Here is a 237774-nt window from a genome sequence, read left to right on the forward strand (position 1 = left end):
AATATCATATGAATAGGCACGTAAAACGTTTGGGTTTCAGTGTCCCGTTGATTTGACAGCGGTAGTTAAACAAAGATTAACTATAGAGAACTTGCATACTTATCAATATTACAATTTATACGATTTATTTATTTATAATTGACTTTATTCTAAAAAGTACGATAATTTCGAACCAAAAACGCCTAATGTACGATAATTTTACGCCCCTGGTACGATAATCAGCTCACTTCAGGTTGCTAACACTGAGTAGCGATCGCCTCTCTAGTACGTAGTACATTCTATCTCTATGTACGCAATACGCATCATGTAATTCATCAAACACTCAAGAATGATATACAAACCTCATTCTATCAATTGATATTATGACAAATAAACTTCTCTGAATCATTCGCAGCTTGATTTCAATACTATAAAAGTAATATGTGGTACAAAGTTTTATCGTGTCTCAATATCGTGTTTAACTGATAAAGTAAACTTGATGCATTTTTAACGAGCACCTTTAATATAATTTACTGATCAAGGGCAATTCAATCTTAAGTATTGTGTGACCGTTTGTTTTACGATCCTAAATATCCTTGAGATATTGTTACTTTGATTAACTCTGTTCCAGGATGTTATTTTTTAGTGCCCCTACTGCATCTGCTATTTTAATCTTCAATGAAATAGGTTTATTTATAGTAAACCATTATTTCTGTGTTATATGCGAGGACAAACTTTTCTCGACTTTTCTTAATGAATCGTGGTTAATAAATAAATTAAAACGTATAAATTCAGTACCTCTAGAAATCCTTCAATCAACTTATTAACATTGCTTGTGTAAAGAAATAATTTTATACATGTAATGTGTTATTACTTTATTTTGTTTTAATTCTTTTTAATGTATGGCAATTCCTTGAATGTGTTCAATACATAATATCAATAGACATCCATTCTACATTGATGCGTATAATCTAAGGCAAAAGGATTGCAAAATTGCTAATTACATTTTAATGTACACTTGATTAACAGAATATTATGTAGTTTATGTAGATAATTTTCGCTGTTAACATAGTAATATTAATTGTAAAGGATTATTCTAGAATTTTCCAGTTCTTCAGAATGCTGCATCTATTAAAATCAGTCGCGCTACATGTGCTGGTCAATTAAACTTGCCGCTGAAACTTTGACACTGAATGTTGAGGATAGTTTATTGGCATATAAAATTGAAGTCAGGTGATTTTTCCTCAGTACAGAGTACTATAGCAAATTTTTGATTATTTGATATAAATACAGATTAATGTGTTTTCGAATTTTATATAATAAAAATACTGTAATAAAAAGTTGAATTCCATAAAGTACAGTGAGCCTATTGCCAAGGCATCCGTGGATAGATGAAAACAATCTCGTTTAATTATAGTGTGTTACTTTAATGAGTTAATCTGTAGCAACACGTGTTAATTGGCATTAGCCGGCAGGCGGCACGTGTGCGCGCGGGTGCGAGGAGCAGGCGCGCGCGCACACCTTCCGACAAGCCGCGTGTCTCGCGTTATCAAATACCTGCTGATTTTATTAGTCATCGAGAGAAAGGATCACGCTGAGTCAACCATGGATATGTAAAAATTTGAAAAGTATCTATTAGGATTGGTGTAAACAATCAGCTGGGTCAAGTGTAAGTCAAACTGGTTATGAACATGGATAATGAAATCGGGAGTGATTTGTGATTTGTACGAGAATTGAGTATGCTGTTTAACCATAAAATTTTAATACCTGACTCTAAAAATCTTTTACGAATATCGCTAAATTAATGACTTTATTGAATTGGTATTAAAGGATGACCTAAAGTTTAAATTGTAATACTATTTATTTGATGCAATTCTGACTCAAACTCAAGCCTGTTGAAACAATTGACGTTAGATTTTTGTGTTTCAAAGTTCAAAGAACTGTACTGTACCGGTCAACGTCGGTCATGGGGTACGAGCATGGGTACGCCCGCGCTGTACGAGTTAGAAGTGAGGAAAATTTGCCGCTTCCCATGCGTGCGCACTGCGAAAGCTTCTATTGTTCTTTTGCTATGTACACAAACAATATTAAGTTTAAATTTCTAAACATGCTCTGGATATTGTTTAAGTAAGTTTAGAATAATTTTGCAACTTCTCTCATAGCTCAATTTTTATAATGCCTTCAGAAGTTTAAGAGCTTTTGCGTAGCAAAGCAAACGTACAATTACTTCATTCTGTGTATTACTTTACAGTTTACACACATTTTCATCTCAAGCCATTGTATTAGTTACACTATAATACGTACTTGCTACGTTATTACAACAATAGTAGTATATCGATGAATGAGAAGTCTAAAATAAAGGTTCAACGAGTCACGTGACACCGTGTTTACAAACTCGAAGTAACGTGCGTCAGTGCCCACGTGTGCAACTTTTACAATCATGTTATCTGCCTTAAAACTACCGCGATTCTTTTTATTACTTCTAGTTTTGTGCGCGATTACATACGATTTTTATTTGACTTGCTTTCAATGGCCAATAGAGTATTCTGATTCGAACAGTTTAATCATTTCTGATTTAAACATTATAGATATTTGCCACAGTATTACAATATATTTGCCATATTCTTCAAATATAAGTTGTTAAACTTATTTCAAATATTATAATTAGCAATTTACAGAAAATTGGATTGTAATTAGAAGCTGTCGGTTCGTTAATTATAGATTCACATAAAACCAATCCGTTAAGTTTACACCGTTTTAACGATTCTAAACTAACTAAGCTATGAACTACTCTGTTAGTCTAAAAAGCAAAAATTAACAGAAACTATACGCACTGTTAATTTTGAGGTTTTTTATGAAAATTGTTTACTGGCACAGTTTCACTTTCTTGATTTTATGTCAGTTAATGATTTACAGCTTGCACATAGGTCACCGCGGAAGAAAGTAAACATTGTTTAATGAATGAATAATTAAAGTTTATTTTGAAGAAAAACATTAGTTCGAATATGGAATCAATATTTTAAATTATATAGTGTTATGTAAGTCAGTTTTAGAAAAATTTGAAGGCAGCAAATTCCTTTAGCAAAATAAACTCATAATACAAACATCACCTTCTTACGATATAGTTCAGAAATAATCCAATTGGAATCTAACGTGGTTATTCAATAAACATAATTATGTAATATTTTATGATTATTTAATTTCAGCGAAATTACACCTTCTGAATATTTGAGAAATTAGTATTTATCGCCAGCTTAAGCGTAATTTGAATGTCCTGTAATGAATCCTAATCGTTTAAATTTCGGAGCAAAGGGATTACCTGTCGTTAAACAAATAAAGAGGGCAATAAATCCTACGCCAGAATCGGGTCATGGTCGACGGGATGTAAACTGTGTTACCTGTTGATACACGCCGCATTCGACCCATTTTCGGGTCAGTTCAGGCACAGTTCAGGTGACGGTCTAAATTTTCCTTTTTTTCCATTTGCGTAATTGAGACTTACTGACCCAGCTTCGGTGTACGAGAGCGAAATGTAGAGATGCATTTTGTAAATCGTTAATCACTCCGGGCTTGGAATTACAAAATACTTGAGATAAATGTAGATTTATATTGTGTTAAGGTTTTTGGGTATCAAAACTCTGTTTAAACTTTAAATCAAATTAACTGTAATACACATTGAGTGGTTCTGACAGTATGCGCTTAGAAAATCATATTGCTTTTGTAATCTTGATTATTTATAAATATTCTTTTTATTAGTCACATCGTTGGCTAGTAACAATGTTTGCATTAGAAGACAATCCGTCAGAGTAAGTTTCCTACGACATGGTGCCGTCGTTAACTTATCGTCCCACAGGTTAACAGGTAATGTGTTTTAAATGATACACGGAGCTAGTTGAGTCACCACAGTCACCTACCAGAACATTTTTTAGCATAATCAGGAAAGTGGCCTCTCTTTCTTGCACGAACGTTTGTTAAGGAAAGGCAGCGTTTCTTTCAACTACTTGAGTGACTCACGACCGTGGAACTAACCGCAAATTGTAAGAACTTGTTTTAATCCAGAGATATTTATTGAGATACTATTATGAAGCCTTGACTCATGATCTTAGGCCGTGATTATTGGAAATCGCGTTAAATATGCGTTAAACATTCTTTGTCTCTTGTTACAATGCAGTAGAAAGCAGACTTTAGAAGATTATTATATAACTGGATTGAAATTGATATTATTGTTGTTAAGCATTTATAGCTGTGAAAGATTTCATTTTAGTATCTGTTTACAATGTAAACTAAACGCTCTTTATCTCATTTTAGTTATTATACAATGAATTGCTTTTTAATTCTTGGTAAAACCTGTCAATTATGTAATGCAAATATCTGTAAATTTTTAATTATAAGTCTTGTCTAGGATTGGAACCGAAAACATAGATTTTCGATGAATCAAGCTAGAAAGAAGGCTGATAACTTTACCGATGTAAACTCTACATTCCAGTTTGCTTCCCTGGAAAATAAGTCTCTTTCAATCAATCCTCTTCTAGTTACCACATGTTTTCCTTGTTCCTTATTTAGATATGGATAGAATATAAAAAGGTGGTATACGTTGACACACATTTCCAGAATTTCTAATGTTAAAATGTAATAAAAGTGTCAATTATTATCATGTTCCCTAAAATATTTTTTCCCTAACTAAACCTTTATTTAACTCACGAATTAAAATGAGATGATAATGAGAAATAAATGTCTATCAGATTTAAATAAATATATTTAAAATGTATATAACCCAAATATCTTTATATCTTGATTATAAGAAAACAGACACAGCAGCATAGCATAGACATAATAATTAAGCAATAGTACATAGTACTTCTCTAATTATCAAATGTTGACTATCATTACAATAATAGTAGCTATTTCTAACAATAAATGGCGCCTAAACAACTCCAATTACACAGGAAGTCAATAACCTGAAAATGGGAGCTAGAACGCTTTGTCCATTGTGATTATAAATAAGAATTGAAGAATTTATGGAATTAACGCCTATGGATAAGTATATATCGAATATATTTTGGTACTATGTATTTCTACGAAAAAAAAAATAGTACATTTTCAAGTGTAAATACGTATATATAGTATGAGTACGTTTTCAACTTTTCAAGTGTAAATAGAAGTATTTTTTAAAATGAATCGCCAAATATGTTGCTGAACGTATCTAACCCTCGAGTGCGATACGTACGGAAGGTATATTATGTAGAGAAAAACGTAAAAAAGACACTCTTCCCTCTCTCTTTTACTCTTTTCAAGAAAATACTACCATGGGCTAGGCCGGGGCAGACCGCTAGTTAATAGTAACAGTGAGTGATTGAGTGATATCCAAAATTACGATTAAACTGAATTTTTTAAATCATGGGATTGCAGCTTCCGATTGCGTGTCCGTATTAAGTAACTAAACGGTTTTTTTTCATAATATTTGAATATTAAATGTGTTTATTCCGTTCCAATAAGAAGATAGCAGGAAGCTACCTAATTATAATAAAGAACAATATCGTTTTTGAAATATGCAAAAGAGAGTCGAAAGTGATAGGTGCAAGTCGTATCCGCTCATTATGTTGTGTTATGGAAGTCCCTCAGCTACCGGCGTTGCATAATTTGTTGCGAATTATTATGCTTTAAATTATGATAATATTGAATAATAGTATCGCACAACACACGAAGGAAAACGAGGAGCTGGTAACGTGATGATATTCGACGCAACTTTAGATTGATGGTGATTGATCGAAATTGCTCGTAAATAAATTAAAATTTATAAATAGTGATTGGGAACTCGTGTATCCAAATGTTTTTAAAAAAATGATTGATGCGTAATACTTTCCATAAACATATTTTCAATAATTTTATATAAAAAAAGATAATGATCCCACAAATCTAGTAAACATACAACAAAGCATGCATAATCAAGGTAGGAAGGAGCCACAAGTAATTGGGTTGAGATGTTCAGTAATTTAGTTGAGCGAGAACTCGATGGAAGGTGAAATCTTAAGACGCCTTCCTGGTTGTTTTATGAAATCCGACATTATGTAGGACAGGATCATACATCCATAAGTGTATAATCTAGAAACAGTATTTGGAACATGAATATAATCTGGTATCCGCAAAGGTTTATTTGTTTTTTGTACCTACGTAATAACAACAAACACTGTTATATTGTAACAAATGACTTAAAGTTCGTCTACAATGCAAAGACGTTAATTGATTAATTTGTTTATCTTGTAGGTATTTATTATTTAATTTTAAATTCATTGCGTAATTATAATTAATATGAAACTCTCTGAAGGTTTTATCTATTCTGTTTATTTAACATAGAAACATTGAAAGTCTAATAAAATATTACTTATTACTCTATATTTAATGCATTTTTTTATTGAATAGCCACTAGAAGGTATATTTCCTCTAATCGTAATCAATTATTGTTCATTCCTTACAAGATAAAAATCGACATAAAAATTTTAAGTGATATCTGGGACATAGATTCATATGTCTTTAAAACATCTTGTGATCTATTCAAATATAACAATACAAATTTTAAATAATGGCTGTGACTTTGCATTTATTTCTAAAGCCTGATAAACGGGCTCAGTGTGACTGATTATGAATAATTGGGAAATTTAAGGTCATTATATTATGAGTTAAAGAGGTAACGGTTACGGCATGCGATCCCGTAACTCAAATCAATTTATGAATACAGCCTTAATTTGCATAAATGTATCATCTATAACTTGGTTGCAGCATGTTTCTGAAATAAGATGCAATGTCAACTGTTCTGGGAAAAATACGTAATTGTTATGTAATGCTTTTGTAAGTCTCGGTCATTTCATCATAACATTTGGTTTATTAATTCTTTTGTTTGTGGAATTAATTTTAAAAGTGAAATATTGTTAGGTGTAACAACTCTTTGTGAGATGTAGAGTGAAGTATCAATAATAGATGGCAATACTACCGTGGCAGTACGGAGATAAAGATCCTTGTGTCAGTAGAGTACCATGGAGATCACACTTTGATCTCACAGAAGAACCGGCGGTCCAGGCTTAGTTCTAATAGGAGTATATTTTATGATAAAGCCAGCCAAGTATTTAATCATTAATGCAACGGATGAGATGAAAAATACCTTTTCTTCTATTCAGACATTGAAAATGTTCTTAGAAGTCCGCTGATTTAACAACTTCTGTTATATTGAAATGATGACGTACACGTGACGTCAGCTTTCAGGGATATCCTTTAAGAATATTTAATTAAAAAAACGTTTTTTTTTCAAGAATACTTCCTTAAGATTACGTAATGCAGCTGTCATGCTACTTTTTGTTAAACATGACTGAAGCGCAGGTCCTAAAAGCGATGCACCCTTCTGTCTGTGTAAAAAATATTTCGCTTACGTAAAGGCTGTGGTAAAGGTTAATAAATTTAAAATACAAGAATTTTTGTCGGGCTTTCAGTAAAATTTATAGAAATAGGATTATTTTGTGGTTTATAAGATTCCTCTGTTCTGTTTGATATTGCTATGCATGATAGGCAAGCTAGGAAAAAGAAATGTAAACAATTTGGTCGTAATTATCAAAAGATTTTATTGCTTCCTCGGACTGATATGGCATTCCAGTTGACAGCTCTACATTATGGCGCATGGTTGCTCAAAAATGTGCGGTGGATGAAGCAATAGCGATGCGCGTCGAATCGACGGCATTCCGGATTGTGCGGACCGTTACGGCACCCGGACGCTCTTGCCGCTTGCGCAACTGAACGTCTGAACGCATTCGCCTACTTATGTAACTTTAACACTGATGCATTGTCGGCTTACACGTGGTAATTCGGTTTTGGGGATAAATCAATAATTCGGAGCATCGTCAAAAAGTTGGGACTCATTTAGTCCAAAAAGTTAGTAGTTTTTATGTGATGTTGATGGGCCAAAGTTGTTTGAATTTGATAAATGTTCATTTCTATGACATTTCGAAGCTTGGAATCGAATTAATCTCGCTTAGGCATTTAATTTGTTAAATTACTTACTAAGTTTAAAATAAATTAATGGACCGTAGATTGGGAATACAATTATTCCGAATGGGTTTGTTTCAGTAATAATTGATGAATTATCATTTATTAAGAGCCTTTAAAATTCTTGAATGAATTGATAATACAGTTGCTTTAACCATTATAGTTGTGACATAATATTCTTGAGTAATATAAGGACTTAGTTTTGTTTGTATATTTAAATATTATCTACTTACAATGGAAGGGTCAAAAATCATTAAAATTCGTTATGCTGTAAAAACTGACGGAAGGAAAAAAAATTGGTTGTATAATATTTTCCATACAAAATACTAAACACAAATTTACCTAGTGTGGTCCAGTGTACTCGTAGTACGTTGCAGTGTAGAAGGAACGTAGGCGCCGGCTTCGCGGCCTTGACAATGTCGCGGACGCTTTCCACTCATGTGCACATAAAAAGCTATTTCATAAGATAGGTAAAGTAAGGAATTCTCATACAAATATACGAGCAATGTATGGATTGATTTGTTGTTGGAAAGTATGTAGACTTTGACTATCAACTTCTCACTCGAATGACTCTACATTGCATTGCAATTCGCGATTAAATATATATTCCGCAAAACTTCATTGTAATATTATGACAAACGCATCATGCAAGCATTTTATCGCTTTTTTAATATACACATTTAATATGCAACTTTTTAATATATTATCCGAGATAATATCGCGGATAATATTATCTGTGGTCATACAAACATATTTTAGGAAATTAAACTTATTTTAATTCTGTTGCTTGCAATATAACGAATCTTGCAATAATGGAATTCTCAACATATAACAATAAGGCATTTTAACCTTACTTAATTATATATGTAATGTATGTGCTTTTTAATCAAATTTATTGACCAATTTATACTTTGCTTATTGCCTTTCATCAAATAATATATTAATGTTTGCTCTCTTTTAAGATTTGTTTTTTTGTCAACAAAGCATCGTTAGTGGAATCTTAAATAACTAAACAACAAGAGAGTTACACAATAATCTTATCTGTCTTAAAATTATTGTCGTAGTGGATTACGTAAAATTGTACAACTCTATACCTCAAATTAAAATCAGGAAAAGATAAGAGACTCACGTTTACGTAAACCAATTCCTCATTGTAATAAGTAACCTAATCTTTTAAATCAATTTCACAAAGCTAATTAAATTTTATTCTTCAAATAATTTACCAAAAATAATATACAACAGCGTTTTCCGTGGACAAAAAAGAAAATCGCACTAAATAAATCAAGCAATTTAGGTTGTCAAATATTTGAATTTAACTATGGTGTGTAAAAAAAGGGTTCTATCAGGAATCTGGGTCAACCTATTCTTATTGTTGTTCTTGTTTGTTTCAATTTCCTCCTGTCATGTTTGCTTGCTGAGAAAAAGTTTTTGATGCTATATCTATAGTAGAGAAAATATCACCATTTTTAACTTTACTGTTGCGTTCATTGTCACCATAACATTGTATGTAGGTATATTTTGTATGCTAAGATAAATCGCACAACTTTTTAAATATCTATAATTAAATAGAGCGCATTTATTTTGTAAATTTCAAAAGAGAAATAATTTTAGTTTCTATTTTTAATAATTGCTGCTTATTGCTTAGGAGCGTCACCACTTAAACAAAGTTTTCAAAAACATTGCTGATCAACAGCTTACAGCAACTCCTCAACATTTAGATACAACATGCTCTAAGCAAATGTGTTCATCATGAATGCGTGGAGTCATACTACGGTTATATTCAAAGACAGAGTGTCTAAGAACGTTCTCGAAATACGGCGGGAACATAGACGCAAACATGGTTTAAATCTATTCACATAAAATATAATAGGAGGCAAGTATTAAAAAGCCGGTCTGCGGTTCCCAGGAGTTCCATAAATTCAGTTAGTGTTTGTTAGCATAAAACGGTAACGCCTGACGCCGTTTTGTTGGAGCCGAGCCAAAAAGCTTGTCGATTTGTAGTACATTGATATTGATACGTACGGAAGCATCATGTTTTAGGCCGTTTCCAGTCTTGATTACTTTAATATTTTTATGTTTATTTTATTATAGTGGCTCTCAATATTAAAATTGCTTTTTCATTTAAAACTTTCTATAAAAAATTTGGCTATTTGAAAAATGCAACACTAAATAATACCTATATGAGCAATGAAAGGATGTTATAACATATGAAAATAAAAATAAATAACGATTAAGAAAACAAATTTAGAATTATTAATCGTTTTTAATGAATATTTAAAAATTTATTGCATTTAAGCGATATGTTGTTAATGTTTACAAAGGCAAAGAAATCGTAGAGTCTTATACAATGTAATAAAGTCGACCAAATACATTTTTCCACTTCCTTTTATCCATAACATATCATGCATTAAATTAAGACATTCGAAAGTAATTTATAGCTTTGGCCGCATGAGGATATGGGTTGACATGGGATATAGAGACCTTCATATTTCAAACGTCAAAACGACTGGATGATTTTAATAGCATCCTCACAATTTCTTTACAGTTATCTTTGACGAATGTGTTATTGATTTGTTAGAAATTATTCCATAAAAACAAATGTCCAATGTAGAGGCATAGGTCCTAATACATTTTGACATCATATCAACAATTATAATTTATCGTTTTACTTAGTTGTTAGAAATGGTATCTATTTCTTACGTGCGAATTGTTATGGCACTTAATGTTCGTAAAATGTTCTTAAATGTGTTTTATCTTTCTAGAATTTTAAAAGAAAAGTTTACGTACTTCACAAACATATTTCCATAAAATGTAATTTAGGAATAAATCAACCTTTATATTGTTTCTAACTACGACTAAAGACAATTTCAAAAGATTTCGGTAAATTAAACTTTAAAATGGCTCTCTCGTGAATACCTCACCTTAGAAATAACGTTGCTGGTATCAAAATGTATAAAAAGAAATTGCTTCTAATTCTAGGTATATTTTCGTTTTATTATAAGGTAAATAAAAGATCTTAAATAGTTGTTATTAACATTTAACAAAATATAAATAGTTATACACAAGAGTAAAACAATACAGTGCAGACGTTCTTTGGACAGTTTATCAAACTTTTGACTTTAAATGTCTTTCCATGTTAATTAAATAAATGACAATTTTCCAAGTTATATGGATATTTCTTGTAAAATAACGGTGGATATAACGGACGGTAGGCAGAAGTTAGAATAAACAGAAGTATCCCTTTGTTTTTGCGAATATTTGCCATTTAATAATAACGAAGATTTTACAATATATTTAAATCAACCAATTGTATTCTGAATTTGTTGCGTATAAATATGAGGATTTTATTTCAGACATTTCTGTATACAAACATAATACGTATATGTGAAAATCCATAATCATCTTTTTTTCATGCGTGGATAGGTATGTGTTGTATTAAGTATTCACAGATTACTTTTGTAATACAACTCGACGTGGATCTGTTTTTGATATTTAAATTATATCAGAAAAGAGTTTGAAAGCTTTTTGATTTTTCTGCAATAATAGCCATTTCCGATCCTTTCATCGCTTTTCGAGTCGTCCAACTCAAAGTTGCCTTATTTATATTTAAATATACAATTCCATATCTTTTATAGTGGCTATTTCTATGTCAACCCGACTATTTATATGTAAACGCTTTAAAGCGCAAATCTTTCTGAAGGCAAGCTTTACATGACTCATCCTTTCGTTTATTTATTACTGTATCCACACATGCGCAGTATCAATGTGTTCAAACATTTAGATAACGTATCGGAAAAACCGCTCAGGCTCATTATTATTTATGATTTGTTTTTAATAAGAGGCAGGAGTAATGGATGTTTTAACATTTAGCTTCACTATGTAGTTATAGTATATCGCCTTATATATATTTGTATTGGAAAGCATTTTGCAGATTTACGTCTGGACTGCGTGTCGGCAAAATGTTTATCAGTTAAATAACACCTATCAAAACATTTATTCTATCTTACTACAAAAATCTTAGCGCTGTTTATTGCTCTTTTATCGATTGAAACATGTGAAACATTTACAATAGAAACATGTTAGAAAGTTTTTATATGTTCCTAAAAGGTCATAGGAACAGGAAAGTTGAATTTTTGGAAAGAAAATTATAATTTCATAAATTCGACTTGAAATCTTGCGATGTGTAGTTACTAACAACGGTCTTATGTTTGTAAATGTAGGTACATTGTACAGCTGTTAAAGCGATCTGTTAAATAGTGACTATGTGCTATAAATTCTTCATCTGCCAAAGGTTAACCGCTTCGGTACATCACTAGCATTTTGTTTTATGGTAATACTTTGGCAGCTTGCCGGACGTTACTGAACTCTGAGGTACATCAAAGAGGATGTGTGCGAAAGATTTGAGGTATGAAACGATATGTTAAGGTGATTTAGTTCGTGAGATTTATGGTAAGTTTTAGTCGACTGCTACGACTGCGAACGCTTTTGAGGAGGTGCTGCCGTTAAGACATTGGAGTTATGGTGACAGTTCCTCCGTGTTTCGAAACATGTTCGAAACAGTAATAATCACTAATATGATATAGTTCCTCAGCATGACCCGCCTGTTTATGGTAGTCCAGTTATTTATGTTGTGAACCATTCTGAAATACATACGAAAATAATGTGTCAATAATTTCATGCAGAGTTTTCTTTGCAATTATTCGAGTACTTTCTTTTCGTTTGATTCATATTATTTGCCATGTGCCTGGAGAGTTCATAATCATCGCATCACATATATAACAAACTTTCGCACTTCATATTTTATTTATAAACAAATAAGAGTAATGTACCAATTTGCACAACATTTATGAAATATATCTGTATAAAGATATAAATACATATTACTGGCTATAAAATTTTATAAAGTGCGTTTTATTTATCCTCAGGACTGAGGACACAAACTAACTTAATAATGTAAACATCTAATACCATAAAAGTGTCTGTGCAGATAATCCTATAGTATGTACCTCGTTAATATGAACGACATTTTCGTGTCATATCGGCATCGTATCGGAAACGTGGCATATTCTTAATCTTATAATGCACAGTATTCTTAAGATGTCGTGGCAATGTCGGATTACTTATAGCCGAAGTCACATATATACTACAAAAGGTTATTATTATAAAAAAGGTTAAAATTAACTAATTTTCAAAATACTATAAAGTATAAATGATAGTTTTAAGTTTTATCTTTTTACACATATTTTATCGCATGTACGTTTATTGTGCGAGAATTAACATTGGATCAAATGTTGAAAAGATATTGATTGAATCCAAGTGATGAATTCCAGGGAGGCAGTTGAACCAGCTAAGAATAACTAAGACTATAAAACGACACAAAAATGAAAAATCGATTGTATTTTAAGGTAAATTTAACTTAGTTTAAATGAAGATACAATGTAATCTCGGTAATAATGATTGCTTATACGTCACAAGACATTTGTTACACGATCACGAACTTGTCAAAATGTTTCCCACTTCGGTAGCGACGGGCTCCGTAACGTTAAGCGTTCTTGACATCCTAATGAAACATTTAAGTACAAAACATGTGAATAATTTAAACAATAAAATTTTGACATGTATATTCCAGTAAGCAAATGCTTCGTTTTTTTATATTTTTAAATAGCTCTATGGGACTAAAATAATTCAATTTTAAACTCATAGAAAGAACTGAAAGTATTGCATATAATGATAAGAGATCCAGATGCCGGTGTGCAAGCAAAGTTGCAAAAATAACTCTTAGAAATATTACTGATAGGTACTCTATTCTCTGAGAAAATGTTTTTTTTTTCAGCGCTGGTAAGCAGGACTTTACGATCCGCAGTCGAGTATTCTAACCATTAGACCAAGAAAACAGTTTTGAATTACTAATATTGTAATACCTCAAATTTTGTTATAAAATACAAAAAGTTTCTAATATTTTACAAAGCGATTAAACTTCTGGTATGCTAAGATTATTTTGTAAATTATTTTCTTTTTTCAGTACGAAGTTCATAAAAAGTTGAATACTTTGAAAACATCTCAGATAAAACTTATTTAATTACGGAATCCTCTTTCGTACAACATTCTTTTCATTGACGGTGAATACGTACAATCTAATTTTTCTGAATGAAACCTAGAATATTTTTACATAATTTCATTATCAGATTGTGATATACATATATATATATATAACTAGCGCATAGGTTCTTTAGAATTAGAATTATTTATATATTTAAATAAATAGATAAATTACTAAAACTATGTACCCTAAGAAATTTCTCTAAATTAAGATATTTTTAACAAAATTAAATTTTAAGGTAAGAAAGCTGTAGAGCGACAGCGTGAGCGAGAGTTTAATAAAATACCCGGTACAAAGGTACCGGGTATTAGTATTGAGCACAAAACCGCTATAACTATTAAAAACTAAGATGGACATGTACGTAGTAGCGTGGCACTGTAACTGTGACTTTAAAATTTAAATTACTATACACAGCAACTAGATACTGTAAAATTATCTTTGGACGAAAGGAGAAAAAAAGAATTAACGTTATTAAATACTCAAAATGCAAATTTTCTAAGAAAATGCATGGTATTTTCAAAATAGTTACCCGTGCAATTTGTTTACCTCCAGGACCTGCGAATACTTGCTACGCCGAGAGTTGAATTCCTAATTCAATATGTGTTATCCGTGCCAACGATGATATTTTAGAGAATCCAAGGAATTTATGTGGCTGTATTATATCTCCGCATTGTTTACATTTGACTGTTGCATGCTGTCGCATACCATTGCCGAATACATTATATTAATGTCTGGTATGTTTCATGGATGTTATTTAATGTATTCCTCTATCACTTATATCATGCCATAAATAAAATTAGTGCTGGTTTTAACAGTACTTTTTAATGTTTTCTTACCGAGGTGGGAAGAACTTTGTTTAAGACCTATTTATACTTGAGTCAGTATTTAAGAGCTGGAAAAAATAAAAAATAACAAAAACTATCAATAAACAGGCTTCCTACGAAATAGGCTGAGGATGTCCCATAGGGCCATATCCTACATTAATATAGTAAAACAGAGACCTAACTGTCCTATTCCTTTTTCTCTCCTTTCATAATATTATAACTCAATTAATTATCAATTATGTTAAGTTATCAGAATCAAGATACATTATTTTTTTGTACATGCATGCATGGGTTGAGGTGTCAGAATTAGATGATTTGGGATATAAACCAGTATATTATGTCAGTTCAACGCTATTCGAGCGAGATGTTTAAGTAAATAATAATCATAAAAAACATGAACACTCTACCAGTATATCAGCATTCGTTTAAGTAATAAGAAATATTTCCTTAATATTTTATTGCTGATAACTCGTACTTACATAATTCGAAACCCCCAATTAGCATAATGTTCAATGAATTGTACATCCGCGTCGTGTGCATAATGCTCGCATATAAATCTCGTTCGATAGCTGGTGGTCCGTTATTACTCGTAACAATCCCTTCTGTTATTTACTCAAATGTCAGTTACGTCTGCTACAGAGAACTGTCTCTCTCTGTGGTTAATATATGGACGTCTTTGATCATAACTTTGCTGATATTTGCTTTTAATAAAGATCAATAAATGTAGAGTCTATATTGGACACACCATATTTTTATAAAACATTTTATCGTTAGAATATGGTTTTAGAATCCATTAGATAAAATTGATGGTTCTGTAATTTAGAACTTTGGTCATAAAGTTTCAACACAATTGGTCTTCCAATAAGGTTATTGCCTAAAGGTTTTATATCATTGTTTTGTGAGGATTGTAGCATAGCACTAAGCTCAGTGGGCGGGCATAACCTTATCTTAAACAGAATTCTGTTCTGACCTTTCTATTCAGGCTTATTAAATGGAACAATAATGCACTAAATTATTAAATAAACATAACCATTAAACTACGTAAAACATATTTCATAATTAGAATTGGTGCTAATATTGCCCATTAATAAATAATGCGTGGTATACCGTATAGCAGTTAAACAGAATTTAATTTATCGCAAAGTATAGCCTCCAGGTATTTGGCCTGTAATGAGTTTCAACATAAATGTAACGCAAAATCAAAACCTAGAGCTTTTATCTAAGCTAGAGCTTCAAACCGGACCTAGGTCGTTAAAAATGTAGGAATCATTCCAGATTTGAACGTCACCTTGTACCGCTACAGACGTGCCCTGGGCGGAGTTCATACTATCGCATGAATCCCGTGAGAAAAATACGCCTAAGTCATAAGCTTTATATCTTTAATTTTTTCTTCCAAAATGCGTGCGATAATTTTATTTGATCATTATTGTTCTTGCTTCTGATTATCTGTGTGTGTTGATTCGGTTTTGATGGATTCATCTTCCTGCAGATTTAAAGGAATGGAAGGAACTTAATGCATAAAAATAAGCATAATGCACATATATATAACGCAATATATGTCGTAGAGTCGTTTATTTAAAAAATGCTCTATTTTATACAAACACATAAAAAGATTGTTAAAAAAAAATACATATTTCTTTTCGTACTACGTATTAGTACTCAGCTTCTTCTTCCTTTTAACGAGCATAATGACAGAGAAGAAATAGAACAGGTAATGTTACATCCTATCATAGAAAATCGCCTTAATTTTTTGACTTGGGTCAAAGATTCCTAAGCAGATCAACAATGCACGCAAGGTGAGGCAACGCGCGGAAAGGGCAAATTCGACAGATATAAGACGTGAACATCCCCATTGTCAGTATTCTAAGCCGCAACTTACAAGCTAATCGACACTATCTAAACGATAAACACTAACATGACGAAACTGGTAAGACGATAATTAAATTATTTAACTTGTGTCGTAGATTTAGTTGGCGGATAACGTAAAGAGGTCTAAACATTAGAGCAAGGGAGGACAATAGAAAAACTTGAAGTTTAGTAACAGGGAAAAAAAGGCCTGATTATTTTTATCCCAATACTTTTTTTAGTTGGTATATTCTTAAAAAACTTTTAAACTTTTCTTTTAATATCGACAACTTTACAAACAATATAATCTTTTCATTTAATGGGTGATTACTGATTATGTTTTTTTTTCAGAACATTTTAGTATCATACCAATATTTTCAAAAATATTAATATTGTTCAATATTGTTTTGTTTCATAGCTTTAGGCTTATGGTCAATTTGAATTAGTTAATTATTATTATTGCTATCTCGCCGTTTAGCGTGGCTTGCTTCATATTTTGATTTGAGGGCTGGTTGTCCTGAAACCAGGTTTTATATTCTGCATAAATGATTCGTGCAAGTATTACTTGGTGTAGCCTAGTATAGTATATTATTATCTGTGCTTTGTACCGCTGATATTCAAAACAATACTATGAACTTGTGACCTCCATAACAATATCCGTTTATCTGCCAAGAAATAATTTGATGCCTACTCACCGTAAAGCTTGAACAATTGTATAATTATACTCTATATGAGCTTTGTTCTTTACAACAATTATAAAACTGTGTAAAAGGTGGATGAATAAAAAAAATATCGTTTTCAAAACATGGATGAAGATTTTGACGCGAACGAGCGGAAAGTAAAACTACATAAGTTTTTTGATAGCGTAACTTTTATCGACTGTCTGAAGTTATGAATACAATTCAAAATAATTTAAGGTCAAATGTACTACGTGTACGCTAATAAATATGAAAATTTTATCAAAATAATATACCCAAGTTTCAATGAGAATGACGAAGAAAAGCTCTTTTTTATTATAGTTTGGTGAAAATGAGAAAGGGAAACTCTATTTTTTAGTTGATGCTAAGTTCAAAGCTCTTTTTTATATAGATGAATCTTACGTTATTTTTTACAGGTGTGTTTAATCATGGTGGTAGCTACCACGTCAGCTGCTCGGCTGGACCACCTTCTCCCAGGATACAGCTACAACAGTGGGAGTGGTGGAAACAATGCAGTTCCCTTCCGTTTTGAAAACGTTAATAATGGAGATGGGAGCTATCGGTTCAGGTATAAGCTAATACTAATTGATATCATAGACCACTGTATTTCATTTGCATATTATGGCTACTAATGAATCATATCGGAGTGCTTTGTACAAAGTTTTCTTTGTTTGTTTTTGTTTTTGTTATTGCAATTGGTTATATACTTTGATTAAATTAGATATTTACGATCCTTGAGACTTCCTAACAGAATTTATTTTAATTAAATAAACTTAAGGATAAAATAAATTGCTGTAATATATTCACAAAGTATTAAGAGTTATCAAGCTTAAAAAATAATCCAGTCCGGTTCTAATGTTTACTTAATTAATTGGCATGCATTAATTGCAATACCCGATATCGGTAATATGACTCTTACAATAAATATTCGCTGAATTTATTTATGAATATTAATACTCTTCCAAAAAAAATAAACTTGTAAAAATATTCATACATTTTTGACGGATGTAGGTAAATATCGAAAGAGTCAAAGCATTTAACCTTATTGAGCGGCGTCAAACAACGAATTGCATTCCGTTCTGGGCTAATAGCAGTCACGATTTCAGTTATGATACACCAACGGGTATATCTGCGCACGAGAGCGGGGCCCCGCGCGCCCCGGGCCCTGAGGGCCCCGCTGTAACTGCTGAGGGCGGCTTCTCCTACACGGCCCCAGATGGCCAACAGATCTCACTGCAGTACACCGCTGATGAAAATGGTTTCCATCCCGTGGGATCCCACCTCCCTACTCCCCCACCGATACCTGCAGCCATTCAGCGCTCTCTGGAATTCAATAGGCAAAATCCATCGTAAGTGTTTTTTTAATTTATAAATGAACTATCGTGTTAGTTATGCCGTTAAGTCAAGAATGACGGAGAGGATATGAATGATTTTTGTTTATTGGATTTGTGTCCGCTTGGAAAACTGAAAAAAAAACAACGCCTGGTTTTCTCACTCTCTAGTTTTAAATGAAGAGTATCGCTACCTATTACATTTTTACATTTACATTTTTTTCAGATTATAAACGCCTGATGCATAAAAATATCAAATATCCACTAGCAATATTTTGCATGAAACATTATGTAAAAAATAATCCTAATTTAAACCTTAACTTTTATGAATATAATATTCTGACGACTATAATTAAGATAAGGGTGGTGTTAAAATAAGTGTATAATAACTGAAATTAAAAATAATTTTCTTGTCACATCAATGAAAAGCTAATTTTACAAATATAAAACGTATTTTACAGAATTGATTGGCATAGTATAAACACAGACAATATAATACTATAGAATATTTCTTTAAATATTGACCCAATTAAGAAAACATTTGCGTCTAATCCATTTAATTGAGGATGTTCTACGTTAACATGTTGATAATTCAAAATTTATGATATTTGCGTCACTGTTAAATCCTCTAGTAAATGAGAGCGCTTCAACTATTAATTTCTGATCATTCACCAATATAAATAAGGATTACGAAATGCTACAAACGAATGCGGCTACGATTAATTCATACCGTTCTCAAGTCTCAACTAAATGTGACAGATGAACTTTGCTTGAGTTATTTTATAGGAGCATCTCAGTCGTGTCGCTGTAATAAAATTAAACGTTTAAATCCTCGTGAATATTTTCCCTATCCGTTTCTTTAGCAATGTATTGATATCGCTTATTGTATAAAAGTATCTATTGATTGTGAAGATTATGTCAAGGGTTGAAATTAATATATCTGGTAAGCAAAGTTTATTACCTAACATTAGAATTTTTGTCAAATTTGTACCTATGTTTTCGGATAAATTTAACAAATAAAGAATATATATTTAATCGAAATTTATATGACAGAAAATATGACAGTTATTTTCGTATATATTTTCCAGCAAAAACAAATATACAATTTCGAATGTCTTTATTTAGAACATCTCTACGCACAATTTCTTAAACCTTCTAACTAAACAATTTAATTAACATCTTTGTGTTTGTTTACTCGGCAATGATAATTAAGCTCGTAATTGGGATAGCGAATAAACAGGTATTTCTATAGATAAATATATACGGTATTCGAGGTATTCTAAATATCTCAGTTATTGTAAACGTGTTCGTGTGTCCGAGCGGAACGTCAGAAAGTGATTCATATAGGATTAGCTCGTGACCTTTGCAAATGCCAGCCCTTTCTATATTCAAAGCATTGTGTGAAACACTCGGATTGCATCTTTACATAGTGCAATAATTTTAAATTTAAAACTCTTATGTTTCAGACACGGTGGCGGCAATTACTACTGAATTTCGCTTGTAAGTGCAACGTACCTCATAAAGCTGGGTCTGTGATATCGAGAAAATGACATAATTTAAAATGATTATTTATGCAAGCTATTAATAAAGTCATTCAACTAACTCTTTTGTTTTATTTTACTTAATACCCCGTTCTGCTATAAAACCCCCGACAGAACTAGGGTTAACTTGAATCCTATTTATGAATTCAGTTCATAATTATACATTGGCAAAAATTTTATATTTTCCAAAATCCATAGATGATTCAGAAACATCCAGGCTTATTGACTGAGTAACAAACATAAAAAATGCAAATTTTACATATATAATACCTATATATTATTTGTAATATGTTATTCGTTCAACATTGCATTACGAACGATTTATTTCGGAATTTAGAGTACGAATAAGTCATGGCCGAGAACTATTGAACTGATGTTCATTACTCGACTAACAATTTGTCCATTCCAAATACATTGTAATCAATGTGACTTATGTATACCGTACAACTGTAGAACATGCTAGGTCTAAATACACTTCACTCCCTTTGTTTTGGCTCAAGTGAGCATGACCTAGATAAAATCGTAAATCCGTGTTACAGTGTGAAGTATTGATTTATCTATCCATACTATCATAATATAGCAACATAGCAACACTCAACAGGTTAAATTATTTGCGTAGTAGTATTAAAAAAAAAATGTGTGCGTGTACTAGAGTACACACGTAAGAAGTGAAACTTCTTTATGTCCTTATTTTTCAAAAAATAATTTACTATATACAATATTAAAGAAATACGTTAGTCACACGCTCGTCGCTACCTACTTAAATATTTACACCGGCCGCTGCTGCAACTCGCTCGCTTCGCTCGCTCGGCTCGTGCGGTAGTTCAAAAGTTAACCTAAGATGCTCGTCGCTTCGCTCCTCGCTACCTATTTACATATTTACACCGGCTGCTGCTGCAACTCGCTCGCTTCGCTTGCTCGGCTCGTGCGGTAGTTCAAAAGTTAACCTAAGATGCTCGTCGCTTCGCTCCTCGCTACCTATTTGAATATTTACGCCGGCCACTGCCGCGACTCGCTCGCTTCGCTCGCTTGGCTCGTGCGGTAGTTCAAAAGTTAACCTAAGATGCTCGTCGCTTCGCTCCTCGCTACCTATTTAAATATTTACACCGGCCGCTGCTGCAACTCGCTCGCTTCGCTCGCTCGGCTCGTGCGGTAGTTCAAAAGTTAACCTAAGATGCTCGTCGCTTCGCTCCTCGCTACCTATTTAAATATTTACACCGGCCGCTGCTGCAACTCGCTCGCTTCGCTCGCTCGGCTCGTGCGGTAGTTCAAAAGTTAACCTAAGATGCTCGTCGCTTCGCTCCTCGCTACCTATTTGAATATTTACGCCGGCCACTGCCGTTTTCAGCAAGGATTTCGAATTAGGCAGATTTTGATTGGACAGAGAGTTTGAGGTTTATTCTTATAAATTTTGAATTCATAAAATTATAATTGGACACCTGACACCAATCAAGCAAACACGTGTTTACGTGAGTCATAGATTTATTATCGTATACTCCTAAAATGTTTTCTAAGAAACAATAGTGTACTTACATTGTCGGCACGTTCTTAGTCGGTAACTTATTTTTGTTCGAACAATAGAGGTAATAAATTCCTAATGATCAAGTTGTAAAGGTTGTAAAATAAAAAATATTCTATATTAAAACGTATATATTATAATATGTGCGTCATTAATTTCTGACTGTTTCGAAATTTGGTGCAAAATAAAATAGTGTGTAAATAAAAATTGTAAAAAATCAATAAAATAAAACAATTGAGTAAAGATCTATAGGCATATTATATATGTATTTATACAGGGAACTTCTCAACGTGTTATCTATGAAATTATACTTTTACTCAATTGTTTAATTTTATTTACACACTGTTTTATTTTGCACCAAATCTCGAAACAGTCAGAAATTAATGACGCACATAGTACATAATATATACATATTAAGACAGAGGTTAAGCTTAAATAACTTGAAAAATAAATAACATGATCACGCCCACGTGTTGGTGTTTTAAAAAATTCAATCAAAAACTGAGGTTAACTTTAAATACAATTTTAGAAAAATAAATACCACAATCAACATTCAAGTATTAGAAAAAAATTGATACCATAATTCCACCCACGTGTTAGTGTATTGAAAAATACAATCAAAAAGTGAGGTTAATCATAAATAACTTAGAAAAATAAATACCATTATTACACCTAAGTATTAGAAAAATAGATATAATTACTTATTTACTTTTTTTAGAAATTCACTGGAAAACAAACCCTTTGATTTTGCTGATCACTTTAATATAACATGTATATGTATAGTCACGAGTACGGCGTAACGCAAAAATGTCACGCGCGCGGCGTAACGCAAAAAATGTAACGCGCGCGGCGTAACGCAAAAAATGTCTCACAAAATTTTTGTCCACCCCCGATAAAGAAGTTTCACTTCAATAAAATAGTGTGTAAATAAAAATTGTAAAAAATCAATAAAATAAAACAATTGAGTAAAGATCTATAGGCATATTATATATATGTATTTATACAGGGAACTTCTCAACGTGTTATCTATGAAATTATACTTTTACTCAATTGTTTAATTTTATTTACACACTGTTTTATTTTGCACCAAATCTCGAAACAGTCAGAAATTAATGACGCACATAGTACATAATATATACATATTAAGACAGAGGTTAAGCTTAAATAACTTGAAAAATAAATAACATGATCACGCCCACGTGTTGGTGTTTTAAAAAATTCAATCAAAAACTGAGGTTAACTTTAAATACAATTTTAGAAAAATAAATACCACAATCAACATTCAAGTATTAGAAAAAAATTGATACCATAATTCCACCCACGTGTTAGTGTATTGAAAAATACAATCAAAAAGTGAGGTTAATCATAAATAACTTAGAAAAATAAATACCATTATTACACCTAAGTATTAGAAAAATAGATATAATTACTTATTTACTTTTTTTAGAAATTCACTGGAATTAGAATTAAAACAAACCCTTTGATTTTGCTGATCACTTTAATATAACATGTATATGTATAGTCACGAGTACGGCGTAACGCAAAAATGTCACGCGCGCGGCGTAACGCAAAAAATGTAACGCGCGCGGCGTAACGCAAAAAATGTCTCACAAAATTTTTGTCCACCCCCGATAAAGAAGTTTCACTTCAAAAAAATGCGTTGGGTGTAAGTTGACACTGAACCAAAAATTGTATTTAAAAACTGAGTGTCTATCCGACTGTCATAAATGAAAATTGACGGTCAGACAGAAGAAAATGGGGAATAATAATAGTTTAAAAAAACTAAAAAACACGCTTTTAGTTCGGTTTTCTATAAAACGCGTGTTTTTTATTCTTTTTTAACTATTATTTATTTTATCAAATTAGTGTATTGTCATCGGTCCTAAATAAATCAACAAAGTTTGAACGAAATCTGGCCGTTTAAAGTGGGTCAAAATCGCGCCCAAAGAAGTCGGTTACAAACTTACAAACATACAGGTGAAGCTAATATAAAGCGTGTAAAAAGGGAGAGATGAAAAATGTATTGTAAATGAAGCGTAGTCCGATTTCGTTATTTTTTTGTAAGAAAATACTTTATACATTGTAGCTACCTTTCTAGATCATCAGGTTGAAGTCTCGTTATTGTGGTAAACATTATGTAGAGCAACAGCTGATCCTATGTTGCGGGAAACTTCGTGTGATTGTTGTTGCTCGTCAGGCGAGAGCTTTTACAGCATGTGGGCATACGTAAATTTCAACAGCATGATAGGTATCTGAAACATGCATTTCTACAGGCATTGTACTGAGGTAAAGTTTCTAATTTTGTATGTATGAAGGAGGTAATCCTCGAAAGCATTGAAAATGAGCATATGAAAATTATATAAAATTAATAATAAATAGTTACCTATAAAATTTTGTGTCGTTCAACAAAAAATCAATCAAATCAAAGCTATGGAATATACTGAATGCATTTATATTTGGATCATAGGAAATATTTACTTGAAAAATGAAAATCAAAGCATGAAAAAAAAATATCAGACCTACTTATAAAAAAAATATACCTAGCATCATATTATTAGATAGATAGATGATGCTTTATAGTGTTAGAATAATTTATAAAGCATCAATAATCGCAATAAATAAAAGCGTTCATTTAAAAAAGTTTTGAGTTGTTGTGATTAAACATTCCTTTGATCGATAACGAAGAAAATTAACTAAGAACTATAATACCAATTTGTACTATCTTAAACATTAACTTTATTCATCTAGTCCTTACAAACAATTACAATGATTAAATTATTTGCTACCAAATACAAATCGAAGTGAGCTTTGCAAACAAAAAACAACAATTTACATTAATAATTGAATCGGAGCTCGACGCGCTTGTAAAGTAAGAATACTGTAATAGAGTTATAGAAAAGTTTCTAATTGCTTGCTTCTTTCTCATTAAACGACAATTCGTACGTTTTTGATTTATCTAAAAATGTGTAGTAATATTTAAATAAATCCGTGGTACGATATGATGAAAACAAAAACATTTACTAATAACATTATCCCAATGTTTTGGTGAATGTATTCAAATTTCCAATTATGCTTGTTAAAGTGATATGCGTCTGTTACAATATTAAAAAGAAATTGTAATAAATTTTAAAAGAGCAGCAAGGCAGGTTGTTTAAATATTTTTTAAGAAAAACTGTAATTATAAAGTAATGTTTAATTTTCGTTTTAAAAATTACACAAAGAGTCAAAAAGTGTTTGAAGATGGTTTGAAGTGCTTAGAGTAATCTGTAGAATTTAATTTGGAAAATTTTTTTGTGCTTAAAATGGTAGAGAAGAGCATATATTTCAAATATTTTTTATCGTTATACCATAATATACGTTATATACCAGCACATACTTCCAGAACTAATAATCATAATAATAAAAACATAAGTGAGGTTACGAAATTATTTTTGTTTGTAATATTGTCCTTTCATTGACATCATAAGTAAAAAAAATGAAGAAAACGAAACAGCGAAACGACATAACAAGAACAGCAATAATAATAAAGGGTTTAGAAAATAAACAACGAAATCACAATCATTCATTTATTACACATGCTTAGGTATTTACATAGTACCTATGATACATTATATATTTAAATAACTTAGGATTCGGGGAGTTGTGGTATCACAGTCCTAGATGCAAGGTAATTTAAAAGCCATTCAAGAATTATCTATTCATTTTTAAACGCGAAGATAAGTATTTACGAGTAACTTAAATAAGCATAAAATATAGCTAAATATTTATAATGAGGCCGTAAGAACGGTTGGTCCGTAGCTTTATTCTACTAAGAAAATTTTACTGAATCGAAATTGCACGCAAGGGTCGCTCATTAAAACCTAACAACTCAGTGAATTTTCTTAAAAATTAGTATAAGTATAAATTTACTAGCCATTTCAGGTTCGGCACAACTTGCAGAACACACTTATATTTTAAACGAATAACACAAAACAAACACAAACAATGAACACAACAAAAATAATAATTTGGCATAGACTCTACTAAAAAAAAATACGTTTCTGTGACCATAAAACTTGAAGTAAGAAGAGTAGGATTAGGTAGATAGGATGATTACGATAAGATACCGCAAATCTAAAGCTCATTTCAATTTCCAAAACAACAATAACATTAAAAAGCTACAACACAAATGCCCGAAACACTTGACATTACGATTCAGTGGTCTTTCTTAGTGGAACGCGGGTCCGTGCGAGATCAATAGTGATAACCGCCACCGGCACCGCCCGCACCGGATCCAGAACCAAAACCGCCGGCACCGCCACTACCACCGGCACCAAAACCACCGGAACCGCCACCACCGCCGGCGCCAAAACCGCCGCCGCCGGATCCGAAACCGCCGCCATTGCCCTTGAAACCTCCGCTCCCGCTGCCGGACCCGGAGCCACCATATGCGCCGCTACCGGATCCGCTGCCTGACCCGCCGAAACCGCCGGAACCTCCGTTGCCACCGCCGTTGTATGATCCTTCACTGTAATTTTAATGTTACGTTACTTAACCTTTTCATCGAGGAGAATCGTTGCATTGAATTATCTCTTAATATGATCTTGTTCAATTTAATAGGTGTCGAGCAATGTTTGCCACGAATAAAGTCACGCTCGCGCCAGGAAGGTTACTAAATACTCAATAGAATATTAACTTTTAATTGATAAAGCTCTCTTTACTTTACTCTATGTATAATGTTTATTGTTTACATTGAATTTAAGAATAAAACCTTGGTTATAAGTATTAAAAATAAATGGTATCGTAACGTATTAAAGTTATTTGATATTTGCATAATAGTTGTTTATTGTTCAGTAATTGAGACTAATAATAAAATGCCCATGAATAAGTTACTATGTTAATAAATAAATGTATGGAAACTTCGTCACCAAGAAACTCAGGGATCTTCAAAGTTCTATATAAGGTAGGTAATACATGTACCTGTTACATAAGATATCAATCACATGTTACTTACGAGGATGGATTGCGTCTGTTGAACTCGATGGATTGGAGAATAGCTTCAGGGATGGGGGGAGGAGTGGGGAGGTGGTCACCTACAGGATGGAAGCCGGTTTCATCAGCAGTGTACGTGAGGGAGATCTGTTGGCCCTCCGGCGTGCGGTAGGAGAAGGCACCCTCTGCAGTGACAGCAGGACCTTCTGGTCCTTGAGCTCGAGGAGCGCCGCTTTCCTGCGCTTGGATACCATTGCCAGTTTCGTAGCTGAAATCATGTGTTAGAGTTATCAATTTATCACTAGATAAATTGATTTGTATGATATAGTTGCGAAGATTTTTTGTAACAAAACTCCTTTCTTTTAGGTGTGTTCTGTACGTACCTACACGTAGTTTCACAAAGTAATACAGAATTTAAGCATAGCTTATTTCATTGAATATCATATCCAATATCCAAATGAGGTATTATTTCACACACTTTAAAAACCTTCTCTAATCAAAGCAAGACAACATAAATATATTTTAAATTATTAATGCGCTGTAAACATAACCAAACCAGTATAGAAACAATATCACCAGACATGATGCATTTCGAACGCATTCAATCGTGAGGCAGCAGTCTATTGAAGTGTCGAAGCACATCTTATTAAATAATTGCAAATATATTCCATTGAAAAGTTACATTTGGGGTTGCATTTTTTAGAGGACGCAATTTTATTTTTTTGATGTGTAGGGGGGTTCAGTGTGAAGCTATCACCAAGTTTGTGGGGTCGCCACCCTTGTCCCACGGCCGCCATCTTGAAAATTGCGGTTGATACTTGATATGGTTTTTACGATATATCTCTTTAACTATTTATTTGATAAAAAAAATTGTTAACATTGTTTGTTGCAAATTAAATTTTCTACAACTTTGGTCCAGTAACTTTTTGTCGTAGAACTATAAATAAAAAAGTTATAAGCGAAAATGTTCAGAAATTAGAGATATTTATATTTTTCAATAAAACTTTTTTTTATCATTTTACGAAGAAATGATATCAGACCATTATTGTAGATTGTTTTTTGAGGAACAACTTTTATATACAACATTTTTTCATTAAGTAAATAGCTAAGATTTTACAGCGCTCCGAAGTGAGTACTATTTTTCAGTACTCTTAACTATACAGTATACATATATTATGTGTGTACTAATAATAATTTGTCATCAGTAATTGTTTTTAATATTTTTAATAATTAATAATTAATTTTGCAATATTATTAATAATTAATTATTGACTGAACTGACTTGAAGTCTGGAAGCGCGTTTTTTTTACGTCGAAAAGCAGGGCTGAAATGTTCTTACCCGCGGCCCCATCATTAAAGCGGCTCGACGGAACACAGTGGGGTTTTAGTCGGTAAGAATCCGACATAACCCAAGGCTCCTTCCCCGGGGGCCGTGGGTATCTTTGGAAGATTTCCCCACTATAAAAAAAAAAAAAAAAAAAAGGGCTGAAATGTTCTGCAGTGTGCTTCCATTGTTCTGGAGTCTGGGAAAAGAGCCAATAGCCATTATATGTATAGTTAGGAGTACTGAAAATAGTACTCACTTCAGAGCGCTGTAAAACCTTAGCTATTGACGTAATGAAAAAATGTTGTATATAAAAGTTGTTCCTCGAAAAACAATCTACAAAAATGGTCTGATATCATTTCTTCGTAAATTGATAAAAAAAGTTTTATTGAAAGATATAAAAAGCTCTAATTTCTGAACGTTTTCGCTTATAACTTTTTTATTTATAATTCTACGACAAAAAGTTACTGGACAAAAGTTGTAGAAAATTTAATTTGCAACAAATAATGCTAACAATTTTTTTATCAGATAAATAGTTTAAGAGATATATCGTAAAAACCATTTCAACCGCTATTTTCAAGATGGCGGCCGTGGGACAAGGGTGGCAACCCCACAAACTTGGTTTTAGCTACTCACTGACCCCCCCTACACATCAAAAACATAAAATTGCGTCCTCTAAAAACTGCAAGGTTAGGCCTAAAAAATGTAACATTTCAATGGAGTAATAAGCCTTGTCATTAGACCTGCAATTGACATTTATGTCACCGGCACTCACATGGCTTGACCAATTTTATGATGAAGCACTAGCTTTTCTATGCTCTAAATAAAGCATTGATCAATTTAGATTATGACTGATATTATGCAATATAAACATGAAACATAGACTGATTTGAGTTTAGAAAATGTAGCGTTATTTATAGAAATTGGTATTGGTTATTTTATTTTATCAGTAGTGTGAGACATGCTTTTGAGTTGTAGAAATAAGAAAATGCCAAGAAAGTAACTCGACATTATCGTAATATTTTACGATTTGCACGGGTAGCTACGTTTCCAGAATTATTTAATCTTTGTGTTCATAATATATCGTAACAATACCTGTAGGTAAGCCATAGTAATTTAACTTAGTATAAGTTTATACATATACAAGTGGTTTTCAACAAGAACGTGTCGCGTAATGGAACAACATTCAATATTTCTTGAAAATGGCTTTATCGAGTGCATAATTATGTGCGAATAAAGTTTAATAGTTTGTGCTAGTTTGGTTTACCTGAACCGGTAAGTGCCGTCTCCATTGTTTTCGTTTTCGAACTTCAGTATGGGAATGTTTGCGCCGGAGCCGCTTCCGCTGCCGCCTCCGCCGAAGCCGCTGCCTCCTCCGAAGCCGCTGCCGCTACCGCCCCCGAAGCCGCCGCTGCCGCCCAGACCGCCGAGGCCAGCGTTTCCTCCACCAGAGCCTCCGCCGAAGGGCCCGCCACCGCTACCAGACCCCGGTCCGCCCGACCCGCCGGCGCCGCCAGCTCCACCGCCTCCGAAGCCCGGCCGCGGTGGTAGATATTGAGGTTCAAGCCGACCACATGATGCTAATCCTATTATTAATGACAGGAGCAATGCCTGAAACAAATGATTTTGTACATATTTTACTACAATGGACCAATGGACTGCTTGCAATATATCACTACATAGAATAAAACAAAGTCGCTTTCTCTGTCCCTATGTTCCTATGTATGCTTAAATCTTTCAAACTACGCAACGGATTTTGATGCGGTTTTTTTTAATAGATAGAGTGATTCAAGAGGAAGGTTTTAGTATATAATTTATTGTGTTTTAGACAAAGCGGGCGAAGTCGCGGGCGGAAATCTAGTTTTATAATAAACTTCTGCTTTATTTCTATAATTTTATTTCAAAATCTATTATATCTATTCTATTATATTAATCTATTATATCTATTTTGACGGTTAATTTTCAAAACAAAACAAAACGTTCCACGAATAAGATAAATGGAAAACAATAATCGCAGCAGAGTCTATAAATACTGGAAAATTGTGTCCATTTATTATATTTCCAATCGAGCACAACACATTGTGTATTACTGAAAAACTAACGAGGATGTTTCATTAATTTTCCAAGTATTTATAAAGATCAAAGGTTAAAGTGAAAGAGGAAATAGTTCAAGAATCTAGACGTTTCTAAGCTAGAGCAACAGCCAACAGTAAATAATAATTAATAAGTTCAGTGTACGTGATCTTTATGATGACACCGCTTTAATATCGTGAGAAGCTATATTCTATGCAAGTAATAAAGTCACATCTATTCATGGATCACATAAACCAAGTTTTGCATTCTTTGAGTCGTGATATGCCATAATTAAGTTTTATTTAGATTAGACTCTCTAATTCGATAAACGTATCGTTTTTTTCTGAAATAAATTAACTAAAAGTTATTGTAATGTGATGCCATGTAGATTATGATGGATTTTTTCGAAGATCTTTTTTCTGAATAAAACATTGAAAACTATGCATAATTTGAAAATAATACAAAATTTATTTCAATGAAGATGTCTACCATACAAAATTTATTTTTAAACGAATAAAAAATATTTAAAAATCTTATTAAGAAATGTAGAGCATTTTTAGCCTTACCGTATTTGATTGAAGTTTCGAAAGCACAAGCAGACTAATTAAAAGTTTAATGAGAAACCCTCGTTTGTTTATTTAGGTGAAAACATGCAAGTTTTCTCGAATAAAAGCTTTTAAAAAGTTGAAAATTCATTAGAAATAAGAAAGCATGTCTATTTGTTTATGAAGCGCATACGTACCGTTAAAGTATACATATTATCCTATGATATTGTACAAAGCAGGCGCTCTTCGTTCAGCCGTTTGCAGAATACACTAAGGTAGGATGTGTCCCGTTTTATATGGCTCGGTTTTGCCCTTTCGCGGTTGCCTCACCTTGTGCGTGCAGCTATCGTGGTGAATCCGTGCTTTGGACTCCGCCTTAGGACTATCTAGACGTGGATTCCGTTTAGGGCTCGTGGAACATCCGTCCGTCTTTAAATCAAAGCTTTTATCGGCATTATATAATTGCGTTTAAATAATTTATGGGGAATATGGATCTGGTTTACGGATTAATATCAGGAAACTTTGAATGTTTTAACTATATTTTAAACAAAATATTGGCGATAGGAATAAATTATAATTGAGCATTATATCAATAATGCTCAATTATAAAACTTTTTATTAGTTATCCTATTTTAGTGGAATTAATGCAGGCGGAGTCACATTTTAATATTGTTATAGATAGAAATTATGATGCCGATGGGAAAAAGCTCTCAAGCAATTACGTTGTGTTTATACTGCTGAATACCGATGAGATCGTCTAAAATCTAAATAAACTGATTAATATAGGCAAAATAATGAATACTGCTAATGCATAAATAAGCATTTGGCATTTCATATTTTCATGAAATTGTGTTGCTATGATCGCTTTAAGATTTCTGTTAATTAATTTGTGTAAAATTGATTCAATGAAGAATAAAATTACACAAATAGGTATACTATTTTTTCTGTATTTTTTAAAGGACATCAAAATCATCTTACATTTTATTCAGTAGATATCTAACATCAAATATGCAAGTTTGACTTGGTTTATGTAATTCAGAATCATCCTAACTTTCGCTATGTGCTCATCTGCCCAACTAAGGTAGCATCGAAAGTAATCTACTTATTCGTATTTTAACTATCATTGACTTAACTATCATTCCTATGATAACATTTTGTTATATCCTGAAAAGTTCTCAAGATTAATTTTTAATTGTTGTTTGGTTAAATAAAACCTGAAATTTATTTTCTCCTCGATGGTTTCTCGCCTCATTCTTTATATGTAGCAATCTGTGGAACAAACAAAAGTTATTATAACTATAATTGTTATTTGTAAGAACCTTCATAATACACATTTCAGAGTTTCTTAGTTGAAACTTTACTGCCGTTTAAGAATGCGTGCGAAATAACATACAAGCACTTTGGTATAATCTGTGACGAGGTGCAGGGGGTAATGTATGTAATTATGTAATAGTAGTAATAATAAACTTGAACTGTATACACTATGGTGTGCATGTCAAAGTGTGTGAAATGGGTACCAACATATAATTGGTGTTGTGAACTCTTGAAATTCTATTGAAAATTTTTCGATTTTATGAAGCTTGAATTAAATTAATATAATTTTTTCTATGCATATCATGTAAGTTGTAACGATGACATGGAAATTAACACATATCTTCTGCTCCTTTACGGTATAATTGGGTTTAGAATTTTAAGGATAAGTATAAAAGTTATAAACAATAATGCTTTAATTTTGGTGCGGTAAAAAACATTTTATGTACTGATCGACTATTGAATTAAAGATGTCTTGTTTTGGAAATAATGTAAACTTAGACCTTTTATCATGTTTTGTATGATGATAAGAAATTTACATATTTTATTCATAACAGTAAACAAACAATCTAAGCAAACGGAACTTCACTACATAGTATAAAACAAAGTCGCTTTCCCTGTCCCTATGTCCCTATGTCCCTATGTCCCTATGTCCCTTTGTACGCTTAAATCTTTGAAACTACGCAACGGATTTTGATGCGTTTTTTTTTAATAGATAGAGTGATTCAAGAGGAAGGTTTATATGTATAATAACATCCATTAAATAGTGGAGAAGTACTGTTATTTTTGAGGTTTCTAATGTGATGTCGTAAATAATTACATTTTTTTCCGCTTACATTGCAAACGCAGGCTGAACCCTACGAGTTTTATCAAAATAATGTACTAAGACACATTGAAAAGGTCTACAGAAAAGTCCGCGATGGTATATGTCTATCTCTTATGGATAACCCACAATAACTTTTTTTTGTCATTTACTTTTTACGACAAAGAATGGCTAATTTTCGAAGCGATTTTAACCAATACAGCATTAATCCTTAACCAATTAAATACCTTAAATACATTGTTCATTTAATATAGATCTATATGGCCCTTTACACCATATGATTCAATTGAATATTTTCGAAGATATTACAGATTTAAAAATTGCGGGACGTAGCGTTGGCGGCGATATTCCGCGAAGCTGGAGCGGGCCGCTACGTTTTTATATACAACGTTCACAGTTTTTCTGTAACTGTGTATTTAGTATCAGCATTGCACCCGTGCGAAGCCGGGGCGGGTCGCTAGTTAACAATAAAGTCGACACAGGTACAACAAAAGTTTACACCTCCTTTGAACTTTACGTGAAATGCTAATAAAGACCACCTTCTTCCAACTCTCTTAATGGCCCTGTTGTGTATTTCATAAACTCATTATAAAAGTGATCTTAATTTAAGTGCGGAGTGACATTATGGGTTATTTAAGCGCTATACAGGATCCAACGCGGCTATGTATGAGTTATTATAGTAAATTAAGTTTCGAATTGACCCTATTTTGTCTAGAGCTGATGTAAACTAAAACAAGACTCAGCTGTCTATTTAATAACTATTATGTAACATTGTGATTAAATATGAAAATTGACATTAAATAGGATGTTTTAAAAAAATAAAACGTATTTCAGTATTGTATGTATTATAAACTCAACAGTTGCAGTAAATTACAATGCAAGAGGTATGAAGACATTCAAATCTATTATGTGCAATCATTCAACCGTTTAGCTCCTGCAAGGTATTCATTTCCATCTCACCTTTCATGAACGTTGTTAAAGGTGTCTTACAGATCATTCATCAATCAAATTGAGCCTTTTCTTAAGGATAATCTTGTTTGATCGTAATTGTATGTAAACGGTGTCGGGTATTCATTAATCACTTTCAATTACAATAACATAATAGAATAACTGGATGTTTTATGTTGAAGCCAATAGATGTTATCCTCTGTTAATTGTTATCACATTTACTTTTATAAGAATTTTGAACTAAATTGTTGTATTCGCATAGAAACTGGGTTTTTGTATGAAGTCATCATAATATTATCTGCTTAATTATAGACACTAATGTATTAGACGTGTTCGTGAGATTGTATTAAAGACTTAATTGATAAGTAATTATATGTAATACCGAAGGAATCATTTAAAATTTAAATGCTGTGGTCATAAATATGCTTATAATTTAAGTTAAAATTCGTGTAAATTATTTATCCAACTCAATAATAAATGTCTATTTGATCACTATTTATAATTAATCATTACTGAGCTTTTTTATATCTGTCTATCTATTGAGATATTAATCTTTGTTTCCACTGTTTATGCATAAATGTGTCTCCATACATTATCGTAATCTGTCGTAGGTATTACAGTGCGAATTACATTTTATTAATGCTTGTATGTAACTTGTTGACAGAGCTTTACATAGTGAATGATTAACTGTTAACAGTATTCTCCGCAAGAACATCAATTGAAACCACGCGTGTGTTTCAGCGCCGTATTACACGTAAAGGCAAAGCATTATTGGATTACTGCTCGGGGCCTAGCGTGTATTAAATGTTGTTTTAGGAGAACAAATAAAATAAATAAGTTATAATTTAATACGGATATAAATATTCTGAAAAAAATAGTGGTATTTTAATATGGTAAATTGATATAAGTTTGAAGTTTTTCCTTGCAGCTTGCTAGTAATTATTGAATCTAAGCTTTTGTGGAAGCCGCCTAGAGAAGGAAAAAACTAGCCTCTTAATCACCGAGTAACCACCTAAATCTTTCGACATTAGACAGAGATCTTAGACTCAAATAGAGCAACGAGTCTCAATGAGGCATCTCAATCTTTCGTTATTAGACCAACGCAACGTCCAAGACTCAAACAGAGGGTGTAAGGCATTGCTTCAGCTGTGTGAATCTGGACCTGTTTCCTCAGAAGCTATCTGATGCGACCAAATGTCACATAGTTGGATCGCGTCCGTGAACGCGAACGACCTCTTCATTATTATTGAAACGGTCTCATTCTCGTATCACCATTCACTGAACAACCAAATTTGCGAAGGATAATTATTATCACCTTATTATCTTTTACTGCTTACGAACAAATAAAAGCGGCTCTTTATTAAATGTTTGTTTATTTTTTCATTTATCCCAATGTCAAACGAATTAATTTTATTGGAGGAAGTACCTACATAGATATAATTATTAATTCAAAATATTTGTTATAATATTAAATTAAGCACATGCTTATTTAAATATTTCTCTTTCAAAAATATAATCGTATACCTTATATGTTTTATTTGAACGATAAATATTTTGTTCTATCGGTTATCTCCTTGTTAACTCTATTGTAGGTATAATATTCGCTTTTAATTTCTTAAATGGCATTCAAGCAACAAATTGGCTTTGGTGTTGATATAAATAGTTAGGTTAGTTAAGTTTAATTGATTAGTATCAATATATAACAAATTTTCTCTTAATTGGACAGATCATTTACAATACCGGGATTCAAATTCCATTTCACCATCACTGAGAGTAGACACGCCCTCTTACAAATATAAATATCGGCCTCGAACCCGTCGGTATTCCGTCATGATCCTAATATTTCACGAATAACACGATCACGAGTAATGCTATCACAATAGAGCTCTGAAAACACTCGGAGCTCGAACATCAACTTACAATCCGTTTAGAAATCCTGCGGAGAAAATGTATCTATCAATATTATTTTTATACCAGTGTCTGTTTTATGCAAATTGCAATCACAGCCAAGCAATAAACCAATTAGTTTCAATAATACGGTTGTTGGCTTATTATTTTGCAGTAATTTACACGTCAAAATGTAATTTTTTGTGTAGTTGTTACATTTTTTCTGCTTTCTATTGTATCAGATATTAGTTCTTTATTTTTTTAAAGTTATTATTGTCATTTTACTCATTAGATAAAGGGCTTTCGATATCAGTATAAAATTTTTTGATATCTGCAATAGTTACGAAATAATCGCCTGTGCACACTTAACGATTACACCCTGTATTTGCACATTCGTGATCATACTGAATGTTATTCTCTTGTATGTAAAATATTATGTCTTATTATTTCCTAATAAGATTATTTATAAGCAAAAATGCCAAAAATATCCTAGCATATTCTTGTCGCGATTGGTATTGTATTTAAAATTCGACGTTAGCAGACATAGTAAATTGGTTTGTATTTGGAAAACGAATCAATCATTGTTATGTAAAAGGTTCAGCGATATTTTATTCGTTCTCTGCCCTTTGGCCTTAACTAAGTTTTGTTTCTGGAAAATTTTCTATTCTTCACGTTCCGATTTGCATGACGTCCCGAGAGAACCTCCTCGATCTGATTGAACCGTTCAAAATACTAGATATTTTGTTGTAAAGATGAATAAAACGGAGTACGAAAAAGGAAATATTGAATTAGGGTGAAATGCGATATTTTAGTAAGACTTCGATTACGAAAAATGATTCGTTACCCTTTTTGCATGTAGTTAAATAAATTATTTTTTGATGATACGTGGTTAAGATGTTAATTTTTAAATTAGTCGTTGGAATTCAAACAGAAAACATAAGGACACATCACACATAGATCTATAATTTATATCTTATATGATAATGGATGGAATCTTGATGGAATGATTAAATACAAATATTGCAATATCCGTTAAAGTTAAAGAAAAGGAGATTGCATTAAAAATCAGAACCTTTAATAACGGCGATTCAAAGATGAGCACATAGGCAGTTATTATTTGTGTCAAAGTAAAGTTTTGCAACCTAAACCATCTGGGTTAGGTTTTTTGCTGTATTGCTATGGAAAGCACAAAGCTATTACAACTTAAGTAATGTTATACATGCTATTAATGAAATCGTGAGAATAAGTGTCATTACTGTCAGAGTTTAGATAGTATGTACTTTTAAATGATAAATTATATTTAAGTATAAAGCAGGATAAATAACGCTAGACTATTATTTACCCCGGATGTGTGGCACTAAGATGATTACTATTAAGTATAACAGTTAATACTGTGCTGTTATGGTCAGATTCAAGATACCTATCTTTTTATTTTGTTTTCATGTTCTTAAATATAGGTAAAGGTAGATATTATCTATCAATGTTAATTGTTATGATCTGTTCCAAACTGTAATTATAAATGATGAAAGAAATAACTTGTTGTATTTCGCAGACCATATTTCCCTGTAGACGCGAAAAATATTTTTTTCAAGTCAAATTTCATTATGTTTAGTGGTCGTCTATCTAGGCACGTAAATTACAGTCGCCGGGAAAATGAGAAATTAAAAATGTAATATCTGTACAAGTGTTTTTGTCGCGAGTCGTGGCGTTATAAGGGACTGTGCTGTAGATTTTATTTTAAATTGAAACATATCTTCCCTCTTTTGGCTCAATTACACGTTTATTACATCATTACATGTGGTATTTAAAAGTAAAAATTAAACTATGTTTTTTGTTAAACTAACCACAATAATTATAATATTTATCGGTTATTGCGCTCTTGTTTAAATTAATGTAGAGACAGAGTGGCAGGCAACTTAAATCAATTAAAATTTGAATCTTGGGCTCACTTTACTGAAAACAACATAAGAAAATTGGAATCTTCCATTCGAATTATCCAAAGAATAATTACTTGATATAAAGTGATTTAAAGTTTCAAATAAAATTGAAGATAGGTACATTAAATAAACAATACAACAACAATGTCTTTTAAATCCCTTAATATCTATGGACTATGGTATAGAATATAGATCATGTACCATAACATATAGGGAAAAAAGAAATCTGGTATGTGGATGCACTATACTGAAGATCTTCTGTGTAGGTATATCCTGTGGACAAAATTTAACTCATTATTACTCCACAAGCATCACTGACGTTATATTGCACGCCTCATAAGCGAAGCGTTGAGGTGGGTACTACAGACTACTGTCACTTCGCGCAAAACATCTGATTTTTCAAACTTAAAATGTCTTTATGTATCACACATTGCACTTGTAAGATAATACATACACACACATATTAAGAAAAAACACTATTTTTAACGTTCATGATATTTTTGATGTCATTTTTGTTATTTAAACTAGTTAAAAAACAGTTTAAAAAAGTTCTGTCTTGGACGTCCGTGTGTCTGTATGTGCGGATCCTTTTTCTTGTTAACACGATAGCGACCGAAATACTTTACTAATCGAGTCTTTTTTTTTCTCTTACGCTTGAGTATGCTCAGGAATAGAACCCTTTCATTTTTCAGGGTCTGATTCGATGTGGTTTAATTGTTATTAAATAAACAAAAATAATAATTAATAAATATTTATTAAAAAAAATTATGAGGCGTGCACTTTTGGATTTTCCAAATTATTTTTTTCTTACGCTTGAGTATGCTCAGGAATAGAACCCTTTCATTTTTCAGGGTCTGATTCGATGTGGTTTAATTGTTATTAAATAAACAAAAATAATAATTAATAAATATTTATTAAAAAAAAATTATGAGGCGTGCACTTTTGGATTTTCCAAATTATTTTATATTATTTCATATTACCATGAAGGTTCGGTAGCTTTGTTTCCAGAGATCCTTGATGAAATACTTTGCCATCTAACGCCTACGTCAGATGTTACAATTCTTCAAGTATTTACTTATTTCTGTGTATAATAGTATAAGGCAAACAAGTGCTTTCTATGTTATATTTATATGCTGAATATTTTATAAAGAAACGTATAAAATGAACAAACCGCAGATACGCCTTGAACTTTAAATAGTCACGGAGCGATGTGCACTTCGACGAGCAGCCAATTACAATTCCTTTAATCCTTCGATTTACTTTTAAACAGCTTCAAATTTGCTTTTACGTGTGCGTATTTGTGTTTTCAATAGTCGTAGAATAAATAAATATTTATTTACAGTTTACACTATCATATATGACTCTATCTTTTATAGGTACCTACTTACTTCTTAGTTCTTACATACGCATACTTATTAATCGATCCAATTTAAGACTACCTTTATTATAATAATATGAATTATATTATATAAAATATTGGTAGAGTTTTTAACAATCGGTGAAGAACTTTGAAGAAGGTGTTTTGCTTAGCTTGGAGAGTAAAGCTTTTGGGTATTGTGTATTGTGTTCGACTTTTATCCGCCGGTAAACTTTATATGAACTTTGAAAATGAAAACAGATTTTTTTATATAGGCACAGTAATATCTATGCAGTTCCTATGCCTCCTTAGGAAATAGGACTTCGTGTCTTTTTATTTCGTAAAGTTTGAGCTTATAAATGTGACCGCTCAATTAACCAAGAAATGAGGTCAATATAGCTTGAGCTATAAATATATAAACATAACATAAACACTCGATAATCTATTGAATGTCAAGTAAGACACTTTTTGTCAATGAAGAAATTTGTTATTTAAATTACCTCGTAATTTGCTAAACCTAATTGAAAAGTACAAAATGTTAATACCAACATGTCTTATAAAATTATTGGAATTAGTAAGTATAGATAGCGTATATTATAAACATGAGGTTGATTTAAACTGTTTGGTGGATACTATAGTGATCAGCCTTCAGATCAGATTTATGTAAATAGTAAATCTAATACATATTATAAAGGCGAAAGTTTGTAAGGATGTATGGATGTATGGATGTATGGATGTTTGTTACTCTTTCACGTAAAAATTACTGAACCGATTACAATGAAATTTAGCACACATATACAGGGTAACTTGGATTAACACATAGGATAGTTTTTATCCCGGAAATCCCACGGGAACGGGAACTATGCGGGTTTTCCTTTGCAAACGCGGGCGAAGCCGCGGGCGGAAATCTAGTACTAACTAAAACTACAAAAGTATTCAATTTCAGATACTCACAATAGCCTGTTTAACATTACATCACTACAGTTACGATTTAACAGACATTCCGACGTTAATGCTATGTTCTGGAACGTATGTGGGCTACATTGTGGTGCTCTCTGGAGAAATTGTTGGTACGTACAAATATCCACGTGCCGGCTGTAACGATAGAGTAATCAGTAGGGTATAGAATATATTTTATGTTATCTGGTGTACCTATTACGTATTTAGTGCTAAAACAAAGTCGCATTTATACAAAGACTGTTACCAAAAGACACATAAAGGAAAGGGTGAAATCATTTTAGGTGTTTAAAATCTTGCTCTATTAGATAATTGACATCTTAACATTTTTCCAGGGGAAATGCTATTCGCGCCCCTGGACTTAGTACAAGATATGTACTTTGGTATTGTCGGCGTGGGCTTGTTCGCGATCAGCGGGGGCTTCGTGCTGTCAGCCAGGACGAAAAGCACACCATATTCGAGGACTGGGGACCATAATGCGGCTCTATTGGCTGGCTCTCTGGCAATACTCAATGCTTTTATATTGCTCTTCGATTTAAGTCTGGCTTACTTGGATTCGGAGCAGTATGACGATGAGGCGAGCGTGTAGCGTGATTTGGTAGGTTGAATTACTGAATTAATTTTGTATAAATGCGACTTAGGTTAATTAAATCAGTTATAATGGATGCATTCAATTTATATGTATATCCAACTTCCATAAAAGACCAGTCGTTAAGCATAAATTTAAAAATTTATGAAGTGAATTGAAAAGTGAAAATCCTTATGGGTACATTTACATTTATTTTTCTTTTCATTGTTCCATACTTTGAAAGTTTGAACTTTGAAGTAAATAAAGCTCTGCTGCATGCAACAAGATCAACAGATTAATGATATTACGTTTTTTTTCTCTTCCACAAGGTGAAGCAGTATCAGCAGCGGCGGATGCCTACATAGACGCTTGGTGGTCAGCTATCGGGGGTGTTTTATACGGCGCGTGTGGTGCTCTCACATTACATGGGTGGCGTGAAGTTCCAGGGTGTACTCGCAAGAATCACGCTCAAGCATCCGCTGTATGTGCATTGGCCACCGCTGCACTTTTAACAGTAGATGCCCTCCTTGCACTCTGCTCAGCGCATAAAGATGACGCCAGTACGCGCTCTAAATATACGAAACGTGGGAGCCCGTAAATTGTTTTAAGTGAATGTTATAAATTATATTGTTGGTCATTTATTTTGTTTAATTTTAACACTATTAATAAAATATAAAACATAATATTGCTCACAATTTATATAAGTTAGTGGGAGTCGAGTCATCCAGCATCCTCACGAATTGGGTCAGGCTCGTATCAAAGAGATTCCCACGCAATCACAAAAGAGCGGCTTTCGCTGGTAGAATATTCAAGTATTTCAATAGTTTACCTTTACCATATTGCTATCTTGATTCTTGACGTAGTCCATAAAATACCAATTACCAAGCACGAAGAAATTTATTGGCAATACAACCGTTAGTATTTGGATTCTCTTCTTTAATTGATTCAAATTCGAATTCCCACTGAGGAATTGGGAAAGATTTAGAATATTTACCCTATGTTTTTACCATCGTTTTGCTGACTGCTTGTATTACATGCGTTCTCTGTGCTGAGGAAATTCAATTTCAAAATCATCAATCTAGGAAAAATAGCTTATTTATTATATTTTTGTTATACTACTGACACCTACCAAAAACTTATGAAACTAAAATTAGTCGAGGAATTTGAATAATTGTAAACCACACAGTGAAGGTGCTTACGAGCTATTTTTATAGATGGCGCTGAAATAAATTTTTAACTTTGCTAAGAAATCGGCGATAAAATCTTTATATAGATTGATTGAAACTTGAGTCATACACTATTTTGAGGTAAAAGTAAAAAAAATAAAAAATTTGGAAAATCCAAAAGTGCACGCCTCATAATTTTTTTTTAATAATTATTTATTAATTATTATTTTTGTTTATTTAATAACAATTAAACCACATCGAATCAGACCCTGAAAAATGAAAGGGTTCTATTCCTGAGCATACTCAAGCGTAAGAGAAAAAAAAAGACTCGATTAGTAAAGTATTTCGGTCGCTATCGTGTTAACAAGAAAAAGGATCCGCACATACAGACACACGGACGTCCAAGACAGAACTTTTTTAAACTGTTTTTTAACTAGTTTAAATAACAAAAATGACATCAAAAATATCATGAATGTTAAAAATAGTGTTTTTTCTTAACACGTTCGCTGCGAAACAGGGCTTGAAACACCCTGTCCGTGTCTCGTCGTTATAGCGGTAGGAAAAAACTTAAACTTCTCTGTCGTGCGGGAGGCATAACTGCCATCTGGTTCAGTGTAGGAAAGTGATATCTATATATCTGAGATGTGCTATTGATTCCTAGTTCAATGGTATACCGACCTTAATACCGGGTTTCTTAGACCTCGTGCCGCACTGAACAAATAAAAATTCTAACACAGTGCGGAACGAGGTTGCGAACACCTCGTACCATCGCGCACCTCGTACCGCACCTTAAGCTAGCTTCACGCGGTTAGTGTTGTGCAACGCATTCGAGACTATTTGTGGAACAACTTATTGAAGCTTTTACAAAGAAGGACCTGAATGTGGATACAGGTAATTTTCAAACATCCTAACTACTCGTTATAATAAATATCGTTAATAAAAAGGTGAATGTGACATGTTGAGTAACTTTCTTCAAATAGGTTAATAATCATGATTACTATTAGTGTGTTTGTTCATTGAATCAACTAGCGGCAAATCCAAAACACCCGGCAATTGGTTTATGGCTCATCAAAATTTAACTCTTGCCTAAGTCAACAAGCCAACAAACAAGGCACATCATCTCTCATCTCTTAAAGGGATCAAAGAAGAGGAGATGTGTAGGATGTTACGAAAAACTCCGCACCTTCTTAACAAGTCGTGAGGCCGACAAAAAAGTAAAGGAAATTCTCACAGAATGCACTGGTTGCAAACAATATTCTGGTTTGGCCTGTTTTAATAAAAAACATCCATAAGTTTGATAAATAAATACAATTAAATAAAATCGATATTTCTTTTCCCATCACTAAATTATATGAAAAACTGCTATTGTTCAGTGCGGTATGGGGTACATCAGACCCCACATTTTATTTTACCCATAGAATCTAAAGTAACTAATCTAATCACGGGCGACGGTAGATTTAGGTTAATGAACTCATTGTTAATAATAATCACGACAAAAGCCGCACACTTTGTCTTATTTGGCGCCAAAAAAAGGATTTTGGTCTCCTACGGGCGGTGGGGTTTAATATGCCTCGTGCCGCCACAATGTCTGGTATATAGGACAAGGTTTAAAACGACCCGTAACGCAGTAATGGAAAGTACAGATATATCTGTGCCGCAGCGAACGTGTTAATATGTGTGTGTATGTATTATCTTACAAGTGCAATGTATGATACATAAAGACATTTTAAGTTTGAAAAATCAGATGTTTTGCGCGAAGTGACAGTAGTACCCACCTCAACGCTTCGCTTATGAGGCGTGCAAAAAACACAATGGTTTTCTCATGTTCAACATTTTTCTATGATAAGTATTGTATTATGAGAAAGCTTTTCATTTTTTAAACTTTCAAATCTTTTAAATTATTGATACAAAAACCTGTTTGTATATTATATTATACGAGTCGTAATGCAAAGAGCCGATATATTATAAACCTACATGTGTGATAATTTATTGAACCATATTTTAATTATTCCTAGAAAATATGGCAAATACTACCACAACATCAGGAAAAATAATAACAGAATATTTCCTGATATAGGGTGGCTTCTTTTGTGCATTAGGTAATTATAACTACCTAGGTAGGAAATATGGGTAATTTCATCTTACTTATATACATATACCTATGTAGAATTTACCAAAACATTTTTTGAAATAATAAGAAGAATGGCGATCATAATATATAAATTTAGGTACCTGTACACACTATACATATTTCTACGAGAGTACACACTCAAATCTGAATAAACTGTAGGAAAATTGGATAGTCTTTTTCAACCACATACAGATATCATGCAACGCTGGTCTTAATTATAGCGCCTACAAGAATGCTAAGTGGTGTTAATTAGTAGACAGTAGACACATCTTATTTACCAGCTATTGTTCAAGTATATTTGATACGACCGCGAAGGACAAACTAGTTAGCGTTACAATGTAACCTCTTTAGATTTATTTAATTTTAAAAATATACCACGATAAGGGGAACTGATAACAATGCTAAATAAACAATACTTTTATAATTTATTTTATGAAAGTTAAAAATTAAAAATTACTTTGTTAATTTATTATTTTTTATATACCTACTAGATGTCATGTTTGCAAAATGTTTTCTTTTGATAACCTTTAAAATCACTACATAGTATAAAACAAAGTCGCTTTCCCTGTCCCTATGTCCCTATGTCCCTTTGTACGCTTAAATCTTTGAAACTACGCAATGGATTTTGATGCAGTTTTTTTTTAATAGATAGAGTGATTCAAGAGGAAGGTATGTATAATAAGATCCATTAAGTAGTGGAGAAGTACTGTTATTTTTGAGGTTTCTAATGTGATGTCGTAAAAAATTACATTTATTCCGCTTACATTGCAAACGCAGGCTGAACCCTACGAGTTTTATCAAAATAATGTACTAAGTATTATACACATTGAAAAGGTCTACAGAAAAGTCCGCGATGGTATATGTCTATCTCTTATGGATAACCCACAATAACTTTTTTTTGTCATTTACTTTTTACGACAAATAATGGCTAATTTTCGAAGCGATTTTAACCAATACAGCATTAATCCTTAACCAATTAAATACCATGGATACATTGTTCATTTAATATAGATCTATATGGCCCTTTACACCGTATGATTTAAGTGAATATTTTCGAAGATATTACAGATTTAAAAATTGCGGGACGTAGCGTTTGCGGCCGCCCGGCTATGTAGGTATTTTATACCCGTGCGATGCCGGAGCGGGCCGCTATATTTTTATACCTATACAACGTTCACAATTTTTCTGTAGTGTATTTAGTATCAGCATTGCACCCGTGCGAAGCCGGGGCGGGTCGCTAGTGTTGTTATAATTTAAACATAAATTTTCGACTCGTGTACCAAAGTACCTAAGTAAGTTAAACACTGATTTTCTATTATAATATTATGAATCCAAACAGATCGTATAAAAATACGAGAGCTGCTACCTGCGTTCGATATATATTTAGTTTTATATTGTGTTTCTGGTGATGTCATAGCCGAAGATAGGGGTGCCTGCATAAGAACTCCATACGCTTAGTACATTTTGAGATAAAATGAATGTTACTCACATCCGTCATGATTAATGTTTGTTATTTATCATTCATTATTAGTAATGTAATTAAATAGAATTTAAATAACAAAAAGTGTTTTATAATCTGAAACATCTACGAAAAAGTAACACAGATCGTACAAGGAAAACGGAAGTCCGAAAATATACTATAAAATAAATATTGCAGCTGGGTTTCAATTAATGTGTGTAACATAATATTATGTATAATTTTACGACTGTTTGGCCGTGGTTTGGCCGAGTGATTTCGAAATAGTAGGAAAATGAGTTCGCACTCATATTTGTTAATTTGTATGTTTAAGACTAGAAAAATAATGTCTGATGAACAGAATTTAACTTATGTTTCAGAGCAAGCTTAAAAGCTTTTCTATCTAAATCACTAGATTTAGAAAGTGATACTAATATAATTATTTTTATTAATATTTTACTTTTGCACAAATAATTAAACAGTATTTAAAATGTTTGTTTGATATTTATTTCAATCGTAACAATTCAAATAAGTTGTGAATCACCGTCCTTGTACAATGACATTAAAACCTATAATATTTTTTATCTCTCATTATTCGAACTCTTGGTCACCGCGCTATGATCTCATACCGGTTTTCGTCATTCAGCCACCAGTGGCGTCGCGGACTCCTCGTAAATCCGAAAGTGAAACAGTTGTATTTTTACTCGCGCGTAGTATAAACAAAGTTCTGTTTCTCCTGTGAAAATGGCCATTAGCAGATTATCAATTATCAAATTCTTGGAGTTGGTACGTAAATATTGTATTTTTATACACTCTCTAGTCCTGGTATTTATGCTAATGCGTGCAGATACGCTATGGGCGGCCCTGTTGGGCTGTTGCAATATAAAACCTCAACTGCGTAGGTATGTTTGCAATCGTAAATTGGTTTTGCGCATCAATGTAAACATCAACGATTGATTTTCTTGTAGTATTCAGTTTTTATTGCACTGAAACACTTGCTTTGATAATGTGGATTTGTTTTGGCTTAGTTCAATTTCATTATCATGTAAGGTTAAGTGATTCTCATTGTATTAAGGGGTCGGTGTACTTTCATGTTAATAAGTATCTTATCTCTATTTAAAAAGCAAGATTTAATAATCGAAATTTTTACATATTATTTCTGTATTATGTTTTTTCTACATAGGTAGGTACCTACCTATTTATTTAGAATATAAGATTCACAGAGTACTTTTTATATAGGTATGATTAAATTTATTATATTGTTACCTACTTACACAATGTCTGTATGTTTGTAATCGTGATAACAATCTACAGAATAAAAAGTCCTTGACTTTCACTCAATTAAAAAAATAACGAAGTAAAATTAGTTTTTAGTTTTAGGTAGGTAGGTACAAGGTAATAAGTATTTTTTGAAATAAATAAATCTTTTCTTGGAAATTATAACCCTAGCCCGGGAAAATCAAATAAACGTACATAAATGAATGAAATGACGTCATGAATCGGCGTAAACAATATGGCGTCGATTCACTTCGGGACACATTTTTGTTTATAGTGGATATCAAATAGGTACCTAGGTCCTTTGTAAAACCTATAATATTTTTTATCTCTCATTATTCGAACTCTTGGTCACCGTGCTATGATCTCCGGTTTTCGAATTTCGTCATTCAGCCACCAGTGGCGTCGCGGACTCTTCGACCCTCGTCAAGCCGAAAGTGAAACAGTTGTATTTTTACTCGCGCGTAGTATAAACAAAGTTGTGTTTCTCCTGTGAAAATGGCCATTAGCAAATTATCAATTATCAAATTCTTGGAGTTGGTACGTAAATATTGTATTTTTATACACTATCTAGTCCTGATATTTATGCTAATGCGTGCAAATACGCTATGGGCGGCCCTGTTGCAATATAAAACCTCAACTGCGTAGGTATGTGTGCAATAATTGTAAATTGGTTTTGCGCATCAATGTAAACTTCAACGATTGATTTTCTTGTAGGTAGTTTTCAGTTTTTATTGCACTGAAACACTTGCTTTGATAATGTGGATTTGTTTTGGCTTAGTTCAATTTCATTATCATGTAAGCAGTAAGGTTAAGTGTATCTCATTGTATTAAGGGGTCGGTGTACTTTCATGTTAATAAGTATCTTATCTCTATTTAAAAAGCAAGATTTAATAATCGAAATTTTTACATATTAGTTCTATATGTTTTTTCTACATAGGTAGGTACCTACCTATTTATTTAGAATATAAGATTCACAGAGTACTTTTTTATATAGGTATTATGATTAAATTTATTATATTGTTACCTTACACAATGTTTGCATGTTTGTAATCGTGATAACAATCTACAGAATAAAAGGTCCTTGACTTTCACTCATTAAAAAAATAACTAAGTAAAATAAGGTTTTAGTTTTAGGTAGGTAGGTGCAAGGTAATAAGTATTTTTTGAAATAAATAAAACTTCTCTTGGAAATTATAACCCTAGCCCGGGAAAATCAAATAAACGTACATAAATGAATGAAATGACGTCATGAATCGGCGTAAACAATATGGCGTCGATTCACTTCGGGAGTCGGGACACATTTTTGTTTATAGTGGATAATGGATATCAAATAGGTACCTAGGACCTAGGTCCTTTTCTATTTAAATTTAAAATAAGTTCTTGCCCCGGCTCCGCCCGGGTTACTTTGTATCCTACTATAAGTAAAATTTACTTATGTACCTACCTAGATACCTATATGTACTAATGTCATTGTTTTTTTTTGTATACCTACCTTATGTTTTCTAAGAAGTTATCCCGTAGTGTGAGATAACGTAGGCACCTACCTATCACATTCGCATTTCTTTGAATTAGGTAGTTCGAGTTAATTAGTTAAAGAAATGTAACTTCTTCACTACATACCTACCTAGTATAAAACAAAGTCGCTTTCTCTGTCCCTATTTCCCTATGTCCCTTTGTATGCTTAAATCTTTGAAACTACGCAACGGATTTTAATGCGGTTTTTTTAATAGATAGAGTGATTCAAGAGGAAGGTTTATATGTATAATAACATCCATTAAATAGTGGAGAAGTACTGTCATGACATGTGATGTCGTAAATAATTACATTTTTTCCGCTTACATTGCAAACGCAGGCTGAACCCTACGAGTTTTATCAAAATAATGTACCTACTAAGTATTGTACACATTGAAAAGGTCTACAGAAAAGTCCGTGATGGTGATGGTATATGTCTATCTTTTATGGATAACCCACAATAACTTTTTTTTTATTTACTTTTTACGACTAATAATGGTTAATTTTCAAAGCGATTTTAACCAATACAGCATTAATTCTTAACCAAATAAATACCTTGAATACATTGTTCATTTAATATAGATCTATATGGCCCTTTACACCGTATGATTTTCGAAGATATTACAGATTTAAAAATTGCGGGACCCGTGCGAAGCCGGGGCGGGTCGCTAGTAGGTATTCTTTATAGAAAAAAATTGAGTAGGTACCTACATACCTAGTAGTTAGTACGTATGTACATAAACAAATTGTACATAAAACACATTGCTGGCACAAAAATTTCCATTTAATATATAATTTCATGTCATTCAATAATAATGCTGTAGCTAATAGATATATATCTAATATAATATAAATTTGATTTGTCAATGCAATGGATATCGTGCTTAGGGTTCGGCGTCGATAACGCTATCATTTGCAGGTGACGTCAGTTGCGCCTAGAGTCACTAGACAACGCCCTACAGTCTACTGTCGCTGTACTTGTTTATTTATTACAGTAAATAAATAAACAAATACGGTAAATGTATAAACTCTTGGTACCCGCATAAGAGCCCATTGCCGAATTCAGGCATATGTCTGTTGCAAATTAAATCACTATCCGGTCAGCCCTGTTTATGTGAAAGTAACGAACACCCATCCAGTCTCACAAACTTTCGTTTTAAGTACTTAGAAAGAACACGTTTCTAGTGTTATTAGTATGAATTTAGAGGCAATTAATCTTACTAAATTACCTTCCTACTCAGTTGTAGTTGTAGTATTCGTACGTGCTAAGTCTATTTCTCTACATTTAATGCCAAATTTTGTATACAGAGGTTCTTACGCATAATATATTTTATTGTTAACAATACACTGTTTGAGGTCAACCTTGAGTTTACATTAGCATTTGATGATTGCAAATTGTAATCATGATCTTAAAATACAGCATGATCACAATGCTTTATTGACTCTTCCGTGCATTCACACGAATGAATTCTTCGCTAATATTGACTATTCTTTATATGTAGTGAGCTGTGAGATGTACCTGCTTGTACTCTTAGTAGTTTTACATTAGATTTAGAACTATTTCATTTTTTTTTTCATGGATGTTTTTCAGCCCTGTCCCAATCATATCTCATTTGTCATTTCTTCGCAGGAAAAAAGTTGACATAATTATAAAGTTGGTTCAATAGCCAAACTCTCTTGCAAACTAACGGTTTCCAGACGAACAATAAATGGTCCTTGTTGGATCCCAATTCCCAGGTAGAAATAAAATAAGTTATGGGTCTCATCAATCTTGACAATCAAACTTGAGATGATAAATGCTTTTATTATTAAATATTGTTATTTCGGAAGAAACCCTCTTTATAATCTTTTCCCTCTTTATATCTGTAATGAAGAATTAATTGATCTCATAAAACATTTAAATAAATCTAGAAAGTACGAACTACGACGCTACTGTATATCATCCTGTTAAATAATGTCCGGTCGGTCGTAGGTTGAGAGCAAACTCGTATAAATAGCTGATGATGTTTGTTTTGTAGGGAAAAAAAACAGAAATAGGTAACATAAATTAAGAATTAAATTAGATTATTTTTATTACAAACTGTTCTTATTTTTTTAGTAATTTACCTAATATTGAGTTTAATTAGTTTGATTTAGATTTAAGATAACATGTTGGAATTTTTACTTGATTTGATTTTATCACAATTTACGAATTATATGAAAGGTAGGTATATCTATTAGTTATCTGAAATAGTTTATGATATCGCGTGATCTTCTTGATTAATGTTACTAATAGTACGTAGTATATTATTATTAGTCTGTGCTAATAGCTAGTTTCTTAAATCTCATAATTATTTTATTTGAAGTCGCAAATAAAGTCACTGAAAAACTTAGAAACAAGTAAATGAACAAGAATGCTATAAACTGCGTCAAGATCTAAGTAAGTGTATATTTTTTTCCAGTGTTGCATGTAGGTACATACACTGATCATTAAAGCGGGTGATCCATTGGCGAGCCGACGAGCCGACGGTTTAGATCGTTGACTCGTTGGCTCGTCGACTCGCGTTGGTGATCCATTAGCGTACCAAACAGTTTACTCTCATCGTTGGCGAAGTCATGGCGTGTTACTTGGGGGTACTTTTAAATCAGGAGAAAGAACAAAAAAAGAAGAAAAGACGCAGATATTGAATGGTGTTTTTAATATCAGATATTGTACCGTTGGGATCATTTTTTTGGTAGATTTCTAAAAGTTTATTGTACGCGGAAGTTTTTAGCAATTTATTTTTATAGTCTCTGCTGATGTACTTCCATGGACAATCATGTTCCTAAAAACATTTTATAAATTCCGACACAAACTCGCGACGAAACGAGCGTAAATCCATTTTTGTAGCTAGACGCAGCGCGTGCGGTCTACACGAAAGTCGCAAAAAGACTGTAGGCTCGCCGGCTCGCCTGATCCACTGGCGGTTTTCTGGACCGCGGACTTAGAATTTCAAGCATGCACAACGAGCCAGCGAGCAAATTCGCCGTTCTTTAAGTCCGCAGACTTTTAAGTGCTCCATTGGCGGTTTAGACCTTTGGCTCGCGAGTTCGTTAGCGAACCAGCGGTTTTGCTCGCCAATGGATCACCCGCTTTAGGTACATTTGCTATACCTATAGATGAATACTCCAGTTTACCTAGCATGTTATACACGTAAACAGTAAACACGAGGTCTTTCGCGATAACCTCGTAATGCGACCTGCATTCAGATTAATGTTATAAATATGACATCACCATTCCTTACATGTCGGACCTTCAAGCCAGTTTGTACGCACAGATCATATCTTTTAAATTACATCATTCATTGAGGTTATGAGTAATATTTTACAACAAATATTAGCGAGTCTCAGTCACAGTCTCAGTGATGTAAGAGACCATTTAACAATACAAACAGGAAATGTGGGAAATAAAATGAAATAGCATAAAAAATATTCCAATAATTAATAGCTTGTTTATCATCGTATTTTACCGGTTTGCGGGCAAAATAACACAGATATGAGATAACAACTAACAAGCATACACATTGCCAACATACAATAGCAAATAATTATTTAAGATATTTTATCATTCTGTATAGACTACCTACTTGAAACGATTGCCACAAATCAGTCATGTAGAGACTGAAAAATTTAGTATGTATTGCCTATTTTGGTATACTAAAGTTACAGACTTCCGGCTGATTTTAAATTTAAATATACATCGTATATCAAACCTATAGCTATAGGTGTAAACTATATCGAATAAACGGATATAGGGTGATTAGCATACTTATTACATAACGTTACAGTCCATGATAAATGCGAATTAATATCTGCGTTCTACACTCAGAGCAGTTGGTTTAATGCTCTAAGGTTCTACATGTGTAATTATGTTGGTATTTATTTTTTCTTATGATATTTTATAATACATACAGTGTTATTCTTTTAACATAAGTATTTTAAATTCATATATTATGTGAAAAAAATGTTTGTAACTAGGTACTATATACTTATCAAAAATGAATGTGGACCCACAGATTACGAAATAGTCACTACTTTCATGGAATCCACAGTCTTTGGTGTAATGTATTATGTATGGTATAACCATTAACCGTATAAGCAATAAGCATGTACATATAAGTATCCACGACAATAAACACTATTGTAAATGCACCGTACAATTACCTACACTACTACCATAAAAGTCTTTGCATGCAGTGGTATCGTGAGGCCAAATTAAATACATACCTATCTAATATATTCTAATATATCTAATATTATATTATAAAGGCGAAAGTTTGTAAGGATGTATGGATGTATGGATGTATGGATGTTTGTTACTCTTTCACGTAAAAACTACTGAACCGATTACAATGAAATTAAGCACACATATAGAGGGTAACTTGGATTAACACATAGGATAGTTTTTATCCCGGAAATCCCACGGGAACGGGAACTATGCGGGTTTTCCTTTGCAAACGCGGGCGAAGCCGCGGGCGGAAATCTAGTATATTATACATTAACTTTATAGAGTCATTTATATGCCATTTATACGTAAAACCAAAATAATTTAAATCTGAAAGCTTTAGAGTAAGGTAGGTAGGTTAAGGTTTAGGACCTATATCAAGTTTGAATGGTTTGAAAATTTTCACATAAATTCAGAAAGCATTTTTAATATACTTTAATTTTTTCATTAATTTCAGGCGTTGACGTGCGCTTGCGTCGCGCTTCACTACCACAGCTACAATGCCGACGCAGACATCGGCATGCTCGTGACTGGAACCTTCATTGGATACCTCATTATCTTCGCTGGAGCTGCAGCAGGTAAATATAACATATTATGAAATAAGTAGCTGTAATTAAACTTTTATTTCTATAGCTCATGTGATGATCTGGTACATACGCTTAATAATCCCGCTAACCATAATCAATATCCGTTCAGTGGTATACCGGTGAAAGAACAAACTTTCTCGTTTTGATTTATTATAGGTAAGCAAAGATAATATATAATATATAACCTACTACTATTTATTGTAATTTTCAATTGTGGTGTTGTTCAGTTTACCAATTAGTCTTTATGTAATATGAAAACAGGACAAGTGGTAAACTTTCCAAACCAATATTGTATGCTTCGAATAATAATGGATCTATTTATATTCGGAGATTGTATGAACTGTATAAGTTCCGTAAGTAACTGTATATTTAGTGTAACGTGTGGTGTTACATTAAGAAACCTAAGACTTGTTTTTGCTTCTTCCTAGTACCCATGGTATTTTATCAGTAAATGATATCCTTACTAGACAATGCAATAAGAGCATCACGTATTTGATACGACTTAAAATATGTTATTATATATTTCAGGGTATATAATGCAGACTCCATCACACAAGCGTATTGATATCTTCTACTCTCTGGTCGGTGTTGCCTTGTTCGTCGCCAGTGGAGCTGTAATTATTGACAGGTATGTAAAATACAAGTTTTACTGAAAATAAATAAAAATAAAATAATGTTTATTCGCTAAAAGCATGGTGCAAAGAGATGTAATATTTCGCTTAGTATAAAGCATGCAAATATCATCTGTTTGTTAATTGTTTATATTACAAACATGCCAGTCAGCCTATTTAAACTATTCTGCAAGACCTTGCATTACTACGAGTTGGTACATCATCGTACACGTATTGAATGTGTAATGATAATGCTACAAAAGAAAAATAAAATCGCACAACGTGTACAATGTACATACATATATAAATAATAAGTATGTTCAATGTATTGTGTACAATTAGTGGGCGACCTTATTCACATTTAATCCATGCACAGTTTCAAACTTCAAGGAGGAATAAATAGGATACACGTTAAGATACCTAAATTTAGACTCGCATATTTTGAAGCACTTAGGCACTATATTATTTCTGCTGCTAAAACTTCCCTTTTCATCTAAAATTGTTTCTCTAAACAGATACCAGCATTATGGAAGAAGTGAAATCAAGGACAAGAATCTCGCCAAAGCTTCTCTAGCTATCATCAACGGTGCGCTGTTGTTGGTAGACGCCGTGTTGACTCAACGCGGTGGCTAGATGGCGCTTTTATAAATTGTTCAACATGGCTGAATGATTTGTAATTTTTTTATTATATTTTTCACAAACGTTATAGCTTAGGTCGGATCAACGTAAAATATTTAAAGGCTATGATGTCAGTAAATTTGAAAAATTCCGTCTTTGTTGATATTGTTACTGCCCGATATTTTAAGATATTATTGTTTATTTTTGTCCTATTTATATGCTCGAATTTTTATTGTTATGGACCTGACCTGTGCGCTTTTACCACTCCACATTAATAAAAACGCATGTTAATAAAACACAGATCAAGAGCGTCCACAATGTTTAGGTATACGTCTAGGTCATTTAAGAGCTGTTTAATTTATTGTGAATGTATAAGTTAACAAGTTTCCCGCAGAAATATTTTTCAAGTTCTTTATTTCCTGTTGTTTATGATTCTTTTAAGATTTCACAGTTGATGTAATTCTGTAATTTTTATAATAATCTATTTTTGAAGTTTATTTTAGATGCATTTATATACGTTTTTAATGATGTTCGGGTTAATGGACCTCTTTTATCTCTTTTCTACCTCGAAATATTTAATTTTTATGACTAAAATCGTTAACCTACAAAATTATTATCGTTAACATAATAAAGTAGGTATAAAACATTAAGAAACAAAAATATTTAATCTATAATGCGACTGCAGTGACAACAGGTGTTGTTAAATATTTGTTATTAATTAATTATAATATTAAATATATCTCTTACTATTTAGAAGTTATTAATTTTATTACACTGTTGTTATGTAACTAGATTAACACCATAATACCCTAGGGCCTAGCTTGTTCGTCATTGCACTATATTTGATATTCTGTACTTCTGTATAAATAAAAATATTAATAATAACAACTTGTTTTTATTTTTCCATCAATATCGCATAATTTTCTGTGTTCAAAAAAGAGCAAATGCAGATACATTTGAAACATAATTCTAGGTATGTTTATCTAACTTGATAACCTTTAGATTTTTTTTATCTAGCTGACGACGACTGCATTTATTCATCCATAATATCTATGAAGCTACAAACAAAAAAAAGGCGTACTCTGAAAAAAAAATCTTATTATATTACTTACATGAATTTAAGTTATAATTTGCTTGAACCCAAAAAATGTCGTACCTATTACGTAGCTTTAATAGTGTTCTGGTAAATGATTGTTCAAAAGTCGTGTATGAGTTAATAACTTCAAAATATCGTAATATATAATATCTTATTTATCTATACTAATATTAAAGCTAAGTTTGTTTGTCTGTTTGTTTGTTTGAACGCGCTAATCTCAGAAATTGGTCCGATTTGAAAAATTCTTTCTTTGTTAGATAGCCCATTTATCGAGAAAGGCTATAGGCTATATATCATTATGCTAAGGCCAACAGGAGCGGAGCCAAGCGGGTGAAACCGCGAAGCGCAGCTAGTCTTTAATAATAGTTGTACCCATTTTACGCTTTACAAACATTTCTTTAAGATAAGATCAAGTTTTTTTTTCGATATCCTTTATTTCACAACATTGTTGTTATATCTAATGTTCTGTACTAGTTCGGGTTCTGTAGTGAAATTTTATTTCAAGACGAAATGCTGAAAACAAAAAACGTATCTAAAATAAAAATAAAATATTTTCTGAATATTTTAAGTTGTCCAGTTATGGTGAAAATGGTGAAAATAATATAATACCTAGATATTATATGCATAATGTCATCTTTTTTGAAGCACAATTCATGATAATTACATTTTTAGAAATCCGATTTTTATTTCTTAGTTTGTCTTAACAATAAAATAATAAATATTGTTAAGTTTCCACATTTCAGTATGTTTTTTTAATTTGTGAAATTAAACATGAATTAATTTACGGAACCCAATGTATGCGCATAGACCACTTTTATTATATTTTAACAGTTCTGTTTAATGTCCACAATTATTACATTCGAGTAAACAAACATCGAATATCCAAATGTTGGTAGCAGGAAGCGGCACTTTATAAATAAACTCAGGATCGGGAAGTATATGTAGGTACTTTGTCCATAATTATTATAAAAATCGATAGTGTAAAAAATAATTATCTGTATAATTGTTTGTGCAGATCGCTGTAATAAATAATATTCATTATGGTTCTTTATGCAATATTAATGGTTATGTTAAATAATGCTATAATAATAGAAACTAAAACTATCAACGATGTTGCTGCAGAAATTGCAACTAAAGAATTCGCTAATAAATCTACAAGCGTTATTTGGTGGAAAACTGATTCACAAAATATTGATACATTCAATAAGCTCTACGATGGTCTTGTAGTTACAACTTATCTAAAACATATTAATATCGCATACAATGATACACTGCTTAGTGATGCTACTTTGAACGATCAAGTTGTTATATACGTAACAAACGAAAATGAATTCAGTGTAATCTTAACGGTTATAAATAAAATACGCGTAAAAACCATTCGTGTCATATTAGTTATTCTGGAAACAATTGAAGATAATATCAAAATGACAGAGTATACAAGAACTGCGTGGGACAATGATGTTGCAGATATCATAATTATCAGTGTAAATTTGAAAAATGAAATAGTTTTGAACACTTTCATACCTTATTCTGATGGACGTTGTGGAGACTATACACCCGTAGCATTAAATGCAAACAAACCTAAGTTATTTAGCAATAAATTTCATAATTTTCATAAATGCCCTATAAGAATGAGAGCATTCGTTTTGCCGCCCTACGTAATGTACGAAAACCGAAGTGACCCAAATACTGTGAGAGGGTTTGACACTGATGTTATGAAGTTTATATTAGAAAAACTGAATGCAACTATTGTAGTTGTATCTGATGAGAACGTTAACAATACAATTTTTAATTTCGCAAATTTATCACTATCAGAAAATTTAGGAGACTTGACAAATAACCTTGCTGATGTTGCAGTACCGCCTTTCATCATTACTAATAAAAGGTACGCAGTTGCTCAGGCGTTTTATGCATGCTACAATATACCAGTTATTTGGTGTGCACCAAGACAACGAGAAATTTATGCTTGGGCTAAAGTAATTTTACCGTTTTTATCTCGTATATCACCTCTTATAGTCCTATCATTTGTGGCGTTTTTGTCCAGTGTGAAATTAATACAAAGATTTGGAAGATTTAGAAAAGAAACAAAGGGCTTGCTATTGGCCAGCTTTGCGTTATACATGGGTCAGGGAGTAATATTTGAGACACAATACTGGCTGAATAATGTAGTATTTATGATGTGGATATGGTATTGCACTATTATGCGTATTGTATATCAAGGAGATTTGATTGATGGTTTGCATAATGTTATTTTAGAACCACCCTTAAAGACTCTTAATGACGCCCTACAAGCACTTGATGAAGTCGTGGGCCTACTACCTGTCGTAGATTTATACAGGAACACGTCCATCGTCGAACGGTTTAAGCCAGTGCTGAATAAAGAAATACCTCTTTATGTTAAAAAGATTGCAAATGGAGAAAGAATTCTGCTAGCAGTAAATAAGATTTTAGTATCATACACTAAATATAAAGTACAAATATTAGAAGAAAATGTTAGCAGTTTTAAGGTTTACTTCTTTGTAAGACCACGATGGGGAGCTCTTGAAGAATTACATCATACCATGATTTGGATAACCGAAGTAGGTTTTCAATGGCAAATTTACCAAGTATATATAAACGAATGGTTGAGGGGCGGGGGTCGTGAATATTATACTGTAGAAAAAAGTACTGCATTGAATATGGCCATATTAATTTCTTGTTTCTATGGGTTGATAGCTTTATATGTGGTTTGTATCCTCATATTTTGTTTAGAAATTTTATGGTTTAAGATATCAAAGAAACCGTAACCATAGAGTTTTTATCCACTTACGTTTAAATTGAGAGTATGGAAATGAAAAATAAATATATAATAATAAATAGGTGGCATTTTGGAGGATAACAAATACGATTTGATATAAACTTAGATAAGTTTAGACATATTATAATGCTAATTGCTAATGTTAGTATAGGTATAGGTCTATCACGTTTTTAGTAATAAAAATCATAATATTTGTGGTGAGTGCGTAATGCTATTTGTCTACGTGATTTTATTTGTTTAATATGTACTATAATCACCCTAAATTATACGGTTTCCGTACCCTGAAAGCATGAAATTAATGATTTTTGTAGTAACTTTATGGAATATTGAATTAAAATACTGATGTGTTAGGTTTGAAAGCCTGAAAGTAATGATAATGATTTGACATATTTTTGTAGTAATATTATTAAATATGTTTTGGTCCGGGAGCCAGCAGCAGATTTTATGACCAAGTTCCTCTCAAGCGGTAATTAGTAAAATGCATCAAAGTATAGTATTATGAAGCCTCGTGAACGTCAGCTGGAGCTCGGTTGGGGGGAAGAGCGGTTGTAGCCTCCCGTATCAGCTGACGGTTTTTCCACCAAGATACAGCCAGCTGACATATATATTTATCCACAGTTACATATAAGCTATCATCAGGTAAATTTTTGTTTGAGAGGAAATAACGGAAAATAAATTTTTCTTTAAATTTAACTTTCATGTTCGAGACACCAGCTGACGTATAATACACCATGTTGTAACCAGCTGACTATTTTTTTTCGTTGAGATATTGGGTTAGCTACAATTTGACAAATTTTTAGCTGAGAGGAAATGAATGAATGAATGTATTTTTTTCCTATGTGCGTGGGAGGCTACAACCGCTCACCCCCCCAACCGAGCGCCAGCTGACGTTCACGAGGCTTTATAATACTATACTCTCATGCGTCTGACGAATTATCTCTTGTGAGGAAATAGTTAACCAAATTTGCACCTGGCTCCCTAACCATTTTGAATAACGATTTTTTTGTACTAATGTGGTGGTTTGATCTAGTCTTCTTCGCACAGACAGGTGAAAGTGGTACACATATGTTAACTGTTTCATATTCCTTCTATAGTTACACTGGTCTCGATCATGTTGTTACAAATTCTAATACCAATTCTTGCAACCAATGTATTGTTATGCATGGCAGCCGAGCCTTTGAATGCCATGGCCGCAGCTGTTGCCAATAAAGAATTTTCTAATACTACTCCTACATCTGTAATTTGGTATAAAGCTGATTCAAGGAATATTAATGAATTCACCAGTTTATACAACGGTCCAGTTATCACTGTTTTTATAAATAATCTCACAGATCTTGGCGAACAAATTAAATCGGCTTTAATTTATGACCAAACTGTTTTATACGTAGAAAATATAGTGGAATTTGATATATTTTTAAAAATATTAAAAAAATTGACGATAAAACCGATTCGCATGATATTAATAATTATATCAGAGACAAACGAAAATATTGTACTAACAGAATTTACTAAAAGTGCTTGGCAGAATGATGTAGCAAATATTATAATTATAAATAAAAATGAGAAAAACGAAACTAATCTCAATACTTTTATACCATACTCCGATAATAAATGTGGAGACTACACTCCTGTTCCAATAAATTTCAAACAATCTATGTTATTTCCAAGAAAATTTCGTAATTTTTTCAAATGTCCAATTAGAGTTGAAGCATACGCTCTACCTCCTTTTTCAATTATCGAAAAGGAAAATAATACAATAAAGTCATTCAAAGGAATAGATGCTGACTTTATTAATATTATACTTAATCAGATGAATGCAACAATGATATTAACATCTCATGAAGTGAATGAATTTAATCACACTTTAATCCGTAGCACGGCAAATCATACGTTAACACAAACTTTATACGTATTAATTTATAACTTAGCTGATATAGTTGTGCCGGCTGTAATCATCAACCAAGAAAAATATTTATCAGCTCAATTGTCATATTCATATGGTTTTACAAACATTGTTTGGTGCGTTCCTCAACGACAAGAAATATTGATATGGGCAAAGATAATATTGCCCTTTCTATCTTGGTTATCTGGTTTTATTGCCTTTTCTTTTTTACTTTTCATAATTATCATCAAAGTGAGTTTTCGTTTTCACAAAGTAACTAAAATATCGAACGATACTATTATTAAAAGTATCGCATTATTCTTAGGGCAAGAGGTGAAGTTTGAATCAGAATTTCGTTTTAATAACCTCGTACATATCACCTGGATATGGTATTGTTTTATTGTACGAAATGTATATCAGGGTATTCTTATCAATAGCTTACACGAAACAATATTGGAACCCCCTATGAGAACTGTAGATGAAGCTCTTCAACGCCTCGATGAAGTCGTTGGTGTTACAGCAGTGATGCATTTATACAAAAATACGTCAATTGCAAAACGTTACAAGCCATTAATGAATGTAAACGATATACCGGTCTACCTCCAGCGAATTGCTAACGGTGAAAGAATTCTTGAAGCTGTTACTAAAGAGCTCATATTATTTAAAGGATATAAAGTGCAAATATTGGAAGAAAGTGTGAGCCATTTTCCAGTTTGTCTTTTCATGAAACCAAGGTGGTCAGGGGCCAAGGAACTGAATCGCATCATAATTAGAACTATTGAATTTGGACTCAGACAACGAATTACCGAATTGCACTCAGAAAGATGGTTACGAAGAGCTAGGCTAGAAAAGAACGCTACTATAGATTCCTTAAACATGCTAACATTAATTTCATGTTTCTTTGGATTAATTGGTATGTATGTAGCAAGCTTTGCTATATTTTGTATGGAAGTTTTATGGTATAAATTGACTAGAAAATAAAATATTATAAAATATACGAAATTGTTGCAATAAGTATAAAAATGTATGCACAAAAATCCTCCGTGCATAGAATAGACTAAAAATTGGAACTTAGCTGTACTTATTCAGAATTTTATTAATATAAATTTAATAAACTATTTACTATCTCGTTTAGTTCAATTCGAATTGATAAATTGATAAGATTCTGAAAATATTGATTTTGTGCAATAATATTTTTGTATGTCTACGATATTCATAAAAATATTGAACTTAGTACCTGGAAATATCACTATAGTAATTTTAAGATTGTGACTTGTGTTTTTTGAATAGGTACCTATATTAAATAAATTATGGAAAAGTGCTGGCCTATTTCATTGAGTACTTTATGTTATCCAAAACAGTAATATAAATAAAAAAATATGTACTTATGATTTTTTTCAATGCCTACCTAAAACCTTACAATAAAAAAAGAAAAATAATTGAATTATTACATTATGCTGCCGATCTAAGTATCTAATATTAGTAGGTATTGTTATCATTAACTACTTAGAAGTTAGAAGTCACGTAATTTTTACATTTTCTATGAGCTCAAAGTAGAATGAAAGGTACTGATTTGATTGATCATCAGTAGGTAATCAATCAAAAATAATTGTAAGACAGCTTTATTTATCCAAAGGGTTGAATGGAACAAATTCTGCATAATAAATATGAATAATTTGTAAACTAAGTCGTAAACATCATAACGATTGTGGAACAATAATTACTAATTAATTAATATTTCCATTAATTCATTGATTTTTACGTTTTTATATAATAAATTATTATTGACTAGCGGTCCGCCCCGGCTTCGCCCGTGGTACATATTTCGCAATAAAAGGTAGCCTATGTTCTTTCTCAGGGTCTAAAGATTGTCTGTGCCAAATTTCATCAAAATCAGTCCAGTAGTTTATGCTTGAAAACCATACATACATACATACATACAAACCTTTCCTCTTTATAATATTAGTATAGATAGTATAGATAACCGTTAATGCATTATGCATAGAGTTCAGAAGGTAGAACAGTTATTTATAGGAATAGCTTTATTGTAAGAATTTGGAATTTGTAAAATTTATCTATCATCACTACATAGTATAAAACAAAGTCGCTTTCCCTGTCCCTATGTCCCTATGTCCATATGTCCCTTTGTACGCTTAAATCTTTAAAACTCCGCAACGGATTTTGATGCGGTTTTTTTTAATAGATAGAGTGATTCAAGAGGAAGGTTTATATGTATAATAACATCCATTAAATAGTGGAGAAGTACTGTTATTTTCGAGATTTCTAATGTGATGTAGTAAAAAAATTACATTTTTTCCCCTTACATTGCAAACGTTGGCTGAACCCTACGAGTTTTATCAAAATAATGTACTAAGTATTATACACATTGAAAAGGTCTACAGAAAAGTCCGCGATGGTATATGTCTATCTCTTATGGATAACCCACAATAACTTTTTTTTGTTATTTACTTTTTACGACAAATAATGGCTAATTTTCGAAGCGATTTTAACCAATACGGCATTAATCCTTAACCAATTAAATACCTTGAATACATTGTTCATTTAATATAGATCTATATATGGCCCTTTACACCGTATGATTTAAGTGAATATTTTCGAAGATATTACAGATTTAAAAATTGCGGGACGTCGCGATTGCGGCGGTACCGGCCGGCCGCCCGGCTATATAGGTATTTTATACCCGTGCGAAGCCGGAGCGGGCCGCTATGATTTTAATTTTTATATATACAACGTTCACAGTTTTTCTGTAGTGTACATATTTAGTATCAGCGTTGCACCCGTGCGAAGCCGGGGCGGGTCGCTAGTATATGTATATAAAACTCAAAGGTGACTGATATAGTGATCTATCAACGCACAGCCCAAACCACTGGACGTATCGGGCTGAAATTTGGCATGCAGGTAGATGTTAGGACGTAGACATCCGCTAAGAAAGGATTTCCCGAAATTCTTTCGGGAACGGGGAAAAACGGGGATGCACGTACAAAGTCGTGGGCGGAAGCTAGTTCATTATAAAAACCAATTTTATAAGTTACATCTTAAATGGTTAGGATTTTAGTGTTATCTAAATCTAAAATAGCTTCGGTTGGTGCGCCTGACTGACAGACATGTGCAATTAGCCTGATGTGCTCTCAACATAGGTATCGCCACTACCAATCTGATTCAACTTAATTAATTATTCCATTATACATAAAATATATGGGTGCATTGAGGCGAACTGAATATCTAAACGGAACGAATGAGCCTTTGTATGTTTTAATGTAATTAAATAAATAAATCATTTATTGACACTATTATTTGTTATAAACATTTAATGACCCAGGCTCTTAATATAGTTATAAACTGTAATAAAAATAATTAATTACTGTGGTATTCAAGAGTCAAGACTGTCTACCGGGAAGGTATAAAGTTAAATCTGTTTGGTTTTAAAAGACAAATATGTTATTTATTAAAATATTATTTGCACAAATGTTACGCTACTGCGGTCTGCGACGCTGACAGAGAGTAGGTATGGTTAGGCCTTAAATACCTAAACGATTTAAAATTGATTAAAATGATTATTTTCAATATATGTATTTTTATTCCTTTATATTTATTGTAGGCGTATTATCTATACAGGGTGTCCCACTATTGGTATACTAAGCGCGAAGGAACTTGTAGTTTTGCATACACTGATCACGTAAAAAATACTTAAAAAAAAATTACGTCCAAAATTTTTTGCTAAATTTTTCCTGAAAATCCATGTTTTCTTCTCTAGCTTCGCGCAGCCGGCATATACCGCTTCTCTAATATGAGCATTTTATCTATGAAAACATAATCTTAAACGATAGCTCACGTGCTGGTGGCAAAGTTGGGTGGCTCGCTTGTTATGGGTGTACACATAGAGTTTTAAGAATTCATTTATTTGAAAAAAAAATGCGTCTGGATTTTTTAAATTATTTTTTACGTACTAAGCGTATGCAAAACTATAACCTCCTTTGAGCTTAGTATACCAACAGTGGGACACCCTGTATATATAAAAGAAAGTCGTGTTAGTTACTCCACTTATAACTCAAGAACGGCTGAACTGATTTAGCTGAAAATTGGCAGGGAGGTAGTTTAGAGTCAGGAGAAGGACATAGGATACTAAATATGTACCACGGGCGAAGCCGGGGCGGACCACTAGTTTTTTTATAAAAAAAGGTCGAGCCATACCGACTTCACTCTGTTTTGCACTATCACTCACTTGTGCAGCATAATATCCAAATAAAAATAGTTTTCTTGTCATAGGCTAAGGTGGAAATCTTCCAATCGTAAAACAAATTTACCAATGTACGAGTCATTTTTTTATTATTTCTTATAACATTAACCAGCTAACGTAATTGTACTTTCAGTGAGTTCCGGTTTAAACCATATGTTAAAATCGCATAATTCAATCAGATCACATTTCCATGTAAATGAATTTTGTTGCGGTGCCTACTATCTCAGCGACGTATCTTTAATAACCATAAATCTCTAAATCGATTCGTAGCAATTATTTATGGGATAGAAAAACCCACGAATTTAATTTTCCCCTTCAAAAAATTGCCTTTAGCATATTTAGAGATCGAGTTAGATTGTAGAATTGTTTTCTATTTTATCCTTTAAAATGTTCAAATTAGATATTGATTTATTGTGGATCTGATGAAACTCTACATTAGCCTTAGTTTTTCAGAAAAACAACATACGTAGGTACCTACTTAGCTGAATGTAGTAGGCAATAAACATTATTTACTCTCAAACCAAAATCAGGGTCATTGATGCATATTACATTAAACCTATTGACACCAACAGATATTTCTGTCTAATCTCTGGTTAGTAATTTAATTAGTCTTTGCAAATACACAATTAGTACAATCCCTAGTTGCTTTACCGACCTATCGAACAATGCGTTGCATGTACCTAAATGTATCGATAAATACAATCTTAAAGTCTAGCCTATTTATGTAAATGTCTGAATTTATCCAGTGTCAGGCCGGTGGATCGCCAATTAAAACGCTCCGAGAGTCTCACGGGGACGGGACGGAGCCGATCCAGTTATCGGCTTACATTTATCTTCGCTAATTGTGATTGTAAATTGTAATACGTGCAGAACTGCTTAAGCATGCACATTGCAATTTGAACTAGGCATGTTTGTTAGCCAATTTTCGCAAAAAAGGTTCTCTAGTTATAGTGTAGGTATTAGTGGCTCAAGTTCATGAAAATTACTAACTAGGTTCTTAAGCAAAATACAAAATTTTCTTAATAAAAATAGTACAGATTCATGCAGTAAAAGTATTTTGTTGTGGATGTGGAGTCGATCAATAAATAAAAACCTTATGTTGAAGTTCTGTAAATAATAGGTAATTAATTATTATTTTTTAATTTGCATGTCAATTAAAATCATCATCATTAAAAACGTAGGTAAATAGTAAATACCACAGAATAATAATAATATACTTAATACGTATGTAATAAGTACATAAAATTTACATATCAAAAACCGTTTATGAATGTTCTTAATTTTAATTGCTGGACATTATCGCATAACACAACAAAAACATCTGAAGCGTTCAGCCTATTGACCAACCGATTCAATACATGATAGAGGAGGCAAGCCTTCCTCAATGCATACCTCATTTGTAATATCGGGATTCGTAGCGGGCAAACAATGGCGCGCATGCTGCCATCAAAAGCGTGTCCAAGTGAATTGTGCCAGACCTCTGCTATGGTGATAAATTGTCCAGAAACAATAGAGCAGTAGCACCGCCTAGCAGTTTGACGCACATAAATCAGCTGCTGCAAGCCCGTGTGTGGGCTACGCACTAAGCGGGGTTCGGCATTTAGGACGTCTAATTGTTTGGCAGCTGAACAAATACGGTAGGTATGGAACCATTATCGGTCGTTGCTGATTTCGCGGCGCCAATATTATTGGCGCTGTTTACATTCATGTGTGTAATACGTGTTGCTTTTGATTGGGGAATTTTAACCTTTTTTACAGATTGGTAATTGTTATTTAAAAATTAAAACATGATAATCGCTGATCAGTTTTACTTAAACCGTGTTAACCATGGCTAGCTTATATAGTAAAAAGCTCACATATTTCACAGAACAAATTTATTTCTTTGAAAACTATATTTTTTATTCTATACTCTACAAATTCTACATGTACATAATTTAAAGCTAAGCAGAGTTTTATAAATCGTAGAACATTATTGTGCGATGTTACTCTTTCCGCTATCGGCAGTTGTACAGTTTGACAGTTGGCGCAACTAAACTATGGGCATTGGGCGTGCAGCAGAGAGCTGCCGTAAACTGTGTAGTCAATTACTTCCTTAGATTATTGGATGAATTTGTATCTATACTACAACCTTACACAACCTATCTAGGTACCTACAAATGAAATTCAGGAGTCTTCAGTGATTACTTATTATTTAAGTATCAAGGTAAATAATTAATGAATAATAGATAATTAGACAATTATTAGAAATATTTGTGACTTCTTTATGGAACGGAGTTTGTACTTAAAACAACTTGTGTAATATAAATTCTAAGGATTTCATAAATTACTCAAAACAAATGTCGGATTTAATAATTCCACAATACCCTTAACCAGTTCGTACCCTTCAATTATGAAAATATTAATTTTAATATAGCTCTTTCATTGCGAGAATTTCATGGAATGGTTATGTTTGTTCTTAATAAGAAAATCAGATTTATGAAGTGAAGAAAGGGTTTATTAAAACACTCCAACAGCAAAACAACAATTGTTAATAAGTTGTTCAAATAAACAGCGTTATAAAAGCGCACCATACAACCACTGGAAGTGCCTTAGTTAATTAATTTTATAATATAATGTTAAGTGGCCAAATCTAAATTGTTTTCGAACAATAGCGAATATTTATAATTTTAAAGCTAGTTTGTTTAGATTCTCTGTTTTTAGAGTTTTAACATTTTAATATTATGTAATTTGATTCCCACTTTATAAATTTTCTTGATCCACATCAATTTCTATACAATTGATGTTATGATAATATTTTTACCAGGAAAATATTGTTGCCTTTTCCAAGATAACGTAAGTCAATTTGTATGGAGTTTGAGTTGTTATTCAGTCGGTAGTTTGTTCTCGTTCGTGTGAAATTGAGATGATCCTTAGAATCTACAATATTCTAGATTGCACGCACGTGTTACATTATAATATTTTGTAAGGCAAATTGAAATCTTGCTGCTTGCTTGTTTCACTGTAAATTTATTTTATATTACTGCATATGAATATGATAAAATTATTATTTTACATTTTCTATTTATATATTTTACGCTACTGATATTTATTTTTATTTAAAAATGATTGTAATGGAAACGATGAGTTAAATCTAAATAAAGGAGAGCACTTACGTGTATCATACCTAATATGTTTATACAAAAGTTTTACTTATACTATAAATTGATAGTTCGTTAGTTGTTAGTGGATCATTAATTCAATTATTATCTCACATGATTTTGTTTTTTTATCCGAACGGGATAAGTTGAAATGATACTGAATAATAATGGCTATTTGAATTGAATGGTTTCCGTAGAATTCAATCCATTATTATTCGTAGAACAGTTTTTATTATTAATTATAACACTTTATACGAAAATAGCACAAGTTTATACTAATAAACAAGATAACTACCGTAAAACTATAAAATGTTACGACATATTTCCGTATTTATATTTGATTTTACGGCGGGCAGACATTCCCGGCTTTATGTGACCTTTATGTTAGAACAGTGACCCACAATCCTTTTGTAATATTTGATTTGACTATAATATTATTGTAGCTATCTGATTTTCGCCTTTCGGACTTTTATTTTACGCATGTCTGGAATTTTAGTTGTGTGAATACTCGAGAATGTGTGACAAGCTTTTCGCTTCGTATTGTTAAAGTTTAAGCTATTTTTATTGATTTAAAACTAATTTGGAATATCTCAATTCTAAAATGTTAAAAATGGCTTTAAATAAAATTTAGAGGCATTTTTTATTGAATAAGACAATAAAAAATTTACACTTTCGTTGTTATAATTTTGTTTATTTTAAATTATTAAGTGTTGAAATAATACAAAAGATTATTGTTTTTAAAATTTATTAACAACCAACGGAAACAGCCAATCTAGCCGCGTCACATTATGCAATACAACATTTTATAACTAAACACAATCAAATCATCCATAGGTACATCTTTGGCAAGTCAAATTTAATATTAAAAAGCCTCGAATTATTTATAATACAATTTAGACAATACAATGGGTTACATATTCGTGATTATAGGTGTATGAATTTTGATTAAGTAGGAATCTAGTTTTATTTAAATCTAGTATAAATAATTATACAGATAAAATAGACAACACAATTCATCTTACGATTACGGGAAATCATTCGTTAACTTACTGAAGATCTTACCAACGTAATGAACTGAATTTTATCATGAGATCAAATCGCGAGACAATTGCCAGAATCTTAAAAGTAATAAAAATCTGAAAAACATCGAACAACGAAAAATATAATTCAAATATATAATTAAAAAATTGCATTGAATACATCTCGAAGGACAATCAAAAACAATAACACAAATAGATGCTATAAAATTTCTTATAAATAGATATAAAATATATCACATACAGACCTGTATAATAATGATATGTGTCTTCTTGAGCTTTCAGCTATGGTAACAGAATTCACAACGAAAATAAAAGCGAATGATCCTTTAAAATGTAAACTTACGTCTAATTGCATTTACTAATATTATGTACAATTTGCACTTACAGTAGGTACGAGGAGGGCGTATTACCCGTGGTCCATCCGCTATGACCCACTGGTGGGTCTACGGGTAATATTTTTTCCCCGTGGACCCACTGTCATGTCATACTATAGCAGTGGGTCCACAAGAACAACCAACAGATTGTTCGAAATGATTACGCAAGACATACACCGGGAAGTGCACATAATAAAATAATCCTGTCTCTATAACGGTCAAAGCATGGCAGCGGGGGACCACGGGTAAAAAGTACTTTTAATTCAAGTGCCCGTAGACCCACTGTCATACCATTCTATAGCAGTGGGTTCACGGGGAAAAAATACCCGTAGACCCACAGTGGGTCATAGCGGGACCACGGGTAATACGCCGGTACGAGCCGTACGAGTCGTCAGACTTTTCACAATATACATACAACATTAAAACAATACGAATCGATTCTCACAAATCGCTAATAAAATAGTGTTTATGAAGTTCATTTGGCATTTCCATGGCTCATGTTCCCACTTCAGTGGAATGGAGTCGAATCGCTGAATATCGTCTGAAAACATTTGGACAATCTTTGGCACCAACATCTTTAGTTTATCCAACCAAAGACTTGCAAAACCTTAAAAATACGTTCGCTAAATCACGAATACAGTGGACTAGCGCAATACGACATATAACCTGTGTCAATAATGAATGGAAACAAATTGATGAGCATTTCGGATTCTATTGTTTACTGAGCCAGGTTATATCCTCCACCACTATATTATAGTCAATGTGGATAATTGTGAACAGAAGTGATTGCAAAGAACAAGAATATTTTTCTATAATTAGTCAGATGAATTTCCAAACATTTGAAAAACCGGAATCTATAAAAAGAAATATTATTTACAGTTGTAAAAGCAGAGTTATTTAGAATAGGTATGTAGTGTAAGTAGAGTTGTTTCCGATCTTTCTGTTCACAATTACCCACATTGACCCTAATTTATGGGCATATTATAAAAATTATTTTAACAGGAACTTCCAGTATCTTTAAACATATCAGACCGTCAGCTTCGTAATTATTTGTATTCGTAGATAAAACATATCTAACGTTAGGAAGCTTCTAGAGGTGCCAATAATGCCGTTCAGCAACAGTCTTCGGTTGTTTAAGCAGTCTCAATCTTATAATATACAATACGATTACAAATTAGCAGTTCGTCTGAAATATGTAAAACAGCTACAAATGCACTTAGTTCCCCAATAGTCACTTCACTATCACTTAATCACATGCCTATATATACTTATATAGGTCATACAAAATCGTTGATTTCATTATTGAGTGGGTTTTCAGCTTTTTCGATGCATTTTCTGATAGCATCAAGTATGGTGACGACTCTTCTATCTAACGCAACAAGATGCGGTTCCCACAGTATGGGAGCCACGGGATCGGCCTTCATGGAGTCCCGGAGTACTGTGGATAGAGGTACTCCGTTGTGGAATCTGGAAAAGATTATATTTTATTAATGTGTTTTAATTAATGTTTGTTAATTAATGTTCAGTAGGTATCACGAAAATTTTTGTAACGTTGATTTTGTTTTAAGTGACTGATTACTATTATTAAAAGCACAGATAATTTTATAATAGTTAAAAGGATTCTTTCAGCCAATAAGTAAAAATATTATTAATTATCCCTTGTAGACTATTACAGCGTAAAATCATCGACTTTCTATATAATTGATAAGTAGGTAAGTTTCTACAGTTTCTAAATTTAGCTTCAGTCAAATTCAGCTACAAATTTTTCTATATGAAAAATCTGTTGCTGAAAACAACAAAGAGTTTTATTAAGTGTTTTAACTTCATAATTTAAATCATACATTACTCCAATAACTTACTTCAAAAGCACAGCAAGCGTTGTATGTCTGACAAGGCAGCACTGCAGCAGCGGCGCCAGTATGCTGAGCTCGTCGTGGAACGCTTTGCCGAACGCGCGCCCCTGGTCCAGGTGCAGCGTGAACGACTCGTTGCCGAACATTCTGCAACAATTTGTATGTTTAGCAGGGTGATAATTTGTTCTGGAACATTCTACAACAAACAGTTTTATACATATGTTATAGCCAAACTCCGAAGCTCGGGCACTCTTAGATTGGACTATGACTGGTCTGGCATTATGACTTTGGCAAAGCCCAAATAAATGCAATATTTCGTCAGTCGTTGTCTAGTTGATTAAATTGAATGATTCTAGTGTTTAATGTAACTTTTATGAATATTTCCCTTTTTATTTTTAAAAAATTATTGTAGTCATTTTACTCATTAGAAGGGCTTTCGATATCAGTATAAAGTTTTATGATATCTGCAATAGTTACAGAATAATCGCCTGTGAATACTTAACGATTACACCCTGTATGTATGTGTAATTATCCAAAATTCGATGAGAGGTAAAGCGAATAGAGAAATATTTAGATTATTCATCTGCTGCTCTTTTAGCACAGAAGAATAATCTTAAAAATCGAAAAGTTCGTTTTTGAAATCTGATTTCTGTTTAAACAAATATGAAGTAAACAATCATAATACTAACTTGAAAGTTTCGTAGTGATGCCTGTCCATGTTGCCAGAGAGAAAATCAAAAATAGACATATCCATGATATCCAACATCCTTCTTCCAGAATCGTATGGGGGAGTATTACGCACCTGCAAATAATAAATATTTAATTTATTTAAACTGAAGTTTTTGATATACCTATGTATTATGATTCGTTTTATGTACATCATTATAGAGAAAGTGATCAAATACCTAGTTAAGTATATTTTTTTCTTTTTGCAAAATTGTATCAACTTTAGATAATTCCCGGAAAAAATAACATAAACTATTTAAAAATCATTTCTACTTTTAGAACTAAACTTCCAAAAGTTTTTCTCTAGAAAATAACTCTACAAGATCCAGTCTTAGCAGATGAAGAAAACAAAATAAAACAATTTTAAAAGCATATTGAAAATAAACTTTAACATCACAAATAATGTCACAATAAATAACCTTTTCGCAGTAATCAGACTGCACTTCCCACGTGGCTTTCCGCCGCTTGTGGTACGACCGTCTCCACGGGTGCCGCCATACCTGGAAACAACAATGTTTTATTATTTTATAAGATTTTAAGTTGCACTTGAATAATATTTTATGGAGTTATAATGATAATATTTATTCATAGCAATATAAAAAATATGACAAAAAGTCTAATGTCGGAATTAGACTAGTCACTAGACGAAAGACTGATTAGGAAAATTAAGGTACATTTTTTCGTTATTATTTATTTGTTTTAAATTTTAATCAGTCAGAAATTAAATTACAGACTCATAGGTAAATTATATTATTTAAATATTAATCAACCACTAAATATTTAGCTAATGTGTAAATATGCAAGTTAATTTCCTGTTAAATATAGAAATAAACAAACAATTACAAGGATAATTAAGTTTATTTTAATACGTCCTTCAATATATGTAATTGAAAACATATTTATAAAATACAAGTTCATAATTTGAGATTTGAATCAATGTTTCTCATATTCGCAGACAATTTTTTTATTGCACTGATTATTTTTCAATTGAATAATAGTTGATATGAGAAGAGAGATGAAGAAAAATCCTATAAAAAAACTACTTCTAATGTTGGTCAGTAAAAATATCATTAGAAAAAGCTCACAATCACGCATTTTACTTTTCAACTGAAATAAAACTAAAATGCAAGCAACAAATACACCCAACATATTTCCCGTTTATTGCCATTCTTATTCCCATCAATGTCAATTAACCAACTTACCGTTCGTTTAGCCAAATCCGATGACGGTAAAAACGCGGCAAAACTTCCCTCCAACATATCTGGGTTGCCACACACAGCATGCCCAGTATCACAATAGTACGAACATCTGCCGTGAAAACAGAAGTTGTTCGCTGGCGACACGAAGAACGTCTTCAGTATGTCCCCCTCGATGACGTCATAGATCTCGGTGGTCATGTTCACCGTGCGCCCCACTACCGGCATGGCTCTACGGAATCCTAATACCCTGGTACATGGAAATAATTCGTATATTAACTAATAATTGTGGAGTAGTATTTTAACTAATAATTAAGTAATAAATATAGTTTAAATTTTAAACAGAGATGTAACGGAGCTTCGATTCCGGTTCCGTTAAGTCGGAACTTCCGATTATTATTACACTTTCGGTTCCGACTTCGGTTCCGATACTTTTGTATCGGATGTTAATCGTAGGTCGAACGAAACAAAGCGGGCGGCGCGCGACGGCCTGTGCCGAACAGGTTCATACATGTCGCGCGGGGAATCCCCCGACCCCCACTACGTGCACTCTATCATCAATTATTTTTTCACTTGTTAGTTGTTACAAAGCATCAAAGCTTTTGTTCATAAAGTACAATACATTACTTTTGGAGTCCATTTTGATTTAATTTGCTTTAGCTATTGTTCATTTATTGTAATGTCACCAAATGTAACACGCTACTTTGGGTTTTAATTTTAATTTAACTTTAAATTCATTAATTTTATCTTTTGTTCATTTGGAATTATGCCAATTTTTTTCACAGTTGTTTTTTATTTCATAATAAAAAATAAAAATGAAAAGAATTGACTATAAATCATGTTTTATTTGTCTTTAAACAAACTGACCCTGCCTCCGATTTCGATTCCGATTTCGATTCCGATTCCGATAAACCAAATTTGAAAACTCCGATTCCGATTTCGGTTCCGATAAAACTACCTCCGTTACATCCCTGATTTTAAATATTAAAACACACACTTTAATAAGATTTATCAAACTCGACAAATTATTGTTGTATTGTCACCGATCCTTGATAAGTGTAAAAAGAATTACATAAATCTCTCCGTGTAGAGTAGTCAAAATTGAGATTTTGAGTCGGTTATAATAATATACCAATTACTAACGGACAAAAATATAGGTAGGTGAAGCTAATGTAAGCAGAAAATATACAATCATTGAGTACATATTTGTATAGCACAAACGCATTTGTTCCGTGTTTCTAAGGTACAATTTTTTTATTTATTATTGTTTAAATGGTTCGTTTCTTTCAAGCATGCGAAATAAAAACGAATCAAAAGCCCTCTGTTGGAGACTTTATTAGTTAACATACCAACAAGGTATTTTTATTATCCTTTGTACGACCCTTCAAATATTCCGAAACAAAAGTTCATTCACGTCCTAGTAATAGCAAATACAAAAAATGCACCATTCAAGGATTCCTAGTTATTTTTAATTTGAGTGTGCCATTCAGATACGCAATAATTGTTTGTTATGTCGAAACAAACATGAATAATTAAAGGGTTTCAAATGGAATCGTTAGTCAACTAAAACAATACTGATTTGTATTTTTTTAAGCCAAAAACCAAACACGAATAAATAATTCATATAACGAAAGTACCTATGTATAAATAATTTAAATAATTACGACTACAAAATTATGAAAAGTATTTTTAGGATATTATGAATATATGTATATACCTAATAAGATTTTCACAGACAAATCTATCGCGATATTTGGAACGTATGTATGACGCTAAATTAACCAATTTTTTATCTACATTATAAACGAAATGTCTATTTGCTTCTTAAACATTTTAATTAGCTCCTAGATTGTTTTTATGACGCATAATAAGCAGAAATAAAATAATAAAAAAGACTCCGTGGATTTTTACAACGAGTAACGTTATATTTTGATAAAAAAAGCTTTTTTAAATTACTGTGTCAATAGAAATTTTCCGCGAATTTGAACAGCTGGTATTAAATAGTTATGTTGAGCCAAATTATAACGATTATTTTGTGTACTAGCTGATTAATAAATAACATGTTAATGTTAAACCTCAAATTGATCAATTCAGCTTTTTATTATTTTAAAACAAACAATAAGCCACTGTAAGGCGTCTTCAACAAATAAAGTCGGATTAAAGACAAACAAAAACTTTAATCCTTTAGGAAACCTTCACGAAAATTACATACCGCTAAATTTTATTTAAACAAGTGCTAATTTTACAATGTAAAAGGAAAATAATTTTTAACAATGTAAAACTAAAGGAATAAAAAACATACCTGTCTAAATGGAATGCAGCAATTTCAGCGTTGTGTCGCTCATAATCAGAAAAGTAGAAGTGGTTGGGCAATGTTTGTACGTCTCTTGCGAATCTGTAATAAATAAAAAAATGTTATTACACACAATAAAATAAAAACCAAGTAAACATTTAAGAAATTTATCTTTGCAAAGTGCAAAACAACTGAATTGAAAAGTATCCATTGTTCATTAGGTCATATCATTAAAAAAAAACATAATAATTATGTACACTATAATTTATTTTCACACCCGATAGAATTAAGTAGTCGGCGTTAAACCCAAAGCGGGTTTAACGCTTATGTACAGTTCGTAAAAATAAAACTGTTGCATTCATGAATATGATTCGTTTAACCTTTCCATTAATGTTTAATACTGCCTCTTTGTGAAATGATAACCAATACCATTGTAAGGTTTAAGGAGCTGTTCTCAGGTTATCGTATATACTATAATATATTTGATACATGATATTATCCTCAGACCCTACTACAATATACATAAATGGCGAAAACTAAACCTTGTTATACCGCATGTACCTATTGCAATGTCTTTGTATAATATACCTATTATTATATAACAAGCTTTCTGGCCGCTGCACTGCTTAGCCCGCTTTGTCTGAATCCTGATAATTATATACTAAAACCTTCCTCTTGAATCACTCTATAAAAAAACCGCATGAAAATCCGTTGCGTAGTTTTATAGATTGAACTATACATAGGGACATAGAGACAGAGAAAGCGCCTTTTTAGACTATAAGTATTGATATAGCGTTGATATTTTTAAATAAACTTAAAAGTTCAAAAACTTGTGAAAGTCCAAGTAGGGAATCATATTAAGTTCTCCGCGTCGAAGTACTTTTGATGAAAGATAGAACACGATCTATATCTAAGTACTGAGATACAATCGATGTATTATCTAATAAACGTGCTTAACAAGTGAGCTTTAGGGTTTAATGAACTTGGGTTCAAGAACTTTTAAAAAACAATGCATATAAAATGATAAGTAGTAATATTACTAAGGGCTATTTTAGACGCTTAGAGATTGCTTGAAAAAAGTGCATTACCTACATTTGAAAATGATTTGTTACATTTCATTCAAAATTTCATCCAATTCGGTGTTGTTGTTTTAGACAATACCCATGAAAGCGTAACAGACAGACTGACCTTTGCATTTGATTATTGATATATGTATTTGTTTATATTCTATTTTTCAACCTTCAACTTTGGATTTGTATTTATCACCTTAATCTATAATTGATTACCGTATTATGTATTTAAATTTGTTTTAAATATTTATGTCCTGTTTTATTCAAATACCTAGTAGTCTATCAAATAGCTAAAAATCCCCATCCATCGATAGCACACACATGAACTTAACCTTTAAACTAAGGCACATTTGTTCAACATTATCGGATACATCCGATAAGAACGATAAACCAATCGGCCGTACAAGAAAGGGTTCCTATCGACTGTCCCGAAATTTATCGTCCCCGTGCGAATATCGTCGGACACCGGCCCACTTGATATGTCGACGGGATAAGCCCACGAGAACATTATTTTTGATATAAATCACTAACTCGTTTGCACCCTAACGACCTGCGTATCGCATATATTTGATCTTCGGTTAAAATCTTCTCGATTTTACAGCCCATACATTATGGAATTTTAATTCAATTGACTGTATTGTACAATACGCGCAAATTGAATTAAACATTTGTATTTGAAGGTATAAGGGAGACAGATTAAAAATAAAATGCTGAAGTTATTAAGCCTTGAAATATTTGAAAAATTAACAATTTTTCATGTATTTTCTATCAGCACAAAGTATTAAAGTCCATCATAGGTTTTAAATATCGCTAATACTACACTTTGTTTTGTTTAGAAAACAAATACATTCCACGGTATCGAAATACGATATTCTCTACATTTGGGAATGGTGTTATATTGTTATCGAATAAAATTTGTATTTTTTATTCTGATATCTTTTTTGTCTGTCATATTTCATTAATCTACATTTTGTTTCAAAAAGACGTTGAATTATTGCACGCCTCATAAGCGAAGCGTTGAGGTGGGTACTACTGTCACTTCGCGCAAAACGTCTGATTTTTCAAACTTAAAATGTCTTTATGTATCATACATTGCACTTGTAAGATAATACATACACACACATATTAAGAAAAAACACTATTTTTAACGTTCATGATATTTTTGATGTCATTTTTGTTATTTAAACTAGTTAAAAAACAGTTTAAAAAAGTTCTGTCTTGGACGTCCGTGTGTCTGTATGTGCGGATCCTTTTTAGGGTTCCGTAGCCAAAATGGCAAAAACGGAACCCTTATAGTTTCGTCATGTCCGTCTGTCCGTCTGTCCGTCTGTCCGTCTGTCACAGCCGATTTACTCGGAAACTATAAGTACTACAGTGATGAAATTTGATGGGAATATGTGTTGTATGAACCGCTACAAAAATATGACACTAAATAGTAAAAAAAAGAATTGGGGGTGGGGCCCCCCATACATGTAACTGAGGGATGAAATTTTTTTTTTCGATGTACATACCCGTGTGGGGTATCAATGGAAAGGTCTTTTAAAATGATATAAAGTTTTCTAAAAAACATTTTTCTTAAAGTGAACGGTTTTTGAGATATCAGCTCTCAAAGTCGTAAAAAGTATGTCCCCCCCCCTCTATTTTTATAACTACGGGGTATAAAATTCTAAAAAAAATAGAGGTGATGCATGCTAATTAACTCTTTCAACGATTTTTGGTTTGATCAAAGTATCTCTTATAGTTTTTGAGATAGGTTGATTTAACTGTAATTTATTATATTTGCTGCTACGGAACCCTTTGTGCGCGAGCCCGACTCGCACTTGGCCGGTTTTATTCTTGTTAACACGATAGCGACCGAAATACTTTACTAATCGAGTCTTTTTTTTTCTCTTACGCTTGAGTATGCTCAGGAATAGAACCCTATCATTTTTCAGGGTCTGATTCGATGTGGTTTAATTGTTATTAAATAAACAAAAATAATAATTAATAAATATTTATTAAAAAAAAATTATGAGGCGTGCACTTTTGGATTTTCCAAATTATTTTTATAACTTTGCTGAAGATACTTTACATTTAATCCCATATTGTTTCGTTGTTTCAGAATTTTTCAATGTCTTTAGTATTTACTGTTCAGATGTAATTTAGATTCGATTCTAGACTGATGTCTACATTGTATTTGCTCAGTTTTTTTAAGCTTTCCGATGAAATCTCAGTTTAAAAGTTCTCTTTATATATGCCTCTTAAAAATATGATCTAATGTAGCTAACACGTAGCATTGAACAGTGAACCTCCATCTCCCCATTTGAAAATATAACGTAGTGTTATGTTATTGATATATTGAAAACTATTGTTGAGCACATTAAATACTTAAACTAACGGAATGCAGAAATAATTGTGTTACTTATTCTCCACACAATAGGGTACCCTCGCCTTACACGGTAACAATGGCACAAAAGGAACTTGGGAAAAACTCGCATTTACTTCAATAACACTTGTAGTTGGGAAGAAAGGCGAGCCTCTAAGCCGATCATGCGAGAACATTCCCGAACTTTAGTGAATGGAACCAACGCAGCACTCCACGTGACAACTTTCCGCTAGTCCTTTCCGAACACTCGCTAACACTCTGAACTAACACTTATGCATAGAAAAACGTCCGCGACCGAAGAAGTTTCAAGTCCTGTTTATTGGTTTCATCATTTGTTGGTGCCAGTTTACTCTTATACCAAACAACAAAAAACTGTTTTATAAATATAGAGCTATGATATACTTCCGAAGCTTATAATTTAATACTATAACAAACTTACCTCATTGGCTTGAATAAAGCTTGTACGCCGTTAGGGTAGTCCATTATGAGCTTCAATTGAGTTCCTCCCTCTTTTTGCTCTGTAAAAAAAATAACATTATATTAACCATAGCCTCATAACCTCGAGAGCACTGATATTTACAATTAGGCTAAGCTTGAAAGTTGTCTAATGAAATTCGACCTAGCAATTGAATAAATTAAACAACAATTAGAACGCAGCTAAAAATAAAGGGTAGTGTACATGATAAGTCGGTTCAACAATGAAATCCATTTAAGTGATTTAAATATTTAAGTCCAATTGGAAGTAAAAGGGCGAGATTGTTGTGCCACTATTGTCCGTCCGACCGCTAACCCCAACTGATTGCGGGACCGTCTTCATTTAATATACATAACCTGCCTTAAGCTTTGTAAACGCAGGTGGACCAAGGCTGAACGGGGAATCATTTCAATAATGTATTTATACGCATAGATTAAAATACTCTAATCCGAAATACTCAATAATGTATATAGGACGCATTGTTTTCGGCCTGGCGTCTACAGCCTATAATATGCTATGTAAAGGTTTAAACTAAATGAATCAACTCTTGATATGAGCTTTCTTCTGTCCTGTTAATTATTAGTAATCAATAATTTCAAATATTGAACTTTTGTAGGAAATATATAAACTCTACAATTTAATCTCCACATCTGCCTAACATCATAAAATGTCAAAAAATACAGAAAACTAGCACTCGCCGTATCCCCGACCACTGGACTCGGGAAAACTGCAAAATTATTCGATGTGAAAATCATCTCTCCTTTATAATATGGATTAGAACGGGTAATGACAAGATTTTACTTATTTCATAAATTATACAACTTAATGATTAAGTATGTATAATGGTAAAGTAAGTCAAAATAATTACAAATTTAGAATAGATCGGAACGTACATAAAACAGTAACAGTTTTTATGATATGACATGGAAGTAGGTGCACTTTGTATCGATTTTAATAATAGTGGCATTCTTTTATTATTAGCTTTTATGCTTTTTAAAAGGTCAAAGTCAAATCCATTTTTTTATAATTCATAGAAACCTTATTTACTCGAACCAACAATCTCGGAGTAATAAAATAACATTTTATCGGATTTTAATGTAGATTTCATAGTTTAATAAGTAGCGTACAATTACTTATTATAAGGTAGGTATAGTTATGTTTCATAATCATTGTATTATATTTAGTTCCGCAGGCACTTAGATATTTGTCACGTAAGTTTTATAATACTGTGGGGAGTTCAACGTTATATGGTCGGAAATTGAAGCAAAGCGAGAGCTAAGAATAAATATATTTTTCTTTACTAGCCAAAATATCTAATGAATAAATCAACTTCGATATCATTAGCATAATATTTATTAATATCGCACAGGTATTTGCATGTCGAAATCCAGTCCGATACAAGGTAGGCGATATTTAGAATTCTGTCTCAAGAAAGTGTTTTATGATACAATTTGAATTAATTGTAATATTATAAACAACTTGTTTCTGCTACGGTGGTGTAGTTTTGCAATTTTGTATTAAGTATTTAGGACCGAGAGTTATACACCTATATAAGTTAAAAATTATCATTATATTAGAAGACCTACATATATTAATACAGCTTTGTTTTCTATCTGCATTTCGTTAATATAAAAAAGAGAAGTTTGTTGTTCGCTGAATGATTTATTGACAAATGTCAATGCGCAGTAAACATAAAAAGCAGTGTTTACAAGCGACCGATCAAGTTTTAAGAACGTATTTAATAAAATATTCCGTTCATATATTTTTCCCAAAATCGAATGCTATCAAGAATTTAGCTTTTATTGATGTGTTTTTTTCCTTGTCCAAATACCTAGAAAACTTTATAAAGCACGCATACGCACAGTGGCATCAATCAATTCACGTTATCTCTTGACAACCGCTTATTTTGTTATTAATACCTATTCACTTATGACATTGTTGATATAATTTTTGATCTGTTAAATATGTTGTGTGCCTTTAAAAATATACTACATATTTAAAAAAAAAAACAAATGGATGAAATTTTTATGAGCGCGTTAGACTGCCTACTTAGGTAGATGGAAAATGTCCAGGCGAGGGAATCATCGGAAGTAATAATAAAAAATAAGTTAATACAAACCAGCATGTAAAATTGGTGAAGTTGCCATATCCTTGAGAACCTCCTCCACTAAAGGCTCGCCCTCTTCATACAGCTCGTGTTGCGCTATTTTCAGTTGAAACTTTTCCAAGTTTGATGCGTTCACGCTGCAGAAAAAAACCAGGAATAAATTATTTTATAAGCATTTCCCTTTAGTTAAGAGATAAATTTATTATTTATATAACGTTATTATAGGTTTAAGCATGTACAAGTCTCTATATCACCATCTGTGACACATGTTTAGAATACGACGTGGAATGATGTTTTATTTCTACTTAGAATATAACCACATCATCTCAAACTACGAAGCTTTATTAGAAAACTCGCTATTTATGATCGACTATAAAACTTCGTCTATAACTTTTTAAAAGTACCCGATCGTAAAGAACACAAAGAGAGAGGGAAATCAAATAGCATTCGAACTTGATTCGAACACTAATACTACGTGTTCTCTCCGTTGAAATTCTGCGCCCTGTAAATACAGTTTGAAATTGTTATCACACATTCTTAACCTGATCGTTAATGTCGAGATTTACATGGAAGATTTTCCGGCGTGTTGGTTTTGGCTGCGTGGAACACATAAGTGGACGTGATTCGCCTGCTAGACATGGCCCACACTCCAGGCGACGTCGCGCGGGACAGTATGGAATACTAAGGAGCCTACCGTCCTACGTGTACCGCTCTCAATTTGTGGCATGCTCCGATAACCTGCATTTAGAAATCAAGCCGACACCTGCTATAAAATTTATTGACTCTCTTTTTGGTGCGAATTGTATTCAAATCTAATGGGAATTCAGCACTGGCACCGTTTTGCAGGACATTTACAATTCTGCATATAGCCACAATATAGCTGATGAATAGTGCATAGCTTTCTACTACTTAACTCTTGTAGCATAATACTGTTATATTATTATATCAATTGTTATTATTACAACGAATATGCAGTAGCAAGATAAATTACTTATCGGTCAAGTCTATCGAGGACTTGCGTTGAGAATGATATGATTATAGGTTACGATGTAGGTATCTTTCGATACCCTGATATAAACAATATTTATTCGATAGATAAATCTATAATGTAAAATATTTTATTCGTATTCGATACTACACAAATAATCTCAACTGTACAAATTTGCGGCCTTGTCGCATTATCGCATGTGTACAGCATCATGAAAACAAATAAATTCACGCAAAATCTTCTTTGCATTAAACAAAATATCTTTGAAAATAAGCCCATCTCATTTCACATTCTTACGACTCATCATTTGCGGTAATGTATCGCAAAGAATAATTCCCAAATTATAGCAACCCTTTACAAACGATACGTATAATGAGTTGCGCCATCATATCTAGAGAGGCGTTTGAGGAAGCCTCCTGCATTCATTCCATTTAGTTTTATTGTCGAAGACCCCGCGCCTATCTCGGCAGGGCACCGTAACAGGATTTTTAAATAAGATTCCTCGCAAAGCTTGTGAAATTTGCTTTACAAGATAAAAAAAAGGTCGCCTTTCTGTTACATATAGAATGATCCCATCGTATAAGTATGATATTATGATCCGTTTTTATAGTACTATCAAAAAGGAATCCGTCCAAAATGTATAAGTGTAAAGATGGAAGAATAAAGGAGCATGTTATGTTAAAGTTTTTCATTTCTTGTAGCGTTCCTGCGAGATTTGGTCTGCCTATATTTACTTAAGTGAAATTACGTCAACGTGTGGCGGCCAACCTGTTTGGTTTTAATGCATAGTTCAGCACTTGCCGGGTTATTCGTAGAGGATAAAAGAGCCCTGCCAGCTTTCGGGATGAACATTACTAGCTAATGTTTATGTGGATAAATGCTGAAAATTACAAGTGCATTATGTTATCACTGATTTCCTATTAGTGATCATATTTCTTAAATTATTTAAATTGTATTGCGATGTTCAATAATTGCTAACGAGTTTTGACTAATTTTAAAAAGTTAAATTTATAATTGACAGAATCACGTAATATTTGCAGAATATTAATTTTTTCCAAGTTTAATTGCAGTTATAACGAAGTCGCTAACAATTTAATTCGGCAACTCGACGAGTGCTACATAAATCGTACTTGTGGATGTCAGCTGTCGGCAACTTCGAAAATTTTCCTTGTAATGTCCTTTTCCCGTCGTTTTTCGCGAAGCAATTTTAATTAATATTTCTTAACGGTCTTTAAGCGCCAGCGCAAAAGACATAGTTTATAATAATAACGCATTTGTAACGCAATATACTTATTTTGAGTCGCAGTTAATAGCATCTTGCTCTTTTAAAGATTATGAAAGTTAGTTATGAGTATTTTGGGAATACCATCTTCAAGTCCATTTAATAAGAGAGTAATAAAGATAACTTATTTGCATATTATTATTCAGCGACAGTCAATCTTTTCAAGGTTTGTAATTATAATATTTTCTGTGTATTTGTATATTATGTGTCATATAAATTAGAGTTGTATATAATATATGGTTAAATAAAAGTACACCTTCATTTAAAAGTACCTTACCTAGGTTCTAGATCCTCCATTTCACCAATGGTCGGATTTTCTGGTCGGAGCACATTCAAGTCTTTATTTGGCGGTATTACCACGGGGTTGTCTTCGTATTTCCCTTGGAGTTGCATAGCCAGTATCCTCTGAAGGTCTTCGAAGCGATCTGCTGGTGCCGTCGGAGTTCTCGGTTCAGCTTCCACACCACTTATTTCACTTGGAGCTGACTGGTCGAACTCTCGAGATGAATTACTTCCATTACTGTTGACAAATTGATTGATTAACTATTTTTTTATACTTAAATAACAAGATGTACCGAGTATGTTTGTAAGTAAATGAGATAGTAAATAGGGTAGGTAAATAATGAGGTTCGAAAGTGGCGTAATGACAGATAGGACTAAAATAGAAGATAAATAGATAATAGTCCGGGATACATCGCCCATTTTTGCAAGTGATTACTATCAAGCTAATTTTTCGTGAGTAGCTTTATTTTGATGAGATGCCCAATAATTTCATGTACGAAACTCTCGATTGTGGTAGCTTACAGAGGTAACAAGGATAAAAATTTTTGATTTGACGGTTCTCAAATATTTATTACGCAATTTGTAGGACAATATGTCTGTTGAATTATATAAGTATTAAATAAGTGAAAATAAAAAAATCAGCTGGTTAGTAATCATTTATGATGACTTCGTTATCGATACACATTGGAAAGGGGGACTCTTTGATCAAACCATAGATTTTGAAGGACAAATATTTTTTCGAATAATTTAGATAATTATCTTGAGATTGAACAAAAAAAAAAACATTCAGTTAGTAATTAATATTTGAGAACCATCAAATCAAAATATTTTATCCTTGTTTCCTCTGGTAGCTACCAAAATCGAGAGTTTTGTACATGAAATTATTGGGCATCTCATCAAAATAAAGCTACTCACGAAAAATTAGCTTGATAGTAATCACTTGCAAAAATGGGCGATGTATCCCGGACTATAATGTACAGAAAAAATATTTGTTAAAACATTTTACTAAAAACATTTGAATGTGCGGAACCTTACGTAAAATACTTCCGAAAGGGGGTTGCTATGGAGAGAACAATTGATAACTAAGAACAAAAAACTTCAACTGATTTAATTAGTCTTAAATATTCAAGAGCCCGTATTTTGATGACCTTCAGTCGGTTATTGTTATGGCTATTGATGAAAGGATTGATACTTGAAGGGATAATTTAAATCATTTTCACGAAGCAATTGGAAAATTTACATTGTCTCCTCCACCCACAGTGAAAATTAGTTAAAGAGTATTATTAAGAGCCTATAGTTTACATAAATTGTGGTTAATATTACTTGAGTTGTCTAACCGCCAATTTAAACTGTTACTTGTGGAAAAGAGTTACGAAGAATTAATGTTGAAGAGTGAAAGCGATGCGGTTTATTTTCAACTTTTTATTTTAGTGATTTAACTTATTTTTATTATATTCATAAAATTATTTTATATCATAACATTATGTAACAAGGATAAACACATTATTTAAATAAATTGACAGGAATGGTAGAGAGGAAGGAAAAACAGATTTTTACAACATTTAAAATAAGGTTTATTTATAAGCCTCTGAATAATTAAATCCTATTTAAAGTTTGTTTAATGATTGTTAATTTATGCGTAATAATATCTACCTATGAGCTATTTTATACAACGGTTAAGTCCCCTCTCCATGTATATAATTGATCAGTTTATCTATGAAAAGGTTATCCAGTCTTGAATAACTACTCTCTTTCCTTTCCCGCGATTATGACCAGGTCCTTAAGGTTAAAACGTTTGAAAGGGCAAACTTAATAAATAAATTGTATTTATGGGTTGTAAATTGTAGAGTTGAGGGTTTATTAATTTATTAATGTTGCGTCAGTGTTAGGAACACTCATGAGAAGGTTGTAGATGATAAATACATACGCAGACAGCAACTTAAAATTATTACCTACTAACTCAAAGTTTATGTCTTCATAATTATCACTTGAAATGCTCTTACTCGAGCTTTGAAAGTAATAAGCGTGTTTAAAATATGGTGAATTTAAGACCCCAGACAGTGTAGATTTCTTTTTCGTTCGACAAAGATAAAATGTATATGTGGGAGGTACTGAAATGATATTTTTGGAAACAAGTAGTTCTCTATTTAATAAATAGTTTGTTCGCGTGAAAATTAATTATTTTTATCATTATATAAGAGTTTCCGTTTTGTTTAAGAAGAGCTTTAAAGATATCTATTGAATATCTTGACATGAATATCTTAATCTCGACACAAAAACCACACGTCTTTCTTCGACAATCAATACCTAGCTGCTTCAATAAAATAGATTTTATATGTTATCAATACATTAACAAACGAAATATTCATTAATTTATTTCTTCTATACTGGTCACAATATGCTTTATCAATAAAGAAGTAAGTTGTGCCTTCGCTGAAAGTTCAGAATTAATTACGATTGAAACACAGTTATGAGTTATTCCCGAATGAGTTCCAGGTATACGTGCATCAATTGATATGCATCATTAATATAAATTGCTATTCAAGACCAATATTAAATGAATTTTATATGCACGTATTTGTAAGGAAATACGATAGGTAAATATTTCCACGTACAATTGCATTAAATATCTTACGCAAGAGCATAATAGTGCGAGTTAACTATTTTTTGTAGAGGCCTTTGTCAGCAACCTAGTTTTGCGTTTTTACAAATATACGATTATGTTGGCATGAACAGCGTTATCTACAAGTATGAATATTAATGTAGCACTCATTACATGCTTAATTTAAATTTTAGGTCCTACGCCCTTTAATCGCTAACGGTTATCATTTCATTTTATCTTACTTTGGTACTACTGATATTATGATACAAATTTATCTGAAGCTAGTGTTGATAAAATTTTATTTTAACATTTTCTATACGTCTTTCGACACTTTCAGTGATAGTCATAATCAAGTTATAGTAAAAATGAGCGTGTGTGCCGAGCACACGTGTCAGAAGTTAAACTTCTTTGTCAAGATTTATAGATACCAAAATCGTCGCCTTACTCTATTAAATTCGTACTTTACAATACATACTCCTGCACAATAACACGAATACACGTTTTATCGTTCACAAAATCAATGAACTAACGTTTTCATTTATTCAAAAGCTCGCGTCAGCTTTTGCTACTAGCTGAAAAATATTTTTCACATAATTAAATTAACTTTCGCTTTAGTGCCTCACTTGTTTACGCCTAAGTGGTTGTTTGCAAATGTCCTCAGCTTTGTGTTCATGTTGTAAACGGTGACAGCTTTTGTTTGTAGAACAATGCATTAATTAATTTGTCATCGCATCGGCTGGATAAATATTTAAAAGTAAACGTAATATGAGTTTGCCACTCCATTACTTTTATATCGCTAACAATAGCTAGAAGTAATAAAGCATTTAAAATCACGCTATTGTCATTAAATTAAGTTTAATTAGTGGGATTTAATTTTACTTCGGAACTTTGTACTAAGCTAGATTAATGAAGAAATATTCGTAATTCGTTTTTCATTTTTATTTTTCAGTTCGTAAAAGATAATCATAGTCATAACTCATAAGTAGAGCAGCTAATCTCAAATATGTAAGTTATATGCTAATGAATTTGTCTAGCCCTACACTTTTTTATAATTTTTAATATACCTAATATTTGCACGACTCTGGCAGATATTAGAAAATATTTAATTAATTATAAGATAAAATGAATTCCTTTTGAAGAAATATTTAATAACATAAATAATAAACACGGTTTACAGTTTCACATTATTTGGCCTTACCTGGATACTGAGTAAAATTATTAATCAATAAAACCTCTTGAGGTATGTGAGTAAATAGAAAATCGCCGCAGATTGCTTTCAAAGGCAAACATTAGTGTCGTTGTAGCAAATATTGAGACACGTCCAATATCGTATTACATTTCATTTTCTATAAAATTACAAAATATAACTCATGTTTTATAGTAAACATTTTAATATTATTTTTAATATCACAAAATTCCATATATCTCAGATTAATAAATGTATGTTTCAATTGCTGGTAGAAATGGCTTTTTTGCCACTTTGGCTTGTAAACATTAAACATACTACGATAGCCGATGTATCGATATATCACAAAGACCTTGGTCTTAGCTTATCCAATTAATTAAAAATACTTGTAATATAGTGAACGTACCGATTATAAACATTCTTGATAAAGAAACTTCATTTGACATATTAATATGATGCTAATTTTAAGTCCTTGTTGTTTGAATACAAATCATATTTTGATTAATTAATTATTTTGCATGACAAAAATCAATATTAAAAAAAATCATATCCATTATAAATTTATAAATACATATATGCATAATGTTGCATAAATCCATACTAATATTATAAATGCGAAAGTAACTCTGTCTGTCTGTCTGTTACTCAATCACGCCTTAACTACAGAACCAATTTGTATGAAATTTGGTATAGAGATATTTTTATACCCGAGAAAGGACATAGGATAGGTTTTATCCCGGAAATTCTACGGGAACGGGTTTTTCTTTGAAAATGCGGGCGGAAAGCAAGTGTATAAATATACATATAAACGAGTGTCCACTGCGCTATGACATTTACATGGATTTTTTTTAGATTATTATGAAGATGTAACAAACATATTTGTGTATATGTAGATATCTATCATATACCTAGAGTAGGAAGCTGAACTGTTTGTAAAATTTCTAATGTCATTGCGAAGACGGAGACATTAAGAATGTATGTAGAGCTATGTAAGTCACATCATACAGATCCAGTACAATTTAATATTAAACGCTTTTTTGGGGACTAATAGGTAAATTTTATTATTGTGGTGAATAGTGATGTGCTCAGAGTGTTCGCTCATACATTTATTTTACACTAGCTTTCCACCCGCAGCTTCGCCCGCGCAGTCAAAGAAAAACCCGCATAGTTCCCGTTCCCGTGGGATTTCCGGGATAAAACCTATCCTATTTCCCGGGATAAAAAGTAGCCTATGTCCTTTCTCGGGTATCAAAATATCTCTATACCAAATTTCATGCAAATTGGTTCAGTAGTTAAGGCGTGTTTGAGTAACAGACAGACAGACAGAGTTACTTTCGCATTTATAATATTAGTATGGATTTAGTTTGTAAACATTGCTCTTTTTCTTTTAATTAATACAAAAATGTATAAATAAATATTTTACCTGCTACAAATGTAAACTTACATGGACTGGAGCAGTATAAGAATAAAAAGAGAATTTTATTACGGCCAATGTAAGTACCGTATTTAACAACAGAGAGACATCAAATCTCCCCTTATACATACTTTATAGTAAAATGTTATGACACTGATGCAGAGTTTTTATTTATATCAATGGAGTTTATTTTCACAATAAGATATATGAGATAAATAAGTTTGCATTTCTTTGATTGGCCAAATTCAAGTATCAACGAAAAAGTATGTGTTAAATATTGACATCAGAATTTTTAAATACCTTATTTGATGCTTTAGAATTAATATATATATATATCATATATTAATTCTATATACATAGAAATGAATCTGCTACGTTCTGTTTAATCAATAACACATTACCCACAACATTACTTGTACCGTGATGCGATCTATATGCGAAATAACTTTAGCGACGAGTAAATAAATAAAATATTTTAAGAATAACACATTGCAACACATTCTTATACCTAAACAAGATTGCTCAAGAAAAATGTTTTACCTTCAAAATACGTTGGTTTAGAAAAATGTATAAAAAAATCAAATACATATAAATAAAATGTAGCATATAATATTTTTATATGCGTACCTTTTCCCGCTCAACATATATCGCTATCTACAGATAAGAGTATCGAAAACATGTTATATTGGGTTTATGATAATTTTCGATAGTGATGAGTGTAGAGACCAAAATTACAATCATTATCTCTGCCGAATTTTAGGAAATATTTTTTTGATTAATCAAGAATAAAATTAGTTTTCGTTTTATTTAAATAGTATCAGTAACTATCATTTTTGCGTTGGGAACCAAAGAAGTACTTAATCAACTAAAAGAGAAAAAGGGAATGGAAAATACTCATAATAAAAACTTTATATCCGACAACTACTTAACACTCCTTATTGAATTGTAAAGTTACAAGTAGAATATTAATTAACGATATGTTTGTTTTTGCATGAGTGTTGCCTGTTATATAAATGAATGGGTTGCTCTATTTTACTTTAAAATAGATTTTTTTTATTATAACTGAAATCGTATTTATTAAATTTAGTAAATGGGTACAATGAGTCAAAAGATATCGTCAGGATATCTTTTCAAAAATGAAAATTAAATTTTCCAAAGAAAGAGCCAAAAAATCAAAGATTTGAAAAATTAAATAAATATTGTGAATGTTGAGTAAATGAAATGAACCTAACACTATGATAAGGAATCACCCGGCTGTACACAGTTCAATTTAATATTATATGTAATGTAGAATACTTCTGAACAGCTGTTTGTTCTAGTGATATCAATTAGATATTATTGTAGCTAATATCCAATAGTATAACATGAATGTAACCCAATAAATTAAAACAAACAAACTTTGTGTGACGCATGTTATATTCAGAATCTTTATAATACATATTTTCTTTTGGGAAATTCCAAAAATAATTAATAACATTTTTACTGTTTTGAATCAAGTCATATTACTGGCTCTACATTATTTAAAAATTTATAAAAACTTGTTGCTGTCACTATCGAAGCAAATTATAATATAAAATCAAAAATGCCATTATAGTGTAATTTAGTGCTATTTAATAAGATATTAAATCATAATTAGCTCTGGAATTATCTCAATTAGTTAATAGAACAGGAAATTTTGTTTACACATCGAGAAACTATGAATTATGTTATCTTCAAAGACGCTGTCAAACCGGTAAACATGTGATAACGGGAGATAACATATGTATATTAATAAAGAAATATTCTTCAGAGAGCTATAATTCCTTGAACTAAACAAAATTGTAAACACGACGGTCTGTAGGTACACAGCAATCGTATATAATTAGCTTATTAAGTTATTATACATTCATGCCTATTTGGGAAATTTGATTCAAAGTTAAATTAATTGCGGGGTATTAAACTAGCCCTCATTAAATTTAAATATTATCTACTACTAAAACTTTTAATTTCACTAGCTCTACCACAAGAAACAACACCAAAACACAAACACAGCTCACCTTTTCTGCAGGAACCGCTTCCGAAATTCGATGTACGCTGAATGTCCTTTATCCGTTTCATCTCCGATTTTGACTCTGCCGTGCAACGGGACTCTGTGTCCAGAGATGCCATAGTCCATCTGGAGGTCCACGATGAGCATCAGCGTGAAGAGGACGAGGAAGGCGCTGACGGCTAGCGCGAGGCGCTCCTTAAGTTTCATATTGAGCATGGTGCGCGCGGTCGGCCGGCGCGGCGTGGCGGCACTGCGCGCATGGTCCGGCGTCGGGGAGCGTTTACAGTCGCGCGCGCACGCCACACGCCAGCGGCGACGCCACCGCGCGCGCGCCCACCCGCTGACGCTGCAACATTATCACTAATTAGCTTGCGGTCGCCACTCGGCCCGCGCCCGGGACGGGGGTATCGCTCGCTGCTCGCTGCTGGCCCAACCAGATGAGCATCTTCAGCGATAAGGACCAATATAATGCGCAAAATACGTATATTGTGATGTAGAGCAAATTTAAGGACGAAATTTATAGAATTTAAATGGAAGAATCATGTTCATATAAGGTCCTTAGAATTAAGGTTTAAAAATAGGATTTAAAAGGCTTGATCTGGATTCTTTTACGAGTCAATACAAGCTGGCGTCATTATAATTCAGGAGATGACTCTACATTTTATGGAGCCGAGAATTGAGATGTTTATATATTCATCAACTTTATACGTCTAAAAATGAATTAAAGAAACATCAACGCATATCAAAATTTTCTTTACAATCGAAATCGGTATAGATTAATTTTAATACAAGTCACAACCACAGTCACAACTAACAAACATGAAGAATTGAAATAGGTATATCAAATAATAATAAACGTGACATTTAATAATAAACCAGTTCAAAGAGTTAAAATATCAAGGAAACGGATAATGTTAGCACAATAACGGTCTGTTGTACAGCTTACTCTTAGTGCTACGAAGTACGAAGCTTTTCATTCATAGCTCACTTTTGTGTAGGAATTTTTATTCGTTATAACGAAACTTTGTTGTTTGTCAGACTGTTCTAAATGTGAGGTCAAAGTTAAACATTCCCTGTTTCTGATATCAATATTTAAACATTATTACTTCTATCTTAAGTTCTATAGAAATAGTGGATCTTATGAATTTGGCGCCATCTGTCCTTCTGTAGAAGCGTAGCGCTAAAAGTTTGAATCAGTGCTTTGAAAGTTAGACATTGAGAATAAATTAAACAGTTACAGTAATTTGATTATTTATAAAATAGTGATAACATATGACTATTCTTCTTGTAACTTAATTTTGTGTAAAAAATTAAATCATTGAAGATCAAATAAATACCCTAGTAGATATTTAAGGAAGTCAAATAAAGTCACGAGTATATTTAATAGAGAACGTAATGAAAATGTTTGTTACGTGACATTCTAATAGATATAGGATATTAGAACCTGTGAATAAAGTGAATCTATGACGTTTTATATTTGCAATAATGCTATTTTGGCAAAATGTACTTGCTCATCAAATAAAATAACCATTTTATGTGTTAATTAATAGAAAGGTCACGTAATGTGCGCGTGCAATAGATAACTAGAAAAACATGGTCGTGATTCATGACATTGTAGTAAAATTGCACACAAATAAAACCAACACATCTAAATATTACTCTATAATATACATGTGTATTAAAATAATAATTCGTCTATATCAGCACGTGGATAATGGATGTAGGATATGGAAAATTCTGCGACCTATAAACATCTATGATATGATTGTTTCTTTACCTTTTAATGAAATCCTACAAGCTTTTGGTAAATCTGTTGTTTTTTTTAGTAATAGTAATTAATTGTGATTATAAATAATCTAGCTGCTCTGTCTCTGAACATTTATTTCGTTGAAACTTGGAAATTAATAGGAATTTCTATTCAATTTTAAAATATGTATTTTTTGTGTTTTTGCTTTTTAAGGAGAGTCCTTAAAAAGCAAAAACAGAACTATAAATATTTGGTATAAGTTAAAGTCAAAATATTTAAACAATCTTGTATTTATTTTATTATATTACCCAAGTAATTAAAACGATAAGAAAGATTTTTATGAGATTTCGTTTACAATATTGACACAATACTACGTGAAATTTGGAAAGGAAAAAAACATTCAAAATAGGTTGGGATGTATTGAATTCAGAGGAGTATATTCCTATGTATATTGTATATAGGTCTTTGTGAGCCCATTTGAAAAATATTCTTGTGTACGGACTAAAAAGTGTAAAAAAAATATTAATGTAGTTACATATATGATTCACGATAGGTACAAAGTAGTTTGCGATACGCTCTATTACATATAATCGTAAACCAGCAATAAAATAATATTACGCAATGTAATATTCATGTAAGTAATACACGGCAGAAAATGTAAATGAAAATGTAATGTAATGTTGTGTACAAAAAGGTGTTATTGTAAAAAACTACTTTACATGTTTATAAAATGGATATTATCGACGCTATAAATCATTGAGCTATTTCTCTTTAGTTTTATTAAAAAAAAGTTTAATATACTAATATAACTTAATAATATACAAATGTAGACAATTATTATAGTCTATTTAAGGCATATTTATGGGTTGTTTAATTATCCTGCAACTTTTGTAGAAGCTTTATCCGTTATTTCAAACAAAAGCTAGAAAGTTCAATAGCTATTATAGTATAATATTAAATTAAATAGTAGCTGTAATTAATTGAGATTCTTGTGTTCAAATACAAGTTAAACTAAAATTATTTTAATTAAATAGTTCAAAACTATAACAAAACAATTGAACTGATTTAAAATTTAAACTATTTAAATTGCTATATATTCAAAATTTTTGTAATTACAACCAATACGCACGTCTTGGAAATTTTCCCACGATTTACATAGTAAATAATCATTTAGTTATTCCCTTCACTCTGATCTTAGATTTAGATTGCTTGGACCAAGCAAGTTTGCATTTCAACTATATAGCCGTTCCATTTCTTATAATATAATTAATGTGTGTTGTTTGTTCTCTTTACACGTGGCAAATGTTTTACTGTTTCGCCGCGTCTAAGTCCCGTAACGTGAAATGCCCTCTTAAAACTCACAATTAGTATTAAAAATATAGACCTCATCAGAAATGAATAAATAAATATTTATTTTGCTATAAATATTGTATTAAAACATGGTGATACAATAACATTAATAAAGTACAAACATGTTCAGCCAATAGATACAATATAACATGCAAAAAAAAAGAAAAAAAGGAGTATATGGATACATGGCTATAATTATGAAGCAATTTAGAAATTTGATACGAATTTATAGAGTTCAGTGTGAAAAAGAAGCGATTTGCGATTAATGATCCAATTTTATTAAACATATTCTCTAGTTTCCAGGAGGCAATGTAAATGCGAATAATAATTTGATATTATAGATTTCTTTCACTCCCTTTGTGTAGGCGATGTAGGTCGTATAAACCAGATATTACAGAAAAAAAAAAACTCCATTTGAACTGATTGAAGTGTGCAAATATTTGTGAGCATGATGACGAAGTAAAATATTTTAATCTGTTATGATCCAAAGGGTTGGTAGAGCATATAATTTTACGGACAGGTGTTTTTATGAAAACCACTAAGAGGTGTTTTTAAGTTTGGACTCATAATATGCGCTTAAAAGGGAATTTTACACTAGGCATTCTTCCGTAGATAAAAATAAAAATTGCTCGTGCTGAACAACAAAGCTAAGATAAAAATTTATTCCTTTTTCAAAAACTATTTTTAGATCTGTAATATATAATTTCAATAGATAAAAATTTTGTCATAATAATACCTATTTATCCTATTGTAATTTTTCTTAAAATATATTTTCCATTAAAAAATCTGAAAGATACTTGAAGGCTTTTATAAAGTAAATGCAGGATTAAACTGTATTCTTTTATGTGGGTTATAAAAAAGTAATTTGATTTCAGCCAGTAGTAAGCCTTATGACGCCGAAATCAGAACAATGTACATATTTTCCAGCGGTCTAAAACACAGCAACCGCATCTATCCGACCTCAATCTTATCAAACGCAGGAGATAAAAAAGAGTGATAAACTTTATATCGTTAGGAGTAAATGGCTGTTTTAATTGTATTTCAACGATGACACTAATTAAGGTCGGTGTGCTGGAAACTTATACAAATTAACGAAGGCTTCATATCGTGCTACAAATTGGATAATTGGAGTCTTTTTGTTTCCTCTGTATCGTTTGCATGCAAGCCTGAAGTACGTCGAGTGTGTTCCACAAATTCAGCGAACATTTTGACGGAGCATTTGTGTTTTTATATTGTATTGGAAATCGGACGAACGTTTTTATATTTTGATATGGCTAACAATGTCTGATTTTGCATCCCAATTTTTCCAAACAAATACAAACAACAAAACACAATAATGCACCCCTTTTTCGTTGAGCTTTGAGAAGCATGTCGTACAATCGAAAGCAGTATATTTTCAGATTTACATTAGCATTCATTTGGTTTAATTACTGAAAATTATGTTTCGTCTTTTAGTTTTAGTTTATAAAGTTTATTCAAAATAAAATACTTCAACTGTACAGAACGCAATGAATCACAACAAATTTTATATGATATTTTCAGAGGCATCCACTTTCAAGTTCATCCACGTAGCACGATGCGTAGCAAAACATAGATATTTTACTTGTTTGTAAAATTTACTTTTTGCTGTGTATCTTTAATTATTATATAATCATTTTAAATAGACACACCTATCGCATATCCTCGAAGATTGTAGGAACTGACTTTATATTATAATGTAATGTACACAGCAAACATTTATCGTTGACTTCATAATGAAAGTAACATTTGAATCATACGAAGAACATAACATTATGCGTTAAGCAAAAGAAAAATTACATAGTATTGAAACTTTGTAATAATATTATACATATACAGCATCGTCGTTACGTACTTCATAATTTTCATTATTCGCTTGTATGCATATGCAGCGGTGCATTAATGTTATTGAATGCATTCGCTTTCGTCACTCCTACAAAATAAGGCCTAAGACTTGCACACTACTTCTATTATATTCTCCCAAAATGATAGTTTTGGTTGCTTTATCAATAATTTAAAGCTTCGAATCCAAGTGTTCTTTCTGTTGATATAAAATCGCATAGCATTTTTAATTCACTGTAGATTTCGTTTTATATCTAGTGATATGGTTCGGAAGCTTTTTCGTGTATTGTTCTAACATATTATGTTATTTCACAACAAAGAATGTATCAAAATAAGTTAATTCACTTTGCTTTCATTTTACCGCTCGATTACTATTTCAACAAACGGCCTTTTGTGTTATGAAAAATGAAACGAGTAAGCACTAAGGCTACATAAACGATAGTAGCATGCAATGATCACCTTACTCATTCAACACGGAGATAAACAAAGGAACTACAGCTCTGATAACATCTTGATCACAGCCTCCATTAGCCGACGGTCTATTGTGGTATATTATAAATAAAATGTATACCTACTACGGTACTCGGTAGTCGCTAAGCGTGAATCCGCCATGCATTATTTGGACAGTGATTTGGTGTCATTAATGAGATGTGTTGATAGCACTTGTATGTATTTGGCACATAGGGAAATTACGCAATACTCGCATATCTATCGTGTTGAATGATATTTATACGTACTTAAAATGCCATGTGGTCAAAATTCTACATTCCCATTTCTTATACTTACAACTTTTTGACTACACTTTTCACTTATATAATTTCGGCTTTGACGAAAACAATGAATGTATTAAGTATATATCGTCAACCTATAGATAAATGAAGTGAACAAAAAAATACAACGACAAGAAGATGACACACTGTGTTATAAAGACGAGCATATTTAATTATCATGGTGATACGAGCCTTTTGTTAATGTCTTATCATTACTCATATTTAAAAGAGGACAAAGTAAGATTGTTTCTTTATTTTATGTAGGTCGTAATCTCCAAAATTACGGAAAATGCAGTTTGGTATGGGTTTTACTTATTACGCTACATTATTCCTGAGTGCTAGAGTCTATTTCTTTTTATTACCAAGAAAGCGGACAGGAGCTCCTATACAATATAATAAGTATATAACTGGGTATATTTAAGTTTATACGCGTAGGTATATATAATGAGAAATACGAAAGTATAGTATCAAGTAATTACATATCAATACTATTGTTGAATTAACATTCAACTTATAGTCATTCAATATTGTACATACAAATCACTGTACAATTCTTTCTTCTTTTCTGCACAATCCTTTTCTTTTTTACTTAATATGCACAATATATTTCAGTATACCACACACAATACCAAAACAATAACAATACGTGATACTAATTTTATTTGTGTTACAAACAGTAAATATTGAATTACAACTATTTCTTCGTAGTTTACGTAAAGTGTCACATAACAATAGCTAGATAACGCGTCTAAACAATAACATGGAAAATCTCCGGTGGGAAATGGTACAGTTTTTCACTACAGAAGTGATCTTATACATTGAATATCGCATGTGATAGAACCATTTCTTATTATTGAAACTGGAAAAGATCCACGTTCTAATTAAGATAAATATTGCATTGTGCCGTTGTTTGCCAACTATTTGCTGATGATTTTTTCAGATACATTCTATGCTAATAATTGGTTACTTCTTGGTTATATCATTTGGTAACTTAAAACTATCAAATTAAAATATAAAGAGCGCTGGAGCCTGTTACAAATTAAAAGCGTTATAAACAAATGCCGTTGCAACTTTAGGACATTAGACCGAATATTGTTTTACTAAAAACACTAGACACTTAATTATAATTGGTACATTACACATCGATTTAATATCGAGAACTATTATAATTTTTTCTAAACCTAAGATGTAAAGAGGAATAATATTCCAATAGTGTGAGCAACAAGCACTATAAACATAAACCGAACAAAATATATCGCAACAAAAGATAATATGTAATATTTTAATTCTTAGATAAAAATACGATGAATAAAATGCAACTCTTTGTTGATGTCACTCGCTCGTTATGAATTAATCGACGCGAACTAAATGACAAACTGCTTCCTGCGTCTTTGCGCTCGTACTCGTGCATCATTGTTCAAGTAACCTACATTCATCAGACTATTTTATATACATTTTAAAAGAAAATTAAGCGTCTGCTGTTCTTGAACGGAAAATCTGGTTGAAATTTTACTAACTAACTGACTTAAATTCGACTAACTGCCCCACCAAACGTTATTTCTGCCCTATAGCCCCGTTTTCATGTTTCGCAGAATTGGTAGAGCCGTTCTCGAGCTTTACGCTTAGCTATAAGTTTAGCGATTAATTTTTTTTATATACATTTTAGAAAATATCTGTATTCTATAATGGACCTATTCGTGGAATCTTAGGAATGATAAGACTACAGATATTCCCGTGTTCTATATGTTTGCGCGCATCCTTGTACTCTACAATATATCTCCTGCGTAATTGGCAAGATTGTTCCCGTGGTCAAAATCGGTAAGGGGAACTTTTATTGCTTAAGGACGAATTAACTATTATTGGACTACTATTATACCCATTTGTTTCCTGCAATGAAAATATGGGGAACCTATGTATGAATTAACGTATTTTTTCATATACGTACAAAAAAATATACAATTCACTTATTACATAATTTTACCCGATGAGTGAGAAAGTTGTAAGTAGTTATCGAATTTAAAAAGATAGCAAACCATTTATATTGTCTTTAATAGTTAAAGAATAATTATCAATGTTACATACAGAATTAATAACAACGAAACAATATGTTTCAAATCTTATCTTAATTACCATAAATGAAATGCTAATCTATTTTAAACTAGTTAGAAATATGTAACAATTAACAATACATTTTTATGCAGTTACAAACATGAGAAAGTACTCATTAAGGTAAAATGATAAGCTTTATCGAAACTTAACGCTAATTAAGGAAATCAACGTCTAATGAACAAAAGGTAACAAAATTTTGTACCGTTAAAAATTGAATTCACGCTTCACTTCTTAGCTACTCGATTTATAATTAAATTTCAAAATTAGAATTCATTAATGGGTTTATAAAATCGATAAATTATAAATTTATCGATTTTATAAACCCATAAATTATATCTACCTTTATATTCATATCGAAATGTAGCTTCGTAGCACAATAACAATACACGGAATTGTTTCTTACAAACGTTGAAATTTATTAGCGAATATTCTCGTATTCGTTTCAGTACAATTAATTAATTTCGATGATTAATTAACATATTGGCACAACAATTTATAGAGAAATATAACTGTTTTCATATAACTGCGTCTACTTATCTACAGCTACACGTGCTCGTGTACAATAATAACATATCACACACAATTATGTCGTGAACGTTAAGGTGATGAATTAATTTTTCTAACATTTACGGCCCTTTTTAAACCTTCGTAATTTTTATATTATTAAAGTTGTCGTGATGAAAATTCTTGACAAGAAAGTTCAATAGTAACACAATACGTCTACCGTTTTAGAAACATGATTCCATGATATTTTCTCGATAGAAAAAAAATACAAAGTTCTCATTGTTATTTTTTTTTAATCTCTGGCATCTTCAAAATAACAAACGTAAAGTTACGACTTTTTGGATATTAACTATAAAATATACAACCTATACGTCTACCGTGTTAGAATTTTGAAATATGCGATGGTTTTGAAATAAACAAGAAATACTTGAAATTAGCGCGCGACCAGCCAATATAGCGAGAGCCGCCCTGTACCTTCCTACCCCGATCGCTGCACGAGTCATTCCCGCTACGGCCGTCACACGGGGAACTTGTGTCGCTCGCGCAATCGTAACAAAGGGTGACAACACGATAAGACAAAATGAGACAAATGGGGACAATAAAGAAAATAAGAAGAAGAAACATAAAGGTTGGAGGAAAAAGAATGCTTACAATTGGAACAAATTAATGAAGTAAGTTGGTTTTATTTTAAATTTGATGATAATTGTATTATAGACGATGTTTGATATGTACCCCTGTTTTAAGTACATAACGAATGTGTAAGATTTTTTCATTTATAGCATAAATAATCTTTTCAGAAATCCGGAATCCAGAAGGAAAATAAACCCACTGATTGTTCACAATGTGAACCCACTCCTTCGTAAGTACCTTTATTCAGTCAAAAATGTATGTTATCAACGCTCTACTGGTTTTATCGCATGATTCCATTTTTAGCAAAAAGCAACAAAGTGCAAAGAAATAAAAAATCATGGTGAACTTAGTGGAAGTATGGTGGACGTAATATGGAATTATGGAACAGGAGCTCGTTGGAGTAGTATTATATTTTAAAAAAATACGAAAAAATTTATAGAATTTCTTAGTAGGTGGTAGATAAGTATGTTGTATAAAGAATTTGATGTTGATATTTATTTCATTTATACTTACTACACCTGTGCGGGAAATTGCTTAGTACTAAAACCGGTTTATATTCATATTTACATAGTAATGTGAGTTTTCATTTCGAAAAATTTTGTGTAAGTATATTAAATTGAGTTCCTGGGTGATCTGGAAACACAATTGGGCCCGGAGGATGGCGCTGCAGTCACTCCTCCTAATCACATGAACCGATTTGGATGAAAATTTGTGTGCACATTTCATTGTTGTGGGATGATTGGTTGATTCGTTTTCACATTAGCTAATATTATGTATTTTTGTTGTTAGAAAGTAAACTTAATTTAATGTTTATAATACATTATTATTGGTATAAATAAGCCAGTGTTCGTCTCACATTGCTGTACCTGCCTACCTATCCTACCAGGGCCTAACTTTGTTCTGGCTATTTTATTTTGATTATTTGTAATGAATAATTACAATTATAATAGAGTGCAAAAAATAAATACATGCGTCAATATATTTTGTGTTTTTTTTAAACAATTTTTTTATTTAAAAAAATATCATTCCGACCGCGGCTTTGCCCGCGTGGAATAAGGTTATATCGTGAATCCTGTTTTATCCCACAGAAGTGTTCAGTTCGGATAAAAAGTATCCTATGTGTAAATCCAGGCAATTAGCTATATTTTATCAAAATTGGTAATGTAGTCTTGACGTGATTAAGTAACAACTAACAAAAAAATATACAAATTAACATCCAAAGTTTCGCATCAGTTTTACTGTATTAGCGATATCTTCCACTCTTGACTTTGACTGAGAAGAATTAGGGTTTATAACTTCTTTCAGAAATAGTTACCTTTCATTTCTGGGCATGATGTAATACCTACGTCAGCATCAAATTCTATCTAAATCAATTCAGTAGTCCGCGTAATTAGGTACCATTTCATTTTTTCAGAGTAACAATATTTTTTGTTATTTTAAAGATTATTTATAACCTGTATTATTTTGTAATAAAGTAAACATTACGAAATAATAATAATTAATAATTATTAATAATGTCTAAGTAGTTGTTAAAAAGAAGATAATTTTGTGTTTATAAGCAAGAAAATAAAACCAATAAATCAACAATTAAATATATGTATAACAATATTATAACTGTATGACGACTCCATACATGTTTGTCCCGAGTCGGCCAGCGGCAGCGCGGCGAGTTTGCAAGAATGACTTCGCGCACACCCGCGTTCGCGATAGCGAGCTATTAGACTCCGCCCGCCAAGCAGTGGATTTTTTTTTGTGTATCGTCTTAAGAATACAAATCATGCCGTAACATTAACTCCATGCGTACAAAATTGCTTTCCAGATTATAAAAAGGAGGAAAGAGACAAATTACCAACCTACCTACGAGGTAGTTAATGACTAAATTGTTGTGGGTTAACTGTTCCGATGCGAGGAGTGGCGACAGGATTCTCACATACACACACATACTAGTACATAATATATAATACACATATAGCTGTCGTACATTGTATAAGGGCATTGAGACAATAGGATATGAAGACCATATGCGGTAAATGATTACAGTCCATCGTTCGTGACACTTGACAAAGAGGCGAATAGCGATTTACAAGGATTTGTCAATAAATCAGTTATTTTTGACAAATTATTATCATCGACTTCAAGAATCAATATGCTATTATTATTTCCTTATTAAAATATATGAATTTATCTCCAATGTTCGCATATTATGGGCCCTCATCGATTAACAACGCGGCTGCATTCATTTTCATTGAAGATACTCTGGAGTGTGGAAGAAAGCTTTTCTTTGTTCCAACCGTATGAGAGGATGATGTGAGAAATTAAAACCACTCAGCATTTAGACGACGAAGAAAGTATTTAAATGAAATGTATTGAGCAAGTCGCGAACGGAAATGAGGTTCTTTCAGCACACTCTTTTCCATTTTGTTTGACTGTTTTAGAAGTCCAAGTGCATTTTTAAAACACTTTCCTCCAATTTAATGTTAATTTAAAAATCTAAATAGTTTCACGTTTAAAAATGTACAGCTCTTCAGAAAAGTTCATGCAGAAAAAAAAATTACAGAACTGCGAAAATATCTTATTATACCTACTCTTTGATCTTGTGACCGCTTAAAACTAAAACTGAATAACATGATTGAACAATAAAAGGCATCATATAATAACAAGGTATAAGTACGTGACTGCCTTTCAAGTGACACTAATATTTATTCAAAGTCGTATTTTTTAACGTTCAAAAAACCTTCACGTAATGATATACAAACGCAATTACATATTGTATATAATTATATTATTTTGTTAGGACATATTTAACTGACCTTTACCTAGAAAATAATATAATACGAGAAACAATTTCAAGGTCAGTGAGCATGAGAACTTTCGTGTGGTTCCTCTTAGTTATTGTATAACCGCGACACATTGTTTTACCGAGTTCTCTAGCATTTATTTAATATTATTGTATGGTAGTATAATAACGCTTTCCAGTTTTACCGATATGTCATGTTTTTTTTACTATATAATATGCAGCTTAATGAAATAGAATCTAGGTACTTACACCTATTACATAAAGCTGAAAAGATTTTTTGTTTAAACGCACTCTAATCTTGGGTGTTAAAAAAATCATTGTTGGATGTGTTCGTGATCCCTAAGGTATTAAATATCGATTATATTATATTTATTTATTATAGATGCCATTTACAAGTAGGTATCTAAACAGGAATTTTGTAAAAGCAATGTGCTCTATAACTTTGTTATTGAACCTTCACTCTTTATTGCACCGTGAAACCAGAAAGATCAATTAAATACAGGAAATACAAGGCAAGTAGTTTAGCACATTCTTTGAATAGCGAAGCGAACTCTATTCCTCAATGAGTGTGAGAGTTGCACAACAGTGAATTTAAATTGGATTTCCCTATTTTCGGTATTTTCTCCGAATTCCCGTGGCGTGACATTGATAAAGATCGTTTTACATGTTCACATCCGTGAAACTAGAAGTGACGGAGCTGTTTTAGCATGCATCGCGCGGCTGACCGACTGTCGTGCCTTTATACTGCTGGCATACATTGACTAATCAATGATTCTGATTCAGGTATCACGTCTTATTAAGACCTATGTACATGTATTTAAAATAATACAAACGATACTGGTGTAGCTAACCCAGTTAGGATTGCACGAGATCAAAATTGATGCGTAAATCGTTGGTGGTACTGAAAGTTAACATTATCTAGAACTATAAACTAAAAACTTATCTTTTTAAGGACAAATTTAGATACGTATTATTTCGTTTTGATAATTCGGAACCTATTAACTTAGATATCTTTTGCATCATATTTATGCGATATTTCTTTATTCTTTTTAATCTTCTTCCTTCTTTAAATAAAATAATAAATTACGCAAAATAAAGCGATATAGTTTATAATATATGTATAGTAGGTAATCACCCGTAACTAGGTACCCATTATATTTGTTTTGTGTTATCACAATTGTATTATTGTGACAAATAACTCTTTATAAATCATAATAGCCGTAACGAACGACATTGAAAGTGAAAAAATGCATATTCATTCTTTACAGACTTTATCTTGGCGGGCAAAAACGTTGTCTATTCAGACATATTCTATTCAATATTCATTCAAACCTCGTACGTGTCCGTAACTAATGTTCTACGCTTATCTTCATAAAATAGTGACATCACTACTTTAGAAGCATGAAATCAGAATACTAATATTATTTTGATTCGACACCTTTAACACAGAAAGTCAGCCATGTATGTAGAACCATAATAACATCATTGTTGTATTAAGACGATACACAAAAAAAAATCCACTGCTTGGCGGGCGGAGTCTAATAGCTCGCTATCGCGAACGCGGGTGTGCGCGAAGTCATTCTTGCAAACTCGCCGCGCTGCCGCTGGCCGACTCGGGACAAACATGTATGGAGTCGTCATACAGTTATAATATTGTTATACATATATTTAATTGTTGATTTATTGGTTTTATTTTCTTGCTTATAAACACAAAATTATCTTCTTTTTAACAACTACTTAGACATTATTAATAATTATTAATTATTATTATTTCGTAATGTTTACTTTATTACAAAATAATACAGGTTATAAATAATCTTTAAAATAACAAAAAATATTGTTACTCTGAAAAAATGAAATGGTACCTAATTACGCGGACTACTGAATTGATTTAGATAGAATTTGATGCTGACGTAGGTATTACATCATGCCCAGAAATGAAAGGTAACTATTTCTGAAAGAAGTTATAAACCCTAATTCTTCTCAGTCAAAGTCAAGAGTGGAAGATATCGCTAATACAGTAAAACTGATGCGAAACTTTGGATGTTAATTTGTATATTTTTTTGTTAGTTGTTACTTAATCACGTCAAGACTACATTACCAATTTTGATAAAATATAGCTAATTGCCTGGATTTACACATAGGATACTTTTTATCCGAACTGAACACTTCTGTGGGATAAAACAGGATTCACGATATAACCTTATTCCACGCGGGCAAAGCCGCGGTCGGAATGATATTTTTTTAAATAAAAAAATTGTTTAAAAAAAACACAAAATATATTGACGCATGTATTTATTTTTTGCACTCTATTATAATTGTAATTATTCATTACAAATAATCAAAATAAAATAGCCAGAACAAAGTTAGGCCCTGGTAGGATAGGTAGGCAGGTACAGCAATGTGAGACGAACACTGGCTTATTTATACCAATAATAATGTATTATAAACATTAAATTAAGTTTACTTTCTAACAACAAAAATACATAATATTAGCTAATGTGAAAACGAATCAACCAATCATCCCACAACAATGAAATGTGCACACAAATTTTCATCCAAATCGGTTCATGTGATTAGGAGGAGTGACTGCAGCGCCATCCTCCGGGCCCAATTGTGTTTCCAGATCACCCAGGAACTCAATTTAATATACTTACACAAAATTTTTCGAAATGAAAACTCACATTACTATGTAAATATGAATATAAACCGGTTTTAGTACTAAGCAATTTCCCGCACAGGTGTAGTAAGTATAAATGAAATAAATATCAACATCAAATTCTTTATACAACATACTTATCTACCACCTACTAAGAAATTCTATAAATTTTTTCGTATTTTTTTAAAATATAATACTACTCCAACGAGCTCCTGTTCCATAATTCCATATTACGTCCACCATACTTCCACTAAGTTCACCATGATTTTTTATTTCTTTGCACTTTGTTGCTTTTTGCTAAAAATGGAATCATGCGATAAAACCAGTAGAGCGTTGATAACATACATTTTTGACTGAATAAAGGTACTTACGAAGGAGTGGGTTCACATTGTGAACAATCAGTGGGTTTATTTTCCTTCTGGATTCCGGATTTCTGAAAAGATTATTTATGCTATAAATGAAAAAATCTTACACATTCGTTATGTACTTAAAACAGGGGTACATATCAAACATCGTCTATAATACAATTATCATCAAATTTAAAATAAAACCAACTTACTTCATTAATTTGTTCCAATTGTAAGCATTCTTTTTCCTCCAACCTTTATGTTTCTTCTTCTTATTTTCTTTATTGTCCCCATTTGTCTCATTTTGTCTTATCGTGTTGTCACCCTTTGTTACGATTGCGCGAGCGACACAAGTTCCCCGTGTGACGGCCGTAGCGGGAATGACTCGTGCAGCGATCGGGGTAGGAAGGTACAGGGCGGCTCTCGCTATATTGGCTGGTCGCGCGCTAATTTCAAGTATTTCTTGTTTATTTCAAAACCATCGCATATTTCAAAATTCTAACACGGTAGACGTATAGGTTGTATATTTTATAGTTAATATCCAAAAAGTCGTAACTTTACGTTTGTTATTTTGAAGATGCCAGAGATTAAAAAAAAATAACAATGAGAACTTTGTATTTTTTTTCTATCGAGAAAATATCATGGAATCATGTTTCTAAAACGGTAGACGTATTGTGTTACTATTGAACTTTCTTGTCAAGAATTTTCATCACGACAACTTTAATAATATAAAAATTACGAAGGTTTAAAAAGGGCCGTAAATGTTAGAAAAATTAATTCATCACCTTAAACTGATGAATGTCAAAGACTCTTTTTTTTGCATACAATTTGTTGTATTATAACACACAGAGAATTTTGTTTAATATACGATTACTTAATAGATTCATATTATAAATAACAGTATTGTAAATAAATGTTGTGATTAGGAGATACCTTAGGAGATACCTTCCTACATATTGATTAACTTTCGTTTTAGATTGAAATGGAAAGCATCGCCAGGCTTTCTAGAGGATAGGATACGATAGATTAGTGCTTGTGCTTATAAGTGTTTATTTCCAATTGTATTAATGAATATTGATTAAATATTATTTTGTTAATCTTACATTAAGGATAAGCTACTTTATTTTAGAATGTCAAACGTGATACTTTGTGAGGATGGCTGTTTGTTACAAAAAGCTTATCAAATCTGTATGGAATTTGCTACGGAGAAAATTATAGAAATATGCAAGTTGCTCTCATTTACTTGTCTCTATTTTGCTATTTACTGTCGTATATTTATCAATGTATAATAATTGGTGATAATAATAAATTCCTCACATATTCTAGTATGAATATAAAATAATGTGAAATATATATGTACCTCCTCGATCTAAACGTTTAAATACGTAAGAAATTGTACCTCTCAAGAACAGGCAATGTGCTCAGCGATGCAGATGTAACTAGACACAAGATACGTTGCATTAATGCACTTCATTACATCAGCGTTTAACTAGAGCTGTTTGAAGAATCAATTTTCAGTATCGCATTGAGTTTCTACATTACCGACTTAAGCAATATGTCCATTTAGATGACCCGCTAATTCATTGCGAAATTGAACACTTAGGACAAAACGGCATCCTTAAACATCAGTTAACACTATTTTAGAAACAAGGTAAATATAATTTATAAGAGCCTGTGTCGATGACTTCTGAACATCACTCTTTTGTTTGACTTATCTTGGATATTGTCGCAAATTTAAAACGAACACAGGTCAGTATCAAGACGTAGGTAAGCAAAGCTCGGTATATTAATGTAGGCAGTTTAGAAGGTACCTATTTCAAAGATCTAATAAAAATAAAATCTATTAATAATATCATAATGTGCTTACTTGTTTTAATGTTTAATTTTTCCGCAATATTAAAGAATGTTATAGACAAATTGTTGTATCTCACCATTACACGCGCTTGCCTTGAACAGAAAAGCCGTTGAGGGAACTTACAGTCTTATTATAAACAGTTATTTTTATTGATGTTGTGATATCATTATACAGGGTCCTTGGCCGTTACCATCCGTAAAGCTTTCCTCACGCGTCATGTGCGTAAAGATGAATCTATATGAATGGTTGGCAAACATCCAACGCGAATCGTCGACCTAGCCGACCTAGAACTACTTTTATAATTTGAAGGATTGCGAATACACAACAACAAAATCTTGAATCTTTTGTTCTTTTGAGTGTAAACAAAAGACTACGAAGGCTGAATAAAATTCTTTAAGTGCTTGTTTAATAAATAACTTCCCACACTGCACAAAAAATTCAATTTAAATTTCAGTTATGGGTCGCATTCTGACATTGACACACCGGTACCCGAAATATAACTGGCTTCTTATTATCGATACTTTATGTGTAAATTTATTGAAAATAACTTGAATAAAAATGGTATAGGGACCGACCTACTGAACATTGCTTAACTCATGACTAGGCATTACTATAACATCACATCACCAAACTTGATTGTCAATCAACAAAGAAGAATTTATTTATTACTAGAGGTCCGCCCCGGCTTCGCCCGTGGTACATATTTTGCAATAAAAGGTAGCCTATGTCCTTTCTCGGGTATCAAAATATCTCCATACCAAATTTCATGCAAATTGGTTCAGTAGTTTAGGCGTGATTGAGTAACAGACAGACAGACAGAGTTACTTTCGCATTTTTAATATTAGTACGGATTGTATCAACTAGGTATCTAATCAATTCTATCGTGCATCTGAATTACATATTATTTATTTTCCTTACGGAAGTAGAGCGCGACCAAAAATACCTTTAATAGAATGGTACTTTTTTGCCCGTGACTAATAAACAATGATATCTCATAATCTTGTGATACATTATTTAGTCACAATAAATTAGTGTACAATTTGCCGTAACACAATATATCAGACAGTTTGGCACGCTTACAGGTGTCATCGCCCCGTCGGAGCAAATTACTTAATGTCGCTTAGAAAATTATATTTGTTATTATCGTTCAAAATGAAATACCACATACACGCGGAACCTTGTCTGTTTCATAGGAGGAGGATTAAATAAAATACATTTAGTAGGTATATCATATTGTACAAACAAACCTTATGAAAGATTTAAAATAGAATATTGAAACATATTTTTCATCTAAACGAGTAAGATACAATAATATCGTCTATATTTAGTCCCTCACAGCCAAACAAATAACAAAGACAAAAAGCAAATAAAGCAATAAATTTAAGAAAATTCAACTACACATTTTCTATTGTGCTCACTAAAACTTATTTTTAATGAGAAAAATCAAACACTAGAAAATTAAGGATAGCAATTAGTTCAGTATAAAGTGGTATTGTATTAACAAGGCTGTTAGATCGACGAGTTACATAGATAAAGGTTTAACCACTAACGCTAATGGAAAGTGGTAATGGGATCTGCAAAAAGGAACACCTTTGTGTATTATACATAAACATATCTTCAGTATAGTAATTAGGAATCGTTTGTTTTGTGGTAGTAGTGGTAGAGAATATCGGTAAAAATACACCTTAGTCAGTGTTACTACATGTAAAATATGTCAGATGCAATAGATTCTATGAATGCAGAGAAAGTATAAGAGATCCTCATCATCAAACAATAGTTATTTTTATCCGCCCTCTATCCCTCTATCAGAAACTTCACTCACATTTCATAAAACATTTTATACGCATAACTATTGTAAAATTAGAATGAATCTACAATCGCGGATCGATTTACTTCGCAACGCCTACGCATATACGAGCGTCAAGTGAAGTCGATCCGAGACTCCTGCGCATCGGAAGCGGAAGGCGCGGTCACGCAATGTTACGCGTGCCCAGATATCTTCATGCTGCGATGATTTTAAAAGCGAATCGTAAGGAAAGTATCAGTATACGCAGAATTCAATCCAAGCCATTTCAGTATCATTTGTAAGTTTTTTTTAACTTTATTTATGGAGCTTAGTCGGAAGTCGATTATGTCGCTCCATTTGTAGATATAGGGTGATTGCGCTGGTTTTCGTCCAGTTATGGGAGTTGCCAACTTTGTGATGCGAAATAAATATTTTGGAGCACCCTTCCTTAAACATATAATATTTTTATTTAGTCCTTATATAGTCTTCTTTAAGATAATATTAAGTGAAAATAAATCATTTTGACGTATCTTTTTATTTAAATTATTTTCTGCAAAAGTAGGGTAAATGCTAGTTTTCGTCCAAAAAAACTGGTTTTCGTCCTAGTGTAAGCTAGTTTTCGACCACCGTGTAGAAAAAGGAGGGTAGGTCAACTATTAAGTTAAAAACCAATTACAGGTAAATATATACTTTTATTTAATCAACATCACAATTTCTCACTACCTTACAGGTTTAGTTTTACTAATAATAATCAATATAACTAGTCAACACTGAGATCTATGTAGCACTTGGCAGTCTTTATATGCGTTAGTGATGACTGATTAATCATTCGTAATAAAGAAAGGAATGCGTTACTTACAATGTAAATGAATAAAGTAATAATTATAGGATTGAGAAATTACATCAAAAAACAGAAATATTAATCCTAATACTTTGTTTATCAAATGAAACGTACTATATTAAACACAGCCATAATAATACGTTTTAGCTACTAAAATAAACTATACTATACCTTACTGAACTATGCATTATTGTCTTACTGATGCCTTTATTCTTTAAGATTCTTCAGTGTACGTAGCGTTTTTTTTTCTAGCTTTCTTAGACTCCTTCGAGGCCATCTAAAAACAATAAGATCTTTCTTAGGATACGTTGAGTAAGTAGAATAAAAAAATATTGCATTGGCAAAACAGACCTAGAATAAAAGATGATACTCAAGTGAATGATAATCAAGAAAAATACAGTGTATTATGTCTGACCTACCCCCATTTATGCCACGAATAATTGACTCTACTTCACATAAGGAGAATGATACATGACTGAATGAATGACAATATTAGGTATCTACAACACTCTGGCCCTCACCAATTATTTATAAGGAAGATACTGAATAGAAAACTTTTCAATACGTAAAAAAGACGAAAAGTACTGCAAAAGAATAGCCATTTTTAATTTTTGTCCACTCCAATACTAATTCATGGACGAAAACTGAAACGTTTAAAGCTAAATTTAGTTTTCGTCCACTTCTTTAAATATTTTTTTATTTTGGCAGCACTGACAAAGCAGTGGACGGAAACTAAAAAATCTAAACTAATAGCAATAAAGATCACTTCGGGAGAAACTATTCAGTATTTTAAAGGTCCGATACAGTAAAAAGAACCTAACAAATATTCACGTAGCTGTTTGAGTTTTCGTCCACTTGGACGAAAACCAAATATTTTGAGAATTTGGTAACCTAGTATCCGTCCACTTAATTTTTCGAAGAGTATTATAAAAAAAGTATGATAAACACTTCTAATTGCGTTTAATAGGCTTATAACTAAACATACGTACCAAAAACATTACGTTAACTAGCTAAAACAGTGATTTAACTTACCATGAACTTTTCTCGCCGGCAAATTTTTCTCTCGCGCGATGACATCTGCAAGGCACGGATGGGAAGCGGCCACTTTTACGTTAATTTTTTGAACTCTCTTCTTGTCAAATCAAATTTTGATGTTGATAGTACTGTTGCTTACACATTAAGGACCGTAAAAAGTGCAAACTTGCGCGGGAAGGTAGGTTTGTATTCAAGTTTTACGCACGTGATTGTAGCAGGTCAGTCAAATGGACGAAAACCGAAACTGGACGGCAAACCAGCGCAATTACCCTATGTTATAACCTAAGAATACAATATATTATATAATGTATGCTAAGGTATGCAAAAGAAATGAATAAGAAGACATTTAAAATATAATCTCTGACCTACTTTTTTGTAAGGACAGATAGATAATCGTTGAATATCATTTGAATATATACCTAGAAGCTAGCTAAAACCTTTCTAGTTTCTAGTTCTGATACCTACAATTAGTCGCTAACACCATTCGTTATGTCAATGAGGTCAATTAAAGTAAATGGCAGAAGTCAAAACTATGTTACGTATATATTTAATAATATCAATAGTAATATGACGAGGACATATATTACTGCTTATAAAATATAAATATTTATTGATAACACACTTAAATACTTTTTGAATTTTAATCAAGGTATCATGTACATAATATCATTATAATTGTAAAACACATCAAGATAGAACAATTTTGTCAACATATTTGTACCATGAAATTGTATGATTGCCTAAAATTAATGTCGACACAATCCGATGGCTACAGAGAACAATATAATAGCAAAACAGCGCAAGCGCACTCATACGTGTAATGTTTAGCTTTCTAGACCTCACAAGTAAAAGAACTTACATTAATGACTTGACATTTAAATATGAAATAGTATTGCAATTTGTGTTTTGTCGATGTGTGTAGGTAGGTACACTAACGTAGCCATAATTACATAACATTTTATGTTATTCAATAATGTTTTGTAAAAAATATCCTATATGTTCTTATCAAAACTATAATACATTATAATTTCTATACATGGTTATGAAACAGCTCATTACCACATATAGTAATATAATATTATACATCATTCACTGAAGAGTAGGTAGGTACCTAAGCAAAACAACCGACAATCGAACTGGAAACATAAAATACTTATATAGAAAAGGAATATGTACAGATACATACCTAAAACAGAAGCAGGTTGCTGATAACAGGTTCCTGAAAAAAAATACAATGTAAATCTTAATTGTTAAAATTATTCGAGTTATTAATAATATAAGCGATGGAACATGATGTCAATTAGGAATAAACATAACCTTATAAATTAGGCATACATTAATTTTATAGCCTATGTGGTAGGTATGGTACAATTAAATAATTGTGGGATGATTACTGATTATTATCACTGTTTGCGTTATTGTAGCCTTCAGTACAGCAGTATATTTTTATATTTCACGTGCTATAATGCATTGTAATATCATGTAATATAATATTATCTGTGATATAGTCTCTCATTACTCATGAAACATTGAAATATAAAAAAGTAAAAAAAGTGAAGTGAATAAGCTGGATACTGTATTCTTTGAAGATTCTTTGATAACTATGTACATGTACTTCCTTTTTTATATGCAATACGAATACCTGTTATTATTTTAAAGCTTAATCATATAAACAAAAAAAACAAACAACAAGTACTCCATAATGTTCGAACCAATATTTACTCCACAGTTGCGCAACATTAGTATTATATAAATAGTAATCCAACAATCCTATTTATAACATTTATTGTTTGCGCTAACAATAACGCTCTTATATTCTAAGTAATTACCTTAAAAGCAGTAATCAATTGCAAAGCTATAGAACGGATACTAATAAACCAATATTTAGTTATGGTTCCAATATCATTTTAAGGGAATTAATTTTCAAGTACATTTTATCAAAAAGACGAATTTCATTCCGCTTCATTACTTAGGAGAGAGGCATAGTTACGCATTGGTAACTTTTACCGATTTTCACGGTTATAACTATGAACTTACCTAATTTTTCCTTCGTAAATAAAACTATACCTACAATCAACTAACGAACTATACGAAAAGGTATTTATTATTGTAATTGTTGCATCCACGATTATTTTCCAAATGAGCGGGAAAATGGTGCAGATACAAAATGTCAGTATGAATTCTTGGGACTGCATAGATAAAATAAACGCAAAATTGTTTATTTATTTTACAGCGCCACGTGTTTTTCGCAAATTATAGGCGTTCAATGTTTTAATAATCATTATTATTTAATACAATTCCAACATTAAAAAAGTTATAATTTGTATATGCCACAAAAGAAAACAAATATAAAAAAATTACGCTCGACATCTGAAAACAGATTAATTACGAGTTTATGATGACATTTGCAGAGCGACATTAGGTCTATGTAATTAAGCTAAACGATTTGAAAGTGGAACGCGAAGGGATCAATGACTTGGCAATTAATATGACAATAATGGCCAAGATATCGATATCACTTGACATTTACCTTTGTTTAATACATTCGCAATATTTTTGTTTACTAACGTAACTATGCCATTAATTAATTAATTCAATTTATTCTACTACTATTCTGAAATACATCACTTTAAAGTCATTTAGTTACCTAGGTAAACTTAGCGTTGAAATTTATAGTGGAAAATTAAGTAATTAGTAAAAAGGCTTTTAGTAATTACATACTCATTTTGGTAGCACGGAACACAATATGATATGTATATGACGAAGATAATTAATTTTAATCGAAGGGTGAAATCGCAACAGGTCCTCCGTAAAAGTCAGAGGTTGCGATCAGAGTATCCATATAATAAGCAACAGGAAGCGAATATTATAATATCAAAGGTCACTGCGCTGTATTTGAGTAAAGTTCGAATAAACTTTAGTAGCTATTTATATGCAAAACACAATATAATATTCTCAATACCTCGATTATTTCATCTCTAAACGCATTATTAATTTATCAATACAAGTGAATATAATAGCTTGCGTTGAAATGTCAATAAATGAGGAGCCATCATCCATTAGGCTGTGGGCGGGCGTCATTAGAGTAAAAACGTCAAATCAAACAGAAACTTGGCTCACTAACAGATACCGACAATTCTCCTAATTGACGAATGCCTAAATACACTAGAGAAATAAAATACGCCACCAATAAAAAGGGTATCGCTTACTTTTCATCGGTAATTATGGAGATTGCCTCAAACGAGTTGTTAAATTGAATGTTGCGGGGCACGAAAATGTCTTCACATTTTTTTTATGTTTGTGTTTCTCTGGAAAAGTGAACTCATTAAAAATGAAGAGCGAAAATATGAGGCAAGAATTGCGAATTGATTATTTATTTTATAAATTGTTTTTTAGGCTTGTTATTAAATTAGATAATGATATTATACAATGTACATGTGAGATTATAACATAATTTTAGAAGTATAAGTGAACAGGAAACTATTTGTTTGTGGTATTGATACAAGCAAAGATTGTGAAATTCGGTTTTTATATTAGTGTATTTCTCTAGTCGAATAAATGGGGTAAGGGGCGGATCTCTCTATTGGGCGTGGTCAATTTGGGTTCGCTATACAGCCTTCTCAAACACCAAAACCAAAATAATTCATTAGGCTTGTACTTAAAGTTTTATGAAATACTCTAGTTATAGTAGTATTATTTAAATTAATACTCAAATGAATATGGGCGGTTATAAACTTCATAGAGTTTTATCCTATTTACATTTGTTTAGGAATATATTAGGTATAATTTATAAGCTGAAAATAAATCTGTTGTTACTACTCGTATTGTTTGTATACAATTCAGCATAGAACAAAAAATTGCAACGAGATGAATGAAGCTTATTTAACGTAAACTACGTCGCGCTTATCAGTGAGGTAATTTATAAAGAAGTGTGACGAACAACGTAAATAAAAGTGATGCTGCACACATCCTTGCATTTTAATTCACTTATCTTAATATTATTTATTGCATTTAATGTGAATAAATTTGCGAGGTGCTATTCTCGGAGCTGAATATGTATTATGTATGCCTTATTATAATAATTAATTATTTGTGGTTTTGCATTCATAAACAACACACGTAGATATATTATGTTTTCCAATGTTGTGATTAGAATAACAATAACTTTGAAATAAATAGGTGTATTAAAACAGTGATCAATTTGATGTTTGAAATTTCTAAAATAATTTACTTAAATGTAAAAAAGACGTAAATGTTTTGTAATTACGAAAAAAATTAACTTGAGATTAAAAAGTATACTTGAGATTAGGAATATACTATGAGATATATATTAAAATAAAATTTAACTAAATTATACGTAGATATCGGACAAAACAATGAAAAAAATTGACAATGTGCATCCTATTACTCAAATACAATGTAAAATATGTTTACATACAATGATTACAAATTATAATAACGCAATGCATGTCTCAAATATATAAAAAATTGTATTGACGCATACAAAATCGTAATTGTATTTACATAACGTACCGCGGTCCGACACCCAAGGTCGGAGACAGGTTTAAGTGGCGACCCGCATCTGTCATCCAATCAGCATCATAATCTCATAACTCACATTCTTCTCTATCACGATAATGTTAATTTTAACTAACGACACTATGCTATCACGTTTTTCTATTGTTTTTTTTTTATAATTTTTCTCTTGAATATACGCGAAATATTTATTATAATTTTTATTTATTGATGTCTATATACTAAGCCTACAATGATTATGTACCTATATTCTTGATAGGAATATAAAAATAAGATATAAAATAAAAATAAAACGAATGCTTAATTTTCTCTATCTCTGTTTCCTCGTCCTCATCGTTATAAAAATTGATACATATATTATTATTCTTTAGTCGTATAATGAAGCTAAAACGGCCAAATACCTTAATTTACGATTATCGTTAAATCTACTCAGTAAAGCTTCAATCATAATAAACGGGAAGGTAACATATAAAGCGCGATCATTTAAAGTGCGACATAAACATTATTTATGTGAATTTACAACACAAGTTTTGTAAGAACTGTACAGAAAGGAGCCATGTTAATGACACTAGGTAGGTATGTACATTAAGGTGCGGTTCGGACAATACTGTTCGCATGAGAATTGAGAATGTCGTATGGTATTTTACTAGTAATTTGACTGGAAGATAAATAAACAACTCTATCGCAAACAGGCCGAAATTCCACAGATACAGGACATGGTAAGAAGTGACTTTTATTAGGGGATAAGAAGTGCTGAATAAACAATTTTCGCGTTTTCAAAGAAATACATTAAATATGATTACAACACGACATCAAACCACTTACCTGTACAATATCACTAAACAAAACTGTAAATACCGCATCACTTTCACACACAATCAAACAGGCTACACTGAATATATTACGAAACACTCACGAACGTCATGTTTACTGAAAATTGTAAAACTAAAGGGTGGTGTAAAACGAGCCGCTACGCGCGTTGTTTTGAGCAAATCTTGTTTAAAGAAAGATCTCGCGCCCACGCATCTCCCGAGCTATAAAGAGAACAGTGTCGCTGGCCCTGGCGCAAGGTTGTTGCTGGAAAATTGCATTCCTATTTTTCACGTGTTCACTATGTCTACGTGTTCTATCCGTAGACTTGGTTTGTTTACTTCGATGGATATCATAATTAATTGATAGGCATTACAAAAACACTCGGTGATGTGCTGCTTAATAATAAAAATAAAATAACTAATTTTAATACTACCTTCATTTAATTAATTTTGTTGAAAATTTTATTTACCTCTTCCCACAGCTCTCCTCAGCTATATGGGACTTGATCTAATTTGAAGCATTTCTATAGAGAAGAGAAACTTCTATAGATGTCAATACTATCTAAAAACTTAAATAAGACATTTCTAGAACTCAATGTTGTATGTGGTTGTATGATAGGTATGGTTTCCATTTATATCATAGGTACTACCTGTAGAACATTTTACCTCTTAGTCATTCGATCGAACATTATGTGACAAACATACCTACATTATATTATGATATTTTACGATCTAATATTATTGTAAAAATATAAATTATAAAATTAAAAATTATATTTCGAAGGAATTTGTAGAATTCGTACAAGGAAAAGTTAGATTAGTTAAATAATGATTTCTATATCACAGAAAAAATGTTTTTTTTTATTTAACTAACTATTGCACGCCTCATAAGCGAAGCGTTGAGGTGGGTACTACTGTCACTTCGCGCAAAACATCTGATTTTTCAAACTTAAAATGTCTTTATGTATCATACATTGCACTTGTAAGATAATACATACACACACATATTAAGAAAAAACACTATTTTTAACGTTCATGATATTTTTGATGTCATTTTTAGGGTTCCGTAGCCAAAATGGCAAAAACGGAACCCTTATAGTTTCGTCATGTCCGTCTGTCCGTCTGTCCGTCTGTCCGTCTGTCACAGCCGATTTACTCGGAAACTATAAGTACTACAGTGATGAAATTTGATGGGAATATGTGTTGTATGAACCGCTACAAAAATATGACACTAAATAGTAAAAAAAAGAATTGGGGGTGGGGCCCCCCATACATGTAACTGAGGGATGAAATTTTTTTTTTCGATGTACATACCCGTGTGGGGTATCAATGGAAAGGTCTTTTAAAATGATATAAAGTTTTCTAAAAAACATTTTTCTTAAAGTGAACGGTTTTTGAGATATCAGCTCTCAAAGTCGTAAAAAGTATGTCCCCCCCCCTCTATTTTTATAACTACGGGGTATAAAATTCTAAAAAAAATAGAGGTGATGCATGCTAATTAACTCTTTCAACGATTTTTGGTTTGATCAAAGTATCTCTTATAGTTTTTGAGATAGGTTGATTTAACTGTAATTTATTATATTTGCTGCTACGGAACCCTTTGTGCGCGAGCCCGACTCGCACTTGGCCGGTTTTTTGTTATTTAAACTAGTTAAAAAACAGTTTAAAAAAGTTCTGTCTTGGACGTCCGTGTGTCTGTATGTGCGGATCCTTTTTCTTGTTAACACGATAGCGACCGAAATACTTTACTAATCGAGTCTTTTTTTTTCTCTTACGCTTGAGTATGCTCAGGAATAGAACCCTTTCATTTTTCAGGGTCTGATTCGATGTGGTTTAATTGTTATTAAATAAACAAAAATAATAATTCATAAATATTTATTAAAAAAAAATTATGAGGCGTGCACTTTTGGATTTTCCAAATTATATTCTTTATCTACTATTCCTCATCAGATTCAAGCAGATTCCTCATCTTATCACTGTTATTAAAATATTGCTACTTAAACGATATGTGGGTGGATATATGACGTTATTCCACAAATATTCGAATCCTACAGAAGTGTGCACTTAGAACTTGTGATCAAATACTGAATCATCTTGAATGACGACACTTATAAACATAACTTACATTTTAAGGTGACAGTTATTTACGAAGTTTCTTAAGTCTACCATTAACGCAATGTATCTAGCTTTGTTTCGACATTATAATAAATCATACGCTAGTATATATGTACCATTTCACATTTGGAAATAGTTTTATTATTCACAATTTTGCACTTTTTCATGCTGCTACAGCTCTTCGTGGATATTAATTAAATGGAATAATTTATTACAAAGTATACAATCGCATAAGTTTAAGATAGAAGTTATGAAAACAAGACAGACGCAGAATAATTGTATCTAGATCTTGCCAGGTTTGCAGCACAGATTTATTAAATTCTAAGTATATTAATTGTTTTAGTACCTACACCTGGTTTTGTCTATTTATAATAAGCATTCGATGGCGTTAGCTATTATTAATATTGGCATTGTTTAAGCAATAAATGATTTTCAACAGGGAATTATAAACGAATAGTATTTAATTAATGTCTTCGTTTATTAAACAGGTCTGGAATAAAAATGTAAGGTTTGAAATTATAATATGTGAATTATTGTATAAAATATTCAAATAAGGTCAAAGTTTACCGCGGTAAACTCTACTTTTAACGTAACCAAGGACACGACAAATATTTTTTTTTATTTCGTGGATTTTTTATTGCCCAAACAGCACGTGGAGTTTATAAGTAAAATAAGATTTTTATCGCTGAAATTGCATTTCGAAACGGACGCACTTAAAGTCAAATCGTAAACGAACTATTTTTGATTACGTTCGTTGGACTTTGAATTCTTTGTAAAAAATGTTTGCTTAAATATTACCTATATGAGATACAGTATGTACCTACAAGGCCATTTAAGGCTGAAAGTGAAAGAACGGGTCAATTAATATACGGTATCTGTTGTAATTATAATAAGCAGACTCAAGGACCATAATATTATAATACGTATAGTCAATAGTGTATACTTAAAATTGCCCGAATGATTGACTTTAAATTAATAAAATTTCAAAATTAATACCTAAATGCAGCTTTTCACCAGCTGTAACGAAACCGAAAAATTAAGTTTAACTATCAAATAATATCTATCAAAACAATGCTTGATTAATGTGTGCTATAAATTATTATAAGGAACAATGTATTTGTTAATTTTAATTTTTAACCCAATATATAATTATATTTTATAGCGTATTGACTATATTTATCCAGAAATAACTTATGATAGTCAATAATAACCAAACTTGGCAAATCAAATTGTTTCGCATTACTTCACTTGTCTCGACAATACCGATATCATTAACATTATACTAAATATTATATTTATAATATATAATAAATCATGCCGTCAGCTATAAAAATTGCTTACATTTTCAACATAACTTTGCCAAGCTACTAGTTATTTTTCTGTGACTTTGCAAACGACGTACATATAAAGTGGGTTCAAGCAGTGATTAGAGCAAAGTTCATACTGAAATGGTGATTATTAGGTTCTAAAACCTTAAAACGGGTAGAATACTAAACGATGATTCAATTACGCAATAGTTCACTTGCAATATTGGGACGAGCAGCGAAAGTTGTTAGACAAGTTCGCACCAAAGCGGCTTGCAGCGCGAGTCGCGACCATTGTAAGGTTGTCACCTGTTGCCAAAACTATTGTTCTTTTCGCAAAATGATCATAAAAAGAACTTTTAATAAGCACTCTGACTGTAATCTCGTATTGCACGCCTCATAAGCGAAGCGTTGAGGTGGGTACTACTGTCACTTCGCGCAAAACATCTGATTTTTCAAACTTAAAATGTCTTTATGTATCATACATTGCACTTGTAAGATAATACATACACACACATATTAAGAAAAAACACTATTTTTAACGTTCATGATATTTTTGATGTCATTTTTGTTATTTAAACTAGTTAAAAAACAGTTTAAAAAAGTTCTGTCTTGGACGTCCGTGTGTCTGTATGTGCGGATCCTTTTTCTTGTTAACACGATAGCGACCGAAATACTTTACTAATCGAGTCTTTTTTTTTCTCTTACGCTTGAGTATGCTCAGGAATAGAACCCTTTCATTTTTCAGGGTCTGATTCGATGTGGTTTAATTGTTATTAAATAAACAAAAATAATAATTAATAAATATTTATTTAAAAAAAAAATGAGGCGTGCACTTTTGGATTTTCCAAATTATTTTTAAATACACTTCAGTTCGGTGTCAATCTGCATTATGAAAGATCACGCATTCAATTATCGCAAACAATTAGAATACCCTCTTTAAAAAGCAAAGATTATTTTTCCAATATAATATGGAATATGAAAAATTTGAAGAAACTTAAGATTTTTTTGCTAATCTTTTCTTGGAAATAAGTACATAATATTATAAACGTATTTGGTTAAAATTAGGTCGGCATATTACATATAGCTATTTTATAGTGGTTTGCCTATAAAATCATAAAATTGTGTAACAACGTAATTTGAAATTTATCATGTAAGTTGTTTCTTAATTATCATTTTATAGCAGTTTTATTGCTAACCCTGCGTATTAAAATACGCGTAAACTGACTACTGTGTCATCGGAGCAAAGCGAATAAACCGCGTGTAATTGCTTACCTGAATTACGCTAACAGCGAAATTTGTGCTTCATTCACGCCGGATTACATATTTTCCTCACTTTCTTTTGAGGTTTTTCAATGAATTTGTAATAATTTTAGTACTTGCGTTGGTTTAAATGTTTGAAAACAATTAATTCATTATTATCGGCGGAATAACATTATTACTTCATTTCACTTAAGAACAAATAAGGATTGGTGAATGTAAAACAGATCATTGTTCGTTCTAGAACAAGTTAACTTACTCTTTCATAATTTTGAGTGTCCGCAGTCCGACATTCGTATTGGTAATGTATGTAACATTACTCGTAAATAACGACACTTGAACCTTCGCTTTCGACATTTTCTACTTACGATTCATATTTAGGTACCTATATGTATTAAAACTAAATATATGCCTGAATTTTCTAAGAGCGAAAGTACTTATAGTTTCCAATTTGTTAGATTTGCATCTGTATTCCTCATAGAAAATTCAAAATGTCACTGTTTTATTTAACTCGATGTTAATGTGTAAAAGAATTTTATAGCGAACGTGACTGTAGCTGTTGTTAAGTATTAAATTTTATCGTTTATGTTGTTAAGTGTACTTAACTTTTTTACTTACATGCAAATACTTATGTGGATAAAAATTGTTAATATTTAGTTTTTACTACTAATTATAATGTAATACATTTGCCCTAATACTGTTAAAGGTACGTTTACACGCTTGCCAAGCCTTGGCAAACTACAAACAGTCCCAAGCCTCCACAAATCTCGTTTGGCGTTTGAAAGGCGTTTATACGCTTGTGTATGCGTCAGTCTGCAATATACATCCAAGCATGGCGGACACCGAATTTGTGACGGCTATTGCATTTGGTTTAACGTACTTTTATTTGAAACCAACGCTTTTAAACATAAGTTACACCTTGCTAAGCAGACTATCAAAATAATAATTATAAATGTATCGTAGGAACATGCCTGCGCCAGAACGCACGTTCACGTTTTTTTTTCAAGTGTTTGCGAAAAGTAGTCATCAATATCTCTTTTTTATTTTTTATTACCTTTACTGGCCTTCCAGTAAGTTCAGAAAGACGAATCCATGCATCTGCTTGTTTCTTCTTATCTTTATGATTTGCATCTTTCGGATTCCAGATGCATGGTTCCACTTGGTAATGTTCCAGAAACGAAAGACTCTCCTCATTCGACCAGCAACTCATTTTTTATTTATTTTTTGTAAAATTAAGCAAGCGTGTACTCGCCGCGAGATCACGATGGCTACTAAACGCGGACCAACATGTAAATGCATCGCAAGCGCTTACCGCAAACGCCCTTTGATCTGCGTAAAAAAACCGACACTCGACTGGATCGGAAGCAAGCAGGCACAAGCCCACGCAAGCCAAGCCAAACGCCCTTTTTACATGCTTGCGATTGTCGATGCTTGCCAAGGCTTGGCAAGCGTGTAAACGTACCATAATAATCACGCAAACTTATCCGATGATTATCTAGTAGATATTGTTAACAGAGTTTTATAATTTTTATTGTGGTTGTCTATTTTGAACGAAGTAAATGTACAATATTCAAGGTCTGATGATTAAAGCGTTATAGTTTGTTGGAACGTGCTCAAAGAGAATAAACATCGTTTTTATGTAGTAAAACATTATTTATCTTATCTCATACATCACAATTCGTAACCGCTCGGAATCTTGTCCACAAATGTTATTTTCAAAATAGCGATCAATCATTGTTAAATCAGTTTAATTGATTAGGTATGTACTAAAATAATTCGTTATTCGCAATTTGTATCCCAACTTGGGTAAGATATCATTAACCTCTGCTCCCTATTTAAATAATACTTATTTACGTTTTTTGTTGATTGTTGTTCTATTTCGTTGGAAGACAATTATTACTTAACATGACAATGAATATTATTATGACCGTGAGTTCATAATGAGTCTTCAGTGTTCCAACAAAAGTTAAATATACCGATACGCTTGGATAAAAAGTAAAAACGTATAATCGTAATGCAATAAATTGGCTACATTAAGTGTAACAAATTACTTATTTTAAAACAATTAACCGAATCAAATGCAGTCTCTAATGAAGAGTATTGGTATAAAAGTGAAACCCACTCTAACAAGTTGTTAAATGTACTTATGCTATTATTTTTTTTCTTTTGTGTATTGTTCAGCAGAAATATTTGAATAGTTTGCCGAAAACAGAGCTTTCAGTTTTAATTCCATTTTTAATTTGTTATTAGATATATATTTTTCTGATATAGGTAATATAAATCCTGTTCCATAATCGCGTATGAGACGGAACCAATAAGGGCATGTTTAAAATGTCATATCGTACAATGTACCCGACATTTGAGTCAGCGGGACGGGATTATGCAAAATGTACGCAATACTCCCGGTTCGAGATATCGATACTGTGAGTGAACGCTGACCTTTATATACCTTTACGTAATGAGATTCTGTAATACAGTTATTCAGGTCCACCATGTCACCGGGTATCTATAGATATACAATATTTTGTGTATAACTGAGATCCTGAGATGAATGAAGAATTTCTTCGATAAATTAGAATTATCCTTGGTTTAAATTGTTCCGATGATTATTGCATCAATGCGTAGATGATTGCATCTCGGATTTACCCAACATTTTTTTTCCTTGGACTCTGGAATATACCTACCTACGCTATCGTTTTTACTTTTTATTATTATTAGACGTGAATGATTATAATATTTCTAATTATAGCTTCTTAAAGAAAATCAGATTAATCGTTTTAAAACCCAACTAATATTCTTGCTTATTCAACCATTAAATCGGCAATCAATTTCTGTTACGCTAGTGCATAGATTAATTCCGAGAATACTTTTACAACTGTGATTCATATAATTAACATACGGCCTCGGATAATTTTATATGTTTCTTTTAGCAAATAATTAATTTAGGTTTTTAATTTACCGAGTAAGGTTAAGTAGTGAATTTTGACTGCGTTCATATTCATAAGCAATTAGTATCTAGTGACTTATGTATATTTTCAAAATTGTTTTTAAAAGAGGTTTGCGTAATGGGCTAAGTATATAAAACTGCAGGTATAGGTATGTAGGTAAATGTACAAAACTAACTTAGAATTGCACGTTATAAAGAGCCTAAGAGTCCTCGCATTTGAACAATTTGCATCAAAATCTACATAGGTACATTCAAAATATTGAGAATATATTATCATGCATGTATTAATACGTCTTAAATATGTTTTGAAAGAGTTTATTAACTGGTGTTTAGGTTTAGTCATGGTTGATGAATATTAAATTAACGCGTGATAAATGTATAGAAATAATCAAATTATATCAATATGAGACAGGTAGAGTCAAAAATCAAAATAGAGGAAGTTTGACTTATTATGATGTTTCTCAAAATACCACTGAACAGTATTCAGTATCTACTAGGTATTTCATGTTAATTAATAAACCACTAAATTTATCCTATCTACATTCTGATTGTGATTATTTAAAGCAGATTGCATCTTATATTACACGTAAAGGTATAAGGTACATAATATACATTAGCCAATCAATAATATTTTTCATCAATACTGTTGGTTACAATGTTTGTAATGCCATTGAACACGAATAATAATTTTTATTCTACAAGCTGTTCTAATAATTACAAGTTCAATATTTACATTTGTTTTATTTGTCAGAAAGTACCACAAAACACTTTCAGTGACAAATGATACGCTACATTTTAGACTATATTAAAGGTGAACCTATACAAGATTAATTCGGCTATAAAAAAGTAAAACGAACATAGCCATAAATCGTTTCTCGCAACAGATAACACATTCATCTGATCCCGCGATATGTTAACTGAACGGAGGAGCATTTACGGCGTCTCGATGTATCAATTGTCTCCAAATGACCCCGTGTTCCGACTGACAAACAGCCGGCTGTAGGCATTGATTTGTAACTACGTAGTCTGTTTTTTCCGGCATTAATGCTGTAGGTATAAGTATTGTATTTTATATATGGGTAATAAGCGTGTAACAATTCATGTGAATATGTCCCAGTTCTATTGAAATAATCACTGTTTGATTATATACTTGATTGTTATTATTATTTTTAAAATACCTTATCATAAATGCGGAAAAATTGTATGATCTATTTTAAAACTACTTTAATAACAGTACATGTATTGAAACTTTTTATTATTATGGAGTATGGACATATCTACTCAAATTTCGACGGACCGAAGGACGATTTTTAAAAACACAGGATTTAATTTACACGTCTTTAATCAGTGCTTTCTACATTCAGAATGAATTAAAATAATACTTAAACTAATAAACTTATCTCTAAACAAAAATGCAGCGTTTGAAGAAATACAATATGTATGCATTAAGGCGATGCAGGGTGGCCATAGTTTGCTGCGTTAACAAATATGACATCGCTCGCATGTACTGCGGGTGGCCCCGATATAACTCCTCCATCCTCAGTTTCAAGAAAATCTGAAGGGTTTTCTTGAATACATATTTTTCTTAATTTAGACTTAATAACTATGACGATTACAATTATAATTACGATTAATACAAAAGTTATAATGTTAATCACTCCGACGGCACTATTCACTGTACTATTAAACTGGTTTTCACTATTTTCACTATTTTCAATTAAATGCCTAAGCATATTTATGTCAGTTAAATTTGCACCCTTCAGGTTAACAGGCTTCCTGTCGGTCTGGGAGTTCATCAAATTTGGTAATATAATTTTTGGTAAACTTGGGTATATAATATCATTTCCATTCGCTTCATATTTCTTTAGTGTTATATCTCCGATTTTCACGTAGCAGCCAATCTCGTCTAACGCCAATAAATAAGTACCACGAAGAAATTCTTGGGTTACCTCATTTTCACAGACCTTAGTAAGTACTGTTTCCACATTTACGTAAAGTATCCATCTATTTGGTAGAACATTGTCGATTTTCACGTCATCTATGGAAATGGGAATCTGCTGGCAACTGGAAACAATTTGTGGATAGCCGCAAAAGATCGGTTAAACAATCATCTTTATATAATGTTGATGTCAGTATTTCCGGGCATAGGAACCGGTCTTCATCAATTTCTTTGCATGGTTGTGAAAGTGGCATCGTTTTCAACCCCTTCACAAGGACATATGGGTATTTGGGAAGGATAAGGGAAGTCTGACCTTTTTCTTCGTTAAATATAGGTAAAGGTATTATTTTAAAATATGAGTAAATATCATCAGTAATTAATGGAATAGTCATTACGAATTTTATTTGACTTTGTTTTACATAAGTTTGTACTTCTATTAATTGTTCGATTTTAAGAACATTATCTAAATTTACTGGAAATGGTAACTTAGAGCTAGTTTCAATATTTTTTAATAAAAGTAATAATTCCTTCGTATCTACAACGGATTGGTGTAAAAGTTTAATTTTACTTAAAGCTACAGCAGTTTCAATTTCACTTAATCTAACGTAAATAGACATAAAATTATGTAAGAATGCAGAATATGTATGTATAATTTCATTAGTCCTTTGATGTAAATTTGTGTCATTTAAAAGCGAATCAATTACATTTAGCTTATTCTGGATTGCAATAAAATTGTTATTAGATATTTCAGCAACATTTAATAACGAACCCACCATCTCAGTAACGATCGTCATCTTATGTATTATAGAGTCTTGTTTAGTCTTTAATTTTTCAATAGTGTTTTCAAATTGTATAGCATCTTCGTTGTCGAGGTTACCCGTGATAATTTTTATAACTGAACCAAGTGGATTTAATAAACCACGTTTAGATCTAGAAGACGGAATTAATTGTTCAAATTTATCAATAGTATAATTCATATGATAATCTGTTTGTATTTCTGTTGTAATAAAATCGGAACCTAACGCTTTTACATCAATACAACTATGAACCTGATTTCTAAATGATAGATAACTATTTATATTAAATTCTAAATCGTCATATATTAACTTTAAATCTAACACCTTAATAACTCTCCATGTGTCATTGCTGAGCCTTCACGGAGGGGTAGTATTCCGGGATTCCGTTTAATTTGGTGCAGCTGAAGGCCCTGGTTTTGGATCACATGGATCGTCAGAAGCAGTAACCTGCGGAGGACGCTTAATGTATTTAATTGGAACTTTAGTCTCACGATTGTGTGTCGTTACTGGCACTATATTTCTATGGATTGGTCCCGTGAGTATCGCTTTCTGATACCTAGGCTTATCTTTAGCACGTCTCGTGTTAAGTCCTTTAATGTAAACTGAATCTCCTATGTCTATGTTAAAATAATTTTCACCGCCATGCTTATCCTTAATAACCTGTTTCTTATGAATAATTTTATCTGTAAGATATTTGTATAAGAATTTTGTGCGTTTGTGGTGATCTTTTACAAATTGTTGAGTTAATTGTCTATTAAAATCTACAGCTTGATCTAGAATCAGCATGCCTTCCGTATCAAGATCGCGAGCTGAATGAACCGTATCTGTATTTTCGCTATTATTGTTAGTCGCAGTCAAGGTGCTGCTTTCCATGGTTATTGTACTACTATCAGGTGACGGAATCGAATATGGGGACTTCGGGCAATTATTTTTAGTGATAGGCACTGTTCGGTCTGAATCAGACGAAATTGTAATCGGCGTCAGGGGTCGGTCACATTTTCCCGCCTGATCGTTACTAACTTTTACTATTTCATCGGTTAAGTGGTTTTGAAGATTTCGCTCCATTTCATCTACATTAACTTTCATTGACACGTCGATTATTGCTGCTGGCATACGAACGCTTTCACGAAAAGTCTGAAAATCTAATATAGCGTCACCGTTCTGAAGGTTAGTTGGAATTGATACTCTAGTTTCTGATTGAGGCTCTAAGGTGATTCTTAACGGAGGGTTATATATAATCGGTATTTTGGCGTTAAATGTTTCTAAAACTTGGTGCTTCATATCGATATTTGCATCTAATTTCTTAAGTAAATCAGATCCGATTAATCCATCATACTTACTGTCTACATTGTATACATAAAATTTGTGGTAAAGTGAGCTTCTAAAAGTTTTTAATAACGGAATTTCTATAACCTCATCATGAGTGCTTTGCGCATGGGTACTAACAACTGTAAATTGTTCATACTGTTTATGATCTCTAAAATATTCTTCTGCTTTGGCTGGACTTATAAAGGAACGACTGCTTCCTGTATCTATGAGAAACGTTGCTTTTATTTCGGGAACTATAATATGTGGTAATTTTAAGAAGCTATCACAATAATTTAAATTTATTATTTCACTGTCTTGTCGGAGGCCGGTAACAGGAAATTCGTTATTGTCATTAAAATTGCTTTCAGTTACTTCCGGATCGGTATACTCGTATAACTCGTTCACGGCGTCTTCTTTATAATCTAAGGGTGAGTTATCGTAATTTTCATAATTTGGTTCATCGCAGTAATATATGTTATGAGTTACGTTTTGCCTCATAGGTGCCGGACGCATTGATACATCGCTATTTAAGCCGGGGTTCGGTGCCTGGGCATGTTGTATGCCAAATTTAAAACGAGGTTGGTCTGTTTGTTGATTTGGGATTCCAAATTTATAACCGGAATTTTGAAAAGGTCGCAATTGGTGGTTATTATTAGATTGTGTGCCAAATTTATAGCCTTGGGCTTGTGGTGTTTGCCTTAACTGCTGAATAAAATTTGGTCGAGGTTGTTGCATTAAATTTTGACGCGGTTGTTGTGCGAAATTCGGTCTATAACCATTTGGCTGTTGAGGACTGCCGTATTTAAAGTTTTGATTTATAGGCATTGTAATAAAATTAGGTTTGAATGAATTTTGAAAAGTGTTTTGAGTTATAGGTTTTGGCTTACTAATCTTTGCGTTATATTGTTGTATAAAATTTACTTCTTCCGTAACTACGCTAAGTGCATTTTCTAAGTTTTTACAACCCCTTAATCTAACAATCCGGATCATGTCCTCCGGGAGGTTGTACAGAAAAACATTTAACGCAGTATTATTGTATATCATCATTTTCGCGGCTTTGACCCCTTCATCCGTGAAGCGGTTCACCTTTGAAAATAGGGAACTTTTTACGTTTTGTATTCTGTGGCAAAACTGTATGTAACTTTCACCTTGTTTTATTTTTAACCCTTCTAACTCTAATGCTATACACTCTTCCGATCGCGGGTCTCCGAAATGTTGGGTAAGTATTTCTTTCAATTCAGTCCATGAAGTTATATTTTGGTAATCACTAAGCAGTGAAGCTGCCTTACCGATAAGCCTGCTCGTTATGGCATGGTATACATATAAGTTTTGTGCGTTATTACTCGCATCTTGGAATGACCTTATAATATATTCACTTTTATTGATAAATAGGTTTAACAGTTTTTCATCCCCATTAAATTTGGGAATGATACATAGTATTTCTCTAGGAATGAGTTTAATCTCTTCCATTTTGCGTAGTTTTATCGATTAAAACACGAAATTAATGAAAGTAACACTTAAAATCACTAACTAATAACTAACAATTAAAATTAAACACTAAAAATTACGACTTATCACGATAATTGTAATGAACAAAATCAAATAAACGTAATGATTAGGCTGACTATTTTGGGTCGGGGATTTCGTGAAAAACAGGGACTATGAAAAACAGGAGTGAAGAGGTCTACTCACAGTCTGCTCGCTCCCATGTCCTTCACTTATGATTCTGAATGCTCGTCCTTGAAGTCTCCGTACGCGTTTCACTGCAGCGATTCAGTTTTTTACGCGTACGCGTCGCGGGAGTTATTTATTTAGTTCGAGGATACTCGTCTGTACCGCACTATCACAGGTCCTTAATTATGGCTTTACTGATAGCTCGGCAGCAGGATATTATCGAGTATCCTACCGGCTGCGCCACTCAAATTTCGACGGACCGAAGGACGATTTTTAAAAACACAGGATTTAATTTACACGTCTTTAATCAGTGCTTTCTACATTCAGAATGAATTAAAATAATACTTAAACTAATAAACTTATCTCTAAACAAAAATGCAGCGTTTGAAGAAATACAATATGTATGCATTAAGGCGATGCAGGGTGGCCATAGTTTGCTGCGTTAACAAATATGACATCGCTCGCATGTACTGCGGGTGGCCCCGATATAACTATCTTTTCCCTGTATTTTATTATTTAGAAGGCATCGAATTAATTTATCATGTAAGTTCAAAACAGTATTTAAATTTCAATAACATAAAACATATCTATATTCTGTTATGTCGGTTGAAAACAGAATGACATTTAAAATCGTTCACGAGCCTGCACACAAATCACGTCATATAAAAATTCGCATCCCGTCACGATTTGATTTCAACATAAGCGTGAGAATTTTTGTGCAATACAATACCTCTATTGCTAATATACTACTGATACAAGATACACGGTAAGAGAAACTGAGAATATTTCACTGTATGGGTTATGTAAAAACTATCTACTTTTTCACGTTATTGTCTAGGAATTGGTCCGGGAGCCAGCAGCAGATTTTATGACCAAGTTCCTCTCAAGCGGTAATTAGTAAAATGCATCAAAGTATAGTATTATGAAGCCTCGTGAACGTCAGCTGGAGCTCGGTTGGGGGGAAGAGCGGTTGTAGCCTCCCGTATCAGCTGACGGTTTTTCCACCAAGATACAGCCAGCTGACATATATATTTATCCACAGTTACATATAAGCTATCATCAGGTAAATTTTTGTTTGAGAGGAAATAACGGAAAATAAATTTTTCTTTAAATTTAACTTTCATGTTCGAGACACCAGCTGACGTATAATACACCATGTTGTAACCAGCTGACTATTTTTTTTCGTTGAGATATTGGGTTAGCTACAATTTGACAAATTTTTAGCTGAGAGGAAATGAATGAATGAATGTATTTTTTTTCCTATGTGCGTGGGAGGCTACAACCGCTCACCCCCCCAACCGAGCGCCAGCTGACGTTCACGAGGCTTTATAATACTATACTCTCATGCGTCTGACGAATTATCTCTTGAGAGGAAATAGTTAACCAAATTTGCACCTGGCTAACCACATGATAAATAATTTTGAGACCTTTTTGAGGTTTTATTGTAAAAGTAATCAGGTTAAATCCGTAACGTCAACAGACTGATAAATGTAGCTCTAATTCTAGGTTACATAATTCCAAGTGATAGTTCAAGGTCGTCTTTACCTTTCCATTCAACTTATATCTTAACTTATGAACGGCGTAGTATTCTTGTAAGTTGTACCTAACTGTTAAAATAAGATAAAATAAAAACTAAAGAATTTAAATTTGTGTTTTATTAATAAAATAATCATTGAACATTTTAAATACGCAAAAGTAAGTTACTAAGTAAATAAAATACATGTTTAAATTTTTGTTTCAATATTATTTGCACACTTTAATGACAAAAAATGGATACTTCCCATAGTAAACGTCGTTATGAAGGTGTTAGATATTTTCTAATTTTCTTTAGTATCTAGTATCTACCTGCATTCTTACATTTTCTTCGCGAATATGCAGTGAGTAGGATAAAGTTTAAAGCCTTAGAAGGAACGCTTCGTTTATAAGCAAGTGTAAATAACATTACAGCATGCATTTGCTTCTTAATTTCTTTCATTAACAAGAAAATGGCGAAGGTTTTACTAGACTTGTAATATTATAATAACAATGAAAAAGCAGAAAAAGTTTACCTGAACCAGAACATTATTTGCATATTAGAAAGAAAGATAGGTATGTCAAATATCCATTTATACTCACCAATGAGAAAAGCTTTGGGTATCATTTTGAAAGCCTTACTAAAACTAGGTACTAAAGTTTCAAAAATTATTAACTTGGAGTACGGAATTACCTACAAAAAAAGCGGGGACCATTGTAGCATAAACTAGTAATCGGCTTACAATAATCCATTATTTCAATAAATATTTCAATACTATGCCTGTTCACGTAATTACAAATGGTAATGATAAGATCGGTGGTTAGCAGTAAGCTTAATTAGTTCGATTCCAATTAATACAATACCATCGATATCGTAAGCCAGCAGACAATTCATTCGAAACGGTGTTTTTCTTAAAAGCCGTAGTAAATTAACTCTGCATGTGTTTCTTTAATGAACATTTCTCTGATTGGATAATTTGTAACGCTGCGCTACTTTTAGCAACAGTTGTATCAATTACATAGGAACTTGGCAAACAGTGAGTTAAAGGGAAATATCGTATTCTTGTCGTAGTAACGTGTGTTTACTTTACAAGTAAATAAGTAGAAGCTGTAATAGCAGTGTAATATTAATTTACTTCAATGTACAAAAACTATCGACGTAGATACTTAAACATGCTCTCAATTAACAAATAAATTCCATAAAATAGATAATAATCTATTCTATCACAACTGCCTACATAGGTAATCTAAAAGGGAGCTAACGCGTAACGTTATTATCTCGTTACGATCTAACGTTTCAGATAAAACTGCAATATATCGAAGTGTGTTTAAAAACTAACAGATACTCTGGCTTGATCAGATAAACGTTGCAAATGTATAACTGACAAACAATTTGGATACCAACAAATGTAGTACCTGCTGCATCAGTTTGTGCAATTCTGCGATTTTCTCGCGTGGTGACTGCACTCATTTGTATAAACAATGGAGCTGTGATTGTCATTACCTACGTACCTATACATATGTTCAGGTTTTAGTACTACGTACTGGAAGTTATATTAATTGTAAAACTCTGATTAGAGGAACACAACAAATAGAAAATGGATTTTCGAATTTCCTAAAACCTTGATAAACTTAGCAAGCCAAAGATTGAATTAACCTTAAATAGTTACTTTAAGAAATAATACAAATTAAATAAATAGGTAATGAATAGGTATATCCGTTAACCTTTGAGTTATAAACATAATTTTTGATTAGCCTTCATTATAGTAAAACTATGCATTGAGTTTTTAATTTTAATGTACATATTATGATTCTGCGTTACAATATGCAGAATAGAGTTACTCGTATAAAACTCTTTTGAGATCAAGACGTGTTGCGTTTCAAAGATTTAAAGTTTAAACGATAAATTTTGAGGAAATAATGAATTAAATAATAAGTCGTAAATCATACATAATGATAATATGTAACGTAAACCACGCAATGCGTTACGAAAGGAATCAAATTAATGCAATTAATAAGCCGTCAACTAAATATGCACTGAATACCAAATATAGGCGAGTAATGTTGCATCATCATCCTTGTACAAAACTGTCTTGTTTTGTTTCATTATGTCCTTTAAAATAATATTACGCAATAAAAGTAAGTACTTGTACCTACCTAATTATTTCCAATATTATTTCCATATCCAAATTTTACAGCTAAATTTTGACCCATTAAAACAACCAAAACCATTAGAAAAATCATTACTATTATTACTAAACTTGTGAATTGTCTGTAGGTAAGTACATTATTGAAATAGCATTCGAAATAATTGACGGTGACCACCAAATCGTGCCAATTTCTATAGACGTAATGCGAGTATTTCAAGTATTTGCGTAAAATTTTGTGCGAGTCTTTATGCTCAGTATTGCGTGAAATGCTATTTACAATCTATGGTGAAAAAGTTTATTTAATGTGACACTTAAACAAAATATACTTTTTTGTCCAATATTCCTATCCTGTAGCAGCCAAATCTGCATTTACGAATAGATTTACGGACCTATTATGTATAATATGAATTACTCTGGAAAAATATTTTATTTTTAGATAGACAAGAGTGTTAGACCTATTTTATTTATCTAGGTAGTACATTTTAAATGCTTCATTAACAAAGTATATCAGAAAAAGTAAATGATAATTCAAAAGACCTCATATGCATGTAATTACTGACCTAGTCCACGGCTATACCAATTAAAGTAATTCACAAACAGGCAGCTCCAATTTTCCGCCACATATAACTGTAAACATCTACTATCTACTACTATGTAATAAAAAACGAATTTTCGACTTTTTTGTCTGTTATTACTGTTCACCAAGTCATTTTACAACAATCGATGCTAAGTGGAGGGCTACCAAGTAGGCCTAATAATTATACCATCACACTCATAATTTCCCTGATAGGAAATGGAACATGAAAAAATATGTTTTCTGCGGTCATTAACGCAGCCGTGTCATTAGAAGGCACTAATGATATCGTTTCTCAATTGTCAACTCGATGCAGAACCATGCAATTTTATGACGGAAACGAGCAATGAAATGACATACCTACCCATTTACAATACTTAAATCATGTTCACATCATGGTTGCTTCTTGCAATTAAGATTTTTGTTCGTGATGTTTCTAATAGTTAAACTATGTTAAATAACCTCTAAAGTCAACTGTTATAGCTATGAGCCTATTACGCCATTATAGAATATATGGAAGATGAAAATCCATGGAGGGTATAGTCGCATAAGAACCACAGGACAGTTCTTTGGCATGTTATGATATATTATTATACTAGCGGTCCGCCCTGGCTTCGCCCGTGGTACCTACATGTTTAAACTATCCTATCTCTCAAGTTGGATCGAACTGCACATGGTGTGCGAATTTTATTATAATCGGTTAAGTGGTTTAGGATTAGGAGTCCATTGAGGACAAACATTTTGACACGAGATTTATATATATTAAGATGTAGTTAGATATAAGTTACATTTATTATTATGTAAAATTTAATTGCAATATTGACATGATTTTAAAAGAGCAACTAGGTATAGAGTTTCTTGCCTGTTCTTCTCCATAGATACTGCAGCTTTCCGAATCGGTGTTAAATGTTAAAAATACCTAATGACGATTCGAAAGTGCTTCTAAAGGAAGTCTAATTGAATAAATAAATGTTTGAGTTTGAGTTTGAATTTGAGAACCGAATAGAGTGTGGAATGTTTTGAATTTTCTAAAAAAATCGTTTATTGTTTCTTGATGAGCTTTAACGGGATCACGTTTTGACGACAACGATATTCAGCTCTTTCTTTAGGATTACAGATATTTCCAGGAAACCGCTACTTTCTTTTTAATTATTTTAATTAAGGTTGCAGAGCTTAGAAGTAGTATAGTTTTAAATAGGTACATATAGGTAAGCTTTCTTATTTTAAACTGAGTAACTCGTTTATAATTTTGAACATTGCTTAATTTTTATCTGCTTCTGATTAGACCTATTTATGAAATTGAAGAGTTAAAATTAATGCTTGTAAGTTTGAAATCTCTCTGTTTTTAAGGGTTTGTCATGATTATAGATAGAATATCTTTGTTGCTTGTGTTCCAGTGGCGGATACCAAAGAAGTCACTTCATTGTATAAAATGTTACAGGCCGGTTAAATTGATGAAAAGCCGGCGGAATTAAAAAGTATAAAATAAACCGCGCTGCTTATTTTTCTTTGTGATAAAAGAAAATAAAGACTGTATCAGTCGGTAGTAATTTTCCAAGATTCAAAATAATGTCTATAGACATTCAATATACTGTCCTATATTTTACTTTATAAAGGGCACGCCTTGAAAGTCTTCAGCATAGAAAGAAATAAATTTCACACCATAAATTAATGGGTTTCTTTTACTTTTTGTGATAGCTTATACCTATGTCTAAGGTTTATCATCATCACTACATAGTATAAAACAAAGTCGCTTTCCCTGTCCCTATGTCCCTATGTCCCTATGTCCCTTTGTACGCTTAAATCTTTGAAACTACGCAACGGATTTTGATGCGGTTTTTTTTAATAGATAGAGTGATTCAAGAGGAAGGTTTATATGTATAATAACATCCATTAAATAGTGGTGAAGTACTGTTATTTTTGAGGTTTCTAATGTGAGGTCGTAAAAAATTACATTTTTTCCGCTTACATTGCAAACGCAGGCTGAACCCTACGAGTTTTATCAAAATAATGTACTAAGTATTATACACATTGAAAAGGTCGACAGAAAAGTCCGCGATGGTATATGTCTATCTCTTATGGATAACCCACAATAACTTTTTTTTGTCATTTACTTTTTATGACAAATAACGGCTAATTTTCGAAGCGATTTTAACCAATACACCATTAATCCTTAACCAATTAAATACCTTGAATACATTGTTCATTTAATATAGATATATATGGCCCTTTACACCGTATGATTTAAGTGAATATTTTCGAAGATATTACAGATTTAAAAATTGCGGGACGTAGCGTTTGCGGCGGTACCGTCCGGCCGCGGCCCGGCTATCTATTTTATACCCGTGCGAAGCCGGAGCGGGCCGCTTTGTTTTTATAATATACTATTAGCACAGTATTACCATATTTCCTAAATATTGTAATACTGTGCTATTAGTATCAGCATTGCACCCGTGCGAAGCCGGGGCGGGTCGCTAGTACTATTATAAAGGCGAAAGTTTGTATGGATGTTTGTTACTCCTTCACGTAAAAACTACTGAACCGATTACAATGAAATTTAGCACACATATAGAGGGTAACTTGGATTAACACATAGGATAGGTTTTATCCCGGAAATCCCACGGGAACGGGAACTATGCGGGTTTTCCTTTGAAAACGCGGGCGAAGCCGCGGGCGGAAATCTAGTATTTATATATAATTTTAATTTTTAACAAAATCTCTGCCAATTACTAATACTTAATCATAAAATTAAATAGGTACTGCACTTATCATCGCTCTGCTTTATTTATTCCCCATATGGTATTTATGCAAATCATGGTGATAATTTCCTTCACATATTTTTAAGTTTATTTATAAATTTATCAACATTTTCACGATTGATCCAAAGTCCATTTTGATGTATAGGTTTACTTTTGTAGTACTTACAAATACATCTATAAGTATAAACTAGTAGATACTTACAGTAAGTCAGTATAGTATTGGGTATATTATCTGTGCAAGTGATAAACATATTATATTATCAAATTGGTGTTTCTGAATATAATGGTTATTTTAAGAATCATAAGGAAGTTTGTTACATTTAATTATTAACGCAACATTACAACGAATAATTCAGGATAACAAAATCATTTGCAAGTTTATTAAGTTATGAAATAGCTACGGCATCTACGGGATCCCTTGTTATTTCAATCAGAGCATTTCCGTTTACACTGCGAAGTGATCCATGGCTCATGAGTCAGATTGGGTTGTATCAGTTACTAACTATCAAAATTGGGGATATACAGGGTGTCCCACTATTGGTATACTAAGCTCGATGGGACTTGTAGTTTTGCATACACTGATCACGTAAAAAAAAAATGTTGTGTGGTTTTATGAAACCACGGTAAAAGTGAAACTGTTCGAACGGTTCCGAAAATCCGAACACTGCTTTGTGTAGCGCATGTCGCGTGACGGTCGGCTGCCGAGTAGGTATACCTACTCGGCAGCCGACCGTCAAGTTTATTAAGTTATGAAATAGCTACGGCATCTACGGGATCCCTTGTTATTTCAATCAGAGCATTTCCGTTTACACTGCGAAGTGATCCATGGCTCATGAGTCAGATTGGGTTGTATCAGTTACTAACTATCAAAATTGGGGATATACAGGGTGTCCCACTATTGGTATACTAAGCTCGATGGGACTTGTAGTTTTGCATACACTGATCACGTAAAAAAAAAATGTTGTGTGGTTTTATGAAACCACGGTAAAAGTGAAACTGTTCGAACGGTTCCGAAAATCCGAACACTGCTTTGTGTAGCGCATGTCGCGTGACGGTCGGCTGCATACCTACTCGGCAGCCGACCGTCACGCGACATGCGCTACACAGACCAAAAAGTTTGAGACGATGTAATAAAAGTTTCACTTTAAATACTTAAACAACAAAATTACGTCAAAATTTTTTTGCTAAATTTTTCCTGAAATGTTTTCTTCTCTAGCTTCGCGCAGCCGGCATAATATACCGCTTCTCTAATGTGATATACAATTTCTAAAGAGAGAATAATAGATAATTTTAAAAACAGTATTCATGCTACAAATATTTATTTCTTTCATCCAACGTCTCTTAATTGCCGGAAGTTACCAATTCAATGTGAATTTTAACATGTAGGTAGGTAAGTTAGTGACAATATTCTTAAGGATAAGTGATAACGTGTTTATTTTTATATAAGTATGTCTATTGTTTCGGCGGAAAATAACAATCATCGTAAGCACAATCTCATACCTACAGAGAATACGTAAAAACTAAAAATTATATTACCTAATTGTATTCAGGCAACAATACATCCTCATTCCTTGTTTACTACCTAGGTACTTACTTACATAACTTAATGTCACATGTATTTACGTACCTATACAAAATAAATAAAACAAAATTACGCATATTATTCTTTGTTCTATGTACTGCTCTTATCAATAAAAAAATTGCTAATAATTAGAACAATATTATCGTATGAAACAATCGAGAAATCGCAATCAAGCAATGCAACAATTTGTAAACAGTGAACCGGTATGTTGACGGTCACTCCACGGGCCTATTGTATAAGCTTTATGCTTTCAGTTATGCAATCACTTGGTAAAACAAACCAATAATAGCAAAAGCAACCCGAAATGTAACCGTATAAGTACTTAATGTAAGGTTGGTCACGGCGAAACATAAACAACTTGAGACGCAGTATTTTAGGAGGTATATTTTTATACATAGAGCATAATAATTTTATGCGTGTCATTAGGTATCCAATCTTATATTAGGTATGCTTGACAAGAATAATATTTTTCAAGTAACTAGGTATAACTATAATAACAAGCAGAATAAATAAATAATTAAATAAATCTTATTATGGCTATCACAAATAAAGAAAAAGTTATGCTGAACCTATGTACAATATAAAATAGTTACCCTATTTGACTTTACCATTGAATCTTTGCATGGATTTAACTTTTTGAAATTATGTACCTACTGCATATTAATTGTCATTCAATTTAATCAGACAGATTGATCTATGTATAAAAAAAATATTTATATGAGATTGTAGAGAACTTTGTACGAGCAGATGTAGAGATTTTATTTGACTTTTGCACCTAAACTTTCGTCGGCATAAATTTCAATAAATAACCCAAATCAATCAAGGCTAACAAAATTGTTATTCATCATTAATCTTTTCGTTACTTGTGGTTTAAAACCTCAATTATGTCAGCGTCTATCAGCTATCTCATTTGATGGTAGAGTTGCGTTGTTGACGAAATTTTGTGGACTATGAAAATTGGCAGTGTACCAGGCAGAATACTGATAAATACAACAAAAGAGATTTGCGAGATTAACCATTTTAAATGTAAATACAAACCTGCGAATTGATGTCTACCGGCTAAATGACCGCCGCGATCGCTTCTATAAACAAACTGCAACAGTCGATAAAAGTCCAATAAAATTTAGATAAAAGTTTTTAATTATTCGAAACTGGTTTATATTGATGGATATCCACTTTCACAAGGATAGAAGAGCAATCTCTATGCATATAAAAGTTTTTGGAATTGACGTAAATGTTTACGCGGGATTCGGGGCCGAAGGCGCGCAGTCCGTACAGCCTCGCAGTTATTACTGAATTGAAACTTCGTTCATCGTTGGGCCGTCGAAGTCTGAGCGTAGTTTGTTTCAAGTTTCAAGCTACTACGTTCGCGTGAATGTATGGGTTTAGAATAATTTACATCCGCATAGGACTATTGGCTTATCCTGTTCTAAAACAATTCTGAAGCAATTATAGAGGCTAGAGCGTTTGTTGGTGTAATAATCTCGACGGGGTTATCACGTACCTACTTCTAATCGTAATCGCTACCTGTTACCTAGTTCTAGTTACAATCAGTAGGTACATAATTTAAGACTCAACATGAGTTATCAAAAATGTTAAGATATTAGCATACCTACGTATAATATATTAGCTACATATTAGGTATTAAATATAATTATCAAAGAAAGAAAAATAGTTCGGATATTAAACCTATACCGATTTGCTCACGGTGACGTAATATCTCCCTGAACTCCTGAAGAATAAACGTAAACCCAAGAGATATTATTAGAGCCTACTCCATTGTTCTAATAGATCAATATTTCCATGATCCGAAACATTAGTTAGGTACTAATAGTACTAAGTCCGATTTTTAAGAATTACGAAAATACCTTTATTTTGTGCCATAACGGCAAAACAAGGACCAAAGCCCCTACGAATTACAGCTGAACATGATAATATCGTTACAGGCTGTGGAGGCAATGATGAACATAATTTAAATCTCTTTATATTTCGTTAACAGCTCTACATGTCTGTATTTAAAGTTGTACATTTTAATATTATAGATTGAATGGCTATTTAAATTGTAATCTATCTTATATACTTCTTATATAGTTATAAACTGAACTGAAATACATAGGTATTATTTTTATGTTTTACATTTTTCTTATAGGTTTTTCATCTTGACCCGCAATTTTAAAAATTATATAAATTAACAATCTATTGCGAAGATCAATTCACAGAAATCATCAAGATATTCTGCTGTACTCTATAATCATGGACGTATAAAAAAAGACGGACGCCGTATTACGAACAAACAACGTGAAGCCACCATAGTAAGCTAGCGATCGCGTAAAGACAATAAACACGCACACACTCTCACCATAGTAAGCTAGTCGGCCGCCATTACGTCGTGAACTACCGACTGATTAACTGCGTCACTGTTTCACAAAAAATATTTAAAATGCCGTCTTGCGTGGTTAAATGGTGTCGCAACAGTACAATTTTAAATAACAAAACACAAGGGATTACATTCCACAGGGAAGCAAGTTTTACGTTTTAAGGGACTTATATGTTTTAATGACAAAATTATTACGGCAAAATTTATAGAAAAAAATACAGCCGCCATTGTCATCAACACAGCTGTTGCCATGGCAACATGGCACACACGCATGGATGTTTCGCCGCCATTACTAGGCTTCACTCAATATTTAGGCCACATTTAGGCGATATACCGTCCGTCTTTTTTTATACGTCCATGTCTATAATATTATCTACCATCGATAAAGTCACTAATCATTATAGAATATAGAGTCTAATGTATGAACATTGAACACAATCGAACAGTACCTACATCCGATACCTAGATATCTCATGTTCTAAACAATGAACTATTGTTATCTCTATTAATAAAATTTACCGTCCAAGATGCATGAAAATGATAATTTAAGAAAGCCTCGATTAAAATCATCAAAGGGTGCTAATCATAAAATTTAATAGTAATTTCGGCTCTACCTTGAATGAGAGCCGGCGCTGCTGTTGAACTCGTACCTATGTTCTTTGTTTGGCACATGCATGCAAGCGGGTAATAATTTCTCATATTATTTATCAATTTATACCTTCGGAAAATTAAATAAAAAGGGAATACACACAACTTTATTGAACTAGGTAACTACATAATATTCGCAAAACAAAAACATTTGTTTTGTATAATAATTTATTCGCAAATAACATCGACGATGTATACGAATTACGGTCTGTTCGGTCGGTATACTTCGGTCGTAGGTATCTAGATTTATTTCCAAGTAATGCTTTGAAAAATACGAAAAAATATATAATTTTAACATAAAATGCTTTAAAAATACAATAGAACAATCCACACAAATTAGATTTTAAACTATAGTTTCTAAATGTTGCCTACATTGCATTGCCAGCTATTACAGCGCCATCTAGCAATTGTTAAAATGTGATTTATTTCAAAATTTACAGTATTACGGGCATATTTAAAATCATTTAAATTTTAATAATAAATTTATAATTAATAAGCAAATACTGAGTAGGTCATCTTTACGATTATGAATATGTAAATAAAAAGAATTTTAATTGAGAGCATTGCCTTTATGTTGGCGGACATGATCATGACAAACTTTCGTTCGTATTTCGTCCTATCCGTCGTGAATATGTGGGAAAATGTCGAAAATTTTATTTCAATCAATAGATACGCATAAATTAATACCTTTTTTAAATCTATAGTGATTCAATGTGCCTAAATTATTTAATTTTCAATTCTAATAACTTTCTGTGTCGAATAAAACTGTGTTACAAGGATAGTTCGAAAAATGTTATTGTGTGCTAAGTTTCATAATGGCGGCCCGTCGCGTCCCCCGCGCCTCCATTTCGTTGACAGTCAAATTATGACAATGCCGATACGTAGAAATCAAAAACTGTGTGTAAACTTATAAATAGTTTTAAGGGTTTTAAAATAGTTAATAAAAATGAACCAGGACCACCATAGTATCAACGCGGGTGGCGGCCAGCCCCCAGGCAGTGCAGAGGTTTGAATATTCTTTTTTGTTGTGATTAAAGCCATTAATGTGATGTTTTTATCAAACATATAACTTGTTTACAGTCCCAAAATCAAAGAGTGCAGTCTGCTCAACAGCAGCAACAGAGTAATCTTACTCCTACTACATCTGCTACTGACCTACGGGTCAACTCGGCAGCTGTGAATGTAGCTTTGTCGAGCGTCGCTAAATATTGGGTGTTTACAAATTTGTTTCCCGGCCCATTACCACAAGTTTCTGTGTATGGCCTACCAGCCAATGCTAGGATTGAAAATGGGAAGCCTGTCCAGGTATAGAATGATCATTTTTCCTATTGGTTTTCCCAATTTGTTGTTTTACTGTATCACCATGTTCAAGTAACCAACTTTAATTTCCCTTTGATGTCCTATTGTTGATACAAGAGTTTCTTACAGTAATGTACCTAATTTAAATTTATTTGATTATTTTTTGAAATTTATTTTTGTATAAGTAGATTATTATAAACAAAAGCTATAAAAAGCTACTCAAATGTTTTGTGTAAGAATTATAATCATTTTTCACTACTGTTTAAGCTTTCTACTATCAGTTAAAAGATTTCAATGACTTTATTAACAAATGGTATAACGAGCCAGCCCTATTGAAATAATAAGTTAATGTGCTGGCATTGTTATACATTTTATAGTTTCAATTCAACATTAATAGTTATTATTATAAATACATAATATACATTTCTTAGGAAAGTAAAATATCATCCGTTACAAATGTATAATTAAATATATCTAATCATTCTAGGATCTTGGACAAGCACACGCTAGTATACTGAACGGAGATCCTAATATAATATTAGGTCATCACTCAGGCCAACCACAGGTCACAGTGTCTGCTGGTGGTCAACAGATTCCCATATCTCAAATAATAACGACTCAATCAGGACAAGGACATGGTAATTTGAATTTTATTTACAAAACTACAGTGCAACAATAGAAATAATTGATGGTTCTATGATTATAATTATAAATCGTTGTAATTAAGTTGTAAAAAAATGACAACGCAGTTGGTGCAGTGGTAAAGTAACTGCCTACTGAGCCGACGGTCCCGGGTTTCCAACCCCGGTCAGGGCAAATATTTGTGTGATGAACTCAACTATTTGTTCTTGGGTCTGGGTGTTATTATCTATATATGTATTTATTAAATTAAATATTATATTTATCGTCGCCTAGTATCCACAACACAAGCCTTAATTGAGCTTACTGTGGGACTAGGTCGATTTGTGTAATAATGTCAAAAAAAAATCATAATGATTGGATGTGGCGCCGATGCATTTATTGATATTTAATTTATTTTTAGAAGCTCTTGTGGCACACAATCAGCAACAAGAGCTCACAGCGCAACAAGCCGCAGCTTCACAGGTGTCGGTTGGTTCAGGGCAGGCTTCTCACCAGCAGGTACCCAATAATCGGGTCGAGTTTGTTCAACACCATAACATTGATATGGTAAATTATGTGGTAACCCACTACCTATTCTAGCGGGAATGATAAACATGTGCTGTAGACTAGCAGGTAGAACATCTGTAATGCATATGTTTTAGACTTGCATGAGATTACTGTCTATAGGAAAATAGGAGACTTTATTTTAATCATTATTTGATAGAATTTATTTTAATTTCTGTATCAGTCTAGTTAGTTCCTTTTATCATGCATGAAGTATTTAGTTGATTTAATCCTATATGTCAATAGCATGGTTTAAACATTAAATACATTTCAAAATTATATTATACTTGTAGACAGACCATTTAACAAAACCTTAACATCATAATATGATATAACCTTAACATCTTAATTGCAAGTGTAACTACAAGAGCACAGATTATACAACAAAGTAGATTTTTTAAAGTTCTTTGTGCTTTAGATGTTTAGTATTTTATTAAAATTAATACTTGGGTATTTAAAATAACTTCCATGGTCATAAAATTTCAAATTAGCCTATTGTTTTGCAGCAACACCTACTTCAACAACAGTTGATGGCTGCCCGGCCTGAGCATGCCAACCAACAGGTGTGTAAATATAGAATTATTTACTTTTCACATGATGATCTGTGTAATAATTTTTAATCAAATTATAATAAAATTTAAAGGACTAAATAATAAATAGTCATCATGTGATATTATAGGTAATAATTTAATATTCTATTCATGGAAGAAACCTTTTTTAAGTAAATTCTTCAATCATATCATGCATCCATCATAAGAGTAATTCACATGTACATGTCAATTAACTAATCATATGACTGTTTTCACTCTTATGCAATCATCAAACTTTAGGTGAGCGAGGTAAGTTACTTAATCTTTTTATTTTTTAACACTTTTAATGTAAATTTTACAAATACTTAACAGTTTTCACAAGTTTCAATACAGGAAAATACAATGTATTAGTATTTTATTTGTAACATTATTTAACTATTTCAATCAGTCAACATTTTCACTACTTCACGCAGCGATCATTTGCTATAATTGTATAAGTAGTTATAAATGCCATAGCCACACATAATTGTTGTTTTTTTTTATTTATACATATTATTAGAAAACTTTGTGACATTTAGTATCTTACCAATATTATTTCAATAGATTCAACTGACAGTAAGCGAAGATGGGATTGTTACTGTGGTGGAGCCGGGGGGCGGCAAGCTTGTGGACAAGGATGAACTTCACGAAACTATCAAGATGCCAACCGACCACACCCTCACTGTGCACCAGTTACAACAGATTGTTGGACATCATCAGGTATGTACCCATAATATGTATCATATTGTACTGATAATGCTCATGCCTATTTTATGTGGCCTTATTGGCTAACTCAGGCCCCAGAATCACAGACACAATAGAAAATCTATTGTGTTGTGGACCGATTGGGCCGTTCGGGGCTCAATGGGTTAAACATAAAATAATGTAACATCATAAAAATAACAATTAGGTAAAAAGTTAATATATGTATATATAATTTATAATTATTGTTGAAAACGCATTATGTTTATATTAATGGTAAATTAATTGAATAGCCTAAATTTAAGTATGTCTTTTTGTTCCATCAATAAAAAAAAATTAGGCAATCTAATGAGTTGAATCTTTTTTAAATGTTTATTTATTTATTTATTTATTTACCTTTCAGGATAAACCCAATGCGGTTCTGACTTGACTAACACTAATTCTATACCAGTGGCGTGCATTCCATAAAGACATAAAGACACTGCCTACCCTAGCATTTACCAAACTCTAATCAATATTTAATATCCATAAATGAAATTCACAGCGTCATTATATTTTATTAATTACGCCATGTAGTATGAAACAAAAATCAAAATATTTCAAATATATTTCAGATCCATCTATTGGTATTTTGGTGGCATTATTATTTAATTTCAATAACACAGCTCAAGTCACTATGCATGCGCTTCACTAGCGCCGCCACAGGACTCAGTACGTCACGGGACGGCAAAGACACAAACTATCCGTGTCTAAGTTTTTATATGTGTGCTCTGCGTGTCTACGCATATTTTATATGTGTGCGTGCCTATAAACACGGCACACTGATGTTATAAAACCACGCACACAAACACACAAGGTAGGCAGTGTCTTTTTACGAAGATATACGAATTGGTACGAACCGAATTCGGAACCACATCGAAAGCCGAAACTGAAGTTGAATATGCGACCAATTTAAGAAGTGTGATAATTTATACATTTTTGTAGCGGTAAAGACCATCTGCAAATAGTATCATTATTCGTTTGTTTTGTTTTGGAAATAACAAACGTTACTTAATATTTTACTTTGAGGTTAAATTTGTTTTTTGAGAAAATTAATAATGTTAAATAAGACAATTTGCAAGTGAAGTGTTTTGGGAGTAACTAAATAGATTATGTCTATCGTGAGTGTATTAATTTGTAAGATAATAATTAGGTATAATTTAACGGAAAATTCTTATTTTTGTTTTATGAATAAACATTTATCAAACAGAGACTTAGTGATAGAAAAAAGAGCCGATCTATACCGGAATTTGTAATATACAAAGGTAAAGTTAATCGTTAATTTCATAATATAGAACACTAGTTATTATAGGTAGGTACTTTGAAAATTATTTTATAGTAGGTAGGTGTGTAAATCGTAATATATTTTCCATTATTTTGGGGAATACAACGTATTGTAAGCTCATAAATGAGTACAGCAATGTGAAAATATAAACATTGCAGTCTGTAGGTATTCGTTATTATGACTTAATATCATTACAATATTTCTGCCTACCCTGTCGAAAAACTCTGTGCACGCCCCTGTTCTATACAAATTGTCACATTAATGTTATAAATTTTCGTTTATCACAGGTAATAGACAGTGTGGTTCGCATTGAGCAAGCTACCGGCGAACCAGCCAATATATTAGTCACACAAAATCCTGACGGAACAACATCTATAGAAACAAGTGCAGCAGATCCCTTGTTGGTTAAAGATGAAAAGGCTGTCGGTAAAATTGAGGCGGCGCAGTTTGCTGCACCCACTGAAATAAAAGATATCAAAGGGATTGATTTGAAGGTAAGGCTTAACTGGTGATGTCAGACCAAAAAAGACTGTGTCCAGTATTTTCACTAGTATCCAAACCAAGAAGCTTATACTGGAGATTGCACTATGACCATTAACTTGTAAGAAGAAAATATGACCTTGAATGACGCCTGTATGTATTTTTATCCCTTTCACACCAACCTGCCAAGTTAGGTGTGAAAGGGATAAAAAAACATACAGGCGTCATTCAATGTCATATTTTCTTGTTACAAGTTAATGTTCATACTGAAATCTCCAGTGATATAAGCTATAAGATATAAGCTTCTTGATCCAAACCATACAAATATGACATTCTTTGGTATGTTGTCTTATACAAGATAAAAGTTACATTGACATGTTTTATGATGTTTGTAAGAATGTTTTTATGTATCAACTATCAAGCTAGATTACTATCTAAACCTGTGTTTACAGAGTGTTGGTGCAATGGGCATGGAAGGTGCTGTGGTGAAGATATCTGCAGCGGCTTCAGACCACGACTTGCACGCAATGTACAAAGTTAATGTTGAGGATTTGTCTCAGTTACTCGCATATCATGAGGTTTTCGGGAAACTCAACTCGGAGGCGCAACAACCGCAACAGCAGCAACCGCAGCAACAAACGCAAGAGACTAAGGTGGGTAAAAATAAGTTGTTTATAGAAAAAAAAAAATGGTTATTAAAATTAAAAACTAATAATGTACTACACATGAAATTTATTATGATTGATGTAAATAATAAATATGTTTTTCTATATCCTGTAAATACATTATTATGTACACTTAACACTACACTCTAAAAAAAGGTAAAATACATTCAATTCAATTATTTCTTTCAAATCAAATATTATTTATGACTAGCGGTCCGCCCCGGCTTCGCCCGTGGTACATGTTTACGTTTTCTCTACATAATAACCATCCTCTAACTTCAAGGAATATAATAAAAAAAGAATTATTGAAATCGGTTCAGCCGTTCTCGAGTTATGCGCTTACCAACACATTTTGCGATTCATTTTTATATATAAGATTACACAAAATATATATGTAAAAATCTTTGTTTTCAAGCCCGTGTTATATGAAGTGGAGATAGAAGCAGGAACTAGTGCAACCATGTCAGAAGCCGAGGCATCTCCTGGTCATCATTCCTGTGATATTTGTGGAAAAATATTCCAATTTAGATATCAACTTATTGTACACAGGTAATACTAATAAACCAATTTTTATTGTGTCCTATATATAAATATATATATAAATATATAAAAATAAATTTTATCTAAGTATAACATCAATATGAATTCAATTTTGTTTTTTAATAGCATTAGTTTAAACTTTTAATTTCTAAGTATGTACTCATAAAATGTTATTTGTTTTATTTATGATAATTTAATTTTTCTCATACAGGCGATATCACGGAGAAAATAAACCATACACATGTCAAGTATGTGGAAATGCTTTCGCCAATCCCACAGAACTATCAAAACATGGCAAATGCCATTTAGGTAAGATTTTTTTAAAAAGCTTAATTATTGTCTACTCTAACATTTTATGACACTTACATCAATAGATAGAAATAGAAACTACACAACATTTTGTATGTATATAAGATATATTATTGAGGATTTTCAAGAAAACCAATTTGATTCTCTGTATATTCAAAGTTTTTATTTTAGAAAGTTTTCACAATAGTTAATATACAAGTTTGTTACTATAACAACTTAAAATATTATGTAATCTCACCTGTAAATTCAAAGAAACGACATTTAAAGTCCATATACAGGGTGTAATCGTTAAGTGTGCACAGGCGATTATTCCGTAACTATTGCAGATATCAAAAAACTTTAAACTGATATCGAAAGTACTTAACCTAATGAGTAAAATGGCCATAATAAATTTTTGAAAATAAAACGAGAAATATCCAAAAATGTTACATTAAACGCTCCCATACATTTTATTTCCCATACATTTTGTATTCATAGCAGATTATCGAAGTGAGGTCCTCATTGTGCAATACAATGAGGAGCTCTATTTGCAGTTTCGAAATGAACTTCCCTTCAAATTTGCGAAGTAATTTAAGCAGAAAACCAAAAAAAGAAAGAAAAAGCTAAAATCTTTCATATTAAATGTACTAGGTTGATCCAAAAGTAATGATAATTGGGTATTTCCTGTGTACATAAAAATATAAAATAACTGTTTTTTGCTTGCTCATGTACTCACTAAGTTATCACAAAAAAATCATATCAATAGGCCACGTTTCCAAGTATTTACATTAATTTGAATGTGAACCGTGCGTGCCAGAATTTTTGCCGACAAAAAGAAGAAACAACAATTCGACATTTAGAGGGTGAATTTCTAAATTCTTAATGAGATCAGGATAATTTTTTGGCACGATTTGTGATCATGGACGTTACTCGGGTTCACCATGTTTATGCTGAAACCAAGAAACAATTAATGGCCTGGATGCGAGCTTCCAAAGAGACGATGAAGAAATTCAAAGTGAAAATTAGTGGGATAGATTAAAGCGGCAGTTTTTGGGGCGCCGAAGGAATAATTTTGGTGGAATATTTTAAGAAGGTAGCCACTATGTTGGGCTCTTACTACACAGACCATAATAAAAGATTGCGGTAGGTTAGTAAGGAAAAGAGACATGGCAAACTGCGGGCTTGAATGTTGTTTCACCAAGACCACGCACCAGATCACAAAGCGTCAGTTGCAATGGCTGCCATTCAAAAATCGGCATTCCAAATGCTTGAACACCCACCCTGTTTGTTAGATCTAGCTCCTAGTTATTTCTATCTCGTTCTTCGGCACAAAAAACACCGTCTTAGCAAAAAATTTTACGACGATAGCGAAGAGATGGCCGCGTTGAGGGGTTTTTACGGATGAAGTCAAAGTTTTTTTTTATAAGTTTTGGAAAAAAAATATCGAAGTATATTATCTAGTTAGAAGACTATCTAGCGAAATATTTTAACTGTAATGACCTGGTTTAATATTGATTATAATTACTTTTGGATCAACTCATGTACATGGGATAGTCATATCTCATACTAAATGTATGGGAGGGTTTCAAGTGAATTTTTTAGATATTTCTCGTTTTATTTTTAAAAATTTATTATGGCCATTTTACTCATTGGGTTAAGTACTTTCAATATCAGTTAAAAGTTTTTTGATATCTGTAATAGTTACGAAATAATCGCCTGTGCACACTTAACGATTACACCCTGTATAGTAAATCCCCAATTATATCCCTTCCATCTTTAAGCTTCATTATAAATTGCGTTGCACACCAGCACACAATACTTCAATCGTATCTCGCCCTTTTCTTTCACCGCCACGTCAATCCGCGCCACAGATAACATGAACACGCGAAGCGCGGCAAATTCGAATATTGATGAAACATTATTTCATTACATGTATTATTCTAAAATTATCTATGTTTTTAGCTGGTGACCTTGCCGAGAGACAAGCGAAACGTCTCTCCCAAGACAAGCCGTATGCTTGCACCACGTGTCACAAGACGTTCTGGCGTAAGGAGCACCTCGATAACCATGTACGGACTCACACTGGAGAGACACCTTACAGGTTACTAGAATTTATTCACATAAAAAATTTAAATAAAAATAAAAATTTCTTTATTCGTTTCAAAAAAAATTTTACATAATATTATTACATATGTTGCATCGAACCCCACACTAGGATCCCCTGTGTTATGAGGCTCAAACATATTCTTTGTGTTCTCTCATTATGTTCATAATAATATAGTCAAAGTTTTAGTGATAATATGTTACATGTAGTTTGTTCAACTATTTCATATTCATGTGTTCAAAAATTCATCCTGAATATTCAACTTCATTGATTCATTTATAATTATTTTAATGTAGTATGTTTTCCCTCGAAATCAATAAAAGTATGAGTTAACATCTACAAAAATTTAATATCATTCTCTATTACAGATGTCAATACTGTTCAAAAACATTTACGCGCAAGGAGCACATGGTGAATCACGTACGAAAGCACACGGGCGAAACTCCGCATCGCTGCGAAATTTGCAAGAAAAGCTTCACAAGGAAGGAGCATTTTATGAACCACGTCATGTGGCATACTGGTAAGTGTGACAATCATATTAGATTTGTTTAAATTTGTGTTACAGAATTGTAATGATCAAATTGTAGTCTAAATAAGTTATCAAAAAATAAAAATACAAGTAAATGCAACTAACACAAATGAAAATGAAAATAAAATACAAATATCTCTTTATTTGCATACTACAAGTTTAATTTTTATTTAAACATGTTAGGCAATCATGCAGCATTTTTTATTTTTTCTATGAGCATTTAAATGTTTACTTTTTCTTTCTGCTTGAAGTTATTAATGCTTTAGTATTAAGTTTTAAAATAGCATGTCATACATTCAATATAGAGAAAAATGTGAAACCAAGCCTGCACCAATATCAGGGGTTTTGCAAGTGGTGCAGAAAGTAGAAAGTTACTGAATGATTCAACTATTTGTCCCGCATATCGAGCTAGTCATGTTAAGCTACATTTCAAGCATCTATAGTTCGCTTACATCATTTAGGGCGACTAACAAATAAATGCACAGAAATTTTTGAAAACATAGTTGCATCATTGATGAAACGTTTTATTTTCTGCCCGCTTGAATAGGTGAAACGCCGCACCATTGTCAAATATGCGGCAAGAAGTATACTAGGAAGGAGCATTTAGTGAACCATATGCGCTCGCATACTAACGACACGCCGTTCCGATGCGAAGTGTGCGGCAAGTCGTTCACGAGAAAGGAACACTTCACCAATCACATATTGTGGCACTCCGGTTAGTATCGCTTCCTTAATACGCTTATTTCTATCACGCCTCGGTGCTCAGGCTTGGATTTACACTGAAATTGGGATTTCTTACATTTAGAATTGGCTGCTGTTTTAGTAGCAGTTTTGAAGGGTTTTTTTACTCAGTAATCTTAGTGAAAAAATATGAACTTATTTTTTTAAATATCATAAGCACGCAATGATTTAATTTTACAGGTGAAACCCCGCACCGCTGCGACTTCTGCTCAAAGACGTTTACGCGCAAGGAGCACCTATTGAACCACGTGCGCCAGCACACGGGCGAGTCGCCGCACCGCTGCAACTTCTGCTCGAAGTCGTTCACGCGCCGCGAGCACCTCGTCAACCACGTGCGCCAGCACACGGGCGAGACGCCCTTCCAGTGCGGCTACTGTCCCAAGGCGTTCACCAGGAAGGATCATTTAGGTAATTTCAATTTATTTAATGTTTTTTTGTATTGGAAATGTTAATTCTTTGTTAGAGTAATAGAGAGAATATGGATGGATTTTTCGTTCTAGTGTCACGAAACTTGTAATAGAAATATTTTATAGTAATTTAAATTTTAAACATAACAATTAACATCAGAGGTAGAGGTCAAAACACTGCATATTAAGTTAAAAAATAAAAAAAATACTAAAGTACGAACTGAAAATTCAAAGTTATTTAAGATGAACTCACTGTTTGGAAAAATCTAAAAATGTTGTTTTTCCTTTTGTAGTGAACCACGTCCGGCAGCACACGGGCGAGTCTCCGCACAAATGTTCTTTCTGCACGAAGTCGTTTACGCGCAAAGAGCACTTGACGAATCACGTGCGACAACACACGGGCGAATCCCCGCACCGGTGTTCATACTGTGCTAAATCCTTCACCAGAAAAGAACATCTCACTAATCATATCAGGTAATTAAATAGATTTATGAAATTAACTAGATATTATATGCAATGCTACGCATATTCGAAGATATTTTAATCAACATTTCAAAAAAAAAAAGGTAAGAAAAAATGTTGTGCTAGTAGAATGTAGTAAGTAGATTTTATACATATTTGGTAGAAAATGTATTTCTTATTTTAATTAAGTAGTAATTTAGAGATTCAGTAACTAATATTACATCAGAGATCAATGAATTTAGAATGCTTGTTCTATAAGGAAAATTAAGTTATTAATTTTTAAGTTTTTGTGTATGGGTACTTTTTAATATAAGTTTACTAATATGAAAATTGGCAATAAAAATATGATTAATTCTGTTGATAAAATTGTATTCTTCTAAGATTTCGCCACATAATCGACATAATGCTGTGCTACAAAATGTTATATGTGTTGTATTTGCTTGATTAAAATTTAAAATAGACCTGGCAGCTTGTGCATGTAACTAACTCACCGCACAAATTAAAATAAAAAAAAATGAATAAAAAGTGGCATTTGTGTGAAGTTTCCTTTATGCTAATAGTAGCACAGCATTGTGCATTCCGATTTGAGACGAGCTTATCTTTGCTTCCGCTAGCGGTGTGACTGTTATTATGTGTGTTATTCAAATCGGAATGTACTCTGTGCAGACAGCATACGGGGGAGGCTCCATACAAGTGTACGCTATGTCCGCGCGCGTTCGTGCGGAAGGAACACCTTAAGACGCACGTGCGCACGCACACGGGCGAGTCGCCGCACGCCTGCACCTACTGCAACAAGACCTTCACGCGCAAGGAGCACCTCACCAACCACGTGAGGTGAGTCCCCCTCGGCTGCCGGGATCGCTTTCGTGGGTTCTATTTTGTAGTAGTGTTAGTGTATTTTGAGCAATGTGCATTGGCATAACAAAGGTAGTGTAGTAAATGTAATTGGGAAATGCAATTTTATGTATCAGTATACCATGCATTTATTAATTTTAGAACTATTTATATATATTTAGAACTACGTTCATGGGAAAGTTATGTGAAATAACATAATTAACATCTCTCTCTTGTGTCGGCCCCCATGTCAGCATCAGGGTTGCACCTGGAGCGGGTTATTTACTTCCACCAGTCCATGGTGTCTCTTACTACCAAGTAAAAATAGATTTTGATTTGATCTGTTCATCTCGTTGGTGAACGAGCGCGCGATCCTTTGCCCTATAAATTCATCTAAAAAAGAATGCACAAATTCCGAGCACACGTGTCAGAAGTGAAACTCCTTTGGCAAGATTCAAAGATACATAAATCGTCGCGCTCCATGAAGTGACGATATTGCCATGACGCGACCTTGAAATATTACTCTCAACGCACCTAAAGTTTCACAAAAATACGATAAATAAATCGTATCTATACATTGCAAACATTGTTTCAGACAACACACGGGCGAGACGCCGTTCAAGTGCACGTACTGCGTGAAGTCGTTCTCGCGCAAGGAGCACCTCACGAACCACATGCACTTACACACGGGCGAGACGCCGCACAAGTGCCCGTTCTGCACCAAGACCTTCTCGAGGAAGGAGCACCTGACTAATCACGTGCGGTGAGTGTGCAATCAATTGAAGGAATGTTTTTGAAGTGAAAACTTCTTTAGCGGCGTTGAGCACTTTTTCTGTAATGGGTATAAAATCTTAAACTCGCGTCAGGACACGTGACCTGATCGAATAAGCGTAAGAGCGTATACGCACTATGCGGGTAACCGCATTGCGGGTAGCCGTCCGGCTGACCGCAAGCACAATTATGTACGTAATATTCATTTCTATGCGCACTGTGCGGTCTGCGGTAGCCGCATCGCAGTGCGCATAGAAATGAATATTACGTACATAATTGTGCTTGCGGTCAGCCGGACGGCTACCCGCATAGTGCGTATACGCTCTAAGACGGATACCATTCCTTCAAATATATATGTATAATGCGAGATAGACGCATAATTATGGCCATCTAATCAGTTTTAGCCTATTGAGAATCTTATTGAGAATCTTAGTATATTATCTTAGTATATTACGAAAAATGACGTGGCAATAGAAAGATTTTGTTGAAGTAATTTTTCGTCTATCCAAAACATAATAATCTGGTTTATAAAATTAAATATGTATATGTATTTTTATTTTCACGCAGAATACACACCGGCGAATCACCACACTGGTGTCAGTTCTGCAAGAAAACGTTTACGCGCAAAGAGCATCTCACGAATCACATGAAGCAGCACAGCGGAGACTCGTCGCACGCTTGCAAGATTTGCTCTAAACCCTTCACTAGGAAGGAACACCTCGTCACGCATATGAGGTAATTTACCTAAATATTACTTTATATTTTTCCATATGAGAATCTATTTTGTAACTTCTGTTATATTTGAGCGTTGTAGTTGATGTTGTTAAATTAATTAACAAGAGGTTTTGTAATTTTTCTAATCTGTTTAAGGCTGCAGTCTAGCAAAATTGCGTTTTCAACAAGTTATTTGAAAATTTTTTCCCGGCTAATGAAATGATAAACTGAATTTTTTTTTCTTGTTTATCAATAAGTGTTATATACGCAATGCGCGTGAATTTTTTCACATTTATAAAGTTACTTTATGTTACCTTATGTGCCTTCAAGATAAGTCTCTTTCTCCCAAAGACATTTCGAGCTAAGTTTGTGCACTCACTACGTTGCAACCGATTACAATTTACACAATCTGATCAGCACATCATTATCCTTATATAGTCGTTATTAAAAACTGCTGAATACAATTGCCGAAAAACTTATGATTTTCTTAATTAGAACGTTATAAATTCATTAAATTTCCCATTTTTTGCCTTACAAAATCTATTGATAAATACTGCTAAAAGTTATTTTTTCCATTAATTTATTCGAGTTGGTTGAAGACCAATGAGTATTAATCCTTTAAAAAAATTTTTTTTTTAATTTTGATAATTCTTTAAATATTAAAATATATTTAAAATAATTAGGAAAATTCCTAGCGAATTTCTTTAGTCGCGCTCCTTGGGCCGGAGCGTTCTGACGTGTGCTCTACGCTCGATTTTCCTTCATACCGAAGTGAAAGTTGCTCTACTTCATTAAATTTAATATTTTTGTTAATTGATTATTTTTATCTTAGTTTTGTGCAAATATTCGTATTTTTAAACATTTGATTTCGATATGGAAAATAAACGAAAAAAATACGCGTGTAACTACTAGAAAAAAAATTATCTTCGAACATAAAGTTAATGAAACCAATCGAGTTACAGTAAAAGTCTATCTCAAAATTTCGCTGTCTGTTGACCAACCGGCTCCCGGTTGCCACCGTTTGCGAAAATCGCGAAAATGTCATTACACATATGAGGGGATATGTAGATTGCAAAGGTGATTGGCAACAATTTCTTTATTTTACGGGGTGTCAGTAAAGGGATGTATATTTCTTTAAAACTAAAGTAAGCTCATAAATTTTCTTATAATATAATTTTTTTGAAGTTCCAAAAATGTTTATTTTTCGTTTGAGAAATACGAAATATAATATAAACTTGTATTGAGAACTTGAACTTCCCAAGTTCATCCGGGGAAATCCCCATACGGGGAAAATGATTTGTTTACTCCAAAATTGATCCGAGGTGTTTTAATTTTTTCTTCTAGTCATTTTCAACGTAGCGGCATGTTGTTTGATTATTAATTTTGTAACTTAAATACAGGATGTTGGTTTTATATTCTGATCTTACAGACGCGCTGACAAATTTAGTCCGCCATTTCTAGTTTAGTCTACCAACTCTAAGTACCAATATTAAAACGAATGGATTATCATCACATCATCAAAACTCAGATGTAATGGAAGATCACAATAACATAGAAAATTCAGTGGGTGTTGAGAACTAAACAAACACAAGTAACAGAGACGCGAAGAATAAAAAAAGAGGACGAAAACGATAATTCGTTGATGCTTTCCCTTTTCGACGTATTGTTAGGGTACATCACCAATCTGCAAAAAACAAAACTGATGATTCCCAATTGCTGATTAAAAATGAAAAACAAATAATCGACAACAGTGGTGAAAATTTGCTGATCACAATGAAACATCCTTCAGTGGTAGCAGAATTACTCATTTAAAATGTATCGGTGAACAGCGTAAAGGAGAGGAGGACAGGAAAACATTATGAATGTGGATGGTGGATTGTATACAGGGTGTAATCGATAAGTATGTGCAGGCGATTATGACGTTATTATTGCAGGTATCAAAAAACTTAAAACTGATATCGAAATTACTTTACCTAATGAGCAAAATGACAATAATAACTTTTTAAAAGTATAACGAGAAATATCTAAAAAATTTACTTTATACACTCCCATATCAAAAAGGGAAAATGGGACTAGTAGAAGTTAAATGTCTAATTCCGGCAAAAGACATGAATGCGGAAGATGCGGTTAAAAAAAATTTAATATTTGAAATACAATGCAAAAAATAACACTTTTGTCATAGATAAGAATCATGACTATTTTTTTCCAAATTCAGGGACAACTAAACGTTGCAGAAGCAGAAGTCTGCTTATTTGCTGTTTGGACTGGAGTGAATCATTCGTTAAAAATAGAATATATAAAAAGTATGTAACGTTTAGGCAAAATAAAATGATGGACCATTATCAAGATTTTACATAAATTGCCTACTGTCAGAATTGATTGATTCGAGACTTCAGCATTCGATGCCATTGAAAAAAAGAGATAAATCCAGTGCAACCGATAAAGCATCAGAATGCTAGCAAAAGATTTATTAGGTTTATAAATATAAATCTATATATTATACATAATACTAGCGGTCCGCCCCGGCTTCGCCCGTGGTACATATGAAAAATAGATGTTGGCCGATTCTCAGACTTACCCGATGTGCACAGAAAATTTCATGAGAATCGGTCCACCCGTTTCGGAGGAGTATGCAGACTAACATTGTGACACGAGAATTTTATATATAAGATAATAAATCTGTAGAAGACGCGAAGACTGACATCCGCGCGGACGGAGTCGCGGGCGGAAGCTAGTCAGAAATAAATATCTTTTGTTTTCATTTGTGTATTTTTCTATTTTATAATTTTTTAACACAAACATTACATTTTTTTTATTATATACAAAATTTGTTTATCCGTTTTATTAGTTAAACTGAACAACTTTCACTAAGAAACTTAGGTCGAAAAGAATGTATAGAGTTATGCATTTTGTATGGAAAGCTTATTTCGTCCAAATTTCTTTGTAAAAGTTGATCAGTTATATAAACATGAAGTTGAAGATATCAATAGAAAGTATTCGCAAATCTTGTGTACTGATAAAAAAAATCACCCGGTGTAATTTTCACGAAAATTGTTTCAAATTGTCATTTTTGGTACTTATTACGAATATTAAATTGTACGAATGATTTAATTTTTAAAAATTAAGTGGAGCAACTTTCCCTTAGTACATTTGTATTATTTACATATAGGATGACAGGATGCATTTGTTTGCACTACTAGACCAAGCCCTTAAGTATTATGAAAAATTTGCACAGTACACATTTAATTTAGTTAACTCTGCAAATTTTTAATAGTTGCTTGAAATCTAATTAGACATTGTTTCATAGGTCTCACAGTTGTGGCGAGCGACCATATAGCTGTGGAGAATGCGGCAAGTCATTCCCGTTGAAAGGAAACCTCCTCTTCCATGAGCGATCACATAATAAAGGAGCAAATTCTAAAGTATTCAAATGTGAAGTTTGTTCAAAGGATTTTATGTGTAAATGTAAGACTTTGGAAATTATATAGGTTTTTGATTGTTTTATACATATAAAAATAAATTGATAAATATATATTATAATTTTAGCACACTTGGTAACACATCGTCGGTCGCACGCCGCCACAGCAGAAAATAATGCAACAGCTGAACCTCCGGTAGAAATTGATGACTGTACAATTGAGTGCAATAAATGTGATGGTAAAGACCCACTCGAAGTGGATAGAAAGCCTGATATAAGGTATGTGATTTTTAACAATGTTTTAATCTAGGAAAAAATTACACACCAGAAATATTTGTCTCCAGTACATGAAAAACTTATGAAAATATTATTCCAATAGGAAGAATGTTTGTAAGACCAAAAGTCCAAAAATCTTCTATCTAGATTTTGTTATTTATAATTTTAAATTTAACAACCTGCATTTTCTCTAGAGCATCATCGGAAAGCAGATCAACTGAAAATACGGCAACTCAAGCTCAAACCAACACTGTGATGCAAATTACAACACAGGTGAGTTTTAATTTTATATGATGATAAATGATGTCATGTAAATTTTATCAACATTAACTATAATTTAACATTTTTCGGCAAGGCCGAATCTCTTTTATTTCAATGTTTCTTACAGTATGATTCAATCTTAATGGCGGCTCGGCACATCGAACGATCTGTCGCGCAGATAACATTTTAGATATGAGCAGGACATACGTTAAGGGTCGGATCTGCACGCACATGCATTCGCAGCTATCTTCCGAACCGCCATTAAGTTTGAATCGAACTGTATAAACCCTTGCGCTCATACGCATTTATAATATCAGTAGGAAAATGTTTTCAGCAAGTGCAATCAACAGCAGCAACAAGCGCAACCAACGTCACTGCTGGCACTTTTACTGCAACACAGCACCACGCCGGCGCTGCGATAGCGCACCACCCGGTCACCGTGAACTACTAGCAGGAGGACGTTGACTGACCGACGGGTCAGGGCGAACTGCTGCTATTTGTGCCGACGTGATGACGGCCATGTCTGCAAGTTCCTGTGTATAGTTGACAGTGAAACAAGAAGGCGCGGCGGATGCAATCGGAGCGCTTCCCTCGTTGCTATGGTTACCATCGTCTCCCACCCCCAAATTTTTCAATGGAGCGTGCCGACGTGATACGGCCATGTGTGCATGCACTAATGTGTGTGTCAGGACGAACTCCTGCTATTAATGCCGACGTGATGACGGCCATGTCTGCAAGTTCCTGTGTATAGTTGACACTGAAACAAGAAGGCGCTGTGGATGCAATCGATGAGCCAATCGGAGCGCTTCCCTCGTTGCTATGGTTACCATCGTCTCGCGCCCCCAAATTTTTAAATTGATCGTGCTGACGTGATAGCGGCCATGTGTGCAAGTTCCTCTCGACAGTTGACATTGAAACAAGATGGCGCTGCGGATGAAATCGATGAGCCAATCTAGAAATAGATGAGGAAATCTAGTTATGTCGCGCGTATACCCGCACAGCAATATATCACCGATCGAGTAAATGATCTTCCAATAGAATCTATATACCGAGTAGTATAATGTTTTTAGAATGCAGTGGTAAACTGAACTATCAAAATGCAAAATACTATTACACTTCATATTGCTATAGTCACCTCCCATTAATTTTAAGTGAACTTAACAAAATATCAACAGTGAAATTGGACAATAAAATGCGTGATGTGAACATGACTTGGACAGCATATGTGGATCACAATATCAAGAATTGTGCAGTTTATTATAAAAAGCAGAATGCAATATCGTATTGTATTGTAAAGTCTTTGTACAGTTCCTTTTATTGTACATACTTATCATGTATTAATTTTTTTTTAATATTAGATGTAAAAATGATCATTTTAATAAAAAAAGAAATATTTTTCGTAATTATGGAATTTGCCATTTTTTGCTATATTGGCTTAAAAATTCATGTTAAATGTTGATGAACATTAATGTTCTTGTGATATAATTTCAAGTCCCATTTTACTTAAATCTATGTATAGATATAAATGTGATTTAAAAAAGGTTTTTTTTTAATCTTATATGATAATTTAGATCGAGCACCATTTAGTCTGATGGTAGTAATGAATACCATACCAATAATAATACATATTATAATATAGTCACGGGTTACCAGGTTATATTTTTTTAAATCATATAAAACAAACCCATTCTAGTATTATCTGTTTTAATTGCTGTGGTATTTCATGTTAAAGATGTCCTTTCCTTTTTTATATAATATCATAAATGTACATTCCTTTTTGATCATGTACTAACAAATAACAATATTCACCATGGAGATTTTCTTCCATTTTTTTAAATATATAATATGAACACGGTGGTTTATTCAAAAATTTATATTTGCTAACACCATGGGACCACATGAAGCAATGTTGATTCTAAAATACGAAAACAATATTTATTTGGACATCTTGACATATTAAGTTGAACATGTTTGCCATTCTTGTACAGTACAATGTGTGATAACAATGTAGTTCTTAATTACAATTATTTTACAATATACGGGCGGCTAGTTTGCATAGCTTAGTCGACGCGCCAAGTGAAAGTGGTGTTATAATCACTTCATTTCTTTTTATCAGCTTATAGGACTTGTATGTATATGTAAATATTTAGAAGTAATTTATGATCGTGTTAGAGACGTAAGTTGTAATAAAATATTATATCTCCATGTTATTTGGCTGAGTTTTAAACCTTATGTTATGTAAAGTAATAGGATTAACGATTCAGAATCGTCGTGTACTCTATGATTTCCTTTCATATAAGGTGCGATGAATCATTGAGATAATATTTGTTTCAAAAGTAAGCGATGAATTTTATCTTCAATGGTGCCACGCTATTTATATTTTAATATAGATTTTTAAACTGTTAGACACTATAGTGTGTACTAAATCATTAAATTATATTCAGTAATTTGATATGAATGAGATTAAAATATGAAAGAAATAAATGTATTTTATTTATAACAAAAGATACCTTAAAAAACTCATATTAATATACACAGGAGGGCCTTGCTACTTACAAGTTACAAGTAAGCTCTTTCAGACAACAGAATGTGTGAAAACAATATGTGACCTACCTAAAATGGAGGTGGGTATGGTTTAAGTTTCGGCCAGAAACTGAAATTTCCTTGGAATTGAATTCTGAACTTGGCATGGAACAAATATTGATTACTAGCTGTGTCCTGCGGTTGTACTTGTACCTATAGAGCTCAGCTCCTGTTGGTAGAGTGATGATATATAGCCTATAGCTTTCCTTGATAAACAGGGTATCTATATACTAATATTATAAAGCTGAAGAGTTTGTTTGTTTGAACACGCTTATCTCGGGAACTACTGGTCCCATTTGAAAAATTCTTTCGGTGTTAGATAGCCCTTGGATAGCCCATACATTGAGGAAAGCTATAGGCTATATATTGTCTCGCTATGACCAATAGGAGTGGAGCATAGCCAGTATTAGTATAGATTGAGCACTTGAGCAAGGCAAGGCAGCATTGCAAGACACACATCCATATTCCATTCAATAGTGAGTTAGAATTAAAATTAATAAATAACCAAAACCATAACTTAATTCATAACAAAATATATTTCACTTAAAGCTTTAAATACAATATTATTTATATACATTTAAAAAAATAATTCATAAAATTTGTTTAGGCTTCCAAGGCAATTCTTTTCTGACCAGCTTTTGCCCTTTGAGGTTTTTCTGGTACAGCTTCTTCAGTTTCCGGCAGTTCATCTGTTGGAACTTCGGGAAGTTCTTTTCTAACATCCAAAATCTCTTCCAGCTCATTTTCAATTGCTTCATCGTCTTCTTCAGTAAGTTGTCCAGAAATAAGATCATCAATTTCTCTTTGTTTCTCAATACCTTCTCGGGTTTCATCCATTATTTTTTCTATTTCATCAATATTTAATATATCATGAATATTCTTCAAAGCCGCATTACCATTTTTCAAGCCATCAAGTACCTGAATAAACAGACAACATACAAAATATATAACTACATAAATAAAAATATGTAAAATTGTAAATTTATGTTTTTAAACTGATTAATTGGTCTTTGATGGTACACACAATAAAGGTATCATGATAGTGGAAACAACATACCTGTACTTCAATTTCCGCAAATTCTAAATCATGTGTCAGTTGCTCTAACTTTTCAAGTTGTGCATCAGTACTTTGCAATAAATTTTCCTGGTATTTTTTCTTTCTTAGAAGTAATTTTGCTCTCTCACGCTTATCCTCCGCAAGAAGTTTTTTAGCTAACTGTCGGTCCCTTTCTAAATTCAGTTCAATTTTCTTCTGGTACTGTTTTAATTTATCCCTTTGTTGTTTTAACTGAAGAATTGCCTTATCTTGTTCAGTTACTCTGCTGACTGGTTTCTTATTTTTAGTAAATAATCCACCCATCGTTATTTAAAAAATAAACTTATAATTTTAGTAGGAATGCCTTTTTACAACAACATTAATGATTTAAAATAAAATATAAATCAGTTTTTCATTATTTAATATTTGAATTCATCGCAAAAAGATCGCAAATGATTTCAGACAATCGCAAATCACAAATTCACAGCACAAATTCTCTAAATTTTTGACGACTTTTATGTCAAAAATATTACCTGTCGGATTGCCCAAATGCCAATCCAAATGCCCACAGATATTGGATTATCTGTCATAGATGTGTCGATTTGAAGAAGAAATAACAGGCAATACCGTCACGTCCGCGTCATGGAGGCGACGATTTTGGTATCATTGGTGTTTGAATCTTGCCAAAGAAATTTCACTTCCTGATCGTGTTCTCACTTCTCGAAGCAAGTGAATTTTCGAAAATCTCAAAGATTTTCGAATGCATTAATTTTTATTAAAAAAAATAAAGAAATGTTTCATTTCAGCAGCTACAGTGCGACACAAAAGAGATGAAAATAAATGAGGGCGCCACCGTCGCTCATATAGCAACACTGATACTGCGACGCAAGCGATCTTGATACTATAGAATAAAAATCCAAAAATCTATATAATATAATCTAAAATAAATACCGCGATTTAAACCGTTATAATTCTTTCATTGTAGCAATAGTGTAATTTAAGACAAAAATACATTAGTATTTTAATTGACCTACCTAGGTCAAATTTTACTTAAATGTATTTGGAATTAGTTATTTTATAAAAATCGGTCAAGTGTTTAGACTGCAGAGGCGCACATAGAATCAAACATACAAACAAACAAGCATACATGCAGCTCAAACACATTACCCTCTTTCTGGGTCCGTCGGGTAGAAAAAAACAAGGCGATTTGAAAACCACATATTTTTATTTTTTTTGTAGATAAATTTTGTACATTAATATAATTCATCAAAATCTAAATATTCTACTCCTTCAAAGGACTGATCATCACTCTGTTTCGAAGTACTGGCAAGAGGGTACGGGGCATCTTCAGTATCTGTAAATATGATACAGTAAATATGATTTTTTTTCTCATGGTTTGATTGATTAATAGATAGATAGCTGTATGAAAACAGTTATCACTATACTATGTAGTAAAATCTAAACTAGGTACTTTATTTGAGGCTGGTTGGATTGGATATAACTTCTTGACTCAAATTGTGCTGGTCGCACTATAAAAACTAGTTTTTGTTTACATACAAATAACCTCAAATTAAATTGCGAAAACGTAATAATCGCCATACATACATACATTAAACACTCGTTACTAATGGAATATTCTATTTTACGTAGTACTGAGCAAAAATTAATGGAATCTCACCGGTATATTCTGCTGTACGTTTGTAAACGTTTTCCAAATCAGTCAATAAATTTCCAGCTTGAAATTCGGACAAACACCGAATAAAAACTTTATACACCACATCACGGACACCGCTACGTTTAACCTTTTTCATGATGTCTCCTTTTTTATTTAAATTTCTTGTTCTAAATAACAATTTTATCTCAATAATTCTCCTCTTCACGAAAAAAACAACAAATTTTTATTCAACTTGACAGCTACATTGCCAATTCAGGGTTGCCAGGTAATGAAAAACGAATTAGTTCCAAAATAATTAATTTCATCTCTTTTATGTCGTACTATATCTCCAGTATTTCAAGTACTTTCCCTCAGGGCCCATTGAAAATTTCCACACCGCATATAATGCATAATAGGATACTTAATATGATATTGATTATTTTGGATTATGATATGGCTAATATCTGTGATCTGAAAATATAAACGCTAAATTTGTTGCTGCTAAACTCAAATCTCGAGAACATCTGCAGTCTAGAACCGATTTTGTTAATTATTTTTATATAACATTCCATTAAGTACGAGGACGGTTTTCATCGAGAGAAAACGTAACCTGTATCAAAGTAATGTATCAAGGGCGAAGCCGGGGTGGACCGCAAGACGCAAGTAAAAAATAAATAATTAAAATTAAATAGTAAAGCTCTTGGTAAAGCTACGGTAGTACCACAGCTACAGTTATAATACCTATAGTATTATATTATCTGTGGTTGTACTAATTATCCAAGAAGCTTATATCTTATACACTGGAGATTTCGGTATGAACATTTGACGTGTAACAAGAAAATTGTTGTGTTCTATCACTTTCACACCTAACTTGGTATTGCCACTGTTAATACGAAGTTTTCCCAAGGCTACTATGTATGCTGTAATATTCTGTGCAAAAGGTTAGTTTTTGTACATGAGTTTGTTGATAAATTGCCAACAACGTCATTCAGAAGCATTGTTGGATGAGACAATTATTATTTATGCTAAATAAAATAAGTATCTGAACCAATTATTAAAAAGCGATATTCCCTGATTATGGGTAGTTACCATAATAAAATTGTAGCAACTCTAACTTTGACAATATGACATAAGTGTCAAAAAAATTGCGTCGCTTCGAATATTTAAGTTAACCCTTATTCAAACGCGAGCCTGTGGAGGAGCTAACAAAAAAATAAGATACGTTCCTGGGTAATTTTGGGTCGTAGATTTCAAAAATACACACGTAAAAGGGGTTAGTGGGGGGGAAGTACCCTTTTTTCGGTGGGAAGTATATATCCCGTCATCTGTTCTCTCTTGTAAAAAGTTTGGAAAGGTGGGAACTATAGCTCCCAGTGTCCACTCCAGACATCAATATTTTAAAACACTAGTTAGTTGCCCTGACTCCACTTGTGAATTTAATGTTATCGTAAAAAATTATAAAGATCAAGTTTTTTAATAAAGGAGGTGAAAGTACTCATCAATGCAAGTTTCTTTTACTGAGGGAAGAATTCGGGAATTGAACAATGAATGACTTCAACATAAAAATGGCATTTTTCTAAAACAAAATAAAAACAATAGGTAAATACTAATGTATTGAGTTAAGATTTCTAATTATCTGATCAGGAAATAACGAATAACAATAAATAAGTTGCTTATACCAACTAAAAAAGATTTTTTAGACACACAGATTTTATATATAGAATTTCCGAATGTCGTGTGCAGTGACGAACACTGGGATGATATCTTCCCACTTAAAGACTTAATTTCAATCGACTCTACCAAGGTATAAACGAAAGATTCTGGGCATATTTTTACGTTTCACGCAACTGTAATATAGTCTAGTTTACATAGCTAGAACTCAAATCTACTTATCTAATTTTTTTTGAGCACTACACCAAAAACTAAAAAATAACGGTCGTTTTCGGCTGCAAAATCACGTCACCTGACTTTGACGTGTGTTTACCATGACATGTAATAATTCTCTGAAAAGTTTTTCCATGAAAAAAAGTTCTCTAAAATGTTAAGATTGCGTAGATAAATATTACACTGCATTAGGTTTAAGCATATAAAAATAAAACACGATTTACTTCAATCTGAGACGTGGGAAGTATAGCTCCCAGCGTTTTAATAAGGGTTAATATTGTTGCGTATTTAATAAATATTTTCCGAATATTAATAATGTATTGCATTGTGAAAAATTGCAGAAGTTTTTGGACACTGGCCTATAATTTCACAGGCAAGTGTATATTTACGTTATTTACAATATTCCTCAATACTCATGCATTTACCTGTTTAGAATCATTTTAATGGCAAAAATCGTCAAATTTATCATCATTTTACTAAGCAATCATGTTAAATAAGTTCTTTTCCTAATACTTTCATCATTTTTCAACAAGTTTTCAACAAACAAATTTAACAAGTAAGGTAACCATGATGATGGGTTTTTACGGATAGCGACGATAATATATTGCTAAACAATATTATGATGAACATTTAGAACACCATTTTAAAAAATTTTATACTAGTAATGAAACAACATACGACATCGGTATTGCACTCACATATTGTGGTTTGTTCTTTTTTACATTGAAATTTATACTTTTTAACCTAATATTTTTTTGTTTTACGTATTTCAGCTTTCCAAAAATGAAATAAAAAGAAATAAATGGCTGTCCATAGTGCCTATCAAGGGTAAAATTTATCAACATGCCAGAATATGCAGTTTGCATTTTAAGCCTGAGGATTACGGTCCAGAAAAAAAATACCTTTTGAAAAGTGCTATACCTTTTTATTTACCACATTCTTGTTACTGCGTCTCAACTGATAAAGTAATTTTAATTATATTATAATTAACCACCATGAAACCATTAGTAACCGTAAGTACAGCTCCTGAAAGACATACGAATTTCTGAGAACTGTAATATCGTTACCACACATCAACACTAGCGATGCAACTCTCCCTTTGGAATATTGAAAAGTTTTAGACTGAAGCTTGAGTAACCAAAACGATGTTTTAATGTATGTAGCACTCATTTTAATTAAAAAATCGTAGTATGAGATCAAAAGTTATCAAGCGTTATTTAAAACTATCATTCTCTACCAATTAAAATGGTATGTACCTATAAAGATGATAATTATTCATGTAAGTTGACCAGTAATACTATAATATAAATACTGTTAAAAATATATGTCGTTATTATTTATAGACCATGATTTTTAGTTTTTTTTATTTCGAAAAATCCTGAATATACAAACCAGTGTGGTCACCCACAGAAAGAGACAAAAAACAACACTGACGTCATTCAAGGTTATATTTTCTTGTGACAAGTTAATGGTCATAGTGCAATCTCCAGTGTATTAGATATAAGCTTCTTGTAATTATCACGTAATTATATATCTGTACTACTTACTCTGTGTCTGTGTCACAGAGTACTTTTCGAGACTTTTTTATGTGCTTTTTTATATATGAAAGTCTGTGTACTCTGTAGATATTACCTATATTACTTGCTCTGTGGATATTACTTGCTCTGTGCTCTGTAGTAAATTATTAAAAATGGCCGTCGTAATGCGAAAGTGGAGTCGATATTAATGCTTATCTTTGTTAATAATAAAGGCATAACGTATTTTAAATTTTAATGGTTTCTAATGTGTTAAATTAGTACTTCGTGTAATTAATGTTCAGGGAAATTAAGAATTTTTAATAGTGATAGGTTAGTTTTTCAATAACCATGGCGGTCTTAGCGGCAGCACAATTACTTGACGAATTGATGGGCAGGCATCGTAATACAAACCCAAATGAGAAAATAAAAAAGCCAAATTGGGAGGATCCTGAGGTATAGTACGACGATAATATTTTACATATTTCTTGTTGATTTAGTTTGATTATTGTCCATGCAATGTTTTACACCGTGTTTTATTTTATTTAATTTAATGTTTTTTTTTTCAGTATTGTAAATATTATATGGTTAAGTTTTGTCCTCATGATTTGTTTGTCAACACAAGAGCAGATTTAGGAGCGTGCCCGAAGGTCCATGATGACGAAGTTAAAGATTTGTTTGAAAAAGCCGATTCTTCATACAAAAAGGCTCAGTATGTTGAAGAATTCCTACGGTTTTGTCGGCACATGATAAATGATGTAGAAAGTATGTATTACATTAATTATTTATTACCCCAAATATTTAACTTCAGCAACAAAAATATAACCTAATTGTCTTGCAATAGTTTAATAAACCCGTAATATAAGTAATGTGTCTCAATTACAATAAGACTTGATATGAAATATGAGTTAAAAGATAAAAGGAAAGTAATTGCAGTTCTATTGTTGCAGGGAAAATTCAAAAGGGGAAGCAGCGATTGGAGTTAATGAACTCCAGACCAGATGGACCACCAATGACCCAGGCTCAGACGGAGAAAAATCAAGAGCAGGTAATTATAGTAACCAATAAATTAGCATCATATATTGTATACTGTGTTCAAACAAAAAATTTGTGGTTTATGCCAGTTTTAAGAAGAAATAAGAAGCTTTGGTATTTTTTATACCTAACTAGTTGCATCTTACTAACTTTCTTTGTGTAAGCTATTTTAATTTATAATTAAGTACTTGCTAATAGGCTTTTTGTGAATTTATTTTGGGGGCAAGCTGTTTCTTCTAAATACAGGTTGCCCAGTAACCTAGCTAGGGAAACATTGGCTTGTATAAATTGTTTTAGTAGCCTTTTTATATTTCTATACAAAAAAATCTATACAAAAGCTGCAATTTCACTAATACATTCTTATCGCCTATATACTTAAATAATTTGATTTCACTATCACTAATGATGTTTAAATTGAATGCATATTATGGCCATGCCTTTTCATCATTCTTATTTTAAATACATTCTTTTGAGTCATTCCTTTATTCATAGGTTACGCTACTATCAGAAAAGATAACAGCTTTAGTACAAGAAGCGGAGGAGGCCGGCACTTGTGGTAATGTAGAGCAAGCTCAAGGTTTAATGAAGCTCTGTGATAGACTGAAAGAAGAAAAGGATCAACTTCTTAAGCAGCAGGAGAATAGGTTTGTATTGCTATGTTCTTAGATTATGATTTGAAGTCATCAATTTAAAATAGGAGTGTTCATTCTAAACTAGTGGTCCGCCCCAGCTTCGCCCGTGGTATATATTTCGCAATAAAAAGTAGCCTACGTCCTTTCTCGGGTATCAAAATATCTCCATACCAAATTTCATGCAAATTGGTTCAGTAGTTTAGGCGTGATTGAGTAACAGACAGACAGACAGAGTTACTTTTGCATTTATAATATTAGTATGGATGTAAAAAACCTAACTACAAGTTGTATAGTTAATTCCATCTATAAAAATGAATAAGTCTGTTGTGTAGCATTATGAATGAATTGCAGAAATCAAAAATTAATTATTTGATAGTTTATAAGTGAATTAATTGTTTATATTTTCATTAAAAATATATTAATTTTTATTCTAGTCATTGGTCTATGACTGCTGAGTTGGCGGCAGCTCAAGAGAAGCAGATGGAAGTATGTCCTGTTTGTGGTGCCTTTTTAATTGTTGGTGATGCTCAACAAAGGATCGATGATCATTTGTCTGGGAAGCAACATGTTGGGTAAGTGGATTTATAAAGCGTCATTTATTAAAAGAATATAGTTTCATTTATAGCATAAGATTTCCCATTTTTTTGCTGTATAGCATAAATTTTTCAAACAACTTTATATTATTTGCGTAAAATTTAGCAAATGAATAAGAATAGGCATAGCACTCGCTACAAACAGTTTTTTTTTTAACATTTATATATTATGAACAATATAATATACAGTAGAATCCGTTTATTATGACTCCGCCTATATTGACCAACCGGTTATTATGACGTAATTGCACTACGAACTTTGGTTTTCATATAAAATTCTTTATAAAAAGTCGGATATATTGACTTCCCTTACAGTGACATGCCGCTTATTATGACCCATTTTTAATAAATCATGTCTGGTTATAATGACCGAAGTGAATTCATTATCACGATTTGTTAACAACAATATTGAAAATGATAATTTGACCATATCTATCTATACACAATAGTATTAGAGACTGTTTTTACAATAAAATGAAAAAACAAAAGCAGACAAAAATTACAGTGTACCTACTTATAGAAAAAATACACTTGTATGTGTTATTCTAATAATCGGCTGATTACGTGCAATTTTGATTTTGATTTAATATGTACCTATACATATGCAAGTATACTATGTTTCTGTATTAAAATACTTAAATACATACATATTTACATAAAAAAGATTTTTCATTTCACATAACGCTTTGTATGACGTCCGCTTATTATGACGTGTTTGTCGATTCCCTTCGATGTCATTATAAACGGATTCCACTGTACTTATGTTTAAAAAATACTGTATTTGTCTTCATATAACATTTATTTATGACAATACTTTTAATATTATAAGTGATTTTTATTTAAAACATTCGTGCAGCTACTTCAAACTGCGTCAAGCGTACGAAGAGATGACGGCTTTGCGCGAGAAGGAGCAGCAGGAGAAGGAGAAGCGGCGCCGCGAGGAGCGCGAGAAGGAGCGCAGCGTGCGCGGCGGCGGGCTCGGCTCCGACCGGCGCGACCGCGAGCGCATGGAGCGGGACCGCGAGCGGGACAAGGACGGCAACAGGGAGCGCGAGAGGGACAGACGCCGGTGCGTGTGTGGGGGTTAAGCGTGTGGGCGATGGCCAAGGGATAACACCAATGTCTCTTATACATTTTATTCTATTATATGAGTGCTCCCGTTTTTATTGTATTTGTGTGTGAGAATTTTTTATCAAGAAATAACATTTTTGTTACATTGACTTTGTGGCATTATTTCATTCAATAAAGTTTTGTTGATAAAAAATTTAAATCAAATGCGTTAATCCATCAGATCAAGCCGGGAGACTGAAAAGAACAACCGGCACGAAGACCGCGATCGGGAAAAGGAACGTGACCGGGACAAGGAGCGTGAGCGTGACAAGGACCGTGAGCGCGAGAAGGACCGTGACCGTGAAAAGGACCGCGAGCGGGATAAGGATCGCGACCGTGAGCGTGAAAAGGACCGGGAGCGTGATCGCGACCGTGACAAGGAGCGTGATCGTGATCGGAAACATCGGAGGGATAGAAGTGAGTGTTAAGAAATTCATTCATTATTCACCCTTTATCAAGTAAAAATAATGACTATTTAAAATGTACGAAATGTAAGCAAACGATTATGTCCAGTAACTCTGCATAACGCACTTTTCTCTTTTTTACTTTATAGTTTGATGAATGCTTTTAAATATTATATTTGACCAACTGTAAACCTTACTTGGCAAGAGATAATTATGATTATTTGGTGTTTATCTAAAATAATATTCTCTCTTTTAGGATCTCCTCACGAACGGTCACGGCGACGATCACGTGACCGCCGCTAGATTATCACTGAGGTATCTCAAACCACCTCGAAACGGTAAGCATGAATACATAATTCATTCATTTTACCTTTTGCGCTGACAGACTAACATTGTCCATTGTCACTATAAACCAATATTATGGTTAACCAAAACATAAAATGTTCACCAACTCCCAATTATGAGACAGATAACAAGTAATAAAGTGAACACTGTTATTTTACAGCTTTTAATAAAATGCCAAAAAAATTACATCGGTATATGGCAATCATATGGGGAGTTTTGTTGACCCCGTTGATTCGGTAGTTGTCGTCACACCGACGGACTTTGCAGGTATTTAATTGGTATTTTGAATAGCAGCTGGATGCTGACGATTTGAGGTGTTATTGTTCAGTCGTTGAACGACGACTGATCGATAAAACTGTCTTAGTCCGGGCTCTGCGTCGTTTTATTGAGGTATTTAAAATTACGTTTCGTCGTCGTGAATCGAGTTGCCAGTCGGCCTTCTGTCGCCATAATGCGATGCCAGGTATTTGTTAGGGCTATTCAGTGACAGGAGATATTATTTCATTATTAGGCTTTGGAATTTAAGGGTATTGAATTAAAGGTGGCTGTGGGTCTAAAAGTTTGGACTAAAGTATTGTTAGGCGTTCTCATTTAAGAATAATGCACATTGTCATCACATATAAAATGTCATAATATTATGATGAAGACGACATGGCGATTATTTGATATATTCCTTGAGACAAATGGATGCTGTTTTCACATCATCTACTGTGTATTTACAGGTACCCACACTATGGCAACAAGTTTTTTTGTTGAGTTATTATTAATTTTCTATCTGCTTTATTTTTATAAAAATATATAAGTTTGTTGCCATATTAAACTTAACATTTCCTAATCCCATTTGGAATCGAATTCAATGCTTTGAAAAAACATCATGTAAATATGAAACGAATCATGCATTGAAGTCGGTTCCTAACTTCGAATGCCCTAATCCTCTTTACTAGATTGTCAATGGACTTTTCAGTTGGGAACCGAGCGAAGAGGACGGCGGACGACTCGACTGCGACAAAGAGGTACTTTTGCAATTAGCGAACATTGAAGATTCCAAAAGTCACGACCCGACGATTCGAGGTGACTCACCATAGTTACGTTTCATATACACGGATATTCGTGGATACTAAAGCATGTAATTGAAATGAAATATATTTGTTATGCTAGGTTTTAATATTATGTATATTGTAGCTACCTCCGCAAATGTGTCCCTAGGCAGGTTTATAATGATTCCACTGAGGAGTGACACAGGTATTTATCATTTTTTTATTTTACATAAATGATGTTGATAATTCTGTGATTGGCGTTGTTGTGTATTATTTCGCAGTGTGAACGGTTAGCGTTATTTTTATCTTATAAAATAAATAAATGATATGAGATAAAGTTTGTTTCATTCATTGGCCCCAAGTTTCATTTTTAATTAAAGTTGGAACAACAGGTTTTTTACTATAATTTATGTATGCAGACAAAATATGTCTGTATTTAATATTTATTATTAAATTAATAAGTATTGTTGTTTCTGGTAGTGTTTTAGTTAATTTTAATTATTATCAGATTTAACATGATCATGCTGGATATATAAACGGTAGATTACACTGTATAACGATATTATTTATATTATTCTTGAAAATGTTATTGGCACAGAGTTATTGGTATTGGAAAGCAATGATTTAATAATTCATATCTTTTATTCTCATTTTATTCCTAACTTTGGATCTTTAAGTATTTTTAAGTATTTTTGCTTATTTTGATTATGTATATTATACATATCTTAATTCTGGAAAGTCATTTAAATTAGCCTTTGGGATATTTGTGCTAACATGACTCGCACAAAATCCTCTTTACACACCTTAAAATTACGTAAGTTCAGATCTGTTTAATTCGTAAAAGTTTTGCGAAATGCGATAAATAAACGGTTTGTAGCTGGCCGTCGCTCCCGAGCCCGGCTCAACTTCCTGCAAGTCCGGAAAGTTGGAAGTTTGCGTCAAGTAACTTCTATATTACTATTCAGAGAGCTCGCAAATAAACTAAAGAGCTTATCGATGGAACGTAAGTATTGTTTTATTGCAACGCGGTAAGTAGATGAAGAGGAGTTCAACTTTATTACATTTCATAAAGTTTATTCAGTTCATAAGAAAAAATACTTAGTTTTTAAAAAATAGGTGTTTAGATCTGATTTTCCTCTTATCTTTGAACAGAACTGATATTTTTAACTTGAATGTTTGAATTTTAGGACTACCTCTTGATAAGAAGAGGCTACTTTTCTTTTTTACATTTGGGTGAACATATTTAGTCAATTCTGATAATGTACGAAATAGGTATCATTAATAATTCTTAAAAAAAATAGGTATTTTCGTTGATATAATTAATATACATAAGTATATTAATTATATCTATTTTTATGACTTACTAGCTGTGCTCCGCGGTTTTACGCTCCTGTTGGTCTTGAGGGGATGATATGAATGAAAATTAATTTTTTCAAATCGGACCAGTAGTTCCCGAGATAAGCGCGTTCAAACAAACAAACAAACTCTTCAGCTTTATAATAAGTAATTAACTACATACTATAGATGTGCTTATGGGCCGAAATCTATTATTATAAGATAGATAAGATCTGGTAGGTTTGTTGGGTCAATTGTCTTTTAAGTAAAATTGTCGAGTCGTGTTGTTTGATAGGTAACTTTCGAGTTTCGAGACGGCTTGAACAATTTTAATGAAATTTTGAATGCATAAGGGAAAAGTTTGCGCTAAGCAAACAGCTGCTTTTTATACTAGTAACATAGGTAAAACAATATTAGTCGCCCAGTTACTATTTTTCATTTCATTGTTTCCTAAATTATTAATATTGCTCTTCTGACCATTCTAAAATCTATGGTTTGGTAGTACATTACGGTTTCTCTGTCTACGATTACGGTACTCTGTGTATATTACTTAGGTACTCTGTGGATCTGACATTGACTGATTGACATCTTTCATTGGAAAATGTAAATAATTCAATTTTTTGTAAACAAAGTATCGTTTTAATCCCAATCACACAATTAAATTATTATCTATGAGAAAATAGAAATAAATTAATAATATAGAAATAAATAAAGAACATAACTAGTAGATACAAATAATTTACATTATTTTAGAGTGCAATGGTTCCCGATAATGATAAATCTAAGAAACAACAGGCTAGAGCTGAGTTAAGAGAAGGTTTTCTAAGATCTGTTAGTGAATTACAAGGTAATAGCCTTATAGCCATGATTATGTATCATCACTTTATACGAAAATTATTTATTTATAGTAAATATTTAATTAAGGAAAAAAAATGTACCATACTTTAGTGTATATGAGATACTGTTTGTGAAGAAGTTATACTTTTATGTTTCATTTTATATGAATTGTTCTAGGTCAGCCATGCAATATATTAACATATGAGAAATCGACTCTGGAGGCAACATTCTCAGTCTGGAAGCCTGATGGAACAGAAGTACTTGTGAATGATCTTAAAACACCGGCCAATTTAATAATGCAGTCTGCCATACTGAGGACACCAGATATTTTAGCATTTACATTCAATGTACCGGCAACTCAGTAGCAGTATTAGGGAATTGTACGAATTACAATTAAGTTTTATTAATAAATGGTTTTTATTCAAATATTTGTCTATTGGTATAAACAATAAACATTTACTATAGTAATGGAATTTACATCCCTTTACAATTCATAATCTTTAAAGATGTCAGACTATCAATATTATAGGGTTGTAGAGTTTGATTTATTTTTATCTGAGCTAGCTAATCTCAGGAACTATAGTTTGAATTGAACAATAATTATGTTTGGCTGTTCATGACCAATAGGAGCATCAATGAAAAACAATGGAAAATAGGAAACTGGAAAATATATTCCTTTTAGAGCTAGCACGCACGAGCAACTTTGTCTCCGCAACTATTTTGTCTCTCCCATCAATTGTATGGGGAGTTGCGTCGCTACGTGCGCGCACTTTCATACTAGCCCATGGGTGGAGAGACAAAATAGTTGCGGAGACAAAATAGTTGCGGAGACAAAGTTGCTCGTGCGCGCTCGCTCTTAAGAGATACATTTGTGTGCCTATTTATTGTTAGTAACTGGAATGTATTGTTTGGTTAAATGTGAAATTATAGAAACCTTTAGGCACATGGTTTTTCATTAAAAATAAATTTAAATTAAAGCTATCATAATTTGAATAAGCTAGGATATAATTGATTGATCATTCTATCATTGTCTCTATCCGTAATATTTTTTAGGTTTACATTTTTTTTAAAGTATAGTTACCTACCTAGTCAATGATAATTTGTTGACTGTTAATCTTGAGAACCCTGTAAAAGAATCATCATCAGAATTTTAATCTATAAGTTGCCTAATATCTATGCTTAATGTCTAAACTATAATGACACTACAATACAATCCTTAATAGGTATATAAGTGCTCTGTGCTATAATCCATCACGCTCGTCAATGATTGCAGATTGGCCGATGTAACCTGTCGAACTTTTTAATCCTTGAACGAGCTAGCTTAATCACGACGTTTTCTTTTATCCATTGTAGTCATGATTAATGTGGACAATCGAAAGAAACATGAAAAGATCATATCTTTTAAGATGAAGTCGCAGGCTTTACCTATAATTTATCTTTTATTAGGTATAATCACTACGAAATTTTTTGATTCTGATACCACAGTCGGCGCTCTATTAAATAAAACCGGCCAAGTGCGAGTCGGGCTCGCGCACAAAGGGTTCCGTAGCAGCAAATATAATAAATTACAGTTAAATCAACCTATCTCAAAAACTATAAGAGATACTTTGATCAAACCAAAAATCGTTGAAAGAGTTAATTAGCATGCATCACCTCTATTTTTTTTAGAATTTTATACCCCGTAGTTATAAAAATAGAGGGGGGGGGACATACTTTTTACGACTTTGAGAGCTGATATCTCAAAAACCGTTCACTTTAAGAAAAATGTTTTTTAGAAAACTTTATATCATTTTAAAAGACCTTTCCATTGATACCCCACACGGGTATGTACATCGAAAAAAAAAATTTCATCCCTCAGTTACATGTATGGGGGGCCCCACCCCCAATTCTTTTTTTTACTATTTAGTGTCATATTTTTGTAGCGGTTCATACAACACATATTCCCATCAAATTTCATCACTGTAGTACTTATAGTTTCCGAGTAAATCGGCTGTGACAGACGGACAGACGGACAGACGGACAGACGGACATAACTATAAGGGTTCCGTTTTTGCCATTTTGGCTACGGAACCCTAAAAAGCGGTATTCCGACCGGGCTTCGCCTACGTTTTCAATGAGAAAACCTGCAAAGTTCTCTTTCCTGTGGGATTTCCGGGATAAAACCTATCCTATGTGTCTTAATCTTAAGATACCCTCTATGTGTTTGCCAAATTTCATTGTAATCGGTACAGTAGTATTTGCGTGCAAGAGTAACAGATATCCATACATACTCACAAACTTTCGCATTTATAATATTAGTATGATAAGGAAAGCTACAAATGTAATATATTTTTTAAATTTATTTATGACTAGCTGTGCCGCGCGGTTTCATCCGCATTGCTCGTGCTTGATCCTGTTGGTCTTAACTCTTAGCGTGATGATATATAGGTATAGCCTATATATAGCCTTCCTCGATAAATGGGCTATCTAACACCGAAAGAATTTTTCTCAACATGATACGATACATAAAATTGCTACACTTTAATGGAATCTGTGGGGAATTTACTTGAATTTGCCAGGCGCCAATATTAAATTGTGGGTTAGCGTACATAAATTAATGAAATTGAAGGCGTATTATCATTTAAATATGTCTTTGGTGGGCAAGAAAGGAAGAAAATACGTTTCGCTTACAATTCGCAATCTGCATGGAATAGGTAAAGCCGGGTATCCACTTAGGTTCGCCGTGGTTTGCGAACGCGCCCGCTCCGCAAACCAAACATAATGGATACGTCGTGATCGCGGAGCGCGACTGGAGCACGATCGGAGCACGGCGGAGCGCTCTGGAAGCGGTTTTTTGCGCGAACTCAAAGGGGAGCGCAGTTTGTTCGTGGACGCGAGCGTGTGTTTGTTAAGTTCGCGAACATGGAGTGGTCCGATGAAATGATGAATATATGCATTATTTCATTATTTCTTCTTCCCTTATACATATTAGCTTGCCAAAATCGAGGAGGTTGTTTGTATTCCATCACAATATAATGTATCAAAATATAAGCTGCATTTCCTACTAATTCTGGAGGCGGCATGTTAGCACCGACCGTCTGTCTGTGTCTACTAGAGACCGGAGCGCGGAATTTAGCGCTCCGACAGGAGCACTGATGTTGCAGCCTAAGTGTGTACACTGTACACGTTCACGTTCGCGGAGCACACAGTGTTCGCAAACCACGGCGAACCTAAGTGGATACCCGGCTTAATGTTCCCAAACTCATCGCCCAACGAATACATACTCCAATTTTTTAATTCCTTCCATTTCCCAAAACAGTCATTTCTTTGAAATAGAAACACTTGAAATACCTACAACATTCAAAATAGAAAAGCTAAGAAAGCTATTCATAGCGACACGAATGCTGAGAACAGGTGTATTGTGTGGTGTGAGCTATTCTTCCTCACACGAAGCAGACTTGAATCTTCTCACGGACCAACGTACCTGTTGCTCAATCGATTCGGTCGGCTTTGTATGGCGCACACTCCAGTCTGCGCTTTCCCAAGAGCATAAATAGAATGACTGATTAGATGTGGTTACTATAAAAATATTCTTAGTTTCAATAAATCTTAAATGTATACATATATCCCAAAATTCAGGAATTATGAATTATGTAGGTACATATATGAAAATGTTGGATTATAGAGCCAAATGCCAATGCCGATATAGAAAGTAGCTTAGCCATCTAAGCTTAGAAAATAATATTATACGATGGATGATTCAGAAGCATAGTGGATGAAGATATTGTGTATATCTGCTTATATACCTACTTTACTCATTTTGAAAAAGTGTGAATAGCATAATCCGAGGGAAAAGCAGGTACCTACTACTACAGGGGGTCGCGGAAGAATTCTAACAAATACCCGCGGCCCCATCATTAAAGCGGCTCGACGGAACACAGTGGGGTTTTAGTCGGTAAGAATCCGACATAACCCACGGCTCCTTCCCCGGGAGCCGTGGGTATCTTTGGAAGATTTCCCCACTATAAAAAAAAAAAAACAAAAGGTACCTACTACTTAATTAACTCTATATTGCCAACATGACATGAATTATTCTATCAATTGCTTCATTAATTATTGATCAGACGTGAAATTCCCGTCACATGTCTTATGAATTTAATTTGTATGTACGTAAATAGAAATGAGTGAATTTGAATAATAAAAGGCTTAAGACATGCCTACGACAACCCAGTCACGTTTTAATTTCTTATCAGGTTTCATGAAATGGTACGAATTATGAAGACACGTCTCATAAGAGATGAATACATCCCCTTCGAAGACACGACTAATTACTTAACTTCTTAAGCAGATTAACAACTTTTGAGATCTTCACGAAAATAAGTTACGAGTTGCGTGAAGTCTTCTGGAAAAGAAGCTGTTATTTGGAGGGAACTAATAAGATTTCGTCATTTAATTTTATGCCTCTGAAAGTTTTCTCTAAATTGATTAATTTATCTCTTGAATTATAAGTTACTTCAGATCGAGGGATGCTAGCTAAAGTACTTACGAGTTACGATGTTTCTTAAATATAACTGCTTGGTTTCTTTCTTGGCATAGAGCAGTTTCTACATAAAAAATAGGGACTAGACTAAAATCACTCGTGAACTTTTAAATATGTGAAATGCCCTTTCACTTTTTTCAATTAAAGTCTTATTATCAGACAGATACTTATTGCAAATTCCACTTACTACAATTAGACGCAGTAATAGCTACGCAACGAGAAACTTTTAATAAGGAGTGTGCTAAATAGCTTTGAGTGGCTCATTAGGAGCAAGCACTGCAGTATGTACTTACGGAAACTATGTCTGCATCTAGTTCTATGTAAGATTGACAATTCACTAGCAAATGAAAATCTGATTACCTATGTGTGTCTAATTTTTGCAAGTAGGTACTTACTGCAGTAGATAAGTAAGTAATATTATTTTACTTTGCTTTTGTGTATATTATTTTCAGTTGCTTTTTCTATAAATCAGCAGTTTTCTATAAATTTTAGGCCATCAATTTCCTGTTGATGGGGATTTTTTCAACACCTATCGCGAATACGTTCCCTACGATATTACAAAATAAGAAGATGACGCAGATGATCCTTTTAATTGATATTTATTATGTCAAAATTGTCTTATAATAATTTGTTTCGAAGAACATGTTGAAGATGTCTGAGCTCTTAGGATGTATTTTTGAATGTAATCAAAAAGTTTCCCAAGTTAGTTATACCAACCGAGTACCAATTTAGTATTTACCGTAATTGGAGTTTTCTTGGAGTGTTTGTTATTCTCAAGAGACAGACATGGGGTGGATTCTATGTAGATTACTCGTCAAATAAATGTGTAGGTGGAAAGTTTTTCTCGTAAAGAAAACAGGTCATTATGATGCTGTCGTTTCCATATCTATGACCGTATCAACGTAATGGGCGCTCGTTAAGAACTCTTGAAGTTTTAATTTATGCATGTTGTTATTGTTTTGTTTACTGAGACTACTTCTTGGAAGTTTTATTTTTATTAACCTGTTTGTAAAGAAACGGGTTGTTATTGAAATTGTGTAGGGTTTTAAGCCTAAATTATGCACACCTACCCTAATGTAACTTTCACTAGATACCCATGACTTAGGTATGAGAAGAGAGCGGATACATTACCTATCTACAACCAGTAAAAATATTTGATAAGTTCTTTCATTGGAACATTCATATCTTTCTTTCAACCATTGAGTTACTAAAATTGTACTACGTAGGTACGTAGTACATAGTACCTAACTCAATGCTTTTAACTTGAATTCATAAGACGCTGATGCGATATAGAATATTAGAATGTCTCTGGAAATCCGTCTAGAATTCATTTAGTGGTTTCTTTGAAGCGCAATCACTTTAACTGTCAGTTAGAACTGAGCGTCAGGTTCAAACTCACGGTCTGAAATAAACCCCTCTATTGCAACGTCCAAACGAAATCTGCCAGTCAGCATATTAGATTCCGTTCGGATTTTCCCTTTCATTAGAAGCGAAATAGTAGCGCTAGATATTTGGGATCAACTTGGCAAATTTGCACATTGGCGAGTTAGTTTTTTAACATAAAAGGAAGCCAGATGGTCGATGATAGCTATAACGTATTACTATTAGCAAGCCTAGGCAAATGACTCAAAGTTTGTCATCTACCTATTCGTTTTCTATACAAACATTTACAGGTCCAGTCATTCTGTATCTAACATTCAAGAGTAAAAAAAATCAATAAAATGTGTAAAATCGAAGAAACATAATGTAAAAGAAATTATTAAATTTCTGTCATTCCGGTACTAGAAAAAAATGTATTTAACATAAATTGGTCTTTCGAGGTTTATAGGTCGACGGTTTATAGGTGCATAGGCATATGAATTATCTAGTACGTGGTCTAGCTTTATTATCCTACAGCTTTATATACAAAAATCGGAAGCAAAGTTCGCAGATGTCGTCAAACGAAAACATACAAAGTATAAAACATATTCGTGGTTGATTTATAAAGCCTGTTCTCGATGTGAGCCCCGACCTGGAAACTTTAAATGAGTATCGTGTACACCGCCCTAATTAATTTCCAACTTTTAATGCTTGCTGTAGACGTACTAAAATTAGTGAGAGTTAACAAGTGTAGTTTAGTTAAATGTTGGCTTTATTTGCCATCGGGAATAAAATTTGAGTTGTATGAACTTTTAATCGAAACATGATGAATAAACATAACATGCCATTTTTAATGAGGATGATGGATGAAAAAGCATTGTAGAAACGTGCCGTTCAATCTTCGAGAATTTGGACTACACAAGTAGGCAGTAATATATTTCCGTAACAAAGTCGGTCTATGGCATATGAAATATATTGGCTTAAGGTGTTAAAAATCCAATAAAAACAAATTCAAATTATACATCGTAGAGTGAAAAGTTTGTTTCTATATTACTTACTACCAAGAAACAATAAAGCAGATAATATTTTGTACCTAATTATAATGACACACTACTTACTAATTATAATGGTACTGAATACCTATATGTGTATATGTTCAATGAATAACATCTACAATTAGAAGGTAAATAGAGCCCTACCGATACAGAGACTATTAGTATTTAGGCAAAAAATCACTTGTACTTTTCAACGGTTTTTAGATGGTCAATGGTCATATTCATAGACTAAGTAGGTATTGCTCTTAGGGTATAGTGATATCTATAGTACATAGAGAGACATAATTATTGTCTATACCTAAAAATAATAAATAAAATAATATGAAGACAAGACAATTTCAGTTTGAGTCATTAATTTTGTCAAAATTTGGGATTGTAAATAAATCAAAATTAAAAGTAGGTACCTTTGTATACACACGATGGAGATTATTCGTACAGCTTATCATACAAAAACTGTTATTGATCACTTGTATTACAATTTGATTTTTATTTTGTGAAAATAAATTAACGAGCGGAATGACGGAAATAATGTGTTTACAAGATGAAAAGTTTTATGTAGTCCTGTGATGTCGTTTTTATTGCTCTTGTGTTGTCGAGTTTTATGAGCATATTTTTAAATTATTATATAAACTAATTATATATTGCGTCGATAATTTCAACCCTTTATGTGGTACAATAATAAGAACTGTATTTCAAAAATTGTTTTCTATTTATTTTCTAGTTCGTTATTTTCTTACTCCGTGTACTGTGTAGCTGTTTCAATTTGCAGTTAATGATGGCTGACGATTGTTTCTAGTGCATTGTTGGTTGTATCGTGATTGCTGCAATTTACTCAACAGTTATTGTCCAGAAGACTCAAATTTTATTTCATTAGAGTGGGCACATCGTACAAGATATATAGAAAAATATTTAATCAAGAATTCCTATATCATATGCAAATGCCGAGGCTGTAGAGTATAATATGTAGTAGGGTTGATGTACCACTAGTTGACCATTTAAGCGGTTTTATCTTTAGCTACATATAAAAAACGGGTTATTTGTTTTACGTTCAATGTTATTTTTGGGACACAGATAATTGAATACTCACTGTAACTATTGTTCTTAATATCAATTTGATAACCTTCAAAGGTTTTATGAAAACTACTCTGAAAGTTATTTCTGCTAAAAACACCATTACTTGACCACTGATCACCAATATCTGACCATCATTACTCTAAAAGTTGACCATTTTCAAAATGGACAAAATGTCCTTCTTCGAACATTAGTTTTGTTTAATAAATAAATATATTATTTAATAAATAAAGGTTAATAATATTCTCGGCCCCGAAACCTGACCAACTAAGTTCGGTATAAAAATCTTACGGTGGTCAGCTTTTGGAAATATGCAACATAAAGCTATGACTTAACTACGGCTTATATGGTTTGTTAAATTAGGTAGGTATAAGCACAAACCAAAGCAAGTCTTTCTTAGCAAAATATAAAGAACCAAGAGCTGACCATACTGGTCAACAATAGGCGAAAAATTGTTTTCGTTGCTCCAAAAGATAACCAGGCCGCTAAAAATCATGAAAAACTGTTCATGCCAAAAATGAAGCCGAAAGTCTATAACAGAATGGTTCAACATTATGCCTATAACAAGACATATAAAGAGTAATCGATTGCGTTCAAGATAAATTAAGATTTCCCAATCAACTCCCGATAAAAAACTCTTAGTAAAAAATGTGATTACTTACGGGGCACCTACTTAATTACATCTTCGTGTTGAAAAAATGTCAATATTTCTGACCAATGGCAGCAAGGTTTGTTTTTATTTTATAGATGATGTTGCTTTATAGAAAAAACAATAAACTATCATCTGGGGCTGCCGTATTTTCTTAATTGGCGCGTATATTTGAATTTCGGTCATGTATTGGCGCTTGGTCAGCTAGTGGTACATTGACCCTACACTATTAGACCGGGAGATACTGACACAAAATTTCGAGTCATTTGTAACAGGATGGCGGTTCTACAGGGGTCTTAGTACGCAATGACAAAAAGAAAAATGATGGTGTGAACGCTGGTACCGGTGGGTTAGTCGCGTGGGCGTTAGTCGAACTCGTCGGAAAAATAGCGAAAGTCAAACGATTTGTAACACAAAAATTTTAGAATTTACCGATAGCCCATAAAAAAGAAGTAGGCGGTAGTGTCATGCCATACTTTTCCGGTATGACTTACAGCCCGCCATACCGACGCGAATGTGTTGATTAAAAAAAAACAATTATTCAACCATTTGTACCAAGCTAACTTTTGCACAGGTAACCATCGTCGTGCAGCCATTTACGAAAATCGCCATGCCATACTTTTCGGACGATTCCAAATGGTCGCCATACCGCCGAAAATCTGCAAATTTTTTTTATTTCGCCTATCTTTTTGTACCAGTATTGCATTTGGCTTTTTGAAGAGTATTTGATAAAATGAGACCATTATTATATTTGCCATACTTCTAGTAGGGGGAAAAAGTGCTGTCATACTTGAAAAATAAATTTATTATTAATTTATATAAGTGAAGATTTCCAACACCTAGATCTTTGAAATTTTGTATTTATATTCGTTGATCCTCAAACTTACAGGAAAAATAAGTGCCATACTGTTACAAATCGTTTGACTTTCGCTATTTTCCGATGAGTTCGACTAACGCCCACGCGACTAAGCCGCCGGTACCAGCGTTCACACCATCATTTTTCTTTTTGTCATTGCGTACTAAGAACCCTGTAGAACCGCCATCCTGTTACAAATGACTCGAAATTTTGTGTCAGTATCTCCCGGTCTATATCTACACTTACATATTTTAGTTTTCACCAAATTTGAAATTTCTATCAATATTTTACTGTAATTACGATTTTCATTTGAGTCATAATTGAAATCGAAATGAACTAGGAAAGTATAAAAAATGCAATAACAAATTAATTCACATGAACTCTACGGCTTGGTCATCCCAGGGCGGAAGCTTTCATTCTGGTAAAATTGCATGTAAATTACATGTTTGCAATTTCCGTTTAACTTCCAACTCCATTAATAATAATATTTAAATACCCAATGACGAGAACATTAAATCTGCTGAAATATTTGATTAAAATGTTATCGTATTTCATGTTGATTTAACCCTTGAAACTAAGTTAGTGTACGAAGTACGAATGTGGTCGGCGGTTTTATCAAAGGTTAGCTTTAGAAGAGCTCTCCTCTGTCTTCAATCTTGTACTTTGTGTAATAAGTAGAGCTATTCAATTTTACGAGACTTTTGTGGATACGATGTTGTGCTACCTAAATCAAATTTCAATGGCCACATTACATAAGGGTTGTATTGAGTATTGACCTCAATAATGTAAATCAGTAAAATGAAGGTTTATATTTTGTATTTTGCTACAAGGACAATCGCCGGCTTCAAGAAACGTCGAACACAGGAAGATAAAAGGTAGAGATATAGAGAAATTAAAGGAGATACCTAAAGTTTTATGATATACTAGCAGTCCGCCCCGGCTTCGCCCGTGGTACATATTTCGCAATAAAAGGTAGCCTATGTTCTTTCTCAGGGTCTAAAGGTTATCTGTGCCAAATTTCATCAAAATCGCTCCAGTAGTTTATGCGTGAAAACCATACATACATACATACATACAAACAAACCTTTCCTCTTTATAATATTAGTATAGATATAGGTGTATTCCTGTAAAAAAATATTAAATACCTACAAAGTGGTTGTTCTTACTTGAAATTTAATCCCTTGTCACAATTATTATTAAGCGTACGAAAATGATTAACACAAAGCAGATTAAAAAGATCTCATTTATTTTTCAGACACGGTCTGTTCATTTAATATGGATACGTCTAAGTTAGCTCTTTGTGTCGTCCGCAGACCCTTCTGTTTGCGAAGGGACTGCCAAGTTACGAATGGGAATCAATATTTGTTTGCGTCCTCTTCACCTTTTTAATCTGACCCTCGGCCAACTTTGTTTGTTGTTGTCAAAGACGGATTAGCTGTTATTCCGAATGAGTATAAAATGATAAAGCTTGCTTTTCTTTAATTAAAGGTTTTAGAATTTTAAATTGTTGGCACCTCTATATTTTTACAGCTACATTTTTAATAGAATGTAATTTATTATGAACTAAGTACCTATAGACCTATTATAATCACCTGATTGTTGTTTTTATCGTTTAATTAAATAAATATTGGCTGAAAGCTTATTGCAAGTAGGTACTCAATATTCCCGCAATATCTTGTACCTACTCGTATTTTAAATTATAATTTTATATAATTTTATAATTATATAATTTTATAATTATAATATGTTCAATGTTCATGCATGGTTGTATTGAACTTATAAAATGTTCTCATAAAATACTTAGCTGTTTTCAACAAATTAAAAATTATTATCTGAAACATAATGGTTTCCATTTCCTTAACTACTTTTTATATTTTTCGTCAATTCCCCCACGTTCAAATAAGACGTAAACGTAGCTGTTGTTGAGAGAACAGAAGTTTTTGTATGCTCAAACTCCAGTTTACCTGTTGAATGCGCGGTTTTACGTGTACAGAACTACAATGCGAATGTATGGAATTGTATAAATATAAACAAGGAAAGTTAGAGAGTAATTATTCATATTGTATAATGTTACATGCAAGTTACATGCCTTGTTTTGTTAACAACCAATGACAAAGCTTTATGACAAAAATGTGTTGAGTTAAGAGTAGCAAATTATACTTTCAAATAGAATGTTCACTTTGAATACAAATGCAACAAAATTAAAACTACGTGGTTGCATTTTAAGCCTTTTCGGATAGACTGGGATTAAATTTTGTGCAAGCCTTTCTCATATTCTATGTTCACACAAATAAAAACTTTCAAATATATATTTTGAATATTGGAATATCGATTCGGGTGTGTACATAATGTGTCGGTATAGTTAGTTTAGATAAGTACACTCAATTTGTATTTTTTCTCTGGCCTTTATTTCAATATAATAATGTAGTTATTACTTTAAATTAGGGTCTTAGGAACAGCGGGTGGGTGATTTATCTGCACCCCTCGCTAGAGACTGGTAAATAAAATGACTTCTGTTTTTACGCAGAATTGTTTTTATATTTTTGCGCGAGTTCGTAATAATATCCTCGTTTTTATTAAATAATTATAGCTAGATTTCGTCGTTAACATTGCTTATATTTTTGTAATTTAGCGATTTGTCTAGAACCTTATGTTTTTATTGGTCAGAAGGTCAACATTTGGTGAAACCTATAAATCTTGAAACCATTCATATTACTTTGATCCAATTTGTTCAAGTTATGGAGGCAGAAAATTTCTCTCCTTTTCGTAGGGCATTTATCAAATCACATTGCTCATAATTCTTCGTTGAAATATTAAGTATGACTTGAAGGTTAAGAAATTTTACATAGAAATCGTGTCTTTGGGAAGATTACCTGTAGACTTCATTCTAAAGAAGCTTATTTGTTCGTGGACTGGAACTTCTGGGAATAACTTATTACTTAAGTAAAAGATGTTATTGGGAATGTGTTTTGAAAGCATAATTTTAATGTATGGATAGAATATAGGCCTACTTTTACATCCTTAATTTCGTATTAGGTAACTAACTATATTAAGTCAAGTCACCTGCCCTTTAGTGCAAAATTATAATTATCTTACAATAAGAACACCAGAATAAATAATGTGTCTTGCACCATCTAACCAACATTTACTTGCATCTAAACCAAAACAAAATCCCGAGGCTGTTACGTAATAACATATCTTCTAATAGTGAGCTAAGGTTCATTTAATTGAAATAAACAAATCTATTGGGAAATCCAGCTGAGGTTAGTAATGTTCCCGACCTCCATCGCACAAATTACCCACCTCGTTAATCACTGGCCGGACATTCTTACTTACCTACTGAAATATTTTACACAACCATTTTCATTTATTTATTTCTAAGCTATGGAATCTGGTGATAAATTGGTCAAAATAATACGGCGCTATTAGTGATGCCTTGTGTTCAGTATGTTCTTAAAGGTAATCTATACTAATACTTACATATTATAATAAAGCTGAAGAGTTTGTTTGTTTGTTTGAACGCGCTAATCTCAGGAACTACTTGTACTTCATAATTTTAAAAACTCTTCCCTGTATAATGTATTTATTTCATACTATCCTTCATTTATTGATGCAAGTTTTGCCCATTGAAAAATATAATATATAATCTTGATGAGCTACGGAATTTATTATACCTATTTCTGTTTTTGATGATCATAATTCAGGTTAGAGTGCTACTTCACATTCTACGACTAAACTAGAAACAGATTGCATGATCGACAAACATCGAGTTTTATATCGTCGTAGAGATATGGTAATGTGTTTTGAAGTACACCAATAAAACACACCATGAAGCAGCCAATGAAGCTGTATAACGGAGTCTATTGTCTAATAGTCATTGCCCCAATTGGAATCTTGGTTCTTAGTCTTGCTTCTCAATGAAATATAGGATACCTATATAATAATAATTATTATGTAACAGAGTTGTTTTTCTCGAAACTAGAAGAGTTTTGGTAGTTTTGTGAAAACCACGGATTTATGCCAATAGGTAGGTGTTATGTCGATGGGTTCTACGAACATTTTTGCAGGAAGAACCTCGACATTAGCCGTAGCACGTGTTCTGCTTTTTGCATGCCATGAAGATGATTTTATAATTAGGATATCGATGCGGAATAAGTTATATTAAAAAGATTAAGCATAGTTATAGTAATTATACAATTGATAAGTGTGCCTTTTATGGATCCATCTTACTGAAAACCAAGATGAAATATTATCATATCTAATACAGCACTTATTCTAAGTGCTATATATTATGTGTGTAGGTAAATATTATTAAATATTAAATTCGTAATTTGATTGGACAATCAGGAAAATTAGATTTTACCAAATCATAAAAAATGCAGAAACAATAACATAGAACAATGTATGAAATGTACAATGGACGGCGACTTGTGCGTTAATTTTTAAAAAGCCATTCTTCCGAGCCGAAATGAAATGAATAAGCAATGTATTGTTGATAATACATTGCTTATTGCAAGCGCGGATTCCTATACATACCTTTGTTCTTAGTATGTATATAATAAAAATTTGTTATTTGTTCTGGATATGAGCTCTTTATCGTCTTTGTTTACTTTATGTGGGAAAATAACAATATGTTTGTCTTGAGCACACAATTTATTTGAAAATCTTTGTTTATTGATGTAATTTATGCGAGGATCTGGAAAGTTGTATTGCAATTTTATGTAGAAAATAAAACCTTACATGTAGATAAGATACTTATCTTGTTTCGAAGCATCGACTCTGTATATTTAGCTATAATAATTTCAGAATTGACTATTAGTATAAATAGGTAGCGAATCTATCGCATAGGTACTTCGGAGAGGATGACAGTCACTTTTTTACCATTTTTTTTAATCCTTATCTTTCCATTTCCTAAAGAGAATTAAACAGGTAAGTACTCTGCTTAATCCGTTCACAAAATATAAAACAATATTATTTCCTTCTCCTTACGGCGAAATTTATAATAGAACTTTAATACCTTTGACGAAAATGTAATGAAAGCGTTCTATGCATTGAATTTTGCATAAAGCAAAATGGATACCCTGTACGTTTTTCCAAAGGAAAGAAAATCTAGCTCGTAATAGCGTCACCCGGTAAAGCTTATATGCAGCATAATTTTAAAGCAAACTTTGCGATTGTGAGCAAATTTATTGTTTAACTAAGACATCCAATTAGCGACGTGAGCCGCCCAAAACTTTCACAATTTTTGTGCGTCGCATTTTGTTTTCCGGTTACCGATTCCGACATAACCTTTAAAGGATTCTATGAGTTTGCTCTATATAATGTACATTTTAAACATATTTAATACAATTAAATACTTATGAAGCTATCCCAACTGTAGTACACCGTACGAAAAAAGTTTAATTAATTCTGAACATAATATTATGTAGGTGTAATGTATGTTGGGTAAATCTTGTTCTAAACAGATTTATATGTACAATTGTAGGTTATATATAAAAAAAAATATGATAACCTAAAATTGTACATTAATTAGGTACCTACAAATTTCTATGATCTGGGAAGATTTATCTGTATCATATTATATGATACCTACAGAGTACAGACAACTCAACGCAAGAAGCCATTAATTGTAATAACACTTTCCATTGATAAAATCAAGTAATGACTTATAATTTCCGTTCTGAAATAGCAGCGGTCGTGATATAGATTCCGCTCGAACATCTGATACTCGCCTCGATCATACAAATTTACATCCAAACCGACTTAATGAGCTTTTCGATAATGCTTCCGTTACTCTTCGTGTGTCAGAATATTGATCTCCAATATTAGCCTTATTTCCTACCAATTTCGCCGTATCTTTTATGGAAAATATTTTAACACACTTATCTAGAATAGTATCTACCTATTTAATACCTACAATTTTTTTTTAAATTTTGCTCCAAATGGGTTATGATATAATAATCATTTCATTTGAGACAAAGCATAAATACATTTAATAATGAATGTTCGCTTTGAAAAGCACCAAACAAACCATGCATATTATATCTATGGAATTTGAAATTAAGACTAAACATTTCATAATGATGAATAATTAGTACCTATGCCACACACAATGTGGCAAATAAGAAATTATAGATAACATTCACTGAAAAATGGTTATTAAGCATATTTTGTGTTTATAAATTTACTAAAAATTATTATGTACTAAAAACGTTTATACCTTCTCTGTAATATTTAACTTTTTCATACTTTTCTTAAGTTACGGCTATGCTTGAGGCGTGCTGAATTGAATAAGTTATAAGCTTTCTAGATTTTTAATTTCCTGCTGATGAAAGTTAGTTGTGAGCTTGTTATATTTCTTCGCTTTAAATTTGTATTGCGCTTGATTTAGTTATTTATTACTATCATTATTAAAAAGTACAATATATTAAAAAGAAAGGCATGTATTGAAAGAAGTAGGTACCTATAAAATAATATATCTACCTGTATACAAACGGTACATTGTGCTGGTGTGAGGAATACCTTTAACATGTTTTCCTTTTTTGGATTTTTTTTGTATTTGGCATGGGCAAAATTCCGAAACTCATACAGAACATTAGATACACATATTCTACCTGTAGAAGGTAACGTTGATTTATGTGGAGATTTAAAGGAAGGAAATATGAGAGCTTGCTATTTAACGACATCTTGTATTATTGAATTATTCGTCTCGACGCTCGTAAGCAGCGATATGAACGTAATTGGAAAATGTTCCTTTGTCATTATCTTGTAATTCGGTGTCTTGGGAATCAAAAACGATATATATTATGGTTGTTATTTTATAGCGTACTCTTTCTAGATGATTATATTAAATCGGATAGTTTGAATATCTATTCATTAAAGTTTCCCTATTTCATATTTATGTTTTTTTTTATTAAGCTTTACTCGTGAGTTATTAATCAAACATCTTTGAAACATACAAAGATTCTACGACCAGGGGAAAATTGAAAATCTATTAAAACCAATCACATTAAAATAGTTATAATGTGCGGTGAAGTAATTCAGTATCGAAATGCCGTTAAACGAAGTTAAAACGTCGATCACCATTACAGTGAGTCGTGCGGAAATTACAACTCATGTGGCTGCCAGAAACGACCCTCGATACGTCAATAAAATTCCTAAATATGGAAACTACATTAAAAGTCCTTATTAAGTGTTATTAATTTACAAATTCATACCATCGTGTTCTTGGTAAACCAACTAAACAAGCATAAAATAGGTTGCTCTATCTGTGAGTGAGTGCAAGAAATATTGTACATAATTATAAAATAATATGAGTTAACCTTCCTAAATACTTCTTTCTGTGTAGGTACAAAGTTTTGAATCTTAGGTCAATGAAATCACATCTAATATGCGTCATTAGTTAAAACCGTAAGTAAGTGTGGGGTCTTAAAGGATTCATATATATCAAGGAACTGTTCTTACAACTGACCCTCTCCATTACCTTGAACTGGGGTTTGCTTAAATATTTGCTAACTTAGTTTGAACAGTTGCCCGTGGTACTGAGCTTTCCTCTTGATTTATTAAATAGTCCACGGATTTCACAAATTTGAACAGACATTTCAAAAAGTCTCATCAGCAAGTTTGTTATTGTTGTTAGATTTATAGCTTACTTAGCATATAGAGATAATCAAGGAAACTTGGTTGAATTCCCAGAAGATATTAAAATAAGAAATAATAATACCTACATGAATACTAGACAGATAGGTCATAGGAGGTAGGTACATATTACCTTTAATAAAGTCTTGCATTTAATTATGTACATGATAATAAAACGAATGATGAAATAACAAAGTTTATATTACCAAACGAACATAAAAGTTTACGGACGTTTCTATACGGGATGATGCGATCCTACGTAAACTTTCCTTGAAATTGTCCCTTTTTAACGTGTTATTTCAGTCATTTAAATTTGAATATGAGAATAAATAAATAAAAAAAATAACTAGAGCACACAATAATAAATATGTGAGTGTCATTTCCTTTGTATGTATTCCGTAATGCCAAGGTTTCGAAAAAACTTATTACCTAGATACTATCTTTTGTCCTTACCGTATTTTTTTTATGAAATTAATCCATACTAATATTATAAATGTGAAAGTAACTCTGTCTGTCTGTCTGTTACTCAATCACGCCTAAACTACTGAACCAATTTTCATGAAATTTGGTATGGAGATATTTTGATACCCGAGAAAGGACATAGGCTACTTTTTATCCCGGGAAAATGACGCAATCCCGGAAATCCCACGGGAACGGGAACTATGCGGGTTTTTCTTAGACTGCGCGGGCGAAGCCGCGGGCGGAAACCTAGTAGTTAATAATTATTAAGAATTTTAGTAATTTAGATTCTAGGATTTCTGTGCAGACTAATTATAAAATATAAAACCCGTGTTTATACTTACTTAGTGGATACTTTTTCAGCTTGACTGCTCGATGTATTTGGGTGGATATAATATATTGACAGCCTCTTTCATCAACCCACGTGGTCGCAAGTAATCCTGATATAAATACGTCAAAGGTTTCTTTCAGTGTATCCTCCTGTGTACGATATGAATTTATTCTATGCCAATACAGTATCTTTTTCATAACTAACAGTGTTTGGGATTCATTTAATTAGGTAAATGTTGGTTCTATAAACATCCGACTATTTTTTGATTTTAATATTGTAATTTGAAATCATTATGTAAACATATAACTACTTAACGAAATAAAATATGTATTACAGTATTTTAAATTTGTAAATTGTCAAATACTTATCGAATATGTCTTTAAATCACACAAGGTAGACATTTAACTTATCCAACTTAAAGCTGTGACCTTCTGTGAAAGGACTAAACTAAACACGTTTATGTTATGTTTAATTTAGGATGTGTTTATCTTTTCTTCTCCAGCAAGGTACGTTTGGGTGTTTAGTTAGTAGGTTATATTATTTCGGTAAAGATTTTCCGTGCCGCTTCTAGTTTATATGAAAACTATTGCATATATTTAAGCTTTCCCAGATAGAGCAGTAGAAAGAGAAGTTTGATTAAATATTAAGACAAGAAAACATATTATTGTTAAATGTAACATTAGTGAAAACCGAAATACATAGTTTATTAATTTTGAATAAATGATTTAACAAACGAATAGAAAAGAAATGGACGATAGATCTTATTAATTTTAAATACTTAGTCTCGTTTAAAATTATCATTATAAGACATTACCTATTGTTGATAGACCATCATGAGCGAAGTGTGTTGGTGGCCTACTTATTTTTAGATTTTAGTGTGTCCTTTTCGGGGTCGTAATGTTTCGGTACTTTTAATAAAAGGCTATTGTACTGCGGTACTAGGGTCTATACTGAAGGTAAAAGAAAATGAAGGGATTAATGGTAAAGGGACTGTAATGGACGATAAGAAGTTTGTTTAGGACGTGTTAGGTGTTAAATAAGAATAGGAGAAAATACTTAAATTGCTATTACATTTACGGCTGCATTCAGACATTTATTCCCATGTGTTCGAATTTGTGTAAATATTGTTGCACAACGTACGACATCTAATACCTTTATAAATACAAAATCCAGTAGTAATCTCTTTATATGTAGGCACATTATTTTCGACTTTGTGTTTTTCTTTTTATTTGGATTTAGACTTGACTCGCAATTGAAAATGACAAATGATTGTGGTTCAATAGCCCATACTTGGCGCCGAATGGTGCGGATTTTCAACTGCAAATCTTGATAGCTTCGCATTTTCAGTCTCGAAAATCCCTCAATGCAGCCGTTGTCTTCAAATTGGACGATTGTAGTGGAGCACTCCAAAAGTGCAGCTAAAATATCTTTGGCTATAGTCACGTAGCGTCACATAGATTTTGCAGTACGTGATGGTAAAATGAATTTTCGAATTGAATTATTATTGGCTGGTGGCGAATAAATGATGATATGCCGCTAGTTATTTTGTGTGGAAATATGCTAGTATTTAATATAAAGGAATTTAAACCTACTTTGAAGTTTTACAAAGCTATCAAATTAGACTTTTTGAATTATGCGAGTACACGCCTATGTACAGGACACTAAGACCGTTATTGGAGTCCTGCAAAATTAAGGACTTATTGAAAACCTATATAAATTTAGATTAGCAAAGTGTCAACCTCGTGATAGGAAAAAAATGTTTAATAAATTTAGAATTTCATGTATGGGTAAATATGTATTTCTACAGGAAAACTTTACCTACACTATTTAGTAATTTTTAATCTAACAGTAAGTTTAATATTTTTTAACAAACTTAAACGGGACATTCATACGCGTGCGGGGCTACCTACATACCGAATTAATAGGTAGTTTGGTATGTAAAAGTGCATTTTCATGATATATTTATGTTATATCTGCCCCCCTAGTCAAGTGGCTTTCTGTTAGCGTAGCGTTCAATAGAATAGACTACGAATGTATGAGATTGACGTAACCTGTAGATACGTTTATCTACAGCCTACGTCAATCTCATACATTAAACAGAAAGCCACCTAGGGGGGCAGATTTTATTTAGATATTGTCTGGCCCATTTTCGGCTTAATTTTCTCGGGCTATAAATAATATTTGCAAAAGAAATTTTCATGGTCGCTTCCGTACCTATTCGTACCGTATTAATACAATGTGTGGTAAAAATAATGTATGGCAACCAATACGCATAAAATTATATGTATGTATGTATGTCCAGGAAGATATCTAACGCAGTTACGTCATTATTCCAGATGTTTGGCTAATAAAAATTACAATATATCACGCTATGAATTTCTTTTACGATCCAGGTGCTAAATCGCACATCAATATAAATTTACTGAATACATGAATTTGCTATAAGGCAATCTGTGTCAAGTGCGGTCTGCTTTCAATCGCTCGGAGATAGGGTACACACATTTTGTACACACTACAATGGTTACTGTTAAACAAAATAGAGCCGTATTCAAGCGTTAGTTGCATCATCATTATCTAATCACTATATCTAGATGAATGGGAACCTGATCATAGCTCTATGATGTGTCTTTGTGGGCTTATAAAAATCGTTGAACCTTATTTATGAAGGCTATGCCCATAGTTAGATAGAAGTTAGATACGAAAATTTTATGTTTTATCGAACCAATAATATGTTGAATAATAAATAGAAACAAACAAACAAAAAAACCAATAAAATTTTCCAGTAAACAATTACCTAATGTTTCTTATTCATTTTTTATTATGTTTTAAATTAATGAACATCATCGAAAAATTTTGGCCATTGATTTCGTTCATCCGTAATTAAAAACTTAATTAAAGTATTTTACGAGTTGGAGAAAAATATATTTGAGATATACGCTGAATAAATTAGTGTCTCGGGAGAAATCAAAAGCTGTTCAGGATACGAAGCCTTAGAATTTAATTTAATTAACCATTGTATCGTGAAATCTTTGTAATTAGTTGACACTTTTAAGACAGTTTATTAAATTAAGTATTTGGAGAATATTTTGCTCCATAAATTTAGCACAATTAGCGCCTTTTATTTCATGTAAAGTTTTAGAGCTGAATTTATTAATGTTGTTTGATAAATCACACAAATAACAAGTCATGCCATGAAAATAGTAGAGTCGGATCTGTATATGGAAAAAAATAGAAGGCATCGAGATTATCGTGATATAGGTATCTACTTGATAATAAAAAATTCTCCCACGCGGTTTCTTAAGTGGTGTAAAATAAGTTTGGAGAGGAAACAAATTCAAAGTTGTATTTAGGTCAGAGGCCTCGCTTTGGCTCCAGACAGGCGCGTCTGACAAATACATTGAACAAATTACAGATATGAAAATAGTACTTTATTTCCGCGAATATCAGAGTATGCGAAGACAATCAGATCAATTTTAAAATTCACGATGCGGGTGATACGTTTATCTCATTAATGTTAAATCAAACAAAACTGTTTTTATTGATTATGTTTTGTATGTGCGATATCAAACGATTTATAAAAGGAAAATAAAATATATTATAATTTTATTCCTTCAAACAGACGTTTCACTAAGTACGCATTACCAACGCTGTTTGTGTCAAAAGTATTATATTGTTAACACGATAAAGAACCCATTACAATTCGTTTCGAGGAATTATGCAAATAAGATTGTAAGAGCCTGCTAACAAGGTACGATGCTGGCAAAGATTGTCGTCAAACTCAATTTCGTGCGATCTCTCCTTTGTCCCTGGTGAGGCAGTCAATTTTGTTATTCGTGACTCGTTTATGTAATAAAGATACCCATGCTGTTTTCAAATAGCATATACCTTTATACTACTGATTTGTTTTAGTGCAGAATTGCTTATAATTTTTTTATGTATTGCTAATAAAATATTGTTTATTTTTCTTTGGCGTTGGTTATTTGATAGCTATCTTTTATGGAAACAGTAACACATGCCACACTGCATTTTATGGATACTAATTATTGAGTTTTGTTTGTTTTGCTAATCTTGTGCACATGTCGCCAGCTTCACTTCCTGTGTTTTGTTAAACATGTTATATAATTGGTTAGAACTTAAATAATAACTCAATTTTTTTACTTCATTTGCCTTTAAATTGTCAAGACTCAAGAGGCGTCCTCTACAGAGAGCTGTGGCGTCTTTGTTGTGGAAGGTCAAGTCCTTTGGGCAAAGGCTCGAGCAGCCAAGGTTGAGGGCAGGATATAATAAAAGCCATGCATATTTATTTAATAATTTATTTTTCAACCTAACATGTCGTAACTCTGGCGATGGCCAGCTACGTTAACAGATGTACTCAACTAATGAACATTGTTCATACTTCTTAAAATATTATACAGTCAGTACCGAAAAAATAAACATCATTATCACGAAATTTTCTTTTATCACGAAAATACTATTCTTAATTTACTAAATTCCTTTTAATCAATTCTTAGAGAGTTTGTTAAGAAAAAGAATGTCTACATTATGTAATGATTTAATAACTATTGTTAATTATATATATACTCTGTGAAAATATTAAAATTTTAAGGTAAAGTATGAAAGGTTGGAAGACGTTGTGTAATAAAAGTATAAGTTCTTTTTAAAAAATCGTAGAGTTTCATTACGAAGTCAGTTGGTCTGAAAAGTAAGAGAACCGAATATTTATAAGAGAATAGATTCATTGTTGGAATGATATACTTGTTAACTGGTAAGTGAATATTGAAGAATGACTTTAAAGAATAGTTATCATGAAGTTATTAAATACACGTGACATCGATAATGCACTATGTAACTTCTACACTACATAAATCGAGTTCCATGACCATCCACCATTTACTTCACAAGTTTATAATATATTAGAAATAGGAAAGGCACAGTCGAAGTATAAATTTATTGCTGATGTCCCTAACTAGTACCACTGTCTATCTGTTACAATTACTACATAGACACATATTAGAAACTTACAGGATATACACACATATCTATCGGAAAAGATGAAAAATCTGTGTAGATTAGTTTTGAAGAAAATCTTTTACTATTTAGCGAACTATAAAAAGAAAATTGTAAGAACGTTGATGAACGACTAGATACACCAAATATAAAAATATTCATTGCATAATTTATATTCATCATAGTTTTTGAATCTGGTTCTAAAGTAATGATATCCAAACAATAAGTTATTTTAATCAATTAAATATAATATTTTGGCACTTTATAATTTTCTGTTGCACTTTTTTATGTTTAACAATTGCTCAACAAAACTGAACTCGAACATAATTTTAGCATCGTTTTTGTTATTTTTTTGGTTTAACAATCGGAACTAATGGCTTTAAAAATATTCCTAGGTTCATGTACGTATTAATAGTAAATATGTACTAAATTACACAATTCTGTACGAAAATAGGATTCTTTTATATTCAGAGAAAATACAATTTCGTTTTAAAAAAGAGAAATATTCAATTCGCGAACGTTTGGTTCTGTTGTCAATCCTTAAGGTACGTGACAGTGACATAAATATAATTATAAATAGATGCTACAATACTAAACAGTCGTTTACTAGAAGTTCCTCGCGACTAAATATACACAAACAATAGGCTTTATTCATCGATGGCTTAAACAATAACTTTCAATGATTCGAAACCCGTAATACTATACATATACAAAATCAATTTTAACATTCACATTGATCCTAAAACAATGACTACATATAAACATTAATAAAAATAAATTAACAAACCACCATTTCGTTGAGGTTCATTGAAAACGTTTAATGTCTTTACACATAACGAACAAAACTTACACAGCAAGCACCGTACTAATTTACGAGATAAAGATTAAAGTAACACCAGCGTTCGTAGAAAATGTACCACCACCACAAATTGACTAGTTCTAATAGCTATCTAATTCAATACGATTTAATTAACTTAATTTTTTAAAGTCTGTATTTCATGAACCGGCCGCAAGTAGAAAACTCAGGTAAAGGATATCTACAGGTAAAAAGGGAGTGTAAATGATTCCAAACGTTTTAACACTTAGTCACAAAACCACTCGAACATACTCTTCACAAACTTTAACACTATTACGTAACTCTGAAGCAACCGAGTTCAAGCTTCGAAAGTCTTTCACCACGTGTCCTTTAGAGGAATAAGGAGAGGAATCGGAGCACAGAGGGATCGGGCGAGACTTGCGTTAGATGTACACCTCGTGGTGCTGGTGCGGCCGGCCCCGCCTGCACTAGGAGCCGCACTCCGACAGCTCCACTATATCGTCCGGCTCGGCCCTTTCTGTGTCTATCTTGCGTCTTTCAGCTATGACTATCCTAATTTTTTCTTCCTCGGTAATAGGTTGATCTGTTTTAATTGACGGATCTTCTTTCGATCGGAATGATGCGTGGCTCACTTCGCTCGCCGTCGCGGACTCGGTGGACGGGCGGCGTTTAGTCTTATCTCTTAAGCTCTGTCTCGTGGAAGGGACCGTGAGAAGCACGGGGGCGGGGCGAAGCAATCTCGCTTCTTCGCTGCGCAGGGAATTTCTTTTGTCGACGCGTTGGCGTCGATTCTGGGCGAACGAATCCCTTCTCGGGGGACTGCCGGGCTCCAGCTCGTCGACGTCATCGGCGTCGATGAAGCGGGCGTCTTCCTCGTACAGAGCGGCCGGAGCGTCGGTCGCGGAGTCCTGTCGTCGGCGACCGAACGCGTGAGGGGAGAGAGAAGCCCTCCTCTGCGGTAAAGCGGCCGGGAGCAATGCGTGATGGGAATGTAATGTGCGGCGACGGCGAGGAGATGGTATGGGCTGAACTTTGGGCTCGCTGTACGTGAAGTTAGCAGGCAATGAGGGTACCTTGTTGAGGGGCCGCGGGGAGCTGCACTGCTCGAGCGCGCGGCACAGAGCGCGGTCCTCCTCGTCGTCCGCTTCTCTTTCCAATTCCCTTTCCAGTTCCACGTCCATATCGATCTCGTCTTCCATTTGCTTGTGGGATTCTTCTAGGTGTTTCATTAGCACCTATTGTGAATAGAAACATATAATTAACAGAGTGTTTATTAATAATAGCTAAGATTTACTAATAACCAATATAAGTAGATACTTACGGCGACGACGACATTGACGAGGACGAATTGGGCCATGAGTACGAAAACAACGAAAAATATTGGTGCAATAATAGTAGATACACAACAATTTCGCACACAATCTACAGAGCTGTCGCAGTCTTCTCTTAATGTGTCTTTCATTATACCATTCCAGTTGTCACCAGTAGCTACACGGAACAGTGTAAGGAATGCCATTCCGAAATTTGCAAAATGAGCATGTTCTCCGAGACCTAAAAACATTTGAAAATTACAAAAAGGAAATATAACTAATAGCAATTTAGAAAGAAAATTAATCTATATGTACCTTGGCAAGGAATGTCATCCGAACATTCTAAACGGCCAAAGAGTTCAACGCCCAAGGCAGCGAATATAAAGAATAATAGAAAAAATAACAGCCCCAAATTGCCCACTTGCGGAAGAGCTTGCATCACCGTATCTAACAACGCCCGAATCCCTTTGGCCATCTTTAACAATTTTAAAACCCTTGCAATTCGCAACACTCGCATCACTCTCATAATAGTTGGGTTTATTGGTATAATGTTAGTCTCTAGCTCTTCCAAGACTATTCCAACAATGGACAAAATTACAATGATCACATCGAGTTGATTCCACTTGTCTTTCAAGTAAATCTTGAACCCGAGGGCAACAAGTTTCATCGCGGCTTCGAGTATGAACACTGCGGTGAAGAAATAGTTAAATATTTTCAAAGCATATTGAAGTGCTGGCGGCATCCTGTAATATTCTATAGCCATTGTGACTACGTTGAGCCCGATAACGCCGGCTATAGCCAGGTCGAAATATTTAGAAGTGACAACGTTGTGAACGAACAGGCGTGTTTGCGAATAGTCCGCGTAGTACGGCCTTTGATGCATTTCTGAAAACAAATGTGTTAGATTGTATATTTTTTTTTTCATTTACAATGGTTTATGTTTTCTGTGAAAAACATAGAGGTTTAATTGAAACATTTTTTAGCATCGATATCAATGTAATATACGTAGCAATGTATCGTCAATGTTATCAATAAATAAATATATATATTAACTATAAAAGCTATTAATCAAAAAACAAAATATTAAATCAGTCAATAACCAACAATTTTGTCAAAAAAATATACTTTCAACTTAAGAAAGAACTCACTTCGTCTCTTCTTTTCCATCTGCAGCGCTCTCTTGGCGGCTCTTCTCACTCTCTCTTCCTTCTCTTGTTCCTCCCGACATCTGTGGAAGTTTTCCACAACAACTCCCACAAACATGTTCAGTACGAAAAACCCCACTAATAATATGAACGCAATGAAGTACAGGAGCCGCCATTCTGAATAGTTTACTATTGGCTGTTGGTATAAAAAACAATTAATGAATATTTATAGTAATTTCCAATGTGATCGTCGTTCGTTTTATTATCATAAAACCATCAACCAAAATAAATAGAAATCTGAAATTAAATTAAATCTAAAAGTAGATCAAATCTCAAATTAAACTTTACGGTTTCAATCCCTAAAAATGTTTCAGGCATTACGTTATTCCACGGATTCTACGATCATAAAGCAACAATTTTTCGGATTTTTATGAACTAACTAACGAAATTTTTTTATGGATGTTAAAAAAAACTAAATCGTTATAAAACACACATAATTAGCAAATATAAACCACACCTAACCACAACCACATACCTGTTGATCAACCCCAACGGCATCAAGGCCAGTGTACATGATATTGACCCAGCCATCCCTCGAGCTGAGCACGAACAGGGACATGAGAGCTTTGCCGAGATCGTCGAAGTTGTACTTCCTGTTGACCCACACGTTGCCCTCTATCGCCAGACAATCCGATTTGTTCTTCACGTTCTTTATGTTAGCGCCTTCGCAATAGAAGAACGCCCCTTTGAAAAGCTGCGACACAGTATATTATGAACTGTTTATTGGATAAATCTAAAGTTTGGAACACATTTTTTATCCTAGAGAATAAAATGTTTCAAATTTTAATTTATTTTTCTAACAGTACTGCTCCATTAAGTAAAATACAGTATCGTCACAGCATAACCCATCTCAAGAGATATGCAGAAGTGCAGTGGGAATAAAATAGGCTGATGATGATAAAAACTTTTTTAGATCGAGTGTGTAGATTTAAATCGATATAAAATATAAATATTGAAGAAAAAATCATAATAATTATCAATTAATGTATTGGTTACAGGTAGATTTGCAACCTTGTCCAAACTAGCTCTAGGATATGCGTTAACATGTGCCACATTTGTGTCATGTTAATCACTGTATTGGTATTGATTGACGGGAATACCTAATGTGCATACAATACCATGCATAAATGAGATAGATTTATAATACACAACTTTTTGAAACACTTCGATATAATATTTAAGTTTAAGATAATAAGTTTACGTTTGTAACCGAAGTAATTATTAGTAAAATTCAAACTAATTATTTATAAAATAACTCTATTAATTCTTTTAGTTGTAGATTTATACTCTATATACAAACTTACCTGAACTCCCAAAATGCCGAATATTATGAAAAAGGTGCAACAAATTAACACTATATTTCCGATAGGTCTCAATGATGACAATAAAGTTTGTACGACCAGTTTCAAACCAGGCGCTCTATTGATAACCCTTAAAGGCCTCAACGATCTGAGCAACCTGAAAACCTAAAAACAAATTAGAAGTATAATAATAATCCATCTTCATTAATATCCAATACAGTTAAATTACGAAGTTACCCTACCCTCAATATTCCGAATATCCTCGGGCTGGATTCAGACACTAAAGACATTAGCAAGTCGATAATAGATATGATGACTAATGAACCGTCCATAATATTCCAACCCGAAGTGAAATACGCTTCTGGCCCGTAGAACATTCCAGATGCTACCACCTATATAAAACAAAGGGGTCGTTTAGTTCGATATTACATTTGAAATTATGAAGCAATTTTCAGGAAACATACACATACATTGTACTGAATTTTACTAGGAACAACTTAACATAGGAAGTTTACAAGTTTTTAAAGAGGAATATTTCCAATGCTGTAACATATTTTTACTGACATTGGAAATTTCAGATGTTCAAAGAAAATGGGTAGCACACAAAGATTTTCAAGTGCGATATTTTTAAAAACATATCAGGATATAAAACAAGTCCTTACCTTAATAAACATTTCTACAGCAAAGACGACAGTGAATACGTAATTGGCGCTAGATAGAAATGCCCTTTCTTTAGAATCTGGTGGTATGTTCGGTCGTTCCATAGCTAATGTGATACAGTTGAGCGCTATGAACAGCAGCACTATGTTGTCGAACCAACTGCGTGTTACCATCCAAGTGCAGAACCTTCTTATGCTACAGATTTAGAAATTAATTTTACATAGGTAAATATTTTGGTAATACAGAAAACTAAGCAAAGCAAAAAACGAGGGTCGGAAAATTGGTGAATAATAGTGAAGAAAATGGAGAAATACCAATAAATATTTTACAATATGACACTAAATTAATGTAATGTAACATATATTTTTAGTCCACGTATATAATTATTTAAAATTAAATCCAATATAATTGATCTCGTTTTCCAAATACTAATTAATACGAGGCACGTAAATAATCGCCTCTAACCACCATAATTAAATTAAACGATTATTAAGTTTCATGTTTATTCGCAAAGTATTTAATTCCTACATATCCAATGAACGCGTTTATTCGCAAATAAATTAACAAATAATTGGATGCTTTAAGTAATTAGTATCGATATTATATTGGATATTGTCATATCAATATTATTGGCGTTGGTTAGGATAAATTGGTTTTCTGTGATCAACATTACAAAGACAAGGCTTCACTTGAGCCCGACATGCTATTGACAAATTATGAAAGCGATGCTAATAAGGATCAAAGCTCTTAGAATCCGCAATCTCCGTTAATTGAAATTCCTCCCGTATTGTGTGTGATGTTTCATAGCTTCTAATACTAGTGTTACACAACTAGGCGATAATTATTGTTTATTTAATGGCCTGATTATAATCTATTTGCTTTGAATTCACATACAAATTTATGTAGAAATTAAGGCTAAACAGATTTAGAAACCAATTTATTATTTTTTATTCATTTAAAATTAAAATACACTCGCGTTTAAGAAAATAGATTAGAATTCGGATCATGCAAAAAGCACACACAACGACATTGCCATAGCAAATAACTTACTTATTATCCGGAGCAAATATATAGAGAGAATAATCCTCTTTTTCCTTGAGACACCCTGTCGGCTCCATAAAACGAAAAAGGTCCTTAACTCTAAATCTTCTTCTGTCGAATCTCGAAGAAAATATACAAACATTGTTTATTGTTACCTGTAAATAAATTCACGTTGGATAAAATTCTTCCACCTTTGTAGTTCGCATTTTTAATGAACCCTAATAAAGATTGAGAGACAGCGTACAATTACATATTTACTTTTTGTTTCATCTTTCGCGACATTTTACAAATTTCATGCGATACAAATATTGAATACCGTAATTGTTTAATGAATTTTTAACAAAGGCAAACAAATGACTGATTTTATTAACCAAACAACGAGTACAAATAACAAATTCCGGCATCCAATTAGTCTTGTAAAAAAAGATGAAATGGAATCGTTGTAAAAATGTAACACAAAATGTATATCACATTTGATAAAATTAAAATTTTTCGTATTAATATTCTAAAAAGTTCCCTGGGGAGTCTAAAAATAATAACGATTCCATTGAATGAGTCACGTTAAAAGACCACTAGTACTCTATATTCTCAAGGGACTTATCATTTCAATTTCAAATTACATTTTTTAATATTAATTAGTAGACTAATATTATTAAATTTAAATTTAAATATGGGAACTTAAATATAAAAATAATGAAAACAACACGAAGAAAACATTTTCTGTAAATAAACTACGTTGTAGAATTAGCCCACATTAAGTGTTGCCGCTAGCTCTATGTTCTAACATTTGCTTAGCGACTTGACGTACTTGAATTTAATATAGAATTAAAACTTGAGTTGTGCTTGTTATACTATGTTGTTTGTCAGAGAAACTTTAGTTTTATAATAATGCAAATAAAAGCTTTTTTTATTTAAGATACGTTTAAGTTAAGAAATGTACCTTAAATTACATTTGTTACTTGTACATATAAAACACTAGAATTTTGTAAAATCTACGAAGGAAAATCATTAGCGATCGGTAAAAAATCTGAAAGAACTTCTTTCAATAGTTTATTTTTTTCCATTTTATACTTTGTAGTTCATTAATCAAGAACGAGAACTAGTCGAACATTAGTGTAGCGTAGAGCGGTCATTTGTCGAGGCGGTAATTATGAGAACTGACCAGTGTTGGACATTGTTCGTAAGTGGGTGTTTCATTTTATTCTCCATTTTTATCCTGATGCCTACTGCATTATCTTGATGCCATTTATATTGCTTATTTCTTTTGTAACTTAGTAGAGATTTATGACGAGAACTAAATATTCATAGGATAAATTAATAACATTTTCTTAAAATGGAAGGGGCAAAGTTAGTTAAGTATTTCTAATAATCTTGTAGCAAGTTGGTAATTAGTCTGTAATTGTACTGTACTGACTTATACGTGCTTATGCTGAGCGAATGTCGTAGCTAAGTTATGTTAGTCTATCAGAATTACATAATATCTCTACCAAATTAATTATTTGGACCTTATGTTAATTACCCGACAATTTCTATCTAGTAAATATTGTATTTTTGCTACATTCAAGAACAATAATATATACATGCATTAAAATAAACATTTCACAAATAAAACAAACAAACTGACCTCCTCATTGATCTGTTTGATCAACGGCAGCGGTTGGTTGTTCCTGGGCAGAGACTCGCGAGCGCGCGGGAGTTGTGCGATCTGCCCGCTCGATGTTAGGTTACTCGCTTTTACTTCTGATACTGATGTCACTAAATATATAAGTATCAATAATTTATGTGACTTAAATAGGTTTTATATAGGTTTACGTATTTATTAAAGTTTATCAGTTTATACAACATATTGTTTATAGTTTCAAAAGACATTTCATATCTATTGGTTAATGTAATACTTGGAAAAAATGTATTTCCCACTGAATTGAAAAATTTATCAATTTATTTTCCGTCAGTTCAGTCAGCATCGGTAACAGTATGTGCATATTGAATACTTATTGAAAGTTACCTGTTAGATAGTCGTTGGTTAAGGAGAGTCTATGAGGAGGTGATTTAACGGTGTCTAATCGAACTGTTGAATCTGATGAAAAACCTGCTTCTGGAGCTTTCCAGGAAACCTGAGATTGAATAATACGTAAATATTTCCGGTCTTAAATGGCTCATGCAAAGATCAATCTAACCAAAAAATAAAACCATTAGATTCATTTGTTACAGAATTGCGAGAAAGAACCCGCGCGTTTAATATTGCTGTGCGGACAAGTCCTAAATAAATATTAGATAGTGATTAGATGGGTAGAGAGAGCCACCTCACGCTGCAATTACTTCGCGAAGCAGCTCAGTTTAGTGTGGACATGAAAAACGACGAAGAAAACGCATGCGCTGTCATTTTGCGAGCCAAGTATTCTGTTTTGCGCAGCAATTAGCTCGCGAGGCTGCTTGCTCTGTGCAGATATAGTTAAAATTTTCAACGATTAGTAAACTTACATCGGGTACAAAAGATACGTTTGTGTAACTAGCATTTATTTTGGTGTTCTACTCTCGAAAGACCGCGTTGTGTCAAGTTCACAAGATAAAATCGTTGAAATATTCGAAATTAGATAATAAAATTATTGAAGTGAAAACTTCTTTAGCGGCGTTGAGCACTTTTTCTGTAATGGGTATAAAATCTTAAACTCGCGTCAGGACACGTGACCTGATCGAAAAAGCGGACGGATACCATTCCTAAATATCAAACATGCTCAACGTTAATAATCAAGTTTTCACTTCTGCCCGCACTCCCGGAGTTCAACCCGTCTTTTTTTGGTGTTCTACTCTCGAAAGACCGCGTTGTGTCAAGTTCACAAGATAAAATCGTTAAATATTCGAAATTAGATAATAAAATTATTATACTCACATCGGGTAGGATCGGCGTAGCATGAGCAGAAACTCGTCTAGCGGGCGCAGTTAGTACTCTCGCGGGCAGCTGGTTGCGGGACCGGTTGTTGGGCAACTCTGCCTGCGTGTCGTTCTTTATCACGTTTGACGATGAGAGGAGTATGTCGTTCTTGCGGAGACTTGATCCTGAGCAATTGAAATGGAATTTAGGTTGGTTATGTAGGTTGGATTGTTTTTTAGGTAGTGGATAGAAAAGAAATGAAAGAGTTATTTTTCGTCCATAACATATTATAAGAAGGGAATAGGAGTCAGAGTCATGAAGATGGGCGAGCTCTCCGTGCATTACGAGGCACAGGTATTTGGCCTTTCAGAAAAAAATATGCTTTTTTCTTAAAAGTCCCTAAATCATAGTTTATCGGAAACACAGATGATGGAAGATTGTTCTAAAGCTTAACCGATGAAAATGTTATCACCTGAAATAACGTTCACAATATTATTTACCATTACATGCAATATGATCCCTTCCATTATTCAAGATAACAGCGTCAGAATCAGAGCCAGTTCTCGGTTTCTTTTTCCTTAAACTCGGTCGAGAGAGTCTCCAGCTGTAGCCGCGTTGTACTCTGCATTTGTCTTCACCATTGATAGTTGGAGTCATTACAGTTAAACTCCTGATGAACAAGTTAAAGGTGATTTGAAGTTTAAAATTTATATCAATATAGAGCTAATCTAACAGGTTTTCACTTTATTTGCACAGGAGAACCAGTAAAAAAAGATATAGATTTATAGCAGCAGATAATATTATTATCATACAGTTTTGCTTAAATAATATTTTGGAGTGTGATTAATTCGATGTAGGAAAATTATTTTATTATTAAAATAAGGTCAGGAACCTATCTAAATTCTAATATCCCTACAAACTTACTTTTGCGAGCTCAGCAAGCTGGATTTATCACTAACATTGAGACAATTTTCGTCTTTAGCGATTGTTATTTGTAGATTCTTCTCCGGTAACATCGGTGATGGTACAGATCTAGGTGTAGTTGGAGTTCCAGGTGAAGTTGGTCTCGTTGGTGGAAGAGCTAAAGTTAATGGTGGAGGAGCTAGAGACATGGGCAATCTAGCTTTCTCCGAACCTAAAGCTGCGGCAGCTGAATGGAGAGTTAATGTGTAACTATTTGGAGGTTTCAGTAAACCTGGTATACTTGCACACTGAAAAAAGGAATAAATAATTTTCAATGTTAATTAACTGGATAATTTTGTAATTTCAAAGGTAATGTCACAGCGTACAGGTAATAAATATTGAAGAATGAATTAAAGCATAAAGTAAAGAAAACAATATTATGCTGTGACAAAAATGTTATACATACAGATGTGCGGTCAATCGAGTCCAAACTAGATAACATGGATGATCTCTCTAAACTTAAAGCTACGTGGAAATCTCGAAAAGACGCCCCGGGCTCTAATGTGGTGGAAGGCGAATCTTGCGGCGTGGCTGCTGTATGAGTTATCATTGGTACTACTGTACTGTTGCTGTGATCGTTGGCGGTGTTTGCTAACATTTTTGATTCCTAAAATGTGAAAGTTTCTTGAGTTTTACAAACTGCATCGATTACTAGATACACACAAAGATGAGTAGTGACGACAATTCAAGGCAACATAAATAAAACTTGAAATTAGACATCTAAAAATTAAAATTGATAAACATCGCCATACGAATTGGTGTTTACTGACCTTTTGGATATTGCATTTGTTAGATTGTGCACAATCCTTACAAAGCGTAGGATTGTGGGTGACGGATTTCGGTTTTCGTCTAGATTTTATCACTTTGTCTTTATTGCCGCTTGGATCATCTTTAGCTTTTCTTACGTCATCCGCCGATTTCCAATAGTTTTTTATTTCATTCTATTATTAGATAAATAAGCAAACGTAAATAATTTCATATTGTGAAACTGATAAAGAAGAGGAAAACAAAAGAAAAAAAATTAAGAGAATAATAGAAAGCGGGAATAATCATAGAAAAGAGCGGATAAAATAAACAAAAGTTTCGATAGACCAATAGGGTAAAGACAGAAAAAGACAAATAAAATATGTAGATTATAAATTTCTTGATCGTTTCACCTGAGAAAAGCTGTCACTTGAATGTGATCCTGAATTAGACTCATCGTATTGCAATTCGTTGTTGTCAGAAAAACATTCACTTGATAATTTTGACTTTGCCAATTCACGTTGTTCCCGCTCTCTTCTTTCGTTTCGCTAAAAATGCGATATTTTGTAAAGCGAAGCTCATTAAACTTAAACATTTAACGCATTTCCATATAACACATACCTCGGAACTAAACCCTTCTACTAAAATAGCAACAAGTAAATTAAATAAAACATAATTGCCAAATGTCATTAGCGCAACAAAATATAACGCAGCCCAATGACTCGTTTTTTCCATTCCATTAAATAGAACCACGTTCCAATCTTCTTGTGTCAATACCTGAAAATGTTGATGGATCCTTTTACAACTTATTCATTTTGCCAATAACTCTACCACAACATTTATCTGAAAATATTTCCAATAAATAATAAGCAAGGTGTGCTGTCACATCGTGTTTAAGTCGTGCCGTAATGTTGGTATAAGTTGTAAAGTATTAAAACGTTTATGAACTTAATACATCAATTAAAATAAAATAAAAGTTGTTAGTACAGAGCGTGTTTGTGTTATCAAGTTTTGCAGTGTTAGTGTACATTAAAAATTACACTGTTATAAAATTAACACAGACGGCGGTTTGGAGTACACAAGCAAAAGGGGTCCAGCATTACCTACTAATTCACTAACAAAGCAAGATGCACTAACTACTAAGCTTTTAAATTTAATGTTACATTAAACTGAAACCTAACTACAAACTAAATACATCAATAACAAATCCGAGCTTCTCGTGCCATGTTTATCATAAATATTACGTATTATTTCTGAGCAGATATCAATGTTTTTGCACTACAGTTGGTTTAATATTAATACGAGAAACACGCATATACCTCTACTTCATTCGAAAGGGGTCGCAAATAAATTAACAGTGTATTTGTCTACTCGTCTTTCAAAGCTTACCTGAAAGACAGTGACCGTAGCCCATAAGATGTTATTAAAATGTTTTCTGTCACATTCACACTTGGGATGATGCGATATGATCTCAGGGCAAGTACAGTCTCTCTCGGTGCCATTGTCTTCGACGAACTTGCAAAACTTACCACCGAATAGGTACATGCCCAGAATACTGCGTGGTGAGCCCGATGAGAAAATGAAAGAAAAACAAAATGCTAGGCGCATACGCCGCGACCGAACCGTCCTTAGCATTTCGTTGCGTTCACGACGATAAAACTGTTTCACAATGCCTTCATACCACGGTGTGGAAATAAAAATGCATGATATTGTATGGGTAAATGATGCTATTACTAATGAATGATATCACATCATTAGCATCGATCAATCGACAAGCAGTGTTATCGTCGTTAAACGCCACTACCAACGGTCTTGTTCTTGTTAATGTATTTAATTTTATGAACGATTTTTATTGTTATTCAGTGCATGTTCCCCAATAAAAGATTAATAATATTAACATTCATCTTTAAATACTGCCTCTTTATATGAAAATCATAAAGATAGATGCTATAAAAAGTTGTATGAGAAAATTAGGAGAAAAATAAAGTGCATGTAAGATGTCCATTCTTAAAATTTTTAACTGCATAAATTTATCATTCATGTAATGCATTCATGTAAGTCAACCGAGCGTTATGCAGATAAAGAAAATTTTAAACTTTCCTTCATTTAACACACTACGGCTTGTAATTTAACAGTTTAGAAGAAATTTGGAGAATCTGAGGATTTTGAGAAAGAAGAATGCAGGAATTTTAGTGAAAGTAGGAGAGTAATTGCATCAAAATAAATAAACCATGCTTAGTGACGCTAATTTAAACTGCATCAATTTATTCAAAATTTAAAAATAGTTTGAAAATAATAGAAGCAGCATGCAAAGTGATAGAGATACTGTTTAAAGTTTAAACTGAGTGGTTACAGTTGTAGTAGTGGGAATAGAGAAACTGACGAAGGTAGTCCGCGTATCGGTTCGATCGACCTCAATCTAGCCTACTGAACAAGCTACCTAAATTTATGTGCACGTCAACAACGTGTATGAGATTATTGAACGATATTCTGTTAATGATCGTGATACTAAATGACATCTGAGCAATTTGTTACGGATGGTTCTATTTGTTCTCTATGCAACACTAGGCTAGCGGTTACGCGACTGAACGCCTGTTTAATAAAACACCATGATGCAAGGTTGCAATCGAACTTAATTTCAATATTTAGACAGATAATAGAATATTATTCTTGCAGCATAGTGAGAGGTTTGTGTACTCGCGTGGTTAGTAGATTAGCCGTCACAATGACAATTCTCTGTTAACGGATGGTCATTCTGTCGTGAGTGTTTACTGCTGACGGACCCGAAGGTAAGCGTTTAGTATGTTGCAAGTTCAGTCTGTTTTTGAATTGTTTATTAGGTTCTTTAATTCAAAATGTTTAATACCTGAAAAACTGTGACAAAGGCCCACAAGAGAGTATCAAAGTTTTTTCTGTCACAATCAAGATCGCCATCTTCATCTTTCTTGCAGAATTTGCACCCGAAGAGGTTCATACCGAGGATGCTGAACGTTACCACGCAATATACGATTAGATAAGAAAAGTTACTACAGTCCTTTGATATAAAGAAGGAAAATGAAATCATTAAATCTAAAATGATAAGTGAAAAGAACAAGTGGAAATAAAATAAATAGAGAAAAAGCACATAAGCGTGAGTCACTACTGTAGATAAGATAATATTTAAGATTAATAGGAGAGAAAAATGTGAACAGTGTAGACAGTGGTGGTGTGTTGTGATTATAATGTTATTATAGAAGTAACTAACACAGGATAGTTCAAAGAAATAGGCGAAATCACTCACAGTTAAATAGTGCACGGGTTAAAGAATGCAGGTGTTACAAGTAAGTAGAAAATATTCAGATAATGTTAAGACCCGTATAAATCTTCTTTCGCTATGAAAAAATGAAAAGATTGCATAAGCAATCGGTTCATTGAAATGGCCTAGATATTGTTTTCTACTGAAGCAATAGAAACTACAGGGTATGAAATACAATTTTAAGGACACGAAGCGATGGTGATTGGAAGTTATAAATTTAAAGATATTCGATTTTGCTCTTTATTTTTTATTGAAGTTATTGAACCAAAGAAAAAATTATAAAAGACAGATTCCCAGAAGAATTGGAAAGATAGATAGCAGTTTTATTTTTTAATGATAAATTTAATAACTTTGATTATTTTCCAATAAATCTTGATTGATTTATAAATTGTATTTATTGCATGCATTTTAATAAAAATATTTTTAATTTTTATTTTTAAATACCCCACAAATTTAATTTATCTGAATAAAGATTCGATGTTTAAATAAAATGGTATGTATATTTACCTGAATATAAATATAAAAAGAACGAGTAACGAAAAAAACACGGCAACGTTGTCCATTGTCCGTAGCATTACGAAGAGTTGTCTTCTTAAGTTAGGCATAAATCGAACAAGTTTCAGTATTCTCAGTAGGCGAAATGTACGTAATACTGATAACCCAGAACTTCCGGCTAAATCATGTTCGTGACCATAACTTTGAGCAAGCTCAAATGCGCTGCACAAATTAAAAAAGAGTTGAATAAATCACATAATGCAATAACATATTAGGAACTTAGTTGCAATTAAAATGCTCAAGTAGTACCTCAAAATAACTATGACACCATCAAATACATTAAATCCATTGGAAATATATTTAAATGGGCCTTCGGAAATGATTTTAAGTATCATTTCAACCGCAAATATCGCTGAGAATACGATATTACTAATTTCCACGATTACAGTGAGCTCTTCTGGTTGGTTGTGATATTCGATGCCCATTGACAAAGTGTTTATTAAAATCGCCAACAATATACCTAAAATAAGCCATCAATAAATAAGATAAGAAGATTATCAGAAAACTAAAAATTGAATATTTAAATAGTACAAATACCTTGCTGAAAGTATTTGTGATTAACGATATTTTTTATATGTTTTCTCAGTAACGACATGAGTCTATTTATTCGATTCCATAACAGCGAACAGGCATTAGTAAATCTGTTCTTTTTTGTCTCCTTGGCAGCGGCCTCTGCCGCTATCAAATCAGCGCAACATGAAAAGTCTTCTATCTCTACGACCTGAAATCAAACGGGATTGGATGCCTAGCGCAACAGTTTATACCTACTAGTAATAAAAAACCTTTAGATTGATGGATTGATAAACAAGATGCTTGCGATTCTAGCAACGATAAGCACACAGAAAATTCGCAAGGTTTTTTCCACTATTTATTTCGAGTAAAATAAAGCTGTATTACATTTAGAACAAAGTTTAATGTTTTGCAATATATTATGGAAACTCGTAGAACTACTTTTCGTCATGGTTATGTTTGTAAAAATTGTATTTATTTTTTCTTAATTTCAAATAATATCAATGAGTACTTATTTTCCAATCTGACCTCAATTGATAAGTATAATCAAATATTTAAGTTTGCCACATTAACCAATCAATGAAATATCAAATATTTTCGCATCGAAAGAATTTCATTGTAATCTTACCATCTCGCTTACGCAAATTAAATAAGTAATTTGCTTCGAAATCTTACCATTACAATCCCAGTAACTTATGCCAATGCTTGCCCCGTAGGCAGTGCGACGGATAGTTCCCCGGAGAGAACAAGCAGTTCTTGACACATAAGTTACATATTTTTACCATACCAGTTATCTACCTTCGTATCAGTCATCTCGTCGCCGGCCCGTTTGCTGATGCCCTTGGTTAGTTCTTCGAAGAAGGAGTCTAGTGCCACTTGTCCCGTTGGCAAAGACGCGGATAGTGCCCCAGAGAACACTAGCAGTTCTGTAATCTTACCATCGTATTGTTACCTACCTTCGTATCAGTCTTCTCATCGCCGGCCCTCTTACTGATGCCCTTAGTGAGTTCTTCAAAGAATGAGTCCAAAGCCACTTGTCCAGTAGGCAAAGCAGCGAATAAAGCCCCGGAGAGCGCTAGCAGTTCTGTAATCTTACCATCATATTGTTACCTACCTTAGTATCAGTTTTCTCATCGCCGGCCCTCTTACTGATTCCCTTAGTGAGTTCTTCAAAGAATGTGTCCAAAGCCACTTGTCCCGTAGGCAAAGCAGCGGATAAAGCCCCGGAGAGTGCTAGCAGTTCCTGACACGACATCGCTCCGCCAGCCGCAGCTCGCTCCTCTGCGGTCTCCGCCGGGAGGTCGAATTCTACGCGAATTGAATTGTCACGGGCGTATGGAAGTTCTAGCCCAGAGGGCGTTTATACATTAATAGGCATCATTGCATTGGTGGATCTAATTTCTGGTTTTATGTTATAATCTTATATATAAAAATGAATCGCAAAATGTGTTGGTAAGCGCATAACTCGAGAACGGCTGAACCGATTTCGATAATTCTTTTTTTATTGTATTCCTTGAAGTACGAGGATGGTTCTTATGTAGAGAAAACGAAAACATGTACCACGGGCGAAGCCGGGGCGGACCGCTAGTTATCTATAATTATAATTACAAGCACACCAAAGTTCTTGACCAGGGGTAATTTAATTTGAGTAATGGCAAATTGTGGCTTAGAACTTAGTATATAGTCTATAGTCTATTCAATGTGTAAATTAATCATGGGCGTATTCACCTGCTGCCCTGCTGCGTGCTGCAGAGCTATTTCATTTCATATACATGAAGTTGTGTGTTACATTTTTTTATCTCCCCTAATTACAACGCTGTTCATACTATTATAACTTACTTTGTCTTAAATCTTTATTGATATCTATTCATCATTAATTAATATTCCATAGGCCCTAGCATATTACATTTATTTAGTGCTTACTCTAAATCTAATATTAAAGTGTTTCTAACATCTATTGTTTTCTTAAGTTTTGACCTCTTTTTTCAATTTACATCTAAACTAGTAGGAGTATTCAAAATTTGTACAGCTATTCAAAACTAGTTGGCCTAATTCTACATCTATATTGCATTGTTATATTCCAACATTGATCATACATTTTATTTTTATTATAATATAGTTAGTGTGTTACATTTCCTCTTTCATGCCTAATGCTTATTAGTAATTCTTATGAGATTTGTTATCTTTAACGAATTACGATAATGTTAAATTCATGAAACCATTTCATATCATCTCAATAAAAATATTGTGTTTCGTTAGGTATTCTTGTATAATTTGAATTTACATACAATATTCTGATGATTATAAAGAAATAAAGTAATATCTTTATCTATGTTAAGTAATATTTATTTCATATTATCTTCAATTGGAATCAGAAATTTTACTACATGTATTTTACCTAAATTCTTAAATTTCATATTTCAGATATTCCATAATATCTATCAACAACATTAATTGTAAAAATACAAGTGGTTTATGAATTTTGATCTTAAGGAACAAAAGAATATATTATAATATGCTAATAGTAAACATTTGATAGATCTACAATTTAGAGTACAGATAAGTATCAAGAGGAGGGAAATAGAAAATTTAGACAGCATGCCCGTCTAGATCTACGATAACTAGACTCACCACTTTGGCTCTTAAGCCAGTCACGTTGAGACAATGAATCTATAAAATTGAACTGATTATTAACTGGGGAAAGCATTAGTTCAGTTGCCAAAATAGACAGAAAGTAAAGTGATTGAAATGTGATGATTATAATAAATTGGGGGTTTTTAGGTGATGTGATACATACCGGTTTGCGTCATTTTCTCAGAAGAGCAGACGTTGTTAGGATGTGCTAAGTGTGGAGCGTTTGGTGCATGTAAGAGCACTGTGTCACTGAACATTACTGACGAGCGGCGACGCGCGAGCGACGGCGGCGAGAGAAGAGACAGGTTCGATGCGTTCTATGTGAATAGAACATTTAGTTGTATTAAAGTCTGGGATATTACTGAATACTCGTATTTTTAATTTTGACGAACTTTGCCCACAAATTCGATTACAAGTGCAGTGTTTTAGCAGTGAATCCCATAAACAAAAAATATATATTTGCAGTCTCTATCTCTATTAATGTATTTTTTATCAACTAACATTCTTTTACACCATTATTATAAAGTGAAATTACAAACAAGAGCGTGTGTGCCGAGCACACGTGACTGAAGTGAAAATTCTTTGGCAAGATACAATGATACCAAAATCGTCGCCTTTCTCCATGACGTGACGGTATTGTCATGACGCAACCTTGAAATTTTACCCTTAACGCGCCTACAGAAGTTTCACTTCAAAAAAATATGAAATTAAAAAATATATTTATTTCATACTCAATGACAAAAAATTGAAAATATCAAAATAAAAAAGTTTTTTTTTTTCAAAAATCACTCAGAAATAAAATCTAGCTAACAACAGGTTAAATCCAATCTCATGTATCGCATATAAATGACATTACCTCGAGGTCCGCAGCCGAGAGCGAGGGCACACGCAACAGGCTCGGTCGGCTGAGCGGCTCCTCTATATCTTCTGAGCTCTTGCCGTTACCCTTTAAATTTACTCAAGTATTATTATGTAGAAAGGATCGAGGTAACCTTAGAATATTGTTTGTATATTTATATGTTTGCAAAGAAAGGTAGTTGTGGCAGTTGTGGGTTTTTATCAAATAAAAAAACGTGTCCGAGTACTAGTGTACACACGTAAGAAGTCAAACTTCCTTATGACCTTATTTTTCAAAGAATAATTAACTACATATATGCAACTTTACAGAAATACGTCAATCACGCGTGGTAGGGATTAAGATGGCGCCTAACGGAAAAATGTAACGCGTAACGAAAAAATGTTACACTAAATTTTTTCTAACCCCAATAAAGAAGTTTCCCTTCAAAAAAAATCAAAAGATACCTAACTAAATCCTTAAACAATAAAAGCACAAAAATAGGATATTTATGTTTACAATAGCATGATGATTCCTAATAAAATGTATTATGATTATCGGAAAAGGGAGGACAAACACAACTATAATGGTAAATTACAAGTTTTGTAAGGATTGTATAGCAGCTATATCGAATTAAAATAACTACTTTATAACAGAACTGAAAAATGCGAAAATCAATAAAGGTATATTACCTGAGGATGTAGTTTCGGGCAGCGGGGATGATGTTGTTTCGGTCGATTTGCTGGCAATTGCAAAGTTTCCCGACTTGTTCGCCATTGGAGTTGAGCTCTTTGATATCGGTAAACCCTGTAATAATTTAACGGCTTAAACTTTGTCTTTAGTTTTATTTATTTTCAATTTATCACTTCGGTAATTTAATACAATTAATTTAGGTTCCTAACTATTATGTTTTGAAAATTTAAATCTTTTTTAGGTATTTTATTTATTGTAAGAGAAAATAGCTATAATTTACTTTTATAAAATTACGATATTTTATAAAAGTAAATTATAAACTATTTCCAAGATGTAAAAATAAAACACTTCATATAAATGATAAATAAACTTCAAATTATAGTAGTTTCACTAAAATGTTTCTTAGCTAACCTGATTTTTTTCGCCATTCTCCTTTTAAATCTCCTCCACAGATGCGCTACGTATTTTACGATTTCCGCGTAGCACGTAGCAGGTTCGCTGTTATTCGTAGACGATGCCAAAGTTGAAGATGAAGTAAAGCGGGCACGTTCCGCACGCATTCGTTCCATTTCACGTTTTTTGGTTTCACTGAATTGAGTTGCGATTACGACCAAGCAAAGGTTGATCATGAAAAATGATCCAATCTAAAAAACATGCCGAAAGAAAATGAGACTTGTATTTTCTTCACCAAATTCATTACTAGAATGAAAAGTAATAAACACTTACGACTATGAGCAGCACGAAATAAATCCAGTCCCAAAAACTGTGCGCGTCCTGTACGTAATACATTATATCCGTCCATCCTTCGAGAGATATTACCTAGAAGTCGATAAAAAGGGATCACGTATAAATTTTACTTTTTACAAGTTCCACGAGCAAACAAGAAACTTACTAGAAATATAGCGACCCATGCGAGACCGATATTATCGAAAGAGATCGTTCCTTGGAATGGATTGGAGCCTCGCTGGGTACAGTTTGTGTAATATTGATTCCAGTTTACACAAGACGTGTTCGTTGGAGTGTTGTATGAAAACGGTTTAGCGGTCTCGTTGCATACAAGAGGCCCGTATCGGTACGGAGGAAAGTTTCCGCACAGATGCATCCCGCTGTCTTCGGGCGTCGTACAGATGTAGTCTAGTTCTTTCGAGAACTCGTAGTAAAACGATATGCTGCATTCAAATATAACATGTTAAAAATACTGCCATAGATTAGTCTTTAGTCATTTATTATTTACAATTTTATAAGGACTCTTGTGATATAAAGTTGATTTTTTTCAATTTAATTTTTATTTGATTTGTTGATTATTTTTGGATAGCAACTAAGTAATGATACGAAATCAGGATAAAATATTAATATTATATAGCTTATACTATACATGATAATGTATAAATACATACTATAACACAAACATTGATATACATAAACTAAATTGACGTGTGCATAACTAAATAGCGTAACGTGATTGTATTATAAAAGCCGTAAGCACGGAGCGATTCAAATGAACTAATTCAAGCATTATTAATAATCATGCGATTACTGAAACGTTGAATGGCACATTGAAAGGGCATGCGGACAATGAAAGCGAAGGGGAAGGATAAAGGGTAAGAATAATTAGTTACGGATTTCAATGTAATTGCCGATTAAGGGTATTCAGAAAGTCAGGTAAACATTGAATCTGAAATGATTTATGCCGGTGGGCCACTCGATTCACGTTAATAGCAGTTCGAGCGTAATAGCGATCTTACTAAGTTGCCCTTTCTTGTAATTCAAGAAAAGACCACAACACCGAGAGCAATTAAGTACATAAGCGAATTTATCTTCAAATGGTGCGAACATTAGTACTTAGTATATTTTTTCTTGTTTTTAAACATCATGTTCATAATATTATGTGGTGTAAATTGCAAATTAATATACGGCCATTAACCAAGTCATTGATGTTATTTGTTGATGATGTTATTATATAAATTGATGTGATATCTGTAGTTGGATTATATTTTTTAGAATGGTGTGAGTATAATTATTTACATTTTGTGCATTTAAATAAATTCATAACTTTGAAAAATTGTGTATATACTGTAGTAATAGATATCAAGAGTAGATAAATAAGTGTTGTAGGACTATCTGTCGTGTAGTTGAATTTGAACAAACTGGCAGTTTTATGTGTTAACCTGAACGAGTAATTAAAATGAAAAATGGGTTAAGTGTTGTGAGAGCTAATGTCATAATAAAACTGCCAGCTCGTAAGGGAAGCAGAAACAAAAGCACATCTGGACGGCAGATGTGTAAAGGTACACGTAACAACAATTCCAATGTTTTAAGAGAAACACTTATTTTATCGCAAATTCTTACGAGTTGATTCTGACGCGCACTCTGTACCATTCGGACAGGTCTCTGGAACACAAATTGATGAGGTGGTGACGGGTGTCATGTTCCTACGATCTGTTCTACATCAATATTAGTATGATGTACGAGTCAAAAATACAACAATTATAAAGTTTCGAATGCTCGTCTGTTGCAGCTGATATGTACTTTTCAATGCATAGAACTGCATTTTTAACTCGTTCAATTTCACTCAAAATATAAATTCAAACAATAGGGCATGTAATAACTACGTAATATTTCTACCACAAAAAACTCTGTCTCATCAACTTCATGTAGAGTTTTAATCGTCATATGCAGGAGTTAACGCTATGTATCTAATTGGATTCAAGTTTCGCACCTCATGAATCACCATGCGAGTATCAAAAACTGTATTTCATGTGAGTATTGACGGAATGCAATATTTAAGTGTTAAATGTAAGCATTGACCGCATGCGCATTTGTGTTAATAATGTACTATATAAGTAATGTAAAATGTTGAATGAAGTGGAGCAGCCCTGGATGTGCTCGACATAAGCGTTAAATATTGCATGCAGTCAACTTTAGCGATGGGACGTGCCGCTAAGACTAGCGATCTCGAGCAAATGGTATGAAATAAAAAACTCATTTTTACTCTTAGATAAATATTCAAAGAGCTGTTGAAATTTATATTCTGTTTCCGTTATTCAATTGTTGGACGTTCTGCAAAGTCTCTTTTGAGCTAAAAATATAGCGGTATAAAATACTGGATCCATTGACGACGGTCTCGCAATGTTGAGGTTTTTCAGATGGAAATTTTTAACAAATATTATTTCTTCTGACAAAAAATATGTTTTATGATATCAATGCATCAAGTATAAGGCAATATATTAGTAATGGGGTCGTGCAATAAATAAAACTGACATACTTGGGTCGGAGCACGTTCGTCGGGAGGACGAGTTCGCATCGCTGCCTCAGAATACCTTCCCACAATTGCACACCGACTATTCCAAATATGAAGAATACGAAGAAACAAAGCAGAAGAACATTTCCTAACATTGGCAATGTATCCAGCAATAGCATCACTAGAATTCGCATACCTGTAAAGAGAAACTCAAATGAAATGCCTTTTAAATATAACAAAAACAATTACAATAGAAATAACCCTTTTCGATGAAAGTGATCAAAAAGCAATTACTTAAGATTTATTGTTCGAACTCACTTCGCTTATTCTTTTATTCTCACGAATGAATCAGTGAATAACAATCGAAATTAATTACTTTCGTTAGACCGCTTATACGGGTGCAATTCATTAAATTTAATAACCTATCAATAGGCACGTAACAAAGCTCGCACGAAGAACTTAATATCACTATTAACAGTATAGCATTTAATCGATTCCGAGTATTAGGTTTTCAATCTCGTCGTAAATCTCCATTTAATTTCCGTACACATAAAACCTCAGCGAAAGCAATAAATTGTGGCTGGACAAATTAGTGCCTATGTTACGTCTAACCACGCGCGGGGAACCTCGATTTAATTTGCGGCGTTGCATTGTCCTACTTGTTTGCAACTCCCAGATGAGATTTAAACTTTACCACGTCTTTGTTTGAACCCGCAACTAGCTATTTGCAAGCGGTGACCGAGCAGCCGTGATTTATGAAAATTTACCTCCGTTCACCTTTGTTGTTGTGAATAAAAGGATTTATAACTAACGCGGGCGAGCGGAATTAAGCACTGTTTTAAATTTTGCACTCCAATACCCCGTGGACCAATTACTGCGGACAGATTAATGTGGTAACCGTTTTCATTGCGTAGGCTTAATTTAAATTATTCAACATTGACAAATCATGCATAAAATATTCATGTAGTGTTTCTAATTAGCTGGTTTAGTAATGTTTACCATCCCAAAACATCCGATCGCTGAACGCTGAAATAACATACGAAAATTCCGCTGAAAACTTAAATTGTTCGTATTTCATATATTCACATTTTAGCTAGATAATTTATTTAATTTATAAAATAAAGGCCGTGTATGATGAGAAGCTCTAAAAATGGATATCTTAAAGTTAAATTTCGTATAATGGCTGCAAACGAGTATGGAGTAGGGTAAAATGAAAATTGACTTCGCCAACGAGTTTGCATGATCTAATATATTCTCAATAAGTACCCGCTACGCCTGTGCTCTGAAGTGTTTGATATTCACTTGTTGCGCGCTGTACCCACCTTTAAATACCTTGTTTCTACATAAATGTGGGTGTAGTAGTTTATTTTATACCTAATATGATAGAACCAACATTTATTATTTAAAATAATTGTTTGTTAGTTTTATGGTTCTTTTGAGAAAGGGGGAAGGTTTCTTCCAAAAAGTTTGTGATAGGAAAAAAGTTTGGCAGTTTCCTTTTAAGGATTAAAGTTAACCTATATAGTTCGAACATCATAGTAATAAAAAATGTATAGTCGTAACTACAACCTTCTTTTTAATAGCTATAACGAAATTATGGCTTATTAATTCACTTGAATATTATCAAAAGGTTCTTTTTACATTATAGTATACTTATGTTTTAATTGGAAATAGCGTATAATATAATATAATATACTTACTTGGTATCCTGTTGATGGCTCTTAGTGGACGAAGTACTCGGATTGTCCTTATCGCTGATAAATTTATGTTTTCCACGTTCAATGCATACTCGAGCGCTCTGGATTACAAAGGAATAAATACATATTAATCATAACATAAAATTAATATACACGCAATGTCACGTATACAAAAGTAATTAACTTAACATACGAATTACTGGTAATGACAACTATAAACGGTGTTAATATTAATTTTACAAATAATTATTAATGAATTGAATCATCCTTGTTTGCATGAATTTTATTAAAATTTTGTTCTTTATTAATATATTAAGCTAATAAAACAGGTTTAAATTATGTCATTATTACTTACCCAGCAAAAACAATGAAAAAGTCTAGTCTGTTCCATGAGTCAGCGAGGTATGTGCCGTGTCCATACACACCCATTGCAACCATTTTTATCGTCATTTCCAATGTGAAAAATGCAAATATAATGTCATCGAACACCTAATAAATACACACAAAATAAAATAATAATTAATTGAATCTTACGTCACTGAAATTAAGCAAATTTAAAAGAAAAAGAATGGCGCCATTGATGCACTGCGCCAAAACACGCATTCCATTTTCAAAGTATTTTTAATCGTCGAGTCGACGAAAAAATTATATATTCGGCCAGTACTCACTGCTCAGTATTGGAACACAATAAAAACTTTTTGCTTTCAAAATAGTTATTTATTATTATTTACCTGTAATATTTTACACCTATTTGTAACACACTGATCATCCACGCAGGGCTGATACATGCCGAGAGTCACACAGTTCAGCAGGATTACCAGCATCGATATTCTTTCGAACCACGTACAGCGAAGTTAAGGAATTATTGATATAATTTTTCCTTACTTAACCGCTCATATGCTTTGCGCAACCACAGTTGCAAAAATAAAATACGCTAAATAGCTTGCAAAAAAAATAAAGGTAGCCTACTTTGCTAGTGCTCTGGAACGTGCGCCGCGCGTTCGACGCACCGCTATTAAAACTTAATTTATGACTTCCGCGAGAGGAGTACTTCAAATATATTGACTGTAATCGATTGCTATTGTAATAATACTATACAAAACTGTGTTATTTTTACAATATATGATTACCGTATACCTTAAAAAGTTATGAAATCGTCTAAAGTCTACTAACTTTTAAAGTCGTCTTTATTACATATTTATTACAACGGTCACTAAAATATTACTTTATAACAATAAAACACATGTTAGAGAATAATCTGGTAAGTAAACACGAGTAGAAATCAATAAAATACAACAATTACGGCATATTTTAACACTTCCTTGTAAGACACGTAAGATACAAACTAAGATATTCCCAAAATTCTGTTTGAAAGGTTTGTTAGTACTGGGTAGAAATAGACGAATCAATTAGTTGTCTTTGGTTTAAATACGTAAAAATTAGACTCTGAGAGTATGAAATAGAGTTTATAATCAATTGAAATAAGAAAGTCGCTTTGCAACCACAGTTGCGCGAAACAAGATTCTCGATCGTGTTTTTGCAACTGTGGTTGCGCGTAGCTAAGAAAGGGGTCATTTTTTTTTTCTCAAGCATATGAACTGTTAAGTAGGTTGAAACTATTATCTTATTGACTACCTACACATATTTTATCTTACGTAAAATGAATAAATGTGCTACGAATCAAAAATGACATTTCTTTAAAAATGTAGAATGGTTAGCGTGGAAAAAAAACGTTTACATATAAAAAAAATACCTATTAGATATTCAAATTGCGTAAATGAAAAAAGAGGTGCTTTTATTTTTGAGCATTTATTTATTCTTTTAATCCGATCATCTTAACAGAGTAACTATAGATAAGCTTAACTTCTTAATTAAAAGTAAAGTATGCTTGATGTTATTTACTGAAGAATCGTTTGCGTACCAATTTCATTGGAACCAACGGGTTAATAAACTAGAGTTGTCGTCCATTAAATTTGTGTTAAAATTCTTTGAAATAAAATACCTACGGATTTTGTACGGATTTTTCTGCTTCTATTTTTAAATTTTACATTCTGGCAACATAGTATAAACAATATGCTGCTTTAAACAACTTGAACGTTTTTCATGTATAATTATTTGCTTATAAATAACAAAAATTATAAAATGAAAAATTCCAAACTCGAGTGCATCTCTAAATGTGCGTGAAACTGCGTGAAAAGTATGTATTTAATTACAAATTACATTAAATAGTATAAATTATTAGTAAATCACATGATTTATTTATTAATTTTTAGTTTATAGTTTATACAGTTTTAAAATAAATCAACCAATTGCTAATACATTTAATTGACTGTACAATTTTATAAATGATATCTCTTAAATCGTGAATCCATTAACCTGCCTTATAGTATATTTATTCTGTGGCCGCATGTAAAAAATTATAGGACTTGAAAACGGATGTTTGTCCAGATAACGAGCTTCAGATATCAAAGCGTTTGCCAGCCAGCTTCTGAATTGCAAACTTAATAATCCCACAGTAACGTAAGCAGAAGGAAATGACGGTTGGCTTTTTTTGGCGTACAATAATAAAAATGTTTTATGGATTTATGTCCCTTGCTGGGGAAAATATACACGATGTTGGTTGACGAAAGTTTGCTATTATAGGTCAAAGTGTGTGATTGTGTTATATTCGAGGGTTATTTCACGTCTTATTTCTTTGTTTGGGAACTAGAATAACAAAATATATATTTACCAACGGTATATTCAAAACCAAACTATATGTTTGATGTCACTGATAATATATAAAATATTTATTAATTTTCCTCAATCTAGTTTGCCGAGATCAAACTGATCGACGTTCCCTCAGACATCTGACACCGACATTGACTCGGCTTGGCTCCGACCGCTCATAAAACTGTCGTTAAATATGGGGAATGTTTACCTCCGGGAGTTTCTTTCCAGAAACCGACCGATCTTAAATGTGTCACAAACTGCTTCCAAGTTAATGGCTCGAATGTTTACAAATTGTTAAAAGACTACCGCATTACCGGCCCCAATGGAAAACCATAGACTACGAAGAGTTTACCTTTTGCCAGAACAAATTGGGTTATGAAATTAAGAGTCAATTTTCTGATTGAAATAAAATGTAATTTATAAGAAGCATGTGAAGTAGATACTAGATACTATAATAAAGTTTAAATGAGATCGTATGAGAATCATAAAACATTGACTGGCGGATCCGAAACTTTCCACTTGCTCGTTAATTTTAAGGAAGTTTACGTCTGTTTTGGTATTACATTACATTTGCTTCATACATTATGCTCAACTAGTATTGAACATTTTAATATAATATATCCAGCTGTTCTGAATTTTTTTGGAAACTCGTAAACTATGAGTAAATAGCTTACCTAGTAGTTTATATCCGTGGTCTTTTATCGATTGTACCTTTAAACATTTTAATGATGCAATTTTCTTTAAATAAAACCGAAAATATTATTACGTTTTTTTTCTAAATAAAATTGCCGCAAATATAGGTAGCTAAAAATGTATGCCGTCGTAGTTTTTAATTTAGAGTATTAAATGCTCTATACTTAAATAGTAATTACATTTTATTCCTTTGGTTAATGAAAACAACATAATTTTAGTCACGTATACTGTTTTTGCGATAAAAATAACATACAAATAATTAAATAAGAATAAAACACAAGAACATGACAAAGGTCCTTGGATCATCTTTCATGGTGTACATTCACTGTAAAAGTCTTTATATTTAAAATGAGGGCAGTTATTTCTGACACGTGGTCATGTGCTATTAAAGGTATATAAGGGCGTTGAGACTCATTTAACAGGTCATTAGAGTAAAAAGGGGTAAATAAAATTGTGCTAACGACCTTTCCAAAAACAATTTTGCATATAAACATTTATGTGTGGAAGAGGAAACTCGAGTTTGCTTGCCAACATTTTTAAATTTCGTCATTATCTACATGTCTACTGGATTCTGTATACGATTTGTTTATTATAGCCCAAAGAAAAGGCAACTGAATTTTCTTATTGGATTTAATGTGTGCATTCATTATACAGTGAAATAGAAAGATGATATTACACCTACCACATATTTTAATATTTTAATTATGTATATTTTTTTGGAATTTTGATTATAATTCTCTAATATTCCCTTAAGTTGCGGATATTGTGTGTGCTGTGGAATTTGTTTAAATGTAGAATTAAATAAATTAACCCGATATTTCGAATACTAAACAATACTCAGTGACTGTGAAGTCAAGTGTATCCGTGAGGATACACGGACACCTTACCCAGGTAAGTTATGTTTGAATGGGGATTAGACTTATCGATATGTAGGTAAAGATAATAAATGTAATTCTGTCTCCATATACTTTTGTTACATGTACTTGGTACTTGTTCCCAATTTCTTGACCTTAATCTCGTTTTGTATATTTAGTTCCCGTCATATAATATATGTAGTTTAAAAGTTCTAAACACCTAAAACCTAAACACACTTTCCTTACAAGACGAAAGTGTTCAATATTTTAACGTATAATAGAATACATAACACTCAAGCAAATTGTAATAAAGAGTTGTAAATTTATAATTTCCTGGCCATATCCATTATTATATTATAGTTACGAAATGCACTTAGCGAAACAAGTATAGCTGAGTAGAAAATATTTCTGCATTTAAAATGCGACGCCAGAACTCTTGACAAATGTTGGCTGTTTAAAATGTTAAGATGTTTTAATGGAGCAGAAAAAATGTTGAAGAGACCCGTTTTTTTCATATTTTGCGTATTTTTCTAAGTTTTCGCTTCCTTGTTATAGGGCATGGAAAACATTTTACGAGATTGATAATTCATCAGGGCCTTGTCGTTTTACTCTTTTTATCATGGCAAGTATCTTTATCTTTTTGAATTAAATATGTTGTGCCTATTTCTGGTTCCTATTAATACATTAGTTATTGTGTGGTTATGGCCTGTTTTTGTTTAATAATATGAGCTGCATGTTTAACTACTTGATATAGTTATTAATAATATACCTAATATTTATTTTGATTATTTCAGCAAGGTCGCCTACTTTGTATGAAAAGTGAAGTGAAGTATATTAGCTTCGTTATATAGGTTGGATATAAAAATTTAAACTTGATAGCAACGACGTCGCTGATAACAGCTTGTACTGCTATAAAAAACTTTACACCAATACATAATATTTAGCATTAAAAAGCTACGACTCTCGAAGGTGTCCTTTAACGCTGAAACATAAATAAAATGTTCACATCTTGTCTTATACGGTCTACATTTTATAGAAAAATTAGATATTAATATCGTTTATTTTAGTATTAACTTGAAAATTATTGTATTTAAAAAACCTTGGAATGTTACCAACAAGAAGTTGTTTGAATCACAATAGCTTACAGCTATAAGTTGGGCCAAATCGCTACCTATTTGTTACCGGCGTTTTGTTGGCATGCAATTTTATGCAAATTTTCATAAGGAAATGATAAGAAAAATTTCTTAAGAAACGGCTTAAATAGAACTAATAAGCACAAGTTTATGATAGCTACATATTATTATGTAGTAGTACGACATCTGAATTAAGATCGACCTTCACCCTATAGGTAGGACGGTTTTGGTCTTTTCTGTTAGTCCTAAATATTATAGCGGTCACACTTCACAGTGTATACGTATATTAAAGAATTATAACGTTAAGATTTTCTGGTTTTTTACTAATCTTTATAAAAATGCATTTTATTTGAGACATTATGGTTGAAATACGTTCGTTAAATACGTTCGAATACGTTCTTGCAACCACTACAGAGTCAACTGATCAAGTGTACGGAGACTTGCTAGTTAGTTCCCTAATGCGATCTTATTTTATGTTTCCGGCGTGCCAATGGCTCGAAAATTATGTAAATGTGTTTTGTTTACAGAATGATGATGTAAGATCCTGGCGAATACCGCGAGTGCACCGCTTTCGGATATTTTAGAATATTTATAGCTGTCTCTAGGTGGGGTGTCGGAAAACCTTCATACATTTCATACATTACATGGAAATTAATACTATACTTTGCATTTTCCAATGTTTCCTCGGTATCAAATTCACAGTTTAAACGTCTTTTATTACTTTTTATTATTGAAAAAGTTGTATTAAAAATTACTCGAAAAAATATAAATTTTAGCTATTCATGCTACGTCGTAGGCGATCTTCCGCTTATACTGTGCCTACGTAAAAGGCTGTGAGTGATTTTCCTTTTACGTATAAAAAAGAAGAAAGTAAAGTAACATATACACAGTTAATAATTTTCTATTATGTCCATAATTAAAATAATAAAATAAAGGTTTGCAAATAATATGAAAAAGGTAAATTAGGTGGGGAATGGGGATATCTATAATAAATCAATATTACAACCATTTTATTAAGCAATACTTCTATACATCTCAGTTCTCACATTATCAATAATAAAACATCAGTATTGAATCACATAACATTGTGTAATTATTTCCCAAAACCAAACATTGACGCAGGAAGAAAAATATTTACTTTATTCAACACATGCAAATCGTCGCAGACCTCGGAGTTAATTCTGAATTTTGAAATCGTAAAAATTTAACGAAAAGTTAAAATTAAAATGGACTGAGTGCGCAGAGTTTTATATTAAAGTGCATGCATGAAATCTTGTTGTTTTTTCATACAGGTTAAAAGGTGAAATTCATATGAATGCTATAGACGTACATAATACATGCATATGAATATTATGCGGCTGCTGTTGTATTTACACGGGTATTCAGGCTAAGTTAATGAGTGGAACACAGTAGAGATAGGAAAGTGTGTTACTGTGTGAATGTTACGTGATTATTATAGTTTGTGTTTATTTTATTACTGCGGTAACGTACGGTATAGAAGAGGTCTTAAGCGATGGTTAAAAAAAAGTAAACTATTCTGTGATCACAGATAATAAATTTTAAATTATTGTTCATATCCCCTATATGTTATATTAACAAAGAAGAAAACCGGTGAGAGATAATTTAGAAAAAAAAAGTATCAATGAAAACCATAATTATTCTAATTACGATTCCATTAACTAAAACATATAGGTAGTTTAGCGATCAACTCAAGACAATCGAAGTTGTAACAACGATTATCTAATCAACAATTTTATTAAAGCTCTACAAGCCACGATAGCACATGCTCTGCCATATTCTACACCCTAATGACACCACTAATGATATCCAGCACAGATGCTAGATTCCTATAATCATAATTCAAGGGTGAAGGCCACGATAATGGTGTATTGTAAAGCCCATTCATTACATGCTGACGTTGTACTAGAAGACACCATGTTTTGGGACATTGCCAGCACTAACACGGCATGACGTAGCCGACCTTAAACAACTTACTAGAATTGATGGTTCCGCGGCTTGTTCCGCTTCCCATGATATGGAATTTAAAGTTTTCGTTCTGAAATTCTTTGCTAAATTGTCTTTAAACAGCAGTGCAACTTATTGCCCAATAGTTACTGCTTATAATTATTATAAATTATTACTGCTGCATTTCATTAAAATTAGTATACTAGGTACACAAAATGTTATATTCTCGCTTAAACAAACACAATAAAGACATTTTTAGCAATATCTTGAGTGGTCGAACTTTATCCCAGTGACAATAGAAATAATTCTTAGCTCAGTAACGATAAGACATAACAAAGAATGTAAACTATTTAAAGTATTTTTTTAATATCAATTGAAATTCTCCTTCAAATCTCCTTCACGTTAATGTTGGAGTATAACGCATTATTATGACGGAAGCCGTAATAAAAAAAGTTGAGAACAGTTCTTTAAAGGAATACGATGTTTATGTTTAAGAAACGTAGGTAATAATTTCGCTTTATCAGAACCAACACGTGATACATTCAATTATCACTGCTTGTTTACATTACTCCTAACATTTGCATTCATTTAATTTTGCAAGCCTCTGTAATCTTAGCTTATTATGTAAACAAAATATGTGCTTACGAAGCTCATGTCATGCATATATTCATAACTTCATAGAGATTATTCATTATTAGAGTTCTGTTAAAATAGTCACGTAAAACTGAAAATACATATTCAGCTGGATTTGCGTGTTATTCCGGATTTAATGATGATCGCTTTATTTCCATTTTCTATTGCCTAGGGCCATTAAAAACGGTGACTAATTATTGCACGACTATTAAGTTCACATACCAACTATTTCTTATATCATCACAAAATGAAATCTATATATTTTGGGAATACTAATAAAGCCCACTATGATATATAGGTACTAAACTAGAATTCATATGCTATCTAGTTTTAAATAAATATTAATCTAAACAAAAAACGACCTATCTTTGAAATATACGTCAAATTAACATTGCTATTACGAAATAAAAATTCCTATGTCTAAACTGTATCCAGTGTCAATAATGTGATAAACTTGAACATGATGTGAAAATTTTTATCTTGGAAATAGGCCAATGACGTTCCTGTTTATTTATTATTACAATTTTATAGACCAAGCCGACGTGTAAAAATAAAATACAACATAAATCATTTGTAACGTGTACAGAATTCAATTGTTGCTGGGACGAAATAAGAATGGCGGCGCGTGTCAGAAAGCGTCAGAATTTCGGAAGGTATTCGGTATAAAACCATCCATGAGTCAATAATGAGAATTCTTTTATTAGGTACCGGTACTATATAGGAACTTCTTCACAATATAAGAACGAACAAAGCAACGAACTCGTTTTCTACGGATATAGCTTTTAATTTCTTTTACAATTTGGATGGTAAAATAAAAAATCAAATAATAAATTATTAATATTTGAGAAGATTGAGATGAAATTTTATTTTTTAATCCGTTGGTCTACTATAGTCAACATAATATTCGATCTAAACAATGTGTATATATATTTATTATTTTTTGCAATGCGTATACCTATAGTATACGCATTGCAAATCGTTGCAATTTTAAATCTATTGATAAAAACTGAAAATTGTACATAATTTATCGATTAGAATGATATTATCAATTCCATAATACTCGGGTACCACCAGAAGGACAGTACTCGGATCTTTGGAAGGCTTACGTGGGGACACGGATCCAACACGCAGAGGCCCTTTCGAGAATTTTAATGTGTTATGGGACACCAGCCGCAGCCTGCACTATAGAGATACAGCCCTAGGCAGTCCGCGGCCGATGTAGGACTATTGCAGGGTATGGAAATTTAATAATTGGGCTATGGATTGGGATGCTAAATGGACTGGTATTGGGGACTATGGGAAACTATGGCAATATATATTATCAATTATTATTAAAGTTTTGATATGATTATATGTATAAATAAGGTAAAGGTTTTTCCACAATGCTTTGATGCTGGTACAAATACAATGGGACTAAACTTTATTGAACAATTTATGCTTTGTCATCGTCATTACCCGAAACCTAAGCCCAAAACATTATGAATTATATTACGCCCGGCAAGCTTAAAGATTTCATTTTACAAATTATTATTTTTATACCTTTCACACTTTAGTAAAAAAATAAAGTAACTTAACATTGTGTCTATCTGAAAACATTTCCAATCCAGAGAAGTTCTTAAAAAGAAACCGTAAAATACCTGGTTCTATAATAATAGGTAAAAGAAGGGAGGTGAGTTAAGTCCACTTCGAGTAAAAAATAGAACAAATTATACTGGAATTTTTAGAGACGAGCTTATCTATTTAATTTTGTTCTGCAAGAAGTTTTTATTGCACAACTTTAAAATTTCAAAACAACGCAGTTGTCCGTAAAAAGATTTGTAACAAGAACTGCGAAACTATAAAATCCAAAGTTCTCAACCTTTTACAAGACCTCGTAAGTAGTAAGGCGTCTAACAAAGTTTTAGTACCTAAACCTAACATAAGGGCTCTCATCTGAAACATTTTAAGTACCTTTTACGAACCTTTTCTTCGAATGGAAACCCACGAGCCGTGAAATTTCGGAATATGCTCGACGCATGTGAATGTCACGGTTCTTTAGTTTTCAAATAAAATCATATGGAACGTAAGAGACGATAAAATCGCGCACGACCTAATTAGAATACATTTTTTGTATTTAGATTTCAATTAATTATAAGTATTAAATTTAATAGGATTTTTTACAAAATGGGAATTTTAGGGCGTCATTGTAAATGCAAAAAGTGGGATGAAATTAATATAATTTTATTATATAATTATATTAATAAATCAGAGCTCTAAAGTCTGTCTAAAATAACCACAATAACTTATATAATTCCTTTCTATTGAAACGTCAGAATTAATGACTTTTCAGACTTTATATAGTCCGGGATACATCGCCCATTTTTGCAAGTGATTACTATCAAGCTAATTTTTCGTGAGTAGCTTTATTTTGATGAGATGCCCAATAATTACATGTACGAAACTCTCGATTGTGGTAGCTACCAGAGGAAACAAGGATAAAATATTTTGATTTGATGGTTCTCAAATATTAATTACTAACTGAATGTTTTTTTTTGTTCAATCTCAAGATAATTATCTAAATTATTCGAAAAAATATTTGTCCTACAAAATCTATGGTTTGATCAAAGAGTCCCCCTTTCCAATGTGTATCGATAACGAAGTCATCATAAATGATTACTAACCAGCTGATTTTTTTATTTTCACTTATTTAATACTTATATAATTCAACAGACATATTGTCCTACAAATTGCGTAATAAATATTTGAGAACCGTGAAATCAAAATTTTTTATCCTTGTTACCTCTGTAAGCTACCACAATCGAGAGTTTCGTACATGAAATTATTGGGCATCTCATCAAAATAAAGCTACTCACGAAAAATTAGCTTGAATGAATGAATGAATGAAATGAATGAATGAATGAATGAAAAATTCTTTATTGCACACACATACAGGATTACAACAGAAGAGCGATAAAAGTTAAAACATGTACAGAGGGAGGTCTTATCGCTGTAAGCGATTTCTGCCAGACAACCCGCAAAACCATAAGGATAACATAATTTTATGGTGAAGGTGCAATTACAATTGGGTACATTTTGCTTAAAATTGAACAAAATCTATAAATAATTATTACGTAAATAATAAATATATAAATAAATACATAATAACTTATATACATAATATAATAACTTATTACATAAATACATATATATACATACATTCATATATATATACCTACACATATACATATTATACGAAATTAAAGAAGGACCCATAAGAAATACTCAATATCCATGTGATGATATATATATTATATAAGTTATTTACTTTTATTTAAATACTCAATATTAAGCAAGGAATAACTTGAAATATATAATAAAGTAGGTATAAATTATAACGTGTTACGAAGCTGGTTGCGAGAAATATTGTTTTAATGCATTTTTGAAAACATTAATTGATTGAGCGCGCCTTATCGATTCTGGAATAGAATTCCAAAGATTGATTGCAGACACAGTGAAGGAAGAATGGAAGAAATTGGATCTGTGGGAAGGGACACTTAAGGTGAGTAGATTAGAGGAACGGAGAGTAAGGCTATTTTCACCCAGGAATTTAAAATTTTGTTTCAGGTAAAATGGGGTTTTGGGATCAAATAGAATTTTGTACAATAAATGCAGGATATGAGCATTCCGGCGGATGCGGATGGGAGGCCACTTGAGCTTGGCTCGGAATTCGGACACATGGTCATATTTTGATTTGACAGATATTTGATGATATTTGATTTGACTTGATAGTAATCACTTGCAAAAATGGGCGATGTATCCCGGACTAATAGCATGATAATGTGAAAAGTAGGCGAAGAAGGACGTAGGTAAGTTCTTACACACAAATATATTATAAATAATATATTTATTGGCTAAAAATTGGGCCACACACTGTAATTCATGCGAGAATGTAATTGAATTAAACGTTTTCCAATTAAATTTGCACGCTATTTTGCCTGGTGATAAATAAATAATTCTGTGAATATTCATGCTTCTGAAATCATAATTTTATTATAACATAGTGATATTATTAATTGGTAATGTATTTTAAACCAGTTAAGATTCTAATGTGTTTATTTCTAAGACAGTGAAATATGTAAGTATGTAAGGTTATCTGTTGAAATTTTAATTAGGATAATAATTAATGCAGTCCTACTGAATGCGAATAAATGTATACTTAATATTTATTTAGTGGTGAATTTAGCACGTGCATATATTTAATAAACCATCAAAATATGTAACGTTACGTTCTCAATTTTAATGTTAGTATACTCATAGAGTGGATTTTTCAAAATATGTAACGTTACATTCTCAATTTTAATGTTAGTATACTCAATACTCATACATTGGATTTTATACACACAGCACAATGTCGATGAAAGCTATTGTTCTGCAAATGGCTAGTCCGTTCTGATTCACGTACATGCTTCAAACGTTTTTATTTAGACAATGGAGTGTACAGTGAATTTTTACGTACGCTTGAAATACCGTAGCAGTAATTATTTATTGATTATTTATTCACGGTCTAAATTAGCTTGCTTTAAATTTAACTGTATGGTTGGCACATAATACGATCTTTTGTTTATCCAGTTTAGTAATTAAATGTATTTCGTGTATAGCTTGGACATTATCTATGTAGTTTCCTCAACTCCTCTACAACTAAGATACAATTTATTTATTTATTTATTTATTTATATACTCTTTATTGCACACACAAAGTTTGACAAAATCAGGATATTATACTAAGCAATTGGCGGCTTTATTGCTTAACAGCAATTTCTTCCAAACAACCAAAAAATAAAAGCAGAAAGTTAATACAATTACAAAATTGGGAAGATAGTGTACACATAAACAAAAAAGAAGACAACATATCTAAGCGTAATAGGTTAAAAGGAAAAAAAAGATAACAATAATTAAAAAAAAAAGCAAATAAATTGAGGCAAAGATAATAAAAACAAAACACACACACACACACACACACACAATAATAAAGGTGAGTGTGTTATGTACTGTGTATACACGCCTTAACTATTAGAGGATGCATGGGGCCACCCAAGAAGGACTTGCACCTGTTAGCAATTGCGACATCGCGCACACCTGCGATTCCAGAGAGTGTTGCGGCAATCATCGCCACCGCGACGCTGTAGCTGCTCCGCCGTGGACGACGAGCACTCTTGGTTCCAACATTGAACCGGGAGGGACGTAGTTTAAGTTAGGAATAATTTATAATGTAATTTTTTTACAATAAATTATGAATAAGTAAATTTCGGTTTTTTTTGCGCCTTCGCGGGTCGGTCGATATAATTGGCGCAGTCTTGTGGATAATCCTTGAGAGCCGTCTCTCGGAACGCGAAACTACAAGCATCGAGTATCGCTATTCCATCGGAGGGACGACGACGGGGATCCAGAACCTACACCGTTGGCCGCCGCAACGCGAAGGGTATCCAAACATTGATACTGCAGGAAAGGCCGAAATGAAAATCCTGTAAGTACACTAATTCTCTTAGTGTCTTGCCACTCCTAGATTGTAAGTTTTCCTAGATTACCCATTCACGGGAACCGAGGAACTGTAGTGCGTAGGCTTAAAATATATTAATTCATCGAGAATTAATTGTAGAATTTTACAAAATCAATTTGTAAAATTCAAATATATAGATATTAGGTTGATAAAAGATTAATAAATTTAAATATCAATTAATTACGAATTGATTAATTTTCGAATTTTACTAATTAATTCATTTTATAATTCAAATATATTAGGTAAAGATTATTAATTTTTTATATTAGTTTAACGAAGCAAATAAATTTAATTAAATTTAATATATTTTATATAGGTAATACAGATATTTAAAATGTCAGATTTGGATAAAATTTTTAATGCACTTAGGCTTTTGCCAGAATTCGATGGTAATGTTAACGTTTTAACAAGATTTATACATTTAAGTGACCAATTAGCTGAGGAATTTATAGATAAAGATCCCGGAAATACTTTAAAAACTGCCGCGTTATGTAATGGTATTTTAAATAAAGTTACTGGGCCCGCAGCCCGAGTTATTAATGCAAATGGTATACCTACTACTTGGCACGGTATTAGAAGCGTATTAGTTAATAACTTTTCTGACCATAGAGATGAGACCGCCCTTTATAACGATTTAGCCTTATTAACGCAAGGTCGTAGCTCTCCTCAAGAGTTCTATGAAAGATGTCAGCATCTTTTTAGTACCATAATGACGTATATAGCATTACATGAAACAGTCGTTACTACTCGTGAGGCAAAAAGGGACCTGTATCAAAAATTAACACTACAGGCTTTCCTACGTGGTTTAAGAGATCCGTTAGGCTCACGCATACGTTGCATGCGCCCCGCAACCATTGAAAAGGCATTAGAATACGTTAATGAAGAACAAAGCACTTTATACCTTCAACAACGTAATGAAACTTTTGATAGGAAACCCCACGTACCTTTTAGAATGCCGTACTCGCATGAACCGTTTTATAGACATAATGATTTTAGTGAACCTATATCTTCTAAACTACAGCCTATACATTCGTTTAGACCGCAATTTAAGCCACCAAATTTTAATCGAAATTTTAATCATACGCAAGGACCAGCACGTCCAACTCGTACTATGCAAATTTTCCGCGCTGCACCCCCTAACTATAACCCGCAGAGCAATACGTTCAGATTACAGCCTAAACATCCCGCGCAACCGAAACCGCATCCTATGAGTGGCGTTAGCCATTACGTGACAAAGACTTTACCACCGACACCTTTTGCACGCGCTCATGATTGGTCAAAATTTGGTAATCCACCCCCGAGTAATTATTTTAAGACTAGGGAGATGAATCATAATGAATATCTAGATGAAGATTATTACTGTACCGATTTATATCCTTATGAGGATGACTATTATAATAATGAATATTACTGTACGGAATATGAACCTTATGTACATTACGAACAGACAGACGCACCTGAAAATTCTGATGAAACGTGTGACGTACGTTCAGAACACGATCAGGATTTTCCGAATCCACCAAAATTAGAAAAACCAAAATAGAATTAAATCTACACACGCAACGTCAACTTCCTTATATTCAAATTCGTAATCCTCCACTTAAATTGTTAATTGATACTGGAGCTAACCAATCTTTTCTTAGCCCCGATGCAGTACAGAGATATTTTCCTGACGTTACTCTTAATTATGATCCCTTTGAAGTAAGTAATGTTCATGCTGTAACACGTAATAAGTATTCTATAACATTACCTAGTTTTCCTGAATTTAATGACCCTGACGATATCACATTTTTCGTTTATAAATTTCACAATTATTTCGACGGCTTAATAGGTTCAGATTTGTTAGATAAATGGGAAGCATCAATAAATTATAAAACTAAAACTTTAAATACTTGCAATGCAACGAATCGGTTATTAGTATATGACTCACGGAACGCTAATCTTTATGAGGACGTCATACCCGCAGGAAGTAGTAAATTAGTTAGATTACCCGTAGATGTTGAGAATGGAGACGCTATTATACCGGAACAAATTATATGTAATTGTCATATTTCTGAATGTTTAACGAAGGCGAGGAGCAATCGCGCTATCGTGGAAATTTCTAATCCAACCCGTAATGATGTAATTTTTTCAATGGATCGACCAGTATGTGCCGA

General features: G+C 32.7%; 12 protein-coding genes and 2 long non-coding RNA genes across 21 annotated transcripts; 9 read left to right on the plus strand and 5 right to left on the minus strand.

Annotated features, from left to right (window-relative positions):
- The first annotated feature begins 16803 nt into the window (after positions 1-16803).
- LOC149486670 (pupal cuticle protein 20-like) lies at positions 16804-20406 on the plus strand. The gene is made up of 4 exons (XM_089697838.1): positions 16804-16861; positions 17894-18045; positions 18584-18826; positions 20275-20406. The coding sequence occupies exons 1-4, from the start codon at positions 16850-16852 to the stop codon at positions 20297-20299; spliced, it is 432 nt and encodes a 143-aa protein (XP_089553964.1). The 5' UTR covers positions 16804-16849; the 3' UTR covers positions 20300-20406.
- A 5021-nt stretch (positions 20407-25427) lies between these two features.
- On the minus strand, positions 25428-31050 carry LOC149486671 (pupal cuticle protein 20-like). The gene is made up of 4 exons (XM_089698347.1): positions 30979-31050; positions 29431-29774; positions 26862-27107; positions 25428-26375 (listed from the first exon to the last, which is right to left on the minus strand). The coding sequence occupies exons 1-4, from the start codon at positions 30991-30993 to the stop codon at positions 26102-26104; spliced, it is 879 nt and encodes a 292-aa protein (XP_089554473.1). The 5' UTR covers positions 30994-31050; the 3' UTR covers positions 25428-26101.
- An 8529-nt stretch (positions 31051-39579) lies between these two features.
- Positions 39580-41167, plus strand: LOC149486672 (uncharacterized). Its single transcript, XM_089697839.1, has 3 exons — positions 39580-39618; positions 39991-40114; positions 40899-41167. The coding sequence occupies exons 1-3, from the start codon at positions 39580-39582 to the stop codon at positions 41165-41167; spliced, it is 432 nt and encodes a 143-aa protein (XP_089553965.1).
- A 4789-nt stretch (positions 41168-45956) lies between these two features.
- Positions 45957-55059, plus strand: LOC149486673 (protein snakeskin-like). 2 transcript variants are annotated; one of them, XM_089698349.1, is made up of 4 exons: positions 45957-46108; positions 52813-52933; positions 53471-53570; positions 54069-55059. In XM_089698349.1, exons 1-4 carry the CDS (start codon positions 46067-46069, stop codon positions 54184-54186), a joined length of 381 nt encoding a protein of 126 aa, XP_089554475.1. In that variant the 5' UTR covers positions 45957-46066; the 3' UTR covers positions 54187-55059. The 2 variants fall into 2 exon arrangements, with proteins under 2 accessions (XP_089554475.1, XP_089554474.1); XM_089698348.1 differs by lacking the exon at positions 45957-46108 and adding an exon at positions 46972-47137.
- A 1248-nt stretch (positions 55060-56307) lies between these two features.
- Positions 56308-58053, plus strand: LOC149486674 (uncharacterized). Its single transcript, XM_089697891.1, has one exon. It carries the CDS (start codon positions 56308-56310, stop codon positions 58051-58053), a length of 1746 nt encoding a protein of 581 aa, XP_089554017.1.
- A 1166-nt stretch (positions 58054-59219) lies between these two features.
- Positions 59220-65790, plus strand: LOC149486675 (uncharacterized). Its single transcript, XM_089697892.1, has 3 exons — positions 59220-60064; positions 60272-60859; positions 65681-65790. The coding sequence occupies exons 1-3, from the start codon at positions 59227-59229 to the stop codon at positions 65788-65790; spliced, it is 1536 nt and encodes a 511-aa protein (XP_089554018.1). The 5' UTR covers positions 59220-59226.
- Positions 65791-69696: 3906 nt separating this feature from the next.
- LOC149486676 (extracellular serine/threonine protein CG31145) lies at positions 69697-139487 on the minus strand. Its single transcript, XM_089698350.1, has 12 exons — positions 139221-139487; positions 112100-112132; positions 90631-90969; positions 83388-83630; positions 80853-80977; positions 78698-78776; positions 74833-74925; positions 72537-72780; positions 71754-71834; positions 71298-71410; positions 70615-70755; positions 69697-70222 (listed from the first exon to the last, which is right to left on the minus strand). Exons 3-12 carry the CDS (start codon positions 90837-90839, stop codon positions 70033-70035), a joined length of 1518 nt encoding a protein of 505 aa, XP_089554476.1. The 5' UTR covers positions 90840-90969; positions 112100-112132; positions 139221-139487; the 3' UTR covers positions 69697-70032.
- On the plus strand, positions 99060-100620 carry LOC149486677 (uncharacterized). Its single transcript, XR_016315972.1, has 3 exons — positions 99060-99634; positions 99761-99822; positions 99897-100620. It is a non-coding gene; the product is annotated as an uncharacterized LOC149486677 (long non-coding RNA).
- Positions 104968-105928, minus strand: LOC149486678 (uncharacterized). The gene is made up of 3 exons (XR_016315931.1): positions 105609-105928; positions 105421-105482; positions 104968-105346 (listed from the first exon to the last, which is right to left on the minus strand). It is a non-coding gene; the product is annotated as an uncharacterized LOC149486678 (long non-coding RNA).
- A 2266-nt stretch (positions 139488-141753) lies between the features above and the next one.
- On the plus strand, positions 141754-161267 carry LOC149486679 (uncharacterized). Of its 5 annotated transcripts, none has more exons than XM_089698380.1 (22): positions 141754-142213; positions 142288-142512; positions 142994-143144; positions 143549-143694; positions 144198-144254; positions 144825-144980; positions 146574-146780; positions 147219-147419; positions 147847-147980; positions 148183-148280; positions 150222-150360; positions 150732-150883; positions 151440-151607; positions 151814-152041; positions 152334-152514; positions 153169-153336; positions 153932-154099; positions 154675-154842; positions 158129-158286; positions 158368-158518; positions 158710-158788; positions 159097-161267. In XM_089698380.1, the coding sequence occupies exons 1-22, from the start codon at positions 142154-142156 to the stop codon at positions 159196-159198; spliced, it is 3297 nt and encodes a 1098-aa protein (XP_089554506.1). In that variant the 5' UTR covers positions 141754-142153; the 3' UTR covers positions 159199-161267. The 5 variants fall into 5 exon arrangements, with proteins under 5 accessions (XP_089554506.1, XP_089554505.1, XP_089554507.1 ...); XM_089698379.1 differs by having other exon boundaries at positions 141756-142213; positions 159111-161267; XM_089698381.1 differs by having other exon boundaries at positions 141756-142213; positions 143549-143646; positions 159111-161267.
- A 609-nt stretch (positions 161268-161876) lies between these two features.
- Vps20 (vacuolar protein sorting 20) lies at positions 161877-162930 on the minus strand. The gene is made up of 2 exons (XM_089697841.1): positions 162417-162930; positions 161877-162277 (listed from the first exon to the last, which is right to left on the minus strand). Exons 1-2 carry the CDS (start codon positions 162717-162719, stop codon positions 161963-161965), a joined length of 618 nt encoding a protein of 205 aa, XP_089553967.1. The 5' UTR covers positions 162720-162930; the 3' UTR covers positions 161877-161962.
- Positions 162931-167596: 4666 nt separating this feature from the next.
- Positions 167597-172940, plus strand: LOC149486681 (luc7-like protein 3). Of its 3 annotated transcripts, none has more exons than XM_089698353.1 (9): positions 167597-167903; positions 168017-168212; positions 168395-168495; positions 168975-169126; positions 169549-169686; positions 170564-170776; positions 170999-171234; positions 171478-171559; positions 172531-172940. In XM_089698353.1, exons 1-8 carry the CDS (start codon positions 167799-167801, stop codon positions 171522-171524), a joined length of 1188 nt encoding a protein of 395 aa, XP_089554479.1. In that variant the 5' UTR covers positions 167597-167798; the 3' UTR covers positions 171525-171559; positions 172531-172940. The 3 variants fall into 3 exon arrangements, with proteins under 3 accessions (XP_089554479.1, XP_089554481.1, XP_089554480.1); XM_089698355.1 differs by having other exon boundaries at positions 168398-168495; XM_089698354.1 differs by lacking the exon at positions 172531-172940 and adding an exon at positions 171727-172524.
- Positions 172941-174547: 1607 nt separating this feature from the next.
- LOC149486682 (gem-associated protein 7-like) lies at positions 174548-175201 on the plus strand. The gene is made up of 2 exons (XM_089697842.1): positions 174548-174785; positions 174953-175201. Exons 1-2 carry the CDS (start codon positions 174698-174700, stop codon positions 175138-175140), a joined length of 276 nt encoding a protein of 91 aa, XP_089553968.1. The 5' UTR covers positions 174548-174697; the 3' UTR covers positions 175141-175201.
- A 21810-nt stretch (positions 175202-197011) lies between these two features.
- Positions 197012-222927, minus strand: LOC149486683 (voltage-dependent T-type calcium channel subunit alpha-1H-like). The gene is made up of 34 exons (XM_089698423.1): positions 222824-222927; positions 222448-222581; positions 222096-222193; positions 220420-220591; positions 218047-218323; positions 217881-217973; positions 217566-217798; positions 217154-217268; positions 216483-216572; positions 215790-215943; positions 215624-215662; positions 214107-214300; positions 213020-213203; positions 212732-212942; positions 212435-212644; positions 211499-211616; positions 209254-209409; positions 209046-209180; positions 208659-208829; positions 208295-208495; positions 207850-208136; positions 207426-207595; positions 206944-207110; positions 206059-206167; positions 205678-205808; positions 204063-204208; positions 203015-203207; positions 202595-202744; positions 202356-202517; positions 201527-201745; positions 200995-201187; positions 200162-200731; positions 199858-200087; positions 197012-199771 (listed from the first exon to the last, which is right to left on the minus strand). The coding sequence occupies exons 1-34, from the start codon at positions 222914-222916 to the stop codon at positions 199004-199006; spliced, it is 6573 nt and encodes a 2190-aa protein (XP_089554549.1). The 5' UTR covers positions 222917-222927; the 3' UTR covers positions 197012-199003.
- Between the last annotated feature and the right edge of the window lie 14847 nt (positions 222928-237774).

This window comes from Colias philodice, chromosome 8 (genome assembly GCF_061535455.1).
Source record: "Colias philodice isolate Cphi_HAF_F1 chromosome 8, ilColPhil1 Martin Lab GWU primary, whole genome shotgun sequence".
Lineage (NCBI taxonomy): Eukaryota > Metazoa > Arthropoda > Insecta > Lepidoptera > Pieridae > Colias > Colias philodice.

What these genes read in the sequence shown, in the direction of transcription:
- LOC149486672 (XM_089697839.1), top strand. Translation starts at nt 39,580, where the DNA reads ATGTTAATACCAACATGTCTTATAAAATTATTGGAATTA. An exon ending in TTATAAAATTATTGGAATTA is followed by an intron (nt 39,619 to 39,990) that starts GTAAGTATAGAT and finishes ATTCAATTTCAG; the next exon opens with ATACTCACAATAGCCTGTTT. An exon ending in GCTCTCTGGAGAAATTGTTG is followed by an intron (nt 40,115 to 40,898) that starts GTACGTACAAAT and finishes CTCTTCCACAAG; the next exon opens with GTGAAGCAGTATCAGCAGCG.
- LOC149486676 (XM_089698350.1), bottom strand. Translation starts at nt 90,839, where the DNA reads ATGCTCAATATGAAACTTAAGGAGCGCCTCGCGCTAGCCGTCAGCGCC. An exon ending in AGTCTGATTACTGCGAAAAG is followed by an intron (nt 71,411 to 71,753) that starts GTTATTTATTGT and finishes TATTATTTGCAG; the next exon opens with GTGCGTAATACTCCCCCATA. An exon ending in ACGCTTGCTGTGCTTTTGAA is followed by an intron (nt 70,223 to 70,614) that starts GTAAGTTATTGG and finishes AATCTTTTCCAG; the next exon opens with ATTCCACAACGGAGTACCTC.
- LOC149486674 (XM_089697891.1), top strand. Translation starts at nt 56,308, where the DNA reads ATGGTTCTTTATGCAATATTAATGGTTATGTTAAATAATGCTATAATA.
- LOC149486681 (XM_089698353.1), top strand. Translation starts at nt 167,799, where the DNA reads ATGGCGGTCTTAGCGGCAGCACAATTACTTGACGAATTGATGGGCAGG. An exon ending in CAAATTGGGAGGATCCTGAG is followed by an intron (nt 167,904 to 168,016) that starts GTATAGTACGAC and finishes TTTTTTTTTCAG; the next exon opens with TATTGTAAATATTATATGGT. An exon ending in TCTGGGAAGCAACATGTTGG is followed by an intron (nt 169,687 to 170,563) that starts GTAAGTGGATTT and finishes ACATTCGTGCAG; the next exon opens with CTACTTCAAACTGCGTCAAG.
- Vps20 (XM_089697841.1), bottom strand. Translation starts at nt 162,719, where the DNA reads ATGGGTGGATTATTTACTAAAAATAAGAAACCAGTCAGCAGAGTAACT. An exon ending in TTGCGGAAATTGAAGTACAG is followed by an intron (nt 162,278 to 162,416) that starts GTATGTTGTTTC and finishes CTGTTTATTCAG; the next exon opens with GTACTTGATGGCTTGAAAAA.
- LOC149486679 (XM_089698379.1), top strand. Translation starts at nt 142,154, where the DNA reads ATGAACCAGGACCACCATAGTATCAACGCGGGTGGCGGCCAGCCCCCA. An exon ending in AACACCATAACATTGATATG is followed by an intron (nt 143,695 to 144,197) that starts GTAAATTATGTG and finishes ATTGTTTTGCAG; the next exon opens with CAACACCTACTTCAACAACA. An exon ending in AACAAACGCAAGAGACTAAG is followed by an intron (nt 147,420 to 147,846) that starts GTGGGTAAAAAT and finishes TTTGTTTTCAAG; the next exon opens with CCCGTGTTATATGAAGTGGA.
- LOC149486682 (XM_089697842.1), top strand. Translation starts at nt 174,698, where the DNA reads ATGGTTCCCGATAATGATAAATCTAAGAAACAACAGGCTAGAGCTGAG. An exon ending in ATCTGTTAGTGAATTACAAG is followed by an intron (nt 174,786 to 174,952) that starts GTAATAGCCTTA and finishes GAATTGTTCTAG; the next exon opens with GTCAGCCATGCAATATATTA.
- LOC149486670 (XM_089697838.1), top strand. An exon ending in GATGGGAGCTATCGGTTCAG is followed by an intron (nt 18,046 to 18,583) that starts GTATAAGCTAAT and finishes TCACGATTTCAG; the next exon opens with TTATGATACACCAACGGGTA. An exon ending in TTCAATAGGCAAAATCCATC is followed by an intron (nt 18,827 to 20,274) that starts GTAAGTGTTTTT and finishes CTTATGTTTCAG; the next exon opens with ACACGGTGGCGGCAATTACT.
- LOC149486673 (XM_089698349.1), top strand. Translation starts at nt 46,067, where the DNA reads ATGGCCATTAGCAGATTATCAATTATCAAATTCTTGGAGTTG. An exon ending in CTTCGCTGGAGCTGCAGCAG is followed by an intron (nt 52,934 to 53,470) that starts GTAAATATAACA and finishes TATATATTTCAG; the next exon opens with GGTATATAATGCAGACTCCA. An exon ending in GGAGCTGTAATTATTGACAG is followed by an intron (nt 53,571 to 54,068) that starts GTATGTAAAATA and finishes TTCTCTAAACAG; the next exon opens with ATACCAGCATTATGGAAGAA.
- LOC149486683 (XM_089698423.1), bottom strand. Translation starts at nt 222,916, where the DNA reads ATGCTGGTAATCCTGCTGAACTGTGTGACTCTCGGCATGTATCAGCCC. An exon ending in ATGAGAAAACTGATACTAAG is followed by an intron (nt 213,204 to 214,106) that starts GTAGGTAACAAT and finishes GTTTGATTTCAG; the next exon opens with GTCGTAGAGATAGAAGACTT. An exon ending in CCTTTGTCACAGTTTTTCAG is followed by an intron (nt 209,410 to 211,498) that starts GTATTAAACATT and finishes CAACATTTTCAG; the next exon opens with GTATTGACACAAGAAGATTG.
- LOC149486671 (XM_089698347.1), bottom strand. An exon ending in GACGGCACTTACCGGTTCAG is followed by an intron (nt 27,108 to 29,430) that starts GTAAACCAAACT and finishes ACATGATTTCAG; the next exon opens with CTACGAAACTGGCAATGGTA. An exon ending in AACAGACGCAATCCATCCTC is followed by an intron (nt 26,376 to 26,861) that starts GTAAGTAACATG and finishes TTAAAATTACAG; the next exon opens with TGAAGGATCATACAACGGCG.
- LOC149486675 (XM_089697892.1), top strand. Translation starts at nt 59,227, where the DNA reads ATGGCAGCCGAGCCTTTGAATGCCATGGCCGCAGCTGTTGCCAATAAA. An exon ending in TCAATTGTCATATTCATATG is followed by an intron (nt 60,065 to 60,271) that starts GTTTTACAAACA and finishes CATTATTCTTAG; the next exon opens with GGCAAGAGGTGAAGTTTGAA. An exon ending in ATGTTTCTTTGGATTAATTG is followed by an intron (nt 60,860 to 65,680) that starts GTATGTATGTAG and finishes GAATTGTGCCAG; the next exon opens with ACCTCTGCTATGGTGATAAA.